This window comes from Mesoplodon bidens (assembly GCF_964165515.1).
Source record: "Mesoplodon bidens genome assembly, chromosome: 5".
Classification (NCBI taxonomy): domain Eukaryota; kingdom Metazoa; phylum Chordata; class Mammalia; order Artiodactyla; family Ziphiidae; genus Mesoplodon; species Mesoplodon bidens.
The window spans coordinates 110,165,464-110,399,259 of NC_138161.1; the positions used below are offsets into that span (position 1 = coordinate 110,165,464).

General features: G+C 37.5%; 2 protein-coding genes and 1 pseudogene across 5 annotated transcripts; 1 reads left to right on the forward strand and 2 right to left on the reverse strand.

The window, feature by feature from the left end:
• Window positions 1-231: 231 nt before the first annotated feature.
• On the reverse strand, window positions 232-165,886 carry ACAP2 (ArfGAP with coiled-coil, ankyrin repeat and PH domains 2). 3 transcript variants are annotated; one of them, XM_081234332.1, is made up of 24 exons: window positions 165,571-165,886; window positions 101,966-102,023; window positions 93,101-93,220; window positions 92,251-92,304; window positions 63,965-64,023; window positions 55,713-55,896; window positions 51,354-51,398; window positions 48,394-48,489; window positions 42,952-43,026; window positions 37,765-37,877; window positions 33,214-33,234; window positions 30,094-30,145; window positions 28,278-28,378; window positions 27,564-27,669; window positions 21,450-21,658; window positions 21,040-21,109; window positions 19,417-19,508; window positions 17,508-17,692; window positions 16,263-16,355; window positions 15,017-15,204; window positions 14,501-14,610; window positions 13,110-13,220; window positions 10,839-10,900; window positions 232-4,745 (listed from the first exon to the last, which is right to left on the reverse strand). In XM_081234332.1, exons 1-24 carry the CDS (start codon window positions 165,621-165,623, stop codon window positions 4,645-4,647), a joined length of 2,358 nt encoding a protein of 785 aa, XP_081090458.1. In that variant the 5' UTR covers window positions 165,624-165,886; the 3' UTR covers window positions 232-4,644. The 3 variants fall into 3 exon arrangements, with proteins under 3 accessions (XP_081090458.1, XP_081090460.1, XP_081090459.1); XM_081234334.1 differs by lacking the exon at window positions 16,263-16,355; XM_081234333.1 differs by lacking the exon at window positions 33,214-33,234 and having other exon boundaries at window positions 165,571-165,885.
• Window positions 162,161-162,886, forward strand: LOC308618005 (large ribosomal subunit protein eL21-like; annotated as a pseudogene). Its single transcript has one exon. The product of its transcript is annotated as a large ribosomal subunit protein eL21-like (transcript).
• A 25,697-nt stretch (window positions 165,887-191,583) lies between the features above and the next one.
• Window positions 191,584-214,702, reverse strand: PPP1R2 (protein phosphatase 1 regulatory inhibitor subunit 2). Its single transcript, XM_081234592.1, has 6 exons — window positions 214,252-214,702; window positions 204,123-204,230; window positions 202,252-202,329; window positions 201,611-201,708; window positions 196,042-196,209; window positions 191,584-194,038 (listed from the first exon to the last, which is right to left on the reverse strand). The coding sequence occupies exons 1-6, from the start codon at window positions 214,371-214,373 to the stop codon at window positions 193,992-193,994; spliced, it is 621 nt and encodes a 206-aa protein (XP_081090718.1). The 5' UTR covers window positions 214,374-214,702; the 3' UTR covers window positions 191,584-193,991.
• Between the last annotated feature and the right edge of the window lie 19,094 nt (window positions 214,703-233,796).

Genomic DNA, 233,796 nt, shown 5'->3' on the forward strand with positions numbered 1-233,796 from the left:
CCTTTTGTGGTTTTTAGCTAATGAACTGGGAGCCATACAGCTCTGTGATCAGGCAGAAGAAAATATTTAAAAGATCAAAATGGATTTCATGGTTGAAGCAATCAGCAAATAGGATCAATCTGGACCAGTGTGACAGCACTGGAAAGGAATACAGGACCTTAAACATGACAGTTGTTAACAGGTATGTCTGCAATTGTAGTTCACGATAAAGTGGAAGTCTGAGCATAAAAGAACTATGCCAGAGGTGAGATTTTTATTGACTTGACATAATTTCTTGGCATACAAAGAGTTTAATCAGGTGTAATATTTACAATTCTTACATAATATACATTTTAGAATAACTATAAAGATAATGTACTTTGTTCCATTTACAGTGACATCCTACAGTAAAACTACATTCATGAATTAGATACAAATAAATCCTCTACATACTAATAAAAAGTAAATGGATTGTTGGTTATACATTCTTTAAAATATACCTTTTCACAGGTAGCAGGAAATATTACATGTAATAAGTCTTTATGACTGGAATGATCCAGAAATATCACAAAGCACGAGTAAACACATATAGAAAAGTAGCTCATCACTTCCAAAAGTTAACCTTTAGCCTTTGTGTAAAATAAATGGTGCCAACATTCTTTATAACGTAGCGAGCTTTCCCTGTTTAAAATGAACACCCAAAAGGTGGGAGGTGTGTTGAGGAAAAATAAGAAAATCTAGTACATAAGATAGTGAAAAGAGCAATGTAGAGAAAAGTTTACTTAATCAAACCTTACTTCCCTCCCCCCATTATCTCATTTTAGTAGATAAATTTATGTAAATAGAAAAGGATGCCCCCAAAATCATATTTATAGATGTCAGGATTTGGCTAAACTGAATCCATGCCCCTTTTAGTTGTCTTCGTTTAGAAGCATTAAGAAACTGATAAGCATATGTGAATTAAAATTACCTTTACAACGTTTTGCCTTCATCAATGTTTGTTATTGCAAAAATATAAAATTCCCTAAAATTTAACGTATTTAACCCCTGATCTATTCCTTCCAAGTAATTTTATATCCAGGTTCTCCAGAATACTTGGAGTCTTCGTTATCAAAGCACAAGGAAAGCTGGCAGTCATTATCCAATTTTGCTGCTTTACAATGATTTCAAATCGTTTCATGATATGAGTAAAGTGCCTCGACTACTAGTCAGACAAGGGTTCTGGTGTCAGCTACGCCACCAACCAGCAAACCAGTTACCCGCTCTGTAAAACAAGAGGAGCAGCCCAGGATCAAAGAAGAGACACTGTTGGTGCTCTTAGATTAAGATATCAGAAGTCCTACTGTGAGTAACGGCAAAGCACACTGTGAGCAGATGTGAGCAGCAGAACAGTACACCAAGGGATGCTGTTACAGTTTCACCTTGTTTCGTCCCACTCATTTTATTTGTGAGAAGCTCTGAATCCAGTAAGAGTAGTAGGTAACTAGTCAGTGCTCTTTCCACTATATCATGCAGGTCTGAAGTCATTCTGAACAGACAATTCTATAAAAATATAGCATTTTTCCAGCTCATGTCCACAGTCGAAAGTGCTATCAAACAGAAAAGTTAATTCCACAATATAAGAGTGATATGGGAATGTCTTATTCAAAATGGATAGTAAATTTAATCTTAAATACAATTTGGTTTATCGTGACCCCCCTTCACATGTGTAAAATTATATTTTTAAAATACTGCTTAACACATCACAAACTTAAGCTGTCCAGACTGTGAAGGTATAAGTTTTTTTCAAAATGCACCCATGAAGAACCAAAGTAATATTCCAAATAAAATCTATATGTTTTACAAAGTAAACACCAAAGTTGATTAAAATCTACAAAGACCAGTATAAATTAGGCAAACAATGTAATATAGTGAATCCCTGGAAATTTCTGAATTTCTAAGGATTGTACCAAAGGTAATTTTTAAAACCTTAGAAATCTTAAACATGTAAGTGTTACAATGAAAAAATTGCAAATAACTATGCAATTACCTTTAGTCTAGTTCTAACATGAAACTGTATTTTATGAATTCCTCATAGTACTGCTATTCTTATTTTGAGATTACTCTAACTTTTAAGTTAATGAGTTAATGGAATAATGATAAGGAATCAGAAACTAATACCAGATCAGTGAGGGAATGAAAACAAAGGACAGTCAAATTGATTTCTGAAGCCCAAGAGTATGACTAACGTTGTTTAAACTATAATTTATCATATTATACTGAATAATTCACAGCATAATGAAACTAAGATTTGTTACATAGTACAGAAAGGCTATTAGTTGACACAGCTAATTCACCTTGGTTAAGAGCCAACCTACTCTGTAACTACTTGTAACCATTAATTTACTTTAAAACCTTGCTGTTACTTCTGCATCATTTCTGCCAAATTTAATCCAAATTGGGTCTCGGCATATTCAAGAAATCAAGCCACAGAAGTATATTTTTGTACGTACAGGCTCCCTGTACTGTTAAAGATTTCACTTTCTCTGAAGATATTCAGAACCATGATCTTTAGTGTACTTCAATTACATCTCTAACAATTAAATTTAAGTAGACACTAATTACTGCCACATTAACAACTCATGACTGAAGCCACAGGAGTTAAGAGTATGATCAAGGATTGCTTTTACAACCAGAGATCCCAGAGGTGATCTGAAGACCAAAGGCTGGATCCAAAAGGTAAACTGCCTAGGCTTCCTCAGATAAAGGTCAGATGAATTCCTAGGAGCAAAACAGGAATAGGCACTACAAAGGAAAAGTGAGGCTCTCTTTTCTCTTTTTTTCTTTCTTCCTTTCTTTCTTTCTTTTCTCAACATATATCCTTCTCCTTGAGCTTTTCGAACAATTAATTTCAAAGTACACTAATAAAAATGCTACAAATCAGACTTTTGCAAAGCCCGGTGACCTGTGACTCTGAGGTGAAACAGGAAAGACTTAAGGTTCCTGGCATTGTTGCAATTAAAATACAAGGCTTTGGAAGTTAGCATTTCCTTAGAAATAATCCCTAAATATATTTGTATCCTTATCTAATACACAGCAATTATTACTAAATAAGCATTATATGCATGCAATTTGGCCAAACAAATATGGAACCTTTTCTGTGATGTGAATTTATGTCAGTATAATTCCTGTTTAGACAGATTCTGATTTGATGTTCAGTCAACTTAGAAAACTCTACTTACTGGTGGGAAAATGTTAGAAAATTTATTATCTACCCAATGAAATATAATTTCTGTACTCATTTGGCAACTCAAGTTTAAAAACCTCTCATTTAGAAACTGAGTATTAATAATATTACTTACATGTAACTTGAAAAAGAAAGTTAAACTTAATTATGACAATATTAGAAAGAAACCATAAGGCAAATTACTTATTTTATATTCCTGACAAGATATGTCAATCAAAGATAGAATCAGACTAATCTGTAGCATATACCTGGAAAATTAGTATACCCATAATATTTTGGAATTCAAGGGTCTGTGATTCATATAACCAAATACTAAAGCTATACAGATGCTAGAATTTAAAAGAATGTACACCGTGTACAACAAGTACACAGGAGAGATGTTAGAAGAATTAAAAAGCAATTTATTGCTGTATATTTTAGTATAAACTAAAAAAACTTGAGTCTTTTTTTTACTCCTTTTACAGAGAGATTTTTCTTTTCACTAGGAGCAACAGCAAAAATGTATCTGGAAAAGGACACATTTCAAATATAAAAATGTTCTACATTGTAAGTCAACTTTTCCTTTGATAGTTACAATCTGATGAAAGCATAATTTTGCAACATTCAAGTAACCTTTGAAACACAGTTTTGTTACATCAATAAATTTGTCAAGGTTTAGGAAATCAACTAAACAATGAAGAGCTACAACTTCTATGAGATTCTTTTGGTAATTAAAAAAAAACTATTGTCAAGGGCTTTTTTTTTCCTTCATAAAATGGAATAAATCTAAAGGACTGAGTTATGTCAATCTGTACAGCCACTGTATGTACGTTAAAGTACTGGACAATAACTGAGGAATATAACTGCATTTATGAGCAAATGGGGGGGCATATATTCTCTAGTTCTAATAATTAAATTACATATTGTGTATATGACAGCTAGGCTACCAAGAAACAAACAAACAAACAGAAAAAAACTATTTCTGAATCACCAACATCAGGGAAGCTAAAGCAAAGACATATTCTCAAGTCAGGCAAGACATCAGGCTCCCACTCGATGCCGATATGCTTGATTGAACGATCCTGGGCACGGTGCACAGAAGAAAAAAAGTCAATGCTACCACCCACTGGGAAAAAAAGATTATTTTGTCTAAACTCTTAGCATCTTGTAACCTAGAGGTGGCCTAAGTCTAGATTTAAATTTTAATCTATAAAAAATAGCCCTTTAAACAGGCTTTTAAAAAAAATTTTAATAAAAGTCTTAAAGTAGGTTCCTCTCCCAAGTACTAGAGATCTATGTTTTGATTTATAAAAATATCAATGAACAGGTACCTTTTTCCCAAACAACTCAATAGCTACTAAAAGTAAGTAAGTAGAATTAAAGAAGTAAAAATCTGTGAGTTTTCAGATGTATACTTTAGGGAGTCACCAGATTTACTATTTTCCCCTTCTTAAAAAAATTCAAAATTTCTGTGAATCTTGCTGGAAACGATTTAGTTTCTCTGGATTATTGGATGCCATTTGGGAGAAATCACGAAAAATATCCTGGTAAGTTTCATCACCTGCATGAAAGTAAAATGAGAAGACTTTTAAAATTTACACAATTGAAAGTATTAATAAACAACATTCATTTTTAGGACTAGTAACTATTTTGTAATTCATTACATTAAAATTTTGTTCAGATGAGCATTTTTGGAAGAAAAAAGACCAACTAAATATAAGTGCTGGAAAAGTATATAGTGGAAGAAAAAAAAAAAAAACTATACCTGAAAAAAGCACCTCAGATGCAGCCACAGAGGAAAGTTCAGAGTTAGAAAAGAGCAAAGATGCAAGTGTTTTAAAGCAATATAAAGAAATACATTTATTAACACATGAGAAATAAAAGTCATTCTAAATGAGGTAAATCACATCATTCTAAATAAACAAGGCATTCTTTAAATAAATATTTCCCTTGATCAAGGCCAAAAGAAAAGACCAAACACTAATGTTTCTGTTGGATGCAAGTTATTAGCAAGACAAAACTAATAACCATGTGGGAAAAAAAGCCTCATATTTTAATATTATCTTTTAATTAAAGGCATTTTAATTTAAATAGCATGTGAAAAAGTAAGTCTTTACTCAAACTTTAATTCTTAACTAAAACTAATGCACCTAATCCACTTTTTACTAGGCTTACAAAATAATAAAGCCTAGAAAATGACTTTAAAATCATTTCACATTTAGTCAGTTTTTCATTTACTGTAGGTCATATGAGCAAGGATGCTATGACAAAAGGGGAATAAATATCAAAGACATCTGTTAAATTAGAGTAATACAAATGTTTATACGTACAAATATGCTTGTAGAGAAGATTATAGATACTGACATTATAGTGGATTGAATACTATTTTTCTTGCAATGAAAAACTAAATATATAACACACATACAGGCTAACTCCTCAGACAAAAGATTTGTATAAAATGAAATCTTATTTTCAAGATGAATCATTCATCAAAATGCTTCCTGTTAAACATATTAGCTTTATGCAGAAGCTGGGCATAATTCTGTTCTCTGATTTAGAAAAGAGAATTTAAACTGTCAAATACTGTTTTAGATGACTATTGTTGGAACATGGTTTTATAATTATTCCCCATAAGATACCTTGCATCCATCTTATTACACACTCATTGCTACAGTTGTTAATAGTGCAGTAAGTTTTGTCAGCTTTTAAAAAGTGAGATTTTTTTGAGGCAATAGATGTCATACCAAAAGCCAGAGATTTAGAAAAAATCTGGGGGAGGGGGATACAGATCTAGTAAAAGGTCTAACAGCATAACCCAAGATTTTCAATAAAAAAAATTTAATGCTTTTAATATTTAGTCAATGTAAAAAGCAAGTTATTAAAATCTCTACGTAGTTTTTCATTTAGCCCTGGAAATTTTCTCATGATCTGAATCAATCAATCTACTTTAAAAAGAAAAACTACAGTAAGAAGAGAACCTTAATACGTTGGCTAAGAGTAACATCTAACTCATATTATTGTTACTAAAACAATAAAGGTTGATATGGTGGAACAACGGGTAAGACAATTCAATTAGACCCATGTTTCATTTCATAAAAGTTTACCCCACATTAAAAGACAAACTACAATCTATTCCCATTATTAGCCACTCTAAAAGATATAAAATAAACTGAGAAGAGACAAACATTAAACATCACTTAACAGACCATATAAAATATTTAAATTTTTTTCTTATTCTTAGATGTTGAATTCAAATATTTAAAATATTTATTGTAAACATTATAAATATTTTAAAAATACTATTTAAACTGGAGAGTCTGGAGTTTTACTTTCCAAGAAAGTGTAAAGTGCAGATCATAATACAAAAATACCACACTGATTTTACCATTCAACACCAGAAATAACTTAAAAGGCACACATTATACATTCAAGAAGAAATAGGAAGAAGTATCTAATAGATGCTAATGCCAAATAGTTTACAGATAGCACCAGGTGAGCAATCTTAAGTATTACAACAGTACAATGGCAATATATGGCTTCTACTATTAGCAATGCATATTTTGTATAACAGGTTGTGGGATTTTTTTTTTCTTTTTGTGGTTTCCCAGTTTTTGTTTTTAAAGTACCTACTACACAAGTACATTTTAGTAGAACCATTGTACCATGCAAAACAAATTATAAGATTTTTTTAATTCACTGAATTAAATGCTTCCTTGAAGGAAAGTGTTGGTGCTACACTACTCATTGGTTTCACTTACTGAATACATTTTAAAAGAGTTAATACAATACAAAAGGAAGTCTCACCTTCACACACATACACAAAACTTTTTGTTAACATTCAGTTTCTAACCAAATGTTAATTAAGGGACTTATCAATATAATACCTTTCTTAGGCCTCAAAATGTGTTGTCAGAAAGCAAACGTTACAATAACAATAGTGACTAAGATATTTAATATAGTTAACACAAATTGAACTTCAATATGATTCTTTAAATACAATTTTAATCATTTAGAATGTTTCCCACGGCAAATATAACTTGTCTACACTAGAATACATAAACAGTAACCCAGAATATGTTGCCCTGGAAAGTTCATATGAGTACATTTAACAGTCTATTATAAACAGTAAACAACTAACCACCCAATATTTGTAATACTAAGTTATATTCTTTAAATTACTTCATCACATTTTATTTCTCTTCAGAAAGTTAACTCTTCCATGTGCCTGGACAGTTCTGAGTTTTTTGAAATGTGGACTGCTATATTTCCACTGATAGTTTAAAACAGTTCTTGACTTTTGGTATTCAGAATAAGCACTGCAACAGCAGTGATGATCCAAGATTTTGCTAATTTTGCTCTCATAATGTACTCCCCTCAAAGATATGGCAGCTTGTGAGACCCTACTCCCAGGTGATCAGTGTATGATCCTGCCCCTTCTGGGCTGATTACAGCTTCCTTTTTGTAACTGATTAGATCAATGATCAATCTTCATCAGCAACATACTCACATAACCGGTAGTGGTTCACTAAAGCAGTGATTTTCAACTGGCTGAGAAACTCTGCCAACAATCAAGAGGAGTCACAGAGCCAGAGACTGTGGGAACCACCAAACTGGTTTCCAACAATTGAGAGCACAGCGTGATGTTGCACTCACCCACCCAGTCGTATGAGTTGTGGGAACTGACAAAGAAGGATACATCTTCCCTTCAGGAAATGTGTGCTCTTAAGTCGCCTTGCAAAAAACAGGGAGTCTCAGGTCCGTAGGGTTGTAGACAGAAAGTTCAAAAGTGGGGTTTCCTAGAAATAGGTCCATCATTCCCAAAGATTATATCTGAGTCTTTTAATGGTAGGGCTCTTCATAATGAAAAAATTGAAAACACCCGCCTTTTAAAACTACCCAGAATTCTGAAGTTTTCCTTCTATTGCTAGGCAACAAAAAAAAGGATCTAGATAAAACAACCAACCAAAATCTATGAGGGAAATTTACAGTGATAAGCAGAGAAGAAAAAAGACCTGCTGCCTGAGCAAAAATATCTGCTCTCCCAAGACTCATAAAGGAAAAGTAGCCAGAGAGCAATTGCTGAGCCATTTTACCATGTCACCTGTATAAGTATAAAGTTGTTCTGCTTTAACTATGAGACCCCCAAATGAATTTAAAATCTAATTATAACCAAATCAGAATCTCATTTTATTCTGCTGATATACCATTTCCAGACTTCTCATCTATTTTTTAATCTTTTCTAAGCTAAAACTTGAGTGGTGGGAAAGCTTGTTTTATTTATTTATTTATTTATTTATTTATTTTGCAGTATACGGGCCTCTCACTGTTGGGAGCACAGGCTCTGGACGCACAGGCTCAGCGGCCATGGCTCATGGGCCCAGCCGCTCCGCGGCATGTGGGATCTTCCCAGACCGGGGCACGAACCTGTGTCCCCTGCAGCGGCAGGCGGACTCTCTCAACCACTGCGCCACCAGGGAAACCCAAGCTTGTTTTTTTTTTTTTTTTTTTTTTTCTTTTTGCGGTATGCAGGCCTCTCACTGTTGTGGCCTCTCCCGTTGCGGAGCACAGGCTCCGGATGCGCAGGCCCAGCGGCCATGGCTCACGGGCCCAGCCGCTCCGCGGCATATGGGATCCTCCCAGACCGGGGCACGAACCCGTATCCCCTGCATCGGCAGGCGGACTCTCAACCACTGCGCCACCAGGGAGGCCCGCTTGTTTTTTTTAAATAAGCCTTTTCTTCAAATTTTCATTCAAATAAATTGGAAAAATCTGTTTTTCTACCGTTGAGCGGAAGGTATATACTCATAGACTTATACATAAAACAACAGTGAAAGAGACATTTGAATGCTCCTAGATGGGGGCAGAAGCCCGAGCAGTTTAAGTGGAACTAGAAGCTGCAAGAACATAAGAAGACCTGTCCTTCCAAGTTTCCCAGCTCCAGAGAAAAGTCACCCACCGACCTTCTGACTAATAAGCTGGGTGCAGCTTCATCAGCAAACACCTTAAGGAAAGAGCAGCTGACCAAACATTTACACTTAAAATGTCAGGAAAAAAAAAAAACTGTTTAACTTAAAATATTGAAGTTCACTCTTATCTCACGAATCAGGTCATAGTCTTTGAATAATTTTCATTTTAAAGTGCTTAAACATAAAGGCCTCAAAAATGGCCTAGTAATACTATCACTTAAGTGTATATCTGTTACAAAATTATAACGTATTTAAAGTCTAACATTCAAGTTTAAAACAAATGGGTGAAATTCAGAATTAACGCTGAGACTTCACCCTTAATCAGCACTCTTACATCTTGGTACATCATGAGTCAGTAGTACTGTTTGATCCATAGGATTAAAGTGGGACACCCTAGATTAGAAGTATCTAGCTGAAGTGCCTCTACTCTCAAAGTTCTTATTTGTTCCTATTAAATTAGACCAAAAATAAGTAATAAATACAGTCCTCTGAGAAAGGAATGGCCCCATATTTATCTTAGTTATATATTAATCTGGCTAAAATAAAAGTAAATGGCTGAAGCTAGCATAAAGTGCAGAAATTTCAAAACATACTTAAACAGGAAAGATAGATTATATCACAAGCCACTTTTAAAATAATATATTAATAGTCATTGAAAAAAAATCAAACATACTTAAAACTGAACATTCTCAATTATTTTAGTCATGAATTCCTAAATTTTTAACCAGCATGTATATGAATTTAAAACAGATAAATTAGTAATTCATATACTCAAATTCATGAAACTGGAGATCTAATTATTACTCTCTTCTTTGTGAAGAATGTCTAATCAGGATATGTTCATCAAAGAAAGAAATCTGATCAGCAACATTTCTTGCTTTTCTTGACATCTCGACTCAAAAATTACTCAAAATGAGACTTGAGCTGATCCTGAGTTCTCTCTAATAAGAATACGTCTACTTTGCCATCAAGCTCATGAAATATTCTTCTAAATACTTCCATTTATCCAACAGATATTGTACAATTACTTGGGGCAAAGGTACAAGATAAAATTTGACCTTTTCCCTATACCTTTTAAACTAACTCCATTTGCATTATGGACTTCTTAACCTACTGGTAAATTTTATTCTTAAACTTTCCACTCATCTTTAGATCAAATACGGAACTCTTAATTTAATAAACTTCTTCTAGGCATTTTCCATACTGACTTTTATATGTCAACACATAGTGATTTGTTTTTTTCCCTGAACACAATCTATAGAAATTCCCTGAATAACAAAAAGAAAACAATTTTGTTATATTCACTTGACAGCCAAAAAGAAAATGACTGCTGTGCTGCTCTAAGTGTATAAAGATACATTATCATTCCATTCGCCACTCTGGAATGTATATGGAAGACATCTGTACAGCAGATAAAGAAGTCAGCAGCCAGAGTTAGATACAGCAAGTAAATGTGTTCTGTAATAGGAATAGTTATGGATTTTTAAAGGCTCGGGAGTGAGCCACTCCCAAGAATTCAGTAAGTACAGTATACACCTAACAACTCACAATTTACAAGTAATTTATAAAAACTCTGTAGCATTAAGTTAGTTTGCTAAAGAACTATGAATCTTCCAATTGTAAACTGATAAACTCCTGGATGCATTTCTTATACTGCATTTCAGTATGGTTATTAGTAGAATATTGACCTGGCTGTCCATAAAGTCCTTCTGATTCCCGCATCTCTTCATTCATTCTTGCTAAACGTAACCTAAAATTAAATAAAAGAATTTTTTAGATAAGTTATAAAATATAAATATTCATAAACTAATGAATTACATACGCAGCTAAGACGTATTCATGTAATTTTTTCTTTTACCAGTATTTGCCACTGAAACAAAAGTACTTTTAGTTTATCAGGCCCAGCAATCTGAGATACAAAAATAACTATTTTATCTTATACAATTCTCATGAGAGAAGACAATAACAGACTTCTAACAAGGGCATTTCAGTTCTGTTTAAGCAGGTTCCTGGCAGCACCTCTAGCAGCTTACTTCCTCCAGACACAGATAATTCCTGGCTCCTAAAGCAACCTGTCAAACTTTAACTGCCATCTGCTGAAATTATTGCTTCTATAGAATGGAAGCAATAGCCTGTCATAAGTTCATTCTGGTTCACCCTGAGGTACGGTAGTTCCAGATGTATAAATAGCATGTGTTATCTATAAATACTGGGGATATATTCTGACCTACAGACATTATAAGTGACCACAGGTTACCAAGATTTTTGCGTGGTTACCATATTGATTATACATTCTTTTTTGGGTTATTTATCCTGGCAGCAGGAAGACCTGTAGCACTGGATTAAGAAAACAAGAATTTCCTCTCATTTTCTTACTAACTTTAAGCAACACTTTGAAACAGGCAAATGTTACCTGTGGTGCCCCTCTCCTACTCAGTACTTCTTGCCTGTCCTCCAGGCCGCCAAATCCTCATCGCCTTCCCAGACTTCTGTCACCCTCTTCTAACATGCTCTCTCTGGCAAGGTGCCGCATCTGACATGGGCTTTTCTTATCTTCAAAGTACCACAATTCCCTGCCATTTCCTTTCCAACCATTGTGTGAATTAATAATAGCAAGATAAGTCTCCCTTTTTGGCATTTGGACTTTTCACAGAGGATGCCTGTTTCAGAAAATTGTAAGTAAAACTGACGTCCTCATATAAAGCAAAATGAGAAAACTTAGACAATTTGGAACCGTATTTTGGGGGAAGAAGGGCCATTACTGTAAGAATTGCCTGGGAAGCTGCAGCCAGGGTTAATGTCTCTGTATATCACTCCTATCTTTCCTTTAATAACTTATCTTTCTCCAATTTTAAGTCTATAATGATTTAATAAATCTAAATTTTCCTACAATAGTCTCCATAATAACAATAACCCCTCCAGTGAGGAAAAGAAGCTAAGTACAGAGAAAATATGTTTTGCTCTTCTGTTTTTTCGTTTTGTTTTAATCTGGCAAGGGTCAGGGAGGGGTGATATATGGCAAGTCAAGAATTCTCAGTGGGAGCTCAGGAGTTCAAGACAGTCAAGGGAGTTTCTATCTGTAAGTGACTAAAATTCAGTAGCGTAGATGGAACTATCTCTACTTATTTAACAGGGAATCGGCAATCCTGGGCTTCATTCAGAATAGAATGAATAAGCGATTCATACAACATATGCTTGAGACTTCCTACATAACAACAAAGTGTAGGTGACAACCACATTCCTAGATTCCAAGTGTAATGAACAACTCTGATCTAAGATGAAAATCAAATAAAGACCTCAAGATTCTTTCTTTAGTAGGTCATGTTAAATTGTATTCAAACATTCCAAAACAAATATTTTTACCTCAAAATAGAGTACTCATACGAATGATTCTTTAAAAAAATAAGTACAAACAGGTCCCCTAATTATCACTGCCCAAAGGAAATGCAACTGCAAAAGTTACTAACATCAATGCAGTTGGCTTCCCTGCTTATAATCCTCTAATTCCTGAGGTAGTCGAAAAATTGCCTGTTACTATACCAATCCAACTCCCACCCCAGTACTGTACTGAGAGTTAAAGAATCAGAAAAGTTACTGATTTTCTGTTCCTACTGGCCAGGCAGTATAACAGAAGTGGCTAAGCACATGGGTTTTAGAGCCAGAATTCTTGGTTTCAAATCCCAGCTCTACCACTTACTAGTTTCTCAAATTATTTGTGGCTTGGCTTCCTTATAAAATGAGGCTGATAATAATAAAACCCTCCTCACAGGGTTGAGGTGGGAACCAAGTAAGTTCATGTATATAAAGTGCTTCATGCATTTAACGTGCTTAGAGAAGTAAATGGCTTCTAGTAAAGAACCAAGTTTAAATTTCATGCCTACACACGAAACTCTACGTTTAAACCCTGTATTAAGTAATACGGTGTATGGGAAATAATCAAGTGAAAAGAAAACACTTACAAGGTCACTATATCAGCATTGGCTGCTTCCACAGCTATACTCAAAGGGTCCTTCCCTTCTTCATCAGTGGCATGTTGATTGGCACCTCGTTTTAGGAATAAACATACCTGCCTGTTTAAGGGAACAGCGTTTTTGAGATATTGCCGATAAGAAAAAAAATTAGTATTCACCGTAAGAAATAAAAAGCACTACTTAAAGAAATAACATTTTCATTAGGAAATTCTTGATTCATTCTACAAAGATGTACTGAATATTGACCCTAATAATAAAAATCTACCATGATCAACATTTTATAAATCTCATGATATTTTCACATTTAACCTAATAATATACAGCATAGTGGGATGTATAAATTATGGTCCCTACCCTCGAAGAATATCATAAAAAGATGTACACAGATAACTATAAACATAAATAAAACAAAAATCACTCAAGGTCATTATCTGGGAAAGAAGAAAGCCAAGGCAATGTTAACATCATAAAACATTAACGATAATACAACAGCAACGAGTGGGAAGCAATCTTGCCGCTGTAATCCACAAATATTCATAACTTGAAGAAACTGACAAAAATGAAAAAAATGAATAAATGGAGTCTATAAAGTAAAATGGGATTATGATTATGAAGAAAATACAAAGGATGAGTTAAATACAACCATTTTAAGTAGAGAAAAGTCTTTATGATAAAGTTATTGAACTGAATCTTCTTGCTAATAGAGGGAAACAAAACAAGCTATGATGAAAATAGAAGATGCTATAAATAAACATTAAAAAAGGACAGTTTCTTGTTTGTCCAGGTAATAAGACTTGGAGATCCTGAGATGTTTTATTGAAAAACAATGACCTATGACACAAACTTTATATAAGGCCAATATTTTGACTTTATTTGTACCCTCTAGTAGAAAGCCCATTTTTATGGCTTTATTGTTTTGTGCATCTAAAATATTGCTCCAGAAGTCACACATCAATAGCACAAAATAAGAATTAACTACCTTGTGGGAAAACTAAAATTTACAAAGTTACAAAACTCTCCCAAAATGTATGTGTTATGTACATAATGTATGTACATGCATAAATATACACAAATACAGACTTAAGTTGTCTGATGAAATCACCACAACTTCACCACAGTTTTAAATACTAAAACAGATCTATATAAAGAATTAGTAAAGTTCAAAGTAAGCTTGGCAATATTCTTATCTGAAAAGTAACCATATCTTTTTTCTGAATGAAATTTAAAAAAATTTTAAGTTCCAGCATGACCGTATAAGTCAAGGAAAGTAACACTTTACAAGCTCTAGCTAACAATCTTAACCTGAGAAAGAGCAAAACATTATTTCAAAATAATTTTTTCAAATAAAATCTACTTAAATATATAAGCACTTAGTTTACCCCGTGTGCCCTAAGACAGTGGCATGGTGCAGTGGTCCCCGCCCTTGCACATCTCTCTGGTTCACATTAGCACCATTCTGAAGGAGAAACTCACATGTCACCAAAGAGCCCTTAGAGGAAAAAAGAAGATAACAATGGAGAAACAACAATATATTTCTATTAACAGAGTATTTACTTTATTCTAATAGCCTTTCTATTGTATTTTCCCCAAAAGAGAAAATACCCCCCTGCAAAAATGATAAATTATATTATTTTCTTCCCAAGAACTACTTCTAACTGGGATTCAATTTGCAGTTTGTGATCTCGCAAAACCCACTACTTTCATTACTAGAACTCCCTCATTAAGAAAAAAATTGAGCTTACACAAAGTGATGTTCAGAAATCACTACTAGCTGCTGCTTCTACTTTCTATCCCATCTCTTAAAGCAAACAATAATGTTAAAGCTATGCTCAAAATGAATTATGATTTTTTTTATGCTCTACTACCACTGAAGACCTGAATTTACAAATTCATACCCCTAATACAGCCTGAATAAGTGGTGTTGCTTTGTTTTCCTCAGAATTAGCCCAGTTCACATCTGCGCCATGAGCCAAAGCTTCAGCCATTTTAGGAAGATTTTTTTCATACGAAGCCCTATAAAGCTGTAGTCCTGGATTAAGATGTTTAGAGTCGAGAAACACAGAAGAATCCTGCCTTTCTGCCTCTGAAAAGCAAACACAAATACATCAATAAAAATGAGCTCTTGGAAAGGAGGGAGGGAAAGAATGGGGAGTCATTGCTTCATAGGTACAGAATTTCAGTTCTGTAAGATGAAAAGAGTTCTGTGGATAGATGGTGGTGATGGCAGCACAACAGTGTGAACAGATTTAATGTCACTGAACTGTACACTTGAAAATTGTTAAGATGGTAAATTTTACGTTATGTGTATCTTACCACAGCTTTTTAAAAAAGCGAACTCTTACCTGTATCACAGTATGAAAGTTGTGACATAAGAAACCACTAGTTTAACAAAATGAGCTAATGGGAGATGTTCACAAAGGAATCTTATTTCCTGTAGACTAATCACTCTCCACAACTTTCTTCTCTTATAAATACATCCACTAGTACACCAGGCCTTTATGGTCTTGCCAGTATCCAATGGATAGGTAAATTACTCTGTATTAGATTAAAATTAGGTATATATGACTATAAGCCTGGACTTAGAGACTCAGAAGAGGCAGTAAGAATCCCTAAAGGATTTCACTACTAGATCAAACCTCACTTTATTCCTAGAATGGTCCAATACCATCATCACAATTTGCAGTACAAGCAATTCAAATAATTTAAAGAATGCTTACTATCCTGAGTATTCTGCAAGATCATAACCACTGAAATCATAAAGGAGAGAATATAGGAGGAAAGCACAGGTCAGAAGAAAAACCTAACTTGGGGGGGGATGTGGGGGATTTGCTGATCTTTTTCTCCTAATAAGAAAAGACAGCCACAAAAAAAGATAACGGGTAATAAGAAATACCGTATACGTGGATTAAAAATTATCCTTAGCTATTGACACATATCTTGAGGCTTAGAAAAATGTACAGCTAAGAGAGAACTTCCAAATATGAAAACAGCTGCTTTCTCATTCAGCAGTATTAACTGCCCCTTAGTACCTTCTAAAAGACTAACCACTTCCTTCAGAAACTATTTAATCAAACTTGGCATTTTCCACATGCATTTTTCAGCAAACAATACCAATTAACATTGAATTTCACCAAAACTCACCCGGCTCATATAAACTATTGGCTGACACTGTGGAAGGTAAAGATTCTCTTCCATCATCAGAGCTCTGCTGGATTCCACTGTCATTACTTTTGACTGTTTTAAAGAAAAACCAGCTAGTGATTAAAGTTTGCACCATTAAGAAAAAAAGTCCCACAATCAATGAGGTTTTGAAATGAGCTCTGATACATCAACGTGATCTCAGCCACCACCAGTAGAATAAATTTATGACAATTTTAATCCTTTGGAACACTTCACTTATCAAAATATGAATCAGTCATGAAGCCTGGCAATAAATTTATTTTCAGAGTCGCAACATATCTCATTACCCCGTAATGTGTCAGGGGTAGTAAAGAGTTAATTTATTGTATGACTGTAAGTGATGTGTAATTCTGAGACAATGGGTAACATCTAGAGAAATGGCCACACCGCACAATGACCACGGGCACAGACTTGGAATGCTCCACAAGAGCAGTACTTACTACTACGTAGTTTTGAAGAAGTATCAAAGTAGGAGAAGAGTGAATCTAGCTCATCAGGACAGAACAGAGACTCCCGCCTGGCCTCGTCGCTATTTACAGCAATCACTGGGGACATGCAAGTTAGCAAAGCACAAAGCAGGCCATAAGAAGGGAAAAGGGCAGGAAAAAACGTTACTGGGAAAAATTTAGGAGGAAAAAACAGGAAGGCTATTAGGTGGTTAATCAGATATTTAGGGCTTTTTGCATGACAGATTTGCAATTCCCATCTCCCCTTCCATTTTAAGCAGTTTTATTCCTTAAGAATATACACATTATGGTTGAACCTTGAACAACACAGGTTTAAACTACGTGGGTCCACCTATACCCAGATTTTTTCAATACTAAATACGACAGTACCACATGATCTGGGATTGGTGGCATCCACGGATGCAGAACCAATGATACAGAGGAACTGCAGAGCAGACATGGAAGAAACGCATACATGGAGGGCCAACTACAAATTATATGAGAATTTTCAACTGATTGGAGAGTCAGTGCCCCAACCCCCGAGTTGTTCAACGGTCAAGTGTACCTAGAAATGTAAATTATCAGAACACTACTTAAATTTAACTGTTTTAAAGACAGAGAAATCCAATTTTTCTGTAGGATATACAGAACAAAACAGTTTTAGCATTTAAAAAATCTATAACAGCTACTAATTCAGAGATTAAGAAAGTGACTTCAGCTTAAGAAAATATTTATATAGAAAACAAGTAAACTGTAATACCTGAACTTTGGAGAGATGCTCTAACTTGTTCACTTGGCCCAAGTTTAGAAATGCTCAGCCTCTTTTCTTCACAACTTTTGGAGACAACCTTTTTTTCCTGCTCAGGAGGTGATGATGATATAGAATATTTATCCACAAATTTCCTCTCCACATATTTTGCTCTGATATACGCCTCTTTCTCCTGTCTGGTTGGTATACATAAAAATGTCATGATGTTCTGCTTAATCTCTTAGCATGGCTAATACTGAAAAGAAGCCATTACATATTGAATTTTTCAAAGAAAGTCACTAAATGTCATACTAGTTAAAACTGAATTTGCAACATTCCACAACATGTTTTCCTTCCCAATATTTAATGAACTATGATTTCATGTTTAAATGAAAAACAAACAATAAAATGAAAAATCACACGTATTAACATGGCACTCTCTTATTGTCTTAATTTCTATGCTCACTCATTCCTATACATATTCTCTTTTACTTTTTACAGAATGAAAAACATTACCAGGAAACTATTAAAATTTACAGAAGTTAACTTTAATTCCATTTTTACTCCGAAAAATAATGTCACATACTGAACTATCACTGGTCATGACCATAATTCTTCGTAAGACCACTACTTCAAAACAACACAGCATTTCTAACTTAAGGGGGATCAAAAAAGGTATATTTAAAATTTTTGATTTATGATACAACTATAAAACACCAAGTTTGTTCTATACCTTTTCTTACTTACATCTTTCTAAAATGCCTAGGTCTTTGGCTAAAATAGGATATCTCAAGGTCTGAAATAACTCAAACAGACATGCTTTAGCAAAAAAATAAGAATCTGATTTAAGTGGTATTGGTTTAGAGGGCAATAACTTTTAAAAAGTATTAAATATCATAAAAATATAATCAAACATAGGATTATGGCAAATAAAATTTTAATACCTAATATAAAGAATCATAAAGTCTAAAAATAACATGAACAACAAAACTAATTATCTACCTTGAAGGCGGCCACTTCGTTCAGAGTCTCCATATATAGAATTGGAGGTAAAATCTCAAACAGAGCAATTAAGTAAGTACTCTTCCCTACCAGAAGCTACCCTTTTCATCTGTAATTCTTCAATATAATAATGCCATGTATGAAATACATAATTAACAAATATTTGCAGAACGAAGTCAAACAATGTGATACTATTCATTGTAGGTAGTAGAAACTTGATCCTTGGAGATATTAATGAACAGATTAACTCTTTTTAAAGGCCTGCCACTAACAGAACTTTGTCTCCTTTAACTGCTAAGAGTTTTTATATTCCTGTGTGCAGCCTTTTTTTAAAAAATTTATTTATTATTTATTTATTTATTTTTGGCTACTTTGGGTCTTCATTGCTGTGCGCGGGCTTTCTCTAGTTGTGGCGAGCAGGGGCTACTCTTCAATGCACGGGCTTCTCATTGTGGTGGCTTCTCTTGTACAGCACGGGCTCTAGGCGTGCAGGCTTCAGTAGTTGTGGCATGCAGGCTCAGTAGTTGTGGCTCACAGGCTCTAGAGCGCAGGCTCGGTAGTTGTGGCCCACGGGCTTAGTTGCTCCGCGGCACGTGGGATCTTCCCGGGCCAGGGCTCGAACCCGTGTCCCCTGCATTGGCAAGCGGATTCTTAACCACTGCGTCACCAGGGAAGCCCCGGAGCCTTAATTTTTAAGATTCTCTCTCATCTGGAGACTATAATTTATTATCTGACTAGTAAAATATAATTATCTAATTAACAAACCCAAGAGAGACACAGCCACATTTTAACAGAAGCAGTAATGATCTCTTCTGAACAGTCTGCTTCAATAATACATATCAATTATTAAGTGAAATAAAATAATAGCTATATTCAAGATGGTGGGGGGGGATGGGGTAACACATTAACACAACAGTACCTTTGTCCTGGTTGCGGTTTCTTTATTCCCATTTTTTCCACATTAGCTTCATAAACTCTATTCATAACATCATTCCCCAACTCACACATAAGCTGTTTGGCAGAAAGACAGAAAATAAGCAATAATTTCCTAAAAAGCACTGTATAAATCCTTAAGCAAACAGAGCTATTTAGTTCTTTTTGCATGTTCTGCAAATGCTCATTTCACAAAGATGCTTAAAGTTAAAACAAAAGGAGACAAGGACTGAGAGCAATATCACCATTTTGCCATTCTTCACCAGAAAACCTCCCCAAAAGATTACTACTCCTCAAGAAAGCGTTTCTCCTCACCCATCTTCTACCAGATTTCTATCCCTTACTGTGGCTAGCACAAGGCTACACATTCACAACATCTGCTAAGTTAACTGAAAAAAGAAGCCTAAGTTCAGACACGGTAAGGTTTAAACAACTCAGAATTGAAGCAAACTATTTTCTCCTTACACTTTATTTATAAGTATTTCTAAATATTTTTTTAAGTCTCAATATTTTTTAAATGTATAAGACAGTTGTGTTTCAACCAAAGCTTCTAAACTGAATCCACTGAGTTCATTCACATCTACATGCAAAGTTGATGCAGAAATTAGATTGCTAGCCCCCACCCCCCACTTTCTTCTCCTTTGAATTCATAACAATTTATGGAATCTATCGAAATAGGGCTCTACCACAGGAGCCAACTTAATCACTTTCATTTAGATGTTTCCACAGTGATTCCACAAAGAAAACTTTTTACTTTACTTAATTGATAGGATTATTGGTTTATTTATGGATTGAAATAAAAACACAAGCACAATTTTCAGACAGAAATAAATGTAGAATACACTACAACCTTTAAACAAACGTATATTTTTTACAGTATGGTAAACTAAATGGTGGGAATTAAAATGGGTATACTATTAACCAGTATAAATTTTGTACATCTTATTAAAAACCCAGTTGTGATCTAAAATCTTTTATGACATTTTCATAGATACGAATCCTTACACAGGAAAAAGGATGTCTTAGTCTGATGACTACTACCCCTTAAAAATGTAAATTTGCAAATGTGTTATGCTAAAATATGCAATGATAACGACATGCTATACCAATCCATCACGCAGCTCACTACAGCAATATCTCATATTTTTAACAAGAATTTATATAATTATAAAATATAAAATTAAGGCACAGAATCTAAGATAATTTGTAAGAAAACATAAAAATGCAGGGGTGCTGGTTTCCTTAAAAAGTGAACTGACATGGAGTTAAGAGTGCTACATAATAAGCTTAGCAATTTAAAAAACCAATAACAAAACACCAGATTTGCCAAAATAACATCAGATATGTTCCAATACAATTTAATTCACTGTTAGCACTGAGAAACTCATACATTTGTAAACCCAGTTTCTAAAAAAAATCTTGACTTTGGGGAATTCCCTGGAAGTCCAGTGGTTAGGACTCTGCCTTTCCACTGCAGGGGGCATGGGTTCAATCCCTGGTAGGGGAACTAAGATCCTGCACAGCTGTGTGGCGAAAAAATAAATTAATTAATTAAATCTTGACTTTTATGTGAAAACATAAAATATTTTTAAGCAAATATTCATTTCACCTTTAAAAGTTCAGGCTCCCAGGTGTCTAAAGTTAAAGATCGTACTTTTGAAAAGTGAACTCCAAGACTCCTAAGTGGGGGAAAAAAAAAGACTGCATTAATATATAAAACTTTCAAGTCTCTATTTGCACATTATGCAAGTTATTTTTCTCTCTTAATGTGACATAGTCTCTAATATAGGGCTCAACACATACATAAATAGGGATAGATCTTCTAGTTAATAAGGAATGGTGAATCAAAGTCCTCAAAAGTACTTCACAAACCAGAATTTTATCCACTTCATAAAAGATACAAAAACACACTGGCAGTCAAATTAGGCAAGTTGAAAGGTCCTCTAACCAATGAGACACAATAATTTACAATGTGTGTTTAACGGAAAGAAGTCTCTCGCCCTGGGCAGGCCTACCCACCGGTGAATCCCAGAACACTCGATACACAGGGTGATGCCCAGGTTGATGCTGGCCCACCGTGGGTCTGCCAGACCACAGTCACAACAGCTGGCATTGCCAGGAATACACTGGACTCGCTGCAATGCACTTTCTCCTTTCAATAATTTATCTTTTGACTCATTTCCAGAATCCAGGCTTCCCGTGGATGGAGATGATTTCTTATCCAGCTTCTAAAAGAATTAAGAATTATTAAAAAAAAAAAAAAGGATTGTAATACTACGTTGCACACTACATGCTCCAAACAAATGCTTCTAATCAACAAACTGAAGGCCTATTATGGGCCTAAGCCAGGCACTGTTCTAAGCACTGGGGATTCAAGGATGAAAAGATATAGTTTCCTCCATCAATTGGCCTTTAGTCTTATGGGGAGAAACACATTAATATTGAAAAATAACCCGACACAATGAATGTATGTACAAGATAAAATGGCAAAGGGTAAGGGGAACAGTAAATTAACACGCAGGATGAGAGACAGAGAGAGTACACGTGAGACTATTAAGACTCAAGAATAAAATAAATACTATTTTATACCAAGTTTTTCCAAGGTATTCAATGAACTGCAAGCAAGTTGTTTCAATTACTGCAGTGAATTACTGAAAATGGTATGGCCTTTTACTAATGAGGAGATCAATTGCATAATTATAATTACGAGTGAATCAACAACAGAATGCACGATGTCTAAAATCTCAGGCGAAACAAGGAGAAAAGCAAAAGGTGGTAGATAAGCAAAAAGCTAATTTTTTAAGTGAACAACAAAGTCTATACCAATAACGGCCAAATACAAACATGTAGTTTGCGGATCCTAAGCAATTAAAGATATGACCTAAAAAGTCTTCTGGTTTAAAAACATTTCAACAAGCCAGTATTTTAGTATAAAATCAACAGAAATATAATTTGGCCCTTGTCTTGCCCTTTTTGGAAACTCAATTCAATAGCTGTTAGGTGGGGCTAAGCAAAGAAAGTGTGGGGATACAGTATGCCAGAGAGGACTGAGCTGGGTGAGGAGCATACCCTCAAATGAGAGTGACCCTGTGCAGGTTGTTGTTCCCAAGCAGCAGAAGGCGGGTATCTGCATAGGGAGACAGCCCAACAAAGGAAATGAGAGCCTGAGGATAGAGAGGAACTACGAAGTGGGAGTGCCACCTAGTGAGAGATGTTAGAGCCTGGCAGGTGGGAAATGGCAGCAGGGAAAGGATATTGGTCACATACAGGGGAACTGATAATGTAACTAAACCTGCTAAAAATAAGTGGGAGCCAGATTTCTCACTGCAGAGAAAGGGCTTAGTTATATAAAAAGGAAGAGAGTTAGAACAAACCCTGTTATATTAAATCAGGACTGGAGATACCAACAGGTGCCCTAATGGTTTCAATACAAATAGATACATACATAAAGTAATACAGATGTAAGTGTGTATATGTGTATATACACATGTATATTCCCTTATCTTGGTTTCTACAAACTATTCTCCACCAAAAAGAACTAGGGAAGTTTGGAGAAACTACTGATTTCAAGGCTAGTACAGAGAAACCACAAGAAGATGAACTCGGAACATCTCATCATGTTAGAAAGTAGAGAACAACTCAACGATTGTTGGGAACATGTCAAAAGGATACAGAATCCAGGGATCCACTGGATTGGCCAAACTTGGGTCAATTTGAGAAACAAAACAAATAATGATAGTAATGAATTATAATACACTGAATAAAATAGAGGCCTATATTGATATAATTAAATTTTAAAATTTAAAGCCTGATGAGGAAAAGAATATCTACATAGGCTCAAAGTACCCCCCCACACACACACAAAATACTATTACAAAGATAACATTACAGTAGAGAAGTCTAGCAGACACCACCTTACTCAAGTGATCAAAGTTAACATCACCAATAACGGGACAAATCAAAATCCTGTGCCACCTGAAAGGATGCAGTGAGAAGAACACAGCATCATTTATACAACATTCCTACCAAAGATGCATAACCTTGTGAGTAAACAAAACAACGAGGGACATTCTACAGAAATCTGTTATCTTCAATACAACCAAGGTCAAGAAGGTCAAAGTAAGACTGAGGGACTATTCCTAACTGAAGGAAACTGAAGAGTCATGACAACTAAAAGAGACCTGTGCTTCTGAACTGCATCTTTTTGCTGTAAAGAACATTACTGGGACAACTGCTAAAACAATGATATTTGAGAATTAAATGGCAGTAATGCATCAATGCTCATTTCTTGATTTTGATGACTGTACTATGCTTATACAGGAGAAATGTCCTAATTGTGGGAATTACTAAATTAATAATGGGTGATGGGGCATATGTTAGCAGCTTACTCTGAAATAGTTCAGGGGAAAAAATTGTTTGTATTATACTTGGAACTTCTCTATAAATTTGATTACTTTAAAATTAAAAAAAAAGAAATACAATCTGCTTTACTAAAACATGTTTGATAATGTGAATTAGCTCATAAGCAATTATCATATAGAGAAAAGATGTCAACATAATGCAGAAACCATGTTGGTTCAGTCCCAATTTTTCCTTTATTAGCTAATGCTTTTGGCCGAAAGCAAAGTACACTAACACAGCAGAACTTGGGCTGGCCATCTCAAGGAACACAGGACTGAAAATGACACCCACCTCCCCATTCTTCTTGGATCATGTTGGCCATGTGCTATGACTTGAAAGTGTTTACTGCACCATTCTCTCTGATCTTTATGTATTTTGCATATGTTACCAAAGCCTCAACCCTTCTGTACCCTTCCTTTAAGCTATCCTCACCAATTTTTTTTTTTTTTTTTTTTAAGGTACGCAGGCCTCTCAGTGTTGTGGTCTCTCCCGTTGTGGAGCACAGGCTCCGGACGCACAGGCTCAGCGGCCGTGGCTCATGGGCCCAGCCGCTCCACGGCATGTGGGATCTTCCCTGACCGGGGCACGAACCCGTGTCCCCTGCATCAGCAGGCGGACTCTCAACCACTACGCCACCAGGGAAGCCCCCCTCACCAATTTTTAAAGTTAAGTCCTATCTGTATTCTATATTATAGTGTTCATTTATTAGGAATTTAACTAGGCTAATATTGGGTTGGCCAAAAAACTCATTCGGTTAGTGAATAAGTTGTTCCATAAAGTTCTTCGTGAAAATGAAAAATGTGTCTTTTATCTTTACTTAAAACCAAACAAACTTTTGGCCAAGCCAATATTTTTACTGAGATTTTAAAGTCCCCAAAATTATTCAAGTTACAAACTTACACGGTTTTTTAGGTTGGCCCTATCCCTATTTTTCCTGTAATCCCTGCTATTTCTGGTGTATGATTTTGCTAACATAGGTTTTTCAGCAACACCACTAGCTCCTTCATCAAGATGATCTGGATACACACCTAAATTTGTTCCCTCTCAAAACTCCACTAAAAACTAGAGAATTTTTTTAAAGGCAATTACCCAGAGCCCTTAATGGACAAAGTTGTGATAATCTGAATATGAAAAAAGCATAATTACCGCAATTAATTAGAACCCACTGTATTTACCAAAAATCCACGAGTGTATAATGATATCCCCAAAACATATATCTGTCCCCACTTAAGGTAGCTAATAAATCAACCAAATGTGGTAATTAAAAGCCAAAAATTAAGCATTTTATTAAACTAACTAAATAGCTCCGTTGATGAAGAAAACCTGTATTTCACACAGGAATGCAGATGGGAATGACAGAATTAGAAAATCATCATTTTGCAATTCCTAATGAAATTACAAATTCAGTTATAAAACTATTAGATGAATGGTTGATGGAGCATAGATCTTATAGGGTCAAAGTAACACAAAGTAGATTTTGTTACACAAAATAACAAAGTAGACTGGGAACAAGAAAGGAAATGTAACATGACAATGGAGGGATCATATTGTCATCTCCCTAATCCAATGTGTCTGCTTCATGTTCACACAGAAGATTTCAGCATTAACAGTGGCTGGATAACAATATTGTATGTCTCCTGTTGCAGCATGAAGTATACACATCATCTATACTGCAATCTATGAGAAGGAATTCTATAGGAACACATAGCCTAACCTTTTCAGCACGTCATTGTTATGAAAAAAAGGAACTGTTCTAGATGGAAAGACAAGGAACATAAGACCAGATGCAATGCCCAGTCATAGAAGAGATCTTACTTTGTAAAACAGGTTGTAAAAGACATTTTTAGGACAACTGAAGACACATGAATATAGACTGGGTTACAGACGATATTAAGAAATTACTATTAAGTGTGGAATGACATGATATCTGTAATCTACTTTAAAAAACTTAAGCTTTTTTAATTAAAAAATTAAGACATTTATCCACAAGAATAGGGGAACAGGAAAGAAAATAAGAGCAACAAAACTTGGGGAGCTGAAGAGTGGCTGGATGAATGGCAACTGAGTAGACCAAGGTAAAATCTAAGGAAATAATAAGAAAAATCTAAGAGTCCCTCAATTTATATCACACAATATTCAAAGGACTCAAGGATTTATACCAGTTATCTTGGAAGTGGGGATGAAAGTAGGTGGACTGATTGTTTAAGAAGCAGTTAGATCGAAGGTGCCCTCCCCAACACTGCCATTAGTGGACTGCTCTCTACAAAGACACACAAATGACTAGAGGTTTATTCTCTGGGAGAGTAAAACAGAAAGTGACTGGATGGGGTTTACCTAAAAGGTGGTAGGCAGAGGGTTAAATTAATGTATACACACCGAATGCTGCGATCCCCAGCAATTAGCTCCAAGCCAGGCCCTTATCCCTATGCAGGAGACTGGTGAGTCTTCTCTGGGGAATCTTAGCTGAAAAGACTCCAAAGACCCTAACTCTGGTTGTTCCTCAACAAATGGTCCACACTTTGCTGAAGCTCACAGTCAACGAAGTCCTAACTGTGTTCTCAGAGCTTCCAAAGAGGTTAGTCCTTAACTTGCAACCATGAGCAGATTACCAGAAAGCCAAGGAAAGCCCCTAATAAAATGGTTCTCAACATTGCCTGTACACAGAAATCATTTAGAAAGCTTTTAAAAATATTGATGCCTGGGTCCCAACTCCATTCAATTGTTCTGGGGTGGGACCTAAGCACTGGGATTTTTTAAAGCTTCTTGTGTTATCCTAATGTGCAGTCAAGATTAAGAACCACAACTCTAACACTGCATGTATGAAAAAAGAACAATGTACAAACATTCAGCAAACAAAAAGGAACTCTTGGAAATTAAATATGTGCTAGCAGAACTGAAATATTCAATAGAAGGTTTCGAAGACTAACTGATAAAATCTCCCAGAATGCAGAAGAAAAACACAAAAAATAAGAAAATCATAAGACCAGTCCAGAAATTCCAGAAAAAGAAAACAAAGAAATTGGAGAGGAGGAATACTAACGACTGGTAACAAGAAAGACTCCAACGACTCTGAAAACAAGAAAAACATTGCCATTAAAATTTTTAAGAATAATCATTTCCAACCTAAAAATTCCACACTCAACCAAACTATCAAACAAATGTGAGGATAGAATACAGACATTTTCAGACATGTACAGATTCACAAATGTCACATTTTCAGGAAGCTAGTGGGAGGAAGTGGTGAGTTCCATTTCTAAGACTCACTCATGGCCTTGCTCAAAAGAGTTTGTAAACTCACTGGGTAGCTAAAGCCAGACTACAACCCAAGACTCTATATTCAGCTTATCTTCTCCAGGGAGATTTCCACTAAAAATATGAGCTTTCCTTTTTTGCTTTTCACCCAGTTTTAGTTTTAAATACCTTTCACATTCACTGTTTTATTAGAATAATAAAATATTTGGGGAAAAATACTTGCATCAGAATACCTAGGACACATATTGAAATACTGGATTAAACATAAATATATATATTAAATATATATTACACATATATATAAAATAAGTAAAGAGAAATGCAAGAGAACTGAATCTACAATTTAAAAATAAAACCCATTTCAATTACAAAAAAAATTATCCTCCATAAAAAAGAAAGTTTTAATAATCATGCAATGTTGCGACTAAAATTAGAAAATTTGTCAATGTATCACTTGGTATTACAATATTGTTTACTAACCTCCGATTCATCACCCTTCTCTCTATAAGCAGTAGCAATACTGGTCTGAACAGCCTTAATCCATGCCTGGCGCAGCTTTTCAGAATCTGCCTGAAGCATACAACTTCTAAAAGGAAATAACATTGTTTTCTCAGATACTAAATTAAACCAAAAAATAAGAAGGTTTACTTTTTTGTCCACTTTGCTATTTAATAATTTTCTAACAGAAACTAATTTCTGTTGAAAGGTTTTATTTCACCTATCTTTACGACAGGGTATGTTCATAAAGAAATCAAGGAACCAATGAAATAAATTACCTACTGAAAACAAATCACCCATTCCTGTATATTAAAAAAAAAAAAAACAAAACTTTAAATTTGTCACATAAAATAATATTAATTTTTTCCATTGGGTAGATATATGAAATGATAGTTATCAAAGAAATTTATCTGATATATGACTTCAGTTCATTACCATGACAGTTAATATGTTTTCACATGGCCACATCAATCATCTTCATAGAATTTAAAGAATGCGATACTGGGTAGAAGTTACATAAATATCTGACTTAATATGTGTAATCATTAATTATTAAAATTTACTTTTAGAGCAGTTTTTTCCTCTTTAGCTCATATAATGACAACTGCAACACAGATCTCTCTGTATTCTGGAAAATTCTTTAAGACAAGCTATGGAAACATAAAAGCAACTCTCAAATTCTTTAGAACCACTCACTTTGTTGGAGAGACCACCTCAAAGCAGAATCGTCGTTCTATGTCCTCACAATGTTTCACTGTGCAGAGCCTTAGATCTTCCACCACCACAGTGGGATTATCCTACAATAAGGAAACAAAACTCCCATATTTATCAACCTAGGTTTTAAATACCAACTACCAATAAAAACATACTTAAAAACAGTACTTGGAATAAATGGTCTAATTTTAAAGGTTTATATTTTATCTTATTTTAGATTAGAAATAGGAGTTATCAACATAGATATAACTAATAAAGGTAATTCTGCCTTGTTAATAATTTTATCTGCCTCATAAAACTGCTGTATAAGAATTAAATGAGGGCCTCCCTGGTGGCGCAGTGGTTGAGAGTCCGCCTGCCGATGCAGGGGATACGGGTTCGTGCCCCGGTCTGGGAGGATCCCATATGCCGCGGAGCGGCTGGGCCCGTGAGCCATGGCCTCTGGGCCTGCGCGTCCGGAGCCTGTGCTCCGCAACGGGAGAGGCCACAGCAGTGAGAGGCCCGCATACCGCAAAAAGAAAAAAAAAAAAAAAAAAAGAATTAAATGAAATAGTTTATATAAACTTAGTCCAACACTTGGTAGTTAATTAGCAAGTGCTCAATAAATGTTAGCTTTCTGTTCATTTTCTTCTATTTTCTTTCATATCGATTTCTCTCCTGATCCTTACTCACATATAATAAAAGCTACTTTCCTCCAAAAAAAGAAGCCTTTCATGATTCAAGTTTAAATAACTGAAAGAAAAATAAGAAGCCTATATGTGCTTCTTAAAATACCTAAGAAAATGAGAAAATTTTCATCATTTTTTAGTACTTAATAAAAAAATAAACTCAAAACCAAGCTTATCAGAGTAGAAATAACCATGGACTAATTAGTTAGAATAAAGAACTTGTACGGAATAAACCTGCTACCATAGAATAGCAAGTAAAATTTCACATTGTGTCATCTCAAGAGTAAAGTGGATATTTGAAATTTACAGTTGAATACGTCATTCATAAAGGCTAACCAGGTAAAAATCAAGTCATCAATTAACTAATAGTTATTTTTCTCTAATCATCTTTAACATTCTCAAGTCACATAATTTCATTACGCCTTTCCATTAAATAAAAATACCTCACTCTTAAAATCAGGTTCAGGAAAACAAATATGTAAAAACAATATTAACAAATTTTAAAGTTTCTATTTAAATTAATTCAAGCTTACACTTTAATGTAAGTATTAACCTTTCTCCATTACCACTTTTGGCCCTAAGGTGATATTTCTTAAAAGGCACCCTTTCCTTCAGCATCAAAACAGTACTAGGGAATTCCTGTCTCACAGCTGGACATGTGAAGGAATAAAAGTAATAATCCTGGGACACAGAAAAATCCATCTCAAAGCTAGGAACTAAGAATTCAGGACAGGGCCTCCCTGGTGGCGCAGTGGTTGAGAGTCTGCCTGACGATGCAGGGGATGCGGGTTCGTGCCCCGGTCCGGGAGGATCCCATATGCCGTGGAGCGGCTGGGCCCGTGGGCCATGGCCGCTGGGCCTGCGCGTCCGGAGCCTGTACTCCGCAACGGGAGAGGCCACAGCAGTGAGAGGCCCGCATACCGCAAAAAAAAAAAAAAAAAAAGAATTCAGGACACAATGTTGACACTTTCCACTTCTGAGTCCTCTTATATATACCCCAAAATAAAACTAATAAACATTAATCTTGCACACATGCATATTTATGGACTTCAATGCTTTACCAAAAGGAACAGTTAAAAAACTTAAACTGGGGACTCAATGGGTTTTCACTTAACTAACAAAACACCTACCTTAAACTTTTTCTGGTAAACCAACTGATTATTCTGTATTGAAAACCAGCGTCTAAATAAATACAAAATAGATTACGTTTTCACAAACATAATTTATTTCAGTTGTTGTTAGGAAAGAAATATTGGGGAAAGCACTAGAAAATCAGTTTATGGTAATTATGTTTTCAGAAGTGCATTGTTTTGTTTTGCTTTATATAAACTGATGTCAATGAGATAACTACTGAAAGTAAAAAAACAATTTCAGGCAATTTTAAAACCACAGATTAGGAAAATAAAATTACTATATTTTGATTCATTTTTATGTCAGAAACTTATATCCTAACAAAAGTTGTCATCCTTTATGTCATTACCAAATAATAATTGTTTTAAAATAAAAATTTAGCTTTTGAGCTTCCTCAAAAATAAGTCTTTCCCCCCAAATAATTTGCTTTTGTTATAAAGTAGAAATAAAATTATATTATAAATAAGATTTCATTTGTATACAATAAAAGACTGAAATAAATGGTGCTTTGTTTTCAACCTCTCTGAAGCTAATCCAGCATTTGATTTGTTAAGCAAAACAGAAAATTGTATCATCCTTTTAGAACTGACATCACAGGAGATAGTTGCCAATTCACTTGGGCTTACTTTCATGTAAAATACTTCTAAGCAGAATAATCAAAGTTATGACTAAAAATGAGTCACCCAACTATTGTTCTGCTCATTACTATACATTAACTGGCAAACACTTTACTTGCAATGTTCTTTAGAAGAAAAAACTAAGCTACGTATGGCATATTTACTAATTCTAATTTATTAAAACAGTAAAAGGACCTAAAAACTTACAAAAAAAGAAAAAAATCACAGCCAAAAGCCATTCATAAAAGGAAGCAAAAACTCTCATCAAGCATGAAAGGTAAAATAATATTTGAGTCATTATTTTAAAATTAGTTTCATGTGAGATGATTTCTATAATAAACATTAGTTATTAATCTATTAGCAGATAGAGATTCTACCTTTTCATTGATACTAATACAAAGCACTAAAAATTGTATTTAGACATATATAGAATTTCTATTTTAAAAAATTAAGTTAATTCTCCAAAGCTGAGAAAATGATTAGATGCTTTTCTATTTTTAAGCTAGACAGATTGTTAGGTTTTCTTGCTATTTAAAAAGGTATCACCATTACCATTAAAATAGAGACTGTTAAATAAGCATCTAGATAAAACCAAGTGGGTTGCCTCTAAATGCAAATCATCAAGAGGTGAGCTAGAAAAGGAAGAACTTCTGGGTCTCTTTGCTTTGGAACACATGGTTGGTTAGAAATGTTAAAGGAAATACCTCCAAACAAACAAAATGGTGCAGCCCTGCCACATGGATGACATGCAATGGAAACAATCTCTGATATTGATTAAAGTGTTTTTTAAAAAAATCATTTGAAGTAGGGTAAACCATATTAATATAAATTCTTATATTTTATATAGAGTAATCATATTATATAATTTGATGAAAAACTACAATGAATTTTATTGCACAATGGAAAAACATCCATGTAAACTTTTCATGCTTCTGAGGTCTTCAAAAAATAAATTTCTTTTGACCTGCTGAATCTTAGAATAGCCTCTAAACATAAATAACAAAATACTAGATAAAAGCTTACATTTTTTTTGTTAGAGACAACTTCCTCTGATTATTAACTTTATAGATCATTTGTATTTCTGAAACTCAGTTCCCCTACCACCTATCTGCTTCCGGGTAACTTTCTCACATCATTAGTTTTTGTATACACTATAAATTCAAGACACTATAAATTCATCTTAATTTGACATCTCCTAAGGAAAAAAAACCCCACAATATATCCTAGGTAGAAAAGTATTTTAATTACTAAGATCAGTATGTCTTGTGATACTATCTCCCCTCCTCTGCCAGTAAAAAAAGAAAAAAGAGCTAACTTTACTCATTTACATTGATGAAGACCTTAATCCGGTAAGTAAAATAAAATATAATTTTAAATTGCTCCTGTAGGATAATCCTAGTTATTATTAACAATTTTAATAAAAGGAAAAATAAGACAGTTCATAGTCTATGCGATATGGAAAAATATTTAATATTTCAAGTTATGCTACCTGCAATTTGAAGATTCTTTAAAAGGTAATTAAATAATAAAAAAGACAAATGTTAGAAAGCATTGTGCTGACAACTACACTATATTCTGCAGGATTCACAAACTGACCACAAAGCCAAAATATAAAACAATTTTTAAAAAGGAAAATTTCTTGGTTTTAAGAAAACTAAGACACCACTTTATATCTCAAACTGAGATAACTCAACATAATAAAGATTTTAGACCAAAATATTACATTCATAAACAAATATTATTAATTTTTAAATACCAATGAGAGCCATAGGATGACAAAATTTGGGGGGGGGGGGAGGGAATACATTAAAAAATAAATCAAGTATCTTTTACAATTTTTGAGCACTAGTCCTGGAACTCAAAATCAAGAACATGGGTAAAAGTCAGACTTCTAAATCTGTAGAAGTTTTATCACTAAAACTATACAGATGATGGATTCATGCACACATTTGGCACATAGGTGCCAAAAAGGTGAACATTTAACAAAATTAAAAGCCTGAACATGTATATGTTCCTTTATCTAAAATTCAATTTAGTTTTTCACAAGGAAAAAGACCAAAATGGTAAAACAAACAAAAGCTAGGAATTGACAATGTTTCCTTTAAACATAATTAATAAGGTGGTTACCAAAGGGGCTAATTCCTAATTACTGTTTAAAAAATTTAAAAAGCATTTACTAGCTTATTTCCCTTAAAAAATACAGACACATATATATATATATATATATAAAGGTATTCGTATTACTCAATCTATATCTTCTTTGGATAACTATATACATATCAAATGTTTTTTTCCAGATTAAAACAAACTGAGGAGATAAGCAATGAAAAGGTATAATTCCATTCCTCAAATAAGAAGTTTACATTTTCTTCCCAATTTAAAACATGAGACTTTATATCCATTGCAAGTAATCCAACTGAAATGCAGGTTAATTATGAGCTTTCTCGTGCCAAAGAGGAAACTGGAGTAAGGTAGGGGTGAGGGAAGGAAGCCATTTGGTACCTGATATGATCGGGCTTTTTCCTGTCATGTGAAAAAATGGGGCAGGATTAAAACATAAGGGAAAGGTGGTAAAAGAATGAAAACGCAAATGTGCAAAATAAGCAAAAGACTAGCATGATATGAAAATAAAGCAAGAATTAAAGGAACCAGCTTAAGCTCATAACCTAACAAAAGAGTCACAAGTATCCGTTGCATTTTGCTCACATACTATACATACATGCATTTATACAGTTAATTCCAATTCTTAGGGATCTGAAATGCTAATATTTCAGAAATATTCAAAATTTTCTTCAAAGCATTATGGTATAGAAGGTTCTGGTAGGACTTAGCACACTCTGCTATTATTTTCTACCTCTATGGTCACAGCTGTAAAATCTAAATAGTACCTTTCCTCATCTTAAAAATTTAAAGGAAATAATCACTACAGTTTTATATATATATATATATATATATATATATATATATATATATATATATAAACCTGAAACAGATGAGAACTTTCCATAAGGAAAAGTTCCTCCCATTTGTTCACCCTCTTTTCGTCAAATGATAGTGGAGACTCTAAGGCCACACATAAGTAGAGTTTATCTTTAATCTATCTATACATTTCTTATTTGTATCTGTACTAGATTAAGATACTATATAATACATTTTATGCTTTTAGCTATATTTTCTAGTACACAAAGACTGAGCACAGCATGTAATTATTCAACTTCTTTATTCGTTTTAACACCTCACTACTAAATAATGCTAATATTTAATTATTTTCCTTGTTCCTTCATCTTTTCTAAATTTATCATTAAAAGCAAAAGAGACATACAGGTATTAGTAATCCATCTAGCACTGACTTGAGCTTGAAGTAAAGCTGACATACCGAGAAGATGGCCTGGTATGGAAAGACTATTTTGTAGATATCACATCATCAAAAAATGTATATTATAGACATAAAAATCTTAAGAGACACCACAAACCAGAAATCTGAAACCAACCAGAAACAAGCTCAACAATTCACATAAGACATAAAATGTTTCACTCCTTACGCTATTTCAATCATATCACACAAAATACCATCTCTTTGGTTAAATTTCAGATCATAGAATGATGCTTTCAAGATATACTTAAATTTTATGAAACACAGGGCCAGGTTTTAAAACTACCTGGGAATTCCTAGTCAAATTCACATTTCCCTCAGGAAGATCTTTTTTAAAAGTTCATTTTGAAAATACTGTATGCTTCTACTCCATAAAACTATAGACAATGGCAAATTTGTCATCATATGATTGGCACCTTATGGTAACTACAAGAAAGTATGTTTCCTAAAACTAATCCACAAACAATTAAAAAAAAAAACTTAAATGGTGGGCAGAAAATAAATCTGTACATCTGAACAGTTGAATTCCTGGATTTTTAAAGTTAAGGCACAAATATAACAAATACACAGTCTTTTATTCAGAGGCTCGTAGAATATATTAAATCAAGCTAGACAGAGAACTAACTAGAGAAGTAGGGCAGAGTCTAGAAGTCATATACAGGTAAAGGGAAATTATTTGCACGTACTTCCTAACATTAGATTTTTGGTAACCTCATAAAAAAAAAATTTAGATACATTCCAAGTTTTTAAAATTGAAAAGCAGAAGAGAATTCTAAATAACATTTAATAGATAACTCTTTCTTTCTTCTCCCTTTTATAGCTACTGACGTATAACCTAGAAAATACTTAAGACTTTTATTGCAAGGTTTTGACTTTTTTGTTTTTGAAAAGGGATTTGTATAATGTTTATATGCTATATTCCTTAGATGTCCGCCTTTAACTACTGTTGTCATCAAAATATTCTTTAAAGGTATATAAAAATGAAATTAATTTGCTATGCATAATTTATTCCTAATAATGCAAATGGATTAGGAAGGTTTTTTAAAATATTTTTTAAGCTATTTTTTTGTTGTTGTTATTGAAGTTGTATTTTGTCTTATCAAAATACAGATTGTTTGGAATTTCAATAGCAAGTTTTTTATTTATTTCTTTTTTTGACATTTCCTTTATGTTTTATTTTATTTTTTTGGCCTCGTGTAATGTGGTATCTTAGTTCCCCGACCAGGGATCGAACCCACCCGCCCCTGCACTGGAAGCACGGAGTCTTCATTCTGGGTTGATCCACTGTCTTCTGACCTTGGTCGTCTCTTGACTATCTGCCATAGCAAGTTTTTTATAAAGAGCCAGGTTTTGAGCCTCACTTTTGTCACAAACCAGCTGTATGACCCTGAATGAGCAACCATCTCCCTGCACTTCCATTTCTTTACTAAAAATTAGGGTGATAACTACAATCTATGATTCTAATCAATAACTGTCATCCTACCACACAGAAATGGCATCTCCTTTAAAAAGTGGCCTCATTTCCAAAGTTATTGTCTTCCTTACTTGGCAAATGATAGGTAACATATCTATAATTGAAAGTTTAATAGTTATTCCCTACTTGATTTTAGTTATGTTTTAATGTCTATGCCAATTAATAAAATTCATAAAACATATAATAAAAAACCAAAAGGTCCATGCTTAAGTCAATTAATGTTCTTCCGTTGTCCTAAATGGGAATGCGATTTTCCACTAACACTTACTGTGCTTCATTTTGAAGTCTGAGAGCATTTCTGATTGGAGTAGTCCATGGAAGTTCATTTCATTTCTTCTTAACATAATGGTACAGTTTCTGTGGATTTACTGTATTTTCACTGTGTTAAACTTTAAGAAGGTTGTTTTGAAATCTGAAGGTTAAAATTCAATTCTAACATTACCTCATGAAACCACACTAGTTGAAAAATCTTTATTATAAAAATTTGACAACCACACGATTTTAATTTCCTACTCTGGCTATGGAAATTTGCCAGGAAACGCTTAAAAGATTATTGGCTTAATACAGAATTTTAATTTTTCATTTTTGCTTTATAATAGTTAAAACATTATTTCTTAATCAGACCATCTAGTTGATCCATCTATATTCATGTATTATTATTAAAGTTCTACATAACTCGGGCTTCCCTGGTGGCGCAGTGGTTGAGAGTCCGCTTGCCGATGCAAGGGACATGGGTTCGTGTCCCGGTCCGGGAAGATCCCACGTGCCGCGGAACGGCTGGGCCCGTGAGCCACGGCCGCTGAACCTGCGTGTCCGGAGCCTGTGCTCCGCAACGGGAGAGGCCACAGCAGTGAGAGGCCCGTGTACCGCAAGAAAAAAAAAAAAAAAAGTTCTACATAACTCAGAGACTTAATATCAAATATAATCATTATTCTTTCCAGTTTATATTCACTCTCAAGTAAAGGAAAATTATTTCAAATACAACACACCATGTACCATTCAAACATCTGACAATATTGAATGCTGTGGAAATATTCAATGTATCACTGACATTTGAAAATATCAATAAATGTTTTTTCTATAACCTCATCACCAAGGACTCAAAATTAGTGCACAAGGAATCCATTTCAATGTACTGAATATCCAAGCATAATCGTTTCCAGTTAAATTAACAAAAATGTATACTAAATTAAACTTACCAAGAAAATTCTATTTATTTTGCTAATGTCCATTTTTTTAAAAAGAAAACAATCTATCATTAAGTGAATTCATATCTGTTCAAGCAGCAAATAAAATATACACTTTCAACCAAAAATGTAATAGTATATCAATTAACCAGAACCCAACCTATTTTCAATTATTACAAAACTGTTCTAACTACTCTTTTTTTTTTTTTGCAAGAAGGGAGGCATCCTTGAGTAAAAGGCTAATCACTGCTATTCAGAAGAATGATCCTAAGACAATACAATCTTTTTTTTTGCTTTAATGTCTGAAATTATTCCACTTTATTAATACGTAAGAAAATATAATATTTTACACATTCATTCAAAAGACATTTACTAGATCAATATATATAAAAATCAGTTTAGAAAAAAAAATTTTAAGTTTTCGGTAGGCATCAAGTTTAGAAAAAAGGAGCACCAGCTGCCATACACACTTCACACATAAAAACAATTCCATATCCTAAAACTCCTGGTTAAAGTTATTGCAAAAATCCAAAGATCAGGATCACCTCACTTAAAGATTCACAAGCCAAAATTAAATAAAAATGTACATAAACAGCATATAGGGGAGGAACCCAAAGGGGAAAAAAAAAAAGCTCACTTGTCATATTCATCCATTATATTCAAAATATAATTTGCAATCAGATGTATTTGGTAACAAATATGGGAGGAAGCTCACATTTAAAAATTTATCTACTGTAATGATCTAGTCACTACAGACCAAGCAGTATAAAAAGTCTCCTTGCTTCCTGGTTTAAACTTCGGTTAAATTTTAAAATTTAGAATTACTACTGTTACTTTTCACTTGCTTCTTAAGGCCCCTTTCCTAGAAGGGCCTTATCTTATCTTCAATGGACTGGATTCAGGAAAGTTACTAGGGACTGTGAATTTAGAGAATTATGAAGGAAAGAGTTGTCAAACCAAAGGGAAAGTCAGAAAACTGAGAATACGGAAAGAGCAAGACTAGATTTGAAATATATTACCTGTTCCAAGTTTTGAAGGCATTGCTGGCTCGTTTGAACAGATAACCTTCCATAACAATGCCATTTGCAGCATCTACATTATATTCTAGCTTAGAATCATCACTGGAGAAATCCTAGACAAAATAACACATTAAAAAGTTCATATGATTTTTACTGATTTCCCTAGACAACAAATCTATCCTAGAGAAACAGCTCAAACAGTAAAAAGCTCTGTATTAAGATAGTTATATCAACAATATTCATAAGAAAGCAGGAGAGACCTAAATGTTCAAAAATAGAAGAATGCTTCAACATATTGATGTATTTCAATCCAGTAGACTATTATGCAGTAACATAGATGAGTATACAGAATATACATTAAAAGAGAAAAAACAATATAAATTTTATAAATTATACAGCTTGGGTAAATAAATTGTATATACACTGCGATTAAAAGCACAATATGTATACAAATAGACAAAGGGAATAACTAGATATTCTTTAGGTGTTATGTTTAAAATGTTTTCATTTAATCCCAATATTTTATGGTGATGTATCTGCTAACAATTTTTTTAAAGGAATATGGGTATATTTAATTGGGATTATTTAAATCTACCACAATTTTCTAAATATATTACTATTATGGCAGTTTTTAAAATCTGGTAGAAACAGTAACTCCACTCTTTGGGGGTTCAGAAAAAGGATTAAAATAAAATTATTTTTGCAAAGGAGAAGCACCACAGTGTGACGTGAGCATTCCGAGCTCACTTTTTTATGAGGACTATAGAACTACTCATAGTCATTTTCTATCATTCTAATCATTCTAGTTTTCACTTGAATGCAATTCAAACTTTCAATTTTCCTCCAAGGATTCATGAAGTTTTGAAATCAGAATTCCCATATTTAAAATATTTCCTGGTGAATTTCCAAAGTAATTTCAACAAAACTGCAAGATTGCTGTGATCCCCAAATTGAAAACTCTAAAAATCAGTCTTGAAACTTTCAAAATTATTTCTGGACCAATAATCAAAATTAGAATGCTATCCTATTAGACAGTAGTAGACTTTCTGTCTTGAGAAAGATTTTGGTAGAGGCTGGATGACCACCTGCCAGAACGCTGGGATGCAGGGGTCCTGCACTGGAGGGGAAACGGAGTGAGAATCACCTAAGGGCTTTCCAAATCTAAGAGTCTATGACTATGGAAAAAATGAAACAGACTAACTTCAGAATTAAAAACAAACACTGCTGACATCTCTCAAAATTTAATCATAAAGACATAATAATCCAAAACAATCAAATGAAATAACCTGTAAATAAATTGCTACATTTCTTCCTGCTTTTACTTTGGGGGAAAAAATCAGGGAAATTTTAATTCCTTCATTTAAAATTTACTTGAAGCTATAATTTATTTAATTATGTAGACAGAATTAAGTCAGCAACAGATATAATTGAGTTCGGCAACATTCTAAAAATTTCATTTGTAACATCGGCATCTTTTTGCAATAATCCTGAAGCCACTTAAAACATAAAAAAGACTTTTCTCAAAGTGCAATGCATTATAAGTATTTTTTTCTAATTTCAACTACTTTTCTTGAGATAAATTAAGTCTTCAGTATAATTCCTATTAATATCAATTAATATTTTATAGTACTTAAAATGTGATAGATATTTTATAATGAAAGCAACCAATAATGTTGAATAAAATATATAATATTAGAATTTAAATACACTGATGAGCTGACAAATTGGAAGGAATACTCAAAGGCAAAAGAATAAGTGAATATTGGAAGCCACAGGGGTAAGCAGAGCAAGGAAGCCAAGTTTCCCCTTAAGGGCGTTTGTCTCATCAGGAGAACTTGAAGCTCTGGTGTGGGGCCCAAGGAATAGAAGGCGAGGCCAAGGCTGGCCAATGAGGGGACTCTAAGAGAAGATTTCTCTTTTGAAATTGCAAGAAAGACAAGAAGGACCACTATTATCTCTTTGATTTAAGCTTATTTTAAAAGTCCTAGCCAGCAAGATAAACAAAAAGTAAAGGAAACAATTATTTGCAGATGATGTGACTTTGTATACATAACATCCAAAAGAATCCAGAGATAAATCAGTGTTAAAGAGAGCTTAAAAAGGCTACTGGTTACAAAATCAATACATACAAATCAAATTTTATTCTAATATATAACAAAAGTAAACAGTGAGAAAAGAAATTTTTAAAAGATAATATTTACAATAACATTTGCAATACAACTTAACAAAAGAGGTACAAGAAAATTATCAAACTTTATGAAGGACATTAAAGAAAACTTAAATAAATGGAGAAATATTTCAAGCTCATGGACTAGAAGACATTTAAAATAAAGATATCAATTCTTCCCCAAATTGATTCACAGATCCATTCTTCCCCCAATTGATTCACAGATCCAATGCAATCCCAATCAAAATCCCAAAAGCTATTTTTATGTAACCTAAAAAGCCACTCCTGAAATTTATATGGAAATGCAGAACTTTGGCAATTCACTTTTGAAGAAGAGAAGGTAGGAGGCTTCGCTTTGTCAGATATCAAGATATGCTATAAAGCTAAAATTATTAAGATAGCATAGTATTGGCATAATTAAGATAAAAAGACCAACAAAACAGAATAGAGTCCAAAACAGACCTCACATGTATGGAAATGTGATGTATAACAGAGTATACAACACTGAGTAGTAGGGAGAAACAAACTTTTAAATAACTGAATCTAGATCATTTAGCTACCAATATGAAAATAAAAGGAAACTGGATCTCTATCTCATACTATATACAAAAAAACAATTACAGATTGATTAAAAATCTAGATATATTGATAAAAGGCAAATCTATGAACACTTAGAAGATTAGGCAAATCTATAAACCCTTAGGAGATACACCATTGTGATCCACAGTTGGGAAGGACACAAAAAGTACCACACAGAAAAGACATTTTAAAAACTATGTGAAAATTTAAAACGTATATACCCCAAAGGGGAGCTAATACCTAGCATATTTGAAGATATGATCAACAGTTAGCTAGGCAACATGATGGAAAAATGGGAGAAAGACTAACAGACATTTAACAAGGAGGATATCCAAATGACCAACAGACTTAGGAGAAGGTCATTAGTGACTAAAGCATAAATTAAAACCACAACAAGATGTCAATATCTACCACCAAAATAGGCAAAAAATTTAAAACTTTCACAGTACAACGAGGTGGCAAGCAGCAATGGGAACTCTCACACAGTGCTGCTTACCAGGAGTGGTATAACATTTTGAAAAATAATTTAGCATTATCTACCAACACTGAACATATATACACACCCTCTGACCCAGTTTTATTCTTAGGTATAAATCCATCAGAAATGTGTGCATATATCCAAAAGGCATGTACATGAATATGCATAGCATCGTTTCTTCAACTGATCAATTTCAATCCTTGAAAAAAATCTAAATAATTACATTAGTCATACTTTTCCTTAATTTTTAGTTTGACTGGATCTTGTTCTTTTTTTTTTTTTTTTTTTTTTTACCTGTAATGCAGCCTTGTGTCAGCATTTAAGGGCAAAAAAAAAAAAAACAGTAAGTATTCATAATGAACAAACACAGCATTATTCCCTTTAAGGAAAACAATAACTGACAATTATTTAAAATCAAATAAATTTATCAGATTTAGTAATCTACTACACTTGGACATTCGGTACAACATTGAGCTGCTTATACAATAGGGAAAGATATTAAAAGATGCATAGTGCAACAGAAACTAACACAGTACTGTGAAGCAATTATACTCCAATAAAGATCTATTAAAAAAAAGATGCATAATATTCATTAAATAATTCAGTTTAAACAAATAGTCACATGTTTCTAAATTTCATGACCTCTCATTTTAATTAAAAATGATTGGTCCTAATTCTTAAAAATCTTTCCAAAGTAACATCATTAAAACACGTTATCCAACCAAAAGTGATTCTAACTTCAAACAAAATAAAACATGGAGGTAGTCTTACCTGACTATAACTAGAAGTAATGAATTAAACATGGTCTGGTAGAAAATCTTCTGCTTTTTAAATAATGTTTCTCTTTGAGTATTAACAACCCATCACCAATAAAATTTTCCTTACTTTTATTACTGATTTCACTTTCATTTTTTTCCTCTGACATCTTCTATATCAGATCTAGTTTACTGGTATTTTAAATTCTAAATAAACCATAACAAAATTGATTTGACTGCTCAATACCAAGAGAATAGATTTCTTAAAGCAATGCTAGAAGGTATCTTTTTTTGTCTTTTTAGGGGAAAGTGTGATCGCAGTCCCCCACTACCAAAAATTATGCAGTTAAGTTTCCCAGGTTTGGGGAAATTGTAGGTGTGGGATGGATAAGCCTCACCCTGGGAAAACCACCTTTGTGATCATGGTATCTCTCCTGCCAGGTAAGTACAGAACACATCTTTTTTCATACTTTTTACATACATTCAACCTCCAGTTGTCTCCTTTTATTTTCAGATTACTACACACAAAAAAATGTCAATAACTATATAAGATAAAATATTATTAGACTGAGTTCCAGGTATATCATATTCAAAGCTTTTAGCATACAGAAACAAAAACTGGTTTCACATTTAAATCTTCATTTTTAAATATATATTTTTCAAACATTAGTTTAGCTAGACTTAGGCAAATTAATAAGAAATGCAAGTGAAATTTCAGCATCACTTGAGAGGGTAAGTGCTGCCTTAGAGTGACTGCAGCTGGAAATTCCTAGTACCAAACACACACATTGATGCTACGGTGTTCTCCAACCCCTGACCACCTCCAGCACCCCCCATCCACCGCCCCCCATATACACACACACATTTTTACAGGTGGTTGGTGATATCCTAACTGAAACTGTAAGTAGTGTTTTAAACTCTAAGGGCCACTTTTAAAGCAGTTAAGGCCCTAAGAGACTGATGTTTTTATAAACTGGTTCAAGAGCATGGCTTTCAAATATTTTGATATAAAAAAATAATAAAATACAAACCTGAACATCAGAAAAATATTTTATTTTTTACAAAAAAAGGAGGAATTTATCTATACAATTTAATTATTAAAGCAACTCAAACGATCTTTTCCAACACAATGATATCCTGCTGAAACCAATAATCAAGAAATTGTGTAAAATGGGAATTAATCTCCTTTAACTTCTCCCCTCAAGTACCTTTTGTTGAATGGTGGAATGTTTTTGCTCCATTTCTCTTTTCTCCTTTGCTGCATCCACAACCAGTCGATCCAACTATAAAAGGAGAAAAGGAGTAAATGATAGAGACTTAAAAGAAAGAAAGACATGATTATTTTTCAAAAATCACATTCCAAATCAGTCAGTCAATTGAGGTTTACCTAAAAAGGCATTTTGGCTACAACTTTAAAGTGGAAGTTCTTTTTTTTCTGGTATCATATCCTCTTTGAGAAGGTCTTTAACTCCTCTAGGGAAAACATTTCTAAGAGCAATCATGGTTCCAAGCAATTGTGACAGGTGGCCCTGTCTAAGGCACAACAGTGATAACATGTTCACTCCTTGAATTAAGGAGAATGACTCTAGATTAAGTTGTCTGCTGATGCACTCAGCAATTCTGGTAGTCACTATCAAAGACAGAAAGAAGATATACTGGTGATTTTTCTTCCCAAACAGCAAAAACTAGCAGCTAAGCTAGTGTGTGCCAGCCTCACAAATTCAACGTAACAGACACTTCCAATCACTCAAGATGCATGATGTTTTCAAGTTGGCTTCCTAATATTACAATAAAATTTAAAAGGTAGAAAAAATAATTCAACAGATAAAAGAGAAAGCAAGAAAGGAGGAAGGGAGGGAATAGAATAGAATAGAGTAGGAGAGGACAGAATAGGATAGAATAGAATAGAATAGAATAGAAACCATTCATTAGATCAGGGTATAAAATCACCAATTTTTAAAGTCCTTTTTTTAAAAAAAATTCAAAAACTTATAAAATCATAAAATCCCATTTCTTTCTTGATCCTTTCCATCAGAAGAGAAATATCTGACTTCCAGTATTATGACAAAAGCACTGGCTTCTTGAACTCCTCTTTGCTGGAATAACAAAAATTGGGTTATAAAATACCCCATTATGTGGGTCTACTCTTCTAAACTGTGATGTATGTCATTTCATCTTTGAACACCCATCACCTCAAACTGACTAATGTGTGATAAATGAATAAATAAAAATGTAAATGTCAACAGACTACGGAGAAAGACAAAGTATTAAATGTCGAAATGTTCTCATTGATATCCTTTAAAAACAAAACTGAAAAAGGCCTTCTTAAAAGACTGTGTGATCCTTTATTCACTATCACAAATGGTGGTTTTTTTCTACAGGAGACAAATTCTGACCACAGAATCTTAATATCACTGAATAATAATAAAGAACCAAAAGAAAACATACTGAAATAGAACTATCACTATTATAAAATATTTTACTTAGATGGCAACTACACCACTCCACTTTAAGATCTAATGCATACTTACCTTAGTGACATGCTGCATTGATTTAATGGGTAATGCTGCACTAGGAAAATGTTTGTCCTCAATAGTTTCTTATACTGAATGAGTGGAATAACCATTATATCCTTGTTTTATAGCCTTTAAGTGAAAGCCACGTTAATGTTTTTCATACATTCAGACTGAAGTGCAGCAGAAGGCAGCCCCCAAGATTCAAATTGATATTTCTAAACTTGCATGCATGTACTTTCCACACCAGTACTACAATGCCAGTGATGGTAGTAAAATTGTCAATTTGGTAGTAAATTTCTCTGCTGCATCCCACCCCACTGCTATTGCAGCAGAAAGGGAGAAAATTCCCCTCTCTCTGTTGGGGCAGAAGTATAAAGAAAAAGATATCTTTCAACATGGTGGAGTACTGGAGGATGTATGAGTTGGGGAGGTGCTAAGGCTGGCAGTCTTGTCTCCTAGATGCTGGGTACTGTATCAGGAAGAGAGGGTTTGGAGCACAGTAGCAGGTGTCCCATGTTTCTATTAGCATTGGACATCATGAGGTTAATAGGCTCCTATAACTAGGTGGCCCCAATCCTCTACCTATGTTTTGAATCTCCTACACTCCTACCACCTCAGATTTCACCACTTCTCTTTCTGCTTTTCAACTTCTCCCATTCCCATTTCTTTTTAAATTTGTGCAAATTTAACAAATAAAATAATACCTTAAATAAAACCTTCCTACAACTCATACTCCCCTCTAGCTACTACCTGCTCTCTTTTCTTCACAATACAGCTTCTTAAAAAATTTTTCCCTGTTCTCCACTTGCCCATTTCATATTCATCTACCCACTGTAATTTAGCTTTCACCTCTTGGACCCTCAACTCTCACATCGGTAACACATAACCTTCTTGCTGCTAAACCCAAGAGGTAGTTCTCAGTCCTAGGGTTACTCGACCTTCTTTCCAGCATTTGCACTGACAACCACCCCCATCTTTCTGAGACACTCTTTCCTTGCCCTGTGCTGCCACGATTTTCTGGTTTTCCACCTCCTCTCCCATCAGTGTTCTCACGGAGCCCCTCTTACCTAGCCGTCTCTTAAAAGCAGATCATTCTTAGGGCTCTGTCCCAAGCCAAATCTCTTTTTACTCCATACTCATGGACCTTGACCTTAACTTACAAAATCAAAATTATTAGGCATGGTGTTCGGCCACTTATGTTTTTTTAAATAGGTTCATGATTTTGAAATACCTATTAACTCTCCTTGGGTCAATTCACACACTCTTGTGATTGCAATTAGCAATTATATGCTATTGACTCCTTTAGTGTTTCTTTCTCTTGAACTCCAGATATACCCACTTAGATGTCCTATTCTCAAAATCAACACATTTAAACTTGAACTCATCATGTCCCTCCACTCTCAAATTGGCTACATCTTAACTATTCCTCAAGTCTACCTATTTATCTCCACCCTTACTGCCAGGACCCTAGTTCCAGATGCCATAATCTCATAACTGAATTAGTGAAAGAATATCCTAACTGGCCACCCCCAACCAGGCCATATTATCTACCAGGCACTACAGGCACCGGAGTTTAGATGCTTTTCAAGGACCTGCAAAACTACTTGAGACCTGGGAGGGTAAAAACTGAAAAACTGAAATTAATAAATGTCAAAATATACAATTATTGAAACTAGTCAACTACAAACCAATTCATTTTTTTGATAAATTATACTTAATGTAAGATGAGGTTACAATCTAATGTTTGATTAAGATGTGGGGAGTGCCTAGGGCCTAGGAAGGTCTTGCCTTCTTCCCAAGTCTGGGTTGGATGTACTATCTACATGTTACAGTTACACTTTGATCCTCCAATACGTGGTAGGGATAGCTGGTTTCCTCCCAACATCCATTCTCTCCTCCTTTCTTAACAACAGAATCCCCAAATTCTAGTAGGTTAACATGGTTACATGCATTAAGACTAAATTTCCCAGCTTTCCTTGCAGCTAGTGTGACACTGGGTCATACACAGAAGTGGAATATACAATTTCTAGGAAGATCCTTAAAGAGAGGGAATGAATCTTTCTTTCCCCTTTCCTCCTTCCTGTTGGCTAGAATTTGGATATGAAGGCTAAAGCTTGATAAACCACTTTGAACCATTAGGTAGAATCCAAAGATATAATAAGCCTGTGTCCCTGCAGATTAAGTGACCACCATACTAGGCCTTTGATTTTACACAGAAGAAATAAAATTCTACCATGTTAAAGCTCCTACTATTTCTGGTTTTCTATCACATGCAAACAAATCTAATCTCCATTTATATACCCAGACAGGGCACTTAGTACAGAGATTAATAGTGTGGTGACTTGTTATTTTCTTCCAATAGATTAAGTTCTGTAGAGGCAGGGAAGAGCATTTCTATAATTCACAGCATATGCCCTGCACACCATCTTTCCCCAACACCATCCCAACACACACACACAGACACACATGCACACAGGCATGCACCACATTTATTTTTGGTCAATGAATGCAATTCTCATTCTGCTCTTACCTTTTCCCCATGTCCCTAAACTCTATTTTTCATCCTTAATCCCTCTCCTCAAAAAGTAACCTGAACCATTTTGGGAAAGAAAATCAACTGAAAATTGACAGAAATCCAGAAAACTCACCAGTCAACAAAAAAGAATGTCCGGGAACAGATCTAACATAAAGTTTTGATTAGATATCAAAAATAATTTGGACGTAATAAAACTTCTATATAATATTCTTATATATAATTCATGCATGTGCATGTGTGTGTGCGTGTATATAAAATGAAAAAGTTCCCAAGAGTTCTATAATCTTAAGATTCTAAAATTTTATTATTCAAAATAGCAAAATGCAAATTTCTTTGAAAATAAAAAAAGAGCTATAACTCAAATAAAATACCAATTAGGACAGTAACTCAATAATCCAAATGTAAGAAACAAAAAAATAAATCCAGCTATGTATACTGTAAAACAAACACTTTGTTTTAAAATTCTTTTCGGTACCCTCATATACTATCTGTAACATTTTCTTTAACTTTAATCTTATTTTTGGTTACACATTTAACCCATACATAAATCTGCTATAGCACCAATATGCTAAATCTCTTTAAAAATACAGATATTAGAACAAAGACAACAAAAGGAAAAATAAACAAGTCAAACTACATCTAACTAAAAACCTTCTGCACAGCAAAGGAAACCATGAGCAAAATGAAAAGGCAACCTACCAAATGGCAGAAAATATTTACATATCATATATCTGATAAGGGATTAATATCTAAAATATATAAAGAACTCAGACAACTTAACAGCAAAAAAAAAAGAAAAAAATCCAATTAAAAAATGGGCAGAGGGTCTGAACAGACATTTTCCCACAGAAGACATACAGATGGCCAATAAGGGGTCAAAGGTACTCAATGTCACTAATGATGAAAGACATGCAGATCAAAACAACAGGGAGATATTGCCTCACACCTGTTAGAATGGCTGTCATCAAAGACAAGAGAAGATTGTCAAGGATGTGGAAAAACGGGAACCCTTGTGCACTGTTGGTGAGAACGAAATCGGCACAGCCACTATGAAAAACAGTATGGAGCTTCCTCAGAAAATTAAAAATAGAACTACTATGTGATCCAACAATTCCACTTCTGGGTATTTACCTGAAGGAATCGAAGACACTAACTCAAAAAGATATCTGCATCCCCACGTTCTGCAGCATTATTTAGCCAAGATATGGAAGTAACCTAACTAAATGTCCGTCAATAGATGGATTTTAAAATGTGGTATACATATACAGTGGAATATTATTCAGCCATAAAAAGGAAACCCTGCCTTTTGCAACAACATGGATGGATCCTGAGGGCATTACACTAAGTGAAATAAGTCAGACACAGAAAGACAACTACTGTGTGATCTCACTGATATGTGGAATTAAAAAAAAACAAAAACAGAACTCACAGAAAAAACAGACTGGAGGTTGCTAGAGGTGGGTGTTGCGGGGTGGGAAAATGGGTGAGTGGGGTCAAAAGGTACAAAACTTCCAGTTATACATATGTCAATTATATCTCAATTTAAAAAAATACAGATATCGGTATATAACACAGAATCAAGAAGTACAGTACATTACCTGTGCACCAAGATCCTTCATGTAGGGCCCAAGTTCACTAAATAGATCATATCCTTGATGAAAGAAGGCCAAATGGGCATACATAAAGGATAACATCTAACAGGAGGAAAAAATGGTTAGCATTTTAAAATCAATTCTTAGATAAATATTCTGAAATTTTTTTAAAAATTCTGATCCTATCTATTGTTTAAAAATTAGTCCACCAGAGCCCAAAATATCAAACCTATTTAAAATTAAACTGAGTCATTTTTCTTAAAAGAGTATTACAAAAATATTTTCAAACTTAAATTGCAATAATTCAAAGAATCAAGTTTTCAATAGCTTCACCATCTTCCCAGGTACATTATAAAATATCTATGTGTCTTTCAACAAAACTCACTGGCAAAACCTTAAATTACAAATAAAACATTAAAATATTAGGAGGGGACATATGAAGCTCCCAAAACAAAGCAATCACATATACTTTACAACCCGTAGGTCACTAAGCACAACATGAAATAGGGGCCTGTTCGTTTTTTTCTCAAGATAGCAAAATAAAATGAGGCAACAGACTTTGCCAATATGGAGATTTTGTTATATTCATTCCAAAAATCCAAAAATGATTAATGGGTTAAGATTTTTTTCTAAGTTTTCCTACATTTTACCTATTCATGAGAGAAAAAACACTCTTATTTTTATTAAATTTTTACATGAGAAGGAATTAATTCAATCACAATACTGAAAGAATCCTCCAAACATCCATGTTATTTTTAGCAAGAAGAGACATCTGTTTAATTCTGTAAAATCTAAAATAGGTCAAAAGGTCCTTAGTACTCAAGAATCCTTCAAAAGGAATTTTTTTGGAAGAGAAAAACCAATAAAATAAAACACGGTGACAAAAGGACAAAGCTCACTAAAAGATGATTCTGGAATTAGATAACGCCAGTTGTACAACTTTGTGAATATGATTTTAAAAAACACTAAATATATTTTTAAAAAGAGAGAAAGAGATTAATAGTTACAAGTACATAAAAAGTAAAATATGCCTGCACATCAAAACACAGAATAAGCATATTAAAAGATAAATAATAAACTAGGAATAAACATTTGACAAAGTGTTACTAGTCTTAATAGATAAGAGATGTTACAAATCAATATGAAAAGCATGAAGACCCCCACAGAAAAAGAGGGAAAGGACATAGAGAACATAAGTGACCAAGAAAAAAAAAAGGTGTGGGGGGACATTCATACTCATTTGCCTCAAAGAAATCCAAAATTAAACAATCAGATGACATTTTCAATCTACCAAATTGTGGTAGAGTGGGGGAAAATAATACCCAGTGTTCGTAAAATGTGGAAAAATGTTCACTCTTACACACTATTAGTGGAAATTTTGTGTGACCCTTAAAATTTGACAATATTCCTTAAAAGTTTCAATAAATGCTTCAACCCTTTGACTAAGTAATCTCTTGTCTTAATCTATCCAAAGGAAATATTATTCATTAGGATGACCACTATAATGCTATGCTTTACTTCAAAAACAGGGAAATTACTTAAAATCCATTAACAGGTAAAGTTAATTTATGGTATATTCAAGGTCAGCAAACTGACCTACAAACTATATCCAGCCCTACCACCTGTATTTGGATGGGCTATGGGCTAACAACGGTTTTTGCATTTTTAAATGGTTAAAGAAAATGAAAAGATATGAAATTCATGACACGTAAAAATTATATAAAATTCAAATTTCCATGTTCATAAAAAAAGTTTTATTAGAACAGTCATGCCATTCATTTACATATTGTCTATGACTGCTTTCCTATTACAATAGCACAGCTGAGTAGTTGCAACACAGACCATACGGCCTCCAAAACCTAATATATTTACTACCTGGCCCTTCAAGAAAAATGTTTGCTCACCCCTACTGTATTCATATGGTAGAATTCTACCTGGCCACAAAAGTCATCGTTAAATAAAAAAATATTTAATGACACATGATGATTTTGGAGTATATTAGTGAAAAAAGAAAATTATAGAACAGTATGTAGGAATAATTCCTATTTTATTTTTAAAAATTAAATGGAATTTTAAGAGGTGTATATACATGTTCACATACACACACAAACAGGCGCACGCACACAGAGAAAAAAGACAAAGATTACACCAAGATATTAATAGTGGTTCTCTCTTGGTAGTAGCATTTATAAGTATTTTTATTCTTCCTTCATATATTTTATTTCCCAATTTTCTACAATTAACATACATTACTCTGAATCTGGAAAAGGTGGTGGAGGTAAACAGGAAGTATAATGTACTCATCTGATAAGAAATAACATAAATATTAACAGAGAATTTAGGAAAAACCTAGGTGTGGACAAGGATCAAAAGCAATTTCTGTAGATCCTTTGAGAAAAAAAAAACACAAAAAAACTTTAGTGAACAAAATCAGAGAGGAGAAATTATTTCTAAGGTTCTCAAAATATAAAAGAGTATAATGTATATATGACTATCATCCTCTGCCCACCTCCTTGTTAGCTTTAAGACGAAAAATGGGCAAATAAAAAATCACTGTTGCCATGCCATCCTTCAAATTTCATCTCGTTTGTTTGCTACCTGCACTCCAAAAAGCTAATACACCATCAACAGCCCTAAGGAAAAAATTCTGTAAAATGACACTATGTATGCCCTCAATCTCAAATTATTTAAGTGTCTGGTTTAAGGAGATTACAGTGTAATTATAGATGAGACACACATAAATAACTATAACATAAAGGAGACCAAAAAAAGTGGTTAAGTGACATATAAGAAGTACAAAAATATCATTAAGTAAGATTAATTATGAAGCTAGAATAAATAAATAAGTCAATAAATAAATACACATATACATATACAAACACATATATGGTGCTATTTAAACACTTAATAAATACATTTAACTTCATATTAAAATATTTAGAACATCATTTCAATAAATATCTTACTGATTTCAGGATTTCTGATCTCCTTTTTGATTGAAGGACATTAATCTGAGGGAAAATGCACTTGGTTAATCACCTATGCATTATTTAAAAAACTAATCCAGAATGCAATACTGTAAAATTTGCTTATTCTAATGGTTTAATACTTTTCCAAAAAAGTAAATGAAAACAAAGTTCAAGTTTTTCACCTTTTGACCTGCTTTTTGCAAAAACAGTTAAGACAAACATACCAATGAAACTCTCATCCATTTTTTCAACTTAAAGAACAACTGGCCATGTTCAAACCATAAAATTGTACTGTACTGATAAAACTATCACCTTGATAAACTTTTGAATTTCTTAGAATTCCGTCTTCTCTCCACCCTCCTTATCTAATTGCTCTTTTAACATACATCCTTAATACAAATTCTAATCACTTTTACCACTACCACCAACCACCATCATATCTTTTCCTGACTGCTACAATAGTCTATGAACTAGTCTCTGTTTCCACTCTTGACTCTCGACACTTCATTCTCCACAGAGCAACCAGAGTGATCTTTTCAAACAATAAATAAGATCATGTACATCTGTATTAAAACCTTCCAACTCCCTACTGTAGTCTGCAAAGCCCTTTGTGAAGAGGCTCCTGCTACCTCTCCCACCTAATTTTCTACTACAGTACTTTCCCCTTTCCTGTGGTCCAACCACAGCCCAGGAGTACTCCCACCTCAAAGCCTTTGTACTACTTGTTCTGTCCTCATGCCATGATTTTCTGCCCAGATGGGCACAAGGCTCTTATCCATCAGGTCCCAGCTTAAATAGTATCTCCTCACAAAGGTCTAAAGTAGGCTTTTAAGCAGTCTTTAGTACACCAACCCTATTTATTTTCTTTATAGTATTCATAACTACCTCATATTTTATTTACTTATTTCTTTTCCCCAGCTAAAACATAAACTCCATGAGATCAAGGTCGTGCCTAATTACCAGTTGTATTCTCCAAGTTGTATATACTAAGCACTCAGAAATATGTGTTGAACAAATTAATGGACCTTAAATAAATATTTTAATTAGACTAAACTATTGAAAGATCAGTAATTATTAAAGTTGCCTTCTGTGGTATCTCTTCCCAACTCTAGAAATTCACAACAAACATTTTATTTTTGCCTGTTATTATATATCAGCTTAATGAAATAAAATGTTTACACAAGAAAAGAATCATTCACTCTTTGCTAAAATTTCAAAAGGTTACAGAATATCTTTTTAATATGTCCTTCCCACTGAATATTCCGCCTGTTGTTTAATAAGATAATTTTAAAGCACTGATCAGAAAACAAAAACAGACCAAGAGGGGGCTTCCCTGGTGGCACAGTGGTTGAGAGTCCGCCTGCCGATGCAGGGGACACGGGTTCGTGCCCTGGTCCGGAAAGATCCCACATGCCGCGGAGCGGCTAGGCCCCTGAGCCATGGCCGCTGAACCTGCGCGTCCGGAGCCTGTGCTCCACAACGGGAGAGGCCACAACAGTGAGAGGCCCGCGTACGGCAAAAAAAAAAAAAGACCAAGAGGGAATTCCCTGGTGGTGCAGTGGTTAAGAATCCGCCTGCCAATGCAAGGGACACGGGTTTGAGCGCTGCTCTGGGAAGCTCCCACATGCCGTTGAGCAACTAAGCCTGTGTGCCACAACTACTGAGCCTGTGCTCTAGAGCCCATGAGCCATAACTACTTAGCCTGCATGCCACAACTACTGAAGCCCATGTGCCTAGAGCCCGTGTTCTGCAACAAGAGAAGCTACTGCAATGAGAAGCCCGTGCACTGCAATGAAGAGTAGCCCCTGCTTGACACAACTAGAGAAAGCCGGCACGCTGCTACGAAGATCTAATGCAGCCAAAAATAAATAAATAAATAAGTAAAAACAGACCAAGAAAAATCTAATAACTTTGTTTACCTAAGCACTAGTTTCTTCTGAATGTCTGTTTCAAGGTCTATTCAGTTTTGAGAACTAAAATATTAACTTTCAAATGCTCTAAGTAAAAGCTTAGAAAAATGTTAAAAATGCCTCTGTTTGACAATGAAAAAAAGCATACATTTGAAAAAACAAAAGTATATTCAAATATTAAGAGAAACTAAAGCATGATAAACTCTAAATCTGAATATTTCTTACTATTCTCTAAAACAGACACTTTGGCCATATAATAAAATAATGCAACAGTTCTCATTAGAAAAATCAAACAAATAGTTATAAGAGAGGTGAGGTCCTAACTTAAAACTACTGGATGGACATCAAAGGAAATGGACAGTTTATAATGTGTAAATTTGAAAATAATGAATATTTTAGGTAACTTCCCCCCTTCCCAAATAAAATTTAAAATTAACCTGTTCACTCTTTCAAAAAACATTACCTATCTATTTTCCAACCACTGGACTAGAGGGAAGGGATATAATCTAGGAGTAGGAAAGATATATAAATAAATAATTTCAATAAATGAGATAAGTGCTCTAACAGCAATGTGTATGACAATAATATGGTAGCACAGAGGAAACAGACGGACAAGAATGATTCATTTTGCCTGGAAAAGCTTGAGTAATTGTGACCACAGAACAGAGAACAAATTGCTAATGGGCAGGTTAAAAGCAACCCAAGAAAGATCAATTTTTATGAGAACATCTTAATACTCTAGACAAGAAGCAGTAAGAACTAGTGTTGGGGCTGCAGCAGAGTGAGAACGAACAGGTTTAAGAGGTACATAGAACTTTTCAAGGCAATTTTGACTGTTAGATATAGTAGCTAAGAATGAGGAGAATATCTGATATGATTCTCCAATTCTGATTTCTACGATTAAGAGGGTGACACTACTCAGTATGGTAACAGCAATACGAAGTCATTTGAGAAGAAGAAAGATTTTAGTTTTAGACACAAAAGGAATGAGGTACTTCTGAGAAAAATAGATTTTGTCGCCTATATATGGTGATAATTCAAGCAAAGGGCATGATTAAACTGTAAGGGATTATCATTAAGTCAGAAAACAGGAAAACCAAAGATGGAACCCTAAAAGAGAGATTGAAAAGGTGGACAAAGGAGAGAAACCCAAGGTGGAAACTGAAAAGAAACATAAATTAAGATGATGACCTGCAAATGGTTTAAGATACATCAAGACAAAAGTATGTTTCAAGAAAGAGAGTGTGGTCTACTATTTCAGTGAAACACAATAGTCAAGTTGGTTAAAAAGTACAATATATCTAATAAATAAGACCTTAACATGAGCCATTTCAGTAGAATGAGGTAGGCAGACTCAGTACTCATACTACTGCAGGAATTGATATAAATGTGAGGTAGATAAGAGGAGATAGGAAATACAGACTACTCCATGCTAGAAGCCTTTCATTAATAACTGGAGTGTACATCATTTTTTAAAATTTAACTTCCCACTTACTGAACAGGAACTTAATAGAAAAAAATCTTAAAGTCATTTTCTACTGTTTTCGCAAAGTTACCTGAGTAGTTTTTAATCTCTAATTAGCAATATGTTTACTTAAGGGTTTGTGTGTGTGTGTGTGGTATGCGGGCCTCTCATTGTTGTGGCCTCTCCCATTGAGGAGCACAGGCTCCGGACGCACGGGCTCAGTGGACATGGCCCACGGGCCCAGCCACTCCGCAGCATGTGGGATCCTCCCAGACCAGGGCACGAACCCGCGTCCCCTGCATCGGCAGGCGGACTCTCAACCACTGTGCCACCAGGGAAGCCCTACTTAAGTATTTTTTAAAGAAATAATCTGTGACCACTGTTAAGTCAACAATCTATGGGAACTCCCCTGTCCCAGATCACCTCACAACGTACCAAATATCAATCCCTACTTTTAAAAAGCAGCACCTAATGCAAACATGAGAACATTATTTCCAGAAATATTCTTCATTTGGCAATATGGTGAGCCTTTGTACCTCTAAGAATCTACTCTCAACAAATTATCAGAAATGTGGCAAAAGATTTGTATACAAAGATCTTATTATCATTTACAATTATTGAAAATTATATTTCCACTATTGCCAGCAAAAACTGGCAACACTATATCTGATAACTGGATATTAATTAAATTGACACAGCATCTCCATAGAATAAAATATAACAATTAAAAACGCTTTTCATGACATTTTGAAAGGGGGAAGTATACTGTTAAGTGAACAGGGGAAAAAATCAGAACTAAAGGTATACACATGCACACACATATAATGCATACACAAACACCCAGACACATGGAAATTTTTCACAAAAGATCATGGTTTAATTTTAAACTACAGAAATAGTACTATTTATTTCCTTGAGTGCAATCACTCAAAAGTAACAACACGTTTAATAACCATTTTTGAAAACATATAATAAACATACCTGAAGTACGTAATCTAGGGCTATATGTCGAAAACATTTTCTTGTTGCTGTCAGAATGTTTGTGGCTTCTTCAACTTCATGCTGTTTGTTTCTTTGTACTTGAGCATTTTTTACTAATGCGTTTTCTTTTTCTTCACTGACTTTTTCAAACTGCTTCTTGGCATCTTTGAATTTTCTAAGATCTCTAAAAAAATTAAAATAGTGAAACTTTCATAAAACTATCTGGATCAAAAACTTTACCAAAATAACATTTAGAATTTAATTCTTATGTTCCTCTACTTATTTATTTATTTGAAAATGACATTCAATAGCTCTTCCAACTAACATATATATTAGTTTATGAGTACACACTATTGCTGATATAGTCAGCTAGCATTTCCTTACTTATATCTATACAATTTAAAGTGAAAATAAATTATCAAATTAACATTACAGAAACATAAAAGGCAAAGTTAATTTTTCTAAAGACAAATTCTGGGACATGTACCAATATTTAACCAAATAATTTTTATTTTATTTTTTTTACATTTATTTTTATTTTCTTTAACTGATGTATGGTTGATGTAAAATATTATATAAGTTACAGGTGTATAATATAGTTATATACAATTTTTTTTTTTGGTGTCCGGTCTTACATTTAGGTCTTTAATCCATTTTGAGTTTATTTTTTGTGTATGGTGTTAGGGAGTGTATGAAATTTTTTTTTGGTCAATCCCAAACTCCCCCACCCTTCCCTCCTGATAACCATAAATTTGTTCTCTGAGTCTGTGAGTCTGTAAAGTTGTTGTTGTTGTTTAATATTTATTTATTTATTTTGGCTGCACTGGGTCTTAGTTACGACACATGGGATCTTCATTGCGGCCTGCAGACTCCTACTTGAGGCATGCGAACTCTTAGTTGTGGCTTGCATGTGGAATTTAGTTCCCCAACCAGGGACTGAACCCAGGCCCCCCGCATTGGGAGAATGGAGTCTTACCCACTGGACCACCAGGTAAGTCCATCTTGCCTTTCTTTTTTTTTTTTTCCTGTTTTTGTGTGTGTGTATATGTGTATGTGTGTGTTTCTTTGTGTATTTTTGTGTGTTTGGTTTTGCTTTTACCATATGTCTTGGGGGTTTTGCTTGTTTGTTTTCTTTTTTTTTTTTTTTCTTTTGTGTGGTGCAGCTTGCAGGGTCTTGGTTCTCCGGCCAAGGGTCAGGCCTGAGCTTCTGAGATGGGACAGCCAAGTCCAGGACACTGGACCACCAGAGAACTCCCAGCCACAGGGAATATTAATAGGTGAGAGCTCTCCTAGATGTCTCCATCTCAACACGAAGACCCGGCTCCACCCAAGGGCCAGCAAGCTCCAGTGCTGGGTGCCTCACACCAAACAACTAGCAAGACAGGAACACAACCCCACCCATTAGCAGACAGGCTGCCTAAAGTCATATGAAGCTCACAGACAACCCAAAACACATCACCTGACACAGCCCTGCCAATCAGAGGGACAAGATACAGCTCCACCCACCAGAACACAGGCACCAGTCCCCCACACCAGGAAGCCTACACAAGCCACTGGACCAACCTCACCCACTGGGGGCAAACACCAGAAGCAAGAGGAACTACAACCCCACAGCCTGTGGAAAGCAGACCCCCCCAAACACAGTAAGTAAAACAAAATGAGAAGACAGAGAAATATGTTGCAGATGAAGGAGCAAGGTAAAAACCCACAAGACCAAACAAATGAAGAGGAAATAGGCAATCTACCTGAAAAAGAATTCAGAGTATTGATAGTAAAGATGATCCAAAATATTGGAAACAGAATGGAGAAAATACAAGAAACATTTAACAAGGACCTAGAAGAACTAAAGAACAGTGATGAACAAGACAATAACCGAAATTAAAAATACTCTAGAAGGAATCAATAGCAGAATAACTGAGGCAGAAGAACGGATAAGTGACCTGGAAGACAGAATGGTGGAAATAACTGCTGCGGAGCAGAAGAAAGAAAAAAGAATGAAAAGAACTGAGGACAGTCTCAGAGACCTCTGGGATAACATTAAACACACCTACATTCAAATTATAGAGGTCCCAGAGGAAGAAGAGAAAGAGAAAGGGTCTGAGAAAATATCTGAAGAGACTATAGTTAAAAACATCCCTAACATGGAAAAGGAAATAGTCAATCAAGTCCAGGAAGTGCAGAGAGTCCCATACGGTATAAACCCAAGGAAAAACACACCGAGACACATATTAATCACACTAAAAAAAATTAAACACAAAGAAAAAATATTAAGCATCAAGGAAAAAGCAAAAAGTAACATACAAGGGAATCCCCGTAAGGTCATCAGCTGATTTTTCAACAGAAACTCTGAAGGCCACATTGGAGTGGCAGGATATATATAAAGTGATGAAAGGGAAGAATCTACAACCAAGATTAATCTACCCAGCAAGGATCTCACTCAGATTCAACAAAGAAATCAAAAGCTTTACAGACAAGCAAAAGCTAAGAGACTTCAGAACCACCAAACCAACTCTACAACAAAGGAACAGCTAAAGGAACTCCTCTAAGCCAGAAACACAAGAGAAGAAAAACACCTAGAAAAACAACCCAAAACAATTAAGAAAAAGGTAATAGAACTTACATATCGATAATTACCTTACATGTGAATGGATTAAATGCTCCATCAAAAGACACAAGCTCACTGAATGGATACAAAAACAAGACCCATATATATGCTGTCTACAAGAGACCCACTTCAGACGTAGGGACACATACAGACTGAAAGTGAGGGGATGGAAAAAGATATTCCATGCACGTGGAAATCAAAAGATTTTGATTTCCATGAGCATGGAATACTCATATCAGATGAGATAGACTTACTCATATCAGATAAGATAGACTTTAAAATATAGACTGTTACAAGAGACAAGGAAGAACACTACATAATGATAAAGGGATCAATCCAAGAAGAAGATATAACAATTACAAATATACATGCACCCAACATAGGAGCACCTCAATACATAAGGCAAATGTTAACAGCCATAAAAGAGGAAATTGACGGTAACACAATAATAGTGGGGGACTTTAACACTTTATTTACACCAACAGACAGATTATCCAGACAGAAAATTAACACGGAAACACAACCTTTAAACGAGATCGATTTAATTGGTATTTATAGGACATTCCACCCAGAAGCAGCAGAATACGCTTTCTTCTCAAGTGTACACGGAACACTATCCAGGATACATCACATCTTGGGTCACAAATCAAGCCTCAGTAAATTTAAGAAAATTGAAATCGTATCAAGCATCTTTTCCGGCCACACGCTATGAGACTAGATATCAATTACAGGAAAAAAACTGTAAAAAAACACAAACACAGGGAGGCTAAACAATATGCTACTTAATAACCAAGAGATCACTGAAGAAATCAAAGAGGAAATCAAAAATACCTAGAGACAAATGACAACAAAAGCACGACAACCCAAAACCTATGGTATGCAGCAAAAGCAATTCTAAGAGGGAAGTTTATAGCAATACAATCCTACCTCAAGAAACATGAAAAATCTCAAATAAACAATCTAACCTTACACCTAAAGGGACTAGAGAAAGAAGAACAAAACGAAACCAAAAAAAACCAACGTTAGTAGAAGGAAAGAAATCATAAAGATCAGAGCAGAAATAAATGAAACAGAAACAAAGAAAACAAGAGCAAAGATCAATAAAGCTAACAGCTGGTTCCTTGAGAAGATAAACAAAATTGATAAACTTTTAGTCAGACTCATCCAAAAAAGAGGGAGAAGACTCAAATCAATAAAATTAGAAATGAAAAAGGAGAGGTTACAATGGACATCGAAGAAATACAAATGATCATAAGAGACTACTACAAGCAACCATATGCCAATAAAATGGACAATTTGGAAGAAATGGAAAAATTCTTAGAAAGGTATAACCTTCCAAGACTGAACAGGGAAGAAATAGAAAATATAAACAGATCAATCACATGTAATGAAGTTGAAACTCTGATTAAAAAATTTCCAACAGGGCTTCCCTGGTGGCGCAGTGGTTGAGAGTCTGCCTGCCAATGCAGGGGACACAGGTTCATGTCCCGGTCCGGGAAGATCCCACATGCGGTAGAGCGGCTAGGCCCATGAGCCATGGCCGCTGAGCCTGCACGTCCAGAGCCTGTGCTCCGCAACAAGGAGAGGCCACAACAGTGAGAGGCCCGTGTACTGCAAAAAAAAAAAAAAAAAAAGTTTCCAACAAACAAAAAGTCCAGGACCAGATGGCTTCACGGGTGAATTCTATCAAACATTTAGAGAACGGCTAACACCCATCCTTCTCAAACTATTCCAAAAAATTGCAGAGAGAGGAACACTCCCAAGCTCATTCTACAAGGCCACCATCACCCTGATACCAAAACCAGACAAAGATATCACAAAAACAGAGAATTACAGACCAATATCACTGATGAATATAGATGCAAAAATCCTCAACAAAATACTAGCAAACAGAATCCAACAACACATTAAAAGGATCATATACCCTGATCAAGTGCAATTTATCCCAGGGATGCAGGGATTCTCAATATACGCAAACCAATCAATGTGATACACCATATTAACAAATTGAAGAATAAAAACCATATGATCATCTCAATAGATACAGAAAAAGCTTTTGACAAAATTCAACACCCATTTATGATAAAAATTCTCCAGAAAGTGGGCATAGAGGGAACCTACCTCGACATAATAAAGGCCATATCTGACAAACCCACAGGAAACATCATTCTCAATGGTGAAAAACTGAAAGCATTTCTTCTAAGATCAGGAACAAGACGAGGATGTCCACTCTCACCACTATTATTCAACATAATTTTGGAAGTCCTAGCCACAGCAATCAGAAAAGAAAAAGAAATAAAAGGAATCCAAATCGGAAAAGAAGAAGTAAAACTGTCACTTTTCAAATGACAGGATACTATATGTAGAAGATCCTAAAGATGCCACCAGAAAACTACTAGAGCTAATCAGTGAATTTGGTAAAGTTGCAGGATACAGAATTAATGCACAGAAATCTCTTGCATTCCTATACACTAACAACAAAAGATCAGAAAGAGAAATTAAGGAAATAATCCCATTCATCAATGCAACAAAAGGAATAAAATACCTAGGAATAAACCTACCTAAGGAGGTAAAAGACCTGTATGTGGAAAACTACAAGACACTGATGAGAGAAATCAAAGATGACACAAACAGATGGAGAGATATACCATGTTTTTGGATTGGAAGAATCAATACTGTGAAAATGACTATACTACCCAAAGCCATCTACAGATTCAATGCAATCCCTATCAAATTACCAATGGCATTTTTCACAGAACTAGAACAAAAAATTGCACAATTTGTATGGAGACACAAAAGACACCAAATATCCAAAGCAATTTGAGAAAGAAAAATGGAGCTGGAGGAATCAGGCTCCCTGACTTCAGACCATACTACAAAGCTACAGTAATCAAAAGAGTATGGTACTGGCACAAAAACAGAAATATAGACCAATGGAACAGGACAGAAACACCAGAGATAAACCCATGCACCTATGGTTACCTAATCTATGACAAAGGAGGCAAAAATATACAGTGGAGAAAAGACAGTCTCTTCAATAAGTGGTGCTGGGGAAACTGGACAGCTACATGTAAAAGAATGAAATTAGAACACTCCCTAACACCATACACAAAAAATAAACTCAAAATGGATTAAAGACCTAAATGTAAGACCGGACACTATAAAACTCTTAGAGGAAAACATAGGAAGAACACTTTTTGACATAAATCACAGCAAGACCTTTTTTGACCCACCTCCTTCAGTAATAAAAATAAAAACAAACAAATGGGACCTAATGAAACTTAAAAGCTTTTGCACAGCAAAGGAAACCATAAACAAGACGAAAAGACAACCCACAGAATGAGAAAAAATATTTACAAATGAAGCAACGGACAAGGGATTAATCTCCAAAAAATACAAATAGCTCATGCATCTCAATATCAAAAAAACAAACAATCCAATCAAAAAATGGGCAGAAGACCTAAATAGACATTCCTCCAAAGAAGACATACAGATGGCCAAGAGGCACATGAAAAGATAGATGTTCAATATCACTAATTATTAGAGAAATGCAAATCAAAACTACAATGAGGTATCACTTCACACCAGTCAGAATGGCCATCATCAAAAAACCTACAAACAATAAATGCTGGAGAGGGTGTGAAGAAAAGGGAACCGTCTTGCAACTGTTGGTGGAAATGTAAACTGATATACCCACTATGGAGAACAGTATGAAGGTTCCTTAAATAACTAAAAACAGAATTAGCATATGACCCAGCAATCCCACTACTGGGCATATACCCAGAGAAAACCATAATTCAAAAAGACAGATGCATCCCAATGTTCACTGCAGCACTATTTACAATAGCCAGGTCATGGAAGCAACCTAAATGTCCACTGACAGATTAATGGATAAAGATGTGGTACATATATACAATGGAAAATTACTCAGCCATTAAAAGGAATGAAATTGGGTCATTTGTAGCAATGTGGATGGACCTTGAGACTGTCATACAGAGTGAAGTAAGTCAGAAAAAGAAAAACAAATATCGTGTATTAACACATATATGTGGAATCTAGAAAAATGGTACAGATGAACCTGTTTGCAAGGCAGAAATAGAGACACAGACATAGAGAAAAAACATATGGACACCAAGTGGGGGCAGGGGGGTGTGGGGTGAATTGGGAGACTGGGATTGACATATACACAGTAATATGTATAAAATAGGTAACTAATGAGAACATGCTGTATAGCACAGGGAACTCTACTCAATACTCTGTGGTGACCTAAATGGGAAGGAAATCCAAAAAACAGGGGATGTATGTATACATATAGCTGATTCACTTCGCTATACAGCAGAAACTTACACAACATTGTAAAGCAACTATACCCCCTCCAAAAAAAAAGACCAAATGATTTTTAAACAGTAGTATATACCACAGGGAACTTGTTAAAAATTCAAGTTCCAAGGGTCCTCTACCAGAGATTACAATTCTTTGTGTTTTCGGGATAAGAAATCTGAGGGATTTTCTTAAGACACGCCCTTGATTTCACTGTTATGGTGGCCTACAGACCACTCTTTAAGAAACAACATTCATTTATTGTTGAAAAAAATTAGGAGGCCAAAGGACATGAATATATTCTTAAAACACACACACAGAATGCTTTCTAAAAGAATTATGTACCAGTAGAGAATAACAGTATCCATTTCAGTAGTCTGAAAATCTGAAACCTTGATTCATTAATGATCTTAGGTAAATATATAACATCCTTTTACTTTTTCTACCAAGGAATTAGGCAAAGTAACTTCAAGACAAATGACTTTAAAATAATAACAATAATAATAATGTGTACCTAGCAAAGACTTTAATAATAAGCCATAAATTTTCATGTATATACTCTATAAGGACATTCTGAATATTAGTCTATTTTGAAGTGATTTATAAATGATCTGCAAGACATCACCTCCAGGGCAACAAATTCTAACCTACTAAAACAGAAGTGCATTATGTTCATGAGATCTGCCACTATTTATAGCTTTTAACATCTGAATACTATATCATAATCAACTTTATCTATAATTTAATATATTCTCAGTCAGGAATTAAAAGACATAAAGTGAAATTATTAATGTGGAAAAGGAAAACGTTCCTACCTGGAACTTCAGATAATTTTTTTATTTCTAGTTTCATTTTATTTCACATATAAATGTGATGAATGTGACACAAAAGGTTCGCTTTCATTACTTATTATGCACCTTCATTACTCATTCTCATGTATTCTATTATCTTCTCGACAAAGAAAATACCATATTGAGACAACTAGAATAACTGACAGTATTTCAACCACTTTTGGGATCTGCTTTGATTTTTAAAGATCACTAGGTTATTTATTTACATTAAAAAATTTTTTTTAGTCTGTAACAATTTGAACTATGCATCCTGAACACAAATTTCATAGTATAAATGATTCACTGAAAGGCATGAAGTCTGACTCCTTTACAGAGTATCAGGAAAAAATGCAATATAAATTTCACAAAGCAAAAAACACACAAAAACCCCCATATTTTCACTAAGTCATGTTTCTAAGTTCTCTCAAAAGATACCAACTCCCAGATGCGATCATTAACTGGTTGCTTTTCTTTTCTTTTCACTGCAACTGACTTACTCTTTGACAAAGTTCTGAAGCTGTGCCTTAATCGATCTCTGAGTTTGGTCAAATAGGATCTAAAAGAAAAGAAGGAACATTAAACAATTAGAAAAGAAAATAATTTTCATGTAGTTCCGTAAATATTACATCCTTCCAACAGTATTCCAATTCTAATAACACCTACATTTCTTACTGAACACTGCATAAGACATAAGTATTTTAAAAAGAAACAAACTGATTTTCAAGCCAATTTCATCTGTTTAAAGAATAAAATTACTTCTATTTACAGAGGAATGAAATGTGTATTAATATTTAAACACAGTGTTCAATCAGTAGAGCAATTTATTTCCTTGACTCTAATTCAGGCTTTGGAAGACAACCTAAAAGAGTAATACAAATTCTACTCTATCCACCACAGAAATTTCTTACTCTAATATATTAAAACAAAACAAATGAAAACAACTCTAGAACTGCCTTATACCTCAATTAGAGGTTTCTCATTTGGGAAGACCTGTGGATTTAAATGTCTTAAATTCAGAATTCAAGTAAATATTATATAGCCCTTCAGGTTAAAATATTGCTAAGCTTAAAAATGAGAATAAAATTTTATTTCTCACGACAATATTTTACGCCACTTAATGGATGCCACATATTTAACTCTATGTGTGGTAAATTTCACAGGGCTTGGCATGGGAATTCCAAGTACTTTCATAATTTACAGATACACTTCATTCAGAATTTGAAACACATGCCAGATGAAGAGGCAGAAAAATGAATATTAAAAACAAAAAGAAAACCTTATGTCCTTCAACTAACTAAAAGCAGTACCAAAAAAATTCAGTCTCTATGGAATCTTACTATTAGCAAAGTCTTACGTCCTTGCCTAAATGCCAAATACACACACGCACACACACAGACACACAAAACCTGGATTGAGTACAGGGTTTCAAAATCTGTCAATTCACTTCCAAAGGAAAAACAGTTTTGTATTATGTTAATCCCAAAGTATTAAACCCACATTAAGCAGAAGAAAGGAAATAATGAAGATCAGATTGGAAGGCAACTAAATAGAAAACAGAAAATCAACAGCCAAAACCCAATGAAACCTAAAGCTAGTTCTTTAAGAAGATCTAAAATAGATAAACCCACAACCAAAGTGATCAGGAAGAAGGAAGACACAAATTTCATACAATAAAAAGGAGAGAGATGATTTCACCACAGATTCTACAGATGTTAAAAAAGGATAATCAGGGGAACAATTTTATGCTGATAAATTCAATAGATGAGATGGGGAAATACTTTGAAGGACAAAAACTAACAAAGCTCAACTGTAGCAACGTTTTCTTAGGGCAGTTTCCCAAGGCAATAGAAATAAAAGCAAAAATAAACAAATGGGATCTAATCAAACTTAGAAGCTTTTGAACAGCAAAGGAAACCATGAACAAAATGAAAAGACAACCCACAGACTGGGAGAAAAAATTTGCAAATGTTGAGACTGACGAGGGCTTAATTTCCAAAATATACAAAGAGTTCATACAACTCAATAACAAAAACACAAACAAACAAATCAAAAAATGGGCAGAAGACCTAAATAGACATCTCTCCAAAGAAAACATACAGATGGCCAATAGGTACATGAAAAGATGCTCAACTTCTCTAATTATTAGATAAATGCAAATCAAAACTACAATGAGGTCTCACTTCACACCAGTCAGAATGGCCATCATTAAAAAGTCTACAAATAATAAGTGCTGGAGAGGGTGTAGAGAAAAGGGAACCCTCCTACATTGTTGGTAAGAACGTAAATTGGTGCAGCCACTATGGAAAACAGCATGGAGGTTCCTTAAAAAACTAAAAATAGAGTTGCCATATGATCCAGCAATCCCCCTCCTGGGCATACTTCCAGAGAAAACTCTAATTTGAAAAGATACATGCACCCCAATGTTCATAGCAGCGCTATCTACAATAGCCAAGACATGGAAGCAACCTAAATGTCCATCGACAGATGAATGGATACATGGAATATTGCTCAGCCATAAGAAGAAATGAAATAATGTGATATCACTTATATGTGGAATCTAAAATATGACACAAATGAATTTATCTATGAAACAGAAACAGACTCACAGACACAGAGAATAGACTTGTGGTTGCCAAGGAGGAGGGGAGGTGAGGGAGGGAAGGATTGAGAGTTCGGGATTAGCAGATGCAAACCATTACATATAGGATGGATAACAACAAGGTACTACTGTATAGCACAGGGAACTATATTGAATATTCTGTAATAAACCATAGTGGAAAAGAATGTGAAAAAGAACATATACACACACACACACACACACACACACACACACACACACACATAACTGAATCACTTTGCTGTATACCAGAAACTAATACAACTTTGTAAATCAACTATACTTCAATAAAAAATTTTTAAAAAAAGAAGATATCAGAAACCTAAACAGAGTTCCCTGGTGGCCTAATGGTTAGGATTCTGGGCTTTTACTGCCATGGCCTGGGTTCAACCCCTGGTCGGGGAACTGAGATCCCACAAGCCACATGGCGTGACCAAAAAAAAGAAACCTAAACAGAATTAAAGAAATAGAATCTATAGTGAAAAACCTCCCCTATCCTATAAAGTTAAAGCTAACTTTACATAAAACCTAGCAACCCCAATCTTAGGTATTTGCCCAAGAGAAAGGAAAACTTAGGTTCATAACAAAATCTGTATACAAATGTTTTTTAGCAGTTTCATTCCTAATTGCCAAACACTGGACACAACCCAAATGTCCTTGGAGAAACAAACTATAGTATATCTATACAATGGAATACTACTCAGCAATAAAAAAGAAAGAACTATTAATACATGCAACCACACAGATGAATCTCAATGCATTTTGATAAATAAGTCATATTCAAAAGGGTACAAACTGAATGAGTCCAGTTACATGACATTTAGGAAAAGACAGAACTATAGGATGGATATCAAATCAGCAATTTACAATGGTAGGGGGAGGAAGGAAAGGGTGACTAACAATGGGTTAATAAGAGTATTTCTAGAGTTAATGAAACTGCATCTTGATTGAGTTATGGAGACCCAACTGTATGCATTTGTCAAGACTCATAAAACTATACACCACAAGGAATCAATTTTGTTACATTTAAATTTGGGGCTTCCCTGGTGGCGCAGTGGTTAAGAATCTGCCTGCCAATGCAGGGGACATGGGTTCGTGCCCTGGTCTGGGAAGATCCCACATGCCACAGAGCAACTAGGCCCGTGAGCCACAACTACTGAGCCTGCGCATCTGGAGCCTGTGCTCCGCAACAGGAGAGGCCATGACAGTGAGAGGCCCACGCACTGCGATGAAGAGTGGCCCCCCACTCACCACAACTGGAGAAAGCCCTTGCACAGAAACGAAGACCCAACACAGCCAAAAATAAATAAATAAATAAATAAATAAATTTAAATTTGAAAATAACTTTAATACCCTCTAGGTCCACTCCATTTGTCACAAATGGCAAGGTTTCATTCTTTTTTATGGCTGAATAATATTCCATTGTATATATACTATACATGTAATATATACACCACACCTTCTTCATCCATTCGCCAACTGATAGGCACTTAGATTGCTTCCATATCTTGCCTATTGTGAATAATGCTGCAATGAACACAGGAGTGTATATATCTTTTCTAATTAGTGTTTTTGTTTTCTTTGGTTAAGTACCCAAGAGTGAACTTGCTGGACCATATGGTAGTTTTACTTTTAGTGTTTTGAGGAATTTCCATACTGTTTTCCATAGTGGCTATACCAATTTATATCCCCATCAACAGCACACAAGGATTTACCTGTCTCCACATCCTCACCAATGCTTGTTACTTGTTAACATTTAGATAACAGCCATTCTGACAAATGTGAGGTGATATCTCATTGTGGTTTTGATTTGCATTTCCCTGACGACTAGTGATGGTAAGCATTTTTTCGTGTGCCTGTTGACCATCTGTATGTCTTCTTTGGAAAAATGTCTATTCAGGTCCTCTGCCCATTTTTTTAATTGGGGTATTTGGGGGGTTTTTTGATGCTGAGTTCCTTGTATATTTGGGATATTGACCCCTTGTTGGACGTAACATTTGCAAACATCTTCTCCCATTCAGTAGGCTGCCTTTTCGTTTTGTTCATGGCTTCCTTCACTGTATAAAAGCTTTTTTTAGTTTCATGTAGCCCCATTTGCTTATCTTTGCTTTTGTTTCCCTTGACTGTGGAGACATAGCCCAAAAAATATTGCTAAGACAGATGTCAAAGAGCATACTGCCTATGCTTCCTTCTAGAAGTTTTATGGTTTCAGATCTTACATTTAAGTCTTTAATCTATTTTGAGTTTATTTTTGTATATGGTGTGAGAATGTAGTCATCTGATTCTTTTGCATGGAGCTGCCCAGTTTTCCTAACACCATTTATCGAAGAGTCTGCCTTTCCCCTATTGTATACTCTTGCCTCCTTTGTCATATATTAATTGCCCATATAAATGTGGGTTCATTTCTGGGCTCTCTATTCTGTTCCCCTGATCTATGTGTCTGTTTTTGTGTCAATACCATACTGTTTTGATTACTGCAGCTTTGTAGTATAGTTTGAGATGAGGATGCATGATACCTCCAGCTTTGTTCTTCTTTCTTAAGATTGTTTTGGCTACTTCGGGTCTTTCATGTTTCCATACATATTTTAGAATTATTTTTCCAGTTCTGTGAAAAATGTAATTGGGATTTTGATAAGGATTTGTCAAATTTGAATCCCCAGACTGCCTGAGGTAGTATTGTCATTTAAAAAATATTATTTCTTTCATCCATGAGCACAGTATACCTTTCCATCTGTTTGTCTCATCTTTAATTTCTTTGATCAGTCTCATATAGTTTTCCAAGTCTTTTATTTCCTTAGTTAGATTTATTCCCATGTATTTTATTCTTTTGGATGTGATTGTAAATGGGACTGTTTGTTACTTCATTGTTAGTGTATAGAAATGTAACAGATTTCTGCATATTAATTATGTATCCTATTTGTAGTGAGGTGGATGGATCTAGAGTCTGTCATACAGAGTGAAGTAAGTCAGAAAGAGAAAAACAAATACCATATGCTAACACATATATATATGGAATCTAAGAAAAAAAAAAAAGGTCATGAAGAACCTAGGGGTAAGACGGGAATAAAGACACAGACCTACTAGAGAATGGACTTGAGGATATGAAGAGGGGGAAGAGTAAGCTGTGACAAAGTGAGAGAGTGGCATGGACATATATACACTACCAAATGTAAAATAGATAGCTAGTGGGAAGCAGCTGCATAGCACAGGGAGATCAGCTCGGTGCTTTGTGACCACCTAGAGGGGTGGAATAGGGAGGGTGGGAGGGAGGGAGACGCAAGAGCGAAGAGATATGGGGACATATATATATATGTATAACTGATTCACTTTGTTATAAAGCAGAAACTAATACACCATTGTAAAGCAATTATACTCCAATAAAGATGTTAAAAAAAATTATGTATCCTGCAACTTTACTGAATTCATTGATGAGTTCCAGTAGTTTTTTGGTGGCATCTTTAGGATTTTGTATATATAGTATCATATGGCATCTGCAAACATTGACAGTTTTATATCTTCCTTTCCAATCTGTATTCCTTTTATTTTTCTTGTCTGACTGCTGTGGTTAGGACTTCTAATATTTGCCATTTGATAAAACATGCATGGACCTAGAGGGTGTTATGCTGTGTGAAATAGTCAGACAAAGAAAGACAAATATTATATGATTTAACTTATATATGGAATCTAAAAAACAAAACAAATGAACAAACATAACTAAAGAGAAACTACAGAAAAGCCTACTAGAACTAATAAGTGAATTTAGCAAGTCTGCAGAAATAAAGTCAGTATACAAGATTCAGTGGTATTTCTATACACCAGCAATGACCAATTAGAAACTGAACTTTAAAATATATCACTTACAGTAGCACCAAAAAATAGGAAATGCTTAGGGATAAACTTGACAAAAGATATGCAAGACTTGTTCAATGAAGACCACAAAATACTGCCAAGAGAAATTAAAGAAAACCTAAAAAAATGGAGAGATATATTGTGTTCATGGATTAGAAGACTCAGTATTAGTAAGATGTCAATTCTCACCAAATGGATCTATATAAATTTGATGCAATCCCATTCCATATCCCAGTAAGGCATTTTGTAGAAGTTTAAAACTTGATTCTAAAATATATATGGAAATGTAAGGGACCTAGAGTAGCCAAACCAATTTTGAAAAGAAGGAAGAAAGTTGAAATACCTAACCTACTTGATTTCAAGACTTACTATGAAACCTACAGTAATCAAGGCATTTGTAGTATTAAAGATAGGCAAAAAAGATCAATAGAACAGAATAGAGTCCAGAAATGACCAATACATACGGTCAACTTTTTTTTTTAAACAAAAGATGCCAATAGGGAAAAGATAATTTTTTGAGCAAATGACGCTGGAACAAACAACTGGACAGCCTTATGACCAAAAAATGAAACTCGACCCTTACCATGTAACATACACAAAAATTAACTTGGGATGGATCTACAGATCTAAACTAAACCTAGAATAGTGTCAGTGAACTTGGGTTAGGCAAACATTTCTTAATAGTACACAAAAAGAAAACTATAAAAGAAAAAAAGATCAATAAATTTACTTCATCAAAATTAAAAACTATTGCTCTTCGAAAGATACTGCTACAAAAATAAAAAAGATAAGCCAAAGCCTGGGAGAAAATACATATCTGCAAAACACTTATCTGACAAAAGACATATCTGGAATATAGAAAGAACTCTTATAACTAAATAATAAGATAAACAGCCCAACTTTTTAAAATGGGCTAAAGATCTGACATTTCACTGAAGAAAACACATGGGTGGCAAATAAACACATGAAAAGATTCTTGGGATCATTAGTTATTAAGGAAATGCAAATTAAAACCATAACAAAATTAAGAAGAGTATCCATACCAAGTGTTGGCAATCACGTGGAACAACGAGAACTTCATACATTGCTTGTATAAAAGAATACAATCAAATTTGGAAAACAATTTCCAGATTTTGGAGGTTTTCTTTAGTGAAACTTAAAACTTTTAGAAATTTAATGTATAAAAGAATATTAACATCATTATAAGCATTAATAAATAATAAAAGAAATTCTTCTTTCCATAATTTTTCTTAGCAATTTTTTTTGTAGATTTCACTATATAAGTAGTTTTGCAAAAAGTTAAACATACTACCCATTCTACCTCTAGCTATTTACACAAAAGAAATAAAAGCATACATCTATACAGACTTTTACACATTTTTTTTTTTTTTTTTTTTTACGGTACACGGGCCTCTCACTGTTGTGGCCTCTCCCGTTGCAGAGCACAGGCTCTGGACGTGCAGGCTCAGCAGCCATGGCTCACGGGCCTAGCCGCTCCGCGGCATGTGGGATCTTCCCAGACCGGGGCACGAACCCGTGTCCCCTGCATCGGCAGGTGGACTCTCAACCACTGCGCCACCAGGGAAGCCCTACACATATTTTTTATAAGCAGCTTTATTTGTAATAGTCAAAACCGGGAAACAACTCAAATGTTCATTGTATTGGCTTTAAAATACGTCCACAAATTGTTTGACATTCTTCCCTTCAAAAGTGGAGCCTAATTCTTTTCCCCTTGAGAGTGGGCTGATCATAGAGACTTATTTCTAACAAATAGTAATATGGAGGAAGTGACAAACAGTAACTTCTGAGACTAAGTCATGGATAGTATTGAATCTTTCTCTTTGCCCTTACTCTCGTTATCATTTGTTTTGGGAGTAACCAGATTCCATGCGGTAAAAACCACTCAAGCAACCCTGCAAAGAGGCTCCTTGGTGAGGAACTGAGGCCTGAGGTCAACAGTCATATGCATGGCCCTATCTTGGAATTGGATCCTCCAATCCCAGTGAAGCCTTCAAATTACAGTAACCCCTGCCACATCTTATCAGCTATCTCATTAAAGACTCTGAGCCAAAGGCACCCAGCTAAGTCTCTCTAAAAATTCCAGGCCCAGAAACTGAGATAATAAATGTTTGTTGCTTTAAGTCACTATATTTTGGGGTAATCAGTTATACAGCAATAGATAACTAACACATCCATCAACAGGTGAATGGATAAACAAATTGTGATATATCTACACAGTGCAATACTATTAAACAATTAAAAAAGGGAATAAACTATTGCTACAGAGAACATGATCGAGTCTCAAAATCATTACACTGAGAGAAATTAGACCAAAAAAAAAAAATCCATTTACATATAGGTCTGGAAAATGCAAACTGATCAGTAATGACAGACAGCAGATCAGTGACTGACTAGGAATGAGGAGGTGGCAAATCGGAGGAGGAATTATAAAGCGGCACAAGAAAACTTTTGAGGCATAATTGTTATGTTCATTAAATTAACTGAGGTGACATATGTCAACATTTATCAAATTGTACACTTTAACATACAGTTTATGTCAATCATTCCCCAGTAAAAAAAAAAAATCAATATATTCCAGAGAAAGAAACAGAATGGTTTTTGCCTATTATTGTTATTTTGAAAACTACAAAAACATTACTAAGTTCTCCAAAGTATAGCATTACCTAAACTAAAGTTTATATACATTTGGATAGAATAAGAAATACTTCAAGCAATTGTCAATAATCTAGCCTACCTATTTTAACACCTCCATAAGAATGAAAAGTATGTTGTAATGCAAAGGCAACTGAGTAAAAACTGAGTCTCCCACTTGCCAGTTTCAAGCTATCCAGCTACCTAACAGCTAACTCTTCTTTTCTTCTGGTGAACTGTTGCAAAGAGCTGCCTCAGTAGGGCACTAATCTATTCCCCACTAAGAGAGAATTCACAGCATTTCTTAAGCTTTAAGACTTTGCCTTGTCAATGTCTCTGGAAATTCGGTGACGAAGGAATTTTGCAAGACTCTTCCCTAAATTTTTGCCCTTTACCTCATTTCCCTATTTTCCTTGTGTAGAGTTCTACTATTCTGACTAGTTGGGGGTTCTGATCAAGATCTTACCCAAAGTGCTCAGCAACCACCCAAAAACTTTATCTGGGCTTTAGACCAAAAACAAAATGTGTTTCATCCTCAGAATTGAGTGCATACAGGTCTTCTCTTCCATGTCTGGACCACAAAACCTGGGATGGTATAATAAAGCCAGAGTGACAGGTTCCTTGGGTGGGGTGTGTGTGTCGGGGGGAACCAACACAAAAGCAAAGGTTCAGTTCCATTTTTGGAAATGAATGGCATTATTCCTAGCAACATATGTATGACAAATAATCAGCAATGTCATCTGACCTATCTGCTACTTACAAAAGGATCTTACCTTTTAAGAGGTAAGAGTGCATAAATATCATGGCTGTTTAAAACCAATGGCTTACACTCAGGTTATTCCCCATTCATGTCTGCACCCAGTTAAAGCAACACTATCTAGCTGTATTCAGGAAAGGATGAAAGCTGAGATACACTACACAGATGGCAGACACTCTAGGAACTTTAGTAGAAGAATAGGCTACACATCCATAGATAGCATTGAACTATTTTCAGTTCTTGCCATTTAGGTCCCATTGGCCGAGACTAAAAATTTTGTAGTCTTTGTGATCCATTTACTGAGCTACCATAGCAGTCTCTTGTGACGTTTCTGCATGACATAATCATTCCTGTCCTTTCCAGAATCTATAGGCACAGGGCTATGGCTGTTGATACTGTGGATTCATTGAATCTTTTAGTTAATCTCATTAGGCCTGTTTATTACAGGTTTATAATAATCAAGAAGACTCTTCTTTGCTTTTATCAGAAACAGGTCCCAATATGCAAATGAATATTTATTATGTGTTCCTGTTTTTCTACATCCCCTGCCTGTCCTAACCTATCCATTTATCTAACCTCTTCTTTCTCCCTTTCTTCATTTCTCTAAGGCAGTGGTTCTTCACTGGCTTGGGTGTGAATCAAAATCACCTGCAAAGCTAACAGAAAATATTAATACAAAGATCCAAGCTTATTGAAGGACAGAATCCCTCTGTATTTTTTAATAAGTTCACTAGGTGATTCTGTTACTCCAAGATTGAGACAAATCGCTCTGACCAGGGCTTCTCAATTGTACAGTATTATAACCTGGGGAACTTTTAAATACCTTGATGCTGAGATAATTAGAAAAACTGGCAAGTATCAGGAATCAGAATTTTTAAGGTTCCCCAGATGTGAACCAGCATTATCCACATCACTTGTGTGCCTATTAGAAATGAAGGATCTCCAGAACCACCCCAGACTTACAGAATCAAAATCTGCATTTACCATGATTTCCAAGTGCTTGTTTGGGGGAAGAAGCAATGCATTGTTTCTCAAACTGGGCTGCACAATGGGATGACCTGTGGAGCTTTAAAAGTTACTGATTGCTGGTTCTTATTCCCAGAGATTCTAATTTTAACTAGTCTGGGTTGCAGCCCACTAGCACTCCACTGAGAAGAATTCATCAAGGCATCTAAATCACTAAATTACCTTCACTAAGAGCAAAAAGGGGCCTCCTTTCAGTGGATGTCATGACAGATACAGTCCTTGGAAGTGGGCAAAAACAGTCTTGAGAGCAGAAGTCAGCACATTTTTTCTGTAAAGAGCTAGATGGTATTTTAGGCTTGTGGGCCATGTTGTCTCTGTCACAGCTACTCATCTCTGCCATCGTGCGAAAGTAACCACAGACAATACAGAAGCAAATGAACATAGCTGTGTTCCAATAAATATTTATATGAAAAAAAGGGGAGGGGGCGATGGGCTAGATTTGGCCTGTAAGCCATAGTTTGCCAACCCCTGCTCTAGAACAGTGGTTCACAAACTTTAGAATACAACAGAATCCCCTGCAAGCCTTGTTCAAACACATATTGCTGGCTTCCAGCCTCAGAGTTTCTGATTTAGTAGATCTGGATGGGCTTTAAGAAGTTGCTATTCTAACAAGTCCCTAGGTGATACTGATGCTGCTGGTCCAGGGACCACAATTTGAGAACCACCGATCGAAAGTAATGGTCCTCAAATTTTACTGCATGTCAGAATCACCTGGGGAGATTTTAAAAATTCTAATGCCGCACTCCAGATGACATAAATCAAATCTCTGGGAATGGGAACCAATTTACTACTACAAAGGTTCTCAATGCTTAGGTCATGGCACACTAAAATAGTTACATTTTAGGGGAAAAGTTACATGGCATTACTATTTGAATCATCCAAAGCTATTTTAGTCACAATTTGTTTGTCATCACTTCTTTGCTTTGTACCCCTTGTCAAATATTGCATCTTTCTTTTGTTTATTTTTCACAATTCTTGCTCCTATTGTTATTTTTCACATTTTTCCTATTAACAAGGTATGTATGACTGTTTCCTTAGCATCATCGTCATTAGTTATAAGGTATTCCTATTAGAATGCAATTGATCTTGTTATTTTTTGGCTCTTACTTCTTGGTATTTATTTATTATTGGCTTTTAATGTTAATTAGCCAAAGTCTGACTCTTAATGAAATTTAATTATGTTTTATTTTAAATTATTAAAAAACATTTATTTCTGAAGATGGAATTAAATGCACATAATTATATCATTTTAAATGGGATTGAAGACCTTTGCAGATTCAAAAACATTTTGAAAATTTGATTTTTTGATCATAAATGAGCATAACATTTGTTGAATAAACTAAAATGAATTAATATTTCCTATCTTTACTAAATGCCTAATTTTATAATCTTGCAATATAATTTATTTTAAAACATTTTAAGAATGCAGAAAATTATACACATAATCAACTTTTGAACCTTAAAACATATCATATTTTATCTCATATTTAAATAGATCTGATTTTTTACTGGTTGTTTTCCACCATAATGGACAACTTTTTCATCAAACAGTGCTGGAAAGCCATTACATTCATAAGGCAAATACAACATTTGCAAAATTCTCTTCATTAACCAAAATGTATTTTTACATGAAAGAGTTATTAAATAAAGCAATTGCATAAGCAAATCATATAGGACTTCAACACAAAATATCCATTTAATACAGAAAAAGATTTGCACTTTAAACTTCTACAAACACAAAATAAGAAACAAAGTTCTTTTATCACATTGGTTATAACTATATCAGATTAATAAGCTGCTTAAAAGGTTACTACTCAATTAACAGCTAGAGCCAGAATGCCTCATACAATTGCAAAACTGTATAATATACCAGCCTACAAGGAAAACTTCAGAACTTTGTAATTTCCAAAGAAACAAAGGAAATAGAAAATGTGCCGCATTCAAAAAACGGAATTAACAGATGCGTGTGATGGCACGCCAAATAAACACAGCAATAATTACTAACCCAGAAGACAACTGTATCAAAAAGTTTTCATTGCTGCGCAATGATTCTACATGTTAATAACTGTACTCAAATTAACAGCAATACTTAAAATTTCTGAATAGAAGATTATCTTGGAAGAACATTGATTGTTTTCGTAAGCACCAAAACAAATTCCTAGGGGTGAAATACTCAAATGCCAAAAGAAAACTTTAAAACAAACAAAGAGGATAAATTTGGAGACACTGTAACTTTGCATATTGATAGAGCAGCCACAAAGACAGCAAGATGTAAATTTACGTTAAGAATTCATTTAGAAAGCTGTGAAAATCTAGTAGTACATTATTTCACAAAGGATCTCTTATATGTAAAAGGTTACATGTAGATATAAATTCCAAATTAAATTTTATGAAAATGATACATGAATCTAAACAAAATATTCAAAACATTTCATTTTTTTTCAGCTTTTTGTATAGAAATGAGACAAGTATATCATGCTCTAGGGACTTCCCTGGCTGTCCAGTGGTTAAGACTCCATGCTTCCAATGCAGGGGGCATGGGTTATATCCCTGTTCGGGGAACTAAAATCCTGCATGCTGCGCAGCGCGGCCAAAAAATTTTTTTAAAAGGAATATAACTCTCTGCTGTTTCATACAGCAGTGTACTAGTTGTCGAAAGGAAGAATTTTGCCTAAGTTTATGATTTAAAAGTAGAATTCAAAAAGTTTAGGAACAACTTTCAACTTGCAAATTTGTTTAGTGCTAGTTATTCACTTTAAAAGGTGGCTTAGTTAACTGGTATTCTAAATCTGATGATCTTATTTCAAACAATCCTTGATATTTTTGACAATTAACATGTACCAACATTCTTTATGGATTCAAAGTGTTGGAAACAAGAGGTTGAGATTGAGTCACTAGGGAGTCAGTGCTATAATCTGAATCCAAAAATAGAATTATTATAAGTGGGTAAATGCGGTTTAGTAAGTAGAGCAACTTCTACGTATACCTACAGAAAAGCTTCATAATTATTTTATTCAAACTCCATTCAATTTATCCCTGAAAATTTAAGCATTACATGTGTCAATGAAAGAAAAGGAAGAGCAGCCCCACTTAATGAATGATTGCTCCTTTAAGGTATAATTTAAAGAGATGGAATTAGTTAAATTCTAATTACAAGTGATAAAAGAGTTCCTGTCAATCAGGAGGAAAGGGCAATAAGTGCTCATCTGCCTTTCACTAATATATCTACCTATGCAGACAAAGTTCTCATCAATAACAATGGCCAAGAATTTGAAAAGATCATCAATTTTTAAATCTTAATCGGGAATTGCTTGAAATCATTTCATGCATTAGACCTACTTTTTTTTAAGTTATGTTCAGGGAAGCCAGCTCAAGTTTCTCATTAAAGTATTTTTTAAATATATGGAAGTGTTATACACACAGAGAGAAGAAAAAGAAATAAAAGGAATTCAAATTGGAAAAGAAAACGTAAAACTGTCACTTTTCAAATGACAGGATACTATACATAGAGAATCCCAAAGATGCTACCAGAGAACTACTAGAGCTAATCAATGAATTTAGTAAAGTAGCAGAATACAAAATTAATGCACAGAAATCTCTGACATTCCTATATACTAATGATGAAAAAGCTGAAAGTGAAATTAAGAAAACACTCCCATTTACCACTGCAACAAAAAGAATAAAATATCTAGGAATAAACCTACCTAAGGAGACAAAAGACCTGTATGCAGAAAATTATAAGACACTGATGAAACAAATTAAAGATGATACAAATAGATGGAGAGATATACCATGTTCTTGGATTGGAAGAATCAACATTGTGAAAATGACTCTACTACCCAAAGCAATCTACAGATTCAATGCAATCCCTATCAAACTACCACTGGCATTTTTTACAGAAGTAGAACAAAAAATTTCACCATTTGTATGGAAACACAAAAGACCCAGAATAGTCAAAGCAATCTTGAGAACGAAAAATGGAGCTGGAGAAATCAGGCTCCCTGACTTCAGACTATACTACAAAGCTACAGTAATCAAGATAGTATGGTACTAGCACAAAAACAGAAAGATAGATCAATGGAACAGGATAGAAAGCCCAGAGATAAACCTACGCACATATGGTCACCTTATCTTTGATAAGGGAGGCAGGAACGTACAGTGGAGAAAGGACAGCCTCTTCAATAAGTGGTGCTGGGAAAACTGGACAGATACATGTCAAAGTATGAAATTAGATCACTCCCTAACACCATACACAAAAATAAGCTCAAAATGGATTAAAGACCTAAATGTAAGGCCAGAAACTATCAAACTCTTAGAGGAAAACATAGGCAGAACAGTCTATGACATAAATCACAGCAAGATTCTTTTTGACCCACCTCCTAGAGAAATGGAAATAAAAACAAAAATAAGCAAATGGGACCTAATGAAACTTCAAAGCTTTTGCACAGCAAAGGAAACCATAAACAAGACCAAAAGACAACCCTCAGAATGGGAGAAAATATTTGCAAATGAAGCAACTGACAAAGGATTAATCTCCAAAATTTATAAGCAGCTCATGCAGCTCAATAACAAAAAAACAAACAACCCAATCCAAAAATGGGCAGAAGACCTAAATAGACATTTCTCCAAAGAAGATATACAGACTGCCAACAAACACATGAAAGAATGCTCAACATCATTAATCATTAGAGAAATGCAAATCAAAACTACAATGAGATATCATCTCACACCAGTCAGAATGGCCATCATCAAGAAATCTAGAAACAACAAATGCTGGAGAGGGTGTGGAGGAAGGGGAACACTCTTGCACTGCTGGTGGGAATGTAAATTGATACAGCCACTATGGAGAACAGTATGGAGGTTCCTTAAAAAACTACAAATAGAACTACCATACGACCCAGCAATCCCACTACTGGGCATATACCCTGAGAAAACCATAATTCAAAAAGAGTCATGTACCAAAATGTTCACTGCAGCTCTATTTAGAATAGCCCAGAGATGGAAACAACCTAAGTGTCCATCATCGGATGAATGGATAAAGAAGATGTGGCACATATATACAATGGAATATTACTCAGCCATAAAAAGAAACGAAATTGAGTTATTTGTAGTGAGGTGGATGGACCTAGAGTCTGTCATACAGAGTGAAGTAAGTCAGAAAGAGAGCAACAAATACCGTATGCTAACACATATATATGGAATCTAAGAAAAAAAAAAAAGGTCATGAAGAGCCCAGGGGTAAGACGGGAATAAAGACACAGACCTACTAGAGAATGGACTTGAGGATATGGGGAGGGGGTAGGGTAAGCTGTGACAAAGTGAGAGAGTGGCATGGACATATATATACTACCAAACGTAAAATAGATAGCTAGGGGGAAGCAGCCGCATAGCACAGGGAGATCAGCTTGGTGCTTTGTGACCACCTAGAGGGGTGGGATAGGGAGGGTGAGAGGGAGGGAGACGCAAGAGGGAAGAGATATGGAAACATATGTATATGTATAACTGATTCACTTTGTTATAAAGCAGAAACTAACATACCATTGTAAAGCAATTATATACTCCAATAAAGATGTTAAAATATATATATATTTTAAATATATGGAAGTGTTATACACATTCAATATGTAATAACTTTCCTAACACTTTAAATTTTATTTTTACATAATTCTATAAAAATAAATTATTTATTAATTATTTATTAATTATTTAACATAATTCCATTAAAAAGAAATCTAAACATTTTTCACCAACACCCAGATAGGACATGACACCTTATGTCCCCCAGAAGTTTTCTCCAGTGTCTCATACAAATACAACCGTCAGTTTCTACCTGTGCCGTGAGATGAGAACAGTTGGGACGCACTGAACTACTATATTCTCACTACCTAAAACCACTTGTTGAGCGAATGAGTAGACAGCTGTAATATGGTAAACCAAACTCACAAAAAAACAAAACAAAAAGGGTCATACGTTTCACAGAATTTTATGCAGCAGTTCAACTTCAAAACTTCATTCAGAAAATAATCAAAATAATATTCCAATTTCCTTATACCAACAGCAAATTAGAATCCAAAAGAGTCATCAGCGACATTACAGAAACAGAGCTCTAAGTTCCAGGAAAACAAAGTAGTCAAATCAACTCTAGTACATAGTAGAATGTAGCATATATGACCTGCTCTGGAAAAGTTATGAGTTGGCACCTTATAAAAAACATATGAGTTGAAGAGCAATTCTAGGATATTATCATTCTATAAGGAATAAGGAAGTACTATCCATTTTTACAGAGAAAATAAATCACAAAAGAATCCAAATAATTTACTTTTTAAATGACTGGATAATCTAAACCCAATCTATGTTTAATCTTACTTGGCTAAAAACCCAAATGGTTACATTATTTCAAACATTTATTTAAGCCCACAAAGTTATTCATAAATATCATCTCTGTAACACCTAGCTTCATATCCTGATACAAAGTGATACAGCAAGACTTAAGTGTTATGAGCTTTGCTATAGAATATAAAGCAGATTCCAGTGTTTATTACCTTTTAGAAAACAGTTTGTCTTATCCTATAAAGTCTCCTTTATCCTATAATGCTTTGTAATTAAAATTTCACTGAACAGAATGCTACTAAAATAAAGCATTTTATACAACTAGGCTTTCCCACATTTTTAATAAATGACTCTGAGATCATATTTAAATCTTATAATAATTAATACTTTATAATTAAAAGTCATCTAGTAAAAGCTCCTTCATTTTACAGAGGTGGAATGCAAAGCTTAGTAAAATTAAATGACTTCCCCAAGGTAAGAATTATGCAAGTACTAAGGATAAAACAGTAAACAAGATATGTGTCATCCCTATCTTTAATCTAGTTGAAGTGAAGTATACAGAGTTATGATGGGGGAAGAACCTTTGCCACAAATATAAAGATTGTGATTCAAGTACAAAGAGGTCACTCCTACTGAAAAAAATAAGGGAAAAGTATTTGTTAACAAGAAACAAAAAGGCCAGGTAAAGCACAGAGCATAGCAACTATAAAAGGCAAGAAAATTAAAAGAAAGTAAACTAAGGTCTCACAATTTCATACCTATAGCTATGAGTAGAAAAATTTCTGAGATGCTGTAAAAAGGAATATGGGAATAAACTTAGAAAGGCACTAGACAACTAGATGTAGTTATCAGAGCTCTCCTATATACATATATGTAAGTATATACGTAAACACACACAAGCTCACCAACCTATAGCATTTAGACCTCTAGACAGACAGGCAGACAAATAGTGATCTCCTCTTAGTTTGCAAATTATCTTTCTAAAGCATATTAAGCATTTCTAAAGAATATTAAATACTTTTTTCTATTTGTTTACTGAATTTTCACTGATTTAACACATCTTTATTCATTTAATGACTAAAAAAACATTACAAGGTTGTCATAATCTCAGTGTCCTCAACCCTGCCATGAGTAACTCCTTCCTACCAAGGACTCTTCTAGATGGTAGTAGCAGAGATGAATACAACAAAGTGCCTACAGTCATAAAACTTAGAGAAGAACAGACAATAAAATAAGTACATATATTTAAGAATGACACCACATACATATACATGGTATGTGTGTGCGCACGCAAAAGGCAGGGTAAATTGATAGACAGTAACCATATATGGTGGTCAAGGAGGGCTTCTCGTAGAGGTAGTGATCTATTAAAGTGAGGGAGACCTATAGAAAGAAAAGGAATATCGTAAGGAAACAGTCACACATAAACATGGGGCAAGAACATGCCGCACCGAACAGACTGCAAGTACAAAGGCCCTAACATGAGAATTACTTCGGCATGTTCAAAGAAGAACAAAGAGCCCAAGAGGCTACAACCAGACAGAGAAGAGAGATGAGATCAGGAAGTTATCAGCGGGAGCCTCATCATATAGGGCTTGGTTAGGATTTTATTCTGAGTGTAACAGGGAACTAGAACAGGAGAGTACTGTGAATTAATTTATATTTTTAAAAGTTCATTCTGGTTGCCGTATACATAACTCACTGTATTTAGAAGGGCAAGTAAAGAAGCAGAGATACAAGTTATATAATCCTAAACAAAAGGTGGTAGGAGTTTAGACTTGGAGGTGACAGAGCAACTATTTATTGCAGGGTCTGGGGTATATTTTGTTAATGTGTGGGATATGGAGTATGGGGGGAGAAAGAAAAGTCACAGAAAGAGGTTTCAAGGATGAAAATTGCTAAGACTGCACAATAATTTGCTTACTAAAACTGTTTTCAAAATTATAGCCTTTATGGTTGGTGTGCCAGTTGTTTACTGGCTTTCACCACTACATCACCCTTCCATAATCTCCTCCTCTATGTTGCCAGGAGCTAGAAATCTTCAAAGCATGTTTCTCAAGCCCCCTGCAAGCCAAGAGGTTAGGTTCTGCAAATAGGATCTGATGTTAGATTAAGAGGCAGGAGATAAGGAGAAGCCACTTTTTCTTTTCTGCTTCTGTTCTGACACAGCCATCAGTGAGCAACTGAGCTACTCCAAATTTCGGCAGCGTCAGTGACCAATCTGAGGGTGTCAGTGGGACTGCAGGCTCCGAGGCTCTTGCAGCCACAGCAAGCAGGCAAGCCTGACTTCCTGGCTCGGCAACAATGGCAGTGTTCTCAAGAGTGCAGTACTTAGGGGCTCTAGCACCACCACTTCCACCCTTGCTCCTGCAACCCCTAAGGACAGTAGCTCCTTCCTATGTTGACTAATCTCTAGGTGGCATCACTGTGGCTTTTTGCATTCCTACAACCCTTCCAACACTTTGTAACCAATTCACTATATGAAAACCTTTCTATAAGAAATACCGTATGTGGTTTCTGTTTTCCCGAACGGATACCAACCAATATAGTAAAGGAAGAAGTATCACTCCCCAGGATCTAGCTGCACATATTTTGTTCCTCATCATAACACCCTTACACGTTGGTATCGCAAATTCTACTATTCCCCTTTTATAGAACAGTAAACTGAAAAATGAAAGTGATTAAATAAACTGACCAAAACTATACAGCTAATAACAGTGAAGCCTAAACTCAAAGTTGTTTCTATCTAAATTCTATGCTCTTTTTACAATGTTAAAATCAAGAAATATCGATTGCTTTCAATTTTAGAAAAGGAAAAAAAACACATTATTGGAATCAGTTCAGGAAAACAGCTGCACATTAACAGCACTAGCACTAAAAAGACCAATCTCTATCCTCTTGAAGCAAACTATACTTATATACCTTGCTTCAAACAAACCTCATTTTTAAAGACTCAATTTACTCTAAGAGAATGATTTATAAAATACTCTGAACTTAAGTTTTCTTGACAGAACAGATTTCAACATACATTTAAACTATTTATTTACCATAAGTTTATCTTACTCATAACTTTTCACATATAAAACTATAACAAAAAGCAAAATATTCTTATATAAAGTAATAATATAAGACTTACTGATTTAAAGAAAATATCAGAAATAGGACTACTACAAAGGATACTATATTACAAAAAAAATTTAACCTATTATGTTAATTTAAAATCAGTAACTTTAAAAAAAATTTAATTCTCATTATGTTACACTTTTTAAGAAGTTTGAATCCCAAAGGTCCCTGATTTAAAAAGAAATCAAATATACTATACACTAGCATCCAAATTCAATAGAAGGCAAAGAGAAAATTAATAAGAGGTCATTAAAAACAAATTGGTACAAAATATTAGAGCTAAAATCAAAAAAATATTAGAAGAAAACAAAGGGATTAATCTGCATGATCTGGGATTTAGCAATGGATTCGTGGATATGACCCCAAAAGCAGGAGGAACAGAAAACAAAAAAAAAGATAAATTGGATTTCATCAAAATTAAAACTTCTATTTATTTATTTTTATTTATTTATTTATTTTTGGCTGTGTTGGGTCTTCGTTGCTACATGCAGGCTTTCTCTAGTTGCAGCGAGCGGGGGCTACTCTTCATAGTGGTGCGCGGGCTTCTCATTGCGGTGGCTTCCCTTGTTGCAGAGCATGGGCTCTAGGTGCACAGGCTTCAGTAGTTGTGGCACATGGGCTCAGTAGTTGTGGTTTGCAGGCTCTAGAGTGCAGGCTTAGTAGTTGTGACGCATGGGCTTAGTTGCTCCATGGCATGTGGGATCTTCCTGGACCAGGATCAAACCTGTGTCCCCTGCACTGGCAGGCGGATTCTTAACCACTGTGTCACCAGGGAAGTCCCAAAATTAAAACTTTTAGAGAGTGGCCAAGATGGTAGAGTAGAAGAACCCTAAGATCACCTCCTCTCACCAACACACCAAAATCACAACAATCTTCAGAACAACCATCATTGAAAAAGACTGAAACCTACCAGAAAAGATTCTCTACAACTAAAAACATACAGACAGAACCACAACAAGACTGGTAGGAGGGGTGCACCTGTGATATAATCAAATCCCATACCTCCCGGGTAGGCGACCCACAAACTAGAGAAATAAATTACAGATGTTCTCGCACAAGAGTGAGAATGCTGAGCCTCACATCAGGCCCCCAGCCTAGAGGTCTGGCACCAGGAAGAGCCCCCAGAGCATTTGGCCTTGAAGGTCAGTGGGGCCTGACTGCAGAAGCTCCACAGGACTGGGGGAAATAGAGACTTCACTCTTAAAGAGCACACACAAAATCTCAGGTACACCAGGACCAAGGGCAAAAGCAGTAATTTGATAGGAGCCTGGGCCAGACCTAATTCTGGTCTTGGAGGGTCTCCTGGGGAGGCTCCTGGGTGACTGTGGCCCACCCTGGGGACACAAACACTGCTGGCAGATGTATCAGGGAATATTCATCTGCGTGAGCTCTCCTGGAGGCTGACATTTTGGCACAAAGACCTGGCCCCACATAAAAGCCTGTAGGCTCCAGTGTTGGGACGCCTCTGGCCAAACAAAAAAACTGAGCAAGGACACAGCCCCATTCATCAGCAGACAGGCTATCTAAAGACTTCCTGAGCCCACAGCAGCCTCTAGACACACCCCTAGAATGGCCCTGCCCACCAGAAGATGAATACCCAGCCCCACCCACCAGGGGGCAGGCACTGGCCTCTCCTGTCAGGAAGCTTGCAGAAGCCTCTAGACCAGTCTCACCCACCAGGGGGCAGACACCAGAAGCAAGAAAATTACAGTCCAGCAGCATGCAGACCAAGTCCACAAACACAGGCCAGACACTACCCTGGGACCAGCTGGCCCCTAGCCCTTGTGACAAGAGGGGAGTGCACTGCTGGGACACATAGGACGTCTCCTACAGAGGGCCACTTTTCCAAGGTCGAGAAACTTAACGAACCTACCACGAACCTATTGTCTAAAATAGCAATTTAGACAAAATTAGGTGACAGAGGAATATGTTTCAGACAAAGGAACAAGATAAAACTCCAGAAGAACAAAGTGAAGTGAATATAGGCAATCTAACCAAGAAAGATCTTGTTCAGAATAACAACCATAAAGATGATCAAAGAACTCAGGAGAAGGGATGCACAGAGTGAGAAATTAGAAGTTTTTAACAAAGAATTAGAATATATAAAGAACAGCCAAACAGAATTAAAGAATACAATAACTGAAATGAAAAATACACTAGAAGGAATGAATAGTAGACTAACTGAGGCAGAAGGATGGATCACTTAGCTGGAAGATAGAACAGTGGAAATCACTGTCCCTGAACAGAAAAAAGAAAAAAGAATGAAAAGAAATAAGGACAGTTTAGCAGACCTCTGGGACAACATCAAGCGTGCTAATATTCACTGGATAGGGATCCCAAAAGGAGAAGAGAGGAAGGGCCTGAAAACATATTTGAAGAGACAATAGCTGAAAACTTCCCTAATCTGGGGAAGGAAATAGTCACCCAAGTCCAGGAAGTGCAGAGAGTCCCATACAGGATTAACCCATAGAGGAATACACCACAACACACTGTAATCAAAATGACAAAAATTAAAGATAAGAGAGAATATTAAAAGCAACAAGGGAAAAGCAACAAATAACATACAAGGGAACTCCCATAAAGTTATCAGCTAATTTTTCAGCAAAAGCTCTACAGGCCAGAAGGGAGTGGCAATATACACTTAAAGTGATGAAAGAGAAAAACCTACAACCAAGAATAATCTACCCAGCAAGGCTCTCGTTCAGATTTGGTGGAGAGGTCAAAAGCTTTACAGACAAGCAGAAGCTAAAAGAATTCAGCACCACCAAACCAGCTTTACAACAAATGTTAAAGGAACTTCTCTAGGCAGAAAAGGCCACAACTAGAAACAAGAAAATCACAAAATGGAAAAGGCAAACATACAATAAAGGTACGAAATCATCCACGAACAAAGCTAGTAGTAAGGTTAAAAGACAAAAGTAGTAAAATCATTTGTATACACAATAAGCAGTTAAGGTATACAGAAAACAATTTGATGCAGAATATAGTATCAAAAACAGTGGGGCTTCCCTGGTGGCACAGTGGTTGAGAATCTGCCTGCCAATGCAGGGGACACGGGTTCGAGCCCTGGTCTGGGAAGATCCCACATGCCATGGAGAAACTAGGCCCATGAGCCACAACTACTGAGCCTGCGTGTCTGGAGCTTGTGCTCCGCAACAAGAGGCCGCAACAGTGAGAGGCCCGCGCACCACGATGAAGAGTGGCCCCCACTCGCCACCACTAGAGAAAGCCCTCACACAGAAACGAAGACCCAACACAGCCAAAAATAAATAAATAAATAAATAAAATTTAAAAAACAAAACAAAACAAAAAAAACAGTGATCGTGAGGGTAGGAGGGTACAAATGCAGGTTATTTAAAATGTGTTTGAAATTAAGAGATCAGCAACTTAAAACAAGCATGTATAAATACAGACTCCTATAAAAAACCTCATGGTAGCTGCAAAACAAAAATCTATAATAGATATACACACAAAGAAGAAAAAGGAATACAAACATAACACTGAAGAGAGTCATCAAATCGTAAGACAAAACAAAAGAAGAAAGGGGAAAAAAGACCTATAAAGACAAATCCAAAACAATTAAGAAAACAGCAATAGAAACAAACATATTGGTCATCATCACCTTAAATGTAAATGGACTAAATGCTCCTACCAAAAGACAGAGACTGGCTGAATGGATACAAAAATAAGACCCGTGGGGACTTCCCTGGTGGCGCAGTGGTTAAGAATGCACCTGCCAATGCAGGGGACACAGGTTCGAGCCCTGCTCTGGGAAGATCCCACATGCTGCGGAGCAACTCACCACAACTAGAGAAAGCCCGCACGCAGCAACGAAGACCCAATGCAGCCAAAAATTAATTAATTAATTAATTAATTAAAAAAAAAAGAAACAAACCCACAAACCAAACCTTTAAAAAAAAAAAAAAAAAAAAGACCCGTGTATTTGCTGCCTACAAGAGACTCACTTCAGATCTGGAGACACATACAGACTGAAAGTAAGGGAATGGAAAAAGGTATTCCAGGCAAATGGAAATCAAAAGAAAGCTGGAGTTGCAATACTTATATCAGACAAAGTAGACTTTAAAATAAAGACTGTTACAAGAGACAGAGAAGGACACTACATAATGATCAAAGGATCAATCCAAGAAGAAGATATAATTGTAAATATATATGCACCTAACATAGGAGCACCTCAATATATAAGGCAAATGTTAACAGACACAAAAGGAGAAATTGACATTAACACAATAATAGTGGGGGACTTTAACACCCCACTTACATCAATGGACTGATTATCTAGACAGAAAATCAATGAAGCAATACAGGACTTAAATGACATATAGACCAGACAGACTTAATTGATATTTATAGAGTATTCCATCCAAAAGCTGCAGAACACATTCTTTTCAAGGGCACATGGAACATTCTCCAAAACAGATCACATGCTGGGCCATGTAGCAAGCCTCAGTAAATTTAAGAAAACTGAAATCATATCAAATATCTTTTCTGACCACAGGGCTATCAGGCTAGAAATCAACTACAAGAAGAAAAACTTCAAAAAACACAAACACATGGAGGCTAAACAATATGCTACTAAACAACCAATGGATCACTGAAGAAATCAAAGAGGAAATTTTAAAATGCCTGGAGACTAATGAAAACAAAAAAACCCAACTACCCAAAACCTATGGGATGCAGCAAAAGCAGTTCTAAGAGGGAAGATTATAGCAATACAATTCTACCTCAGGAAACAAGAAAAATCTCAAACAAACAACCTAATCTTACGTATAAAGCAACTAGAGAAAGAAGAACAAACAAAATCCAAACTTAGTAAAAGAAAAGAAATCACAAAGATCACAGCAGAAATAAATGAAATAGAGACTAAAAAAACAATAGAAAGATCAATGAAACTAAAAGCTGGTTCTCTGAAAAGATAAACAAAACCGATAAACCTTTAGCCAGAGTCATCAAGAAAAGAAGGGAGAGGGCCCAAATCAATAAAATCAGAAATGAAAAAGGAGAAGTTACAACCGACGCCACAGAAATACAAAGGATCATAGGGAGAATACTATGAGCAATTATATACCAATAAAATGGACAACCTAGAAGAAATGGACAAATTCTTAGAAAGGTACACTCTCCCAAGACTGAACCAGGAGGAAATAGAACAGACCAACTACCAGTACTTAAATTGAATCAGTAATTTAAAAACTCCCAAGAAGTAAAAGTCCAGAACAAAATGGTTTCACAGGTAAATTCTACCAAACATTTAAAGAAGAGTTAACACCTATCCTTCTGAAACTATTCCAAAATATTGCAGAGGAAGGAACATTCCCAAACTCATTCTATGAGGTCACCGTCACCCTGATACCAAAACCAGACAAAGATATCAAAAAAGAAAAGTATAGGCCAATATCACTGATGAACACAATGCAAAAATCCTCAACAAAATATCAGCAAACTGAATCCAACAATACATTAAAAGGATCATACACCATGATCAAGTGGGATTTATTCCAGGGATGCAAGGACTTTTCAATATCTGCAAATCAATCAGTGTGATACACCACATTAACAAGTTGAGGAATAAAAACCATATGATCATCTCAATAGATGCAGAAAAAGCTTTTGATAAAATTCAGCATCCATTTATGATAAAAACTTCAGAAACTGGGCACAAAGGGAACCTACCTCAACATAATAAAGGTCATATATGACAAACCTACAGCTAACATCATACTCAATGATGAAAAGCTGAAAGCATTTCCTCTAAGATCACAAACAAGACAAGGATGCCCACTCTCGCCACTTTTATTCAACATAATTTTGGAAGTCCTAGCCACAGCAATTAAGAGAAGGAAAAGAAATAAAAGGAATCCAAGTTGGAAAAGAAGAAGTAAAACTGTCACTGTTTGCAGATGACATGATGCTCTACACAGAAAATCCTAAAGATGTTACCAGAAAACTAATAGAGCTCATCAATGAATTCAGTAAAGTTGCAGGATACAAAATTAACATACAGAAATCTGTTGCATTTCTATACAATAACAACCAAATATCAGAAAGAGAAATTAAGAAAACAATCCCATTTACCATCACATCAAAAAAGAATAAAATACCTAGGAATAAACCTACCCAAGGAGGCAAAGTGAAAAGACAACCTACCGAATGGGAGAAAATATTTGCAAATGTTGTGACCAACAAGGGATTAATTTCCAAAATATACAAACAGCTCAATATCAAAAAAACAAACAACCCAGTAAAAAGAAAAAAATGGGCAGAAGACCTAAATAGACATTTCTCCAAAGAAGACATACAGATGGTCAAGAGGCACATGAAAAGATGCTCAACACTGCTAATTACTGTGAAATACAAATCAAAACTACAAATGAGGTATCACCTCACTGTGGTCAGAATGGGCACCATCAAAAAGTCTACAAATAATAAATGCTGGAGAGGGTGTGGAGAAAAAGAAACCCTCCTACACTGTTGGTAGGAATGTAAATTGGTGCGTCATTATCGAGAACAGTATGGAGTTTCCTTAAAAAACTAAAAATAGAGTTGCCATATGATCCAGCAATCCCCCTTCTGGGCATATTTCTGGAGAAAACTCTGATTTGAAAAGATACATGCACCCCAATGTTCATAGCAGCACTATTTACAATAGCCAAGACATGGAAGCAACCTAAATATCCATTAACAGAGAAATGAATAAAGAAGATGTGGGGTGTGTGTGTGTGTGTATATATATATGCACACACACACACACACACACCAGAATACTACTCAGCCACTAAAAAGAATGAAACAATGCCATTTGCAGCAACATGGATGGACCTAGAGATTATCAAGTGAAGTAAAACAGAGAAAGACAAATATCATAGGATATCACTTATATGTAGAAGCTAAAAAAATGATACAAATGAACTTATTAACAAAACAGAAATAGACTCACAGACACAGAACACAAACTTCTGGTTACCAAAGGGGATAGTGGGGGTGGGGAGAGGGAGGATAGCAGTTTGGTATTAACATAATACAGTCTACTATATATAAAATAGGTAAACAATAAGGACCTAATGTATAGTGCAGAAAACTATACTCAGTATCTTGTAATAACCTATAACGGAAAGGAATCTGAAAAAGAATATATATATATGTATAAATGAATCACTTTGCTGTACACTTGAAACACAACACTGTAAATTAACTATACTTCAATAAAAGAAATTAAAACTTTTATGCATCAAATGACATTATCAAGAAAATAAAAAGACTACTTACAGAATAGGAAAAATTATTTATATATCATATATCTGATAAGGGTGTAATATCCAGAATATATAAAGAATTCAAGTAAAAAACATTTTAAATGGGCAAAGGACTTAAGTGGACAACAATGGTAACAATGGCAGAAGAAAATACACAGATGGCCAATAAGCAGATGAAAAGATGCTCAACCAGATTGGTCATTAGGGAAATGCAAATCAAAACCACAATGAGGGGGCTTCCCTGGTGGCGCAGTGGTTGAGAATCTGCCTGCCAATGCAGGGGACACGGGTTCGAGCCCTGGTCTGGGAAGATCCCACATGCCGTGGAGCAACTAGCCCCGTGAGCCACAAATACTGAGCCTGCGCGCCTGGAGCCTGTGCTCCGCAATGAGAGGCCACGATAGTGAGAGGCCCGCGCACCGCGATGAGGAGTGGCCCCCACTTGCCGCAACTAGAGAAAGCCCTCACACAGAAACGAAGACCCAACACAGCCATAAATAAATGAATAAATAAATAAATAAATAAATAATTAAAAAAAAAAAAAAAAAAAAAACCACAATGAGGGACTTCCCTGGTGGTCCAGTGGCTAAGACTCCACACTCCCAGTGCAGGGGGCCTGGGTTCAATTCCTGGTCAGAGAACTAGATCCCACATGCCGCAACTAAAGATTCCACACGCCGCAACTAAAAGATCCCACATATTTTCAGTAAACTTTTACAAAACTTATAAAGGAATTTCACGACATTCCAAAAGTACTACATATCCCTCATTCTTGAAGATCTGTCCTCAAAGGGGATATATTCGTATCTTAAAAGAAATAGCTAATTTTAGAATGATGACTTGTACGTCTTTCTTCTTGAAATTGCTTAAAAACTTATAAAGGCACAACTTAAAGGAAAAAAATTAACTTTTATGGGTGTGTACTTCACTGAAATTAAAGTTCACTATTATAGAATGGGAAATAATACACATCTATACTTTCTCCCTCTCTGTCTCTCTCTCACACACACACAATTTTAGATCCACACAACTAAAAAGTTGTTGACAAATCAAAGTCATTCATTTTCCAACTTAAGTAATTTTATAAAATACTGCCACCAAAGAAAAGTACTAAAACATGAACATGGTCATAATAACACCTATTTACTAAACACTTACTGTGTGAAAATTTATCATTTCTTGAAGACTGTCAGAAAATTTGGTCAAACTTGTCTATGAGAAAGAAATCAAAAGAAAACCAAGTCATTTAAGAGCTACTAATATAGGCCACAAAAATGTTACTTCAGCATTTCTGACAGAAAGATCAAGTTACACTGTAAACAGTAACATTTATTTCTCACTAGGACAATCTCACTACCTCTCAGGCATGCTCTGCAGAGAGGTCAAGTCTACATGTAGTAACATAAAACCCTAGAACAGTCCAAGAATTAGCCTGCCCTATCAATACTATTATACTAGCAAATCGAAATGACCCAGTAAACCTAAGGTAAAGTTGAGTATATCAAGACTGTCCATTTAGGCATCTATGGATCACATAATCATCAAATTACAACCATTTCTGTACCAGCTATTATTCTTCATAAAAGAAATGTCATAATACCACATAGTATAGCAAGGGGTCTAAGCTAACACAGCATAGCTAGCTGAGCAGAACTTTCCTATGCAGCCCCAAAAATGTATAGTTAGATACTCGTCTTGGGTTAATGCTCTCTGCTTGCCCCGATAAACAGCTACTAATAAGCATGATCCTACTCTCACTGCTCAGGTCCCCTTGTAGATGCTTCAGTTCACCTAGCAGCAAGTATAGTAAACTTATATCCACAATGCAAATCAACCATCACCTTCTAACTGTCCCAGAAAACAGGATTATATCAGATAGCACCAACAGGTGATAGCTTTTCAACTTCTAATTTTAAGGACCACTACTACTATTAATAAGGTAAATGGATGCATAATTCTCTAACATCTTGTTTCATTTACCATTTTAACTAAATGTAATAATACTAACCTCAACTACAGCATCATTGCTAGAATACTGTGCCAGGTCTCGAATCCCATTCATGAACTGTTTATTTGCAACACAAAAGGCTTTTCCAGTATCAATCATTGCAATACATAGCTTCACAAGCTGAAAAAGAAAAACATCATATCATTGAAAATAATTTTACAAATTACTTAATCAAACAAGTGCTAGCATTAACCACATGAGTTAGCCTAGTTAAGACAAATCATAGTTCATCAATAAACCCAAAATAGACTAAATGAAAATTGTGTTTTTTCCTTTGGCTTAAAAAGTAAATTCATAAGAGAACTGTACCAAAAAAAGTTGACCTTTCAGGATGTAGAGGCTGTCTGATAACAACAACAACCAATCGTTTTATCAAGTTAAATTCAATCCCATAAATTAACTCCATAAAAATGTATTAAGCACCCCTTGGAAGGAAGGAAAGGAAACTTTAGGCAGAGCAAGCAGTATGATAAAAGATTTTTTAAAAACACAACTATGGTATGGTGGAGGAAAGGGAAGTAAACTGGTATGGTGGGTTAGTCATGCAGGTCATTTTAATATCAGACTATCAAAGCAGAATTGCTTAATCAACCATATTTCTCTAATGCCTACCATCTAGGCATTGTGCTAAATCTTAGAACAGAGCTTCTCTCTCTCTTCTCCTGTCCCCTCCTTTCTTCTTTCTTTTTTTCAATCTTTCTCTTTCCCTTTCATTTCTTTTCTTTTTTTTTTCTATCCCTTCCTTGTTTCTTTCTTTAGTTCACTCAGATACAGAACATTTTCTTTAAGCAAACAAAATCTTGGGTGAAAATCAAATATTAAAAAAGATAAAAGTGGACATGCTCTAGATGAAGGAAGGGTAATGAGAGGGTGGGAAGAGGGGCCACCAAGAAGAGGATAAAGAGCTCAAGAAACTTTAGAAGACAGCTCAAGGATCTCATGAGTGTAATTTAAAACTGTTACCCTGGGACCCGGAGGAACAGAAGTGAAAAACATAATCTCTGTTCTAATTCTAACCATTCAAAAAGCAGATAAATTCTATTTAGCACAAGTACAACTGCTACACTCATCAAAACCACGCAAGAGGGAACAAAGGAGGAACGTGTAATGAGGGTTATGGGGATCAAGGAAGGGTTCCTGGAAAAGGTAACACTTGAGAAAAGCCCTGAACACCAACAGGAATTAGCCAATCAGATAAGGGTAATAAGAAGACACTTCTCTAGGAAAAGCATGTTCTAAGGCTCTGAAGCTTAGATGGCAGGGCAAACCAGGGGCACTAAGTAGCTTAGCACAGTGTGAAAATGTATGCAAGGGCCAGATCAGGAAAAGCCTTGTGTGCAAAGCTAAGGTGTTCACATTTTATACGAAAGGAAATGGAAAACAATAAAGACATCGAATGGGTGAGTTGACCAGAGTTGCATTTTAGAATGATGACCTAAAAGAAGAAAAAGTAAGATACAGAAGTAGAAAGAATAAAGATAAGGAGATTAGACCAAAAACTAAGAGAGCCTGAATTAAGGCAGTAAGCAGGGAGAGAAGAGAGGAGACAAATTTAGAAATTAGTTGAGTACCGAAGTACAATTATGCAGATGATGTCCTACCAAAGGGAAAAACAGGGGATGAAATCCAGCCTGAGCTCTGCTTGCTGAGGGCTATATCTGCTACTATACTGTCCAGCAAAGACTTGTCTTAACAGCGCTGGGCCTGTGAGGTAGGCCTGAGCTAGATGGGTCTGTGAAATAAGCCAAGTGGAAAGTCTATCAAACCCAAGTGAAAATAGATATTTAAAGCTCAAAAGAGAGAAGTGTACTGTAGATACACATACAGGAGTCAGCAGCAAATAAAGTATCAGTGCTACAATGCTACAGCCTAGATAAAAAGCAGGGGTCACAGTGTGTACAGTGAGGACCCCACAAAGGAGACTAAAAAGGAAAAGGGAAAGGTAGGAGGAAAAGCAACAGATTAGTTTCATCAACGTCAAGAAAGAACAAAGTATCAAAAGATGGATGATGAATAGGTTGAAAATCCATAAAGGTCAAGTTTTAAAATCACTTAAAAAAAAGTTTGTTGAGTTGGTGATAGTCACCAGCATCCCTAGCAAGAATAGTTTTAAGAGAAACTGGGGGGCTGTAGCCAGATTACAGTGAGTTATGAACTGTAGATGAAGAAGACATAATGAGAGGTCAATTCTTCATCAATATATATTCTATAGAATATCCCAGGGGAACATTCAATACCAAAATAAGGATTCTGTGATCAAATAAGTCTGGGAAACTCATTTTGTCAAGTTAGACAGATTTCTTTATTACTAAATTTGTAAGAGCTTTTGATATATTAATGTGTATTATGAATCCTAGAAAGGAAGTATATAATAGGTAGCATTTCTCAAAATTATCTGACATTGAATTCTCTTTAGAGGAAGCATCCTCATAGGACCAATGTTCCACAAAACCCACTATGAGAAATGCTGGCAGAGACTAGCCCTTCAAATAGTTCGCTATTTCAAAAAAAAAAAAAAAAAGATATCTTAACAACCAAAAAAACTAATTCTAAAATTCATATGAGTAACCAACATGCAAGGGCATCAAAAAAAATTGAAAAAGAGTAATGAGGTGGAGACATTAGCCCCACATTAAAATATACAGGTGCAGTAATTAAAATTACATCTGGTAATGGATGTGAATAGACAAATTGGTTAATGAAAGATAATACAGAGTAAAGAAGCAGATACACACTCCAGCCAGGGGGGTAAAAAATTATCCAATAAATGACACAAGGACACTGGATAGCCATCTAAAGCCATCTAAAAAAAGAAAGAAACTAAGTTGCATTCCAAACCCCCAAATTAATTTCAGATGGAATAAATATTTAAACATAAAACATTAAATCAGAAAGCCAAGAGAAAACAGGAGGTGGTATTTTTTATAATCTCAAAGTAGGAAAAGTCTTTCTGAAAAGGATGCAAAACTCAAAAGCCATAGAAGAAACTAATCAATTCAAATACATAACAATAAAACATTTAGATAAGGGAAAAAAAAAACTTAGTCAAAAGACAAATGACAATATTGGAAAACAATATTAGCAACAAATCACAAGGGACTAATTTCCCTACTACAAGAAAGGGTATACAACTCATTTTTGAAAATCCAACCAGCCACTAGAAAAAAAAATGGCTGACAGACATGTACAGGTAATTCCCAGAAAAGAAAATTCAAATATACCTATGTCCATGAAAAGAAATTCAACCTCACTCATAATAAAAGAAAGGTAAATTACTATTTTTTATAGAAGAGCAAAGGTCAAAAAATGTGATAACATGCTGTTTTAGAGAAGGTAGGTATGGGGAAATAGGCACTCTCGCACACTGCTGGTGGGAATGTAAACTGGTACAATTTCTATGAAAGGCAACTTAGCAAGAGCTGTAAAAATTTTAAACATACATGCCCTCTAATGTAGTAATTTCACTTTTAGAAATGTACCATACAGATATATTTGCACATAAGGCACATGACACACATGTAAAGTCATTCATTGCAGCCGCAATAAAACACTGGTAGCAATCTAAGTATCCAACTGTAGGCAACTGGATATATAAATTATGATATATCCATAAAATGAGACACAATCAGCCATTAAAAAGAATGGGGCAGCTCTATAATTAACAATAAGGAACAAAATCTAAATTATATATTTTAAGAAAGCAAAATGTAGAACAATGCTAATATCTTTGTTGGAGTGGGGAGAGAAGAGTACAAATACATATAATCTTTCACATGCTTCAGAGATTTCTGGAAGACCACACAAGAAACTAGGTCAGTGTACTCCTCTGGGATACAGATTAGATGATGACTAATTTTTCACTAGATACACTTTTGTACCTTTGAATTTTGTACCACATGTGTGATATGGCTTATTCAACAAATTAAATAATTCAAAAATGATTAAATTGAAAGTTTCCATAAAAACAGAAACAGAGAGACAGGTTGGTAGTAGAAAATTATGGTTAAAAACAGGTTTATAGGCTCAGTTGGCTTAGGTTCAAATTCTGCTGCCAAACTTAATGCTCTAAGTGATTCAGAGAGATCTCAACCTCAAGAAGCTTCAGGTTCTCCTGTATGACACAATGACAATGGTATCAAACCACAGAGGGTTACTATAGGAGTTAAGATAATGCACTTAAAGATCTTAGCACAAACTGTTACTGGCACATGGTAATTACTTGATAAAGATTTGCAATTCCTTGTCAGAGATGAGATTTTTCTCGTTTTGTTTTGATTCAAGAGAAACAAACGTTTTTGTTTACTTAAAATAATGAGGTGGTAGAGAAGGAAAAGGAGAGAGATGGCTAAAGCAAAGTCCTGAGAAGTTAGAGTTTGGAATTACATAGGAAAAGGGATATTTTTATCAAATGGGAAAAAAATGAAATAAGGACAGATTCTGTTAAGTTTCTAGATTAAAAGCAAGAAATAAAGGTGTTCCCACAAAAAGGAAGTAAGAGACAAGTTCCTCTACTAAGATTGAAGAGCAAGGTGGTAAATCTTGAGAAAACAGTGAAATATAAGAGATGTTAAAGATAGTAAGATAACCTAATTGAGTCTCGGAAAAATTGCTTTGCATCATGAATCCCAGGTATGTGTAGCTCCACCCATTAGTTTCACCAAACAATTGTGTAACTTCTCCTGTAGGGCTTTATAGCCCAGATAAGGGACAGAGGATATAGATGGTTAGACAAATATAGTCAGAATTCTGCAGAGTAGGTGTTATGGAAAGGAAATGAAGGTCTCCAGAAGAGAAATAATGATGTGATAAGTTAAGAGTAGACTGGAAGGGTTCACAGCAGAATTATACATAATAGCCAAAAAGTGGAAACAATCCAAATGTCCATTAACTGATGAATGGATAAACAATATATGGTATATCCATACAACGGCATATTATTCAGCCATAAAAAAGGAAATACTGGCAATATTACAACATAGACGGATGAACTTTAAAAACATTATGCTAAGTGAAAGAAGCCAGTCACAAAAGGTCAAATACTGTATGATTCCACTTATATGAAATGTCCAGAACAGGCAAATCCACAGAGACAGAAAGTAAATTAGCCAGAGGATATAGGGAGAGGGAAACTGGAAGTGACTGCTAACAGGTACAGAGTTTCTTATCACGGTAATGGAATTAAGTAGTATATTCACATTGTGAATATGCTAAAACCACTGAGTTGTACACTTTAAAATGGTGGTTTTTATGTTAGGTGAATTTTATCTCAATTAAAAAAATTATTTTAAGAAATATATAGTGAATAAAAAAGGGATCTGAAATATTGGAAGTGGATAGACTGAAAGACTAGAGATCTAGATAAGCTTGAAAAACAGAAGCAGGAGGAGTCCAAGATAAGAACTGGAAAGACTGGAGACTCACATCAGAAAGTAAGATATCAATGAGCATTCCACAGTTTCAGAGGTTACAACTCTGAGCAACAAGGCACAGCATATGGCCAGGAAAACAGGTATCAGAATTAGAATAAAGGTCACTATCGCAGGCGTTGGAGGGAAAATGAAAATGTCATATAGCTGAAGCACAAATACACTGCAGCTATTCAGGGGGAAGGATGGACTGGGTGATAGATAGATAGATACTTTGCCAGCTGTCAAAGTCCTTATTAGATGACAGCGATGACAACTATACTAAATAACATAAGCCTACAAAGAGGGAAGATTTTTACCTAAGAGTAAAATGAGGGCTTTTTCCCTGCTAAAGACAATCTGTCTTCAAGGAGCTCTAAGAGTTTGTTGAAAAGACACCATCATCATTAACATTTTATTTAGAACTTACCATGTGTCAAAGCACTTAACATGTATTAACACATCTCATTCACATAATAACCTTATAATAGATACTCTTATTTTCCCCATTTTGGAGATGAAGAAACTGAGACATAGGAAGGTTTAGGAACTTGCCCAAGGCCATACAGCTTAGTAAGTGGTAAAGCCTTGCTCCAGGCTTTGTGCTCTTAATTACTAGACTACGCTACAAACCAAAAATTACAATAATATTATGATAATTTAAATGGCAGTACAATTTTAAAATGTAAAAATGCAAGAAATAATGCAATACCTGAAAAAGAACCTAAGTTTGGTAGTACCTGAGCTGTGATTTAAAGGGTATCTGCTTAACAAACAAGGAACAAGCATTCCAGTGAGCAGATGCAATAGATACAGAAATTATATCTAGATGGCCACTATGATGCTCTGTGTATTGCCAATGCCAGAATACCTGGCAGAATGGATAAATAATTGGACCTAGTTCATTCATGGAGCATTACTCATCAGAAAGAGTGTAACTACTGGTGGCATACATTATAAGCAAAATAAATAGAAGCTAGGTCATCAAGCTAGTTAAACCTGATGCTGCCATGATTTGCAATATTACAGGTACAACTGGCCCTGCAAAAAGTTATGAAATCAGTAAACTAGTTTTAGGCAACCCCTCCCCTCCACAAGTCCTTCAATGCCACCTCCTTCAATAACAACCATTTCTTGCTCCTCACAGGCTCTCTTCTTTAATTGTAACTCCTCATAATTCTAAAGTAAAAATGATCAGTAATAGCTTAAGAATTTGGTAAAGGGACATTGTATAAGGGATTAAGATCTTAAACTAGAGAAATATAAAAGTAACTATGGAAATTCTATTCGGGTGGAAGATGATATTTTAAAAGATGCCAAAGCTTCCATGATGCCCTGAGTAGCCCTTCGGGTAATATGGACTCTAGAAAGGATTTAGGGTTCTTAGTACTGAATGCCAATACTGTGACAACTTGGTTTAGATTTGAATCTTTTGGTTTTAAGATTCTACCAGTCTCTCAACTGCAACCAAGTGATATAAAGGGGGGGGGGAGATCGCTGCTCATAAAAGCAAATCATTAACAAAAATATTGTAAGATGATTCTGTTTAGGTACTTTAAATTTTGAGGTCCCCCCGACACAAAGTGTTTTGTTTGATTTAGATGCAGTTCTGCCCAAAGAAAATAGATATCCTTATTGTACTACTCTGTGATTCTTTAAAAAGCCTTCTCCTTCTATATACTCTCTCATAAACCTACCAGAAAATCAAAACTACATCTTGTGCTGCCTACCTTAAGGGTTTAAAAACTTTGTTTCGGGCCTCCCTGGTGGCGCAGTGGTTGAGAGTCCGCCTGCCGATGCAGGGGATACGGGTTCGTGCCCCGGTCTGGGAGGATCCCATATGCCGCGGAGCGGCTGGGCCCGTGAGCCATGGCCGCTGGGCCTGCGCGTCCGGAGCCTGTGCTCCGCAACGGGAGAGGCCACAACAGTGAGAGGCCCGCATACCGCAAAAAGAAAAAAAAAAAAAAAAAAACTTTGTTTCACAGAGTCCTTAAAAATAAATGTAATACTCAGGGGAAAATAATAATAATAACAACAACAACAATGATCCCATATATATAATTTTAAATAGAAAATAAAGTTCTTGAAAATAATATCCTTACAAAAAATTCTAACATTAGTTTTTAAAAACACTTGCCTGGAAGCTTGCTAGTGTTCCTCAGAAAATTTCCAAGTGGCATGTGCTCCCTCAACATGGATCCAGGAGTACAGTGGTGCACAAGAAGAGCACTGAACTAAGAATAAAACAGATGGATTCTAACCCTGGTTCTGCCTTTTCTAACTCTGTGATTTGAAGCAAGTCCTCTTCACTTTCTGGGCTGTGGGACCCTCATCTATAAAATGGAAATAATCCACTTGTCCTACCCACCTCACAGGATTATTGTAAAAATCCAAAAACATACTATATATCAAAGTGCTTTGAAAACTACAGAGTACTGCACAAAAATAACTTATTACTACACATTTTCTAAAATTATTGTGTTTTACATATATAACTAATAACTACTGCTTTATATAGTTTCTATACTATTTACATTATATAAATATATTTCATGATTTCAAAACATGTGAAAACCATCAGTCTAATTAATATATTTTATATCCTTGTTATTCAGAATGCAGTCTATCGAATAACAGCACTGGTATCACCTAAAATCTGGTTAGAAACACAGACTCTCAGATACCAAGACTTACTGAATCTAGATCCCCATTTTCACCAGAACCCCACATATTCCTATGCACAGTAAGGTTTGAGAAGAACTGCTTTACATAACAATTCCATTTATAATAATAATTACATAAATAGGAAATTATTTTCAGAGAAGGTATTCAAATATACACATTTATCTCCAAAAATTTTAACAATGAACAACGGTTACTTAAGATCAGAAGCCATGTCTTACTCATTCTCATATTTCACTGTTATACAGCAGATAACATTTCTTGGGTAGAGGCCAAAAAAAAAAAGATTATCAATAATTAATACAGAAAATAGGAATCAATGTACATTTACCCTTGCATAGAATATGACCATTTAATATCAATTATTAAATACATATTCAGGATTTCTGGCATTAGCTGTAAAAAATGGAAGGAGTATTTAAAATTTTATATTTGAACATGGCCACACCCAAATGTATAAACAAGAGTGATTAGGTTACATATGATATCCATTAAGCATCAAAAAAGATTGCAATCTTTTTGCTGGAGAAGGAAACAACCGTCCAACAATATAAAAGATGTCTAGTCAGACATGGTTCAAATTCTTGCTCTGGCACTTAGACTAAATTTTCAACAAACTACTCAATGTCTCTAGCCTCAACTTCTTCATAATATTGGGATAGCATTAGCATTTACCCTCACGGAGATAAAAGAAGTCACTTGAACCATCTAGCGTTACAGGAACAAATCATCATGCAAAACAAGAATTAATGTTTTAAAAAGTTAAAGTAAAATTTACCTTATCAAGTTTCAGTTCCAATTCTGCCACATCTCCTTCTACTTCTTCCAAAGCAGCCCTAGAAAAATTAAACATAAAGTAAGTTACTTTGTGTTTAAACATATACTTTACTCTTGAAAAATAACTCCAAGTAAAAAAATAGATATGAATGCTAAAAAATTACACTTCACATAAAGTAATAACTCCCTTAGAACAAAGTATGAATACTGCATAACCATGTATTACAACACATAATACAATTATTGTTTAAGGTAATGAGAGGACGAGGGGAAGATGGAGGAAGAGCAAGACGCGGAGATCACCTTCCTCCCCACAGATACACCAGAAATACTCCTAAAGAACACCTACTGAACGCTGGCAGAAGACCTCAGACCTCCCAAAGGAAAGAAACTCCCCACGTACCTGCGTAGGGCAAAAGAAAAAAGAATAAACAGAGACAAAAGGATAGGGACGGGACCTACACCAGTGGAGGGATCTGTGAAGGAGGAAAGGTTTCCACACACTAGGAAGCCCCTTCGCGGGCGGAGACTGTGGGTGGCGGAGGGGTAAAGCTTCGGAGCCGCGGAGGAGAGCACAGCAACAGGGGTGCGGAGGGCAAAGCGGGGAGATTCCCGCACAGAGGATCGGTCCCGACCGGCACTCACCAGCCCGAGAGGCTTGTCTGCTCACCCGCCGGGGCAGGCGGGGCTGGGAGCTGAGGCTCGGGCTGCAGTCGGAGCGCAGGGAGAGGACTGGGGTTGGCAGCGAGAACACAGCCTGCAGGGGGTTAGTGCACCATGGCTAGCCGGGAGGGAGTCCGGGGGGAAAAGTCTGGACCTGCCAAAGAGGCAAGAGACTTTTTCTTCCCTCTTTGTTTCCTGGTGCGCGAGGAGAGGGAATTAAGAGCGCTGCTTAAAGGAGCTCCAGAGACAGGTGCGAGCCGCAGCTAAAAGCGCGGACCCCAGAGACGGGCATGAGACGCTAAGGCTGCTGCTGCCGCCACCACGAAGCCTGTGTGCGAGCACAGGTCACTAAACACACCCCCTTCCGGGGAGACTGTGCAGCCCGCCACTGCCAGGGTCCCGGGATCCAGGGACTACTTCCCCGGGAGAGCGCACGGCGCGCCTCCGGCTGGTGCAACGTCACACCAGCCTCTGCCGCCGCAGGCTCGCCCCGCACTCCATACTCTTCCCTCCCCCCGGCCTGAGTGAGCCAGAGTCCCCGAAGCGGCTGTTCCTTTAACCCTGTCCTGTCTAAGCAAAGAACAGATGCCCTCCAGCGACCTACACGCAGAGGCGGGGCCAAATCCAAAGCTGAGCCCTGGGAGCTGTGAGAACAAAGAAGAGAAAGGGAAATCTCTCCCAGCAGCCTCAGGAGCAGCGGATTAAAGCTCCACAATCAACTTGATGTACCCTGCATCTGTGGAATACATAAATAGACAACGAATCATCCCAAATTGAGGAGGTAGACTTTGAGAGCAAGATTTATGATTTTCTCCCCTTTTCCTCTTTTTGTGAGTGTGTATGGGTATGCTTCTGTGTGAGATTTAGTCTGTATAGCTTTGCTTCCACCATTTGTCCTAGGGTTCTATCTGTCTGGTTTTTGTTTGTTTGTTTGGTTGGTTTGGTTTTATTTTTTTCTTAATAATTTTTTATTTAATAACTTTATTTTATTTTATCTTACTTTATTTTATTTTACTTTATCTTCTTTCTTTCTTTTTTTTCCTTCCTTCCCTCCCTTCCTTCTTTTTCTTTCTTTCTTTCTTTCTTTCTTTCTACTTCTACTAATTCTTTCTTTCTACTTTTTCTCCCTTTTATTCTGAGCCGTGTGGATTAAAGACTCTTGGTGCTGCAGCCAGGAGTCACTGCTGTACCTCTGAGGTGGGAGAGCCAACTTCAGGACACTGGTCCACAAGAGACCTCCCAGCTCCACATAATATCAACTGGCAAAAATCTCTCAGAGATCTTCATCTCAACACCAGCATCCAGCTTCATTCAACTACCAGCAAGCTACAGTGCTGGACACCCTATGCCAAACAACTAGCAAGACAGGAACACAATGCCACCCATTAGCAGAGAGGCTGCCTAAAATCATAATAGTCCACAGACACCCCAAAACACACCACCAGACATGGACCTGCTCAACAGAAACACAAGATCCAGCCTCATCCACCAGAATACAGGCACTAGTCCCCTCCACCAGGAAGCCTACACAACCCACTGAACCAACCTTAGCCACTGGGGACAGACACCAAAAACAACAGGAACTACGAACCTGCAGCCTGCAAAAAGGAGACCCCAAACACAGTAAGATAAGCAAAATGAGAAGACAGAACAACACACAGCAGTTGAAGGAGCAAGATAAAAACCCACCAGACCTAACAAATGAAGAGGAAATAGGCAGTCTACCTGAAAAAGAATTCAGAATAATGATAGTAAAGATGATCCAAAATCTTGGTAATAGAATAGACAAAATGCAAGAAACGAACAAGGACCTAGAAGAACTAAAGATGAAACAAGCAACGATGAACAACACAATAAATGAAATTAAAAATACTCTAGATGGGACCAATAGCAGAATAACTGAGGCAGAAGAATGGATAAGTGACCTGGAAGATAAAATAGTGGAAATAACTACTACAGAGCAGAAGAAAGAAAAAAGAATGAAAAGAACTGAGCACAGTCTCAGAGACCTCTGGGACAACATTAAACGCACCAACATTCGAATTATAGGGGTTCCAGAAAAAGAAGAGAAAAAGAAAGGGACTGAGAAAATATTTGAAGAGATTATAGTTGAAAACTTCCCTAATATGGGAAAGGAAATAGTTAATCAAGTCCAGGAGGCACAGAGAGTCCCATACAGGATTTATCAATCCAAGGAGAAATACGCCAAGACACATATTAATCAAACTGTCAAAAATTAAATACAAAGAAAACATATTAAAAGCAGCAAGGGAAAAACAACAAATAACACACAAGGGAATCCCCATAAGGTTAACTGCTGATCTTTCAGCAGAAACTCTGCAAGCCAGAAGGGACTGACAGGACATATGTAAAGTGATGAAGGAGAAAAACCTGCAACCAAGATTACTCTACCCAGCAAGGATCTCATTCAGATTTTTTTTTATTAGTTTCTGCTTTATAACAAAGTGAATCAGTCATACATATACATCTGTTCCCACATCCCTTCCCTCATGCATCTCCCTCCCTCCCACCCTCCCCATCCCACCCCTCCAGGCAGTCACAAAGCACCGAGCTCATCTCCCTGTGCTCTGCGGCTGCTTCCCACTATCTATCCACCTTACGTTTGGTAGTGTATATATATCCATGCCTCTCTTTTGCTTTGTCACAGCTTACCCTTCCCCCTCCCCATATCCTCAAGTCCATTCTCAAGTAGGTCTGTGTCTTTATTCCCGTTTTACCCCTAGGTTCTTCATGACATTTTTTTTTTAATTCCGTATATATGTGTTAGCATACGGTATTTGTCTTTCTCTTTCTGACTTACTTCACTCTGTATGACAGACTCTGGGTCTATCCACCTCATTACAAATAGCTCAGTTTCGTCTCTTTTTATGGCTGAGTAATATTCCATTGTATATATGTGCCACATCTTCTTTATCCATTCATCCAATGATGGACACTTAGGTTGTTTCCAGCTCCGGGCTATTGTGAATAGAGCTGCAATGAACATTTTGGTACATGTCTCTTTTGGAATTATGGTTTTCTCAGGGTATATGCCCAGTAGTGGGATTGCTGGGTCATATGGTAGTTCTATTTTTAGTTTTTTAAGGAACCTCCATACTGTTCTCCATAGTGGCTGTACCAATTCACATTCCCACCAAGAGTGCAAGAGTGTTCCCTTTTCTCCACACCCTCTCCAGCATTTATTGTTTCTAGATTTCTTGATGATGGCCATTCTGACTGGTGTGAGATGATATCTCATTGTAGTTTTGATTTGCATTTCTCTAATGATTAATGATGTTGAGCATTCTTTCATGTGTTTGTTGGCAGTCTGTATATCTTCTTTGGAGAAATGCCTATTTAAGTCTTCTGCCCATTTTTGGATTGGGTTGTTTGTTTTTTTGCTATTGAGCTGCATGAGCTGTTTATGAATTTTGGAGATTAATCCTTTGTCAGTTGCTTCATTTGCAAATATTTTCTCCCATTCTGAGGGTTGTCTTTTGGTCTTGTTTATGGTTTCCTTTGCTGTGCAAAAGCTTTGAAGTTTCATTAGGTCCCATTTGTTTATCTTTGTTTTTATTTCCATTTCTCTAGGAGGTGGGTCAAAAAGGATCTTGCTGTGATTTATGTCATAGAGTGTTCTACCTATGTTTTCCTCTAAGAGTTTGATAGTTTCTGGCCTTACATTTAAGTCTTTCATCCATTTTGAGCTTATTTTTGTGTATGGTGTTAGGGAATGATCTAATCTCAAACTTTTACATGTCCCTGTCCAGTTTTCCCAGCACCACTTATTGAAGAGGCTGTCCTTTCTCCACTGTATATTCCTGCCTCCTTTATCAAAGATAAGTTGGCCATATGTGCGTGGGTTTATCTCTGGGCTTTCCATCCTGATCCACTGATCTATCTTTGTTTTTATGCCAGTACCACACTGTCTTAATTACTGTAGCTTTGTAGTATAGTCTGAAGTCAGGGAGCCTGATTCCTCCAGCTCCGTTTTTCGTTCTCAAGATTGCTTTGGCTATTCGGGGTCTTTTGTTTTTCCAAACAAATTTTGAAATTTTTTGTTCTAGTTCTGTGAAAAATGCCAGTGGTAGTTTGATAGGGATTGCATTGAATCTGTAGACTGCTTTGGGTAGTAGAGTCATTTTCACAATATTGATTCTTCCAATCCAGGAGCATGGTATATCTCTCCATCTATTTGTATCAATCAATGTGATACACCATATTAACAAATTGAAGGAGAAAAACCATATGATCATCTCAACCGATGCAGAGAAAGCTTGCAACAAAATTCAACACCCATTTATGATAAAAACCCTGCAGAAAGTAGGCATAGAGGGAACTTTCCTTAACATAATAAAGGCCATGTATGACAAGCCCAAAGCCAACATCATCCTCAGTGGTGAAAAACTGAAAGCATTTCCACTAAGATCAGGAACAAGACAAGGTTGCCCACTCTCACCACTCTTATTCAACGTAGTTTTGAAAGTTCTAGCCATGGCAATCAGAGAAGAAAAAGAAATAAAAGGAATCCAAATCGGAAGAGAAGAAGTAAAGCTGTCACTGTTTGCAGATGACATGATACTATACATAGAGAATCCTAAAGATGCTACCAGAAAACTACTAGAGCTAATCAATGAATTTGGTAAAGTAGCAGGATACAAAATTAATGCACAAAAATCTCTGGCATTCTTATACACTAATGATGAAAAATCTCAAAGTGAAATCAAGAAAACACTCCCATTTACCACTGCAACAAAAAGAATAAAATATCTAGGAATAAACCTACCTAAGGAGACAAAAGACCTGTATGCAGAAAATTGTAAGACACTGATGAAAGAAATTAAAGATGATACAAATAGATGGAGAGATATACCATGTTCTTGGTTTGGAAGAATCAATATTGTGAAAATGACTCTACTACCCAAAGCAATCTACAGATTCAATGCAATCCCTATCAAACTGCACTGACATTTTTCACAGAACTAGAACAAAAAATTTCACAATTTGTATGGAAACACAAAAGACTCAGAAGAGCCAAAGCAATCTTGAGAACAAAAAATGGAGCTGGAGAAATCAGGCTCCCTGACTTCAGACTATACTACAAAGCTACAGTAATCAAGATAGTATGGTACTAGCACAAAAACAGAAAGATAGATCAATGGAACAGAATAGAAAGCCCAGAGATAAACCCATGCACATATGGTCACCTTATCTTTGGTAAAGGAGGCAGGAATGTACAGTGGAGAAAAGACAGCCTCTTCAATAAGTGGTGCTGGGAAAACTGGACAGATACATGTCAAAGTATGAAATTAGATCACTCCCTAACACCATACACAAAAATAAGCTCAAAATGGATTAAAGACCTAAATGTAAGGCCAGAAACTATCAAACTCTTAGAGGAAAACATAGGCAGAACACTCTGACATAAATCACAGCAAGATCCTTTTTGACCCACCTCCTAGAGAAATGGAAATAAAAACAAAAATAAACAAATGGGACTTAATGAAACTTCAAAGCTCTTGCACAGCAAAGGAAACCATAAACAAGACCAAAAGACAACCCTCCGAAGGGGAGAAAATATTTGCAAATGAAGCAACTGACAAAGGATTAATCTCCAAAATTTATATGCAGCTCATGCAGCTCAATAACAAAAAACAAACAACCCAATCCAAAAATAGGCAAAGACCTAAACAGATATTTCTCCAAAGAAGATATACAGACTGCCAACACACACATGAAAGAATACTCAACATCATTAATCATTAGAGAAATGCAAATCAAAACTACAATGAGATATCATCTCACACCAGTCAGAATGGTCAACATCAAAAAATCTAGAAACAATAAATACTGGAGAGGGTGTGGAGAAAAGGGAACACTCTTGCACTGCTGGTGGGAATGTGAATTGGTACAGCCACTATGGAGAACGGTATGGAGGGTCCTTAAAAAACTACAAATAGAACTACCATATGACCCAGCAATCCCACTACTGGGCATATACCCTGAGAAAACAATAATTCAAAAAGAGTCATGTACCAAAATGTTCATTGCAGCTCTATTTACAATAGCCCGGAGATGGAAACAACTTAAGTGTCCATCATCGGATGAATGGATAAAGAAGATGTGGCACATATATGCAATGGAATATTACTCAGCCATAAAAAGAGACGAAATTGAGCTATTTGTAATGAGGTGGAAAGACCTAGAGTCTGTCATACAGAGTGAAGTAAGTCAGAAAGAGAAAGACAAATACCGTATGCTAACAAATATATATGGAATATAAGAAAAAAAATGTCATGGAGAACCTAGGAGTAAGACAGGAATAAAGACACAGACCTACTTGAGAATGGACTTGAGGATATGGGGAGCGGGAAGGGTAAGCTGTGACAAAGCGAGAGAGAGGCATGGACATATATACGCTACCAAACGTAAGGTAGATAGCTGGTGGGAAGCAGCCACATAGCACAGGGAGATCAGCTCGGTGCTTTGTCACTGCCTGGAGGGGTGGGATAGGGAGGGTGGGAGGGAGGGATACGCAAGAGGGAAGAGATATGGGAACATATGTATATGTATAGCTGATTCACTGTGTTGTTGAGCAGAAACTAACATACCATTGTAAAGCAATTATACTCTAATAAAGATGTAAAAAAAAAATAAATAAATTTAAAAAAAAGAAGGCAATGAGACAACACATTAGGCTAATTTACTCAACACATTCTTGTTATTCAAATAACACTAATTAGAACTATTAAGCATATGTTTTTAAAAACAAGTAAGAAATTTTGAAAATTGAGCCTTACAAAGACTCATATTTCTATTCAACAAAGCACATGTAACCAAACAGCAAAGCATCCTTGGCAACCAAAAATAAAGGCTTTTACTTTTAGAAACAGTTCAGAAAGATGTTATGACCCTTGTTTAAGACAGCGTTTTGTTTCCAATGTATTTTTTTTCGTAAATATTATTATTTTTTATTAGTTTCTGTGCCCCAGTCCAGGAAGATCCCACATGCCGCAGAGCGCCTAGGCCCGTGAGCCATGGCCCCTGAGCCTGCGCGTCCGGAGCCTGTGCTCCGCAACGGGAGAGGCCACAGCAGTGAGAGGCCCGCGTACCGCAAAAAAAATAAAAATAAAAATAAAAAATAAAATAAAATAAAATAAAGAAATGCCGATTCCATAAAATGAGATACTCTAGCACACAGTTAAGAAAACAAGAGGTGCTATACTTCCACAGCATAGAAAGAGAAATGCTTCTCCCCTAACTAAAAGTTTGTCATTTTCTTCAGCAGTTTTCAAGGTACACATTGTTCCCTTAGCCTAGAAACCATTTCCCCTTCACATTAATCCTCATTTTCTTCACCTGCCTAAATGATGTTAAATGATGTTACTGATGTTAAATGATGTTACTCATCATTTAAAACTTAATTCACAAAAGAAAACAAACATATTAGTACAAGGATATCTATTTTTTGTAAATAGGTTTAAAACCTACATGTCCAGCAATGAGAAATAATGTAAATAAATGATGGTACTCCATCCTATTATGTGAGGCAGGAGGTTTTTAAATGAGATTAATGTCTCTACTGAGATGGAAACATATACATTACAGACCATCACAGGGAGGAAAATCAAGTTACAAAATTACATATAGTGTGAGCCCAGTTTTCTTGGGGGCGGTGGAGTGGGGAGCCTATTCATATATGCATAAGAAAATATCTGGAAGCATATTTACCAATCTGCTAACTATAACTTTGAAGAATGGGGATCAGAGGGCAGAAAGTGAAAATAAGGATTTACACTTCTTACGATTTATACTTCTAGATTGTTTTAATATTTTCAATGACTATGTGTTTTTAAATAATTTTTAAAGCTAATAAAGGGGGAAAAGAAATAAGTTCAGACATCACCTTCCTAGGAAGTGGGTCCTCTTAGAAGCTCTATCCCTGTTCACTTCTCTCACTAGTACGAGCTCCTGGTAGCAGTATCGAGACTCAAAATGTTTGCTGAGTCAAGAAAGAAACTCCACAATTTCAGAAACTTTCTTCATTTATACTTTTTTTGTTGTTGGCCATGCCGCACGTCTTGCGGGATCTTAGTTCCCTGACCAGGGATCAAACCCGGGCCCCCAGCAGTGGAAGCGCGGAGTCCTAACCACCGGACCACCAGGGAATTCCCTCTCCATTTATAAACATTTAAAACCTCTCCATTTATACTTTTAACCTTCATTTAATTTAGCTTGACTCAATCTTCAACTTCAAGAAAATTCATTGAAATGGTCAGCTTCAGATTTGATTTAATCATTGGTTTCTACTAAACATATTTTAATAGAAACATAGTTTAATAGAAACTTGTGAGTCATGGCCACTGAGCCTGCACGTCCGGAGCCTATGCTCCACAACGGGAGAGGCCACAACAGTGAGAGGCCCGCGTACCGAAAAAAAAAAAAAAAAAAGAATCCGCCTGCCAATGCAGGGGACACGGGTTCGAGCCCTGGTCCAGGAAGATCCCACATGCCACGGAGCAACTAAGCCCGTGCGCCACAACTACTGAGCCTGCGCTTTAGAGCCCGTGAGCCACAACTAGGCCCACACACCTAGAGCCCGTGCTCCACCAGTGAGAAGCCTGCGCACCGCAACGAAGAGTTGCCCTCACTCACCGCAACTAGAGAAAAGACCACGCACAGCAACAAAAACACAACGCAGCCGAAAATAAATAAATAAATTTATTAAAATATATATATTTATTAAGCATATAATTTTTATAAATGTGCAAGGCATTAAAGAGGACAATATTATAGACCCTACACTCCATAGCTTAAAATGTAATTAAAATTATTAAATTTTAAAAGTTACACACACATTAACAATGAAAGAAAACACATGATTAAGTAGTAAAATAAGAATAATATAAAATAATGTTAAAAGATGGTAAAATAAAGGGCAAAAAAACAGAAAGCAGTCAGCTAAGTCTCACAGGATTATTATAAGCAGGGGTTAGCAAATGACAGCCTGTCAGGCAATCTGGCCCGTAACCTGTTTTCACATAGCCCATGAGCTAAAAATGGTTCTTGCATTTTTAAATGGCTGAAAAAAAACAAAAGAAAAATAATATTTAATGACACATGAAAACCATATTAAATTCGAATTCCAGTGTCCATAAATAAAGTTTTATGGACACACGGTCAAGCTCATCCATTTACACATTGCCTATGTCAGCTTGCACGCCCTAATGGCAGAGTTGAGTAGTTGGAAGAGAGACTATATGGCCTACAAAGCTTAAAATATTTACTACTATCTGGTCCTTTACGGAAAAAGTTTACTGACTCTTTACTATGAATATCAAATACAAGAACGTGGATGAAAACGCTTTTACATACATGAGCTACGTACAAGAAAATAATTTTTAGGACTCAGGTCTGGTTGGCTGTACCCTAAGAAACTGAATAAGCCCAGATTTCAGGGGAAGAGTCACTTTATTTTTTTAAATTTTATTAAAGTATAGTTGATTTACAATGCTGTGTTAATTTCTGCTGTATAGCAAAGTGATTCAGTTACATATATATTCTTTTTCCTATTATTTTCCATTATGGTTTGTCACAGGATATTGAATATAGTTCCCTGTGCTAGACAGTAGGACCTTTTTGTTAGGGTCACTCTATTTTAAATAATAACTTTATTTTTAATAATAACAACTTCATTCTTTTATCTATTCATGCATCACAGATCAACTCACAAAAGAGTTAACTAAAAATAAAAACATAAAACTAGAATAGGAAAAAAATCTAGCAGCAAGTACTAACACTGAGACATTTCTAATCACATGGTGATCACTTTGGGCTGTGAATTAAATAAAGCTCTATGAAAAGCACAAACACAGAACTCTCCCCACCCAGATAACTGCACACCCCTGGTGTAGAAATAAACTTTTTTTTTGTTTTTGTTTTATTTTTTTATTGAAGTATAGTTGATTTACAATAAACTTTTTAAACCACTGCTTTTACAAGTTTATCCATAAGAATAACTAACTCGTATGTGTAACACGAGCATTACATTTTCTTTATAAAAGAAAATTATTTGAAAGAAACAGGAGGTACGATAAAGAATTATTCTACCCATCCATTTGAGATCCTTAAAAAAAAAAAAACTATTTCCACTTCAGCTTTGACAATATGCTTAAAATGGAATTGATAATCTAAGACTAGGTCACATGATGATGCAATCTAAAACACAACTACAGGATACTCAAGATCACTTATTAAGCACATAAATATCCTCAAAGCGCTAAAGATGGATTTGAGGCTCTGTCATAACTACCTCCCAAAGAATTATGAAAGAGATCAAATAAATACTCAAACTATAATGTACAGATTTTGAAACTAACATCTATGGTCCTTGTTTTATATAATAGATATATTCCTAAAGGCTGCGTATAAATTGAATAACCATTTAGATACTCAGAGGAGTTGCCTATATGTCTATCATGACCTACCATCCCCAACCAACTCTTTCAGCTCAACAGCTTTATCCACCGTGGGCAATGCTGGGCTATTCTTTGCAAAGATAGGACAATGGCAGGATCAGGGATAGCTCACTGATCCAAGGGTAGCCCTATAACTCAACAGATGGCAAAACTAGATGACCAAACTCCCCATATAATGAGATGGCTCTCTCTGGGTTTTTGACCAGAGAACACATGACACACCCTGGAAACTTACTTTTTAAAAGAAATCCCTCATTAGGTCATTTTGTAATGTGAATGGCCTCCCCTTATTTTGTTCAATAAGCTCTGAGCCCTTTATAATTGGGTCTCTGTAATACCTTTTAATGTTGAGAGGGAATGGAATGGAGTTTTTAAAAATTGTCTAGGTTTGAATCCATATTTTACTTCTTACTACCTATGTAATGTTGAACAAGTTCTTCGTGTTTCAATTTCATCTATAAAATACAGGTAATAATAACTGTATCTCCCACAGAGACATATGAGAATTTTTAAATACATATAAAAACCTCAGCACAGTACCTGACACTCAGTAAGTAATCAATAAATGTTAGCTATAATCATCTATAGTGTTAAAGAAAATACACAATTTCTTTTCATTTTCATTTCATGGGGCCAAAAGGGAAGAAAGCAGTGATAAGATTAAGTTACCACATACTTCCAACAAGAATTTGAAATGGTTTAAAAAGGAACAAAAAATTTACAGCAGGCCTTTGATCAGCAGATAAAACAGCAAGTCCAAACTGCTTTAAAACACTTCAATACTTTTGCCCTCTTACAAAAATTACATGTCAAATACACACTGGAGTCTTCTCCTAACTTCTTCATAACTTCAATCTAGCCACAGGAAAATATAATAAAATTTATTTGAAAATCCTCTAGGTTTTCTATGGTTATCAAGGTTGGTTCTATCTGACTCCTCTAAGAGCCTACAAACAGAGGAGAAACAACACTGAAATCAGTACCAGGAGGAGTTAAGGCCCTGAATATATATTTATTAGACAATAATAGTAAGCCACCTTTTAATAAACAACAAGGCCCTCTTGTATAGCACAGGGAACTACATTCAATATCCTGTGATAAACCATAATGAAGAAGAATAAGAAAAAGAATACATATAACTGAGTCACTTTGCTGTACAGCAGAAATTAAACACAACATTGTAAATCAACTATACTTCAATAAAATTACATAATAATAAGCCACCTTTTAAAAAAGTCTCTATCTTTATTTCTGGGAAGTCTCAGTGAAGTTAAAAGGACATTCTCCTTTTAAAAGTATATGCTAGAAATGTTGCTAGAAACATTTATATGCAACATAGTATGCTAGAAAAAAAAAAAGTTAACTGCTCCTATTCGCTCAGATTGGTCAAGTAAGCAAAAGTGGCAAGATCCATGAGAAATTCAGTCCTGTAATGGAAAAAAGAATTGTGGAAAAACAGACTAGAAATGGAAACCAAAATTTTAGTCTAACCCTCTACCAACTAATATGAGTCCCTGGAAAGATCTCTGAATCTCTCCAGACCTCAATTCTCTCATCCATAATAAGTGACAAATGGGGCTTCCCTGGTGGCGCAGTGGTTGGGAGTCCGCCTGCCGATGCAGGGGGCGCGGGTTCGTGCCCCGGTCCCGGAGGATCCCGCATGCCGCGGAGCAGCTGGGCCCATGGGCCGTGGCCGCTGGGCCTGCGCCTCCAGAGCCTGTGCTCCGCAGCGGGAGGGGCCGCAGCAGTGAGAGGCCCGCGTACCACAAAAAAAAAAAAAAAAAAAGTGGCGAATGGACTGAATCATCTTTAATATCACTTCCAGATAATAACATTCTATTACTCTGGAATAAGCTTTCAAAGGAAAGCAAGAACCTGGATTTGATTATCTTCTCCCAAGCAAGGTTTCCTCCAGGCCCTCACTCACACTTTCAACAGAGTTAGAGAATAAAAGAAAAAAACATATGAGCCATGAAAACCCTCACCAAATTTTATATTGTTTCACTCATCCCTTTCAAATGCCTCCTCTATATGCTTCTTAAAAGGTAATGAACATAGATGAAAATAGTGGGGTTTTTTTTTAAGTTTTTTGTTCAGCTCAACATTTTTGGGAAAAAATGTATCTTCTGTTCACACATGTATTTTTCTGAGTGAGTTCCATTATATTTCATTTTTAAAGATTGTAAACATTATTCTGCCATTTCTCAGAGATAAAAGAACATTTTTTAAAAGGTAGTAAAGGAACATGTACCTCCTCTCTTCTCAAGTTCTCCCTTGTCAATACACAGTATCCAAAGTAAAACCATTGAGGCCAGAGAAGAGCGTAATTGAAAAGGCAACCAAACCACAGCCCAAGATCCAGATGTAAGTACTAGGTCTAAGTGAATGAATACCACACTCTCAAGTCATTACTCAGGCTTCAAGAACCCTATCAGCCAAAGCTCATCATTAAAAAAAGGGAACACTCTTAAAATATTATCCAGATCATCCTACATAGAGAATAGCGAGTGGGAGAAGTGGAGAAGTACAGGACCTTCTGTTCCTAGAGTTCCAGACTGTCTCAACAGGGATATAACTTCAATAGTCATTTCCAGAATTTGCTTTGCATAGCAGATAGGAATTATACAGAAAGTTATTTTTTTTATCATGTGCAGTGGCAAATATTCACTATTTACAGGAAACTAGTCTAAGGAAATACTAGTAATGTTTTATTTTTATCAGATAGGAAATTATTTTATATTTTTTCTCACAAAAAGTCAATAGAAAGCCATATTTCCATTTCACCCTCCTCTAACAGGCTGAATTTCTTGTCCAGGGAGTTAGCATATCCAAGCAGGTGCATATGCTACTCCTAATTGCAGTAGGAGTTAACTTCATTCTACTGTGCCATAAAAGAAGGTAGTGGAAGAAGGGATGGCCCGTCTATTATGTTGGGATCAATAAGTGACATATGACTGGTTAACAGTCCCTTCCAGTTTTCACAGTAGAGGATGTAAAACTAGAATGAAAGCACTAGTCATCTAAAGAAGGGTAAGGTCACTTTCATGAGAAAAAAAAAAAAAAAAGAGGATTAAGGGAAAAAACACTACAGACTTATAGACTATAGAATATTGCCTTCAACTGGGCCCAGAAAAATAAAAGCTAAAGAAGAGAGTATTTCTGTCTTGAAATCACAACAAACTCAGGCAGGTCTACTTAAAAAAAAAAAAATTTTTTTAAGTTGACTTTCTATAAAGGCAATCCAGTCCCAAGAATTCTTATCACTGTAGTAGGCATTGCCATAACAGGAAAATAAAGTAGTTACCATTACCGTTTAGAGGATTAAGAGCATATGTTCAACCAAAGCAGTTAAACCGCAATGCTTATTCTATTAGTGGAGTGTCACAGGTGATATAGAGAGAAGAAGCTCTGTAAACTTCATGGTTCATAACAAAGGAAGAGAAGATTTCTATAAGAAAAGGACACTGAGACTGATATTACTGTCAGGATGACCAAGGCTTTCAAATAAGATGGGACTATCAGCAGATTCACAATGAGAGAAAGAAGCAAGATGGTAGGGACATCTAGGGCCAGGCCCAGATACCACTGTCAAAAATTATAATCAGTGACCTGCCATGTTCCCTTTCATGGCTGTTCCCCCATTACCGTTTTTAGGAAATAGAAATGGTACTAAAGACACAGGTTACCCTCTGCAAATCAGAGCAGGTAGGTAAGGTAACTACATACTGGGCCTTTCAGGGTTCTCTCCATAACATATCAGAGACTGATAGACAAATCACATCTATAACTTTCCCAGACTCCTCCAGTAACAACAACAACAAAAAATCCACTTTAATACATAATTAAAATAATTTTGCATTACCTCTTCTCTGTGTTTTACAATTTGCATGGCACCTTTGTGCATGGTATAGCATGTATTGTATTAAGAGATGAATATAAAATAGTAATATGAAATAATAAATAGAAAAAATATTAAGAGGAAATGAGCAACAACCCCAGAATCACAGAATCAAAGTGGAAGAAACCTCAGCAAATTGCTGAATGTCAGAACTGTTTAATGAAAGCAGAGCAGGGGCTTCCCTGGTGGCGCAGTGGTTAAGAATCCGCCTGCCAATGCAGGGGACACGGGTTCGAGCCCTGGTCCGGGAAGATACCACATGCCACGGAGCAACTGAGCCCGTGCGCTACATGCTCTAGAGCCCGTGCTCTGCAACAAGAGAAGCCACCTTAATGAGAGGCCTGCGCACCGCAACGAAGAGTAGCCCCTGCTCTCTGCAACTAAAAAGAAAGCCCGCACACAGCGACGAAGACCCAATGCAGCCATAAATAAATAAATAAATAAATTTATTTTTAAAAAAAAAGAAAGTAGAGCAGCTGTGTTTAGAAAAGTACTTCACATAGTATTTTAGCTCCATTAAAGTGCTGCAATTTTACAAGATCTGTAAACAGGATGCAGAAGAATACAAATTTAAGAGCATAATAAATAGGCTCATGGTTTTGAAGACAATGTTCACACTATAAACCATCTTTGGATAGTAAACTTGTGACACTGAAGCCCCTTCTACTCCTCAGTGGAATGAGCACCTCACCACCACCACCACCTCCCTCCACAAAGCACCCTATGTTCACTTCAAATAGAGCACCTGGCACTCAAAATAATTCAACTATTGGTCTAGATGTCCAAACTGAGACGCCTTGAGGAAAGACTATGATTCCTTTAGCTATATATCCCTAGTTCAGTTAGTTAACAAGTAAAACACCTGCTTACTGGACAGATGGAAAGATGCAGCATTTAAAACAATTATGTAAACTGGGGCCCAGGGCCACTTATGATGGTTATACATGCATTGCAGTGTACATGTATTTATGTGTAACTTTCCAATTCCTTTTCCAATTACAATTACAACTCCAGACTTTAGTTATTCCAATCTGCCATAACCTCTCCAGCCTCATACAGGTGTTATTTTAAAAGTCTTTAGAAAAAAAATGAAAGAAAAAAGAACACACAAACAATTCCATAAACCTCAAAACCAGATTTACAATGAAACAATGAAAAAGACAGTTCTTTCCACATAAATGGAGGAGCCTATACACCTTTATTGAACCATTACAATACCTATAATTTCTTTTAAAGTTGAGAGAAATGGGAATTTTTTTCACAATATAATACTCTAGAATGTGGAGTAATAGAGGATTTGGAAAGTAGCTTAAACTAAAGAGGATTTCCTCATGGACTGGATGTGAAGTATGAGCATACGTATGCACAGGTATGCCAGTGAGCAGACAGATGTATAATCAAAGATGGATTAACAGTTTTTGACTAGAGCAGTCAAAAGGATAGAGTTGCAGCCAACTTGAGATGGAGAAGACTATGGGCAGAACTGGTTTGGGTACAAAAGATCTGGAGTTCAGTTTGGGACTTGACTTTGAAATATTTATTAGATATATAAGCAGTGACATCAAATAGGTGGATGGATATAAGAGTCTGGATTTTAGAGGTCTGAGATGGGGGTACAAGTTTAGGAATCACGGGCATATCGATAGCATTTACAGCCATGCCACTGGACATTATCAAAAAAAGTGAAGATAGAAAAGAGGATTAAGGACTGAGGTCTGGGACACTCTGATATCAAGATCAGGAAAAATAAGGGGAACTAGCAAAAGAAACTGAGAAGAAGCAACTAATGAGATAAGAGGAAAACCAAGCGAGTGTGGTGTAAAAGGGAACTGAAAAAAGCATATCAAGGAGGAAGGAGTGACCAACTCTGTGAAAAGCCACTAACAGATAAAATAAGATAAGGGATGAGAATAAACACCAATTTTATGACAAGTCAAAATGGCTGAAAAACAATTTTTTTATGTTGAAAAACACCTCTAGTCTGGTATTTTGATGAACCAAGGGTGTACTCCTACGTAAGGAATTATTTTAATTTTTTAAAACAGACGTTTGGAAATTTTTCTAGGAATATAATGCACCTGAAACTAAAATAAGAAAAAAAAAAATTTTCCCAACTAGAAACTCTGAAAATGCATATTAACAATAAACAAGGAAGACAAGTAGCTAGGTTCCCCTCTACTCTTCTCCATCCTCAACCTCTTCCTAGAAGCTAAAGCTAATTAATTATATGAAAAAGAAACCTTCTTATTCGTTCTCTCTTTCTCTCTTTCTTATTCCAAGATCTAACTCTCCATGAGACAAGTTATGGATCAAGATCTGTACGTTCCTTTCTTTCTATAAAGTTGGGATATTTTGCATTCCAAATCTACGGTTCTTTTTGTATAGCTACAGTTACTGTTACCCTTTGCTAATAAATTCTTGAAATTAAAAGCTACGCATATACACAAGATCAATAATTTTATATTAATTTCATTAACTACTTAGGGATGGGTTATAAATCTGTCCCACAAACTTGCTAATCTTGTCCTTCTTCAGTAAACAAAACTGGAAGTCTAGGTTATCTTTGTTTAAATAATCTAGCAACAGCAGTCTTAAATGCAATCATATTAACTATATTGCTGAAGAGCCAGGAATCTTTATACCTCAGATTTTATTTTCTATCAGCAAGTCCTCATTCTCCTGTTTAACAATCCTAAACTCTAAAGGAGATGGTGCAACTTAAGTAAGAGACTGTACAGTTTTGGGTAATATGTGTATTTAAGCTGAGCATTTATTCATATTCTGTAGTACACCACTAGCTCTACCTAATCCACTGATTTATAATGGTTACAGATACAATGGATGCTTATTAAACAATTGGTTGATCTATTGCATCTTGGTTGCACATTCCTGGTGATACCTAATATTACCAACTAAATAACAGGAAACTAGTCATTCTAAGACATCAAATGACTTAACTCGGAGAACTAAAAATGTACATACTTTCATAACACTGCTAATGTGGGGCTTCCCTGGTGGTGCAGTGGTTGAGAGTCCGCCTGCCGATGCAGGGGACACGGGTTCGTGCCCCAGTGTGGGAAGATCCCACATGACGCGGAGCGGCTAGGCCCATGAGCCATGGCCACTGAGCCTGCGCGTCCAGAGCCTGTGCTCCACAACGGGAGAAGCCACAACAGTGAGAGGCCCGCGTACCGCAAAAAAAAAAAAAACTGCTAATGTGACACTTCCAAGCAAGTATAAACTAAGACACCATACAAGTTCAGTGCATTTCGTGTTTAACACAATTCAAGGGGAAAGAAATACAAACTACTACTTAAATGTTTACAGACTTAATGGCTTGACATAAATCTTACTTGTTCTATGGTTATAACCTGTAGCCTATCTAAATCTGTGTCTAACAACTTGCCTTGTAAAGGAATTCTACTGGAGTCTCAAAATAACTGCTGACAAGTCTGTTTTGAATTTGTCTTCATTTATGCCATGAGGAGTGGGATACACGTGTATAAGACATACACTAAAAGCTAGAAATATAAAGATGCCAGTTAAGAAAGTCTCCTGGAATAATGGGAACCACACTTATCTCTGACCAAATAACAAGTATGTCAAAATACAGACTCCTAGATCTCTATCCCACTCACTATGACATAACCTTAACCTGCACAGTTGAGGTATGTGTAATTTTAATAAGCTCCCAGGTGACTCTGATGCAGTCAGCCACAGGAAGTCACTACCTTCAAGGGCAAAAATAAAAATATATTGTAACACATAAATTTTTTCTTGTAAAACACATAATATTTTAAAATAAAAAGAAATCATTGGTACATTAGTGCATTGGGAATAGAAATCACCCTTGGCTTTAACATTCTACTGACTACCTTAAGCTATTATTACTGTTTCCCCAAAGAAAATAAGATTACCAACAAACACATGAAAGAATGCTCAACATCACTAATCATTAGAGAAATGCAAATCAAAACCACAATAAGGTATCACCTCCCACTGGTCAGAATGGCCATCATCAAAAAATTTACAAACAATAAATGCTGGAGAGGGTGTGGAGAAAAGGGAATCCTCTTGTACTGTTGGCGGAAATGTAAATTGATACAGCCACTATGGAGAACAGTATGGAGGTTCCTTAAAAATAGAACTACCATACGACCCAGCAATCCCACTACTGGGCATATACCCTGAGAAAACCATAATTCAAAGAGTCATGTACCACAATGTTCACTGCAGCACTATTTACAATAGCCAGGACATGGAAGCAACCTAGGTGTCCATCAACAGATGAGTGGATAAAGAAGATGTGGAACATATATACAATGGAATATTACTCAGCCATAAAAAGAAACAAAGTTGAGTTATTTGTAGTGAGGTGGATGGACCTGGAGTCTGTCATCCAGAGTGAAGTAAGTCAGAAGGAGAAAAACAAATACCGTATGCTAACACATATATATGGAATCTAAAAGAAAAAAAATGGTTCTGAAGAACCTAGGGGCAGGACAGGAATAAAGACACAGACGTAGACAATGGACCTGAGGACATGGGGAGGGGAAAGGGTAAGCTGGGACGAAGTGAGGGAGTGGCATGGACATATATACACTACAAAATGTAAAAGAGATAGCTAGTCGGAAGCAGCCACATAGCACAAGGAGATCAGCTTGGTGCTTTGTGACCACCTAGAGGGGTAGGATAGGGAGGGTGGGAGGGAGACACAAGAGGGAGGGGATATGGGAATATATGTATACGTATAGCGGATTCACTTTGTTATACAGCAGAAACTAACACAACATTGTAAAGCAATTATACTCCAATAAAGATGTTAAAAAAAAAACCCTATTATTACTGTTTCCAACAACGCTGAAGAAAAGTAAAAAGTGTGTTTCTTAGGGAAACAGCCTGACACTAAAGTTATATTTATTGTATGGATATGTGGCTTTGTTATATTCTGATGAAGATATATTATTTAAACCTACAGGAATAGAACCACACTCCTAAAAGGGACAAGGGCTCCCCTGAAGGAGAAAGTCATTCCCTTCATGTCAATTGTTAAGGTAGCATCCATCATCTGGATAAAGACTAGGAGAAAATACTACAGTGTCCATCAGCAAATGAATGGATAAGCAAAATGTGGTATGTACATACAATAGAATATTAGCCAGCTTTAAAAAGGAAGGAAATTCTGACCTATGCTACAACATGGCTGAAACTTGGGGACATTATGCTAAGTGAAATAAGCTAGTCACAAAAAGATAAATATCATATGATTCCACTTACATGAGATTCTTAGTCAAAATCATAGAGACAGACAGTAAAATGGTGGTTTCCAGGGACTAAGGGTAGGAGGAAATAGGGAGTTATTAAATAATGGGTACAGAGTCTCATTTTTGGGAGGTGAAAAGAGTTCTGGAGATGAATAGTGATAATAGTCACACAATAATATAAATGTACTTAATACCACTGACACGTACACTTAAAAATGGTTAAGATAGTACATTTTATGTTATATGTATTTTACCACCATAAAAAATTGGAAAATAAAAGAATTTCTTCACATCAAAAGACATGCGGGCTTCCCTGGTGGTGCAGTGGTTGAGAGTCCGCCTGCCGATGTAGGGGACACGGGTTCGTGCCCTGCTCCGGGAAGATCCCACATGCCGCAGAGCGGCTGGGCCCGTGAGCCATGGCCGCTGGGCCTGCGCGTCCGGAGCCTGTGCTCCGCAACGGGAGAGGCCACAACAGTGAGAGGCCCGCATACCGCAAAAAAAAAAAAAAAAAAAGACATATGCATTTTACTTAATTCTTTCCTTGATAATCTCTAACCTGTAGTCTTTTGCCTGTGACTGGCATACTCCTAGTACTAACCAATTTCAAATTTCTAGGTCAAACCATCAAGAAATTTACAGATAATTAACATAATTATGTTGCACTCATAAACTCATATTGGATGGCAAAATTTGTTTTAAAGCTGGGTCTTGATGATGGTAAAGGATTACATCACATACTACATAGACCCACTGACCAACCACTCAAAAATCTGTAGTTGGCTTAAAAATAAGAATTAGCATACTCGATTAAGGTAGCATAACTTGTTGCTCAGAATATAAAATTTGAAATTCTGAGTAGTAGTACTAAGCAGAGATTTAAGCCCTTTTGAGGTGTGAGAAGTCTTTGTAAAATCAATCTTGGGGATAATAATAAATTAAGGCCATAACAACTACCTTTGAAATCAGCAGTAATTTGTTTAAGCTTTGCATATTAACATATAAGTAAGCTTTTCATTCATTCAACAAATATTTCTTTAGTATTTATTGGATGCCAGACACTATACAAGGGACTTAGGATATAGTAGAAAATAAAATAAATCTCTGTTCTCATGGAACAGGTTATGACAATCAATAAAGAAATGCTAAGTGGGGTTAAGACTATCAACAAATATGTACACATATTGTATCAGGAAGTGTAAGCACTTTTTAAAAAGGCAGGATAAGAGGATACAGAGTGATGGAAAGGGATTCAATTTTAAATATTTAAGAAAAAATATTCATGGCTGAAATATACTAAGGAATGGAAAGAAATTGTTTCAACAATATAAGTAGTGAAGAAAATAGTTGAATAAATGTGATTTTTATTATATTCCATAGAGGGGAGTTCTACATAAATTTAGACCTTAAAGCACTCAATCTTTGTTCTTTTTGTAACTAGTTTTAGTTGGAAGTATTTATTGATTTAAAATTTTATTGATTCTGCCTTATTTTATTCGGTGGGTTACATCACAACCAAGATTTCTTATCTTAGGACACTAATCAATTAATTAGAAAATTATAGTCCACAAACAAAAGTGCCTGATGTTTATTTAAAAGTAAATATTGCTTAAGAGAATAAAATGACAGATCATAGGCTGGGAGAAAATATTTGAAAAATACATATCTGATAAAAGACTGCTATTCAAAATACACAAAGAACTCTTAAAACTCAACAATAAGCAAACAAACAACCCAATTAAAAAAAATAGGCCTAAGATCTGGACACCTCAGTAAATAAGATATACAGGTGGCATATAAACATATGAAAAGATGCACCACGTCATAAGTGATCAGAGAAATACAAATTAAAAAAACAATGGGGGGTAGGGGATTAAGAGATACAAACTACTATGTGTAAAATAAATAAGCTATAAAGATATACTGTACAGCACAGGGAATATAGCCAATATTTTATAATGACTATAAATAGACTATAACCTTTAAAAATCATGAATCACTATGCTGTACACTTCAAACATATAATGTTGTAAATCAATTATACCTCTATTAATTAATTAATTTTAAAAAACAACAAGATACCACTACACACCTATTAGAATGGCCAAACTCCAGAATACTGACAACACCAAATGCTGGTGAGAAGGTGGAGCAACAGGAACTCTCATTCATTGCTCCTGGGAATGCAAATGGCACAGCCACTTTGGAAGACAGTTTCGGGGTTTCTAATAAAACTAAACATACTCTTATAATACATACCATACAATCCAGCAATTGTGCTCCTTGGTATTTACCCAAATGAGTGGAAACCTTTTGCCCACACAAAAACCTGCACATACATCTATATAGCAGCTTTATTCACAATTGCCAAAACATGGAAGCAATCAAGAAGTCCTTCAGTAGGTGAATGGATAAATAACCTGTAGTACCTCCAGATAGTGGAATATTATTCAGTGCTTAAAAAAAAAGGAATGAGCTATCAAGCCATGAAAAGACATGGAAGAAACTTAAATGCATATTACTAAGGGAAAGAAGCCAATCTGAAAAGGCTACATACGGTATGATTTCAACTATATGATATTCTGGAAAAGGCAAAACTATGGAGACATTAAGAAGATCAGTGGTTGACAGGGGTCAAGGGGATGGAGGGATGAATCAGCAGAGCACAAAGGATACTTAGGGCAGTAAAACTATTCTGTATGTCACTACAATGGTGAGTGCATGTCTTTATTCACTTGTCAAAACCCACAGGATGTACAACACTACCAGCGAACCCTAATGTAAACTACAGGGTTTGGGTGATAATGATGTGTCGATGTAGGTTTCTTGATTGTGACAAAGGTACCCTGGTGCCTGATGTAGATAATGGGGGGAGGCTGTAAGTATGTGGGGTTGAAGGGACATGGGAATTCTCTTTACCTTCTGCTCAAGTCTGCTGTGAACCTAAAACTGCTCTAAAAAATAAAGTCTATTAAAAAATACATTTGCATATGTCTGTATCATCAGTTTATAACTGTAAAATATTTTCAAATGTATAATTATTCAATACCATTGATTTGATAAATTCTCTATGTATAAAAGATAAAAATAGGGCTTCCCTGGTGGCGCAGTGGTTGAGAGTCTGCCTGCTAATGCAGGGGACACGGGTTCGAGCCCTGGTCTGGGAGGATCCCACATGCCGCGGAGCGACTGGGCCCGTGAGCCACAACTACTGAGCCTGTGCGTCTGGAGCCTGTGCTCCGCAATGAGAGAGGCCGCGACAGTGAGAGGCCCACGCAACCGCAATGAAGAGTGGCCCCCACTTGCCACAACTAGAGAAAGCCCTCGCACAGAAACGAAGACCCGGCACAGCCAAAAATAAATTAATTAATTAATAAACTCCTACCCCCAACATCTTTAAAAAAAAAAAGATAAAAATAACTTTCTTTTAAAAAATAAGGTATGTATATATTCAAAATAAGCAGTAAATTTTAAAAGTCTCAAGTTACAGAAGGTGAAGTTTTAGGGTGAAAAAAAAAAACATTAAAAAGTGAAGAGAAACCACAGATTGAGGACAGATTTTCATTGACAACAGTTTAGTACATCTGTTCAATCATTCCACAAATCAGAAAGAAAAGGACAAACTGGCCAATAGAAAGTAGGGGGAAAATGTGAATAGGCAATTTGTAGAAGAGGAATCATGAGTGGACAATTAACATGAAAAGATGCTCAACTTCATGGGCAATTAAGAAACAAATTTAAAATCACAAGACACCATTTCACACTCCTCAGATTGGCAAAAACTCTAAAGTCTGACAATACCTAACATAGGAGAGGATATGAAACATACAGTCTCACACATAGCTAGTGGGAGTGTACACAGATATAACCCATTCATAAAGCAATCCGTCAACATCTGGTAAAATTAAAGATGCATATGCCCTTCTACCTGGTAGTTCCACTCCCTAGCTCTCACACATGTGCAGAGACATGCACATGAGCTTCATAGTAACACTAACTATGAACACAGTAGCACTAAGAAAAATAGGAAACAAATGTCCATCCACAGAAGAGATAAATATAATGAAGTATTTTCTTACAATGGATTTTAAAATACCATGAAAACTGTGAAAATAAACTAAAAGAATAAGAATCAATTAGGTTGAATCTCACCAATTATAACACAGGAAGTAAAAACATGACCAACAAAACACCTTCAGGTAGCCTGTTATTTGGCAAGCAACTCTTTGAGCATAAGCATTGGCTGTCATAAAATACAAAAGGAAATTATCCCAACTTATAAACCCAATTTACCCTCAAGGAAATGAATATCAAGATCTCAAATAATTATATCCAGCCCATTACCTCTCTCAGAGCTTCAGACTGCCTACTGAATATCTCTGCCTGAATGAGCCATGCTTAACTAAAAAACTAGGCATTATCTTCTTCACCAAACCTGCTGTTCTCTAGCTCAGTGATTAGCAACAAACAGTATTTGCACAGTTGATCAAGACATAACTCTGGACCATCATTCTGGCCTCCTTCCTCCCCATCCCTCATATGCAAGCAAACACGTCCTATCATTCTACCTCCTAAATACTTTGATGCTATCCCACTAACTACCCGGAGCAAACCATCATTTCCTCTCATCTGAACTGCAGCAACCACCTTCTAAAGGACTCTCTTGCTCCAGTGAAGTTAATCATATCAACACACTGCAATCAAAATGTACTTTAACGAGCAAAAATATGATCAAAATACATCAACCTCCTACTTAACATTTTCAATGGCTCTCCACTATCCTCAGGTTAAAATCCTTAATGGACTCAAAAGGCCCATGATCTGGCCCTTATCTATGCCTCCATCCTCACCATTGTACACTCTCACTTACTTTCAGGCCATTCCACACGCAGTTCTCTGCCAGAAGCCCTTCTCCTCAAACTTCTTCACCTCAGTAATTCCCAATTTGTTCTTCATCTGTCAGCTTAAACATTCCCTATTTTAGGAAGCCTTACTTGCCCATGTAAGACAGAGATCTTTCTTATCTGCTCCCAGGATTTAATTCAATTGTATCACTTAACACACTGTAAGTTAAGTGTCCATTTGCTCCCAGAGACAGAGACTGAGTCTTTTCACCAAAGTTCCAGAACCTAGTTTAAAGGATTAACAGGTTGAACTTTCTTTAAAAAGCAAGAAACCTCCAATTTCTTGCCATTTGCAATTAACTTGCTCTTGGGTGGTTGCTCAGTCTGCTTGAAACCCATACTGAAGATTATTGTTTTTAATAATTTCTGGGCTTCCCTGGTGGTGCAGTGGTTAAGAATCTGCCTGCCAACGCAGGGGACACGGGTTCGATCCCCGGTCCAGGAAGAGCCCACATGCCGTGGAGCAACTAAGTCTGGATGCCACAACTACTGAAGCCCGCGTGCCTAGAGCCTGTGCTCCGCAACGAGAAGCCACTGCGATGAGAAGACTGCACACCACAACAAAGAGTAGCCCCCGCTCGCCACAACTAGAGAAAGCCTGCGCACAGCAACAAAGACCCAATGCAGCCAAAAATAAGTAATTTTTAAAATAATAATTTCTCAACAAAGAAATAAATAAGATGTTCAGACAAGAACATTCATTCTATAAAAGTGTTTTGTAGGGAATATTCCCAGATAAATAAATAACTAAACACACACACATGGCTATTCAAAATATTGAGATATTATATAACACGGAGATACTTGGAATAGACTATTAAGTGAAAAAAGCTTAAAGTGGAATTGCAGAAACAAATGTGCTATGAGTATAAATATTTTAAAGGTTTTTTTTTCTTACACAGTGATACACAGCCTCCCACAAAGGTTGACCAATTTACACTCCCACCAACTATATATGAGTATACCCAAATCTGTCAATTGAAATATCTTAAATAATGGCAACTTAATATGGATTTATTCCCATTTACTTAATGCAAAAGATGAATAACTTTTAGGTTTACTAGCCATCTGCATTCTTTTTTAATTGCCTATTTATATTAGCCTATTTTCTTTTTTTAACCATATTTTTAATTGAAGTACAGTTAATTTACAATGTATTAGTTTCAGGTGAACAGCAAAGTGATTCAGTTATGCATACATATATACATACATATATATGTATTCTTTTCAGATTCTTTTCCATTATTACAAGATATTGAATATAGCTCCCTGTGCTATACAGCAGGTCCTTGTTGTTTATCTATTTTATATATAGTGGTGTATATATGTTAATCCCAAACTCCTAATTTATCTCCCCTACCGCCTTTCCCCTTTGGTAACCATAAGTTTGTTTTCTATGTCTGTGAGTCTATTTCTGTTTTGTAAGTCCATTTGTTTCACCTTAGATTCCACATGTAAGTAGTATCGTATGATATTTGTCTTTGTCTGACTTACTTCACTTAATATGATAATCTTTAGGTCCATCCATGTTGCTGCAAATGGCATTATTTCATTTTTTTATGGCTGAGTAGGTATTAGCCTATTTTCTACTGAGACAAGTTTGCAATTAAAAAAAATTTAAACAGCTTTAATGAGATATAATTCAAATACTATAATCACTTAAAATATACAATTCAATCTTTTTTAGTACATTCACAGAGTTGTGCACCCATCACCACTAATTTTAGAACATTTTCATTACCCTCAAAAGAAATCCAATGCCCATTAGCTAGTCACTTCCCATTCCCACTTCCCCTGCTCCCAGCCCTAGGCAACCACTAATCTACTTTCTACCTCCACAGGTTGGCCTATTCTGGACATTTCATATAAATGGAACTGCAAAAAATTTTTTCCCAGTACAGTACTTTGGATTTATTTAAATGGATTTTGATAAGAGGACAGGGAAGAAATATTACATTAGACTCTATGTTTACGGATAAGTTGATATAGACATTTTCAGATATCCAAGCTAGGTGTTACGTTTCTGACTTTCAGATGGAGACTTCTTGTATTTCCAACCAAACACATTCTTGAACCTAGATATTCATTTGTATCAAGTCTTATCTAAATAGAATACAGATCAGCAGAGGCACTCCTATTATCCAGTAGAAATATACTCAACTCAGGAACAGCCAGATACAAGAGATGCATAGGGTAAGGTATGTGGGAAGGGGCATGGAGCTTCCATGCTGAGTGTGCCACTCTCTGCCAAAACACCACATGTTCACCAACCCAGTAGCTCCTGCAAGACATTTCTAAGAACTTTCTAAATATATAGGATTTGACACTTCTTTCACACATTCCAAATATTTTTCCATCTATGGAGGGGAAGTTAATATTTTTATATAGTCAAATCTATTTTAAGGCTTTTGCCTTTTGTGTCATGCTTAGAAAGACTGTCCTGATCACAAGTTAATATATAATCTCATCTATACTTTCCATTACTATAGTCAAGGCTTCAATTTTAACATCCAAATCATTACTCCACCTAAAATTTATTCTGGAGAAGTGTAAGTATCCTACCTTGTTTTTTGCCATTAGTGAGCCAGTAGTCCCTCTTTATTTCTCAAGTAACTATTTTCGATTGATTTGAAATATCACCTTAATCATACTCTAAACTCATATACATTTGAGTCTGTCTCAGAACATTTAAAAATTCTGTTCCTTTCATCTGTCAGATCTGAGCTCAATACAACACTATTTTAATCTTGGTATTCCAATAATACATTTTAAAATCTGATGGAGGACATCATTGCTCTTATTTTCTAAAATTTTCTTGGCTAGTCTCACACATTTGTTCTTGCATTTAAATTTAGAGATTTAAATTTATAAATTAATTTAGGAAACATTTACATTTTACAAAGTTGAGTCTTCAAGCAACAGACATGATTCCTTAGTTATATTTTCCCTTTTTGTCATCAAGTTTTTAGTTGTTGTATAGTTATAAAGTCCCACATATTTTTGTTGACTCCATTTCTATTCATTTTATGTATTTTTTCACTAACTTAAAGGAGACTTCCCTGACCATGTCTTTATTTCTATCTGCTTACTTGGTATACAGGAAAGTTACTAACTTTTATGTATAAACATGTTCAAAATCCTTTTTGAATTGTTTTATTCATTTTCATTGTATCTGCCTTATACTTAATCAGACCTAAACATTATAAGCTGAAAAAGGACTATGGGAATATGATCAGAAAATGAATGAGATTCAGAGTAACATTTACACATGACTCCAGAGACTGTTTTATAAAGTATATTACCTATCCATTCCTTTAAAGGAGAGCAGTGTGCATTGTTTTGTACGTTACTTTTTTCAAGGGGGTATTCTGACTACATTCAACAAGCTAAATTTCTCAAGGAAGACCAGAAACATTTCCAAATAAACAGCAGAAAGAATTATACAGCCATGAACTTAGGAGACCATGGATGGAAGTAAAAGGAAAAGAACCCTGTTCTACTCAGAATCCATCTGACATAGCTTTCGATCCAAAAATGTGATTTACTACTTAACTTTAAAATACTAGATGTGTCTCACAAACTAACATGCTTGTTTTCCCAGGGTGGGGGAAAAAAGACTTATTGTCATGCCACAGAAATGTATCCTTATTTAATAGGAATCTCACGGGGACTTCTCTGGTGGCGCAGTGGTTAAGAATCCACCTGCTAATGCAGGGGACACAGGTTCGAGCCTTGGTCTGGGAAGATCCCACATGCCGCAGAGCAACTAAGCCCGTATACCACAACTACTGAGCCTGCACTCTAGAGCCCGCGAGCCACAACTACTGAGCCCGCATGCCACAACTACTGAAGCCTGCGTGCCTAGAGCCCATGCTCCGAAACAAGAGAAGCCACCACAATGAGAAGCCCGCGCACCGCTATGAAGCACTCGCTGCAACTAGAAAAAGCCCATGCACAGCAACAAAGACCCAAGGCAGCCAAAAATAAATAAATAAAAATAAACTCATTTAAAAAAAAGAGGAATCTCACTAAGTCTAGAATAAATGATGAGAGAAAAATGATAAAAAATCTTTTTAGTGGTGAGCCATCTTGAATGATTTTTGTGTTAGACTTAATTTGGGATGAAGAGGGTGACTATGTTGCTTTTCCCTCTCTCAGTCATTTGATTACTCTTGCAGAGACTCAGGATCAAAATAAAAGACCTCTTAATTATATTGATCACAATAAACCTTACTACACTAATGGTTTCCCTGTGATTAAGACTTAAAGGCTAACTTAAGCAGGCAGGGCAAAAAGACAGCATCTCTTCCTATTGTTTTTCTTCCTATTTACTCTGACAACATTCTTGTATGTCTTAAATGTTTCACTTAATTTCCAGAATCAGGTCCATGTCAATAGGAACTTTCATGAGGACAGATTACCTCTTAACACAGGCAGTTTACCAAAAAACTCCTTTCTTCATTATTCAAATTAGACTTTGCAGCCCATACAGTTAAAACAAAAAAAAGAACAGGAAAAAACATACACAAAATTAAGCAATTAGCCTGGGGTTTAAGTAAATTTATTGGTACTATGGTCATTTCTGATCAATCTATTACTTTGATAACTCCCCACTGTATAACATAGAGAATAAAAACATCTAATAAATGAGACTTTTAATAAATGTAATCCCCATTCCCACATTACCTATTACTCTAGCAGCAGTTATTCCATCTGTCAGGTCTGGGCTCAGTACATAAAGCAATTATGGGAGGCAGGGGTGGGGGGTACCCATTCCTCAGCAGAAAATCTGAAAACTTGTAGTACCCAGGCAACAGAATGGAGTTGGTACAGACTGTGTTCTAATCCTCACTGTCATTAATTTGCTATGTTATACTGGCCAATCACTTCAAATCTGATTATTCATTATCTATAAAACTCCAAATATTATCACTTACCCTACTTTCCCAAAGGAGCTTTGAGAAACCTAAAATCTCTGAGTCAGGGGCTATCAAAGATAACCCATTTTAATTGTTCCATTTCAAAAATACAGAAAACAAATCAACTGCACTGAAGTATTTGAAAGGAAATAAATACAAAAGAATACAACACTAAATAAATATAGACAATGAGTATTACAAAGAATAAATTCTACAGAAATTTAGAAAAGATGGAAGTCAGTGAGGGAATGATGAGATGACTGTTTTGAGCAAGGAGACCTGACTTCAGTTTTTTCAAAAAAGGGAGAGCGGTAAGAGCATGTTTCTTTCCTTCCCTAAAGTTTACAAACATTAATAAAAGGAAAACTATTGGGCTTCCCTGGTGGCGCAGTGGTTGAGAGTCCGCCTGCCGATGCAGGGGACACGGGTTCGTGCCCCGGTCCAGGAAGATCCCACGTGCAGCAGAGCGGCTGGGCCCGTGAGCCATGGCCGCTGAGCCTGCGCGTCTGGAGCCTGTGCTCCGCAACGGGAGAGGCCACAACAGTGAGAGGCCCACGTACCACAAAAAAAGAAAAAGAAAAAAAGAGAAAACTATTATTATAGGAAACTCCACCTACTATGAAACTAGGGAATGGCTACAATTCCATACCACAGATAAGAATATATGTCCAATACCATGAAATAAGGACAAAATGAAAAGTGGAACTCCCACAATTTCACTAATCTTAAGCAAAGTACAGACACGTCCTATTAACAGCATATAACACGACACCAAATAAACATCTGTCAGTTCTTAGCTGAGCCTCCAAGGTACTACCTGCCAACTACTTACTTCCACTATCCAAAATGAAGGGCTACACCACAAAGGAAGTGGCCCCCAAAAAAGGGCAATTTTACAATACTTAGCTAATCACTCACCTCCAACTATTTTTAAAAAGGGTGGAGGTGGGGAGTATCTGGAGAGATCTAAAGAGAAGATGGAAACCGGGGAGAAGAGATTTTCTTTAGAGTGAGTTGTCAATAACACTCTCAAATCAATGGGAGTGGACTGGTGTTTTACCCTTGCCTCTCACCTAGTAAGGAGGGCTTCAAGGATACCACTCTGAAAACTTGGTATCTGTCTTTTGGAGCTTAGGGACTCTGTGGACTGGTTTTATCTGACTTCTACCTGAGAAATCTAAAGACTAGCAGTTGATTAGAGTGATCCACAGCAGCAGAGCGGAAGACTAGATTTACAAAGTAGCTGCACTGTAACTGCTAATAGGCCAAGGAGTGTTTCTCATGTAAAAAAATATGAACCACTTGAGAGCTGTCTTGGGCTTGTTTTATATCCTGGAATGAGGAAACTTCTGCAGAAGCTGAACTGTACCACCAGATGCCAATGGACAGAAATACTGTAAACAACCTGCCTAACAAGAAGCATTGGCCTATGACAAGAGAAAAGCAGTTAGAGATCCACACTGATGGATTAGGGAGTAATAGTAATAGCATTCTCTAGGCTGGTTTTGTTTTTAAACATATATAGTGAGGTACAATTGACAGTGCATATATATAAAGTGTACAGTCTGATACATACACACACACACACACGAAGCCATCACCACAATCAAGATAATAAACACATCCATCACCCTGAAAATTTCCTCATGCCCCTTTGTAACTTCTGCCTCCTGCTCCTCCCTTCTCCAGGTACTTTGTGTTGCTACAGATTAAATTTTTAAGAATTTTATATAAATGGGTTAATATAATATGAACTCTTTGATCTGGGTTCTTTTACTCAGCATGCATATTTTGCAAATCAAAGAAATCAAAGAGGAAATCAAAAAATACCTAGAAACAAATGACACTGGAGACACAACAATGTAAAACCAATGGGATGCAGCAAAAGCAGTTCTAAGAGGGAAGTTTATAGCAATACAATCATACTTTAAGAAGCAGGAAACATTTCAAATAAACAACCTAACCTTGCACCTAAGGCAATTAGAGAAAGAAGAACAAAAAAACCCCAAAGTTAGCAGAAGGAAAGAAATCATAAGGATCAGATCAGAAATAATTGAAAAAGAAATGAAGGAAATGATAGCAAAGATCAGTAAAATTAAAAGCTGGTTCTTTGAGAAGATAAACAAAATTGATAAACCATTAGCCAGACTCATCAAGAAAAAAAGGGAGAAGACTCAAATCAATAGAATTAGAAATGAAAAAGGAGAAGTAACAACTGACACTGCAGAAATACAAAAGACATTGAGAGATTACTATAAGCAACTCTATGCCAATAAAATGGACAACCTAGAAGAAATGGACAAATTCTTAGAAATGCACAACCTGCCGAGACTGAACCAGGAAGAAATAGAAAATATGAAAAGACCAATCACAAGCACTGAAATTGAAAATGTGATTAAAAACCTTCCAACAAACAAAAGCCCAGGACCAGATGGCTTCACAGGTGAATTCTATCCAACATTTAGAGAAGAGCTAACACCTATCCTTCTCAAACTCTTCCAAAATATAGCAAAGGGAGGAACACTCCCAAACTCATTCTATGAGGCCACCATCACTCTCATACCAAAACCAGACAAGGATGTCACAAAGAAAGAAAACTACAGGCCAATATCACTGATGAACATAGATGCAAAAATCCTCAACAAAATACTAGCAAACAGAATCCAACAGCACATTACAAGCATCATACACCATGATCAAGTGGGGTTTATTCCAGGAATTCAAGGATTCTTCAATATACACAAATCAATCAACGTGATACACCATATTAACAAATTGAAGGAGAAAAACCATATGATCATCTCAACCGATGCAGAGAAAGCTTTCGACAAAATTCAACACCCATTTATGATAAAAACCCTGCAGAAAGTAGGCATAAAGAGAACTTTCCTCAACATAATAAAGGCCATATATGACAAACCCACAGCCACCATCGTCCTCAATGGTGAAAAACTGAAAGCATTTCCACTAAGATCAGGAACAAGACAAGGTTGCCCACTCTCACCACTCTTATTCAACATAGTTTTGAAAGTTCTAGCCATGGCAATCAGAGAAGAAAAAGAAATAAAAGAAATCCAAATCGGAAGAGAAGAAGTAAAGCTGTCACTGTTTGCAGATGACATGATACTATACATAAAGAATCCTAAAGATGCTACGAGAAAACTACTAGAGCTAATCAATGAATTTGGTAAAGTAGCAGGATACAAAATTAATGCACAGAAATCTCTGGCATTCTTATACACTAATGATGAAAAATCTCAAAGTGAAATCAAGAAAACACTCCCATTTACCACTGCAACAAAAAGAATAAAATATCTAGGAATAAACCTACCTAAGGAGACAAAAGACCTGTATGCAGAAAATTGTAAGACACTGATGAAAGAAATTAAAGATGATACAAATAGATGGAGAGATATACCATGCTCCTGGATTGGAAGAATCAATATTGTGAAAATGACTCTACTACCCAAAGCAATCTACAGATTCAATGCAATCCCTATCAAACTACCACTGGCATTTTTTACAGAAGTAGAACAAAAAATTTCACAATTTGTATGGAAACACAAAAGACCCCGAATAGCCAAAGCAATCTTGAGAACGAAAAATGGAGCTGGAGAAATCAGGCTCCCTGACTTCAGACTATACTATGAAGCTACGGTAATCAAGACAGTATGGTACTGGCACAAAAACAGAAAGATAGATCAATGGAACAGGATAGAAAGCCCAGAGATAAACCCACACACATATGGTCACCTTATCTTTGATAAGGGAGGCAAGAATATACAGTGGAGAAAAGACAGCATCTTCAATAAGTGGTGCTGGGAAAACTGGACAGATACATGTCAAAGTATGAAATTAGAACACTCCCTAACACCATACACAAAAATAAACTCAAAATGGATTAAAGACCTAAATGTAAGGTCAGATACTATAAAACTCTTAGAGGAAAACATAGGCAAAACACTCTGTAACATAAATCACAGCAAGATCCTTTTTGACCCACCTCCTAGAGAAATGGAAATAAAAACAAAAATAAACAAATGGGACCTAATGGAACTTCAAAGCTTTTGCACAGCAAAGGAAACCATAAACAAGACCAAAAGACAACCCTCAGAATGGGAGAAAATATTTGCAAATGAAGCAACTGACAAAGGATTAATCTCCAAAATTTATAAGCAGCTCATACAGCTCAATAACAAAAAAACAAACAACCCAACCCAAAAATGGGCAGAAGACCTAAATAGACATTTCTCCAAAGAAGATATACAGATTGCCAACAAACACATGAAAGAATGCTCAACATCATTAATCATTAGAGAAATGCAAATCAAAACTACAATGAGATATAATCTCACACCGGTCACAATGGCCATCATCAAAAAATCTAGAAACAATAAATGCTGGAGAGGGTGTGGAGAAAAGGGAACACTCTTGCACTCTTGGTGGGAATGTAAATTGATACAGCCACTATGGAGAACAGTATGAAGGTTCCTTAAAAAACTACAAATAGAACTACCATACAACCCAGCAATCCCACTACTGGGCATATACCCTGAGAAAACCATAATTCAAAAAGAGTCATGTACCAAAATGTTCATTGCTGCTCTGCTTACAACAGCCAGGACATGGAAGCAACCTAAGTGTCCATCAACAGATGAATGGATAAAGAAGATGTGGCACATATATACAATGGGCTATTACTCAGCCATAAAAAGAAACGAAATTGAGTTATTTGTAGTGAGGTGGATGGACCTGGAGTCTGTCATCCAGAGTGAAGTAAGTCAGAAGGAGAAAAACAAATACCGTATGCTAACACATACATATGGAATCTAAGAAAAAAAAAGAAGATGTCATGAAGAGTCTAGGGGTAGGACAGGAATAAAGACACAGACCTACTAGAGCATGGACTTGAGGCTATGGGGAGGGGGAAGGGTAAGCTGTGACAAAGTGAGAGAGTGGCATGGACATATATACACTACCAAACGTAGGGTGGATAGCTGGTGGGAAGCAGCTGCATGGCACAGGGAGATCAGCTAGGTGGTTTGTGACCACCTAGAGGGGTGGGATAGGGAGGGTGGGAGGGAGGGAGACACAAGAGGGAAGAGATATGGAAACATATGTATAGGTATAACTGATTCACTCTGTTATAAAGCAGAAACTAACACACCATTGTAAAGCAATTATACTCCAATAAAGATGTTAAGAAAAAAAGAATTTTATATAAATGGGTTAATATAATATGAACTCTTTGATCTGGGTTTTTGTACTCAGCATGCATATTTTGAGATTCATCCACGTTGTATCAACAGTTCATTCCTTTTTGTTACTGAGTAGTATTCTGTTTTAAAGATATACCAGTTTATTTATCCACTGACTTGTTGATGGACATGTGGGTTGTTTCCAGTTTTCAGCTATTACAAATAAAGCTGCTATAAACATTCAGGTACAAGTCTTTTTATGGCCATTTGCTTTCTTTTCTCATGGATAAATACCTAAGAGTGGAATGTGTGCATCGTATGAGAACTGTATGTTAAGTTTTCAAGAAATTGCCATACTGGTTTTCAAAGTAGTTTTGCCACTTTACATATCTACTAGTGTGTAAGAGAATTCTAGTTACTCCACATACCTGCAAATACTTGGTATGATCGGTATGATCCGTCCGTTTCATTTTAGCCATTATACTAGGTACATAGTGGTACCTTAGTAGGGTATTAATAATTTGCATTACCCTAATGACGGAAGAATTTGAGCATATTTTCAAATGCTTATTTGCTATCCTACATCTTCTTTAGCTAGTCCTGAGAGGTGAAAGAAGGCTTCTGAAAGGTGGTAATGTTGACACTGAGACAGAAAGGATGAATAGGAGTAAGCTAGTAAAAGGGAATGGAGAAAGCCTTCCAGGCAAAGGGAACAAACAGCCTGTTCAAAGACTGGAGGAGGCAGGAGAGAGTATGAGTTGCTTGAGGAGCTGAAATAAGACCTTCTGAGTAAACTGGAAATCCACATATGTATATAAAATGTCCAAATTTTTTAATATTGGCACACTTTTAATCAATGTTAATTTTTAACATTATACAAATCAACACAACGCATGGCAAGAAAAATATATGCCTATGGGCCAAATAAGACCATGTTAGCCAGCTTGTAATCTCTGATAGAGAGGAACTAAGTAAGCCTATTAATACAATTAATCTAATAGACAGATAGCTATCAACAAAGATTTATACTCTGCAGAGTATTCATCTTCTATTTAAACATTCATGGACCACTTTAAGAAACTGATTAATTAAGCCACAAAGAAAATTCATAAGTTTCATAAAGTACAAATAAAACTAATCACACTCATTAACCACTAAGTATTGAAAATTGAAATAGCAGAAGTAAACAGACAAAAAAATCCCAATCTTAGGAATTTTAAATTTTTCTTTGTAACAGTGTTGAGTTAAAAAGAAAATCAAAACTACACAGTAATAATATATGATAAATAATCATAAAAACATTTCACATCAAAACTGGTAAAATCCAGCAAAAGCTAAGCTCAAAGAAAAACTTATACTCTTGAAGACTTTATACTGAATATTAGACAAAAAGAATGTAAATGAACTCAAAATGTCAGATGTACTTTATTCTTTCTTAGAAAAGCAGAAAACAGAATTATGAAGGCTAAGGCTGATAGTAATAAAAAACAGAATTGATCAAACTTGGGAATTCCCTGGAAGTCCAGTGGTTAGGACTCAGTGTTTTCACTGCCGAGGCCTGGGTTCGATGCCTGGTTGAGGAACTAAGATCCCACAAGCCATGGGGCACGGCCAAAAAAAAAAAAAAGGGAAAGTTGATCAAACTCAACTAATATGGGGAGGTAGATAAAAAATAAGTATTATGGGACACCATATTAACAGGATAAAAAAAGAAAGCATCAATTAAAACATTATGAATGAAAAAGACAAGAAATCTACAATATTTTACATGACCCTATGTTGTACAAATTCGGAAGCCTGAGTGAAATACATATTATATTAGTTTTCTAGGGTTCTCATAAGAAACTACCAAAAACTGGGTAGCTTAAAACAGTAAATTTCTTCTCCCACAGCTCTAGAGTCTGAAGTTAAGGCACTGGCAGGGCCATGCTGCCTCTGAAACCTGTACAGCAGGATCCTTCCCTGCCTCTGTCTAGATTCTGGTCATCGATTCCTGGCTTATAGCAGCATCACCCCAGTCTCTGCCTCTGTCATTACACGGTTGTCTTCTCCCTGTGTGTCTGTCTTCACACTGCCTTCTGCCTCCTTATAAGGATACCAGTTATAATGAAGTAAGAGTCCATCCTACTTCAGTATGACCTCATCTTAACTTAATTACATCTGCTATGATCCTATTTCCAAATAAAGTCACATTCTGGGATACTGGAGTTAGGACTACAACATGTCTTCTGGGGGACACAGTGCAACCCATAACAGGTAATTCTGGGTAAGACAAATTGCCAAAGAGTGACAGAAAGGTCCAATCTAGGTGAATTACATAACAATTTCAAGAACAAATAATTTGAAGAGCAAATTATACCAGAGCATGTAAAAGTGGGTACTTATTGGGTTGGGTTTTTTTTTTTCCACTTAAAAAAGTCAGTATAAGGCTTCCCTGGTGGCGCAGTGGTTAAGAATCCGCCTGCCAATGCAGGGGACACGGGTTCGAGTCCTAATCCAGGAAGATCCCACATGCCACGGAGCAACTAAGCCCATGCTCCACAACTACTGAGCCTGCGCTCTAGAGCCCGCAAGCCACAACTACTGAGCCCGTGTGCCACAACTATTGAAGCCCACACACCTACAGCCCATGCTCCGCAACGAGAAGCCACCGCAATGAGAAGCCCGCGCACCGCAACGAAGAGCAGCCCCCGCTCACCGCAACTAGAGAAAGCCTGCTCACAGCAACGAAGACCCAATGCAGCCAAAAATAAATTAATTAAATAATTTTTTTTAAAGTCAATATAACACTATAGTGGTCCCCACTTCAGTTACCCACAGTCAGCCACAGTCTGAAGGCATTAAATGGAAAGTTCCACAAATAACCCATAAATTTTAAATTGCACGCCATTCTGAATAGTGCAATGAAATGTTGTGTCACCTTGCTCCAACCCGCCCACCACTGACATCATCCTGGCTTGATGATCCAGGATTATCTGAAGTAGGTGATCATCTTTCTCACATATAATCAGAACATCAACAGTAGCCTTGGGAATTCCCCAGTGGTCCAGTGATTAGGACTCAGCACTTTCACTGCCAGGGGCCTGGGTTCAATCCTTGGTCAGGGAACTAAGATCCCACAAGACACGCAGCGTAGCCAAAAATGAAAAAACCAAAAAAAACAGTAGCCTAACGCTTCATCACAATGCCAACTTCATTTTATCATCTCACATCAGCACAAGAGGGTGAGTATATTACAGTAAGATACTTTGAGAGACCACATTCACATAATTTTTATTATACTTTATTGTTATAAATTATTGTTAATCACTTACTATGCCTAATTTATGTCAAACTTTGTCATAGGTATGTATGAATAGGAAAAATATGGTATATGTATGATTCAGTACTATCCTCAGTTTCAGGCATCCATCGGGGGTCTTGGAATGTATTTCCTGCTGATTAGGGGAGACTACTGTATTACCAAAACCTAAAACAGAACAACAGCTCATTATAACTTCTGAATATTAATAAAAATTCATAAATAAAATATTAATAAGACCCAGCTGTGTTTTTTTAAATTATGACCAAATGAAGCTTCCAGGACTATAATAATAATAATTAAATATTATTAGGAAATCCATTAATTTAATTTACTATGTTAACAGGTCAAAGAAGAAAAGCAACATGGTTATCTCTCTAAAGACTGAATGTTGGTATCCCTCCAAAATTGATATGCTGAAACCTTAATTTCTAATGTGTTGGTATTTGGAGGTAGGGTCTTTGGGAAGTAATGAGGGTTAGATTAGGTCACAAAGGTGATGATGGGATTAGTGTCCTTAAAAGGAGTTTAAGAGACCAGAGCTCTCTCTGTACACCAGGAAGAAGGCCCTCATCAAGAACTCAACCATGCTAACACTCTGATCTTGCACTTCCAACTTCCAGAACTGTGAGAAATAAATGTTTGGTATCTAAGCCACTCAGTCTATGGCAATCTGATATGGCAGTCCAAACTGACTAAAACAGTCTCAGATGACAAAAAGGCATTGGACAAAATTAAACACCCATTCCTGATTTATAACCCTATTTATTCAAAAACAGTTACTTCTTGGGAATTCCCTGGCAGTCCAGTGGTTAGGACTCTGCACCCCAGGTTCAATCCCCGGCCAGGGAACTAAGATCCCACAAGCCACGCAGCGCAGCCAAAAAGAAAAAAAAAGAAGTTACATCTTTAAGATACGCACACACACCACACAGAGAGAGAGAGAGAGAGAGATAAGAAAGCACATTTGCTTGGACTAGTCCTCCCTCATTCAAAATTCAGCAATAGCTTGTAAAATTTTAAGTGTTATATCCTCTTTTACCCAAATTATTATGTTCCTTTTAGGTATTTACGCTACAGATACGATAAGGCAAATACACCAAGAGTACAGAAGGAAGCTCACAGGAAAAATAAATAAACTAAAAATGAAAAACCCATCAGGGGACTGGTTATTCAAATTACCATTCACTAATTAGTACACAGCCACTTAAAAAGTATGCAGCCATTTAAAGAGGCAGATCTCTATGTACTGACAAAGGAATATGAATATTATATTAAGTGAAAAAAGCTAAGTGAAGCAGACAGAAGATGATCTGCTCTCATTCATACAAGAAAAATGACTGCGTTAGCATAAATAGCAAAACGTCTGAAAGCATACACACTAAGTTGTTAGCACTTAGAATTTACTTTAAATGTATTATCCTTCCAATTTGTATAAGTTGTTTTTAAAACCTGTACAAGAAAAAATAAAGCTTCATAACTTTTTTAAAGATAGAATAAAGAAAAGGGCACTGCATATAAAAGTTTGAAGTGGTCACGACAGCAATGTTTAGGTGGCAACAAAAGAAAACATTAGACGACACAAGAGGGTATAAATTAGAAGGCCTTAGCAAAGTTTACCTCAAAGGCAGTGTCAAGACACTGAGCATTTTTGTGTATAAAAGTAAAAATGATGAAATTAGTATCATAGGAGGACTTAATACAATATTGGGTTGGCCAAAAAGTTAGTTGTGTTTTCCCGTAAGGCACTGGGGAAAACCCGAACGAACTTTTTGGCCAACCCAATAATAATAGGTGGTGTTGGGTCAGGCAGGAAACAGGTTATCTAGGGAGGAACTATAATGAGGCTGTCCTACACTGGGGAGTTATTGAGGTCAGTCTGAGGTGTGATAAAATAATTGTTACTAACAACTGGGATACAAATGTTATCACATCAAAAAACACTTTGATGGCTATATCCACTGCAATCCTGAATGCTTTACTTGTTCTAGAGAACAAGTAAACAAGAAGAAGGAATGGAGTTATAGATAGCCAGTGGGTAACTGTGCCTTGCCTAGAACCATTAGGTTAAAACGACAAGAAGACTGAAATCACTGTGCTTTATTATCTGTTTACATATATTAAAGAATTACTCCAACACTCTTAGAACAGTAGTCCTTGAATAGTCCTTGAATGTAAGTTCACATCAGAACCACCTAAACGACATTTTCAAAGTATCTACGCCTAGGTCCTATTCTCCCCCAAAGTTCTGATTCAGTAGGCCTGGAGCAGAATCCAAACAAAGGTATTTTGGATAAAGCTCTCTAGGTGATTTTGATGTGCACCTCTGATCCTCTGGTTTAAAACTGCTTATGTGACTACATGGATGGTTTCTCAAATAATCAAACATTAAAATAAAATGAAAACTAACACATTGTTAATATAGAGGGCAAAGGCCTTGACATTAAGTCGTCTGCTAACTTTCTTAGAATCAAACTCTCCCTCCATAACACTGCCATATTTTTACTTCAATGACTGCAACTAGCACCTGTGGTCAGAATACAGCTGGCTGGATTCAAATCAAAAGAGATGCCATTGTTTACATCTCTTGGAATCATAGTAAAGCAGCACTAGTAATGTATTAGTACTGTAATTATAGGAAAGATTACACACAATTTACACAATAGCTGATTGATAAGCAAGAAATCTCCACAATAGTGTTCTACAATTGAGTGGTGGTTTGAATTAAACAGTTTTGTAATTTGTACAGACTTTTTCTATTGTCATAGCTAGCTTTCTGCCATACTTAAAAGATCAGTTTTTAAATAAATACTGTAAGAGCAGGATTGCTTCTTAATACCTTCAAATACTGGATTCTCTTCAAGAGATTCAGAAACATATAGTTATTTTTGCTAAGAATTATTTTTCTAATCAAATGTTTTAAAATGTTTCTTTGGTGTATTTATGCGATACTATTAAAGAACTCCTATGGAAAGTTAACAGAAGTTTTAGATACCAGTCAACTTTCACATACAACTTACCTTCTAATTCATTTTTCAAGTCAAAAATGAGGTGTCAGTGGTTATGTCTTTTTTACCTCTTATGAAATTAATCAAACACATAAAAATAGACAGAAGTATATGATGCACTCCCACATACCCATCACCTGGTTTCAACAATTATCAAAACTTTGCCATTCTTGTTTCATGTAATCCTATCCTACTTTCTTGCTGATGTACTTTAAACACCAGCTGTTATATTCTTTTATTAACCTTTAATGATAAGAATTTTTTATTTATTTATTTTTGGCTGTGTTGGGTCTTCGTTTCTGTGCGAGGGCTTTCTCTGGTTGCGGCAACTGGGGGCCACTCTTCATCACGGTGTGCGGGCCTCTCACTATTGCGGCCTCTCTTGTTGCGGAGCGCAGGCTCCAGACGCGCAGGCTCAGTAGTTGTGGCTCACGGGCCTAGTTGCTCCATGGCATGTGGGATCTTCCCAAACCAGGGCTTGAACCCGTGTCCCCTGAACTGGCAGGCAGATTCTCAACCACTGCGCCACCAGGGAAGCCCAAGAATTTTTTAATAGAAACTCTTTATCATTATCACACCTAATAACAGTAATTCCTTAATAGTATCTAATAACCATTTCATGTTTGACTTGCCCAGATTGTCTCAAAAATGTATTTTTTACAGTTTTGTTCAAGGCTATATCATTTTGTACCAAATGTGATACTCTAAAATATTTTGCCTCAAAAGTTAATGTTTTATACACTATCCAAATCTGAACATGTCATAGCTCTATAAGAGCTTCCCACTATGTTTCTATGACGATCCACCAAAATCCTTAATGTGATATACAAAGTCTTGCATGTTCTGGCGCTTACCCAAATCAAGGCCTCAGGTATGACTGAGACCTCTCCTAGCTTCATAATAATCTAGTATTTTCTTAATGGTAAGTTGCCCCAGTGAGAGATAATGGACTAAAAGAATCAAAAAAGTACACTCTACTAAAGGTAATGAAAAAGCAATCCACTGCGTGAACGTTTTTTTTTTTTTAACATCTTTATTAGAGTATAACTGCTTTACAATGGTGTGGAATCTTAATTGAATACTGAACCAAAGGAAAAAAACTACTTACAAAAGACCTTACTGGCACAATTGGGAAAATTAGAATGTGTAATTACTGTTAGTGTTATAAAGGTGGTTATGAAGGAGAATGTCCTTATTTTTAGAAGATGCATTTTGAACTTTCAAATGGTTTTTTTAAAATGTACATGCTGGGGAATTCCCTGGCAGCCCCGTGGTTAGGACTCTGCGCTTTCACTGCGAGGGCCTGGGTTCGATCTCTGGTCAGGGAACTAAGATCCCACAAGCCGTGCAGCACGGCCCCAAAAAAATTTTTTAAATAAATGAATAAAATAAATAAATAAAAATGTACATGCTGTATGTATATGTGTGTGCGTGTGTGTGTGTGCGTGTATAAGACAGAGGGAGCAAATGTGTCAAAATATTAACAACCAGAGGATCTAGATAAAGGTTAGATAGGTATTCATTGTACATCCTTTCAACATTTCAGTAAGCTTGAACATTTTTAAAATAAAAAGTTGTGGGGGGGGGCTTCCCTCGTGGCGCAGTGGTTGAGAGTCCGCCTGCCGATGCAGGGGACGCGGGTTCGTGCCCCGGTCCGGGAACATCCCACATGCCGCGGAGCAGCTGGGCCCGTGAGCCATGGCCGCTGAGCCTGTACGTCCGGAGCCTGTGCTCCGCAACGGGACAGGCCACAACAGTGAGAGGCCCGCGTACCGCAAAAAAAAAAAAAAAAAAGTTGTGGGGGGCAGAGGGGGAAGGGAAATAATGTACTGCCTCCTTTTCCCCATAGTATCTTTTTTTTTTTTTACTAATAGCACTTATTTTTGTAAACAAAACTTCAAAAATAATGGCCAGAAAGCATACTCCTATTTCCCAGCAATAAAACCTCAATAGTTTTCCAGACTCCTATTTCCCAGAGATAAAATACGTTAATAGTTTTCCAGACTTTTCCAGACTTTTTAATAGCCCTGTTGACATACACAGTGTCGTGTTACACATTCTAAATTATATTCTATATTCCACTTTTTCTTTTCACATAATGTATCATGGACATTATCCCCATAAATTGAGATCAATTTCTCACTCTTTTATGAAAGGCAGAATAGAACAGTGGTTTAGATAGATAGAGCAAGCACTGGCAAATTTTCCATATAGAGCCAGATAGTAAATATTAAGCTTTGAGAGCCATACAGTCCCTGTTCAAACTACTCAATTCTGCTGCTGTAGCAAAAAAATCATTGATAATATGTAAATAAATAAGCATGGATGTGTTCCAATAAACCTTTATTTATGAACACAAATTTAAATTTTGTATAATTTTCATTGTGTCATAAAATTATCTTCTGGGTTTTTTTCAACTTTTAAAGATATAAAAACATAGTTCACAAGTAGAAATGACAACATAATTTGCAGACACCAATGGAAAAAAATAAATGAGGCCTCTTGTTTAACAATTAAGAATTTCAAAATAGTGACAGAGTATTAAACCAAGCACAGGGCCCTTCTAAGAGTGAGGCCCTACATGACTGCACAAGTTATATAAAGCACATAGAATGGTCCTAGTAAATATAAAGCACTTTTTAAGTGTTAGTTATCATTATATTTTAATAGCTAAACAGTATTCTACTTAACCAATATGCTATTTGCACAATTTTTCTTATAAATAATGTGATAAATTTACCTGAAAAATATCCTTGTTCATACAACTTTGCACATTTTCCCTATTATTCCTTAGGAGAAATTCCTAGATGGAAAAATGCTAAATCAAAGCATATGCATTTTTTAATTCTGAGATATTTTACTACTTTGTCCTTCACAAAAGCTCTACCAAACCACACACTTTCCAACAGTATGAGGACTGTTTCCCTATACCTCTCCTAGCAATGAGAACTCTTAAAACTGTCAATTTGACAGACAAAATAGCTCGCTTTAGCTTTAAATATGCAATCTTATTGCATCTTTATAATTTTCCTCATCATTATTGCCAAGGGCACTTTTGGATACAATGTGCAGCAGATTATATTTTCCAAAGATGGCCACACATGATCATCTGCAACATGACCTGGCCATTCCCCCATCAAGATGCAGAGTCTATTTCTCCACTCCCTTGAATCTGGGTGACTCCTGTGACCGCCCTAACAGAATACAGTGGAAATGATGCTGAACCTGTTCCAGGCTTAGCCCTTAATCGGCCTGGTAGCTTAACTGGCCTCAAGAATGAGATGACATGTGAAGAGATGGCAGAAGGACCATGAAGCACAGGGGCGTCAGACATGTGAATAAAGAAGCCACGTTGGAAGTGGATGGTCCAGCCTCAGCCACCCAGTTGTCATAACATGGATCAGAGATGAACCTTCCAGCCAAGACCTTTTCAAACTCCTGACCCACAAATCATGAGCAAAATAAAATGGTTGTTTTAAGTCACTAAATGTTAGGTTGGTTTGTTACAGAGCAGTAGATAACCAGAACATGATTTAAAGTAAAAACTGATAAAAAAATTTTTTTTAATTTTTGAATTTTATTTTTTTATACAGCAGGTTCTTATTAGTCATCAATTTTATACACATCAGTGTATACATGTCAATTCCAATCGCCCAATTCATCACACCACCACCACCACCCCCCGCCACTTTCCCCACTTGGTGTCCATACGTTTGTTCTCTACATCTGTGTCTCATTTTCTGCCCTGCAAACTGGTTCATCTGTACTATTTTTCTAGGTTCCACATATATGCGTTAATATACGGTATTTGTTTTTCTCTTTCTGACTTACTTCCCTCTGTATGACAGTCTCCAGATCCATCCACATCTCTACAAATGATCCAATTTCGTTCCTTTTTATCACTGAGTAATATTCCATTGTATATATGTACCATACCTTCTTTATCCATTCGTCTGTCTATGGGCATTTAGATTGCTTCCATGACCTGGCTATTGTAAATAGTGCTGCAATGAACATTGGGGTGCATGTATCTTTTTGAATTGTGGTTTTCTCTGGGTATATGCCCAGTAGTGGGATTGCTGGATCGTATGGTAATTCTATTTTTAGTTTTTTAAGGAACCTCCATACTGTTCTCCATAGTGGCTGTATCAATTTACATTCCCACCAACAGAGCAAGAGGGTTCCCTTTTCTCCACACCTTCTCCAGCATTTGTTGTTTGTAGATTTTCTGATGATGCCCATTCTAACTGGTGTGAGGTGATACCTCATTGTAGTTTTGATTTGCATTTCTCTAATAATTTAGTGATGTTGAGCAGCTTTTCATGTGCTTCTTGGCCATCTGTATGTCTTCCTTGGAGAAATGTCTACTTAGGTCTTCTGCCCATTTTTGGATTGGTTTGTTTGCTTTTTTAATACTGAGCTGCAAGAGCTGTTTATATATTTTGGAGATTAATCCTTTGTCCGTTGATTCGCTTGCAAATATTTTCTCCCAGTCTGACAGTTGTCTTTTCATCTTGCTTATGGTTTCCTTTGCTGTCTGATAAAAATTTTAAGATCATATATCCCCAAGTCAACATGCACGTCAAAGGTTATCTTAAAGAAACATACTTACGCCAATGATTTCATGATTACTAAGAGCATCTTAAGAACAACTATTTTATAATCACTTAAGGAGCCTTAATATTGATCTCATTCTGAATCAGGTTGTCAAGGAACAACAGTTTCCAAAAGACTGCTATAGATATTCTAACTAGACAGTCAACTGAAAAAGTAAGGGTTTATCAAGGTGACAAAATAATGTTATTTTAGGGAACTCACTGGTGGTCCAGTGGTTAGGACTCCGCACTTTCACTGCCGAGAGCCCAAAGTCTCTCAAGGTGGAAGCGGAAAATTTTTTTAAAAACTGAATAAAATAAAAAAGAATATGATATTTAAAATGTTGTCTATACAACTACAATAAGCATTAATTCTCTGAATAGTTCAGTTTGTGAAATTAACTATTTCCTTATAAACCCCAAGTATAAATATTCTGGTAGCCTAGAAACAGACTAGGCTCTCTAGAATTATAACAACTAGCCAAGAGGATCTAAAGATTTTGGTTTGATTTAATTACTATGTAGTGAAGGAAAAGTTACACAAGCCCTAGCAGCTGTCATGTATTACTTATAGTTTTGCAAATTCATCAATAGTACAATAACAGAAAGATTTCTAAAATAAAAATAGTATGTTATGTGAAAATGGAGAATGTATGACTGTCTTATAAATGTAATTTTTGGCAATAAAAGTCTGTAGCCTAACTATTGTGCACAAAGTATTATGCTGAGAGTGAAAGGAAGCGAAGACAGTGGTGGTCTCTGTACCAAAGAGTTTATAATCTAAAAGGGAGTATGAGATGAGATCATAACAGTTTGTAAAGTAAAATTACAAAAGGCTACACTTCTGTGCCGATTCTACTTAACAGCACCACCTGGGTGTCTACTAGGTATCTCAAACTTAACAGGTACAAAAATAGAACTCTTTATTTTTTACCCAAAACCTGTTCTTCCCTTGCCTTCCCCTTAGCAGCAAACAATACCTCTATCCGCCCAGTTTCTAAAGGTAAAAATGTCATTTTTTATTCTTGTTCCTGACAAGCAATTCAACAGCAATTCTGTTTGATTCTACCACAAAAATTATCTCTACTATCTCCCCAAGTCATCTCTTGCCTGGCCTAGCCTGATAAGGAAGCCATTGCAGGAAACTAGTTAACTGTTCTCTCCACATTCACCCTTGCCCCTCTACAACCCATTTGCCAAACAGTACTCAAAATATTTTAAAAATATATATCATCTCTCACCGCTGCTTTCTAATGGCTTCCTATTGCACTAATCATAAAATCCAAACTTCTTACAATGGATGACTTACAAGGCCTAACATGATCTGATCCCTGTTTCTCTCTCTCATCTCCTACCATTGTTCCTCTTGCTCACTTGCTCCAGCCCACGCTGGTCTCTTTTAGTTCCTTGAAGATCATGTTCCTTCCCATTTCAAGGCTTTTGATTCACAAGCCTCTCTTCCCCCTAGTTCCCAATCCATGGTACCAGAGATCAACCAGAAGATGACCAACTATCATGGGCCTCCTGATGGAAATGATACATCACCACTTACAAGTATTCTTGCCAAAATTGTTTAAACTGAGTCTATCCAGAGGGAACAACCAGACAATTTCAGAATGTGGGAAACTGTACAAGATAATTTGTCTACCCTCAAAAAAGTAACATGAAATTACTAGTTATCATATTATCTGTAATCCAGAAAAGTGGGGGAATCATCACTTTGAAAACAAGAATAGGCAATAAGTGTTACGCTATAACATCCTGATAGAACATATAATACAACCATTTTCTTTAAATCATAAAACCTTCCTAGCGACAGTGAAAATTTATAACATACTACTAAATAAAAAATAGCACAGCTGGGGCTTCCCTGGTGGTGCAGTGGTTGAGAGTCCACCTGCCGATGCAGGGTACATGGGTTCGTGCCCCGGTCTGGGAAGATCCCACATGCCATGGAGTGGCTGGGCCCGTGAGCCATGGCCGCTGAGCCTGTGCATCCGGAACCTGTGCTCCACAACGGGAGAGGCCACAACAGTGAGAGGCCCGCATATCGCAAAAAAAAAAAAAAAAAACATAGCACAGCTACCAAAACTTTGCACTATGATTTTAAGACGGTAATGTGTAAACTAACAAACACTGATGAGACTTCTGGCAAAACTGCAACCCGGATGAGATGAGACTTAAGTTGCAATGAGGTTAATAAACTTTGCATGTGAGACAGGTGAGACTTTAGGAGCCAGAGGGTGGAATGTGGTAGACAGAATAATGGCCTCCCAATGATGCCAACATCCTAATCCCCAGAACCTGTGAATATGTCAGGTTACACTGTTTGGGTGAATTAAAGCAGCAGATAGAATTAAGGTTGATAATCATCTGACCTTGAGATGAGGAAATTATCCTGGAATTATCTGGTAAGTCCAATGTTACCACAGAGTCATTATAAGGGAAAGAGGGAGACAGAGAGTGTCACAGTCATTGCTGGCTTTGAAGATAGAAGGGGGTCATGAATCAAGAAATATGGGCAGCCCTTTGAAACTAGAAAAGTCAAAAAATAAAGATTCTGGGACTTCCCTGGTGGCGCAGTGGTTAAGAATCCGCCTGTCAATGCAGAGGACACGGGTTCAAGCCCTGGTCTGGGAAGATCCCACATGCCATGGAGCAACTAAGCACGCAAGCCACAACTATTAAGCCTGTGCTCTAGAGCTGCGAGCCACAACTACTGAGCACACGTGCCACAACTACTGAAGCCCGTGCACCTAGAGCCCATGCTCCACAACAAGAGAAGCCACTGCAATGAGAAGCTGGCACACTGCAACGAAGAATGGCCCCCGCTCGCTGCAACTAGAGAAAGCCCCCGTGCAGCAACGAAGACCCAACACAGCCAAAAATAAATAAATAAATAAATTTTTAAAAATAAATAAATAAATAAAATAAAGATTATTCTCTAGACCTTCTAGAAAGAAATGCAGTCCTGCCAACACCCTGATTTTAGCTATATGAGACCTGTATCAAAACTCTGACCCTCAGAACTGTAAAATAATAAATTTGTGTTGTTTTAAGCCACTAAATTTGGGATAATTTGTTATAGCAGCAATAGGAAACTGACAAAGCTTATTCAGTGACTGGACTAGGATGATCATCTGCCACACTGTCTACCTAACAAAGGAAAGAATTCACCCTCTCTGGAGAAAGATAATATCATCCAGAGAATCTACAGTTCTTCAAATACAATGTATAGCATGAAGTTAAAAACTGGGCCCACCAAAAGAAAGAACTAAATAACAACAACAAGAAAACACAAAACAAATAGAAATAGACTGACAGATGACTTAGACATTGGTTTTATTAGTGACTTAAAAGTGGCAATAATTAATATATTCATGAAACTAGAGAAAAACCTGCAAGAAACAGATGAAAAGTTAGTGATTTGGGGCTTCCCTGGTGGCGCAGTGGTTGAGAGTCCGCCTGCCGATGCAGGGAACACGGGTTCGTGCCCCAGTCCGGGAAGATCCTGCATGCCACGGAGCGGCTGGGCCCGTGGGCCATGGCCGCTGAGCCTGCGTGTCCGGAGCCTGTTCTCCGCAACGGGAGAGGCCACAGCAGTGAGAGGCCCATGTACCGCAAAAAAAAAAAAAAAAAAAAAAAAAGGTAGTGATTTTCACCAAAGAACAAGAATCTATAAAAAAGAAAATCAAATGAAATTTCCAAAAGTGAAAATATACAACTGAAAACTCCACAGACAGGTTTAACAGCAGTTTATACACAGCAGAAGATGAGGGAATACAGATCAATAAACATATCCTATTTCTCTATGCAGAATAATATTTCAAAAAAGAACGAGACATGTAAGACACAGCAAAAAAATTCTAACATATGTGGAATTCAGTCCCAGAAGAAGAGAAGCAGTGAAGCAGAGGCAACATTTAGAGAGATAATAGCCAGGAACTTTACAAATGGATGAAAGATTCTCTACAAACCCCATGTATTGAAGAAACCCTACAAGCCCCAAGCAGAATGAATATGACACAAACCACACCTATACATCATGGTAAACTAATTGAAAACCAGTCAAAGAAAAAAATCCTAAAAGCAGCCAGAGGAAAACAGACACATTATGCTCCAAAGAGCAACAATAAGACAAACAAACTTGTAACATAAATGATAAAAACATAAAAAACATAAACAAAAGACAATGAAATGACATTGTGCTTTAAGAAAAAAGCCAACCTACTATTCTATGCTTTGGGAAAATAGCCTTCAAACATCAAAGAAAAACAAAGGCTTTTTCAGACAAACAGAGATGGCTCTTAGCCAGCCCATAAAACCTGAAAGAAATGCCAAAAGAGGTCTTCAAATTAAATGATAAATGTGCTAGGGAAGTATCTTAATTCATTTTATTCATATAAAACTATTACCTGACCATAACCAATAAAATCTAGTCTCTTTATTATATTAGTTTAAATACTTTAATTTGAAAATTCATAGAAATGGATTTTTAACTTACTATAAAGCTTCCCTTTGAACAGAAAATTGAAAATCAAAGCAAAACAACATTATCTCCAAGTTAAAAACTATTTTTTAAGAAAGGAAAAGTTTTGTTTATTTAAAAATGAACATGGGGAATTCCCTGGCGGTTCCGTGGTTAGGACTCCGCTCTTTCACTGCCAAGGGCCTGGGTTCAATCCCTGGTCAGGGAACTAAGATCCCACAAGCCCCAAGGTGCAGCCAAAAAAAAACACATTTCTGGCTAGAACTAAAAAATTAAAATCATTAGTCCCATCAACTTTAATTTTATATGAGTCAACTTTAAAAGTATACACACTTGCTCACATCTTTGTCTAAAAGTGACTAGAATACATACAAAGTTAAATCCTTGATATTAATTGTCCTAGTGTTAGGGGAACCACTGACTAAAACTGCCCACCCTGGCCAGGCACCAATGAGCTATCTTGCGACAGGAGGTCCTGGTAAGGAACATGGAACTAACAAGCCACCACCAACCAGAAGAATTCAGTAAAGGTCAAAAGGCAATGCCAGTCCATATGTCCTACCAGCCTCCCAGAATCCTCCTCGCTGTAATCCATCTTGGCACGAGCGATGCATGCACCACCAGGAAGGACCCTGAGTCAGAATGATTGGCCAGAGACAACCCAGAAACTAATTCCATCACCGTAAAACCAGAGACTGCAAGCCACGTGGCAGAGCAGTCCTCCTGGGTTCCCTGACCCTCCTGCTCTCCACCCGGGGGCCCTTTCCCGATAAAGTCTCTTGCTTTTTGTCAGCATGTGTCTCCTCAGACAATTCATTTCCGAGTGTTAGACAAGAGCCCACTCTCGTGCCCTGGAAGGGGTCCCCCTTCCTGCAACAGTAATGCCCATTCTCCATTGCCTGCCTTTGGTTAAACTACTTTACCATTTTTTTTACACTTCAACACTGAACTATAACTTTTTAAGCAGTGAAAAAATTTATATTTAAATTTGAGTATGTCTGTGGCATCACAGAAAATATAAAAACTTTAAACAGAAAAACATTATATTTCAATAAAGAATCCCGATGTATTTCAGGAACAAATTACAAGATTACAATCAAGTTAATTCCTTCTATGAGAATTTCTTCATGTACTCATTTACCCAGATCTTTATAGAGGTTTAACTTGCATCGCTTCTCTTCTGTCTAACCTCCAAATCCTAGATACAGTTCAATGGAAACAGATTTCATGTACTCTCAAGTAAACACGTACATTTCCTCATAGTAGTTTTCTTCTACAACCCCTCAGTTCACTTATCCTTTGCTCTGTCATCATTCAGGATTTAAATCCTTAAGCCACTGTGTCCTCAGTTGTTTTTTCTACTCCTATTCTTTTGCTCACTCTTCCTTCTTAAATACTCTACACATAAAATCTACATATGGCCCTTTTTAAAGACCTTTACTGCTCTCCTACAAAGTGAAGTCTGTCCATCTACTTTTATTGTTTCATCATCCACAACACAGATGATTTTCATATTTACAAGTAACATGCCTAATCCTTCATGCATTCTAGATGCTTCCAACCGATAGCTTACTATTTCCACGTGGGAATGCCTGCATCCTTAACTAAATCATCCAAGCTTCTCTTCAAGGATACAAGAGAAAGAGGAAGGGGAATTAGCATTATTAAGTGGGTACTCCCCACCTACTTTGGTGAAAAGCATTTTGAATTCTCAGTAATGCAGTATTGTTCTCACTGAGCCTAGGTAAAAGTAAGAAACCTACCCAAGGTCTCACAACAAGTAAGTGAAAAAGAAGTCAAACAGGTAATCAACCTCCAGAGCCCACATACTTGGTCCACATTCACTACCCTAAAAGAGTGTTCTCCAGTAGAAATTACGCTTTGCATACCAACAGCAGATCAAATACATCCATTATCTCCATTTTCTCAAAAAATCCAATTAAGGGCTTCCCTGATGGTGCAGTGGTTGAGAGTCCGCCTGCTGATGCAGGGGACACGGGTTCGTGCCCCGGTCTGGGAAGATCCCACATGCCGCGGAGCGGCTGGGCCCGTGAGCCATGGCCGCTGAGCCTGCGTGTCCAGAGCCTGTGCTCTGCAATGGGAGAGGCCACAACAGTGAGAGGCCCGCAGGAAAAAAAAAAAAATCCAATTAAAATGACAGAAAAGTAAGGCGGGTTAATACACAGGACAAAGAACAGAAGCAATAACAGTAGCAACACAATTCTGGAAACTGAAAGGCAAATAAAAGAACAGTAACTCAGACCAGAAAATGCCAAACCTAAGTCTTCAAAGTACACTTGTGAAGCCAATGTCAAGCAAGAAGATCTACAATACAGAATCCCCTAATGGTTAGAGGCATGAAGATGTCATATGTCTCAAACTACTGGGATGGAGGTGGGAGGAGGTGGGAGAGTGAAAACAGGATTAGTTGAAATCTTATACTCATAAGGAGCAACGAGACTCTTCAGATCCTCATTCCACTCCTCCAACCTGATATGACTACCCCTCCCTGACACTGACAAAAGATGGGAGCTTTATTTTCTGTAAAGGTTTACATAATTAAATCAAAAGTATTGATTAAAACTCTGTTAAAAATTCCCTATGAGAGAGAAACTCCAGTAAGAAGTCTCTACCCCACAGCCCTTCCCCAGCCCCTTCCCTAGCTCAGTTCCCTGAAATTCAGCACTTACGCTCTATTTACCAGGCAGAAGATGGCTCTTTAAGGACATGTCAGATAAATAAGAAAAGACCTAAAGATACGGACATTTGGGACTGGTCCCAATGAAAATACTGCCCTGTAGTGAAACTCACCAGTCAACAAGCTGTAACAAAATATACCATACTTCCAATAACTTTTTAAGTGCCTCATTCTTTGATGTAAACAGAGAGCCAAGGGTCAACAGAAACACATTAAGGAAAACTTCTAAAAGGAGACCAAAACAAACAACAAACAAACAAACAAAAACCTTAGAGGAAAGGTAATTCAGAGAGGAAAAAAAATTGTTGACTATGACTAATTTCTTCAGATGTACAAGGAAAGCTCTTGAATGGGTTGACATTAAAAAGGAATATTCACAGTAAGAACGAATTCTTGAAAACTAGGATTAGTAAATAATTTGGATATATCATCCAGAAAGTAGAACAAAAAGACAAAGAAATAGAAAAGGGGAGAAAAAAGAAAATTAGAGGATTCATTCAAAATATGGATATAAAAATAACAGGTTAAAAAAAGAGGAAAAGGGCTTCCCTGGTGGCGCAGTGGTTGAGAGTCCACCTGCCGATGCAGGGGACACGGGTTCGTGCCCCGGTCTGGGAAGATCCCACATGCCGCGGAGCGGCTGGGCCTGTGAGCCATGGCCGCTGAGCCTGTGCGTCCGGAGCCTGTGCTCCGCAACGGGAGAGGCCACAACAGTGAGAGGCCTGCGTACGCAAAAAAAAAAAAAAAAAAAAAGAGGAAAAGAAACTACCAAAGAAATAATAAGATTCCTCAGAACTAAAACACATGAGTTTTCAGACTGAAAGTATGTGTCCAAGACAATAAATTAAAAAGACCCACCCAAAGGCACATCATCATGAAATTTCAGAATACCAGTAGTAAAGAAAAAATCTAAAAAAACTTCAGGGACAAAAAATGAATCAGCAAATAAAAACAGCACCACATGTCAACAACAACACTGAAAACCCGAAGAATATAGAGCAATGCCTGCAAATTCTGAGAGAAAATGGTTTCAATCTACAAACCTACAAACATTTCCAAACAGGTAAAGTCTAAAAGGAAAAAAAAAAAAAAAATGCACCTTTTCAAGGGAGGGTAGTGGCAACTGCACTCTGCAAAAATAAGTAAATAGAAAAGGCAACAACATGAAAATCAAGAACAGTAAACCCAATATATGAAAGACAGAGGGAATTTCCATATCAAAAATAAAGGGAATCAAGAAAATGAAGACAAACCACAGACTGGGAAAAAACAAATTCCAAAATACATATCTAATATAGGACTGTTCTTTAAAATATACAAAGAACTCTTAAAACCCAATAAGAAAACAAACAACCCAATTAAAAAATGGGCCAAAGACCTTAAAAGACATCTTAACAAAGAAGATATACAGGGCCTCCCTGGTGGCGCAGTGGTTGAGAGTCCGCCTGCCGATGCAGGGGATACGGGTTCGTGCCCCGGTCTGGGAGGATCCCATATGCCGCGGAGCGGCTGGGCCCGTGAGCCATGGCCGCTGGGCCTGCGCGTCCGGAGCCTGTGCTCCGCAACGGGAGAGGCCACAACAGTGAGAGGCCCGCATACCGCAAAAAGAAAAAAAAAAAAAAAAAAAAAAAAAAAAAAAAAGAAGATATACAGATGGCAAATAAGCATATGACAGCAAATAAGCTCACATCATATGTGATCAGAGAAATGCAAATTAAAACAACGAGATACCACCACACACCTACTAGAATGGCTAAACTCCAGAATACTAACAACACTAAATGCTGGTGAGAACGCGGAGCAACAGGAACTCTCATTCATTGCTCGAGAATGCAACTGGCACAGCCACTTTGGAAGACAGTTTGGGGGTTTCTTATAAAACTAAATATACTCTGGCAATACTTACCATACAACCCAGCAATTGTGCTCCTTGGTACTTACCCAAATGAGTGGAAAACTTATGTCCACACAAACATTTGCATACAAATGTGTATAGCAGCTTTATTCATAATTGCCAAAACCTGGAAGCAACCAAGATATCCTCTGGTAGGTGAATGCATAAATAAACTGTGGTATATTCTGACAATGATCTTGTATCCTGTGGCCTTGTTGAACTTATTAGTTCTATCTGACTTTTGTGCATTCCTTAAGATTTTCTATGTACTAGATACAGTCAGCCCTCCATATCCTTGGACGCAAAACCCACAGATAAAGAGGGTTGACTATACTACACCATTTTATGCAAGGAACTTGAGTATTCACATATTTTGATGTCCACGAGGGTCCTGGAACCAATCCCCATGGATACCAAGAGATAACTGTATATAATCTAAAAGTAGAGATGGATTTACTACTTCTTTTCTTATATGTATGCCTTTATTTTTCTTTCTTGCCTAATTGCTCTGGCTACAACCTCCACTACACTGCTAAACAGAAGTGGGAAGAACAGACTTTCTCTTGATCTTAGAGAAAAACGTTGTCTTCCACCATTAAGTATGATGTTAGCTGAGAGTGTTTTATACATGTCCTTTATCAGGTTGAGGAAGTTTTCTATTCCTAGTTTACTGAGTATTTTCTTTTTTCTAACTTTTGAATCTTATTTATTTTTTTATACAGCAGGTTCTTATTAGTCATCAATTTTATACACATCAGTGTATACATGTCAATCCCAATCACCCAATTTATCACTACTGAGTATTTTCATCATGAAAGTGGGCTGGATTTAGTCAAATGCTCTCTCTGTATCTATTAAGATGATTATGTGGTTTGCATCACTTGTTCTATTAATACGGTTTTCTACATTGATTGATTTTTGTACTCCTGAGATAAATCCCACTTGGTCATGGTGTACAATCCTTTCTATATATTGCTATATTTGGTTTGCTAATATTTTGTTGAGGATTTTAATACCTGTATTTGTAACAGATATTGGTATGTAATTTTCTTGTGATATCTTTGGCTTTGGTAGCAGGGTGATACTGGCCTCATAAATCAGTTGGGAAGCGACACTTGCTTCCTCCTGTTTCTTGGAAGAGTTTATGAAGGACTGTTGTTAATTCATCTTTAAACATTTAACAGAATTCATCAGTGAAGCCATCTTGGCCTGGGGTTTTCTTTTTTTTTCTGTTTTTGGGGCGGCATTGGGTCTTCTTGCTGCGCATGGGCTTTCTCTAGTTGTGGCAAGCAGGGGCTACTCCTGGTTGCAGTGCATGGGCTTCTCACTGCGGTGGCTTCTCTTGTTGCGGAGCACAGGCTCTAGACACGCAGGCTTCAGTATTTGCGGCACGTGCGCTCTAGAACGCAGGCTCAGTAGTTGTGGCGCATGGGCTTAGTTGCTCCGTGGCATGAGGGATCTTCCCAGACTAGGGATCGAAACCGTGTCCCCTGCATTGGCAGGCGGATTCTTAACCACTCTGCCACCAGAGAAGTCCCTGGGCTTTTCTTTTGAGGAAGCTTTTTGATTACTAATTCAATCTCATGTCTATTCAAATTTTCTATTTCTTCTTGAGGCATTTTCAATAGTTTGTGTCTTTCTAGGAATATATCCATTTCATCTAGCTTAACTAATTTATTGTCTGAGCATTTTTCATAGTATTCTCTCATAATCCCTCTTATTTTTGTAAGACAGCAATGATGTCCCCTCTTTCAGTCCTGAATCTAGAAATTTGAGTCTTCTTTTTTTTCTTTGTCTAGCTAAAGGCTTGTCAGCTTTGTTGATCCTTATGAATAACCAACTTCTGGTTTCACTGATTTTCTCTAGTTGTACTAGTCTCCATTTTCATTTACTTCTGCTCTAGTCTTTTTTATTTCCTCCCTTTCCCTGCTTTGTTATAGTTTGCTATTTTTTGTAGTTTCTTAGATGGAAGGTTAGATCACTGATTTGAGATCTTTCTTCTTTTTAATATAGGTGTTTGTAGGTACAAATTTCACTCTACGCACTGCTTTAGCTGCATTCCGTAAGTTTAGTATGTTGTATTTTTGTTTCCATTTGTCTGAAAGTATTTCCTTATTTCCTTGTGATTTCCTCTTTGATCCACTGGTTATTTAGGAATGTGTTGCTTAATTTTCAGGTATTTATAAATTTTTCAGATTTCCTTCTGTTACTGACTTCTAATTTCATTCCATTGTGGCCAAAGAACATATTTTTCATGATTTCAATCCTTCTGAATTTACTGAAGCTTGTTTAATGCCTTAATATACAGTCTGTGCTAGAAAATGTATTCATGTGAACTGGAGAAGAATATGAATTCTCCTATTGCTGCATGAAGTGTTCTATAGATATCTATTAAATCTTTTTTTGGTTTATAGTGTTATTCACATCTTCTATTTCCTTGTTGACCATCTGGCTAGTTGTTCTACCCATTATTGAAAGTATTTATGTCTCTATTATTGTTAGATTTTCTATTTCTCCCTTCAATTCTGTCAATTTTTGCCGCACGTATTTTGAGGCTATACTAAGTGCATATGTTTATAAGTATATGTCTTCCTGATGGATTGACTCTTTTATCATTATAAAACATCCTTTATCTTTAGTAATTTTTGTCATAAAGTCTATGTTATCTGATATTAGTATAGCCATTCCAGCTCTCTTTTGGGTACTGCTTGCACTGTTTATATTTTTCTATCCTTTTACTTTCCATCTATTTGTATCTTTGAATCTAAAGTATTTCTCTAATAAACAGCATGTAGTTGGATCATCATTGAAATTTTACATAATAAAAAGTTTTAAATAAATAAGGCCAAAATACATAGAAAGACGTAACCTCTTCTGAAATTGAAGAAGCTATTATATAGACAAAATATTCAAGAACAGCCATTAAATTTTTGGAAAAAAACAGTAACAAAGGAAAACTTGTCCCACCGGATATCATAACAGACTATAAAATTTTACAACTAATATATTAACAATATTTGCAGGAGAACAAAAAATTACATTGGTAGAAAAGAGTAGAATCCAGAAAAAGACCCATGTTCGTATACATATATGTATATGCACATATGTGTGTAATTTTAAATCAATGGGGAAAGGATGGATTATTCAATAAAAGGTATTAGGACAAAGGCTTCCATTAGGAAGAAAATAAAATAGGATTATCTCCCACACTCAAAACTAAATCCAGCTGCATTACATGAAACTAAAAATTGCTAAAAATAGAAAATATCCTATAATAATGGTAATGGGAACACTTTTCTAGGGAATACATGAAAGCCAGTTTTTAAACTTCTGTATTATAAAAGACACCATACACACACTTAATGCAAATTTAATTAATGCAATAAGGCCTGTGGCTTGAGAGATGGAGTAAAAGAGTGGATTCACTTCCAAGTCCACCACTTGAAAGTCCACCACTAAGAAGCCAGTTTGGACTTCCCTGGTGGCGCAGTGGTTAAGAATCCGCCTGCCAATGCAGGGGACATGGGTTCAAGCCCTGGTCTGGGAAGATCCCACATGCCGCGGAGCAACTAAGCCCGTGCGCCACAACTACTGAGCCTGCGTGCCTAGAGCCCGTGCTCCGCAACTAGAGAAGCCATCACAATGAGAAGCCCCCACACCACAACGAAGAGTAGCCCCCACTCTCTGCAACTGGAGAAAGCCCGTACACAGCAACAAAGATCCAACACAGCCAAAAATAAAATAAATAAAATTTAAAAAAAGAAGTCAGTTTAACTTCTCAAAATATCCAGTTTGGTATTTTTTTAAACATTTTAAAAACAAATATAATAATTCCTACATCGTAATATATTTTAGTATTAAATGAGATGGTAGCTATAAAAGCATCTAGTATAAGGTCTGGTATGTTATAAAAGCTTGTTCTTCCTTATTTCAACTTATGCTGGTACTACATTAAATGAAGAACTAGAAGCTGCAATGAGGAGTAGCTGGGTTCCTGTATTTTGGTTCATGATAAAACTACTGATACTTTATAATGCCATTCTACCACTTATGAAATAAAAACACATTTTGCTTCATCTCTTGCCCACCGTATTTTCCATGTATATAAAGTACCAATTGTTAAGAGTGTACCTGTTCTAAATATGGAAGGTAAAGAGGCAAACCAGCCAGGATTGGCACCAGCTTAAGAGCAAAACATTATATGTATGTGTGTGCACGCGCACACACTTATGTGGGCATTTATTTATTTATTTACTTACTTATTTATTCCAATGTCTTTCAACAATTAAAACCTTTCACCCTAAAACATCTTTTTAAGATTTTTATCCTAAGTTGCTGAACAAGGATCATATCTGAAATAGAATCAAACAAAAAACCTTCAGAATGGTGCAAAATAAACATTGTTAAGGATAAAAAATAAATGTACCAGATAAAGACTCAATATTTTTATATTTGAGGAATGAAATAGAGCAAAAATCTTCCACAAGTCAAAAAGCACTTGGGACTTCCCTGGTGGTCCAGTGGTACAGAATCTGCCTTCCAAGGCAGGGAACTCCAGTTAGATCCCACACGCCCTGGGGCAACTAAGCCCGCCAACTGCTGAGCTCGCGTGCCTCAACGAAAGAGCCCGCGTACTGCAAACTACAGAGCCCATGCGCTCGGGAACCCACGCGTCACAGCTACAGAGCACACGCGCCCTGGAGCCCACGTGCCACAGCTAGAGAGAGAAAACCCACACACCACAACTAGAGAGAAGCTCGTGCACCGCAAGGAAGAGCCTGCACGCCACAACAAAAGGTCCCGCGTGCCGCAACTAAGACCCAAAGCAGCCAAAAAATAAATAAAAATTTTTTTTTTAAAAAAAGCACTAGCGGAACCACCATCTTCCACTAATTCGCCAAAATGACCAACACAAAGAGAAAGAGGAGGGGCACCCGCTACTTGTTCTCTAGGCCTTTTAGAAAACATGGAGTTGTTCCTTTGGCCACATACATGCGAATCTACAAGAAAGGTGATATTGTAGATATCAAGGGAATGGGCACTGTTCAAAAAGGAATGCCCCACAAATGTTACCATGGCAAAACTGGGAGAGTCTACAATGTTACCCAGCATGCTGTTGGCAACATTGTAAACAAACAAGTTAAGGGCAAGATTCTTGCCAAGAGAATTAATGTGTGTATCGAGCATATTAAGCATTCTAACAGCCGAGATAGCTTCCTGAAACGGGTGAAGGAAAATGATCAGAAAAAGAAGGAAGCCAAGAGAAAGGTACTTGGGCTCAACTGAAGCGCCAGCCTGCTCTACCCAGAGAAGCACACTTCGTGAGAACCGATGGAAAGGAGCCTGAACTGTTGGAGCCCATTCCCTATGAATTCATGGCATGATGGGTGTAAAGAAAATAAAAGACCTGGACTGTAAAAAAAAAAAAAAAAAAAGTACTAATTCAACTTTTTGTTTCAAACAAAATTTCACTTCCTGAGTGAACCATATGTTTATATAAAGGAAAAAGCACAATTTTTATAAAAATTTTATAAATTTACAGTTTAGGGCCCAAACAAGTTCAAACTTCTTCAACAAATGTTGGTCAAAATGGATAATTCCCACTTTAAAAATGTACACTTAGATGCATTCACTTTCCTGCAGATTTTAAATGAACAAGATTTTGACCTTTAGACTGGTTTTTTAAAAAACTAAGAAGGGAACCCAAAATTACATAATGAAATGTGCCTTCCAATCTAAAAACAAAACAAAATGTTCACAGGAATGTAAAAGTAACCACTGAGTATTCAAATTACTAAAAACAATGTTGCAACTGCAACATCCTTCTCTCCCTATTTCAACCAGTCTTCCTGTTTCCTTACCAATTTAATAGGAAAATTAATGTCTGAAGCTTGAACACTGATGAAATTTTTCTTCAGCAAGAGCTGCCATTTACATTGATTCTACAACATTCAAGGCAGTTATGTCCACATACCAGACTTAAACGCCACAAGATTCATTTGTGAAGGATAATAAAAATAGGAATTAGATTTAAAGCAGCACAGTAGATCAGGACACTACAAGGAATAAATAGTACAGCTGCCTTGCTATCAGAAAAACAAGCCCAGCCGCCACAAATCTTCTTTTGATACAAACACTTCAATATATCACTCATAAAGTGCACAATGCTTTTAAAAGTTTCGCTTATACATAAGGCATGTGAATAAAAAGACTTCTGAAACATTATTTTCAAATGCTATAGAAACCTACACAGTAATGGGATTATAGGAAAACTGTAAAAATTAGGAGTGTGAATGATGAGACTTTTATTTCCTGGCATTCTTGCCTCTACTGCAAATTTAATCTAGTCTCACAAATTATACAAGATATTAGAGTTCTCTGAATCTTGGTTTGTCTTCCCAATTTGCAGCCAACAGCAACTGGAATACCGGAAACAACTCTAGAAAACCCCTAACATCCTAATTAATATAGAATAGAAATTACATTCAAGTCTAACAAACGTTCACTATAATATTCCATACGACTTAATCAGTATCTTTTCCTCTTATTTTATATTCAATGATTCTTTTATTTTAAAAACAAAGACAGCACATGGTTTGTGACCAACACCAGGGATTAGAAGCATTTCCAAATCACTTCTCTCAACTTTTTTTTTTGAATGAAATTTAAACTGTGAAACAAACTGAGCACAAAGCCACATTCTCTAGGTAAAAAGTGCCGTGATTACCTCGTTACCCAGTAATATTAACAACAATTTCACCAAAAAAGTGGAACTTTTTAAGGTACACTTTAAAAATTACTTCCTTTGCCACACAGTCCTGGAATCTAGCTTGCAAAGCTGTCCTAAACAATCCATTTGTATCTCCTCTGAGTCCATCAAATCACGCACAATATAAGTTTTAAAAACTAATACCAGCAACAGCAATCAAACCAGGTGTACGTTTTTATAAGCAATAGTCCTAAGCTCCAAATAAAATTAACACCAAAAAACAAACAAACAAACAAACCAAAGGACATTCTCTTAGAAGTAGGAGTTCCTTAGTTTTACAATAGTTTTCTTTGCTTTTCACTGAAAAGAAAATGGCAAATGAAATTAACAGTGATAACGATGAGAACAGTTAGTTCCCAGGCAGAGGATGCAGGAATTTACAACCCAGGCTTGGCCTAGAGATCAGCGGGCACACACACATCAAAGATCAGGGGACGCTTTCAAGACATGTCACTATCTAACGGAAGTTCTAAAGGCCTTCTTTTTAAGGCCTAAGGACAGCCCTATAAATGCACTGTAAAACACAACCTAGCAAAACACCATTCTCCAAAACAATTCAAGAGTTTCCTACGATGCCCGAGACCGAAAGAGTCTGTGCTCTGGACACCCTCAGGATTGCCGCCTCTCTCAAGGCAGGGTGGCCAGCCCATGTGAATCGGAGTGCCATCACGTCAGTTTATGTGACAGATCCACTGGGAGCATCCGACGGTGATGGGGGCCCTCCCGGGCCGACGCTGCTGGAAGAGGAACAGAAATGCCATCTTCAGGGCCCTCCTACTTCCGTTCTCAAAACAGAAATTCACTGTTTCTCCTAGTCCTCACCCCTCAGCCCGGTACCTCTCGACAGCGGTGCCCCTCCAAAGAGCTCAGGTGTAAAGAAAAGCCTATAGTCTCGGACCAAGGTGGACAGAATGCTGTTGGTAAAAGCACTCCCACCCCCCGACTCCCGTGCAAAATCAACCGCCAGCGCCTTCCGAGGAGCCCCCCCTGGCAGGGGACACGCCAGCAGCAGAAATCGACATCCCAGTTCGCCCCCCACTCCTTCCTCCTCGGGGTAAAAGGAACTAAGTGAACTGCAGGAGGGTGCCCTGCAAGCTCCCTCAAAGAAGGGCTGGGGTGGGGGTGGAAACGAAGAAGCAGCGGAAGGAAGGGGAAAGGACGAGCGGCAAGAGGAAGGGAACGTGAGCGCGCACCGCAAAGGGCACGAGTCTTCGGGGAGGCGGCTGCACCCCAGTTCCCCGGAGCTGGTGCGCCCCGCCTCTCGGGCGCTCCGCCCCGGGCAGAGAGCGAGGAAGGGGGATAAGGGGGCAACATCCTCCTCTGGCCCAGCCTCGCCCCTCACGAAGGGCTAGTCGGGGCTGTCGTGCCCTCTCCGGATCGGGAGCGACGGCATCGGCAGCCTGCCCCGTCGGAGGGCGCGGACTACGGGGCCTCCCGCGCGTTTCGCGGGCTGCCTTTCACGCCCCCACCGCCGGGGGAGGCAGCTCCGGGTGACGCCGGCCCGGCGCCAGGCGGCCGCGTCGGCTACCTGAAGCGGGGCGAGTCCTTCAGACACTCCTCGAAATCCACCGTCATCTTCATCCTGCCTCCGCCTCGTCTCGCAGGCGGCGCTGGAAGAGCCGAGGGAGCCGCGGGAGCGGCTGCGCTGGGGACCCAGACGGCTACGGCTGGCGCACGGCCGCGACTAGCGCTGCGCAGAGCTGCGGAGGGCGCCTCGCCCGCTGGTCATAGCAGCCGCGAAGACGGCGGCGGCAGCGACGGCTCGTCAGGCCCCAGTCCTGCCCCTCTTCCTCCCGCCCCCAGCAGAGGGCCGACCTCAGGGAAACGACCCGGAGTGACAGCCGCAGCCAGCCAGCCACGAACACGACGGCCAATAGGAGGGGCTTCCGGTAGCACCGCCTGCGGGCGCTCGGGCAACGCGCCTGAGCGACGGTAGCGGAAGCCAGTGAGCGGCGCGACCGTGGGAGCCACCTTGCCAAAAGCGTCCCGAGGGCCAACCAGGATGCGCGGGCGTCGTTAGGCGGGACGAACCGGTTGCTGGGAGGCCGGCAGCTGAGGCTCCTTGGGAAGGAAGTCACGTGGCTGCGCGCCGCGCTTCCCCCGGAGCCCCCGCCTCTTCTCCTGCTTCTCCAGCCCCGCCCTGCTGAGCTGCCAACAAGGAGGAGCCGCCGCCTGCAGGTCTGAGAAAGGAGAGCTGCTTTTCAAGGAAGCTTTGGCAGAAATCTGAAAAGGGTAAAAGAGTGGAGATTATAAAAGGAAGAGATGGTCTAAGCCACCACTTCCTTTCAGTTTAGAGAAACTGAGGCCAGGAGAGGAGCGAGGGTAACTTTAATGCTAAAATCCGTCTTTCACTTACTGGCTTCATCACGTAATGATTTGAAAGTATCTCCCATGTATTGATATATATTTTAATATAACCAGAGACTACTTTCAGAAGGAGCTGGCATTTGGGGTGGGCATGGAAAGATCAGAAGGATTTAGACAGATAGGGGAGGCAGGGCGTTTTGTGTGGAGGAACCGTTCTCAAAACCACAGAAAACATTCCTCCTTACTGACCCCTTTCTCTCAGTAGCCTTTGCCAGTTCTAAGACGATAGGATTCTGAAAATATAGGCTCATTTACTCAACTTGCAACACCTGCCCTCTGATACACGGTTTTTCTAGGAGCCACTGTAAGATACTCATCTTCTGATCCCCACAATAATCCCACAATCCCCTACTTCTGATTCTTAGATGCCACGAACTCATGGCATGTAAGTAAAAAGTACCATGGATACATTGTATTTAAGTATATACTTCTAAACTCAACCTAAAAACCATACCCGTAAAAATGCACAGGGAGGATGTTAGAACAGCATAGTGGCTCTGGAGGTAAGCTTTTGGGATTTGCCTGCCAGCTTTCTCACTGCAAAATGAAGATAACACCACTCATCTGATAGACTTGTCCTGAGGCTGAATGGATAAGAACTCAAGTCAACAGTGCCACATAGTAATCATTCAGTTAATGTTGGTTATTATCATAATTGTACCACTTTCTTCTTCAGTACCATAAGCAGAGGTTAGGTTTAAGTCTTCTCACTTCCACTGCCTAAAGTCTTATATAATAACCCTTTTGACCATCTGGTTAAGTATAGCATGATGGCATGCTGTTTTTCATAACGTATGGTTATATCTTGATCTCTTCATCACCTTTAGAAAGTAACAGCATACTTTTGAGACATTTCAAAGAATATACGACCATTATATACGTTTCTTCTTTGTTTATAAACTTGGTTTCTTTTTTTAATTGAATTGCATAGCCCTAGAATCTACACAGCTTCTCTTAATAACTAGAAACTATTGACAGTTAAACATTCAGTGTCCTCAAACACTTCAGTTAGTCAAGACAACCTCTTCTAGATTTGTAACTTCTGTGTCAAATTTAGAGAGTTGGCCATTTCTACATTTAATTGTATTCCATATGCATGACAACTAATCTGTATATACAATATCTTATTGTTTCAATCGCTCAACACAATGTAACCTTTTGGAAGACACCTAACATGACACTTTGAGATTCAGATTAAAATTCAACTGCATGGCATCATCAATGAAAATAACTAAGCTAATTATCAAATGAACATCTTTCTGTGGATGGCTAAATTTACATATACCTAGTTAGTGATAACACTGTCACAATTTTTCTTTGCCCTGTGATAAAGCAAGCATTTTGGGGTGTCAATTACAATCTTACAATTGTAAGATACATCCTAAATTGAGAAATATTAAAAGTGAGATAGGGTAGGAACATTGAGTCTTAGAATAGAAGAATTACAATATTATTATTCTTATAATAATGGAAACCAAGGCCCCAAGATACAGAAATAACTTGCTAGGTGACTCAGGCCCCATGATCCAGACTCTAACTGCAAACTGCCCACTCTCCCTTTAGAATTCAGCCTTTACAGTTGTGGCTCTGTCTGCCTGTGAAGCATTTCCTTTTCATCTCTTTAAAACGCAGCTCACATGCCACCTCTTTCAGGAAGCCTTCTCTGTTTGCTGAAATACAGACCTCTCTTTTCAACACACAGTGAAAGTTAGTTACCAGGCCCAGTCTACACTCTTAGATGATATAAATGATCAAAACTTAAATCTCTTCCAAATTTCTTCTCCCTAGACTTCCTAGTTCCTTCCTCCAAACCCTCTGGAACCCTGCATACCCACAGCCCTTCCCAGAATGCTTCTGATTTTCTCTGAGAATACTTTTGACTATACATCCTCTCGAGCACAGGTTGTTCAGTGCCTCTTCTCTGATCCTTCTGAACCAGGATACATAGTCAGCAAGAGTCTAACTCTTGACAGCAACTTATAATTTATATTCCACCTTCATGTAAGAATTTCTTCTTTGAGGCTAATATCTAAATAAACCACTGTCTTACTTGCCTCATTGCTGTTATCTACCAATTTCCTAGTAGCCCCCTCCCTTAGCCTGACTAATTGCATTGCAAATTATCTCAAGAAAAGGGAATTATGATGAAGGTAACCATGAGCAGTTACTAGAACTGAGAAGCCCAGAAACTCAGGCATCTCTGGGCACTGGTTTCCCTCTCTTAGCAGCTGTATCCTCTCTCTTTCTCACCTACTCCCCAACTCCCACAAGTTTCCTCCTTGCTCTCTTAGGGATTCTGTTCCCCTGTGAACCTGGCTTGCATATAAGCCCTCATTGCTACTTGTTCCTTCAACAAGTTGGTTGTCAGATGGCTATAGGGGCCGAGCAGATAATGTAAATGAATGAAGCTGGCCAGGTGTGAGCATATGGCGTGGGGAAGGCCATGGTGAAGGGGAAAGCAGGTGCCCTGTGTTCTACTTGGCTTCAGTTTTTGCCATATCAGACTTTTGAATTTTACAAGAGAAACCAAATAGCCAGATTTCAATGTGAAACCTTCCAATTCTCAAACGTTGGCAATCCATTCAAAATATGATAAAACATTGCACAGGTCATAAAAATGTATCCGGGCCACTCTGCAACTTCTAAATATTTCTTGACAATTCTTGATGTATCCTTTCAACCTATGCTCCTAGAGCTTATCATTTTAATCTGTTTTCCAATTCCCAGATCCCAGGAGAAGATCCGATTAACCCAGCTCATCTTTTCATGACAGGTCACACCGGTCCCTGGCAAGCCGATAGAAGGGCAGGATCACTCAACTTAATCATTTGTACAGGAATGGTGTCAGGATGCAGGATTCAGGACAGCTGACTACAGGACAAGGCAATTTCCCTAAAAGAAGGTGTCGATGGCCAGGTCCCATAAAACACAGCTAGTAAACTCTCATCTAAGACCTTGGCCTCTCACTCAGTCTTCCAACCCCAATTCCTACCCTCAGCTAAGGAGATTTCAGCATTCACTCATTCCTTCTTCATTCAATAATATCCATTGAGCATGTACTCTGGCCAAACCCTGTGGTAGGCTCTGAGGTTTACAGGTGAAATAAAGTGTCTCCCGTCTAGAGCTATCAGACCAGAGGGGGAAATATGTGATTAGTTCTGGGCCAGGGGCGTGCACAGGGAGCTACTCATACTCTGATGGTCATTTCTCCCAGTGAAGGAAATAAGGTTTCTCATACCTCCACAGATATGAGGGATCTTGAAAAAGTAAGATCCAAGAGAAGGTGTGGAAGGTCTTTCCAAGGACCTTTAATCACAGAGAACTATGTGACTAAAGCACAGAGGTAAACGTTAACCAGATACCAAGGACCTTGTCTGCCACACTAAGGAATTTGTATCTTAAAGCAGTGGGAAGCCACTGGGAGAATTTAAGCCTGGGAGTGAGATCTGATTTGAATTTTAAAGGACAGTGGGGCAAGGGGGTGGGGGCAATTTCGAGGTTTCCAATCAAGGCAACTGCAGTCAAGAGATGTTTAGGAAATACAGTTAAAAGGTTCTGATGGCCAAATGAATGTGAGAGAGGCAATGAAGACTGAACTCCTAGGATGACTCCAGGTTATAGGTTGTGGTGACTGGTAGGAGGTGGTGTCATTCACACAGAGAGAAGAAAGGTTATCTCTTTGGCTCAGAATATGTCACTCCAGAAAGTCCTTACATGTTCCCATGGTAAACTTTGTCTCACCCAGAACGTTCCATGCACAAGCTCAACCTTCAGTGTTCCCTGCTGTCTCACGCACACACATTCACTTCACACCCCAAGTCCCGACCCCAGGACTCTCTCTTTCAGGTTGTTGGGATCCACCTGTCTGGTCTTCCTCCACCACTTCAACAGCTTTTTTTTTTTTTTTACCATGCCCCCTACTTCTCCCTAGGTCATTCCCTGGCTATTTCACACACCCAGCACTGGATCAATCCAAAGATTTCCTTCATGATGCCTCCCCCGCTAGTTGTTGAGCAATACTGGAGACAATTTATATCTTAAAGCAATGGGAGACATTGGAAGAGTTTAAGCAGAGGAGTGTGATGTGATCCAATTTGTATGTTAAAGGGGGCTGAGTAGGCAAGAGTTGAAGGCTTCTATGGCTGAGACTGTATCACTGCATTCAGTAGTTCAAGACTTGGACACTACATACTTAGGCGTTTCAACTGTCTTTGTACTATTTATCTGTTGCCACATCCCTGGCACACTGACACAATGGCTATTCCCAAACTTTGCCAGCCAAGCTGTGGCCCATGCCTCCATGATCTATAGATAATTTTGCCTCTTCACAAAGAAGACAGAAGTCATTAGGTAGGAATACTCTTCCCAGCCCTGCCCCGCATACTCATCTACATCCCCATCTTCCTTACTTCTTACCTACCTATCTCAGAGGAAAGTGTATCTGTTCCTTGTGCTCCAGACGTCACCCCTTCCATTCTCCTCTGAGAAAGGTTCTTTCTCGGTATCCTCACCCTTTCTCTCCACTGACCTTTCTTTCCTCTTTGAAGAAAAGAGAAAGAAATAGAAGCATATATCCTCTGTATCAGTAAGGATCATTTTTGTTGTAAGAGAAACTATTTGAGTAAGGCAAAAATAAAGAGTTCATGATAAAATAGGATGATTTCACTGGAATGGGGATGACAGGCTTTCCATGGACCTTGAGAAGTAGTTGGAACCAGGACCTGTAAAGCCTGGATGCTCCCGCCCCTCTGTCCTTTCCAAACATCTGCTTTGTTCTTCTGCACACCTGAAGCTCACTTCACCTGACTGTCCGGGCCCAGCTCCCAAGATTAACCAACTAACCGGCAAGAAAGGGTTTTCTCTCTTGACCCAAATTCTAAAGTTCTTGGGGGAAGTATCAGCCCAGCTTGGATGATGTACCCCATCAAGGGCCAATTGACCACATCAAGGGGACAGCCACATACAAACATAGCTTCAGAAGCCTCCCTCTGTGACCATGTGGATAGGGGATCAGTTAGCAAAGAAGGCGGACAGGTGAGTTGAGTAAACCACCCCTTTGGCTATTGCCAAATCTCCCTCCATTGCTTCCTAAGATTCTTAAGAGCATCGTCGCCACATTTTCTCCTCATGTTCATTCCACTATCCACTGCATTCTGTTCTCCACTCCCTACCCACCCCCATCAACTGTTTTCAGTAAGGTCACTTTCCGGTTGCCAAGCCAAAGGACACTTTCCAGTACTTATTTTTCCTGACATCTCTTCAGCACTTGACACTCTTGGCAACTCTTTTCACCTTGGAAACTCATAGCACTCTCAGGCTTAAAATTCTTCAATAGTTTATCATCACCTAAAGCTATGGTTTTTAAGCTTTTCTTAATCATGGGACCCTTTGTTTAAAAGAAAAAGTCTTTCACCAGTACCCACAATTAAATGCGTAAAAGCAGAGTTCGTGTGGTTGAATTAGGAGTGGGAGACCCAGACCCCTGCCCACCTGGGCCCACTCCGCATCCCCAGATGACCCACCAGTGGACTCCAAAGAGATCTCACAGCTCTACTGAATAGAATTTGAAAACCACAGATCCGTAGGATAAACTCCAAATTCCTTAATTTCATAAATAAGGCCCCGTCAACCTGCCAACCTTTTCTACCTTCTTTGCTGCCAATCTCTCTACTCCAGACAGGTTCAACCATCCACGAAGGGATTCTTTCAGTGGCTTTGGTGTGCTTTTTTCTCAGCCCCACCGTGGTACATGATGTTTCCTCTGCCTGAGTGGGCCTCCTTCCTCTGTGTGCCTGGTGAGCTCCAATTCATTATTTGCAAGTTGGCTTAAATGGAATCTCCTCAGGTGCTTCCCACATGACGTGACTTCTCCTTTGTGTCAGCACATAACTCCATTAGAACAGAGTTCAGTTCAGCTTTATAATCTGAGATTTTTATACTCATGTTCTCTTCAGACCTGGAGCTGCTGGGTGGTGACATTATGTTCTTTTCATCTTTTTAGCTCTAGAACCTAGCCTAGTGCCTGGCACTTACTAAGTGTCTGATAAATGTTGAGTAAATAGATGTATTTCTCAAATGTTGAGTAAGTAGATGTATTTCTCTCCCCAAATGATCTTTTCATTATTCGCATCCCCATGGTTACTTGTACACGTGTATATACTTCCCCACCAGATTATGAGCTCAGATAACAATACTTATATATTAGGGTGATGGTGAGAACTAAATAAGATGTACATAAAAGTGCCTAACAATGCCTGATTCATTGGGAGTTTTCCATCCTGGCTGTATAACAGAATCCCCTTTAGAGTTGTTCTGTGTTTGTTTGTTTTAATGTAGACTTGTGGGCCCTACTTACTAAATCAGATTTTCCAGAGGTGGTCCAGGGCATAAGTCCCACAGATGATTCTGATCCACAGCCTTCATAATTGAAACTCAATACATGCTACCTAATGTTCATTTTGTAACTGGCATAGGTCCTGTTGGGTCTATACTTCAGTACAGTCTGTACCCTCTGCTGCTCTTCTTCCTTCCTTCTGCCCCCTTCCCACCGTCCTGCCTTTATGACATAGTAAGAAGACTTACTCTTTGCCCAACTACGTACCCCACAGATCCAAAACACCAGATTCTAAGCATTAAGAATCAAGAATGTAACTTCTTGGGCTTCCCTGGTGGTGCAGTGGTTGAGAGTCCGCCTGCCGATGCAGGGGACACGGGTTCGTGCCCCGGTCCGGGAGGATCCCACATGCCGCGGAGCGGCTGGGCCCGTGAGCCATGGCCGCTGAGCCTGCGCGTCCGGAGCCTGTGCTCTGCAACGGGAGAGGCCACAACAGTGAGAAGCCCACGTACCGCAAAAAAAAAAAAAAAAAAAAAGAATGTAACTTCTTGATCTGGCTATGGTCTCTCTCTGAGTGCTTTTCTGGAAGTCCTCTCTCATAACCACCACATTAAACTGATCCTCAGATCCTGTTAACTTTTTCTTGTATAATAGCTCTTGAATTTGTGCCCAACTTCCAATCCTCATTGCCACTGCCTTGGTTCAAGGCCTTCAATATCCCTTGCCAGAATTATTCTAAATAGCATCCTAACTGGGCTCCTTGCTTGTTACAGGCTGAACTGTGTTCCCCTCAAATTTATATGTTGAAGCCCTGTGCCCAGTACCTCAGAATGCGATTGTATTTGGAGATGGGGTCTTTAGGGAGGTATTAAGGTTAAGTGAGGTCATAATGGTGGGGCCCTCATTTAACAGTATGAGTGATATCCTTATAAGAAGAGGAAGGGATCCTAGGGATGCAGGCACACAGAGAAAAGGCCAAGTGAGGACACAGAGAGAAGGCAGCTGCCTGCAAGGCAAGGAGAGAGGCCTCAGGAGATACCTGCCAACACATTGATTTTGGACTTCCAGCCTCCAGAACTGTGAGAAAATAAATTTCTGTGGTTTAAGCCACCCAGCCTGTGGTATTTTGTTATGGCAGCCCTAGCAAACTAATAGAGTCTTGGGTGTCCGGGGAATCCTCCACTTTACTCAGCAGAGTCAACCTGCCACCGTCAAAGCCGGAATGGCTGTCATTCTCTTTCCCAGCCCTCCTCACACAGAGGAGGAGGGATTGTGACCTAGGCTTGGCCAGTGAGAAGCAGCCACCCCAATCTTGGTCTCAAGTCATAGACAGAAGAGGAAACAAAAAACATTGTTTTGTCCAGTCCCTTTACTTTATAGGTGAAGAAATGGAGGCGCAGCAAAGAGTAATCTGTGCACTTATCAGACCTCATGGGGATTCCATGCCAGAGCCCAGGCTCAGCACACTGTTTCCTATTTCTCCTAAAAGCCCAGGAACTAAGGCCAGCTCCACTGGTGCTGGTCAACCAGCACCTGAACACAGTCAGGGACTGGTCAGCAAGGACAGAGGGGCACTGGTGTCTGCCACAATGGCAAAGGATCAATGTGACTAACCCTGACAAATCAAAAAGAAAAAGAAGGAAAAGACCAAGAATGCTCATATCTTAAAAAATGGAAGTAATACAAATGGACAAAAAATTATGAAATTCAGAAATCAAATACATGCAAATTAGAAAGATATACCTTTTCCTCCCCTCTCAGATGGTAAAGATGGAAAAGAATGCCCTAGAAAACAACCCATTAGAGTGTAAACCTCCTGAGAGCAGAGACTTCTGTTTTGCTCGCCACTATATCCCTATCATGTGACACAGAGCTTGGTAGATAGTTGGGGCAATTTAATACTTAATATTCAGTAAGTGACTAGCACACCTGTGAGAGATAGGCTTTCCTTATTGCACAGGAAGGCAGTCAAATCCAAGCCCTGCAGCCTTCCCTCTGCCACAGACAACACATAAGAAAATACCTGTTCTTTAAAGAAGTATGACTGGCTGTACCACACAGTTCTGAAAGCTCTGGTGCATGAGAAGATAAAGTACCTTCAAAAAGGAAACAGGAAACATGTATAAGAAGGAAAAATTAAGTAAACACTGGTGAGACTGTGTAGATAGAGGTTCTCATACACTGGAGAAGCACAGAACTTTTCTGAAGGACGATTTGGCAATATGTATCAAAGTGCTAAATATGTTTATCTTTGAATTTATCTTAAGAAAAGGATAGGAGATATGTACATATACATGTTTGCTGCAGTGTTATTTCTGGAGAAAAAAAGATATATTCTAAATTTTTACTAATAGATGGGTTAAATAAATTACAATATATCCATACAGTAGAATACTATGTAATCTAAGTCATTCTTGAGGGGAAAAAAAAAAGAGAGAGAGAAGAAAATAAATCCAATATTAGCAATGATTATTAGTTCTGGTTTAATCCTTTATGGTGTACCTCCTTTCTTTGTAAACATATATATTACTTTTATAATTGAAAAAAAAATCTTCAGACCTATTATTCCAAGAAAAGTAGACCCTAAAGTGTTTAAAATTTTACCTATTTGCTCTATTTTAATCACTTATATCCTGCATGTCTCTTAAATTAAGAAAATATTAAATAATAAGGCAGTTAAAATGAAAGTTTTTCTAAAAAATGAAAACTATGGGGAAGAGAATAAAAAGTTATGCTAAGAACCCAGGCTCTTTTTTTTTTTTTTTTTTTTGGACAAGGTTAAAAATAAAATGCACGGGCTTCCCTGGTGGCGCAGTGGTTGAGAATCCGCCTGCTGATGCAGGGGACACGGGTTTGTGCCCCAGTCTGGGAAGATCCCACATGTTGTGGGGCGGCTGGGTCCGTGAGCCATGGCCGCTGAGCCTGCGCGTCCGGAGCCTGTGCCCCACAACGGGAGAGGCCACAACAGTGAGAGGCCCGCGTACCGCAAAAAAAAATAAAAAATAAAATAAAATACACTATTATGTTGTTCCAATTAACTGAGAAAAGAATTCATACCACTAACTCAGGAAAGACAAACATTTTCCAAGAGAAATTTATACAAGCTTAATTTCTGTTCCTATCACCTGTTAGGCAACTAATGTGCACTTCCACTGAACCCTCTCTTTAGTGCTGAATTCATGGCTTTGAAAGTGCTTACACATGAGGATGTGGTATTATCACAAGGACATTTTGGTACTTCCTTTTAGTGGGCCTCAAAACACGTACCGGTTTTCTTTACTTTTGTTATTTTAAAGAAAGTTTGGTATTTCCAAATATGAAAGTGAAGCTTTACTAGGGGACTTCAGTTTTGTTGCTGTTGTTTATAATTTAAATACTTTGAACATTTGCACATGTACAAAGGGGTATGCAATGAAGAGTAGGTCTCCTTCCTGCTGCTGTTGATGCTAGGAGCACTCATGTCTTCACTGCTTCCTTCCTTACCTACCAAGGGCCACCCATGACCTTCAGCAGAACATTTACTGCTTTTCTTCCTAATATCTGCCTTTTGCCTTTAACTGCCTCTTGGCAGAGGTGCTAGGGAAGTAGAAGGCAATAGAAATAAATTTGTCTTCTTCCTCCTCGTCTTCCTTCATGTGCTAAAGTTGGTATTGTTAGGTAAAACCAAGCTATTGATTTTCATGGCTGAAATTTAAAACTTCTTTTTTCAATTTTTATCAACTGTAGGAATAGAGCCAAATATGTCCCTCACTAGAAAAGCTAAGAAGCTGCCTACCTCATTCCTTAATCTCTCCTAATGACAGGGTGGCTTGTTGTTGTTGTTGCTTAAAAAAAGAAAAAGAGGGGGGAGGAGCTGACGAATTTTACCTATTTATTAGTTCCTTTGAACACACTGTGCTATATCAAGGTATAGATCTACATTACCAGGTAAGTATTCTTTTTGAAAATGTAATGTTGACATTACTCATAGCCTTTTGCACCAACACAAATGCTCGCCCAAATCCTATAAATCCAAAGCTACACATTCAAACACCAGATGTGTGTGCTCTGGGAATGCAAGGGGAAGGATGATGTTTCAAGTTAGTAAAATATCGAGTACAAGGCATAAACTGTTAGAGAAGTGGCAGATTCCAGGAGCACAAGGGGTTAACTGCCCCATCCCCACCTGGGGCCTCAGTGCCTCAAGTGTAATGCTGTTCAATGTACTGTGATTTCAACATGACTGGTCACAACATAGCTACAGTCAAAGAACAGAAATTGGGCTTCCCTGGTGGCGCAGTGGTTGAGACTCCACCTGCCGATGCAGGGGACACGGGTTCGTGCCCTGGTCCGGGAAGATCCCACATGCCGCAGAGCGGCTGGGCCTGTGAGCCGTGGCCGCTGGGCCTGCGCATCCGGAGCCTGTGCTCCACAGCGGGAGAGGCCACAACAGTGAGAGGCCTGCGTACCGCAAAAAAAAAAAAAAAAAAGAAAAAGAACAGAAATTGTCCAACTCCTCTCGTCCCAGCCACCACAACTCCAGTTCCTCACAGTTCTGACTCCAGCTTTCTTACCTCTCTCAGAGAATTAGAACACTTGTTAGAGCAAAACTAATAGGTGGGCTAGTGCCAGTGGCGTGCTGCCACTGACAAAAGCGGTGTGTATCACCGCTGGCATTGGTTACATTGCTACATACATATAATTAGCCAGAGCAACCCTCCCCTCCACCCATGGAACAGCTGACCTGCCAGGCAACTTCTGGCAAAGAAGTTCCACAGAAATGACCATCAGGCATGCAGAGACCACCAATCTTCTGATGGACATAACAGCCCTCACTGTTCTCCTCAGCTGATTCCATAATTGGCCGCTGAAAGGGGCCTGGGTGGGCAAGGGCACTGCCACAGAGCTGTCGGCAGCTTGCCAACATGACTCGAAGGCAGCCGAGGTGGGTGGCACTATGGAGATAAGCAGTTCACACTTCCCCATCCTTCCCCCCAATCCCTAACTTGGAAACACAAGGTACTTTGGGATCTGAAATCAGCCTCCCGCAGCTGCTCTGCTCTGGATTGTGCTTTGCCAACTGCTTCCTTGGGGCCGTCCCTCAAGGAGTGGTTGGGTTTTGCCTTTTAGCTCACTATAGGTCACAGCAAGACATTTGGCCACACAATCAAACAGGGAGGACCTCCTATATCAGGAGTCATGATCTTACAGAGCCATAAGAACCTTAAGGATTCTATAAAGGACTCACCCAGGGTGACACAGCCAGCTTGCAGAACAAGAATTCAAACAGATCTCCTGAAGCAGTGTTTCTCAAACTTGTGAAACCAGGATCCATGGTCAGAAATACATTTAACCTCATTACCAATGAGTGAGTGAAATGTAGACATACATGTGATTGAAACAGACATGGCATGACACAGTATTGCCCTTTCCAAATGCTATGCTCTGTTTTCTTTTCTGTTGTTGTTATTCTTATCATTATTTTTTGGCCGCGCCATGCAGCTTGCAGGATCTTAGTTCCCTAACCAGGGATTGAATCCGGGCCCTTGGCAGTGAGAGTGCAGAGTCCTAACTGCTGGACCACCAGGGAGCTCCCTCTGTTATTATTTTTAAAAAGCTTTTCTGACCTACTAAATTGGTCTATGACCCACTAATGAGTCACAGCTTGCAGTTTGAAGAGGCCCATATACATAAGCAAAAACTCCTTGTGCTATTTCATTTTGAACCATCTGGCTCATTTTTAACTAGGTACATAGTAAAAATTTCTGAAAGTAAGAGTATAGTCAGCCCTGTGTATCAGCCCTCTTCCTCTGTCTTCAAAGCCAATGATGTACAGTGCTGTGTCCATACTTCTATAGCCATGTCTCCCTCTGACCACAGTCAGGAGAGGTTATCTACCTTTAAGGAGTCATGTGATTAGGTGGGGACCACTTGAATAATCCAGAATAATCTCTGCATCTCAAGGTCCTTAATCACATCTGCAAAGTCCCTTGGTCATATGAGGTGGTATATTCATAGGTTCCAGGGATTAGAAAATGGACATGTTTGGGTAGGGTATTATTCTGCCTACAAGAAGTGATCTGATCTGACTTAGGTTTTACCAGGATAACCCTGAGTGCTCTGTGGGGAATAAACTGTAGGGGACAAGGGTGGAAGCAGGGAGAACAAGTAGGAGGCTATTAGAATAATCCAGGTGAGAGCTGATCAAGGCCTGAGTGCCAGCAGTAGAGGTGGCGACATGTAGTCTAATTCTGGTTGTTTTGTGCAGGTAGAGCTGACATGATTTGCTGATGGATTGGATGTCGGGTATGAGAAGAGGGTGTCAAGGATAACTCCAAGGATGACACTCTCCCCCCCCACCCCCTTAGAGTACTTGACATATGTTGTGTTGATTTGTTTAACTATCTTCCTTGTAAGACTGAAAGTTCTAAGGAAGAAGGGCTCAAATCTGGCTTGTTCATTGTTGTATTCTCACATCAAGGAGTGCATAGAACATAGCGATACAGCTCATAACTGCTATTTATTGAGCTGTTGCTATGTGTCAGGCACTTAACATAACCTCATTTAATCATCAGAACAGCCTTATGAGGTAGGTACTATTATTATCCTCATTTACTAAGTGAGGAAACTGAGGCCCAGAGAAATGATATGACATACACCAGTGAATACAAGGATGGAATTCAAATCCATATTGAGAGGCTTCCCTAGTGGTGCAGTGGTTAAGAATCCACCTGCCAATGCAGGGTATATGGGTTCGATTCCTGGTCCGGGAAGATTCCCACATGCCACGGAGCTACTAAGCCCGTGTGCACAACTACTGAGCCTGCGCTCTAGAGCCCACAAGCCACAACTACTGAAGCCCTTGCGCCTAGAGCCCGTGCTCCGCAACAAGAGAAGCCATTGCAATGAGGCAATGAGAAGCCTGCGCACCACAACGAAAGAGTACACCCCGCTTGCCGCAACCGGAGAAGGCCCACGTGCAGCAATGAAGACCCAACGCAGCCAAAAATTAAAAATTAAAAAAAAAATAAAACAAATCCATATTGAATAAATGAAATAAAATAATTCTTTCAAGATAAGCAAACATTTGGGTTTAGCTAAATATTCTAACCACATATGAAATGGGAGACGGAGAAAAGGACATAGATTTACAAATATTTCAAAGTTTTAGCTGTAGAAAAATCATGTCAAAAAATAACAAATGTTAGTGTCACTAACTTAAGGGTTCTCAAACTATAGTCCATCTTAGCTGTGGTTTGGTTACTGTGATGACTTATACAGACAGTAATTTCAAAAATGTTTTATAACCAATCCGGAGGCAGAGAAGAGAAAAACAGATGACATCAGGCAGACCATGGGGCACAGTAAAAAACGTCCAGACATGAGAGTAAAGAGGAAGGAATTTTAGTCTTACTTTAGTCCCATCCACTCATTAGCCAATACTCTTAGGTATTTATTTCATCTTTCTGAGACCATCTCAACTATAAAAACGATAGAGTATTTTCTGTCTTACTACCCCGTAGACTCTTGGGAGAAACTAAATTTATTCATTCAGTAGATACAGAACACCTACTATGTGTGCCTGGCATTGCTCTAGACACCAGGAACACGTCATGAACAAGACAGACAAAATCCTTGCCCTCATGGGGTTTGCATTCTAGTGGAAAGGAGGATTGGCAAAAGTAAGAACAAATAAGTAGATAATTTCAAGAGTAATACACACCCTGAAGAAAAATAAAAGAGGACAGGGGTTATAGAGTGATCAGGGAAGAGGTAACATCAGACAGAGACTTGAATATTAAGAAAGAAAGCTAGACAGTGATCTGGGGAAAAGGAAGTCCAGGCAGGGCGAACAGAATTTAAGTTCCTGAGGTCAGAATGAACTGGGGGTTCCCATGTGAGGAATAGCCAGGAGTGAGCACGGGGGGATAGTGGTAGATGATGCTACAGAGATAGGCAGGGGCCAGGTCATGCATAGCTTTGCAGGCCATGGCAGAGAGCTGGGGTTTTATTGTGCATGTGGTACGAAGATAATGAAAGCAAAAATATGCAAAGAGCAACACAAATAGTAGACAACAGAGGTGTAACATGGACTTTGGCAGCAATATGGCACATCTGTTAAGAAGAGCATGGGCTCTAGAGGCTGCCTGGTTGGAATCTTGGGTGCACCGCTTACTGTGTGTGGCCTTGGATAGGATAATTAATTTCTTAGTGCCTCAATTTCCTCACTTGTAAAATAGCAGTAGTAATAATACCTACCATATTAGGGTTGTTTTGAAGATTAAATGAGATATTACACATATAACCCTCAGAATACTTTCTAGAATTAAGTGCTCAATAAATGTTAGCCATTATTACTATCAGTTACCAAGTTTTACAACTAATTGAGTTCATTAAGGTAGACTTCACTAATTCAGAATCTGCAAGTTATTTTTTAAACAGAAAATTTACATATAAAGAAAAAACATTTTTAGGGCTTCCCCGGTGGCACAGTGGTTGGGAGTCCGCCTGCCAATGCGGGGGACATGGGTTCGAGCCCTGGTCTGGGAGGATCCTGCATGCCGCGGAGCAGCTGGGCCCTTGCGCCACCACTGCTGAGCCTGCGCTCTGGAGCCCGCGAGCCGCAACTGCTGAGGCCTGTGTGCCTGCAGCCTGTGTTCTGCAACGGGAGAGGCCACTGCAGTGAGAGGCCCGCACACTGCAGCAGGGAAGTGGCTCCTGCTCGCCACAGCTAGAGGGGGCCTGCACACAGCAACGGAGACCCAACACAGCCAAAAATAAATAAATAAAATAAATTTAAAAAAAAGAAAAAGCATTTTTAAACAGGAAAACTAAATGCATATTTCTTCTATATAAAGAATTCAGATAATAAATGAAATTAGCCTCCCTGAAGGTTCTGAATGTGCTTATTTATAAAAGGTTTGAATAAGCACACTGAAGGGCTTCATCTGCTTGTCGTTCCTTCCTTTGGGGAACCAGCCTTCCCTCTTCCACAGTGATTCTTCTTGGTCTGTGTAGTCCTGGTGAGGAGTGAAGATGAGATCCAGCTTTGCCCAGAGTCCTCCATCCGCACCCTGTCTTCTCCATTCCTGCCTCCTTTCTCCAACGTACACACACAGTGATTGTTCGAAGAAGGAGCAGCACAAGACTCAGACTGGGCCAAATCAGAGTCCTCCTTGGGAGTTTTTCAGAGAATGCTCTTTCTGGCATCTCAAGCCTCTAAGGATGACATAGACCAGGAAGTAGCAGCCAACTCTACCACCAGGTGGAGAGAATGAGGCCAGCACAGAGAGAAACAGAGTCAAAAGATAGAGACAGCCCTGCTGAGAATTCCGCCACAACTAAAGTCAGCTCTATGTACCTCTGGACTTTACAGTTACGTGAAACATAAATTCCTATTTTGCTTAAGGATTTGGTTTCTTTGCACCAAAAGACTTGATATACATACCTTCTCTGAAAGATGCTCTCTGATTTTCTAAGATATCTGTAATAGTCTGCATCTATATAACATTCTTTATAAGATGCTTCAAGAACCTGACCAAAAAAAAAAAAAAATCATTACGGATGTTATACAATGTGTAAGGATGAAAGTTAGAAATCAGTTGTCAGGTTAGCTGATAACCCAAGGCAGGCACAAACTTCATCAATATTTTTGGTAACCCACGTTTTCAGATCTACAGTGGACCTCATGCTAGTTATTGGAGTCACCTTAGGAATGAACTATGTCATGTTAAGTTTTCATTGTATTTGTTACTTTTCAGGGAAAGTGATTTCAGTCTCAGTAAAACCTAATACATGTAGTAGTAACACAGTGGTGCTATTTTTGCCATCTTTGTGTAATAATAAAAAGGCATCGTCTGTTTTCAACAGTCTAAAGGGATTCCATATCCACAAATTCACCCTATTTCATATTTTAGTAACTTTTCCCTTACTTTCAGTGTTTAGCAAAATCTTGTTTTCGTTTGAATATAAGAAGGAAGTTGGAGTAATGTGTAATTGAAGCAAACCAGATTAAGAACCAAGCTATTCTAAAACCCAGCTGCCAACCAGCTACTCAGTCACGCACCCTACTTAATATGTTCTCTTGGAATTGAATAGCAGCCAAAACCAAATTCTCTTCAAAACTGGATTAAGATGCATGTGGATAACAAAATGCTCTTAAACAAGCCTTCCCATATCAGTACATAACTTGGGAGGAAAGAGGCAGATGAAAAATCCCTGGGAATTTATGAAAACTCGGCAGAGATGTGTAACATTTAGGTTATGCAAGAAACTATCCTAATAATAAATGAGCACACTGAAAAAGTCTTTGTGTAACACATAGCATATTTTATCACCATTTGAAAAGTATGTAAAAATGTTTTTTGTTTTTATTTTTAACCTTTCTAAATTCAGGCACACAATGCCTTCAAGAAGCTATTTTTGGTGCTGGTACAGTGTTCTGACACTTTCTCCCTGAGTAAAATTGACACATCTGCTGAAATTAACATTTTTATCTCCATGGACCCACGAGTTCCTGAGAAATATAAAATATCATTGCATTTTTCTGCTAACCAGCATTTGGAAGCAGACAGCTATTCAAGCCAAATCTACTCCAGTCCTCTGAGAGAGGGACCTTGTTATCACTAATCCACATCTCCTTTGAATATTGTAAGGCCTTACACAGGGTGAATAAACTCAGCTCAAACTAAACCAAATAGATGTGTCTGTGGTGCCCCAAATCCCATGTGTTGGGATCTGCATATAGATAATACCTTGGCAATCCAGCAAGTTTGTTTGATGCCCAGATCTAGAGAGGAAGGAAGAACAGTGCAACTGTAATGTTTCCTTACATCCAATACAGAAACAGGTCCAAGGCACTGGAATCTATGCAAAATGTCCTCTTGTTCCCTCTACCCACATCTCCTTTTAATTGACCTTAGCGTTCCATCATTACAGATTGGAATCACAATCTAACGTTTCACTAGTCAATATACCTCAAGACTCAAGAATAATTAAACGTTTGTCATGCACTTTCCTATGTGTTAGAAATACAAGAAAGATGTATTTAGTCCAAGGGAATAGAAGACAGGTACATAAATAATTATAACACAGAGCAGAATGTGGTAAGGGAGAAATAAGTATAATGTAACAGGGATTCAAAGGAAAAAAACCACCACATATGAAAAAGCTTAATGAAAGAAGTGAATCTTGACCTAAAAGACAGGAAAGATCAGAATGACAGAGGCTGATAGAGAAAAGAAAAAGAAGGTGAGAAAGCCCGAGCTATGTTAGTGAAAAAAGAGCAGTCCAGCTTCACGCAAACCAAGGGAATATATAGAGGGTAGTAAGAAAGGACCTAAGGGTGAACTGAGTTTTGATTTTATCTAGTAGGCTGTAGGGAGCCAGGGCCCTCCAAACCAGGAGTATCTTAATGCATGATTAGGTTTGTCTTAAAAGAAAATTAACATCCAGGAATAGGATGGATGTAGATTAGCAAGGGTGACAGAGGAAGGACTGAAGGAATGAGACTAGTTGGAGGGTAGATAATAAAGGATCAGAGTGAGAAGAGTTACAGAGAAGTTAGAAAAGGACAGATTCATGAGATATTTTAACGGTAATATTGACAGAGCTTAGTAATTTATAAGATGTTAGGGTAAGGGCAGGGAGGGCATCAAAGATGGCTTTGCATAGCATGGGTGACAGGAAGACACTGCTCCACAATTATGGCATGGTTTGGTACGGAAATTTTATGAGTTTAGTTTTGTACACATTGAGCTTAAACAAAAGAATGTAAACTTAAAGTCTGCTTTTACTTAGATATCCTTTAGAAAAATTTTGCTTTGACTGCTGAGTTCCAAAATTAGCTCTGAGCTGTCTAGCTCCGTGCTCAAGTGTTTTGTTTTGGGGCGTTGGAATATCCCCCTTCTCTAAGATCTGCCACTTTTACTGTCCAAAATTTCATTTAACAAAAGATAAGTGATGGTAATTTAAATGTTTTTCTCAGTAGCCTTTTTTTTTCTTGCTGTCAGTAGGTATTTTAATTTTTATTATAACTAAATTTTGGATGCAATAACTTTTGTTAATAAAACGTGTGAACAAAGAGGCATAACGTCTGGGGTTCTAACTTAATATATACCAAAGCCTCTGACTCTAAAAAAGATTTCTTAGTTGTTGTGCCATCTGTTTAGAGACTAATTAATGGTTTAAAATAGATGATCTTTTGAAGGCAAATGACATCAAAATCTATATTAATATATTAATATAGATCATAAACCTACACACAGAAAACAATGATATGATTTAGGCATTGCATTAAACAAACAGGCTGAGATGATGCCACGATGAATGAACATTATGTGTATGTTATAATTTGTACAGATAAGGAGGTAGGTACTTCAAAGAACAGTAAGGCAGGGTTATTTATTAGGTACTTTCATAAGTCTCTTTTCAAATGTTACTGCTGATGATTAATTTTTAAACTTTATCTAGTCATATGTGCATTTTTAACCTATATACAAAGATGAACCTTCTCTATCTCCTAAGTCTAAACATTTTCTAAAATATAATTATAAACATACAAATCTCTGCTCCACTTCGCCTATTGTTCTAACCCCATATTCCCTTTCACAACTAAAGTTCTTGAACAAGCTGCCCACACATGCAATATCCATTTCCGTGCCTTGTACTCGTTCCTCAGCCCCCTGCAATATGGCTTCCACCTTCACAAGGCCAATGAAGTCAATTCTCACCAAAATCATCCTCATCTAGGTGACCCTAAATCAATGAAGAAATGAGTTAATTTATCTAATATACTTAGTAGAGTATCTGAAATATTCAAGATATGTTCCAAACTTCTGTCTTTTCTTGGTACCTTCTGACTATATGTAAATCCAGCAAATGATCTTTCCATCATTCAAAATAATTGAAAAGTCATCACATTCTCACTCACTTGTATTTATATAACTAAACAAGAAAAATAGCTAAAAGAAGAATAAGGTAAAGTATACCCTTCCATTTTAATTCTTCAGGAAAATCTCATCAACATATGTAATATAATTTTCTGGAATTTGGGCAGAAGAGAAGCCAAGTATTCAGCCTGGTTCTCAAAATTTGTAACTTTTTTGATTCATGTTCTGGCTGGACCACAGAATCTGACAACTGATATCTTTTCAAAAGTGTTAAAAGACCTTCCTAAGATAGGTAGGGCTGGAAGAAGTTCAAGGACTATTACATTACAGTAACAACCCATTCACCCTGGTGTGAGCTTTTTGGCAATTACAGCAAGAAACAAAGACAGGAAGCTGGAAATGAAACAAGCCTCTTGGCATCAAGGAAAACAGTCACAAAGGCCTCATCCAGAAACTGGTAACTACCCTCAGATGTCTTGCTTTTTTAAAAAGACCAGCATGTTAAAGGCTTGGGAAAAATCCCTTCAATGTGCTCTTGAGGGCAAGACTGTATTTCAGACAGTACAGTAATCAATGTTGATAAGAACAAACCAGTCAGTAAGTAAAGATTATGTTTGGGATCCTTGGTATGTGAATCTTGGACAATGCACCATTCTTTAGCAAGATTTACTTCCAAAATGCTTATAGGTACAAACTTCCAGCTATAAAATAAATAAGTCACAGGGATGTAATGCATATATAGGGAATAGTCAATAATATTACAACAACTTTGTATGGTGATGGATGGGAACTGGTCTTGCTGCTGTGATCACTTTATAATGTATAAAAATACTGAATCACTGCTGCACACCTGAAACTAATACAATATCATATGTTAATTATACACGTATGACGTATCATTGAGTGTATCATTATAACAACAAAAAAGGCAGAGTTTGGGTAACTCAGTTTTGAGAAATTTTACTTGGGGGAAGAACTCATTTTCAGATAATCCTGAATAATGAGTTTAATAATTCTTAACTCCCTCCAGTATGAAAAAATATAACCACCAAGCCTAGACAAGGCCACAGTTGTTCAATCCAAGGAGAGATTTATTGTGAAAATAGAGTCAGAGAAACTAGATTCTAGACTCTGCCAAAAACCAGCTGGGTAATCTTGACTTCTCTTTGCTTTGGTTGACTTCTCTGAAAAACAAGGATATTAGACTAATTGATTTCTAAAAATCTTTTCCAGTTCTAATATTCAAGCATTAAGTATATGATGATGCTAAAGAGTAACGGGAAGGACAAGTTAAATCACATTATAAACAATTATCTTCCTTTTATTCATTCAATAAACATTTATTGAAGCTTCTATTGAGATGATCTATACCAAGCTCTGAGAATACTGTAGTAAGTAAGAGATCCTGCCTTGAGCTTTCTGTTTAGAGGGAGAGTCAGGCAACAACAAAGCAAACCAACCAGATAAGAAAACAAGAGTCTGAGAATAGGAAAGACATCTTTTTTAGATAAGATGGTCAGGGAATGGCACCTCTGGAGAGGTCATGTCTGAACCTAAATAATGAAAAGAAAAGCCATATGAAGAATTAGTGAAGAGCATTTCAGGAAGAGTAACCTTTAATGCCTAGGCCCTAAAAAAGGGGGAAAACTCAGTAAACTTGAGAAAATGAAAAAAAAAAGTATGACTATAATTAAGCAGGAGAGTGGCATGAGAAGATTTGCAGAGATATTTGGGGGTCGGTACACACAGTCTTGTTAAGCCATTCTAAGAAATCTGGACTCATTCTTAAGAATGGTAGAGAAATCACTGAAGGGCTTTAAGTAGGGCAGCAACACTTGCTGTTATAAAAGATGGATTGGAAAGGGACAGAATGGAAGTGGGGAAATCAAGTACTTAGGAGGCTGTGGTAGGAGTATAGGCAAAGTATGATGGTGGTTTGACTATGATACTGTAGTAGGGATTGGAGAAGGGGAGAGATTTAAGATATATCATGAAGGTAGAATCAAAAGGGTTTTCTAGGGCTTCCCTGGTGGCGCAGTGGTTGAAAATCTGCCTGCCAATGCAGGGGACACAAGTTCGAGCTCTGGTCTGGGAAGATCCCACATGCCGCGGAGCAACTAGCCCCGTGAGCCACAATTACTGAGCCTGCGCGTCTGGAGCCTGTGCTCCGCAACAAGAGAGGCCGCGACAGTGAGAGGCCCGCGCACTGCGATGAGGAGTGGCCCCCACTTGCCGCAACTATAGAAAGCCCTCGCACAGAAACGAAGAGCCAACACAGCAATCAATCAATCAATCAATCAATAAAATTTTTTTTTTTTTTCTTTTTGCGGTAGGCGGGCCTCTCACTGTTGTGGCCTCTCCCGTTGCGGAGCACAGGCTCCGGACGCGCAGGCCCAGAGGCCATGGCTCACGGGCCCAGCCGCTCCGCGGCATATGGGATCCTCCCAGACTGGGGCACGAACCCGTATCCCCTGCATCGGCAGGCGGACTCTCAACCACTGCGCCACCAGGGAGGCCCTCAATCAATAAAATTTAAAAAAAAAAGGGTTTTCTAATGGATTTTCACATATTTGAGAGAATGAAGGGAATCAAAGTTGAGAAATAATATGGTGCTAAGTTATTGATTTTGGGAGAATGTTTTGGGTGGGGAATAGAGCAATTAAGAATAATTAGAGGAGGGCTTCCCTGGTGGTGCAGTGGTTGAGAGTCCGCCTGCCGATGCAGGGGACATGGGTTCGTGCCCCAGTCCGGGAAGATCCCACATGCCGCAGTGCGGCTGGGCCCGTGAGCCATGGCCGCTGAGCCTGAGCGTCCGGAGCCTGTGCTCTGCAACGGGAGAGGCCACAACAGTGAGAGGCCACAACAGTGAGAGGCCCGCGTACCGCAAAAAAAAATAATAATAAATAATAATAATAATAATAATTAGAGGAAAAATAAAGAGCTCAGTCTTAGATGTGGTGTTTGATAGATGTGAGACATCTTATGTAAGCAATAGATATCTGAACCCTCTGTTCTTATATCTTTTGATTTTAGTCACAGTAATTGCATACCTTTTTTTCTAAGAACCATCTTCTATTTACCTTTCTATGTACATTACCCAGCAAATTCCTGGGGTCCCAGTTGGTGCTTAATACATATTTAATAATCTTCTCAAAAATAAACATCTTTCCCCCTAAACTCTACATTTATCAGTGTGCCCTCATCCAGACTGTAAAATTTCAGAAGATTCTAGTCCACGTCTTCCGAACAGCGCTTGAAGCTTAGAATAGAGAATACTATTCTGGGTCGAATTCACTTTGCAGTCTGACCAATTTCCCACTATGCTCCCCCCCAATTCCCCCACCCCTGGGCTGGTTTTAAAATTCCTAGATTGAATTCTATACTTTGTCATTTGCTATAAAAAAACTCAAGATACTCCTACTTGGACAAGCGGGGACCGCTTTTCAAAGTTAGCACTGAACCAGAGCACATTTCCTGATAGCTTCAAACTACAGTAGGACTCCCATAATTGTGGTCTTGACCCAGACCCTCTCAACCCACCCCTTTTCCCCCAATAACCTGATTTAGGGATAACTAAAAATGGCAGCAGAAGGTTAACTGGCAACAATCCACTAATTTGCTTTAACTTTTAAAATCCAACATTTCGGATTAAGTTTTGTTAAAAAAAAAAAAGGTCATTTAACATTTTTGATTTCTGTGGGAACTTTCTAGCTTGCTTAGTAACAATTTTGTCTTAGGTCACTAAGAAATCTTACCTTCAGGAAAATGGCGTAAGTAATCTGCTAAATAACAAAGTCTTGCTAATAATAATTAGCCCGGGCTTCCCTACCAGAAAGGCCTCTTCAGAATGACTAGAGAAGGTAAGTGTGTAGCTTACTCCTTCCTTGTTCCCCCCCCACCCCCAGTGTGCTCTCTGCTCTGTAGGTACATGTAACTTTTAAAATATTTAAAGGCAGGGCAAGAGTCTCACGTCCGTATTTCCCAATTAGCTTGGCATGATGCCCTACAATAAAGTGCTTATTTTTCACATGGGAATCTCTTTTACAAATGAAGATGAAAATATATATATTCTTTTAAGTAATTGCTTATGTAAGTGATACTGCAGATACTAGGGAGTATAACTAAACAAGAATATAATTAAACTTTCTTCTTCCTATGCATGTTACTTAGGTCTATTGCTGGTTAACACTTTTTCAGGCTGTATGATTTATTAGATCAAGGCACACTGCAAAGCTGCTTATAATCCCTTTGCCTAAAAAGTGAGGTCAAATGATATTAAGATGCCAAAGATCAGCCTGCACAATCCTCTTCTACTTCTAGTCAACAATCCAAAATAATTAAATGGAAAAGAAAAATGTGTATTTTCTTCCAATTACAATAATTCCCATTGGTAACAGAACTGAGATGCTAAACAGTCACTTGGCAGACTTACCGAAAAAAATTTCAGGTCGGGCAGTTGAGATAAAATCATGACTGAACACTTGCCAAATCCACCCTCACTTACCTCCTCTCAGCATTACCTCCTACCAATAATTCCTCAAATAAAAGACTAGATGAGTCAACCCCAAATTTAAAGTGTAGGAGCCTAAAACCCCCCAATATCCCCCCCAAACATGGGGGCAGCTAACCAAGGCTTGGGGGTGTAAGCCACAGGCCAGAGACACTTGCTATCTGCTCTTTTATTTTCCCAATGAGTAGCAGATGTGCTCTCGTCAACCAGTTATGTGAACTGATGGGAAGGACAAGGCATTTTGGAAATTTGCTTAGAGCAGCAAGTCTTTGAGTAATAGTCGTATCAATACTAAACCACAGCAGCTTATAACCAAACACATCAACCACACCCTCATCTGTCCCGGATATGTATTTTACAGTTTCTTGCATAAGTTACCAAAAATTAAAGTCTTATATCTGGCAAATTATATACAATCTGTAATGTGCAGTTATTGCTACCGTGTCTTCCCTCTTTCAATGTTAAACTGTTCTCTTCTTTGAGGAGGAAGTTCAACTTTCATATATTAGAGATCCCAGACTATTTCTCTACTCCTATTTGGGATTCTACTTGAGGGAAAAGGGGGTTGGGAGTGGTTGTGAAATGTTTGATAAATACTAGGTTAAACCAAGTTTTAAACAGTTCCTTAAGCAGGATGTCTCAGACTCTTTAATATGATGATGTGCATTATTATAAATCTCTGGGAGGTAGGGGAATAAAGCATATAGCACGTGCAAAGCACATTTGCTCATGGAATCCTTTTCAAGGAACATGTGGGATTGAGGGTTTCACGGAACACACTGGGAAATGCTGGCTTAGGTATATGTTAGTTTTGACAGGCTAGCTTGGTACTTACTTTGTAACACAGAGTCTATGAAAAAAATCATTTTTTGAGTTTGAAACATTCTGTTTAGAAACAAACTTGTGGAACGCAACCAAATCACATGCATTTAGACATCACCAGCCACTGTATAATTGTACTTTTGAGATTTTTCCTCAATGGTATATAAACCTCAAACAAAATTTCCAAATTTCTTCAGATTAAAGTAAAAAACAAAAACTCAAACTAAACACCTGAAAAATGTTACTCCTAAAGCACACGATGTGTATCAATAATCCAAATAAAGTTTACTTGTAAGGTACAACTGCAAAAATGAGGGAATTTCTACATCTAAAAAGGCATGGATAAACAGTATGAAATTTAGTTACATCTGGATTTGAATCCTGTCAACTGGCATGTATGAGACATTGAGACTGAAGAATTTTGCCAAGAGCATTTTCCTCACTTACAAAGGGCTGATAAGATACCTGTTCTGCGTGGTTGTTTTGAGGATTATATATTGGACACCTAGCACAATGCTGGGTGACTAAACAAACTACTCTGCCACAGTATAGTTCAAGACCCTCTCCTGGTATCCAGAACATTTAGCCAATGGAACACGATAGCTGGGTAACAAGAAAATAAAATCCACACACAATCAATTGTCATATTACTGTATTTTATTACAATATGTTCGGTGTACTGATTTAAGAGGAAAAAATGTAAACAAAACGGAAGTCTAGGGAAAAATGGCACTTTGCTTTAATCTTCAATTTAAAGTTATTTTTAACAATCCATTTATACCATTGTATGTCTCAGATTTTAAAGAGCATCATTGCTGAATTTCAGACTGAAAAATAGAAAAGATGACATCAGAGGAGTTAAGCAGAGAAGAGATATTGATTAAAAAATTGAAAGTAAAATCTACTTTGGCTAGAACTGAACACCGACAGATAACTTTCTCCAAAGGAAAATCTAACTTGAGTCATGAAGGTCCATTTTTTGTATAGTTCAATACTGTGTCAATTAGGAATTCATGACGATGAACAGTTTTACTCAGTCACATTTGACTACCTAAAATCCTAATGAGCATGCTATTTGCCATGTCTTATTCCTCTGACATAACTATCTACTTCCTGAAACCAGAAATGCGAGTTTGCCTGTGATTTAAGTTTCAAGAAATAGTTTGTAGAAAACACCAAAAGGATCAGTTGTTAAAGGTCTTACCTTTTCTTCACTGTATAGCAGCTATTTCTACAAATAAAGAGCATGTGGATACTTTCTAAGAACTCGAAATGAGAAAACCAAAAACAGAGGTCTGTGTGCATGAACATATGTACACACATATGTATAAGCTTAAATACCCCCAAACAGGTTTAAACAGGTAAGAATACCTCAACATTCTAAACTCAGAAACTAGAGATAAACATTGTTTATAAATCAGTAGTATTACTAGCTAATATGTTTTAGTTAGAACACTATACCTGCAGTTCAAAAGTACTGATTGGATTCCATTAAAAAAAAAAGACATTCAAATTAATAAAAACATTCTTCTAACAGCAAAGAATTCTCCCACTTCTTATTTATTTTGACAGATTGATATTTCTATAAACTTGCAAGTGGAAGAAAAGCTGTTCAATAAAAGCCAATTCATACATACATACAGTATACACAAAATTATTTTAAAAGTCTGTTCGTATAATGGATTCCTTTGGTACTAACAAAAATTAAGATACAAATAACTGACTAGAAATGAAACCATCACTAAACTAAGATACACAGGAACTGCACTTCATTTCAGGGAAGAAGTCCAAATCTTACTGTGTTAGAAGAATAAAGTACATTTGTCATAGTATACATTATGATATTCCCTTAAAGCAGGAACTATTTAAGGTTTTTAAAAAGTGTTCAGATTTACTTCTGTCTATACATTCAGGAACTATCATCATATCACTGGTTACACACAATTCTCTCATCATGCAAAAAAAAACCCCCAAAAACCTCAGTTAGTTGTTTTCTAAGGTCTAATTAAGTCAAACAATAAACTAATAATAGTACTTTAATTAGCAAGCTGTAAATCACAGAGGTGTAGAAATTCTGCAGTTGAATTGTATTTCCTGTCTATAGTACTGCTGCTATTCAATCTATTTTTCTCCATGTATTCGAAGAACTAATAGGCATTGATAGTCAAAATAAGATTTTCATCGTTGCAGCAAATGACAGAATATGTGAGAAAGGGAAAAGTTCCTAATGTCACGACAATCTTTATGATCCTTTATAAAGGTAAAGGATTCTGTGCATATGCGTGGAAAGGAGTAAGAAACAAAGGTAGGAAGTTAAGACAAGTAGATAAAGGGAATGCTGAGACTATATTATAATTATATTTATTTAAAAAACTGATCTGAAGTCTGCCCATTGAGTGTACAAAAAAAGTCAGAGCAGACGTTAGTGCAAGTTTAACCTGATAATTTATTTGTGGAAAAAGCTAGTTTTGATGAGAAAAAGTTTAATCATTTCCTTGTAAACATAAAAGAGACTCAACAGGAATTTTAAAGGTAGTATACCAGAAAATGCAACAGTAACTCTTATAATTCTTTTCAATTAAACAGACAAGTTGAAGATGCATGTTAAAATACTTTTCAGACTGAATATTTATCAGCCTGTATGATCTGTTGTTCCAATTGGATTTTGATTTTTAAAAAACCTAACTTTTTATAAGAGCTAGAAGTGAAGAAAATAAGTTAGATCCCTTCTCCCTCCCCAAAAGATATTAACTTCTAAAGCATAAAAAGCTATATATCTTATACAAATTAACCAGTGTTCTTACAAAAGTAATGTAGTTTTGGACTGATGACATTATCTGTATTTGTGGTGAAGTACTAGGCACAAGAATATATGTATCAATTAGGCATTTTCAGTCTATTTAGTCTCTAAAGTTATTTAATTCTTGGCAATATATAATAACTGGTACGCATTTTGGTACTTAAGTCATGAATTGTAGAGAACAAGAAGCAGTATGTTATAGTAACAGGGTTTGTATCTGACAATTACTGTGCTGAACGAATCCCTTCTATGAGCTCTGTGATTTGTTTTGCAGTTGGTCACATGTAGTAGATCCTGCAATGATAAAAGAAAAAACAGCAACATAATTTGTTTGTTGAGTATTGCCAAACTTGGAACTACCTAAGCTAAAGTTTCCTTCCACTGCTACGTATGATAAACAAATAGAAAGATCTAAAAAACAAGATATATTTCATGCAGACTGATCAGTATGATATGAAAGAATCTGTATACCCCGTAAATAATATAAAGAGCAGAACAGGTGTATCTATTTAAGTGACAGGACAAATAGGTTTCAGGTTGAACACTTTTGTGAATAAATCACAGGTGGATAGCTAAGAGTTTATTACAACTCAAATATCCAGAACTATAAAAGATTTGTGTTTATGATATAAAAATGATAAAAAATTTCCTGAGAGTCTAAACATGCCACATTTCTTTTTATAAAAACAGTAATAAAACAGGTGGGGATGGGCAGGAGTGTAGAAGAGGGGGAAAAGAAGGAAAATGATAAAAAAGTAATGGGTGCCATAGATCCTTGGAGATTTTAAAAGCTGGTAAAATTTTTTTAAGGGCCCAAGAACAGAAAATAATGAACTTTCTTCTCTATGCCTTATTATGTAGTCTTTTCTATCTTTGTGGACGTTATTGAAGCGAAGCAGTATATACTCCTATGTAAGGAGTACTTCATCTCCACTGAAGAAAAATTGGCGTTAATACAAATTTTAATCATCTATTACACTTAAATGAAAAAAATGTCTTTATGTGTTAAATCTGTGAAATCCAATGTTTTAGACGCAGAGACAGACAAAAGGTCAGATTTACTTTTCAAAAGCTGTGGCTTAAAAAACAAATCCCTTTAATATTTGGCATAGTGGTGCTGGTACAAATTTTCATTGGCAAATGAAGGGTATTCCCAATGCTTTGTTAGAGTCGCTACAAATGGATACTCAAAGTCTGAGAAGAAACTGATGAAAAGTTATAACCCAGAAACATCTGCATTGAATACATAAAAAGAAATCACCAAGATATAGGTAATAGGGAAACAAAGACCAACTAGGAGATAGGTCACCTAAAAATGGATAATAAATTTAAAGAGAGAGAAGAGAGAGACATACAACAGTAATTACTCAAGATAAAGTTTGTTCAAGTTAAACAGATTATGGTGAATAAAATGGAAAGAAAATGCTGCATGAAACAAACTGAAACGCAAAAGCATAACATGGAATAACAAAAAAATATTGTCATCCTGCTATTATAATGAGCACAGTCATCAGGTTCTACCATAGAATCACTTGTATTTCATATCTGCTCACCAAAACACTAATATAATAATTATTTACTTTCCTAAGACTTAATCATCCAAGGCACAACATATACAAGTAAGTTACATCTCCACTCAAAAGCACCAGTTTGCAGCACAAAGAGTAGGTAGATGGGCACAAGATCTGCATTAATGGTATAGAAGGTTCACCTCTGTTGAATGCCAGAATAACAGTTTATTAAAAATAAATAAATAAAATCAATTTCCTATGACTGATCGAGAGTTGGTAGGCTGCAGTGGCTGGTTGTCTGAGACTTAAAAACAAAACAAACAAAAATCAGCCAAATAATCTGTTGACCCAACAGTCAAAAGAATCAACACTGGAAAGACATGACATACTTTATGCCTGAAGCGATGTTAAAACCAATCTTACATGTTAAAAACATGTTTCTTTAAAAAGTTTAAACCTTAACTGACATTGTTACAATAGACAAAATATGATCTGAACCATTAAAAACAAAGTATAGCTTAATATGAAGACAAACATCATTGCTTAAAGCCAAGTAGACCAAACAACATAGACATATAACATAACATATGGGTTTAAATCAACTCTGAGCATAAAAACATTATTTTGAAGCTGACCAACAGGGGTTGAAATTTTCTAAACTTTTGGCATAAAAAGTGAATTTTAGCAAAATTTTCTGAGGTTCTTCAAAGTTGCGAGCAAAATAAAGTATATTATTTAGGTACAAAGGATCACAAGTGTCTCAGTGATATTTTCAAAACACCTAACCTTGATTTGATTCTTCTGTATTCATGCTTTCTCCAGCTGCAGTCTCTGACATTTCTTCATCCTCCTCCTCATCATGTAGGTCTTTTGAAATTAATTGTCTAGCTAATTTAATATTCAGTCCTTCATTGTAGTGAAGCTTCCTTTTCATTTCAAACTGTCGCTTTTTTTCTACAAGATACAAAAGAATAGGCGTAGGAAGTCTTTAGCTCAAAGATTGGCAAACTACAGCCTGTGTCTATTTGGTAAGTAAAGTGTTACTGGAACACAGTCACACTCATTTGCTCTTGTAATGCTTAAGACTGCTTTTGTACTCAATGACAGAGTCGAGTAGTTGCAATAGAGACCATATGGCCCTCAAAACCTAAAATATTTACTGTCTGGCCGTTTATAGAAAAAGTTTACCAAGCTTTGCTTTAGATGCTTCAAGTACATCTTAATGGGAGGCTAAGAGTAAGAGCCATTAGTAGTTATATTTGTGAAGGAAATTTAAAGATATAGGAAAATTCTCCAGATAGAGTTGAATGGGAAAAAAGGAAAACTATAATACCATATACATACTATGTACAAAGCCTGCGTGCATGCACATGTGTACACACACACAAAATAAGACTCGGCAATTAACAGCCGTTAATTCTGGGTCAAGGAACTATGGGGTAATTTTAATGTTTTCAAGTTTTCTATTTTTATAATTCAGAAAAAATTCCTTTAAAAAATTCTTATTATCCATTAAGAAATTGCCATGATTTAAAACATTGCTGGCTCTAGAGAGGGAGGGAGGGAAAAAGGGACGGGGGGAGGAAAAAAAAAACTAACATTGCTGGTCTAAAAACATAACCTCATTCCCAGAGTAATTTTAAGAAAAATTTGTTATTAGGAACAGTAAAGTGATTCTAGACTATTCTTTATTTATAGTCTTCACCACAGAAACATAAAAATAGCTGTAAATCAACACAACTGACCATATTTTATCAATAGATAGCACGTTAAAGATCAATTGTTTAAGAAATATTATAAGATTTCAGAATTTCTTAGACCAGTAAATTGAAAAACAAAAAAGGAGTCGACATAAAATTGCCAACTGTTTATTTTGTCAAGAGCATTAAAACTCATTCACCAAAGGTTTATTATGGTATTCATAAAAATATTTTAATGCCAAAAAGGCATAAGAGCAATCTCTCAGAATAAGGCTATTCAAAGTACTTTCTCTATGTCCCCTAATTTCCTCTATCGAACCCACATCCCCTGCAGTGGAAGCGTGGAGTCTTAAACCACTGGACCGCCAGGGAAGTCCCTCCCTTTAAGTTTTTATCATCTATACTTATTTATGTTCTAAACACTGGCATTTACAGTTGTCACTACTGATCAATCACTTTTCAGCCTCTATTTGGGTTGGGAGAAGGAAAGTTCCGAGATCAACATCCATATCATCAGCCCATAAACATTTGTTGCAAACTACCAAGAAGATCTTGCCAGCCATCTTTCTTCTTCTCTAAGTTACTTTTGTGATTTGTTTTACTCTTTGAGAGTACCATATTGTAGAAGAAAGTAAAATTTTTTTAAAAACCAATAAAAGACCAAATCCTCATGACTAAATTTTTAGTGATGACTTTCAGATGATGTAAAAGCCAAGATTAAAAAACAACAAAAAATGATTCTAATTGCCTCCAATACCAGATACATTTACTAAAAAGGTAAGACTTTTTCTCAGTACAAAGTAACACATGTTCTTTTTAATGCAACTTAAAAAAACTTTTACAAAGTTAAAAAAAAGCTAGAAACTTAAAAAAAAATCTCCACACTCAGAAATTATCATTAATATTTTATGACTCGACTTTTTTCTAAAAATGTATTTTTTATAAAAATGAATCATACCTTGTTGTATGTATATGCTGCTTTCTCACTTACTGTATAGTTAGAATGACCACGTCCCAGGAAGTCTCAGTTTATGCCTATTGTCTGATGGAGCTGTATTAGTGACCCTTTCACTCTTAAAATAATCCAGAGTTTAGACAATAAAGTATATGAAGATAGAGTAAAATTCTGCCACGTACATAGCAGATTTACATAATTTTTAAAAGGTTATAAAGTAGTGAGTTATAATTTAATCCCCCTATCTTGGTCAAAGGTTTCTGACTTCCCCCTTTGTATTTTCATTGTTTTTTATGATGTAATATACAGTTGACCCTTGAACAACGTGGGGGTTAGGAGTGCCTACTCTCCTCACAGTTGAAATCCACATATAACTTTACAGTTCGCCCTTCATATTCGCAGTTCCGCATCTGTGGATTCAACCAACCGCAGACTGTGTAGTACTGTAGTAGGTATTTAGTATAAGTGGACCTGCACAGTTCAAACCCATGTTGTTCAAGGTTCAACTGCACATACATTGTTGTGCATCTGTTCTATTATTTTCTCAACATTAGTGTTTTTTTAAACTGTGCCTTATAATCCTTTAGTAAGTCATAACCAGCATTTTAAAGAAATGAAACAAAACAGAATAAACAGATAGAACATATCACATATAGTAAAGGTTAAGTAATGTTTTGTGGAATTTTAATTTTTATAATTTTATGTTTACATGTGTACTGAGTGGCACTTGGTAAAAATGTTTGAGAAACATTGAAATAAGGCCTGGGAAACTGAATTGCTAGAGCAAAGGGTGTCATTTTCTTTTAAAGCTTTTGGCTCATATGTTGCCATACCGCTGTTCAGAAAAGCCAAACCATTTTTCACTCCCATCAATTGTATATGAATAACTTATTTCTCCTCATTCACACCAAAAGGGAAATTGTCATTCTTTTTAATATTTGTTGATCTGAAAGGAAAGAAAGGCACCATGACGCTGTTTTAATTTGTAGTTTCTTATTCCTAAGAGTTGATCTTACAGTATTTTTCTTTTGTCAATTATACTAATAGTCTAAGAAAATGATTTCTTTTTAATTCTAAGAGATATTAAACTTGGTTTTGCTTGTTATATATTTTAGTTTTGCAATACTCAAAATTTATTATATAATTTATGTATTCATTTTGCAGAAAGCTAACATAAGTGGTCTCAACCTTCTTTGAATATTAATTTTACTTATAATCTTTGTATGGCAGAGCAACATAATGCCAAAGAGTACAAAAATTTTCAGGTTTCAGGCCCAGCTCTAATAATAATCAACTATCCATGTGAACTTGACAAGTAAATTATCCTTTTTATACTTTCTTTTGCTATTTTTCAAAATAATATAATGGAGAATATACCAATTATTTTAAGTTATTAAAAGTTAATATTTACTGAGTACTTACAATATGCCAGAATCAGTGCTAAGCGTCTTAAATTCTTTATCTCATTTAATACTCAAAAAAGAAACACACCATTGTAAAGCAATTATACTCCAATAAAGATGTAAAAAACAACAAAAAAATGACTCTAAATATTTTTATAGCCCCCCATTTAGAAATGAGGAAACTGAGGGTCAGAGAAATTAGGCAAATTAGGTAAGTGACATACCTAGAGTACAAACTTAGATCTATCTGACTCCATAGTCAATATTTTAAATTGTTATGTTACTAGTTACAAGATAAAAGTTTCTTTTCTTTTTTTTCTTGCGGTATGCGGGCCTCTCACTGTTGTGGCCTCTCCCGTTGTGGAGCACAGGCTCCGGACGCGCAGGCTCAGCAGCCATGGCTCACGGGCCTAGCCGCTCCACGGCATGTGGGATCTTCCCGGACCGGCGCACGAACCCATGTCCCCTGCATCAGCAGGCGGACTCTCAACCACTGTGCCACCAGGGAAGCCCCCAAGATAAAATTTTCTAAGAATGTCTTTAATAAACAAGGATGTTCAGACATGTAATTTATTTAAAAGCAATAAACACCTGTATCAGTAACTACTACTGGGAACTTGAACTTGTGAAACTGTAACTAGTAAAATGGTTCCCCCTGCTGGCTAACTCCTGGAACTACGATTTGAGGGACAATCCCTTAAGGAAACTGACAATAGAGGTTAATAAAAAATTCCCTGTTCTCAATAGATCACGTTTTCAGAGAATAAGGATTCAACAAACTCTAGGAACAATTTCTATCTGAAACTGTTTCAAGGGCCTTTGGGGTATATTTTGGGAAAATAAATCAGGAAGTCACTGAGGATAGAAGATAATATATTACAATTTGAGATTATGCTATATGTAAAATTTCTTTCTTGCATAGTACTTAGGCTCAGACTATCATAGTTTTGTTCAATACACTACAATCTAAAGATGACAGGAGGGAATAGCAAATTGTACCTTTACAGCACACATGACAAAGATCCTGACAGTTAACTAGCAAATATTCAGAATCTTAGTTCTAAAGTTTCTAAACTTCTTTACAGTACAGGTAGTTTCTGCATTTCAAGCCTTCAAGTAAACAAACTACTCGATCTCTTTTTTCTTTTTTGTGAGGGTGTGTGTTTTTCTTGCATCTTTTTTCCTATACATAGGCTTGGTTTTCCCTTTTAAAAATAATTGAAGGGACTTCCCCGGTAGTGCAGTGGTTAAGAATCCGCCTGCCAACGCAGGGGACACGGGTTCAATCCCTGGTCTGGGAAGATCCCACGTCGCGAAGCAACTAAGCCTGTGCACCACAACTACTGAGCCTGCGCTCTCGAGCCCGTGAGTCACAACTGCTGAAGCCCGCGTGCCTAGAGCCCGTGCTCGGCAACAAGAGAAGCCACTACAATAAGAAGCCCGCGTGTCGCAACGAAGAGTAGCCCCCACTCGCCGCAACTAGAGAAAGCCCGCGGGCAGCAATGCAGACCCAACGCAGTCAAAAAAATAAATTAAATTAAAAATAAATTATTAAAAAATAATTGAAAATAAACTATATACGCAATTTTCAATTCCTGAGATTATACATTCACATCCTTCAAAATTATAAAAAGCAACAAAGTGAAATATCTTCCATCTTTCCGTACCTCCACAGATAAGAACTATTACTCGTAAAAACAGGAACAATGAATAGGTAGCAATGCCTTAACTGTGTATGTACTGTGTGGGCTAAAAGAGCCTCTTTCATCCTTGTTGAGAGGTCTATCTTTATCTCCTTTCCTGTGACACTTCTGTTCTTTCTGTTCAATGGGACCTAACAAAAATCTTTATTCCAAGTCTGACCATCTTGATTCATTTGGTAAGCTTCACCATTGCCTTAATACAGAAAAAGCACAAGCAATTGAGAAATTAGCTCTTACTGCTATCCACTTTAAGATCATGCAAACACTCAATGACCCTAAATGCATTAATTTAATAAATATTTACTGAGCATCTACCTGGTATAGATGCTTGGTACAGAAAGGAACAAAAAGTACAAAGAAAGGAACACATGTTAATTCCTTTAAAGACAGTAGTATTTTCTTGAAATGGGGGTGGTGGTGGAGCTGTTATACAGTAAACCCACACAAGTAGAATCTGAATTATAAAAATGTTGCTCCCTAATCTCCCACCATCCACTTCCTAGAAAGGAAAACCATTTGACAGTCTTCTATATAATGGATTTATCTTAGCAAAAATTATTAGCAATGCTAAAAGCAGTAAAAGAAAGAAACTACCTTGTTCTTCAGGTGAGAGGTCACTATCCTCATCTTCACTGCTTTCTTGTTCACGAACTCGACACTTTGGCTCCGAGCTTTCAGCAGCAGCAGTTAATCTATACAACAATCATTTACAAAGAAATCAATACTGTGATAGTCTTATATTAGTTGAGTGTCTCACTCAACTTTTGAGTCTCATAAAAACATCTAAAGATCATTAATATGCTAGCTATAACCTGATGAGGAACATAAAAAGCAAGAGAGTGGGACTGTATATAGAAACCAATAAACAAGAAGAGTGGAAGTTGACAAACCCATGAACAGCAAAGGAATAGAACTTTTTTTCAGGAATTCAACTTATCTTGCCTTTCTCACTTCTATCTTTAAAACCCAGGTGGCGGGATATTAAAAAGCAAAAACAGAAAAACCTCCACTCAGGGAACTGACACAGGGAATCTGTGTACCAGCTTCTGGTTCTCAATCTACATACCTTGATTTTAACCTAGAAATAAGACTATGTAAGTTGCTATGGAAAATCCAGATAAACTTATTTATTTAGCACATGCTTTTTATTTACACTTGTACAAGTAAAGTAAAATGCCTTTAACTCAGAATTAAAAACAGCATGAGAAAAATGCTTTAGAGTCATCAATACTTACTTCCTAGCTAAGATATCTGGGGTCAGGGCTTCAGTGGTTTCTGAATCACTCAGTGCATCTTCATCATCACCTACCATACTAGGATGATAAGCACATTATAAATTAATACCTGAACTATAATTTTTCAAGCAGGAAAACAAGGTAGAGAAACATGATTCTACTGACTAAAAGTATCAATGTATTTATGGCTCTGTTGTCATCTTTGAAGTTTAATTTTACATTGTTTCTATTTGATGCAAATATTTAAAAGTATAGCACCCATCAAGAAAAGCCTTCAAATAATTTAAAAAAAAGAAAAAACATGCAAAAAAAACCCCACTGCGACTATGAAAATAAGTACTGAAAACACAAATCATCTGGAGGGGGAAAAAAAAACTTCAGTTAGTCCATCCAGTGGCAGGGAAAAAATAATGCAAAAGAACCCTTTAGAATATGTATTTGTACATCAACCTGAAGATAAGACACAAATGATCTATGCAGACACAGGTTACGTAAAATAACAAAATTAGATCCTAAGACCTAATTCAGGAAGTTTAAAAGCTATTTAGCTTTCCCAATCTACTCTCTAATGAAAAATTTGCTCCCCAAATAATTGCGAAAAATGGTTATCTTTATTATTTAAATATAAACAGTTTTAAAATAATGGCTACAGCTATTTATTTTTGAATGTTTGATCTTAATTTTTTTAGGATAGTTATCTCCGACCAACACAGATAAGGGATATCTACTACATTTATTGAAAAGGAAGAAAGCACTGACTTTGGCTCCTGGTACAATAAAAGTTTTAGGTTATGTTTTAAAGTGTATACCTGTAATTAGGAGAAAAATAAGGATCACTTTCATAAATGATATGTCTACTTCTTCCCTCAAGCTTTATTAGTACTGAGTTTCAGTATCTGTACCTCCTATTTCATTATTTTTCTCCCCTTGTCACAATCATGTTAATTCTTATTTTTACTGTTTTTGCTATTATCAAGTTATCTCAACTTATCTTACAAGTTTCCTCCATTGATTTAGAACATAATTTCTTTAACTCTATTTTAATAGTAACTTCTGGATTTATGTTGTTTTACTTGAGTAACAAAATACAAAATACTTCAGCCCTGAAAATCTTTATTTTTTTCAATACAATCTAGGCATGATCTGAATTAGGTATTTCTAAATTATTTAGAATCTCATTATGTTTACTGGTGCCTTATTTTTGTCTTCATACTAACTACAGCCATACACTATCATTTTACAACTCATTAAAAAAATGACTATGGGGGCTTCCCTGGTGGCGCAGTGGTTGAGAGTCCGCCTGCCAATGCAGGGGACACGGGTTCGTGCCCCGGTCCGGAAAGATCCCACATGCCACGGAGTGGCTGGGCCCGTGAGCCATGGCCGCTGGGCCTGCGTGTCCGGAGCCTGTGCTCTGCAACGGGAGGGGCCACAACAGTGAGAGGCCCGCATACCGCAAAAAAAAAAAAAAAAAGAGTTACCATCTGTGAAGTTATCCCTTTCTTCAAAGAGAATGAATAAGCCCCTGACACCTACTTAGGAAGCAAACAAGCCCAGCTCTCATCTTCCTTTACAAATAGATGACTTTAAGGAAGGCAAAAGTCACTTTGTATATATCATTAGCAGCTAGGGACCACTGAGGTGCAATGAATAAACATTTACTACTATAATTATAATGTAAAAAATGGATTCCATAAAGTTCCATATTACTTTTACTATTACACAAAAATATGCAGTTGGGTTATTAATTAGTGTTCCGGTAACAAATATAAAAAAACAGACAAAGATTCAAATCATCTGTTATCCAGAAGCTCATGTCAAACGCAAAATGGAAACAAGTCAAAAAAGGAATGCTGTGTACAAAACATTACCTATGGTAAGGAGTGCTAGGTTCATCTATTTTCATTAAACCATAGTCTTTGTCTGCTGGATGATATGTCGCCAGGATGTTCATTTCATCCCACTTCTGGGACTTTTTACTAAAATAAGAAGAAAAAAAATTTTCCTCAATGTAGTGAAAGATACAAAATGTACACATCTAAAATTCACAAACATCCAAATCCCACATTGCAATTTCTATTTGACTGCTAACTTCTATTTTTACATCTACTTTCTTGGAACAGAAACTGACTTGGGTAAAAGCCATAAGTAACTACAATAAAGTGTCAGTAAATATTTTACAGAATACTTAGTGCCCACATATTAAAACCACATTACAGTTGTCCCTCGGTATCCTCAGGGGATTGGTTCCAGGACCGACACAGATACCAAAATCCAAGGATGCTCAAATCTCTTCTATAACATGGTGTAATATTTGTATATAATCTCTGCACATCCTCCCGTATACTTTAGATCATTACTAGATTACTTATAATGCCTATTACAATGTAAATGCTATTCAAATAGTTGTAAATACAATATAATATAATGCAAATAGTTGCTGGCACATGGCAAATTCAAGTTTGGTTTCTGAAACTTTCTGGAAATTTTTTTTCCATAATATGTTTGATCCATGATTGGTTGAATCTGAGGATGCAGAACCTGTGGATATGGAAGGGTAATCAGATTCTTCACCAGGCATTCAAAAAACTATTACATTATGACATGTTTAATCTTCATCTGGCCTATAGAATAAGAGCAAAAGCTGGAATTTACACATTGCCTGATCTCAGTAGTTAAGGATTTTGGATCTACGATATATTTTTAATAGTTTGATAAAAAACACAACAGGAATATTTTCCTTGGCCTAATTTTTTTAGCAGTATCTATAACAATCAAAAGAATCATAACATAAAACCACAGAGAAAACCTCATTAAATTCAGATACCATTAATAAAGATTTAGATTTCAGGGCCTCCCTGGTGGCGCAGTGGTTGAGAGTCCGCCTGCCGATGCAGGGGACACAGGTTCGTGCCCCGGTCCGGGAAGATCCCACATGCCATGGAGCGGCTGGGCCCGTGAGCCATGGCCGCTGAGCCAGAGCATCCGAAGCCTGTGCTCCGCAACGGGAGAGGCCACAACAGTGAGAGGCCCGCGTATCGGAAATAAAAAATAATAATAATGATAATAAAGATTTAGATTTCACATAAAATTATACCTCAGTTGTTTTTTTTTTTAATTTAAAAATATAATGATTTGCTGATAAATGGTTTCAGATCACCGGAATAAATCTACTTAAGAAAACTAGAAATGCTTTGTAAATGCTTTATGAACATCCATTATTGTCCATTCAACAAAATATTTGTACAACTACTAAGGTGCTCAATAATTAAATGCCTTAATTACAAATCCTTATCTACTCATTAAAAAGGACATCAACAACCTCTCTGCCAGCCAACAATATTCTGTTACATATACAATTTGTGACTTGGTTATATACTTAAAAATAAAACTACCTTAAAAACAATCAATGTAGATTTTACACAGATTCAAATCATCCTTTCCATATTTGCTCAACATTGGTGAGGTTTTTACTGCAGATATTTTCAATTTTCCTAAATCTATCAATACCTGGATCTTGAACTGCTCTTGAAGAAAGACGTATTTAAATTTTTAATATCATATTCTCTTCTCCATGTTCTGAGTCACCTTAAAAATTACATGTGCCTACTTGTGGCAGTTGAGCCTGACTTTATGTTCTTCTGCTTTCTACCATAAAGGGCCCACAGTGTCCCCATTTAAGGCTAATCACTTTTTTCCTTCATATTTTTATTGTGGTAGAATATACATAAAATTCACCATTTTAACCATTTTTAAGTGTATAGTTCTGTGACATTAAGTACATTCACATTATTGTGTAACCATCACCATCATCCATCTCTAGAACTTTTTCATCTTCCCCAGCTGAAACTCTGTACCCACTGAACACTACCCCTCACATCCGCCACAACAACCATTCCATTTTCTGTCTCTAAGACCACTCGAGGTACCTCTTATAAGTGGACTGATACTGTATTTGTCCTTTGTGGATGGCTTATCTCACTTAATGTCTGCATGGTTCATCTATGTTGTGGCATGTGTCAAAACTTTCTTCCTTTTTAAGGCTGAATAATATTCAATTGCAGACTAAGTACTATGAACTACAATTTCCTTTTAAGCCTACTTACCCTTAGTTTTATCAAGAGGCAAAGGTTGGCCTAGATATACTCCACAGGTGACGGACACTACAACTCCCATCCCTCCCCCCCACCGAACAGAAGTTTCTTCACCATGAAAAAATCAAAATCTTAAGTTTATAAGAAGCTAAAAATTAATGGGTCGTTTATTTTTAAAGCACAGAAGTAACATTTCTTCTTTAAAGAACTGCTTTTTATTCATTCAGCAAGGTACTCACCTGAATTTTCAACTAATCAAACTTAAATGTTGCTAGTGTGTGTATGTATATAACACTTGATTGAACTAGACTGTGTATATAGATGTTGCTTTACAATAGTATTGATTTCTTTAGATGCCTAGTTTCTGACCATCAGAGTAACAGTTGGTCTTGTGGTGAAAAACAAAAACAGTAACATACAACTGGGAGATAGATGTTTAAGGTTCAAGTTCCATTTACCCTTCATTAGTCCTGTTACTATAGGCAAGTCCAACAAACATTCTCTCTTGGGCTGTATTTACTCTACATGTAAATTATAAAAAATGGAATTTTTAGGATTTTTAAATCTAAAGTTTTGTTAAGAGTCCTGAAACCATATCTCACTTAGCACTGTGAGAATGGCTTGTGATAAGGCATTCTGAAAAAATGTTTAAATTGCTTATGTACGAATGCCTTCTCCCACTGTCCCACAAGATTCAAAATTTAAATGATTTTGAAATATTTATGATCTGCTACAGAATGAGTTTTTCTAAAAAGCAGTCAGTTTTCTATTTGACTAAATCTACAGTTTCAGATTTGTATTTTGCTAAATAGCTCTATTATCTACAAATTTCTGTAAATTTAGAAAGCAAATGATTTAGGTCTTCTCATGGTCATATTCTACATAAGGAAACACAGTGAAAAGAGATACACGTTAAAGATTTTAGACAGCAGAAATGATCAAGAAGCTTCTGATTAGAAGGATAATTAAACACATATACAAATTTTAAGAGAATTAGATTAATTTTGTGAAGAAAGCAATTCAATTAATAGACAAAGGGAGACCCATTATATGGTAACTCAATGTTCCCTCCTGATAGACAAGGCCTCTGAAATGATAAGCCAGAGTACAGTCCGAGTCAGAGACACAAAAGCACAGGTAAAAGTTTCATAAAACCTGTATTAATACAGTCCAATTAAGATTCCCTATTAAAGATATTGTAAAAGATAACTAGCACATATCTATTTACATAAAGTTCAAGAGCACCCAAAAACTAAAATGTATAGGGATGTATACTTATGGAATTACCATAAAACTCAGGATAGTGATTATATTACAGGGGAGGAGGAGACTGTGATTGGAAAGGACAGGAGACATTTCTTTTCTTTCTCGTTTTTTTAAAAAATATTTATTTATTTATTATTTATTTTGGCTGCACCGGATCTTAGTTGCATCATGCATGAGGGATCTAGTTCCCAACCAGGGATCGAACCCGGGCCCCCTGCACTGGGAGCGTGGAGTCCCACCCACTGGGCCACCAGGGAAGTCCCAGACAGGAGACATTTCTGAGGTGATGGAAACATTCTTCTTCTTGACCAGGATGGCAGTTATAGGGGTGTTTGCTTTATAATTATTCCTTAAGCTTTAAAATTACATCTAATAAACTTTTCTGTATGTGTATTAAATTACAATAAAATATTTTAAAAATAAACACATACAAAATGACTTTGTTAGGTGTGTCCTAATCTCAAAGTAAAACAAGCTACTTCCTAAGTGATGCTAACAATATTGAATTAAAATGACAATTTATCATCATTAGAAGAATAAAGATGGCCCTTTGAAGTTACAGAGGTACCCCCAAACACCCTGCAAATCTGTTCTGTGAGATAATGACAGAAGAAAAAGAACTGAATTGTAGGATATAAGAAGAAATGATGTTTTCTTGAAATTAAGGATAAAATTTAAGAATCACAATCCTAGTACCTTAACCCACTAACAATTTTGATTTCTGTATATTCTTTCCACTCTAACATATACGAAAAAATACCCAAGCTATTAGTATATATAAAAATATAGACAAAACAGTATACATATAGTATATATAAAAATAGCTTCTATACCAGTATATGTATTTTATCATAAGCTGCTTGTATTTTCTAGTCTTTACCTTTTGAATATTACATGCATAATATTCAATAACAAACTATTTACCTAATATTAGATATTTAGATTGAATCCAGTGTCTTCCTACTTAAAGTAAAGCAGAAATGAACATTTGTGCATATTGTATTCAATGACCTTTCAGGATAATTTGCTAGGACAAGCATATCTGGGTTAAATTTATCAAGAGCTTTGTAGTTCACTCCATGTTGCCATATAGTTTTCTTGTTTGTTTGTTTTTTTAAAGAGAGGACTATTTGTAATGTCCCCAAATAACTGCCAAAACTTTGCCAGGATTGGGTATCTGTGTGTGTTTTTGCCACCTGAGAGGTATAAATTGATATTTAAACGCTGTTTTATGTTTTTCTGCTCATTACCTAATAAATAATATGAAAAAATGCTTATTTTACTTTCCTTGTGTGAATTGTTTACATCCTTTGTCTATTTACTGGAAACATTCTCATTAATTTGAGTGAGTTCTTTATATCTACATAAATGTAAAGAACTCATTCAAATTTATGAGAAGGTTTAAACCACATTATATATAACTCAAAGATTTATATAAGATTTAAGCTATATTATACAGAACCACATTACATATAACCTAAATTTTTCCCATTCGCTTGCCATTTAGTTTACTATCTACTAAAAACAGAATTAAAGTTTTATATATCCAAAGCTTCACTCCACATCTTCACCACAATACTAAGAGAGAAAGAACCTTACAATTGTCAAGATCCAGAGAAGATATTATCTTGCAAAACCATGAACTTTCAATAAGGGCATAAAACAACAGACTCCAAAGAATTCTAGAAATTCTTAGGAGGAAAGTAATGAAGTGGAAGAAACTGTCTGCAGAGGACACTGGATATGGAAATTAGCATCTCTTAAATTTTGGTAGAATTAACATCAGTTGAGTAACAAAACCCAAGGAGTGAACTTGGTTTCTTCCCAATACCACCACAAACTGTTCGTGTGACCTTCTTTGGGTCATCATCTCCACTTACAAAAAATAGGCGCAGTTACCACTTACACTGAAGATCTGCTGTGAGGGTGAAAGCACCTGCTAGTTTCAGCTCCCTCCTCCCTCTTGGGTGATTGGTTTTCCGGAAGCCTAAATCTGCACCCAGAAAAAGTCACCAATTCTCACTTTCACTTTGATAGCTCATATGATGCCATCTCAAAGACCTACTCATACTTCTTGTTGCTTATGACCTTCTCGTTTTTACAGTTTTAGCCGAGTTTGGAGTGGGAAGCAGGATTTTGCTTCAATGTGTTAAACTTTAACCCCACATTTCAAGAAATGGTTCTTTCTTAAATGAAGATTCAACTTCTGTAGGTTGACAAAGTACAAGCCTTTGAAGCTTGAACAATTAAACTAAGACTTAACAATAAAAGCAATTAGTAAATAAAAGGTCACTTTTGGAAAACTTTACTCTGTGGGCTTTTGACCGTATTCCATATCCCTTTATAGGCAGAAAGAGACAAAGCTGAAGCATGCTTATATAAAATTATATTAAAGGAAATTAATTTAAGCACAATTTTTCCAAGCAGAATTTGCCTACATTACCTAAGACTACTATAGAATTTGAATTGAACACAGTGAATCCAAAGCATACTGTGTACAACAACCCCAAAAGTGGGGAAAATTAGATTTCTTTATTTCTAATAGAATAAGACCAACATTTGAGGGTGAGGTACTGGGTTAAACACTTTACATTTAGTAACTCATTTAATAATTAAACTAGGCAGGGATATAATGAACAACGCACTGTAAGTCACAGAGCTAATAAGTAGCAAAGAGGACCTGAACCCAGGCAATCTGGCCCCATATTAATCACTAACCTTTAACACTTCTAATAAGATACGCTTTAGTAACACAATATTTTCAACAATTCCAAGTGAACATTTTTCTCACTTTAATATTTCTGAAAACAGAATATATCTTAAAATGGATGGCATCTTAAAATTGGCAGTATTTTTTTCTTTCTTGGTGCTACCTAAAATCATGGTACATCTTAGAATCAATGGTGTCTTGTTTTTGATGAAACACACGTACTTACTCACTAGATCTGTTATGTCTGACCTTCACAGTTTGTTCACTATATTCAAAGTATCCAGAAAGAATGGGAATTCCACAATCATAGTGATGACAGTGGTGTTCTAATTAGTTGAGCAGGGTGCTGCAATATACTGACATTATCTATGCCTAATTATGTGGATTTACAGACTTTATCCAGTTTTAATTGAACTAACCCTCAAAAAGTGGTACCTGACAAATGGTACTGAAGAAACCACTCACTGAAGATAACAGTACCAATGCAAAGTACAGAGAATAAGAAGATAACACCACTGGGACATTAAAAAAACAAAAAGGTTGGACAAGAACTGTATAAAAAAAAGTCCTAAAGATTACTTGAAATACGGCAGTATATAAACCTCACTTTAAGTATATACTGAATCTTGAGATATTATCTAATGGTAGTAGTATATGTATATAAATCATAAACAAACATATTTGAAACATATTTCAAGTTTTTCCTACTAAAATGACGCACAATCAAAAAGTTTAGAGGCCACTGGAATAGCACAACTCATGACTTTAAAAAAATCCCTTAGTAAGATCTCTTTATGTTAAATAAAATGTTCTGTTAATATACTCTCTCACAACTGATGGCGTTGGGGTGGGGAGTGGTTTGTGCAGAAAAGGGAAATTACCCCTGTACTTCACATGATAATGGCACCAATAAAAGGTATGGTTATTTGTGGATTCTGTATTTGCAAATCTGACTACCTGCCAAAATTTATCTGTAACTCCAAAATCAATACTTGAGGAGATTTCTCTCTCTCTCAGACATGCATAGAGCAGGGAAAAAATTTGAGTTGTCCGATGCACGTGTTCCCAGCTGAGATTAAACCTTCTTGCTTCAGCTCTCTTACTGTAAATGTGTCCTTTTGATCTATTTAGTACCATGTTTTTTGCTTTTTTGGTGAATTAGCTGTTCAAAATGGCTCCCAAAGATCGTGCTTAAGTGCTGTCCAAGAAGATTGTTACGTGTCTTATGGAGAAAGTATGTGTTAGATAAACTTCATTCAGGCATGAGTTATAGTGCTATTGGCCATGTGTTCAATGTTGATGAACCAACAATATGTATAAAATTAGGTGTCTTTAAACAGAAACAGAACTTTTAAAAGGTTATGGACTGACTGGTTGATGAAAACATTGTGACCAGAGGCTTACAGGAACCTAAGTCTGTATTCCCCCTAGGAGTAACAGTTCAGTATTAACTAACTCAGTGTTTGTGGTGACTTTATAGAATGTCACTACTGAGAACAGTGAGAACTGACTTAAATCTCTGGTCATTTTCACATTAATAAGAGATTATTTTGCCTAATACTCTGGTTCCAACATTTGAAGTTAGACCATTACACTACACTTTTTAGTTTCTGAATTTTAAGTGCATTATACTTGAAAGAGCTATTTATTTCGGTCCTTTATACACGAAAGGGAAAATACTGGTTGTACTTAAACATTACAATAAGTTTGTTTCAAATGTGTTCACCTATACTTTCATTGTTTCTGTTCAAAGAGGCTCTCATAAAGTCACTAATATTGTTTGCATGAGCTGTGCCATAAATAACAATGTGTACTGTATTACCAATAGAATTAGTTTATTTCCTTTCCAGTCAAATAACACTTACCATGAAAAAACCCATCCCCTTTTACTACTTAGAACCAAATATCATAAACCTTAATGAATTAGGGCTTGGTAGCTGCCTTTGAAGACAGGACTATAACCTCCTAATTTACATAAGTCAAAGTCAACTGCCTTGCAAAAGGCCCCCTTTAAGTCAATCTGCCCTGTTAGCAGCTCCTAGAGAAGGAGCAGCCCTATGTAGGTGAGACAGTCTAGTATAGTGGCTTTCCAGGCAGAAGGACCTGGAGGTAAATCCCTGTCAATTATATAAAGAGGCCAACACACAGAGTGGGGCCACCAGAAATTACAGCAGACCAAAGTTGAGAATAAACAGAAGCAGCAGCAAAAGACAGAAGAAAGTAATAAGCTACTTGGTAGCCAAACAAAAAGAAGCTCACACTGGAGAATAGGTAAATAACTTAAATGCCAGTGAGAACCACATTCTTGCTGCTCAACACCCTGAAATCATATAAGAGCCTTCCATAGTTTGTTTTGTTATTAAGACTGTCTTGGTCTTCCCCTTATAGCTATGCTCTGGTAAGACTGTTTTCTTAATCCCATTACAACACCCCCCCCCCTTCCCATATGAAGCGGCTTACCCCAAATAGAGGTTTGAAAATTTCATGTTGGAGAACGTAAGAGAGTCAAGCATCCAAAAGAGAGTGGGAGTAGGAGAGGTGCTAGACAAATTAAGGTCCTTTCCAACCCCCAAAGGCCATGATTCTGAGCTGTGATCCTACTTAATGTTTTCCTCAAGGTAACACAAATCCCCATAAATTTACCATCACCAAACTGTAGTTCCTTTTATAGCCCTAAAATGATCCTTTTGAACAGGTGTGCCCTAGTTCCAATATTCAAAATTTTCGGGAACATCCTCATTTTAGCTTTATGACTTCACAGATTTCAACAACTTTTCTTAGGCCTTACTTCCAGAATGTGGAGTCCTTATGTGCTTAGTATCTTAGAACACCCAAGCCCCCGAGGACTTCTAACCCAGTGTTATATTTTACACTATATATACGGTTTTGCACCTTTTTTTCCCCCATTGAGGACTGCACCTTGGATATCTTTCTCTGCGCATTAACATCTATTTCATTCTTTTTAAAGGCTGGTCTGTTTTCCCATTATACTAATGTACCATAATTAATATTTCACCAATCCTTCTTAATGGACCTTGGGTTGTTCCCAATTATTTACTATCACACACAATGATATGGGTCAACATCTTTTCACATATGTATTTGTGAGTATGCAAAAGCAACTAAATTATCACGGGATCATTTTAAGTTGGTACTTTCTGAACTGTTCTGAGCTTACATATGTCTTTCAAGAGGAACAAAGACTAGAAAGCGCTCAAACTCTCGTTGCAGATGCAAAAATAATTAGCAATAAGTAGCTTTCCATTAAATATAGATCAGACTGGGAAAATTTCGGTTTCTTTTAATGCAGAGATAATGACAAAGCAGGACCCAAGAGAGTGAATGTGGCATGATTCTTGTGATAATGTTCACCTAAAAAGGAACGACTATGGCAGAAGGGCAATTAGAAAAATGGAGAAATTATCTCTTTTTCGGAGGAGTCTCTTATTAGCTTGAGACTAGATCTTAAAGGGCTCCCAAGCCAAGAAAATACACTTTAATCATTAAATTTTAGACACTCGGATACGAAGTGAAGAAATAATAAATGCTTAACGAGTGAAGCTTTAACTTCAATTTGATTCTTTAATATTCCCAATTTCCAGAAGCTCAAAGATCATGGTGTATGTTTTAAAATTATTATATATATGCGTATATACTTTTAAAAAACCCCACACAACAAACGTCATAGCTCTTGTCTTCTTTATAATCCAACCCTCAGCCTGGCCGGCGGAGGGAGACCCGAGCGGCACAAGGGCCGCATCTACGCAGCTGCCCCGCCCGCCCGCCCGCCGCGCTCGGGCTCGGGGTCCGGGGTCGGGCTGGGGGTCGGCAATAGTGCCGGGGGACGGGGAGGGCGAGGCCGCCCAGGCGGGGAAGAAGGGGCTGGCCAGGCCGACCCGGGCGACGATGGCCGTCCCTCGCGGCTCTTACCTCAGCTCTTCGTCGACACTCCTGCCGGGTTGTTCGGCCGATTCCACCACAGAGGAAGTCGTAGAGCTCTTGTTCTTCAGGATCCCCTTGATGGGCCGGTGCGAGGCCGTCGAGGCCGCCATTGCCCGCCGCTCCGGCGGTCGGCTCAGCGTCGCTGCTTGGCGCCGGGTACAGGAAGGAAAGGGCTGGGCGCGAGCACAGACTCGCTAGTCAACCGCCAAGCCCGCCTGGGGCTGAAGCGGCCGCACCTGCTGTCGCGGAGACAGCCACCAGAGTCGTTGTCACGACACAACGACTCGGACGCTCTGGCGTCCAGCCGACGCCGCGTGGCTAGTGGTCCTTAGCGCGTCGGGCGGCCCTTACAGAACCCTAGGCCACCGGCACTTTATCCGCGGCCCGCGGAGAGAAGCCGGCCTAACGCCGGAACGACGCCGACGCCAAACCCAAGCGGGCCCGCCCTCTCGCGATATCTGGGGCGGGGGCGGGGCGGGGCGGGGCGAGAACCATGTCCACCTCCTCGCCCCGGCCCTCTCGGTGAGCTCTCCCCTGCCTTGGTTGGGGCTCTGGGTGAGGAAACCTTCCGAGAGGTTTGCGGCTGGACTCTGTACCGAGCTGTACATCTCTCCAAGCACCCTCGCTCCCACCACTTCATGAGGTTCATATTGTTATTTCTGTATTTTATAGATTTGAAAATTGAAGCTCGAAGGTGACATCATTCCCCAAAGATATTAACTGACTTTCAGAGAAATGAAGTATGTCTCCTCTTTCCTTCCGTTTAACCAGCATAAAAAGCTTAACTCTCCATTATAAAATCATGAAATATCAGCATTGGAATGGTCCTTAGAGACCTATTGTGAGATCATAGAATATTGACTTTTATGAAATCATAGAACATCAGCATTAAAATAGTCTAACTTATTTTTACCATTGGAAAAGCTGAAGGAGAGGAGAAGTGACGGGACCACCACTGTCACACGGCCCATCCGTAGTGTGTGGTCATAGAAGTTCAGACTTCTGCGTCTAGTCTGATGTTTCACCATTTTACCACATTCTGCCTCTGTGTTGGTAATCTCATGGAAGGTTTCACTGGCAGAAGTTCCTAGAATTGTAGTTTATAATCTTTCTCCCCCCAGATCTTGGGAACTCACTTACTGTAACCAGCTGTCCAACACTGGGTGAAACAGGCCAAAAGCCTAGGGGACTGTCTAGGTCTTTGTAAGATGAGTCTCAAAAGAGAAAAAAAACAAAACCCTCCGGCACACCCTCTCCGCACGTTATCTCTGCCTGGGTGCGAATGAAAGATAGCCGGGAGAACCTTGATGAGAGAGAAGAGACCTTGAGGCTCTAAGGTGCCAGGATACATGTGTTTCCCAGTGGTGGGTGCTGTGACTGTTGTGAGGAGAAGTGGGTTCTAGGGAAGGGCAGGAGTTTGAAGCCCGGGGAACACTCTGGGAGCTAGGCTGTATCTAAAGTCAAGCTCAGGTCAACAGAGGGGGTGGTGTCCACTCCAGCCACCCAGCCTCTCTCCATGCAGCACCACCACTGGAGTTGTACAGGTGGGAAAAGTGGAGGGCTCAGGAATTAAGCAAGTTGCCACCTGTTATGGGTTGAATTATGTCCCCCCATGAAGTCCTAACTTCCAATACCTTAGAATGTAAACTTATTTGGAAATAGAATCATTGCAGATCTAATTTGTCAAATTAATATGAGGTTGTACTGGAGTAGGGTAGGCCCCTAATCCAATATAACTGGTGTCCTTATAAGCAGAAGGCCATGTGAAGACAGGGGACTGGAGTGATGCATCTACAAGCCAAGGACCACCTGGGGCTACCCAAAGCTGGCAGAAACATGGAGAAGACTCTCCTTTCGATCTCTCAGAAGGAACCAACCCTGCTGACATTTTGATTTTGGACTTTTAGTCTCCAGACCGTGAGATTAAATTTCTGGTGTTTAAAACCACCCAGTTTGTGGTACTTTGCTATGGCAGCTGTATATACCCCTCCCCTCCCACTCCTACCCTTAGTCCCCAACTCCCTCATCACCAGGCTCTTTCCCATCACCCTTTCCTTGATCAGGCCTCCTTATTATCTTCATGACAGGTCAGAGCAGAGCAGACTAGTTCATCCAGAATTGCCACTGCCAGCAGATCAGATCCCCGTGGATTCATGGACTACTAGGTCTGGAAGGGAACTTGTCAATCCCACCAGGTAGCTATCCAGCCTCTTCTCCAACAATCCCAGTGGCTGGGAGCACGCCACCCCTCAACACCGCTCATTTTATCTTTGGACAGCTCTGAGTCAGAAAGTTCTTCCTTAAATTGATCTGACTCCCGGATCCCAGCAACATCTGGCCACCGGTGTAAGGGATGAGAGGAGAGAAGGTGGACGTACTTTATCATACCCCAATGGCAGTGATCTCACTCAAGTCTCCTAGTCCTGGGTCCCAAATCTCATCTCCCTTTTTAAAAAAAATTTTTTTAAATATTTATTTATTTATTTTTGGCTGCGTTGGGTCTTCATTGCTGCGCGTGGGCTTTCTCTAGTCGCGGCTAGCGGGGGCTGCTCTTCATTGCCATGCGCAGGCTTCTCATTGCGGTGGTTTCTCTTGTTGCGGACCTTGGGCTCTAGGTGCTCGGGCTTCAGTAGCCGTGGCTTGCAGGCTCCAGAGTGCAGGCTCAGTAGTTGTGGTGCACCGGCATAGTTGCTCCGCAGCATGTGGGATCTTCCCGGACCAGGGCTTGAACCTGTGTCCCCTGCATTGGCAGGTGGATTCTTTTTTTCCTTTTTAATCAATTTATTTTATTTTATTTTTATTTGTGGCTGCGTTGGGTCTTCGTTGCTGCATGTGGGCTTTTCTCTGGTTGCGGCGAGCGGGGGCTACTCTTTGTCGTGGTGTGCAGACTCCTCATTGCAGTGGCTTCTCTTGTTTCAGAGCACGGGCTGTAGGTGCATGGGCTTCAGTAGTTGTGGCACGCAGGCTCAGTAGTTGTGGCTCATGGGCTTAGTTGCTCCGTGGCATGTGGGATCTTCCCAGACCAGGGCTCGAACCTGTGTCCCCTGCATTAGCAGGCGGATTCTTAACCACTGCACCACCAGGAAAGTCCTCTCATCTCCCTTAATACAGGCTCTGTACCTTGAAGAGCAACAATCAGTTCATTGCCTTAGAACTCTACTCCTCAGGAACGACTGTAGGGTTCCTGAAAACTATTCTGCTTTTATTGCCTGGCCCCCAGCCTGTAGCTGAGTTCCTGGCATGGAACAGGGCCTCAGTAAGGCAATGATTGCTGAATGGAGACAATGCAGGGGGCAGTGAGCAGGAAGGGCAGGAGGGCAACAACTTTGCTTGTCAGAGCTGCATGTGTTCCCCAGGGATCTCCCCAGGCAGAGGTGTCCACAGCCCCCCTTGGCACCTCCCTGTCCTGGCCCCACCTCTGTTCCTAACCACAGGTCTTCCACTGCCCAGTGGATCTGACGTCACACCCTGAAGGCCCTGACCAGCCCCGGGGAAGAGAGAGGGTTCTCAGTGAGAGGAAGCTGGATGGCCACCTCCCTTCCTGAGTTCTTTCCATCCAAGTTTACAACACCTGCACTGCCTCTTCTGCCCTGTCAGCAGGAGCCCAACTCAGCGGTGATAATCCTGTTCTCAAGGGAGTACACAAAGCTTCCCTTCATGATGTAAATTACTGGGCAGATTTGCCTGGTTCCTGCTTGGGCCCAGCAGTCATCTCCCTGGACCTAACCATGACTGGGCTCTAAATTAAGCACTGTCTTGCTTTGAGACACTAATGAAAAGGGCTAGCAGAGTATGACATAATGTGTTTTATTACAGTTAATAAAATAAAAAGCATTGGAACAGGGAGTGGTAAAGAGTTCTCTGGAGAATCTTGAAAAAAAAATTTCCATCATCAAAAGTCAAACTGTTGCCACTTGTATTATTTTTTCCACTCCAAACACCACTAAAAGTGAATGTAGATGAAGAGGACTTTCTTAGTGTGTAAGAATACTAATGAAGCATTAGTTTGACTGCAAGATGAGTGCCAGTACAGCTTTTCTTTAAATTTTAGAATAATTGAACCACTTTACTCCTTAGTGTGGCCCAAAGAAGATTTCCAAATGCTTCTAAACAGAGCTCTCCTTCTATGCGTCTACTGAGATACTCTCTTGTGGGAAGTCATCTGGACCAAACAGCCCAAGCACTGAATTTGGCTGTATTCGTGTTACATTTCCTGTGTGTTGAGGGTTTGGCTGCCAAGAGATGGATTGTGGATGGAATCTTCCATTCTTGTTTCAGTTTCTGAAGGTAGCTATTGAGATCAAGGCAAATCACGTATTTAAAAATATATACATGTTAGGGACTTCCCTCATGGTGCAGTGGTTAAGAATCCACCCGCCAATGCAGGGGACGTGGGTTTGATCCCTGGTCCGGGAAGATTCCACATGCCGCGGAGCAACTAAGCCCGTGCACCACAACTACTGAGCCTGTACTCTAGAGCCCATGAGCCACAACTACTGAGCCCGTGTGCCACAACCACTGAAGCCCACATGCCTAGAGCCTGTGCTCCGCAAGAGGAGAAGCCACCACAGTGAGAAGCCCGTGCACCGCAACGAGGAGTAGCCCCTGCTCGCCGCAACTAGAGAATGCCCGTGTGCAGCAATGAAGACTCAATGCAGCCAAAAATTAAAATTAATTAATTAATTAAAAATATATATATATACATGTTTAAGAATTATCTGACAATTACCAATATTTCTGCTCTCTTTTGAAGACTTCATCATGGTTGCCTGATTCAATGCTATGTGTAGAGAGGAAGAGAGGAGACAGGTTGAATGTACCTCCTTACATGGCTGAGCCAGTTGGCTCTCATTAGAGTAGGCAACTGAGACCAACACCACTTGGTTTCTCACCAGAAACAGAATTCCAAAGCTAGAAATGGCTTCTGTGACTGACCTGTCTAAGTCATCAGCCAGGGCTCACTAAGCAGAGAAGCAGTAGTGCCCACCCCTAACCTCTGGAAAAATACCCAAGGGTTGGGACTTAATGACCACTGAGTCAGCAGCAGCTCTTTGCTTGTCAAGAATAGCTATTGTTCTTTTCCTTTTCAGGTAAGCTCTCCACGGGACAAGAAAAATCACAGATTTTATAGTGCATGGAAAAATTCATGGTAGCAGGGGCAAGATTATTTAAACAAAAATACAAAAGTATTCAAAAGAGGGAGAGAAAGCCAAGGACAAATATTAATCATTTTTTGCTTAAAAAATGGCTTTGATTTGCAACTCTCCACTGTTTCTCTTCTCTTCAAAGATACCTACCAAAAGAATTCCTTACCCTCACCACAAAATACTGCCAAAATACTTTTCTGAGAAGACCCACACAGCATAGGTACACCTGTCAAGTATACAAAGGTTTCATTAGTTCCTAGATGTTTCCTGACCCATTAAAAACTAGTTAAATTGAGGAAATCCAGAGAAGTACCTACTTTTTTCAAAAACCTATAAGACAAAAAAATGGAAAGAAAAAAGAAGGCAGGATAAGAAGTGTGAAGATCCTTGGAATGGTAAGTAGGAAATGTGAATTATTTTCTTGGCTAAGCTACAAATTTATCTTGGGCCTGCCAGAAATCTCTCAACTTTTTGTGACTGTAAATTTTCCATAAGTGTCATTGAGTCTGGTTTGTAAATTACTGCAAGTAGTAAGCAAGCAATGACACATATTTTAATTCCATTGTGCTAATATTTCCAGATTCTTTTTTAAGTTTTTTTTTTTCACTTTGACATCTAATGACTTTTTTATCTTTTATTTTATTTTTGGCTGCATTTGGTCTTCGTTGCTGCACGCAGGCTTTCTCTAGTTGTGGTGAGCGGGGGCTACTCTTTGTTGCAGTGCATGGGCTTCTCATTGCGGTGGCTTCTCTTGTTGCAGAGCATTGGCCCTAGGCAAGCGGGCTTCAGTAGCTGTGGCATGCGGGCTCAGTAGTTGTGGCTTGCAGGCTTAGTTGCTCCGTGGCATGTGAGATCCTCCTGGACCAGGGCTGGAACCCCTGTCCCCTGCATTGGCAGGCAGATTCTTAACCACTGCACCACCAGGGAAGTCCATATTGCCAGATTCTGTTGCATTTTATTATTCTGTGAACTCATAACGGAGTAAGGAGTATAGACTTTGATTCAGAATACATGTGATGTTGGTATAAATACTTCATGGTAGGGACTTCCCTGGTGGTCCAGTGGTTAAGATGCCGCACTTCCAGTGCTGGGGGTGCGGGTTCAAACCCTGGTCAGGGAACTAAAATCCCACATGCCACAAGGCCAAGAAAAAGAAAAAAAAGAAGTAATCATTTAAATACTTCATGGAAAATCCTAAATATATTTTGAAGCCTATAGTCATTGTTTACAATGAGAAGACTTCTTATTTTAAAAACTGTATTTATGCTCACTTGCATTTGTTCTACTTTGATATTTCTCAACTATGTAACCTTATTATTTTTATTTGACTCTTGTAACAGTTCTAGATTGATCTAGCGACCAATCTCCATTTTTCCTTACTGTCCATTCATCTTCATACTGCTCTCATACTAAAGAAAAATAAATTGTGTTATGTAATGAAATGTAATTTATAAAATCAACTCTGCTTTTGGCATGGAGCAAACAATTGATTAGACCCTTACCCCACTTTTGTCTTTTACTCAAGGACCTCAGCCTTCAGTGACTGCTTATTGCATAGAATAAAGTCCAAACTCCTTGGGCCTTCACAATCTGGCCCTGTCTGTTTTTCTAGGCTCCCTGTCTTTTCACATCCACTTTCTTTCTCCCCATGTTCTTCAGACCAATCTTACTACCATTCTCAAGGTGCCAGAAAGAAACCGTGGGCAATGAGTCAAATCCATTTCCCCTGCCTTCACTAATCAAGGTTGTTTTAAGACTGGTGTGTCCTCCACGCAGCATGTAGCCTAAGCAATAAGATGTTTGCTAGAGCTGTTTTCCAGGAACTTCGAGTCAGCTGTGTCTAGTTGGAGCTGAGCTGGTTGAGACCGGATAGGACCACTGACCCTCCAACCGGACATGAGTGAGCATCCACTCGGTGACCTTTTGACGTCACAGGGCCAAAATCTCCGCCCTCAAATGATGCTAAGTGCCTCCATTTTTGAATGCGCAGAGACCCATAGCTTATTTACACCTGCACGGAATGACAGTTACCACACCTTTTCCCAATCACCTTCCCCCACGCTCCTTACACCTCAAGACACCTTGCTGTTTTATGCCATAAATGCCCTGAGCCCCAAGCATTTGGTAGGCGGATTTGAGACTTGTTCCCCTCTCTTAGCTGCCTTGTGAATAAACTCTCTGTGCTGCAAACCTCATCGTCTCAGTGTTTGGGCTTGCTGCACGTCAGGCAAAACAAATGTGGTTCTGTAACAAGAGCACCCCATGTCCCTTCACTTTTTCATGCTCTACTAGTTTGTGTGAAATGCTGTCCCCCATTCTTGCCCTGGAATCATCCCAGTTCAAAGGTCACCTCCTTCCCACTCCACTCAGGCAGAGTTAGTCTTTGCCTCTGTCGGGATCCTGAGGAACTGTTTGCATCCCTCTGTCTCGTGGTATCATAATTCTCTAAGTGTCTGTCTGTCTCTCCCACAGTGGCCTCCTTGGGAGCAGGTGCATTTCTCTTCTCAGCTTCCCAGCAGTATAACTTAATGAATGCAGTGTCTGTCCATGAGAAGCACCTGATGAGTATTGGTCGAATCAGTGAATACATGAATAAACGCTTCTGAAATTCTTCCCCAATCAAACAATGGTTCCCTTAACAACATCAATTTCTTGGAAAACTATCTGATTACATATCTTGTTCTACATGGCAGAGTGAGTTATTAACCAGCTATAATGCTGGAAAGGGAATAGTAGAGATAAGAAAGCCTGCTGAATAAGGCAGAGAAGGCATTAAAGGTGGGGGAGTGGTTGTCTGTCAACACAGTCTGTCAAAAATCTTTATCGAGGACTTATGTGCTGGGCCCTTTTCTAGGTGCCACCGATTGCTTGGTTTCATAAATTGAACTATGGCAGCTATTCTTTTTACATTTTAGGTTCAGAACCCTTTCTAAAAAAAATTCTTTGTTCTCTCTCTCTCTCTCTCTCTCTCTCTCACACACACACACACACACACATCCAGTTTTAATTAGTTCTCTCTGCGTTTCGGTCTGTGCTCTGTGAAAGCAGTGTTGCTGTTCTCATGAAGGTATGTCTTCCTATCTGCATCATCAGGCATTCTTATGAAGTGGGCCTGTGCTCTAGATGGGATTCCAGACCCTCTGTGTTCTCCTGTGGCTAAGGCAGGTTCCCCTCTAGGAACCACAAAGGTCTCACAGAAGCAACTGGTGCCTAGCTGTTTTCTCCCTCCTGGACTGGCAGTCAGGGGAAAGCAGGGGAGGGGAGACTGTGAGAAAAGCTCACACTTGGGAAACCAATGGCTGCGTAGGTGGGTGGTTTCAGGGTAAACATTCTCATCTGTGAAACATAAAGCAGGAAAGGCTGAAGGTTTCCAATAATCTTTTTTTATAGCTCCTATCAAGAACATTCTAGGGCACAAAGGAATTTGCTCGTCACATTTTCTCATATGTGGGGTTTTCTAGCCAGCATCTTGAACTGAATTGAACTCAAAATGAAGCCAAAATGAATACTAGCTTTGTCCCTAGAAGCTTTTTTCTTTTTTGGCTGCACCACGTGGCATGTGGGATCTAACCCCCTCCAGGGATTGAACCCCCTCCAGGGATCGAACCCATGCCCTCTGCACTGGGAGCACAGAGTCTTAACTACTGGACCACCAGGGAAGTCCATCACTAGAATTTTTTTTTAACTGTGGCACCTATACTGTTGTATTGTAGGTAACTAACTAGAATGTTCTTCTAATTGCCTGTCATTAATGGTTTACCTACTTGGAAACCCAACTGTGTCCAAGATAGGCCCTCAGTAAACATTAATTTTATCTTAATTTTATGAAGGTCCACTGTACCCCTAATACTCCAGCATTCTTTTTTTTTTGTTTTGCAGTACCCGGGCCTCTCACTGTTGTGGCCTCTCCTGTTGCAGAGCACAGGCTCCGGACGCGCAGGCTCAGTGGCCATGGCTCACGGGCCCAGCCGCTCCGCGGCATGTGGGAGCTTCCCGGACCGGGGCACGAACCCGCGTCCCCTGCATCGGCAGGCGGACTCTCAACCACTGCGCAACCGGGGAAGCCCCTCCAGCATTCTTAAATACACTGCTCAGCTGTGCTTGTCAAAGGCAATGAATTGTATTTGCCACATCTCAGAGGAGAGTCCAGAAGCATATTTGATTCTGTGTTAAAATGGCTGCAGTGCAGGATTGTGGACCTTTATGGGTGACTATAGCTGAAACTCACTTTGATCTTGCTAAATCCCTCTAAATAGGAAACAATGAATCAAGGCTGCAGGATAAACTCCCTCCAACTCTTTCAAAGAGAACACATAAACACGTTAACTGCTTTTGTTTCATGTTTCTTCTCCTTCCATAGAGGGACATAGAAATAAAGAAAATTTATACAGAGTGGGCAGGAGTAAAGTCTTCTGGTTAATCACGTTAGCATACTTATTAAATACGAGATTATACTTCTTGAAGGATAAGAATGTAATAAAGTTGTCAATGCTAATTGACTTAAGTCAATAACTCTAAGTGGAATTTAGCATAAATGTCTTTTGCTCCCACCTCCCCTGCTCAGGAATCAAACTCCATTTCAATCTTTCCAGGCTCTGGGACCTGGCCAAGCCCTTTCTTCTGGGACAGCTGCTTCCAGGAGCCAAGTAGGCTGGCCATGCTTCTCTCCTAGTTCAGGCAGCTTTCAGAGAGTTCAAATGGCACCGTGGACCAGCCATTTCACACCCAAGGCCAGTTCTGCTCATTAGGCCCCCAACCCTGTCACCCTCAGCCTCCCTGGACATGTAACCTCTTCCTCACTGTCATCTTCAGGCATCTTAGTGCTCATTTTCTTCCTCAGCCCTTTCTGCTGGCACTCCAGCCTCCATTCCTCACAAACAAACTGCTCAGAATAGTCGATAACCAAAACGGTGTGGGCCAGCTCCAAACAGTCAGAAAAATAGCCATGATGCAGGTGCGGGTTCATATAATTCATGGAGGCCTCTGCAGTACCAAGTGTTCCTCCTTTAGTTTCTGGGCTCACTGGGGGGCCCAAGGATGGCCAAGTGATGGGGAGTACTCTAGAGGCTCAGAAGAGTGGTTGCTTACCAAGTGGGACTGTTGTGATGGCCCACATACTGAGTATCAGCCTGAGACTCCAAATGACTTCCCAGAATGTTGCCTGCATTCCTCACCTTAGCAGAATTCTGGTTTTTCTCTCCCATGCAGCTCTTACAAATCATGGCTGGTAATTCATCCATGTGCCCTGGAGCCTGGGGTTAGGAAGTGGTGGGCCTTTCTCCTTTACTCTCAAGGCTGCTTCCTTCATCACCACTCCCCCTACCCTGACCCACACCCCAAGATAAAAACTCCTGGAGGCTCATATCAGCTACTATGTATCCCTGTCTGCCCTTTCCAGCTGTGGCCATCTCACAAACTCCTGCCGATCTCTATATTTCCTCAAGAACTTTGGCTCATTTTTTTCTCATGTAAGAAATATTCGGGAATTCCCTGGAGGTCCAGTGGTTAGGACTCAGCACTTTCACTGCGGGGGGCCTGGGTTCAATCACTGGTCGGGGAACTTGGATCCTGCAGGCTGCGTGGCGTGGCCAGAAAGAAAAAAAAATTCATTATTAAGCATACATTGTGCCAGTGTGCAGTATGTACAGAGATGTGTAAGATGTGTAAGACTTCTTGTCCTTAAAGATAAGCTCATAGTTTAAAGAATAAATATAAAACAAAGACTCAGACTAGATGGTAAATGCCTGAGCAGTCGTAAAGCATTTATAGGTATGGAAACATGGGCACATGGAAATGGCTGGTATATTAGTTTTCTGTAGCTGCTGTAACAAAGTACCACCAAGCAGCTTAAAACAGCAGAAACTTATTCTCTCACAGTTCTAGAGGCTAGAAGTCTGAAATCAAGGTGTCAGCAGGGCTATGCTCCCTCTAAGACTCTGGGTGGAATCCTTCCTTGGCTCTTCCTAGCTTCTGGTGGTGGCCGGCAATCCTTAGACTTCCTTAATGGCCGCTGCATCATTCTAATCTCTGCCTCTGTTGTCATGTGGTGTTCTCCCTGTGTATTTCTATCTTCACAGAGCATTTTCTTCTTCTTATAAGTACAGCAGTTGTATTGGATTAGGGTCTACCCTAATGGCGTCATCTTAATTTGATTAAATATGCAAAGACCTTATTTTCAAATAAAGTCACATTCACAGGTACTGATGGTTGGGATGTCAACATATCTTTTGGGTGGACACAATTCAACCCATAACAGCTGGGTAGGAAGGAAAGCAAGGGAAGGGCTGGAGAAGACTGGCTGGACAGAACTGGTGAGCTGGTAAGTTGGAGTCATCCAGGTAGAGCAGGAGAGTGAGATTGTGTCATGTCATCTGGAGCAATGTGTACAAAGGGACTGAGGTCTGAGAGGATGGCACCTTTGGGAAACTGCAAGTGACCTAGTCTGGCAGGTGTAAAGGATCTATACTCAGTAGTGGCAAGAGATAATCCTAAAATGTGGCAGGAAGCAGGTCAGGAATCTCATTATCTTCCCACACAAACATGCCTTCACATCTTTACTCTCCCTCTTTGGCTCCTGGTAACCACTTATCTTAGACTCCTACTTCCCCATCACTTCCCACATCCAGTTGGTCCCTAAGTCCACCTGATTCTGCCTTCTAAGACTCTCCTAAATCTGACTTGTCCTTTTCATCCCCACTGCCTTAGTTCAGTCCCTCATCATCACACACATTAGTACAACAGCCACCTCATGGATCTTCCTACTTCCAAGCTCACCTGTCCCTTTCTATCTTCCTTTGCTGTCAGAGCCATCACTCAGCTCAGGACAGTGCCCTTCCCAGGAGGAAGGTGTCTGGGTAGGTGGTAGGTGGATGCCCAGTGTGTCATGAATGAGGTGGCCTTAGCCTGCTACCTGAGTTTCACCAACCCCTTCCTCATCAGACCCTGGCATCCTGTGCAGCCAACTGAAGGCAGAGCATTAGCTCCCAGAGGGCTCCAGCCTCTGATCTGCTCTTTAAGGACTTTTTTCACTGCAAGTTAAATTACTTCCTAGATTTAATCCTTCAGTCACTCCCCTTCACCTTCAAATTGACCTCCGAACTCCTTGTCATGGTTTGCAAGGCTGTGGGTAATCTGACCTTGGCTACTTAGCTAGCTTCATATTCCACTGCTCCTCCATAGACCCTGGACCCCACTTGCTGCTGAATTCTTTGAGTTCTCTCATGCGACAGTCTTTCTTCTGCCTGGGATACTGCCTCCTCACCCTTCTATTTCTGGCTAACTTCAGCTTGTTCCTTCAAAGGCAGATCAGGATTTGCTCCTGAGAGAAACCTTCCCTGACTCTTCAGACTGGGGTCAGGTGCCCCTCCTTGGTGCTGCCCTAGTGCCCAATTCTAACCTAGGTTCCAGCTCCTAATCCTTCGTGGCCTCTGAATCCTACATTGCAATGGTTGATCTTCTTGTTTATCTTTCTCTCTAGACTGTGAGCAACTCAAGCAGGCTCCAGACCTGTTCTCCAAAAGCAGTCTACTGTACCCACAGTACTGTCCTTTTGGCATCTGTGGAGGTATCTTGTGCTTTTTTTGCCTACTTTTTGTCGTTTTTATTTTGCCTTTTTTGATGGAATTCCTGGAGTTACACAGACAATAGATGTGGACTCTAAAGCAACCCCCTTCAAACAGGTAATGTTGGCAGTTACCCATGATTGAGACGGAGCAGCAAAGCCCGAATGAGGTGGGGATGGAGCACTTTGCAGGCAGCTGGAAGCATTGCTGCAGATGAGATGTGGAGATTATATGGAGACTCTGAAAACTGTTGTCTATGGGTGGATCCCAATTGTAAATTCTTGAAATAACTTGCTTTCAGTCACCCATAATATTTGGTACAAGTTAGTTTTTATAATTTATAGTATTTATAACTAGCATTTTAGAATCCAGAATATTATTTAGCGATTTTAAGGTCTTGATTCATAGTAAATAAAAGAAAAATAACAGCCACAGGGGAACTAACAACACCATCCTTCATAAATGTTGCAAATCTATTATAAGCTAATATGGAATACATAGTCCGCGGTGCTTTGTATGTCAAAATACTTTAAAAAGTCCTTCAAATGCCAAAAAGATAGGAAAAAAGAATAGAACAGATAAAATTATAAAAAATACTTTCAAGGGGATTGATTTTTGAGGCAGGCTCCACACCTACCCACGTATTAACTTCACTCCTCTGTACTAGAAGTGAGGGAAACAAAAATGAATGACAGCGTCCCTGCCCCAAGGCCCTCATCATCTAGTGGGAAAGGCAGGCTGGCCAACCAATAGCTAAGAATGAAGTAGATGGTTTAGGGTTGACACATTGGATTTGTCTTTGGAGGCAGTAATTCCAAGAACAAGAAGAGCTGCCTTCCTGCCGAAGGGAATATGTGAGCTGTTGGCATTCTTAGGCATAATTCAAATAATGAGTCAAACCAGTCCTCAGAGCAGAGAACTGAAAACATTGTGTGGGTTACCAGTCTTTGTCCCTCAGGCAGAAAACTATCACATTGTTTCTTGACCGTATTGAATTTGGTAGCCTCATATAATATTTTCTGGGATGTTCTGTGGATTCTGTTTTCACAGAGTTGCTCTACTACCTGAAGAGTTTCCTTTCAGTTTTCTTATATTACGCTGAAATAAGAATTTTTCTTCATTTTAAATTGCTTTGTGATTTTTTTTTTCAGTTTGTGTTTAGCATTTAGGGTACCATCATGCTGTACTGAAAATTGTCTCTCAACAAGCCACCCATTGGCTGTTCTTTGTGACTTTAAAGGGAGATGTCTTTCTTTAAGATGGTGGTAGAGGTGGTTGTTACGATACTAGACATAATTAATAAACAATATCAGTTAATGGTGAGGTTTGTTTGAGAGCTAAGAAAGATTCTCTAAGTTAGGCTATTCTTTGGTAAAGCACACATCTTCATAGAGTCTCCCTTTACTGTGGTAATTCTTTTGCTGTCAGTTGGCAGTGAACTTACTTATAAGAAGATATGGTACCTCAGGGCTTTTATTTGTGTGCATGAAAAAAATTCTCCTTTCAATGACAGTCATACTTTTCTATCATAATTCAAAACAAGTTTCAGAATGGGTGACACTTTCAAAGAGAAAAAAGTAAGAAGGAAGGAATGAATGAGCTGGGGTATACTTTCTATAACACACAAAGGGACAACAAGAACTGGACACAGAGAAAGCATTCACACTTAGTAAGAAATTAGTAGTTTCTCAATTAACGTGTTAAGTACATGCAGTCAGCATTTGTCCCTCAAATCAGAAGGAGGCAGCAGAGTCTCATGGGAGGAGGGGCGTTTGAAGCTCCTCTTCCTCATGCTTCCTGTGCTGTCCTTGTCCAGATGGCTCTAGATGCTGGGAAGGTCTCATAAAATGAGTCAGTCCCCTGCTTCCTGGTAGAGTTGCCCCTTAGCCATATGAAACCATATTCCTAATGCTAAAAATAACCAGAGTCTGAGTCCAAGATTTCCTTGTGACATCTCATGTGTCTGGTAGCCCTGGGGAGCAGGATGTCCTCCTCTCACTCATCTCTAATAACATAGAGTATCACCAAGCCTAGCCAAAATTACCTCCTTAGTAATTATTCCTTGACTATAGCCTCCTATGTAGAGGTTACTGACTTGCCAAATGTAACACTGACTTTGTACCATAGTTTTTTGTCTCATGGAGACAAAACTGAAACATTTTTCTCATAGGAGGTGTTTTGTTGTTGTTTGTGGGGAAAAGGAACAGGAAGAAGTAAAAAAATCCCAATTATCCCATGAGTAAATTACTTCTCTGATAGAAATTAGTGTCCAAGTTCAAGTCATCCCTGTAACCAGCCAAATAGTTTTGTTCAAGTCATTTCACTTTGCTGGGCATCAGTTTCTCCATTTGGAGAATGAATATGCATATGAGGGGGATGATATTCCAGTGGTAAATTGTGGGAACGTAGCAGAAATAGCAAATTGGGAGGCAATCTTAGTTGAATATGTCGTGAAGCACATGAATATAGGATATTTACATTTATTTGCATTGTTTTCATTTCCACGACTGATTCTTTCTGGGCCCTAGGGCATTTATTCATTTGTTCATTCACTCATTCATTCAGTAAAAAATTATTGAGTGTCTGCTACATGTCAGGCATTATCCTAAGCTCTCAGGACACAAGAATGAACAAAACAAGTTTCCTGTCTTCAGAAAGCCTATATTTTAGTGGGACAAATAGACAATAAATACATAAGCAAATAAGTAAACAAGATAATTGCAGATTGTGAAAAGTGGTAAGAAAGAAATTTTAAAAAGTGTATGGGATAGGTGCTAATTGGGGCAATCAGTTTTAGATAGATGACTGTAGAGATGCCATCTGAGCTGAGAAAGGAATGCCAAATGACACGCCAACAACCTTAGCCTCTAAGCTTGCCAAGGTAGAGAGGCTGTTCATATCAGTAACTCACAGGTGCAAAAATGACCCATATAGACTGTTCCCCATGTACAGAACACTTTGTTGACATAATGCCCTTAGGCAGAATGCCGGAGATGTCAGTCCCAGTTTTGTAGATTTCCATAGCATCCAACAGTAGGGCTGGTCCTGATCATTACCAACCACTCCCTCATTTGGGGAGAGAGTCCTCTGACTCTGTGTGCAGGCCCAGACCTCACCAGTCCTGCTCTGACCAGGCTGCAGGCAAGGAATGAACATGTGCTTAGTCACAGCTGAACTGTGCTGATGAAGGAGTGGGCACCTGCTTTTCCAGTACTGCCCATTCTGGCTAGGGAGCTCCTGGGCCCATTTGTCACCTTCTGGGTACAGAGCAGGTTCACAGAGCACTGGCAGCTCTTTTGACCTGGGAAGGGTTGGAGACAGAAGGCTTGGATTAAAAGCAGGTGAAGCTGGTGACTGCCTTTGTAATATGACTGGAATTTTTCTCCTCTGACCTGTCCTCACCTCAATGCCTGAAATTCTACTGCTAGAAGTTAGCATCCAATCCACTCAGTTTTTGAAAGTTTTTTTGTTTTTTAGTCTTCAGGTCTCTGAAGACTAAATTTTGGGGGGAGGGGTCACTCTCTAAGCATTTTAATTTAACATCTTAAAAGAGACTCACAAATTTGTAGTAATTTGTTACAGCAGCTACAGGAAACTAATATAATTACCAATGCAATGGAAACTACCTATGTTACTGTATCCAATTGCAATCCCCGCTCTCCACCCTCTGGAGGTAACCTTGAATTTAGTGTTTAATATTCTCTGAATTTCATTATACTTTTATTGCATATGTATGCATCCTGGAATAATATGCCATTTTATATATAGGATCATACCGGGACTTCCCTGGTAGCACAGTGGTTAAGAATCCGCCTGCCAATGCAGGGGACATGGGTTTGATCCCTGGTCTGGGAAGATCTTACATGCCGTGGAGCAACTAAGCCCGTGTGCCACAACTACTGAGCCTGTGCGTCACAACTACTGAAGCCCACGCACCTAGAGCCCGTGCTCTGCAACAAGAGAAGGCACCGCAGTGAGAAGCCCGCACACCGCAACGAAGAGTAGTCCCCACTCGCCGCAACTAGAGAAAGCCCGCGTGCAGCAACAAAGACCCAACGCAGCTGAAGATAAATAAATTTTTTTAAAAAGATTTAAAAAAATAATTCCATGAGCTATCACTCCCCTGGGTCTCTGAAGAGGCTGAAGAGTTGACTTAAGTTTGGCATTCTTTTTTTTTTTTTTTTTTTTTCTTTTTTTTGCGGTATGCGGGCCTCTCACTGTTGTGGCCTCTCCCGTTGCGGAGCACAGGCTCCGGATGCGCAGGCCCAGCGGCCATGGCTCACGGGCCCAGCCGCTCCGCGGCATATGGGATCCTCCCAGACCGGGGCACGAACCCGTATCCCCTGCATCGGCAGGCGGACTCTCAACCACTGCGCCACCAGGGAGGCCCAGTTTGGCATTCTTATACTTGAATTATAATTAGCAGCCTAGGAAAATTCAGGAAAGTTAAATATAATACTTCCAGTGCATTTATGGAACATAACATGTTATGTGAGTAGTATGTGTTTATCCCTATGGAAAAATGTATACATCCAAATAATGTATAGTATGAAAAAAGATACACGTATTGATTAAAAAACAAAGTGTGTGTACGTGTGTGTGTGTGTGTGTGTGTGTGTATACACTGATAAGGATTAGGAAACAAAACAATTCAGAGAGTTGCCTATGTCTTTTAAGTTTATGGCTTCTTTTCTCTATAAAGGTACAGGTATCCCTTCCTTTGTAGAAAAAAAAGTTACTTAATTAATTTTGTACAAAACTATAATGCACAGAACTATAAACGTTTGACCTGGAAGAGTCCTTAGAGGTACCTCATCTAGTTCTTTTAATGACATAATGCGCAGGTGAGGAAACAGCCAGGAGGGGAGGGGAATGCTGGAGGACGCGGCTAAGTCGACTGAAGCAGGGACTGTCCTTGGATCCCATCCCAGTGTGCTTTCCACCACATCACCTCTCAGCACTCCCAACTAGTTCAGTTCACCTTGCTCTGCTGGAAAACCTTAGATCTGATGAACCTATTTTCATCTCATATTTGATATTTAGTCAAAATATTGATTTTAGCATAAAAGTTGGCCATATTTAACAAATATTCAAAATGTTAATAGTTTCTCATAATCATCAAGATGAAAGTGATTGCTTTGGGGGAAACTTTTAAATAAAAGAACACAACATTTAGACAACTGTGTAAACAAAACTTTCTAAATTACTTATCTCCCTTCATGTCTCCTAGAAGTGTACAAAGGGCCTTGTTGGTAGTAAATAAAGATTGCTTTAATCACAGGTCCTATATTCACAAATCAAGCCACCATCTCAGGTGTAACGGAAATGCAGTGTGATAAGGGTAGAGTCCAGAAAGGTCTCGAAGCCTGAGGTAATTATTGGAAGAAGCCTGTTTCTTTGGGGTTTGGCACTCGACTTGCTAGAGGGCCAGGCTGAACTAGGAGGAAGATTTAGGGTCTAAAGTTTTAGGGCCTACATGACAAACACCAACAGCAAAAATAAAAAAGGAAAATAAATCATTCAGTAATTCCACCATTCTAACATATTAATTGCTTTCATTTCTCTGTTCACTTTTAGTCCTTGATTTTATGCCATCATTTTATGTAACTACAAGTACAACTTAGGTACAATGCTGCCTTCTTTCTTTCACTCAAAAAGTGAACACTTTTTTTTTTTAAGATGTTGGGGGTAGGAGTTTATTAATTAATTTATTTATTTTTGCTGTGTTGTGTCTTCGTTTCTGTGCGAGGGCTTTCTCCAGTTGTGGCAAGCGGGGGCCACTCTTCATCACGGTGCGCGGGCCTCTCACTATGGCGGCCTCTCTTGTTGCAGAGCACAGGCTCCAGACGCGCAGGCTCAGCAGTTGTGGCTCATGGGCCTAGTTGCTCTGTGGCATGTGGGATCCTCCCAGACCAGGGCTCGAACCCGTGTTTCCTGCATTAGCAGGCAGATTCTCAACCACTGCGCCACCAGGGAAGCCCCAAAAGTGAACACTTTTGTCTTAGGGCTATTTGAGGTTGCAAGGAACATTCACTCAGTCAAGTTAAATTACCTCAAAAAAAAGGTGTGTGTGTGTGTGTAGGTGTGTGTGTGAGCCTAATCTTAAAGAAATCCAAACTCAGGAACCTAAGACAGCTAAGCTCCACAGGAACTGGAGCTAGGACACAGACAGCAGTCAGCTACTGAAGCTGCTGGTGGGACCTTGGGTGGGGTCTGGGCTTATCTTTGCATTTCTGTTCTGCACTCTCATAACTTCAGTTGTGCGTCACCAAAAATGGCCACCCCAAACTACACGACCTTATGGTTATGACTTACAGAGTTTTCAATTATCCTTTCTCTGGATCTCTTAAAGTCAGATTCTGATTAGATTGGCCTAATTTATCTTTTTCATCCAGGTAGGCCACAAAAATCAGAGGTTTCTGTTCAGCCTGTGGATTGGCTGTCATTAGCACTGGTGGACACACCTTGGCCTTATCGGATGTGGCTGGGTAAGCAGAGCACATGTTCCAGACTCTATCTCTGCAGGCAGCAAGGCCACATGCGGGACCCCTCCTCTTCCTCCCCTCCTCCACCTTTTTCCACCCCCCCTACACACACACAAGTGGTAAGTGTGGGCGGGCAGGCACAGCTCCCATGTGGTCTTGTAGTCTTCATAACTATGAATTTTAATGAGTACACCACATTACAACACGTGGCTGTTCCATAATTTATGATCTCATTCCTCTGCTGTTTTAGTTTTAGTTTAGCTCATTTTAGTTTGGGGGCTGCTATGAGTAAAAGCATGATGAACATTTTTGTACATATATCTTCCCTTTCATCTGGAT

Coding starts and splice junctions, on each gene's coding strand:
- ACAP2 (XM_081234332.1), bottom strand. CDS start 165,623: ATGAAGATGACGGTGGATTTCGAGGAGTGTCTGAAGGACTCGCCCCGC. Junction 92,305..93,100: donor GCAATGATGCTGTAGTTGAG/GTTAGTATTATT, acceptor TCTTTCTCATAG/ACAAGTTTGACCAAATTTTC. Junction 55,897..63,964: donor CTTCAGAACTTTGTCAAAGA/GTAAGTCAGTTG, acceptor TAATTTTTTTAG/AGATCTTAGAAAATTCAAAG.
- PPP1R2 (XM_081234592.1), bottom strand. CDS start 214,373: ATGGCGGCCTCGACGGCCTCGCACCGGCCCATCAAGGGGATCCTGAAG. Junction 204,231..214,251: donor AGTGTCGACGAAGAGCTGAG/GTAAGAGCCGCG, acceptor TTCTTATTTTAG/TAAAAAGTCCCAGAAGTGGG. Junction 194,039..196,041: donor TACAGAAGAATCAAATCAAG/GTTAGGTGTTTT, acceptor TTATCATTGCAG/GATCTACTACATGTGACCAA.